General features: G+C 46.0%; 1 long non-coding RNA gene across 2 annotated transcripts; it reads left to right on the top strand.

Moving 5' to 3' along the window:
* Positions 1-80,528: 80,528 nt before the first annotated feature.
* LOC134987235 (uncharacterized) lies at positions 80,529-229,562 on the top strand. 2 transcript variants are annotated; one of them, XR_010192942.1, is made up of 4 exons: positions 80,529-80,644; positions 81,065-81,214; positions 196,094-196,190; positions 229,023-229,562. It is a non-coding gene; the product is annotated as an uncharacterized LOC134987235 (long non-coding RNA). The 2 variants fall into 2 exon arrangements; XR_010192936.1 differs by lacking the exon at positions 196,094-196,190 and having other exon boundaries at positions 80,533-80,644.
* Positions 229,563-288,358: the final 58,796 nt, after the last annotated feature.

Genomic DNA, 288,358 nt, shown 5'->3' with positions numbered 1-288,358 from the left:
GAGATAGTCAAAATTGACTTGCCTGCACAGTCTATCTATTCTTGCGATGCCGACCACACGGGAACGTGCATCGGCATCGAATCGGGATCGTAAGGTGACTTTCACCTTGCGATCTGCACTAACTTTTCTTAAGATTTTGTTTATATAGTTAAAATCGTAAGAAAAAATCTCACCGTGTGTACACCATGGGGGGAATTCAAATGTTTGAAAAGTCGGTTGGGTATCTGTTTTTTCCTCTCTGTTAGATAGGAAAAAACAGACACCCAACTGACTTTTCAAACAATTGAATCTCCCCTCATATGTCTCATTACTTACAGAGTAGAACTGCTGTAGTTACCTGCTATCCAGCCACACCCAAAGTTTATCTTTGCTGTTCCTGTGTTTCCTGCAATAAAAACCTTGAATTTCTCTGCCACATTTTGTGATGTTGTGATTCTGGTACGCTTCGGGGCTTTTATAACTGCCATATAAATATTCCACAAAAGGATAAATACAAAGTTCATCCAATAGTATACCAGGGGGTAAATTTATTAAGGTGGGAGATTTTTAGAACTGGTGATGTTGCCCATAGCAACCAATCAGATTATATCTATTATCTGCTAGAAGCAGCTAGATAAATGGTAAGTAGAATCTGATTGGTTGCCATGGGCAACATCACCAGTTCTAAAAATCTCCCACCTTAGTAAATTTACCCCATGCTGTTATTGTACAGTCCTAGAATATAAAAGCATGTGTGTTAGTAAAGCATAATAGGTATGCTGGGATTAATATAAATAGAAGGTTTAGCCAAGGGTGTCTGAGATTAGCGTCCAGATAGCTGAAGAGCTCTCCACTTGAAACCTGCATACCAATACAGAATTGCTACCTGACCAGCGGGTGTAGCATTAAGGATGGTTTGGGAAACGTGCCACTCTGGGTGCTGTCAAGATAGTTTCTCCTTATGCTGTATGTAGGATGATGCAGGCACTGGCAGTGACGTTTCATCTATTCCTGTAGACTTTGTCAAGCTGTAGGCCCGCCTAAATTTATATATTCCTTAACCACTTAACTAGCTAATATCTTTTTACAAACACCGCTCAGAAATTGTTGGGGTTTTATATAATTATCACATTTCCCTGTGGCTGCTAATGTCTGTAGCTGTGGGGTGGGGGTGCCACTGAGCTACCCTATCAGAAGTGCAATGCAGGCAGTGGGGGAGGGAACCAGGAAGCAGAGAGTCCAGGAGGTCCCTCTGAGATTGGCAGCTGCTGGAAGAATATCTTCCAGTAGCCGCACAGTGGGTGTTCCTGACTGGTCGCATCAGATGCAACCATGTGATGTGACTACACTAGGCAAGTGGTTACATTTATTGCAAGCAAGGATTGTCTCCTCTCTCATCTGTCAGAGTTGAGCGATTCACAGTGTAACCTATCTTTATACATGCATAGCAGAACATGGTAGTAACTAAAAACAAATACATAAACATATTATTAATAAAGTTATATTGGTTCTTTCATAGTGTATAAGCTGCACCTGGTTGTGTATGAAATGAAGAGTGAGGCAGTGTTTTATCCTACTGCTGTACTATTCCTTTTTATAAAAAACAAATAAATTGACGCCGAATAGCAATGACGCCCGAATTCGGCGGCTGTGCGGGATGCCGGAGAAACGAAAATTTTTTTAAAGGAGCAATCACTTACAAGGCATGGAGTTTGTCTGGTATCCCGCACGGCCGCCAAACTTGGGCATCATTACATCCGGCCCAAGAAATCTGAAACTTTAACTCCTAAAATAAAAAAAGTGCTGACTTCACTTAAGGATCAAAAAAAGCTGCAAAAATCTAAAGTTTCCCTTTTTCCCCCACACTGATGGTGGGTACACAGTCACACTAGATGATTTTGTAAACAATATAGCTTATTTTTACCCTACTGAGCGATATTGTTTACACTATCGCCCAGTGTGTATGCTGCCAGCAATGCCCGATGCACGCTCCCGGGAGTGGCGATATTGCATTATGCACTATGTCAGCGGCCCGGACCGGAATGGGAAACACTATACGATATCGCTTATGGGGGTAATTCAGAGGTGATCGCAGCATCAAATTTGTTAGCAGTTGGGCAACACCATGGACATTGCAAGGGGTGGGCAGATTTAAAATGTGCAGAGAGAGTTAGATTTGGGTGGGTTTTTGTTTCTGACATGTGCAGGGTAAATACTGGCTGCTTTATTTTTACACTGCAATTTAGATTTCAGTTTGAACTTACCACACCCAAATCTAACTCTTTCTAGACATATTATATCTGCCCCCCTGCAGTGCACATGGTTTTGCCCAACTGCTAACAAATTTGCTTCTGCGATCAACTCTGAATTACCCCCATGGAGCATATCGCATAGTATGTACCCACCATAAGAGAGGGCCGGGATGTGGGTTGGTGGATGTGTGTAGAATTAAAAGTAAGGTTATGTCAATACATAATGTGACAAGATGGCCAATGAAAAGCGCAAATGTGACCGTTTGGAGAGAACTGACTAGAGGGTGCTCAAACCCTGGTGCAAGTAGAAATACATATATTGTAACATATATCTGAAATAGACAGTACATCTTATTGTTCTCTGAAGATGGAGTTATCAAAACCCCACAACATTGATAGCAGGCACAGATATAAAGAATAATGGATATCAAAATTGCAGAAATATCATAGGCACTCAGGGGGGTTTACTTTACTATCTATAGAAAGGAGTCAGTTTCCCCAGTGCATTGCTGGTGAGTCTTCTCCAGCCCTATGTCTTGCCTTCATTTGCTGGTGAGTAGAGGAACCTACATCAAGAAAATGGCTGCCTACACCCCAATTCAGAAAAGTAGATCAAGATTTGAAAGAAATTATACCAACCATCTTGACTAGAAGTAATAACTTACTAAAGACATTGCAAATGGGTGCTGCTCATTCATATGTAGTCATAGTGTGTTTTTAGTAAAAAAAAAAAAACTCTATTCCTATGTTTGTGGCCCTAAAACTTCCCCCAGATCCATGTCCATCTGCCCAGGGGCATAGAGAGACACGCTGGGCCATGGTAATTGGTGGAGTTGGCCGAATAAGGGAAGTGTCCATGCCCACAGAAAATAATAGAAAAACAACAACAACAACAGAGAAATATTATGTTTGGTCATGGTTCATATCCACACCACAATTAAAATGCAGGACATGATAATGTAAATTGGCCCCCTAGACTGACAACATGCAGCTAGTGTAGATACAGTACAGTGGCATATCTATAATGGGTGCAGTGTGTGCGGTGCACACGGGCCACTGGGTCCAGAGGGGGCCCACACCGCACCCATTTCTTCTATAAACTTACCTTTCTGGTGTCCGGGTGTGGGTCCCTTCCTCTCCCGAGTTCCTCTGTCTGAGCACTAGAGACTCTGGGGGACATGTACTAAGCAGTGATAAGAGCGGAGAAGTGAGCCAGTGGAGAAGTTGTCCATGGCAACCAATCAGCATTGACGTAAGATTTATAATTTGCATACTGTAAAAGTATACAGAGCAGCTGATTGGTTGCCATGGGTAGCTTCTCCACTGGCTCACTTCTCCACTTTTATCACTGCTTAGTACATGCCCCCTCTGGCACAGTGCCAGAATCTACAGCGCAAGCGCAGGTCTCTGAAAAAATAGCCGCCGCACCATTTTTTTAGAGACTTGCACATGCGCTGTAGATGCTAGCACTGTGCCAGAGTCTCTAGCGCTCAGACAGAGCGCTAACAGCGCTGCTGCTGGCTACAGGATGGCAGAGGAGGGGGCCCACACCCGGAGACTGCACACGGGTCCACTTCTCTCTAGATACGCCCCTGAGTACAGTACCCCTAGTTGGAGTGAGAATAGTTTTCCTGCAAAAACCCAGCAGATCATGTAGACCACCAGACCCCAGCTCATTCATATTTGGGATTAAGGTTTACCTTTACAAAACAGTGGGAAAACAGGAGCAGCATAAAGTGGATAACTTTGGCAGGTGTTTGTTTCTAATATAATGCTTGCCCAATATTATCTCCTAACCCATAGATTGAGCTTGCATTCCATTCTCCAAACTTTTGTTGCTGGTTTTATTGGGAAGATGTATGTGTGCTTCTAGTACCCTGACAACCTGAACCCCCTGGGTGACATCCAAACTGTTGTAATTGCAAACCTTCAGTGACATTAATCATTCACCTACAAATTGAGTTTCAAATCTATGGCATATTTATCTTCCTTTTGGCAAATATAGCTCTCATGAACATAATCATTTTAAACACTTTCTGCACTTACAAAAAATCGGCATTCCTGACATCTGGTTCCTCACCCCATTTACCAGCTCTGTGAGAAAATATTTGTGAATTTATTAATTTTATGAACTTAGGCTACACTTGATTTCATATTCGGGACATTTACAGTACTTGAGTGTAGCGTGTAATGAATTGTAAGGCAGGAGCTATATTTTATGTTAACTGTTGTGTAATAAGAAAATAGATTCTGTTCTATTTTTTTTTAGATTGAGCAATGTAATGTAACTTGGATAGGGAAACAGTAATATCACAGTCGCTCTTTAAATATAAATTATTGTGTGATTGCACCTGTGTAATTGGAAATTTCCAGGAAGATCTCATACAGGAGAACCACACAGGCAAGTGAGGTACATAATATGTCACTATCAGGCTGTGGAGAAATAACTAGTGGATGCAGGCTCTGTACAGATATTATTGTGCATGTTTTTATCTGAGGTATCACAATGATATCCATCAATGAATGGAATTCTTAATTTCACCAATTGATTATATCCACCTCATTTGCAGTATTGATGTTTGAAAAATCTGTTAAAGTTGTATTAATATACCCCTGATGAAGTCCGTAGTACGAATCGCGTAGGGTAAAAATGCATTGTTCACCTATTCAGCTGAATTTCTGATCATCTACAATATCTACAATATATATCTATATATTTTTACATGGTTGAGTCACATTATTATGACCAGCAGCTAATATCCAGAGTATCCGCCATGTGCAGCACGGACAGCAGCTAGACAGGCTGAACTGTCGTTTAGACACACGTCAGGTTAGTTTTGACAGTGAGCTGCTCCACTGTAGCATGTCGGTCGGCCCTCACGCACCTTCGTAGCCGACGTTCACCTCTCACATCAATGGCACGTGGTGCACCGCAGTTTCCATGTCGGGTATTCGCAACAGTGCCATTTGTCCAGTCACGATACACCTTCACCACAGCAGTACGCAAACAGGTCACAAACTGTTTCAGTAATACTGCTACCCTTCGCCCGAAAGCCGATAATCATCCCTTTTTGCAACTTGGACAAATCGCCCATTTTTCCCATGACAGCAACGAGTGATATGTGTGCAGACGGCCTATCGCACACCTTATATACCCACCAAGCCAGCGCTGACATACTGTACTTCATGGGCTACACGCTGCCGGCGTCAAATGTAGGAGGTGGTCATAATAATGTGACTCGACCATGTATAAGTATGGGCTATGTGGTTTTGACCGGTTATTCCTTTGCCAGTATGCACTAAGGGTTGAGTTAAATAAATCTTGCATTAAAATTACAATTAAGCAAAGTCATCATTTTTATGATGAAGACTGGTATTAAATCTAAGATTTTTTTTTTTTAAATGAAATAATAACCCCTTCAAAAAACATTATCCCAACACCAGCACTAATAGCCTCTTTTGGTAACCCCAAAATTGGTGTGGGATGCCTCTAAAAAAAGCTGCTGGTAACTTTAAGTTCCAATGTGTGTGAAGATTACTAGCTAGGTGCATCATCGTTGGAAACTGATAAAATGGAGCTTGAAAAAGTGCCAGCCAATCAGCTCCTAACTGCCATGTCACAGGCTGTGTTTGAAAAAATGTCAGTTAGGAGCTGATTGGCTGGTACTTTTTCACTCTCCATATTATCACTTTCCAAGCGATGATGCATCTAGCCATACAGTGTCGGACTGGGGCAAGAAGGGCCCACCGGGGAAATACAGTGGTAGGGGGCCATGCTTAAGGATGTGGCCAGGCAATAGTGGAGGTGTGGCCAACGCCCACAGAGGCCCACCTAACTGTAAGCGAGTGCATGGGCTGGGCCCATAGTCCTGTGCAATATAAGGTAACATATGTATAATATATAATTAAAGTGCACTAGGATACAGCCTGGAACCTAATCCCTAAAGGAGGAGGTGGGCCCACAGGCAGTGGGGCCCACCGGTGGTTTCCCCTGTTCACCTGTGGGCCAGTCCAACCTTGTAGCCATACATGTTCTCCCATGATCAACAGGGTTGTGGCACAGTTCCTGTGTTTCCTGATTGTTGTGCATCTGTTGCTATGTTTCCTGATTACTTGATACTTGTTGCTGAGTTTCCTTATTGCATTGTTCCTTTTGTTGATTTGGTTCACCCCTGACAATAGTGGTCATATTCTTGTAACTTCTAGGAGTCACCTTTGCGGACAAGCCAGTTTCCACCTGTGTATACTGTAGACATTGCCTATGAATGCAGCTGCACTACATTTATCATTACATCTGTTTGCAGCTCATATGACATTTAGTGATGCTGTAACTGTATTTCGTTCACACATGCACCAATTTATAATAGTTTTAATTAGAGAGGTGCGCTGGACCATTTTTGATGGATTTGGCTCTGATTCGCCATCTGGTTTTGGATTTGGATTTTTTTTTTTAAATTGTCAAAAAAGCTAAAATTACACAGGGGCATATTCATCATGAAAAAAATGTGCAATGAGAATTTTCAGTTTTCTATTCTCATTGTATTCTCTCACAATTTGTTCATGATTCTTCATGTCCCCTTCCCCTTCAGAAAATTATCACTGCCCTTCTATTGGCACACCTTGATGTAGCCACGGCGCTCCCCACCACTCCCCCAGGGGGTATAGGTAATAAAACATTAAAAAAAGAACACATACCAGATCGCTGCAGCAGCACCCCCCCCCCCTCTCCTTTTGCCAGGTGCGGCTCCCCACTCACCTCCGCACCGCTGGGCTCTTGCAGGTTGGTACAGTGCGGATTGGATACAGTGTGGGTCAGATACATTGCTGGTTGAATACAGTTCAGGTCGGATACAGTGCAGGGCAGATACAGTACAGGCATAGGCGTGCACAGCTTATTTCTCTAACGTCCTTGAGGATGCTGGGGACTCCGTAAGGACCATGAGGAAAAGACGGGCTCCGCAGGAGATAGGGCACTTTAAGAAAGCTTTGGACTCTGGGTGTGCACTGGCTCCTCCCTCTATGCCCCTCCTCCAGACCTCAGTTTTACACTGTGCCCAGAGCAGGATGGGTGCACTGCAGAGAGCTCTCCTGAGTTCTCTGCCTAAAAGCATTTTTGTTTGGATTTTTTCTCTACTTTTTCTACTTTTTCACAGGGAGCACTGCTGGCAACAGGTTTCCTGCATCGAGGGACTGAGGAGAGAGGAGCAGACCTTCTTGTCTAAGATAGGCTCTGCTTCCTCGGCTACTGGACACCATTAGCTCCAGAGGGGGTGAACGCAGGTTCTTACTGGGCGTCCACCCCCGGAGCCGCGCCGCCGTTCTCCTCACAGAGCTAGAAGAACAGAAGACAGAAGTCGTCAGGCGGCAGAAGCCTTCAGCTTCACGGAGGTAACGCACAGCACTACAGCTGTGCGTCATTGCTCCCATACACCTCACACACTCCGGTCACTGTAAGGGTGCAGGGCGCAGGGGGGGGGGGGGCGCCCTGGGCAGCAATATAAACACCTCTTATGGCAAAAGACAATATACATGTACAGGTGGGCACTGTACATGTATATAAAAGAGCCCCCGCCATATTTTTGTAAGTTTGAGCGGGACAGAAGCCTGCCGCCGAGGGGGCGGGGCTTCTCCCTCAGCACTCACCAGCGCCATTTTCTTTCCACAGCACCGCTGAGAGGAAGCTCCCCGGACTCTCCCCTGCTTACACACGGTGAAGGGGTGTTTAAAAGAGAGGGGGGGGGGGCACATAATTGGCGGATAACATATTATACAGCTCTGCTGGGGAAAAACATTTTGTGTTGGTCTCCAGGATCATTGCGCTGGGGTGTGTGCTGGCATACTCTCTTTCTGTCTCTCCAAAGGGCCTTGACAGGGATACTGTCTTCAGGAAAGGGGTTCCCTGTGTGTGTGAAGTGTGTCGGTACGCGTGTGTCGACAATTTGACGAGGAAGGCTCGCTTAATGTGGAGGGGGAGTGCTTGAATGTCATGTCGCCGTCGGCAACGCCGACACCGGAATGGGTGGATATGCTGAATGTCTTGAATGCAAATGTTACTCTATTGCATAAAAGGTTAGACAAGGCAGAAGCTAGGGATCAGTCAGGTAGCCAGTCCATGCCTGTCCCTGTGGCGCCAGGTCCTTCGGGGTCTCAGAAGCGCACCATATCCCAGATCGATGACACAGATACCGACACAGATACTGACTCTAGTGTCGACTATGAAGATGCAAAATTACAGCCGAAGGTGGCAAAAGGTATTCGGTACATGATTATTACCATTAAAGAGGTTTTGCATATTACTGAAGAACCCCCGGTCCCTGACACGAGGGTACACATGTATAAAGGGAAAAAGCCTGAAGTCACCTTTCCATCCTCATTTGAACTAAGTGAATTGTGCGAAAAGGCTTGGGAATCTCCGGATAGGAGACCACAAGTTCCCAAAAGGATTCTTATGGCGTATCCTTTTCCACAAACTGATAGGATACGCTGGGAATCTTCGCCTAAAGTAGACAAGGCGCTGACACGCTTGTCCAAAAAGGTGGCACTGCCTTCTCAGGATACGGCTTCCCTCAAGGAACCTGCTGACCGCAGGCAGGAAATTACCTTGAAGCACATTTACACTCATTCAGGTACTATTGCTAGACCGGCTATGGCGTCGGCCTGGGTTTGTAGTGCGGTTGTGGCATGGGCAGATTCCTTATCTACGGAGATTGACACCTTAGATAGGGATGCTATTCAAATGACCATAGAGCATATCAGAGATGCTGCCTTGTATATGAGAGATGCTCAGAGAGACATTTGTTTATTAAGCTCCAGAATAAATGCTATGTCTATTTCTGCTAGGCGGCTCTTGTGGACCCGACAGTGGACGGGAGATGCCGATTCAAAGCGGCATATGGAGTCCTTGCCTTACAAAGGGGAGGAGTTGTTTGGAGACGGCCTCTCGGACCTTGTCTCTACGGCTACGGCTGGTAAGTCGAATTTCTTACCTTATGTCCCCCCGCAGCATACAAAAAAGGCACCTCATTATCAAATGCAGTCCTTTCGTTCCAATAAAAACAAAAAGGTACGGGGATCGTCCTTTGTTTCCAAAGGGAAAGGTAGGGGAAAGAAGCTGCACACAGCTAGTTCCCAAGAGCAAAAGTCCTCCCCTGCCTCTGCAAAGTCCACCGCATGACGCTGGGGCTTCCCGGGGGGAGGCAGATCTAGTGGGGGCTCGTCTTCGGTTTTTCAGCCACGTCTGGGTTCACTCGCAGGTGGATCCCTGGGCATTAGAGATTGTTTCTCAGGGATACAGGCTGGAATTCGAAGACTTGCCTCCTCGCCGGTTTTTCAAATCGGCTCTGCCGGCTTCCCCGTCAGAGAGGGAGCTAGTGTTGGCGGCAATCCAAAAATTGTATATTCAACAGGTGATTGTCACAGTTCCTCATCTCCAGCCAGGAGAGGGATATTACTCGACCCTGTTTGTGGTTCCGAAACCGGACGGTTCGGTCAGACCCATTTTAAACCTAAAATCTCTGAACCTGTACTTGAAGAGGTTCAAGTTCAAGATGGAATCACTCAGGGCGGTCATCGCCAGCCTGGAGGGGGGGGGGGGATTGGATGGTGTCCCTGGACATAAAGGATGCATACCTTCATGTTCTGATATTCCCCCCTCATCAGGCGTTCCTGAGATTTGCAGTGCAGGACTGTCACTACCAATTTCAGACGTTGCCGTTTGGGCTTTCCACGGCCCCGAGGATTTTCACCAAGGTAATGGCGGAAATGATGGTGCTCCTGCGCAGGCAGGGGGGTCACAATTATCCCATACTTGGATGATCTCCTCATAAAGGCGAGATCTCGGGAGAAGTTGCTGGACAGTGTGTCTCTGTCCATGAAGCCGTTGCAGATACACGGCTGGATTCTCAATATACCGAAGTCCCAGCTAGTCCCTACAACGCATCTGACCTTTTGGGCCTGATTCTAGACACAGACCAGAAAAAGATTTTTCTTCCGATCGAAAAGGTTCAGGAGCTCATAGCCATGGTCAGGAACCTCTTAAAACCAAAAAAGGAATCAGTGCATCATTGCACGCGGGTCCTGGGGAAAATGGTGGCTTCATACGAGGCCATCCCTTTCGGCAGGTTCCATGTGAGGACCTTTCAATGGGACCTCTTGGACAAGTGGTCCGGGCCTATTTACGAATGCATCAAAGGATCACCCTGTCTCCCAGGACCAGGGTATCTCTCCTGTGGTGGCTGAACAGTGCTCACCTGCTAGAGGGTCGCAGGTTCGGCATTCAGGACTGGGTCCTGGTGACCACGGGCGCAAGCCTCCAAGGCTGGGGAGCAGTAACACTGGGAAGAAATTTCCAAGGTCTCTGGTCAAACCTAGAGACTTGTCTCCACATCAACGTCCTGGAGTTGAGGGCCATATACAACGCCCTGTGTCAAGCGGAGGAATTGCTTCAGAGAAAACCGGTTCTGATTCAGTCGGACAACGTCACGGCAGTGGCTCATATAAACTGGCAAGGCGGAACAAGGAGCAGAGTGGCCATGGCAGAAGCGACCAGGATTCTACGCTGGGCGGAAGGCCATGTAAGTGCACTATCAGCAGTGTTCATCCCGGGGGTGGACAACTGGGAGGCGGACTTCCTCAGCAGGCACGACCTGCATCCGGGAGAGTGGGGACTTCATCAAGAAGTCTTCGCACAGATCACGGATCGATGGGGACTGCCTCAGATAGACATGATGGCGTCCCGCCTCAACAAAAAGCTAAAGAGGTATTGCGCCAGGTCAAGAGACCCTCAGGCGGTAGCGGTGGACGCTCTAGTGACAGCTTGGGTGTTCAGATCGGTCTATGTGTTTCCTCCTCTTCCTCTCATACCCAAAGTGTTGAGAATAATAAGAATGAGCTGGGTCAGAACAATCATCATTGTTCCAGATTGGCCAAGGAGGACTTGGTATCCGGAGCTGCAAGAGTTGCTCACAGAAGATCCGTGGCCTCTTCCTCTAAGGCAGGACCTGCTGCAGCAGGGGCCCTGTCTGTTCCAAGACTTACCGCGGCAGCGTTTGACAGCATGGCGGTTGAACGCCGGATCCTAGCGGAAAAAGGAATTCCGGAGGTAGTCATTCCTACCCTGGTCAAGGCTAGGAAAGACGTGACGTTAAAACATTATCACCGTATATGGCGGAAATATGTTTCTTGGTGTGAGGCCAGAGCTGCTCCTACGGAGGAGTTCCATTTGGGCCGTCTGCTTCACTTCCTTCAAACAGGAGTGACTTTGGGCCTAAAATTAGGGTCCATAAAGGTCCAAATTTCGGCCTTATCCATTTTCTTTCAAAGAGAATTAGCCTCTCTTCCTGAAGTACAGACTTTTGTGAAGGGGGTGCTGCATATTCAGCCTCCCTTTGTGCCTCCGGTGGCGCCTTGGGATCTTAACGTGGTGTTACGTTTCCTCAAGTCACCTTGGTTTAAACCACTCAAAACTGTGGAGCTGAAATACCTCACGTGGAAAGTGGTCATGTTGTTGGCATTAGCTTCGGCTAGACGTGTTTCAGAATTGGCGGCTTTATCACATAAAAGCCCATACTTGGTTTTTCACGTGGATAGGGCAGAGTTGAGGACTCGTCCTCAATTTCTGCCAAAGGTGGTCTCATCTTTTCATATGAACCAACCTATTGTCGTGCCTGTGGCTACATGGGACTTGGAGGATTCCGAGTCCCTGGATGTGGTCAGGGCTTTGAAGATTTATGTGACCAGAACGGCTAGTATCAGGAAGACTGAAGCTCTGTTTGTTCTGTATGCGGCCAACAAGGTTGGCGCTCCTGCTTCAAAGCAGACTATTGCTCGCTGGATCTGTAACACGATTCAGCAGGCACATTCTACGGCAGGATTGCCGTTACCGAAATCGGTTAAGGCCCATTCCACTAGGAAAGTGGGCTCTTCTTGGGCGGCTGCCCGAGGGGTCTCGGCATTACAGTTGTGCCGAGCAGCTACTTGGTCGGGGTCTAACACCTTTGCAAAGTTCTATAAGTTTGATACCCTGGCTGAGGAGGACCTCCTGTTTGCTCAATCGGTGCTGCAGAGTCATCCGCACTCTCCCGCCCGTTTGGGAGCTTTGGTATAATCCCCCATGGTACTTACGGAGTCCCAGCATCCTCAAGGACGTTAGAGAAAATAAGATTTTACTTACCGGTAAATCTATTTCTCGTAGTCCGTAGAGGATGCTGGGAGCCCGTCCCAAGTGCGGACTTCTTCTGCAAGACTTGTATATAGTTATTGCTTACATAAGGGTTATGTTATAGTTTATCGGTTGAACCGTGGCTATGTTGTTGTTCATACTGTTAACTGGGTAGTTTATCACAAGTTATACGGTGTGATTGGTGTGGCTGGTATGGATCTCGCCCTTAGATTTACAAAAATCCTTCCTCATACTGTCCATCTCCTCTGGGCACAGTTTCCCTAACTGAGGTCTGGAGGAGGGGCATAGAGGGAGGAGCCAGTGCACACCCAGAGTCCAAAGCTTTCTTAAAGTGCCCTATCTCCTGCGGAGTCCGTCTATTCCCCATGGTCCTTACGGAGTCCCAGCATCCTCTACGGACTACGAGAAATAGATTTACCGGTAAGTAAAATCTTATTTTTTTTAGGAGGTGCACCGCCGGAGGGGTGTGTCTAGGACCGCCTTTTGGGTGTCTAGCACCACCGAGGGAAATGTCTACAACTATTTTACATTCTCAGTTAAATAGCATGGCTTAATCTAATTTCTCCCTAGCTCCTAATAATAAGGTAGATATAATATACCCCAGAGAAATAAAATTAAACATAATGGTGCGTCCACCAGCCAGTACTGACTGTCCGTTACGGCATAACCCTGACCCCCAGCTGCCGCTGCATCCTATCGCTACTTACACTTCTCTAACCTATCCCTGACCCAGTAGTGGTACTAGAAAGTGGTGGGCCTAGGTCAGTGATGGTTAACCTTGACACTCCAGCTGTTGTTGAACTACATATCCCAGCATGCCCTGCTACAGTTTTGTTATTTGGCCATGCTAAAACTGATGCAGGGCATGCTGGTATGTGTAGTTCAACAACAGCTGGAGTGTCAAGGTTAGCCATCACTGGCCTAGGTGCATATGCATTCCCCCTTTCCTGACACACACCCCACCCCTAGCACCCCTAGCATCTACACCCTGATTTTGAGTGGGCCACTCTGAAAAGTACGGGAGATTTAGGGGGCCAAACATTTCAGTTTTAATATAACAGAAGTTTATAATTTACACATGTGCCATCAGAGCCACATTTGCCTTCTTCTATGCCATCAGACCTCTCCTCTGCAAGACACCAGCATTTGTCACACTTGTACCCATGCTCCCCAGTTACCAACAGTAGTGTCCCTTATTCACATTATGTCACACAGTATGAGCCTAAATTCACATTACGTCAAACAGTATGAGACAAAATTCACATTACGCCACACAGTATGAGCCAAATTCACATTACGCCACACTGTATGAGACAAAATTCACATTACGCCACATGGTATAAGACAAAATTCACATGACGCCACGCAGTATGAGCCGAAATTCACATTATGCCCACAGTATGAGCTGAAATTCACATTATGCCACACAGTTTGAGACAAAATTCACATTACGCTACACAGTTTGAGACAAAATTCACATTACGACACATGGTATGAGCTGAAATTCACATTATGCCAAACAGTATGAGCCGAAATTCACATTACCCCACATGGTATGAGACAAAATTCACATTACGCCACTTAGTGCCAGATGCACGTAATGCCCCCAGCAGTGCTCACTGTTATTATATAAATAACAACACATTATTAAGAATACATATTTCAAGGGGCAAAAATAATCCATAGTTAAAAAAAAAAGTAGCATATACTAAACAAATTTATAGATGTCCTTTTTTGTGTAACATGTATATATATATATATATATATATATATATACATACATACTGTATGTTACCCCACAAACTCCGACTTCGAGCCCTGAGAGGAATTCTGGGCTGTAGATGTGGGGCTGGCGTGGTGGCATATCGGTACGCGAGGAGGAGAGAGTCTGGGCGGAAGGAGAAGGGACGGTGGGCGGGGAGGAAGAGCGCGCGATATGACATAATTATGTCACATCGCGGGGCGGAGCCGGGGGGATGTTCAACGTCAGACAGTGCACCCACTGTGGCCGCCAAATAGGAAAATACACTGCACTGTCTCACTCCCATTACCGGGCAGCGCCCGCCTATGGGTACAGGTGGGATAGTGTGGGTTAGATACATTGCTGGTTGGATACAGTGCGGGTTGGATACAGTGTGCGATACATTGCTGGTTGGATACAGTGCGGGTTGGATACAGTGTGCGATACAGTGCAGGTTGGATACAGTGCGGGTCGGATACAGTGCAGGGTGGATACGCCAATAGTGCACGTACTGTGACAGGGGGTGCCGGCGGTGTCCTCAGTGCAAATCAGAAACAGTGTGGGATACATTGCTGGTTGGATAGAGTATAGGAAATAGTGCGGGTTGGATACAGTGCAGGTTGGATACAGTGTGGGTTGGATTAAGTGTGGGTCGGATACATTGCTGGTTGTATACAGTGCATGTTGGATACAGTGCGGGTCGTATACAGTGCAGGCCAGATACAGTACAGGTGAGATAGTGTGGATTGGATATAGTGTGTGTTGATACAGTGTGGGGTGGAAAAGAAAAAGGAAAAGTTCTAGCGCTAATTAAACTACCAAGCTTAATATACTAATTGGTCTTCAGTTAATTATCTAAAATAAATGCAGCTCCCAACTAGGCAGTACTGGTATGCCCACCAATAAACAATAGCACAAGATAAAATAATTAGCAGGGAGCGCATATACAGTATAAAATGTATTACAATTTAAACAAAATAACATGTATCAATAAATCAAATACACAGATGAAATATAATGATTTTAAAAAATTTAACAATGTTCTGATTCCTCCAGCGGTAAAAATAAAATAAAATAAGAAATTATATATATTTCAGGTAATACCCATAATGGGCAGGTTGACAAGGCAATGCTGACCTCCCGGCCGGGTCACTTGCACATCCATCAGCCGCTAATTGCAGTGTGGGAGTGTCGGCAGTGTGGGTGGCAGTGTCATCTTGTCCATTGAAGTATATGGGGACACGCTGATTGCCTGAGAGCCATGACAGACTGCTCTTTTAGCCAATCAGCGGTCAGCCCATTGATTTCGAATTGGCGCCTGGCAAAATCGCAAGATCCAACGGTGGGATCTCAAAGTTTCCCCTAGGATAGGGTTTTGGGGCAGCTGGTCAGATCCAAGCCCTGGCTCGGATTGCCTCAGGCCCTGGAAATTTGGGGTCATTTCTACTTTTAATAGCTTACCATACTATCTTTTTAAACCGTGACACTCATGGATTACACAGGTTCTGTGGCTGATTAAATCCAGGTGAAATTTGGGTTTGATGTCAGCCAGCCACAGAACCTATGTAATTCATGAGTATCCCGGTTTAAAAGGATAATATGGTAAGCCTAACTTTAAACAATTCTGAAAACATAACTGTCAACATTGTGGTGTCAACAAGATGAATGGCGACACTGTCATTGTCGACCTTTAAACTCAGGGCCGCAACTAGGTGTGTGCGGAGGAGGCACCACACATAGCGCTGCAGCATAGGGGGCGCTGTTACCAGCACTTGTCAAGTACCTGATTAAATTACTTTCACTTGCAGCTTCCCCCCTTTTTGAAACCCAGCATCTCCTGACCGTCCCTGTCTCCTAACCCCACACTTTCTGTCGCTAATACCTATAAAGTACGGGTGTTAAACTCGTGGCCCATGGGCCGCATGCGGCCACTACCACATCCTTTTTTGTGCCCCCTGGCCAGGCGTCCTTATGTGGTCTGTTGGCAGGGAATTGAGCTAGAATGCTGACCAGGTTAGCAGTGTCCGTCTGGCTCTGGCCTCCGCTCCAGGATGTAGCTCACCTCGTCCAGGCTCTGTAGGATGACCAGGCTCTGGCTCTGCAGCCGCCACCCCCCGCCCCAGCGACAGCAGCAGCACCACCGCAGACAAGAACGGGCTCCAGACAGCAGCAGAGAGCGAGGAGGGGAGTGGGCTGGAGCCGGGGCAGCAGGTTGAGGCACAGGCCTGAAGCACGGCCCACAGCACACACAACATGGCCAGCGAGCAGGGGAGAGACTCCATCACCTCCCGCCCAGCATCTCACCTGCGGCACGGTGCGTCTCTACTCACCTGTCCGGCCCTGCTCTTGGCAACCCAGTGGTGTCCCTGGCCACTTCGGCGGTGATACGTGACACTGATTGCTGATAGCAGGGGGCAGGTGAATGGGTGATAGTGGCAGAGGCACTATACTGGGGGCATTACTTGTATCTGGAATTATGGGGGGGCCAAAAATTATTAAATATTACAAAATCATACCTCCCAACATGACCCTCTCCAGGAGGGACAGAATGCTCTGCTTCTGGACTTCCCTCTTAATTTATGATTGCCATCACCTGTGCTGAAACACCTTTCCTATCCATTAACCTGTTCAAAACAGGTGTCGGCAATCAAAAATTAAGAGAAAAGTCCAGGAGCAGAACATTCTGTCCCTCATGTTGGGTCATGTTGGGATGCATGCGAAATAAAGAATAATCCATTATCCAAAATGCTTCTGGTCCCAAGCATTTTGGATAAGGGATACTCAACCTAATATATATATATATATATATATATATACATATACAGTGCTCGAAGTGGGGCGGTATACAACGGTATGGCATACCGCCACTTTGAGCACTGTAGCAGGGCCGACGCAAAGGAGCTGAGCTCCCGGTACCCAGCCACGCAGACAAGCTCCATCTGCAGCTGCTGCTCTGCCAACTTGTGGCGCTGGGCCTCCCAGACCTCAGCGCCCAGCACTGATCAGGGAGCCGGCTAGCACGGTCCCCCTGTGTGCGGCATACTTGGATCGCACCGGTCCGTCCTCCCCCCGCCACCGCCGCTGCACCGGAAGCCGTGGTCTGCCTGTTAGCCTGTAGTGGGCTTGGCAGGAAGCAACAGCAGTCTGGTCCTCTCCCTGACGTTCAGTGTTGCTCCTCCTCCCATCACAAACAGGGTGATCGGGCTCCGCGGCCACTCTCACGGCCGTAAGCTAGCGCTAGCGACGCACACGGTTTCTCCTGTCCGGGACTCCCTTTCATGTGCCTGAACCGGCCGGCTCCGCCTCCTGCCCGGTGCCCTGCAGGGAGAGAGCTCAGCAGCGTGCAGTAAATGAACAGTGCTGCTGCCTGCATTGAACCTAGCATCCCAGAGGAACAGCCCCCAGCCACACAATGGGTGAGATTCAAATGATATATCACGCCCAATTTCCTTTCTAAAATGATCTCCGTTATCGCGCATATTGCGCCCATAGTAATCACGTTTACTGTGTAAAGGGTTGGCAGCCTCGTTACTCTGGGGGTAGCGAGCTGAAATAATGATACAACGTCCCTGAGGGCAGAACAGAACGAGTGTGGAAAGGGGTGAAAAGAATTGAATCCCGCCCATTATGTCCAAAAATGTATGTAGGAAAGTGCATGGGTCATGATCTTCAAATATATAAGGCGTGTGTGTGTGTGGGGGGGTTATAGGTATATAATACATAAGGGGTGTATGGTGGGAGGCTGATAGGTAAAGAAGTGGTGTGTGAGGGTGATAGGTATATAGTACTGTATATAAGGGTGTGTCGGGGTGATAGGTGTTTATTGTATAAGGGTTGTGAGTGAGAGATGCAGCTCCTCATGGTCAGTCTTCTGCTGGTGTGTGGCACTTTACTCTGATATAAAGTGCCCCATTGCCACGTCTGGCATGTCACGTGGCACTAACCCCTGACAATGAGCATGAAACCCATGACAATGAGCATGAAACCGATGGCAATGAGCATGGAACCCAGGGCATGAAACCATTGGCAACGAGCATGAGACCCCTGGCAACGAGCATGAGACCCCTGGCAGTGAGCAGGTAATTTAAAAATAATGTGTATAAGGGGTACTACTGTGTGATGTAATGTGACTGACGGACACTACTGTGCGGTGTAATGTGAATTGGTACTATTCTGTGGCCACGCCCCTTTACCATGAAGCCACACCCCTATTTTTTACGTGTGCACTAACCCTTTCCTTTTTCCATACCCCCACTTCAAAATTTCCACTTCGACCACTGTGTATATATATATATATATATATATATATATATATATATATATATATATGTGTGTGTACTTGAAAGATATCAGCGCCAAGGATGCAGTATCTTATATGTTAACACTAGGATGGGAACCCTGCAAATAGTGTATAGGAAAACCTGCTTAATGTGTTGGCACTCCCTACAGTATATCAGGGTGTCAGCTCGTTACCTCAAATGAATATAGGTATTGGTACAGTTACTGTACCTATGGAAGTGATTATGTGGACAAAAGATGAGGTAGTAAAGAGCGACCAAAGGTGCCGAATAATGCTAAAAGCAGAATAATAGTATAAAAAATGTGTACAAATTTATTGCAATGGAACGCACTATACAAAACTGGTTGTAAAAACATATAAGCTCATATAAAAAAATATATATGACCCATAGAAAAAAATCAAAATCAAAAAAGAAAGGAGCATAAAAACATATATATTGCTTAAAAACTTTGGAGTATCACTTTAGCACAGAGGATAAAAAATACTTTAAAAGTTTAAAAAGCACAAAAGAATAATACAGCGTTCATAAGGATGAAAAAGAGGAATCAAATAGCTTAACTTTGTGGTGAGGTTAGATTTTTGTTTTTTTTTATTTTTATTTTGATTTTTTTTCTATGGGTCATATATATTTTTTTATATGAGCTTGTATGTTTTTACAACCAGTTTTGTATAGTGCGTTCCATTGCAATACATTTGTACACATTTTTTATACTATTATTCTGCTTTTAGCATTATTCGGCACCTTTGGTCGCTCTTTACTACCTCATCTTTTGTCCACATATATATATATATACTAGGTGATTCATCGCGCCCTACGGGCGCTGTTCACACCATCGCAAGGGGCTACGCCCCCTTAACCCTTGCACGCCCTCGGGGCGTGCAATAATTTTAATGCTGCAGGTGTGGGAGGGGCGGGTGCAGGAGAGCCGGAGGTGGGAGAGGGGCGGGTGTACACACATATAAATACACACACACACAAATTATATACATGCACCTGGTGATGACAGATGACAGACAGGCCAGGCGTGTGCGGGATAATGTAGTGCTGTAAGGCAGTAGCCGCTGAAGTGTGGCAATGAAGAGAGTAATGTGAGCGGGGAGTACGGGGAGCCCCGGCCTCTGGAGTCCGGTACTCACCTGGGCCGCTTCCTGCGCTGCCGCCCCGGCCAGCCCACACTCATGAGCCCTGTGGCCGGGACATCCTGCAGGAGTTGGTGGCTCTTGTCAGATAAGGCCAGTGACCTTTCCTCTAGCACGGGGCAGGGAGAGGACGATCCCGGTAACACGCCACTATCTGTGTTAAAAATATAGGTATGTGGCCTCATGGGGAATGCCCCCCCCCACAACACACGCACACACTGGCTGCAAACTGCTCCCTCCCTCACACACTTACACTGCACATCACACAAACACACATGGCCTGCAGAATGCCCCCCCCCCCACACACACACACAGCCTGCAGCCTAACAACCCCCCCTCCCCCAACACGGACTGCAGATTACAGACACAGTGACTGCACAGCACACAAACACACATGGACAGCAGAATGCCCCCCCCGCACACGCACGCACACGCACGCACACACACAGCCTGCAGCCTAACAACCCCCCCCTCCCCCAACACGGACTGCAGATTACAGACACAGTGACTGCACAGCACACAAACACACATGGACAGCAGAATGCCCCCCCCCCCGCACACACACGCACACAAACGCACGCACACACACACACAGCCTGCAGCCTAACAACCCCCCCTCCCCCAACACGGACTGCAGATTACAGACACAGTGACTGCACAGCACACAAACACACATGGACAGCAGAATGCCCCTACACACACACTGCCTGCAGTTTAGACCCCCCCAGCCCCCCAAACACACACGGACTGCAGATTACAGACACAGGGACTGCACAGCACACATGGACAGCAGAATACCCCCCCCCTCTCCCACACACACACACACACGCACACACCCTCAGCCTACAGACTAACACCCTTCCCCACCACCCCCAACACACACACTGCAGACTGCCCCCCTCCCACACACAAAACTTTGCTTGCCCCACACCCGTTGGCAGCTGAGCAGCTGTGCGGAGTCGGCAGTGGAGCGGAGGAGGCGTGCACTATGCAGCGAGTGGCATGCAGAGGAGCATTGTACATGAGCTGCCTGCTCTCCTGCTGCCCTGCTCGGCAAACGCTGTAGCTGTGTGCGGGAGCAGCAGCTGCAGCTCAGAGTCCGAGCTGGCGGGGAAAAGGTGCGCTGTGGCATTGTATCGGCTGGCGGGCGGGCGCGCGAGCGAGGGGTGGGGGGTTTGAAGTTCATGCAGGTCCGCTGGCGGGGGATACGGGGGTGTTGAAGTCCCTGCAACTCTGGCGGCGAGGGATAGGGAGCGGGCGGTGGTTCACTGGATCGGCTAGCGGGCGCCCGGGGGGGGCACTCCGTTGGCGGGGGTAGGAGTGTGGGTATTGGACATAGCTGCCCGCGGCTCAGTGTATCCTGGGTGGTGGACGTCAGGGCACAGTGTAATCTCCAGTGGGGGAGGCAGGCACGTGATTTGTTTTGGCAGCCGGATCCTATCTGTGACTCTGACTCCGCCCAGCGTTACGGCAGGCACAGAGTCACAGATGTAGCCTAATATATAGGAGATATATATATATATATATATATATAGATGTGCACCGGAAATTTTTCGGGTTTTGTGTTTTGGTTTTGGATTCGGTTCCGCGGCCATGTTTTGGATTCGGACGCGTTGTGCCAAAACCTCCCTGAAATTTTTTTGTCGGATTCGGGTGTGTTTTGGATTCGGGTGTTTTTTTTACAAAAAACCCTCAAAAACAGCTTAAATCATAGAATTTGGGGGTCATTTTGATCCCATAGTATTATTAACCTCAATAACCATAATTTACACTCCTTTTCAGTCTATTCTGAACACCTCACACCTCACAATATTGTTTTTAGTCCTAAAATTTGCACCGAGGTCGCTGGATGGCTAAGCTAAGCGACACAAGTGGCCGACACAAACACCTGGCCCATCTAGGAGTGGCACTGCAGTGTCAGGCAGGATGGCACTTCAAAAAAATAATCCCCAAACAGCACATGATGCAAAGAAAAAAAGAGGCGCACCAAGGTCGCTGTGTGACTAAGCTAAGCGACACAAGTGGCCGACACAAACACCTGGCCCATCTAGGAGTGGCACTGCAGTGTCAGACAGGATGGCACTTCAAAAAAATAGTCCTCAAACAGCACATGATGCAAAGAAAAAAAGAGACGCACCAAGGTCGCTGTGTGACTAAGCTAAGTGACACAAGTGGCCGACACAAACACCTGGCCCATCTAGGAGTGGCACTGCAGTGTCAGACAGGATGGGATATTTAAAAAATAGTCCCCAAACAGCACATGATGCAAAGAAAAAAAGAGGTGCAATGAGGTAGCTGTGTGACTAAGCTAAGCGACCCAAGTGGCCGACACAAACACATGGCCCATCTAGGAGTGGCACTGCAGTTTTCTAGCGAGAGGATGAGTGCTTCCATCCTCATGTGAATCTGAACCACTAGCCATGAACATAGGCCAAGGCCTCAGCCGTTCCTTGCCACTCCATGTCGTAAATGGCATATTGGCAAGTTTACGCTTCTCATCAGACGCTTTTAATTTTGATTTTTGGGTAATTTAACGGAACTTTTGTTTTTGGGATTTTACATGCTCTCTACTATGACATTGGGCATCGGCCTTGGCAGACGACGTTGATGGCATTTCATCGTCTCGGCCATGACTAGTGGCAGCAGCTTCAGCACGAGGTGGAAGTGGATCTTGATCTTTCCCTATTTTAACCTCCACATTTTTGTTCTCCATTTTTTAATGTGTGGAATTATATGCCAGTATCAATAGCAATGGCCTACTACTATATATACTGCGCACAACTGAAATGCACCACAGGTATGGATGGATAGTATACATGACGACACAGAGGTAGGTAGAGCAGTGGCCTTCCATACCGTACTGCTATATATACTGGTGGTCACTGTCAGCAAACTGCAAAACTAAAATGCACCACAGGTATAGAATCTAGATGGATAGTATACTTGATGACACAGAGGTAGGTAGAGCAGTGGCCTTCCGTACCGTACTGCTATATATACTGGTGGTCACTGTCAGCAAACTGCAAAACTAAAATGCACCACAGGTATAGAATCTAGATGGATTGTATACTTGACGACACAGAGGTAGGTAGAGCAGTGGCCTTCCGTACCGTACTGCTATATATACTGGTGGTCACTGTCAGCAAACTGCAAAACTAAAATGCACCACAGGTATAGAATCTAGATGGATTGTATACTTGACGACACAGAGGTAGGTAGAGCAGTGGCCTTCCGTACCGTACTGCTATATATACTGGTGGTCACTGTCCGCAAACTGCAAAACTAAAATGCACCACAGGTATAGAATCTAGATGGATAGTATACTTGACGACACAGAGGTAGGTAGAGCAGTGGCCTTTCGTACCGTACTGCTATATATACTGGTGGTCACTGTCAGCAAACTGCAAAACTAAAATGCACCACAGGTATAGAATCTAGATGGATAGTATACTTGACGACACAGAGGTAGGTAGAGAAGTGGCCTTCCGTACCGTACTGCTATATATACTGGTGGTCACTGTCAGCAAACTGCAAAACTAAAATGCACCACAGGTATAGAATCTAGATGGATAGTATACTTGACGACACAGAGGTAGGTAGAGCAGTGGCCTTCCGTACCATACTGCTATATATACTGGTGGTCACTGTCAGCAAAACTCTGCACTGTACTCCTCCTATATAATACTGCTGGTCCCCAGTCCCCACAATAAAGCAGTGTGAGCACAGATATATGCAGCACACTGAGCACAGATATGGAGCGTTTTTCAGGCAGACAACGTATACTGGTGGTCACTGGTCAGCAAAACTCTGCACTGTACTCCTCCTATATAATACTGCTGGTCCCCAGTCCCCACAATAAAGCAGTGTGAGCACAGATATATGCAGCACACTGAGCACAGATATGGAGCATTTTTCAGGCAGACAGCGTATAATACTGGTGGTCACTGGTCAGCAAAACTCTGCACTGTACTCCTCTTATATAATACTGCTGGTCCCCAGTCCCCACAATAAAGCAGTGTGAGCACAGATATATGCAGCACACTGAGCACAGATATGGAGCGTTTTTCAGGCAGAGAACGGATAAAACTGCTGGTCACTGATCAGCAAAACTCTGCACTGTACTCCTCCTACATAATACAGCTGCTCCCCAGTCCCCACAATTAAGCAATAAGCACAAATATTTGCAGCAACATTAATAAACGGAGAGGACGCCAGCCACGTCCTCTCCCTAACATTTCCAATGCACGAGTGAAAATGGCGGCGACGCGCGGCTCCTTATATAGAATCCGAATCTCGTGAGAATCCGACAGCGGGATGATGACGTTCGGGCGCGCTCGGGTTAACCGAGCCATACGGGAGAATCCGAGTATGCCTCGGACCCGTGTAAAATGGGTGAAGTTCGGGGGGGTTCGGTTTCCGAGGAACCAAACCCGCTCATCACTAATATATATAGCAGCATATAGTCCGGCACTCACTGTCATGAAAGGTAAACAGCCCAGGTGCCCTCCGCAAGGCGTTGTAGATAGAGTTGGCACTCCAGGACTTAAGTTGTCAAAATTCGTGTGTTACAGCATCAAAAGATACAGCTTTAGACCGACGTTTTGGGGCGCGTAGCCCCTTTTTCAAGGTGTATACGCTGTGCAGTGTCAAAATCTTACCTTAAATACCGTGTGAAGACCCGCCAACAGAGTGAAGAAAGATGTCCCCGGCCATTCCGTCACCGCCGCGCGCCCCGGACTTCCGGGATCTGCTGCGTGTGACGTCACGCGTTGTTACGTCGGGTTGCTATGACAGCAACTGCCGCTTCCAACCACGCTGGCCGAGTTTTTCAGAAAAGTGAAAAGTAAACAAAAATCAGTGAGAGGTGGTGCCCAATACTAGCAGTCACATCTAAAACATATCTAGAGTAATAAATCTATCTAAGGAATTACTTATGTTAAAAAGATACATATATATATATTATTAAATGTATAATAATCTAGCACAGAAGCCCAAAGGATGCAGGGGATGATAGTGACAGAAGGATGCTTGTATGTTATAAGATGTATCATAATATAGCACAGAAGCCCCAACGCATGCAGGGAATGATCGTAGCATAGTGCAAAGAAGGAGTATGTATAGAACATACACTAAACCTCCACCGAGTTAATACATAAAAAAGGGGGGATAAAGCATGCACAATGCCCCCACCAAAGGGGGTGAAGCATGCACAAAGCCCCCACCAAAATAATAGATCATGCTTACGAAGGGCGACCCCAATGTCTCAAACCCACCTGCACATATACTGAGGGGTAAACAAGCCATGAACAGGGTACTGCAAAAACAATATGATAATTGAAAGGAAATGCATGGGAAAGGGCCCGAGGGAGAAACAAGGAAAAGAGGGGGGGGGTAGGGGGGGGGGTAGTGGAGGAGGGGGGAAAGGGTGAGGAAGGAGTATGCTAATACCAAAAAAACAGAACTATTGGGTATCACATTCTGCCAACTAATAAAGAGAGTTCCAAGAAATCTTTTCGTTGAGTCCAGCTGGGTTGATTGTATTGAGTCTAAAAATCCATCTTGCTTCTAATTTAAGGAGAATAAGAAAAACAGTAGTGTAAATTCCTGGCGCAAAGTTATCAGCCCAATCTAAATCCTCAACAGATCCGTCCAAATAACAGATCAAAGGAATACTCAAATGAAAATAAATGAAAGGATAGATCAAAGGCGATAACACAATCTTTACAATAAGATATACGTCACATGTTCTGTTGTCCCATGGGGTAATTGCTGTGCCAAAAGTTTCTTATTGTTCAGACGTCAAGCATGAAAAAGAGGAGATAATACAATATATGTGTAGTATTGCTTTAAGACACTGGAAATAAACAGCCTGTGAATGTCCAGAAAAAGAGGCCTAATGTGCCAGAGCCCAATTTGATAGTAGGTAGGGATAGTGTCTCGCCACCACTCCGCAGATAAATTTAGACGTACCAAAACTCACATCAAGAAGAGTAAGGACAGATATGTAAAGGTATCTTTCAATACTATATCCATTATATCATAAGGCAAGGAAGGAGTTTTGAACAATAGACGTACCCCACTCACTTTTGGAGGGGGATTGTTCCCACGTATAAAGGTATCTTTCAAATCAGGATAACATCCACGATAATCCAATAAAGTTTTTATTAAAAGTTCATAAAGATTTAAATGAGAAGTTTTTCTATGCAGTGTCCACTTTCTGATTTGTACAAAAAACATGCAGGTCAGATGTAATAGACAAAAATTGGCATAATCCGGTTTTATGTCAATACTGGCATGTTGAACATACTTCAAAAATGGTTTTCCATAGAAAGAATAAAAAATTGATGAAAGAATCACTACCTGGTTTCACCAACGACGTTTCGACCTCCCTGGTCTTTTTCAAGGTGCTTATCCAGGTAGTGATGACAGAGGTATTTATACCCCCAAACAGGAAATGAGGGTTTTCCCAAAGTGTGCTGGGTAATGAAATTCATAAAATTTTATACATAAAATACATAGTGAATACACATATATTGAAGGACCATATTATTATAGTGCAAGAATAAACCTATTAATACCTAAAGTATTTTGTTCCTTAAATAGGAACAATGAAACTAGGAACCGCAGTGACGGACGCCATGTGTTCCGTCTTGCGTTCCACTCGACCGGATATGGAGCCGCGTGCGTTCCACGCTGCGTTCCATTTACCGGAAATGCATCGCGCGGCTCTTCCGGCCGGCGGACTTTCGGGTGTAATGAGAAAATGAGTGTTTGAGAACCTTATTATTAAATCAAAAGGCTAAAATGGCAGCACGTCTTCTCATATTTAAATAAATCAACAGTCAAAACAATTGATGTGAATAATATACATTATACAACTTCATTATATCACAGAAAATAAAAAATCCACAAAAAATTCCACAAGAGTGTTTGGACTAAAATCTTGGCCCGTAATTCTATATATATTTTTTTTAATTAAAATTTGTTTATGGGCTGATGAAATATTGATTCAATTACATGAACCATTTGAGCTCGAAGTCGGAATTTAAACCACTAGGAAGGAGTGTGTTTAATTTAAATATCCAATTAATTTCTGACCTGGCCAAATTACCCTCCGTATCTCTGTCTCTCCAATTTGACCTCACTTGTTGAATCCCAAGAAAGAAAACAATTTTTGATGTGGAGCATTTATGTGTTTTAAAAAAATGCTCTGATAGAGTGTGTGTTGTTACACCTTTTTTAATATTACGTAGGTGCTCTGCTACTCGGGTTTTCAATGCTCTACCTGTCCGTCCTACATAAAGCAGACCGCATTCACATTTAATTAAATAAATAACATTAGTTGTATGACATGTTATAAAATCATGGATTTTATATTCGATATCATTTACTGTGAAGGAGGTGGTTTTGGATGTTTCAGATGTTATAGTTCTACATGGTAGACAAGTTCCACATCTGTGAAAACCTTTAGTGCGTATGGGATTAAATGAGTCAAAAGGCATGGCGCTTCTAACTAGATGGTTTTTTAAATTATTACTCCTTCTATAAATGAACCTCGGTTTTTCCGGAATTATCTCCTTTAGGATCGGGTCTCTTAGTAAGAGATGCCAGTGGTTCTTGATGATACTTTCTTGTTTTTTATAGTCCGCTCCAAAACCTGATATAAAGGCCCATTCAGCAGTGTTGGTCTTCTTTGGTTTATCATGAGTTTTATACAATAAATGTCTACGTTCTATTCTGGACACTTCCAATTCTGCCTTCTCCACCACGTCTTTCTTATATCCTTTAGATAGGAATTTTCTTTTCATAATTTCTTTTTGTTCTTCATAGTTTTGATGTTCGCTGCAGTTTCTTTTAAGCCTTAGAAACTGTCCCTTTGGGATTCCCTTCAACCAGAGAGGATGATGCTGGCTTGTATAGGGAAATAAACTATTACAATCAGTGGGTTTACTGTATCCTTTGGTGTGTATCAAATTTTCCTTAATGTAAATGGTAAGATCTAAAAAATTAATCTGTTCTTGACTGATGGTGAAGGTGAGTTTGATGTTCAGATCATTTGAATTTAGATTGGTACAGAATGTATCCAAATCTTGACGGTCGCCCCTCCATATGAAGATTATATCATCAATATATCGATGCCATGTCACCAAGCCCGCGCCGGCCAATGTGTTGTTCCAAACTGCACTCTCCTCCCACCATGCCATAAAGAGGTTTGCATAGCTCGGCGCGAACTTGGTGCCCATGGCTGTTCCTACTTTCTGGAGGAAGTAATCCCCATTGAAGAAAAAATGGTTATTTTCTAGAATAAATTGGATACTCTCCAGAATAAATTCAATCTTTTCCGGAATCATATTGGATCTTTCTAAATGCCATTTTACTGCCCTTAGACCATCTGAGTGGCTAATAATTGTATACAGGGATGTAACGTCGGCTGTTGTCAAAAATGACCCACTTTCCCATTTTATTTTCTCTAGTTTCAAGATAGTGTCCGTAGTATCCTTTTAATATGATTTGCCTTCTATTACCAGCGGTTGAAGGTAATGATCAATCATTTCTGATAAGTTAGTGGTCAGACTCCCTGAACCTGAAATTATCGGACGTCCTGGTGGTTTTTCGGGGTCCTTATGTACTTTCGGAAGTGTATAAATGGTAGGTGTTTTGGGGTATTCGATGTTTAAAAAACCATACTCTTTTTTAGTTAGAATGCCTTTCTCTAAGTACTTAGTGATAAGTTTGACATAATTATTTTTAATCCTGATCGAAGGGTCGGATTTCAACTTTTGATAAGTACCATCGGTATTGAGCTGTGATGATATTTCCCTGATGTAGTCTTCCTTGTCCTGTATTGTGATTCCCCCACCTTTATCACAAGGTTTAATTATGATTTTGGAGTCATCTTTCAACGATTTGATTGCCATTCTTTCTTTCCTAGTTATGTTTTGGAGATGGTTGTGTTTCTTATTTTTCATCTTCCGTACATCTTCTAAGACTGATTTTGTGAAACTCTCAACCATGCAACCTTTTACATGGGAGGGAAAGAAGGTTGATTTCTTCCTAAAGGGGGTTGACTCCTCAGGCTCTTCTTCGATCGTTTCAGGTTTATTCATGGAAAAGAATTTTTTAAGAGTCAACTTTCGCGAAAATTTGTGTATGTCTATATCAGCATTGAAAGAATTGGTTTCAGAAGTTGGTGCAAATTTGAGTCCCTTCTGTAGAATTTTCTCCTCATCCTTGGTGAGGGTTCTGGAACTTAAATTGAATATTTTCACCGAATCATTGTTCTTGACCTGTTCATTAAAACTGTGTGTATTTTTCTTCCTGATGTTATTCTTTTTTCTCCTTTTCTTTTTTCCACCCCTCTTTCCTCTTTTAGGGGTCAATACCTCATATTCCTTGAATAGTTTCGTGGTCCTAAAAAAGATCCTCTATCTTCTCTATAGGTATTGAAAGGTTCGAATCTATTGTAGGTATTCATAGTATCTCTTCTGTCCCATCCTTGATTTCTAAAATCCCTTCTAAAAGTTCTTTTTGGATAAATCCAATCAGTTCTGGTAAAGGGCTCCCTGCTTCTTTGGTCTGATGGATAGCGTCCCGCGGGTTGCCTTGAATAATGGTAATGGGATCTTTGAAGTTTTCTTTGTTCAAGAGGATGATATGCATCACTTCGTTCAAAATCGATATTCCCATCAGAAAAAGTCACTTCTTTCCTATGGGTCACAGTTGGTACCTCTATTTCTGAGGAAGAAGATGACCCCCTATCTCCTCTGTTGTTCTTTCTCTTTGTTTGGGTTTTTTCCTTCCCACCATTTTTATAAAATTCATGGTCCCTATTTAATTTTCTTTTTTTTCTTTTCGACTAACTCTTTAGTATGTTTTTTAATTCTAAGCTCAAGTTCTTTATCTAATATTGTAAATTCTGATAATTGTTCAAAGGGTTGTACCAGTGTCTGTAATGACGTAATTTTTTCATTTAAATCTGCTAATTTACTCCTTATTTCCTTCACTATTAGGTGAATGAGGGAGAACGAGCAGGTTTCTAAAAATTTTTCCCACTCCCTTTTGAAGTGGTCACTTGAATCAGAGAAAGAGGGGGATTTAGTGAGCCTAAGGCCTCTGGGTATAATATTATCAGCCACGTATTTTTCCAACGTGGCTATTTCCCACCATAGTGCATTTTCTTTGATTAAAAGTGACCCTAATTTATTCATCGCTGTGTCAAGGTCATCATCAGAAATTTCTGTTTGATCTTGGCAACAGTCTAACTTAAAAGCATCTTTGACAGTTTCTTGTCTATCTTTTAAGTGTCTAAACATTTATGCAGCCGGAAGAAACACAATATTTGGAATGAATCAATGACAATAAGAAAAACAGTAGTGTAAATTCCTGGCGCAAAGTTATCAGCCCAATCTAAATCCTCAACAGATCCGTCCAAATAACAGATCAAAGGAATACTCAAATGAAAATAAATGAAAGGATAGATCAAAGGCGATAACACAATCTTTACAATAAGATATACGTCACATGTTCTGTTGTCCCATGGGGTAATTGCTGTGCCAAAAGTTTCTTATTGTTCAGACGTCAAGCATGAAAAAGAGGAGATAATACAATATATGTGTAGTATTGCTTTAAGACACTGGAAATAAACAGCCTGTGAATGTCCAGAAAAAGAGGCCTAATGTGCCAGAGCCCAATTTGATAGTAGGTAGGGATAGTGTCTCGCCACCACTACGCAGATAAATTTAGACGTACCAAAACTCACATCAAGAAGAGTAAGGACAGATATGTAAAGGTATCTTTCAATACTATATCCATTATATCATAAGGCAAGGAAGGAGTTTTGAACAATAGACGTACTCCACTCACTTTTGGAGGGGGATTGTTCCCACGTATAAAGGTATCTTTCAAATCAGGATAACATCCACGATAATCCAATAAAGTTTTTATTAAAAGTTCATAAAGATTTAAATGAGAAGTTTTTCTGTGCAGTGTCCACTTTCTGATTTGTACAAAAAACATGCAGGTCAGATGTAATAGACAAAAATTGGCATAATCCGGTTTTATGTCAATACTGGCATGTTGAACATACTTCAAAAATGGTTTTCCATAGAAAGAATAAAAAATTGATGAAAGAATCACTACCTGGTTTCACCAACGACGTTTCGACCTCCCTGGTCTTTTTCAAGGTGCTTATCCAGGTAGTGATGACAGAGGTATTTATACCCCCAAACAGGAAATGAGGGTTTTCCCAAAGTGTGCTGGGTAATGAAATTCATAAAATTTTATACATAAAATACATAGTGAATACACATATATTGAAGGACCATATTATTATAGTGCAAGAATAAACCTATTAATACCTAAAGTATTTTGTTCCTTAAATAGGAACAATGAAACTAGGAACTGCAGTGACGGACGCCATGCGTTCCGTCTTGCGTTCCACTCGACCGGAAATGGAGCCGCGTGCGTTCCACGCTGCGTTCCATTTACCGGAAATGCATCGCGCGGCTCTTCCGGCCGGCGGACTTTCGGGTGTAATGAGAAAATGAGTGTTTGAGAACCTTATTATTAAATCAAAAGGCTAAAATGGCAGCACGTCTTCTCATATTTAAATAAATCAACAGTGAAAAACAATTGATGTTAATAATATACATTATACAACTTCATTATATCACAGAAAATAAAAAATCCACAAAAAATTCCACAAGAGTGTTTGGACTAAAATCTTGGCCCGTAATTCTATATATATTTTTTTTAATTAAAATTTGTTTATGGGCTGATGAAAACATACTAAAGAGTTAGTCGAAAAGAAAAAAAGAAAATTAAATAGGGACAATGAATTTTATAAAAATGGTGGGAAGGAAAAAACCCAAACAAAGAGAAAGAACAACAGAGGAGATAGGGGGTCATCTTCTTCCTCAGAAATAGAGGTACCAACTGTGACCCATAGGAAAGAAGTGACTTTTTCTGATGGGAATATCGATTTTGAACGAAGAGATGCATATCATCCTCTTGAACAAAGAAAACTTCAAAGATCCCATTACCATTATTCAAGGCAACCCGCGGGACGCTATCCATCAGACCAAAGAAGCAGGGAGCCCTTTACCAGAACTGATTGGATTTATCCAAAAAGAACTTTTAGAAGGGATTTTAGAAATCAAGGATGGGACAGAAGAGATACTATGAATACCTACAATAGATTCGAACCTTTCAATACCTATAGAGAAGATAGAGGATCTTTTTTAGGACCATGAAACTATTCAAGGAATATGAGGTATTGACCCCTAAAAGAGGAAAGAGGGGTGGAAAAAAGAAAAGGAGAAAAAAGAATAACATCAGGAAGAAAAATACACACAGTTTTAATGAACAGGTCAAGAACAATGATTCGGTGAAAATATTCAATTTAAGTTCCAGAACCCTCACCAAGGATGAGGAGAAAATTCTACAGAAGGGACTCAAATTTGCACCAACTTCTGAAACCAATTCTTTCAATGCTCATATAGACATACACAAATTTTCGCGAAAGTTGACTCTTAAAAAATTCTTTTCCATGAATAAACCTGAAACGATCGAAGAAGAGCCTGAGGAGTCAACCCCCTTTAGGAAGAAATCAACCTTCTTTCCCTCCCATGTAAAAGGTTGCATGGTTGAGAGTTTCACAAAATCAGTCTTAGAAGATGTACGGAAGATGAAAAATAAGAAACACAACCATCTCCAAAACATAACTAGGAAAGAAAGAATGGCAATCAAATCGTTGAAAGATGACTCCAATATCATAATTAAACCTTGTGATAAAGGTGGGGGAATCACAATACAGGACAAGGAAGACTACATCAGGGAAATATCATCACAGCTCAATACCGATGGTACTTATCAAAAGTTGAAATCCGACCCTTCGATCAGGATTAAAAATAATTATGTCAAACTTATCACTAAGTACTTAGAGAAAGGCATTCTAACTAAAAAAGAGTATGGTTTTTTAAACATCGAATACCCCAAAACACCTACCATTTATACACTTCCGAAAGTACATAAGGACCCCGAAAAACCACCAGGACGTCCGATAATTTCAGGTTCAGGGAGTCTGACCACTAACTTATCAGAAATGATTGATCATTACCTTCAACCGCTGGTAATAGAAGGCAAATCATATTTAAAGGATACTACGGACACTATCCAGAAACTAGAGAAAATAAAATGGGAAAGTGGGTCATTTTTGACAACAGCCGACGTTACATCCCTGTATACAATTATTAGCCACTCAGATGGTCTAAGGGCAGTAAAATGGCATTTAGAAAGATCCAATATGATTCCGGAAAAGATTGAATTTATTCTGGAGAGTATCCAATTTATTCTAGAAAATAACCATTTTTTCTTCAATGGGGATTACTTCCTCCAGAAAGTAGGAACAGCCATGGGCACCAAGTTCGCGCCGAGCTATGCAAACCTCTTTATGGCATGGTGGGAGGAGAGTGCAGTTTGGAACAACACATTGGCCGGCGCGGGCTTGGTGACATGGCATCAATATATTGATGATATAATCTTCATATGGAGGGGCGACCGTCAAGATTTGGATACATTCTGTACCAATCTAAATTCAAATGATCTGAACATCAAACTCACCTTCACCATCAGTCAAGAACAGATTAATTTTTTAGATCTTACCATTTACATTAAGGAAAATTTGATACACACCAAAGGATACAGTAAACCCACTGATTGTAATAGTTTAATTCCCTATACAAGCCAGCATCATCCTCTCTGGTTGAAGGGAATCCCAAAGGGACAGTTTCTAAGGCTTAAAAGAAACTGCAGCGAACATCAAAACTATGAAGAACAAAAAGAAATTATGAAAAGAAAATTCCTATCTAAAGGATATAAGAAAGACTTGGTGGAGAAGGCAGAATTGGAAGTGTCCAGAATAGAACGTAGACATTTATTGTATAAAACTCATGATAAACCAAAGAAGACCAACACTGCTGAATGGGCCTTTATATCAGGTTTTGGAGCGGACTATAAAAAACAAGAAAGTATCATCAAGAACCACTGGCATCTCTTACTAAGAGACCCGATCCTAAAGGAGATAATTCCGGAAAAACCGAGGTTCATTTATAGAAGGAGTAATAATTTAAAAAACCATCTAGTTAGAAGCGCCATGCCTTTTGACTCATTTAATCCCATACGCACTAAAGGTTTTCACAGATGTGGAACTTGTCTACCATGTAGAACTATAACATCTGAAACATCCAAAACCACCTCCTTCACAGTAAATGATATCGAATATAAAATCCATGATTTTATAACATGTCATACAACTAATGTTATTTATTTAATTAAATGTGAATGCGGTCTGCTTTATGTAGGACGGACAGGTAGAGCATTGAAAACCCGAGTAGCAGAGCACCTACGTAATATTAAAAAAGGTGTAACAACACACACTCTATCAGAGCATTTTTTTAAAACACATAAATGCTCCACATCAAAAATTGTTTTCTTTCTTGGGATTCAACAAGTGAGGTCAAATTGGAGAGACAGAGATACGGAGGGTAATTTGGCCAGGTCAGAAATTAATTGGATATTTAAATTAAACACACTCCTTCCTAGTGGTTTAAATTCCGACTTCGAGCTCAAATGGTTCATGTAATTGAATCAATATTTCATCAGCCCATAAACAAATTTTAATTAAAAAAAATATATATAGAATTATGGGCCAAGATTTTAGTCCAAACACTCTTGTGGAATTTTTTGTGGATTTTTTATTTTCTGTGATATAATGAAGTTGTATAATGTATATTATTCACATCAATTGTTTTTCACTGTTGATTTATTTAAATATGAGAAGACGTGCTGCCATTTTAGCCTTTTGATTTAATAATAAGGTTCTCAAACACTCATTTTCTCATTACACCCGAAAGTCCGCCGGCCGGAAGAGCCGCGCGATGCATTTCCGGTTAATGGAATGCAGCGTGGAACGCACGCGGCTCCATTTCCGGTCGAGTGGAACGCAAGACGGAATGCATGGCGTCCGTCACTGCGGTTCCTAGTATCATTGTTCCTATTTAAGGAACAAAATACTTTAGGTATTAATAGGTTTATTCTTGCACTATAATAATATGGTCCTTCAATATATGTGTATTCACTATGTATTTTATGTATAAAATTTTATGAATTTCATTACCCAGCACACTTTGGGAAAACCCTCATTTCCTGTTTGGGGGTATAAATACCTCTGTCATCACTACCTGGATAAGCACCTTGAAAAAGACCAGGGAGGTAGAAACGTCGTTGGTGAAACCAGGTAGTGATTCTTTCATCAATTTTTTATTCTTTCTATGGAAAACCATTTTTGAAGTATGTTCAACATGCCAGTATTGACATAAAACCGGATTATGCCAATTTTTGTCTATTACATCTGACCTGCATGTTTTTTGTACAAATCAGAAAGTGGACACTGCATAGAAAAACTTCTCATTTAAATCTTTATGAACTTTTAATAAAAACTTTATTGGATTATCGTGGATGTTATCCTGATTTGAAAGATACCTTTATACGTGGGAACAATCCCCCTCCAAAAGTGAGTGGGGTACGTCTATTGTTCAAAACTCCTTCCTTGCCTTATGATATAATGGATATAGTATTGAAAGATACCTTTACATATCTGTCCTTACTCTTCTTGATGTGAGTTTTGGTACGTCTAAATTTATCTGCGTAGTGGTGGCGAGACACTATCCCTACCTACTATCAAATTGGGCTCTGGCACATTAGGCCTCTTTTTCTGGACATTCACAGGCTGTTTATTTCCAGTGTCTTAAAGCAATACTACACATATATTGTATTATCTCCTCTTTTTCATGCTTGACGTCTGAACAATAAGAAACTTTTGGCACAGCAATTACCCCATGGGACAACAGAACATGTGACGTATATCTTATTGTAAAGATTGTGTTATCGCCTTTGATCTATCCTTTCATTTATTCTAATTTAAGGAGCTTCGCTCCCCTGTCCCCACCACGGATGGACTCTGGAATATGATCTATGATGATATGTCTAAGGGAACTTAATGGATGTTTTGCCTCCGCAAAGTGTCTAGCGACTGGCTGATCCGATTTTTTACCTGTCAGTGCTTGATTAATGGCCGATCTGTGTAGAGTCATACGTTCTCGGACAGTTCTGGTCGTTTTGCCCACGTAGCCCTTATCGCATGGGCACAAAATCAGATAAATAATGAATTGGGAGGTGCAGGTTAGTACATGTCTTATGTGGCCAACTTGATCCGAACAAGGGAATTTAAACGAGGGTCCCGTTAGCATGTATGTACACGTGGTATATCCTAGGCATCTGTAACACCCAGGCGCTTTTGAAGGAAAAGTATGTGGAATAGCTTGATTGAATCCAGTAATGTCCGCATGGACTATGCTGTCTTTAATATTTCTTCCCCTCGTGAAACAAGACATAGGTCTCCTGGATCTAAGGCTCCTCAAGTTGTCATCGGTGGCTACAATGGGCCACAAAGCCCTCACGGCTCGTTGGATCACGGGACTGGATGTAGTGTACTGAGTTTTCCATGGTAGGATCTGTTGATCTGTGTTTTTCGCTTTCGGATTCAATAAAGAACACCTATCCATGGATAACACCTCCTCCTGTTGTTTGAACAGAGTCATATCATACCCTCTCTGGGCAAATCTGTTGATTACCAGATCTAGTTGGTCACTCAATGTAGACCAGTCGCTACATATTCTAGCTGTCCTCAACATTTGAGATCTTGGAAGACCTCTAATCAGTGGTTTAGGGTGATGGCTGTTAGCCCTCAGCAGGTTGTTCCTGTCTGTCGGCTTGGTATATACCTACGTAGAAATTTGTTGATTCGTAAGCAGAATCTGCACATCCAGGTAATTGGCAGACTGTTCGTCACAGGTAAAAGTGAATTTGATTGGCAAGCTAGATGCATTGATGTAATCCATCACTTGTTTGAATTTGGGTGGCCCCCCAGTCCATAACATGAAGATGTCGTCGATGAACCTAGTATATAGTAGTATATGCTCAGATATACTATTTTGGCTAAAGAAAAATGTCCTCTTCTCCTGGAACATAAAAATGTTCGCGTATGACGGGGCGACCGAACTCCCCATGGCACATCCAGATAGTTGTTCAAAATTTTTTCCATTGAATAGGAAGTAGTTCCTCCGTAAGGTGAGCTCCAGTAGTTGCAGGAATAAAGAATGCTCGATGCATTCAACGCCCTCTCGTGTCAGGAATGCCTCCATCGCTGCCAGCCCCTCTACATGGGGAATACTCGTATAGAGATTACAAACGTCCATTACACACGATAACGTGCCTGGTGGAATTACTTGTATGTTATTGAGGGCCAACAAAAAATCAGATGTATCTTTAATAAATGTTGGTTGTCTATTGACCAACGGCTGCAGGATAGAGTCTAAAAATTGAGATATTGGCTGGTATAGGGAATCTCTGGCAGAGATTATGGGACGCCCGGGAGGGTTAACGAGGTTTTTATGAATTTTAGGGGTGGTGAAGAGGATAGGTACCACCGGGAATTTTTGGGTAAGCGCCTGCAGAAGTCTGTTGGAAATGAAGCCTTCTTCTTTAGCTCTCTTTAATACACCGTCTAGTTCCATCTTGTACTTGTTAGTAGGGTCTACTCCCAATTTCGTGTAAGTGTGAGTGTCAGCCAATTGATTGTCTATCTCTTGAATGTAATCTGATAGATTCAAAATTACAATCCCCCCATCCTTGTCGGCTGGACGAAAGACTACATCTGTGTAGCCGCTAAGATCTTTCAGCGCCTCCTTCTCTGCTCTCGACATGTTGTAATGTATTACTTGGGATGCATTAGAGTATTTATCAACTGAGGCATCCAAGAGTCGTGTGAAGGTCTTTATTGATGCATTTAAGAGGGGGGGGGGGGGGTCGAAAGAGGATGTAGACCTCCGGTGTAAGAAATCAGTGAAAACATCTGGTGTTGGTTCAGGTGGTTTATTTTGATAATGCTCCTGGAGCCGCAACTTGCGTGAAAATTTGTGGAATTCGTGGTTCCAAGTGAATTTGTCATGTAAATTCGTGGGGACAAAGGAAAGACCTTTGTTGAGGACCGCCATCTCTGTGTCACTAAAAACTGTGGATGAAAGATTGAAAGTTACGTCTTGTTTTTTTTGAGATTTCTGTTGCCTCTTGTTTTGGCTGCCCCGGCGAGTGTGGGCTTTTTTAGGTGGCTTGATGTAGAGGCCACCTGATCTTCCTCTAAAGGGACATTGGTGGTTTTGGTTGAGTCTTCCGAGTCTCCTGCCGCAAATTCACTGCCACTGGTGGTTCACGTATTTCTCAAGTGTTGGCTTCCCTCCGTCTCCTCCAGCCTGGATTGAATCTAGGTGGTCTGGGCCCTGCAGCGGAGTGTTCCCCTCCCACAAGCCACTTGTAAACTTTGTTCTCATCGTAATCGGTTCTAACAATGTCTTGTTTGTTGCGTTTGAACCGGATGAGCTCTCTTCTGTATGTTTCACATTGGTTATGCAGTTTGGCTATCCAGTCCTGGGAGAGATCTTGTTGGCGGGTTGGTAAATTAATACGTTCGAAGTTCTCAATCTTTTCCCTTGTGACTTTCAGTTCGCGGCCCACCTCTTCCACCACAAGGAGTATGAGATCCATACTGCACTTGTTTAGGATCCTGACCTATTTGGCGCAAAAATCCGGGTTATAACGCCCCAGCGTGGGGATGTTTTTAACCCTGAACCCTCTGGGGTATGGATCTCATACTCCTTGTGGTGGAAGAGGTGGGCTGCGAACTGAAAGTCACAAGGGAAAAGATTGAGAACTTCGAACGTATTAATTTACCAACCCTCCAACAAGATCTCTCCCAGGACTGGATAGCCAAACTGCAGAACCAATGTGAAACATACAGAAGAGAGCTCATCCGGTTCAAACGCAACAAACAAGACATTGTTAGAACCGATTACGATGAGAACAAAGTTTACAAGTGGCTTGTGGGAGGGGAACACTCCGCTGCAGGGCCCAGACCACCTAGATTCAATCCAGGCTGGAGGAGACAGAGGGAAGGCCAACAATTGAGAAATACATCAACCACCAGTGGCAGTGAATTTGCGTCAGGAGACTCGGAAGACTCAACCAAAACCACCAATGTCCCTTTAGAGGAAGATCAGGTGGCCTCTACATCAAGCCACCTAAAAAAGCCCACACTCGCCGGGGCAGCCAAAACAAGAGGCAACAGAAATCTAAAAAAAAAACAAGACGTAACTTTCAATCTTTCATCCACAGTTTTTAGTGACACAGAGATGGCGGTCCTCAACAAAGGTCTTTCCTTTGTCCCCACGTATTTACATGACAAATTCACTTGGAACCACGAATTCCACAAATTTTCACGCAAGTTGCGGATCCAGGAGCATTATCAAAATAAACCACCTGAACCAACACCAGATGTTTTCACTGATTTCTTACACCAAAAGTCTACATCCTCTTTCGACCCCCCCTTCTTAAATGCATCAATAAAGACCTTCACACGACTCTTGGATGCCTCAGTTGATAAATACTCTAATGCATCCTAAGTTATACATTACAACATGTCGAGAGCAGAGAAGGCGGCGCTGAAAGATCTTAGCGGCTACACAGATGTAGTCTTTCGTCCAGCCGACAAGGGTGGGGGGATTGTAATTTTGAATCTATCAGATTACATTCAAGAGATAGACAATCAATTGGCTGACACTCACACTTACACGAAATTGGGAGTAGACCCTACTAATAAGTACAAGATGGAACTAGACGGTGTATTAAAGAGAGCTAAAGAAGAAGGCTTGATTTCCAACAGACTTCTGCAGGCGCTTACCCAAAAATTCCCGGTGGTACCTATCCTCTTCACCACCCCTAAAATTCATAAAAACCTCGTTAACCCTCCCGAGCGTCCCATAATCTCTGCCAGAGATTCCCTATACCAGCCAATATCTCAATTTTTAGACTCTATCCTGCAGCCGTTGGTCAATAGACAACCAACATTTATTAAAGATACATCTGATTTTTTGTTGGCCCTCAATAACATACAAGTAATTCCACCAGGCACGTTATTGTGTGTAATGGACATTTGTAATCTCTATACGAGTATTCCCCATGTAGAGGGGCTGGCAGTGATGGAGGCATTCCTGACACGAGAGGGCGTTGAATGCATCGAGCATTCTTTTATTCCTGCAACTACTGGAGCTCACCTTATGGAGGAACTACTTCCTATTCAATGGAAAATTCTTTGAACAACTATCTGGATGTGCCATGGGGAGTTCGGTCGCCCCGTCATACGCGAACATTTTTATGTTCCAGGAGGAGAGGAAATTTTTCTTTAGCCAAAGTAGTATATCTGAGCATATACTACTATATACTAGGTTCATCGACGACATCTTCATGTTATGGATTTGGGGGGGCAACCAAATTCAAACAAGTGATGGATTACATCAATGCATCCAGCTTGCCAATCAAATTCACTTTTACCTGTGACGAACAGTCTGCCAATTACCTGGATGTGCAGATTCTGCTTACGAATCAACAAATTTCTACGAAGGTATATACCAAGCTGACAGACAGGAACAACCTGCTGAGGGCTAACAGCCATCACCCTAAACCACTGATTAGAGGTCTTCCAAGATCTCAAATGTTGAGGACAGCTAGAATATGTAGCGACTGGTCTACATTGAGTGACCAACTAGATCTGGTAATCAACAGATTTGCCCAGAGAGGGTATGATATGACTCTGTTGAAACAACAGGAGGAGGTGTTATCCATGGATAGGTGTTCTTTATTGAATCCGAAAGCGAAAAACACCGATCAACAGATCCTAATATGGAAAACTCAGTACACTACATCCAGTCCCATGATCCAACGAGCCGTGAGGGCTTTGTGGCCCATTGTAGCCACCGATGACAACTTGAGGAGCCTTAGATCCAGGAGACCTATGTCTTGTTTCACGAGGGGAAGAAATATTAAAGACAGCATAGTCCATACGGACATTACTGGATTCAATCGAGCTATTCCACATACTTTTCTTTCAAAAGTGCCTGGGTGTTACAGATGCCTAGGATATACCACGTGTACATACATGCTAATGGGACCCTCGTTTAAATTCCCTTGTTCGGATCAAGTTGGCCACATAAGACATGTACTAACCTGCACCTCCCAATTCATTATTTATCTGATTGTGTGCCCATGCGATAAGGGCTACGTGGGCAAAACGACCAGAACTGTCCGAGAACGTATGTCTCTACACAGATCGGCAATTAATCAAGCACTGGCAGGTAAAAAATCGGATCAGCCAGTCGCTAGACACTTTGCGGAGGCAAAACATCCATTAAGTTCCCTTAGACATATCATCATAGATCATATTCCAGAGTCCATCCGTGGTGGGGACAGGGGAGCGAAGCTCCTTAAATTAGAAGCAAGATGAATTTTTAGACTCAATACAATCAACCCAGCTGGACTCAACGAAAAGATTTCTTGGAACTCTCTTTATTAGTTGGCAGAATGTGATACCCAATAGTTCTGTTTTTTTGGTATTAGCATACTCCTTCCCCCCCCCTTTTCCCCTTCCCCCCTGACCCCCCCCCCACCCTTCCACCCCTCCCCCCCCCCCCCCCCCCCCCCCCCCCTCTTTTCCTTGTTTCTCCCTCGGGCCCTTCCCCATGCATTTCCTTTCAATTATCATATTGTTTTTGCAGTACCCTGTTCATGGCTTGTTTACCCCTAAGTATATGTGCAGGTGGGTTTGAGACATTGGGGTCGCCCTTCGTAAGCATGATCTATTATTTTGGTGGGGGCTTTGTGCATGCTTCACCCCCTTCGGTGGGGGCATTGTGCATGCTTTATCCCCCCTTTTTTATGTATTAACTCGGTGGAGGTTTAGTGTATGTTCTATACATACTCCTTCTTTGCACTATGCTACGATCATTCCCTGCATGCGTTGGGGCTTCTGTGCTATATTATGCTACATCTTATAACATACAAGCATCCTTCTGTCACTATCATCCCCTGCATCCTTTGGGCTTCTGTGCTAGATTATTATACATTTAATAATATATATATATGTATCTTTTTAACATAAGTAATTCCTTAGATAGATTTATTACTCTAGATATGTTTTAGATGTGACTGCTAGTATTGGGCACCACCTCTCACTGATTTTTGTTTACTTTTCACTTTTCTGACAGCCCCGGCCAGCGTGGTTGGAAGCGACAGTTGCTGTCATAGCAACCTGACGTAACAACGCGTGACGTCACACGCAGCAGATCCCGGAAGTCCAGGGCGCGCGGCGGTGACGGAATGGCCGGGGACGTCTTTCTTCACTCTGTTGGCGGGTCTTCACACGGTATTTAAGGTAAGATTTTGACACTGCACAGCGTATACACCTTGAAAAAGGGGCTACGTGCCCCGAAACGTCGGTCTAAAGCTGTATCTTTTGATGCTGTAACACACGAATTCTGACAACTTAAGTCCTGGAGTGCCGCCGTCTTCTTCCAACTCTCTCTCTCTCTCTCTCTCTCTCTCTCTCTCTCTCTCTCTCACTCTCTATATATTTATATACTGCTCAAAAAAATAAAGGAAACACTAAAAAAACACATCCTAGATCTGAATGAATGAAATATTCTTATTAAATACTTTGTTCTTTACATAGTTGAATGCACTGACAACAAAATCACACAAAAATTATCAATGGAAATCAAATTTACCCATGGAGGTCTGGATTTGGAGTCACACTCAAAATTAAAGTGGAAAAACACACTACAGGCTGATCCAACTTTGATGTAATGTCCTTAAAACAAGTCAAAATGAGGCTCAGTAGTGTGTGTGTGGCCTCCACGTGCCTGTATGACCTACCTACAATGCCTGGGCATGCTCCTGATGAGGTGGCGGATCGTCTCCTGAGGGATCTCCTCCCAGACCTGGACTAAAGCATCCGCCAACTCCTGGACAGTCTGTGGTGCAACGTGGCGTTGGTGGATGGAGCGAGACATGATGTCCCAGATGTGCTCAATTAGATTCAGGTCTGGGGAACGGGTGGGCCAGTCCATAGCATCAATGCCTTCGTCTTGCAGTAACTGCTGGCACACTCCAGCCACATGAGGTCTAGCATTGTCTTGCATTAGGAGGAACCCAGGGCCAACCGCACCAGCATATAGTCTCACAAGGGGTCTGAGGATCTCATCTCGGTACCTAATGGCAGTCAGCCTACCTCTTGCAAGCACATGGAGGGCTGGGCGGCCCCCCAAAGAAATGCCACCCCACACCATTACTGACCCACTGCCAAACCGGTCATACTGTAGAATGTTGCAGGCAGCAGAACGTTCTCCTTGGCATCTCCAGACTCTGTCACGTCTGTCACATGTGCTCAGTGAGAACCTGCTTTCATCTGTGAAGAGCACAGAGTGCCAGTGGTGAATTTGCCAATCTTGGTGTTCTCTGGCAAATGCCAAACGTCCTGCACGGTGTTGGGCTGTAAGCACAAACCCCACCTTTGGACGCCGGGCCCTCATACCACCCTCATGGAGTCTGTTTCTGATCGTTTGAGTAGACACATGCACATTTGTGGCTTGCTGGAGGTCATTTTGCAGGGCTCTGGCAGTGCTCCTCCTGTTCCTCCTTGCACAAAGGCGGAGGTAGCAGTCCTGCTGCTGGGTTGTTGCCCTCCTACGGTCTCCTCCAAGTCTCCCTATGTACTGGCCTGTCTCCTGGTAGCGCCTCCATGCTCTGGACACTACGCTGACAGACACAGCAAACCTTCTTGCCACAGCTCGCATTGATGTGCCATCCTGGATGAGCTGCACTACCTGAGCCACTTGTGTGGGTTGTAGACTCCGTCTCATGCTACCACTAGAGTGAAAGCACCGCCAGCTTTCAAAAGTGACCAAAACATCAGCAAGAAAGCATAGGAGCTGAGAAGTGGTCTGTGGTCACCACCTGCAGAACAATTCCTTTATTGGGGGTGTCTTGTTAATTGCCTATAATTTCCACCTGTTGTCTATTCCATTTGCACAACAGCATGTGAAATTGATTGTCAATCAGTGTTGTTTCCTAAGTGGACAGTTTGATTTCACAGAAGTGTGATTGACTTGGAGTTACATTGTGTTGTTTAAGTGTTCCCTTTTTTTTTTTGAGCAGTGTATATATACAGCATTCATGGACTTGACAGCTATATTTTTGTTCGTAACACTGTCCTTTATACCATTTCGGGATGCTAATGTGCCCGGGATTCAAACCCATTGCATATGGCATTGCAGTTGGACACTATTCATTCAGCTATCTGCCCTTGCATAGAAAGCTAGAGAATTCCAAGATGGAAAGTTCTAAATATTTGAAGCTTACCTTGTACTTTGTGTAGGGGTGATCAGCGTTACGGCTGGGCAGATCTATGCATTGTGTGGCTGCAAGGGATTGGATGTGTGGCTGCATAGATCTGCTCAATTATGGTGTTGTTTTTTTTAACAGGGTAAATTTAGCTTCATATAGTTAGAAATCTCATAGTTTTTAGGTGGGATCAAGTGACTCGGTGGGTGGGGTGTTTGGTTGGGATACAGCAGGTTGTGGGTAGGAGTCCCGGGTGTGACAGTATATTGGAATGTATTATTTAATGAAGGGTATTGTGACTGCCTACCACGCTGCATTGGCCTTGCTTACTACCATTGTGGCTAATGCTAACAATTTGCTAACCCCCCGTTTGTGTTGGGCCCTGCTTATAGCTGACTTACTCCAACCTACATGAGGCCACTTTTCATATATTTCCAGGGCCACGTTAAGTTCCCAATCCACCTGTGTCTGGCATGGAAGAAACATGAATGATAAATCAAAGTAAATGTACCAGGAGGGTATTGAAAAGCCATTAGAAAGTTATCGGAAGATGGAAACCCTTTTTAACATTATCTTATACTGGGAATTTCTTACCCTGTTTCCAAGACAAAAACATTGGGCCTAATTCAGACCTGATCGCTCGCTTGGATTTTTTTTGCACTGCTGCGAACAGATAGTCGCCGCCCATAGGGGAGTGTATTTTTGCTTTGCAAGTGTGTGAACGCATGTGTAGCAGAGATGTACAAACAGATCTTGTGCAGTCTCTGAGTAGCCCAGGACTTACTCAGTTGCTGCAATCACTTCAGCCTGTCCGGGACCGGAATTGACGTCAGGAACCCTCCCTGCAAATGCTTGGACACGCCTGCGTTTTTCCAACCGCTCCCAGAAAACGGTCAGTTGCCACACACAAACGGCTTCTTCCTGTCAATCTCCTTGCGATCACCCGTGCAAATTAATTCTTCGCACAAACCCATCGCTGAGTGGCGACCCACCTTGTACCTGTGCAACGCGCCTGTGCATTGCGTATGCACCATACGCTTGCGTAGTTCTGACCTGATCGCAGTGCTGCAGAAAACGCTAGCGAGCGATCAGGTCTGAATTACCCCTTTTGTCAATTATTAATTTAACTTGTTAATTAAATGAAAAGGAGACATTATATTTTCCGGGAGATGTATCAAGCCGTGGAGAGAGATAAAGTTGGGTATTTGCCCAAAGCAAATGATGCTTCTAACTACAGGTATTATTTCATGTACTGTGCTGGATAAGTGACAGAAGATGATTCAGTGCTTTGGACATCTCCACTTTATCTCTCTCCAAGGCTTGATACATCTCCCCAAGAGTGCTGTATATAATATATGCCTCGCTGCTATACAGCAGGCCAGGAGCACCAGCAGGATAGTAGAGTAACAGTCATATCAGTAATAATTTGCGGATCCTGTGAAATTAGCATGCAATAGAGAACGGAGACTCAGTCAATGAATACATAAAACATTTTTTAGTTTATGCTAAAATATAAAAAGTTTATTATGAAGAATATTAAGCAAATAATATTTGTGAGACATTTTCAAAAACAGTCGGCTTTGGAGGCTGCCCACAAATATTAAACAGGCCCTGAATGTATGTATTGGGGACTGCAATAGATATTGAAGATGCATTCCTCCTATTGTGATCACAAAAGCAGCCACCAAAAGTTTCTACGGCAGTTGTAAACTGCAAAACTCACCAAGCTCCAGAATGCAAAGAATTTCTGAGCTTGGCCCGGCAGCTAATGCCATTTCTAAATGGCGTTTGTAGCCTGAAGGATACATTATGCAATTCTTCCCTGAAGAGGGATCCTTGGGATCCCTCTGCATTACTGTCTGCTCTCACATATGCAATCTGACGAATGCACATGTGAAGTAGCGCAGCCGGGGTCTAAACCCAGAAGTAAAGTGAGGGACGGGCATGAGATTAATTATGGCATAAAAGTTACACCTCTGGACTCATGAAGAGTCATCCTTCAGCACTCAGGAGAGGAAAACCCCCTTGGGGGAAACCTCTGGGGAACCATGGCCTTGCCCTTCCCTCTGGGCATTAAGAGTTGTACTAATAGGGGGATCAGTATGATATTCCGGCTCATGGGATCCCGGTGATCGTAATACTGACGCATGGGATCCCGGTGCAAAAAAGACCGACATGGGTGAGCAGGGGCGTCAGAACATTTATGGGCTGGGGAGGGCAAGATAGATCCTCATTTGGTGCCCCCTGGGGGCGGAGCCACCGGGGAGGAGGAGGCCATACTATGGGGACAAAATGGAGGCAGCATCATGGTGGGGAGGAGGTGGGAAGAGAAAGGGAGACTGTCAGGGAAAGAAAGAGGGAGAGAGAGAGAGAGAGAGACAAGTGTCAGGGAGAGTGAGGAAGAGAAAGGGACAGTTTAGTGTCAAGGAGAGAGAGGAGCAAGAGGAGAGAGAATGTTAGGGAGAGAGAGGGGGAGGAGTTAGGGAGAGAGAAGCTAGAGTGTTAGAGAGGAGCGAGAGTGTTAGGGAGAGAGGAGAGAGAGTGTTTGGGAGAGAGAGCGAGGAGAGAGTGTTAGGGAGAGAGAGTGTTAGGGAGAGAGAGGAGAGATAGAGTGTTAGGGAGAGAGAGAGGGAGAGAGTGTTAGGGAGAGAAAGAGAGAGGGAGAGAGAGAGTGTTAGGGAGATAGAGAGGAGAGAGAGTGTTAGGGAGAGAGAGAGAGAGAGAGAGAGAGAGAGAGAGAGAGAAAGTAGCAAGAGTGTTAGGGAGAGAGGAGAGAGAGTGTTAGGGAGAGAGAGAGAGGAGAGAGAGAGTGTTATGGAGAGAGAGAGGGGGTGTTTAGGAGAGAGAGGAGAGACAGTGTGTAGGGAGAGAGAGAGAGAGAGAGGAGCAAGAGTGTTAGAGAGAGTATTAGGGAGAGAGGAGAGAAAGTGTTAGGGAGAGAGAGTGCTAGGGAGAGAGAGAGAGGAGAAAGAGTGTTAGGGAGAGAGAGAGGAGAGAGAGTAAGGGAGAGAGAGGAGAGAGTGTTAGGGAGAGAGAGAGAGAGAGAGAGAGAGAGAGAGGAGAGAGAGTGTTAGAGAGAGAGAGAGAGTGGAACAGGGAGAGAGATGGAGTGAGAGAGTCACTATTGTACCTGTCCTGCTTACACAGCAGCAGAGGAGGCGGGCACTCCTCGGCATTAGGCCGTGCCCCCAAAACACCCGTGATACGCTGCAGTTTGGCACTGCTGTGCTGGGAGTTAGGGGTGGGGGAGCGCCATTGCCTTGTCCCTGCGCTGCACAGAGGTTGTGATGTGCAGTTTTTAAACTGATTGCACATCGCTCCTCCTGTGTACATTGGTCGGCGCCTCTCATGTTAGGGGAGGGGGAGCTGCCCCCTTGCCCCACCCATTCCGACGCCTCTGGGGGTGAGTAAAGGGGTGTTTTCCCCTCTCCTCACCCCCTTAAACCTCCCTGTCCACAGCCTAACACTAACCTCCCCCCTTTGTGCCTGACTACAGAGGTGCCTAATCCTTTCCTCCATCCCCATTGCCTAAACCTAACCCTCCCTCCCCTGCAGCCTAATCACCCCCGGGTGTGCCTAACCATAACCCCCCCTACCCGCGGCCTACCCCTAACCTCTCCCCACCCGCAGTCTAAATCTAACCCCTCTGGGAGCTATAGGTAATGGGAGGGGTACAATACTTACTTATACTTGCCAAAGGTCAACTGCTGTGTAGACTAAGAGGAAATGATTTAAAAAAAAAAAAAAACATTGTTAGTGGATGAACAAGCAGAGAGACAAACTGCAAACAGTGGTGTGGTTGTGTAGAGAGAAAAATCTATTTAAATTAGAGATGAGCGGATTCGGTTTTACTCGGATTTACACGGTTCTCAAAACGGCATCTGATTGGCTATCCAAAACACGTGACATCCGTGAGCCAGTTAAATGCGATAAAATAGTAAAATATAATGGTGTCATTGTGGGCCTGATTCAGTTGTGGTTGTTAAAGCGATCGTTGCTGCAGTCTTTTGACGTTCGTAATTGCATCGCAGTCCACCCTGAGTGAGTCTGAGCAGGTCTCCTAGACACAGAGGGCTCTCCAGCAGGGCCGGATTAACAATGGGCCCTGACCCTCAAAAATAGGCCCACGGAATCTGCAAATGTCTATGCTGCTGTAAACAGGATTTTCTCTTTCCTGCTACCGCAGCCTGCAGCGCACCCTAGGGCCCGCCCCCTCTGGCATCACCAACACCAGCCGGACCCCCCTCACCCCCCAGCCGTAGCGCCGATCAGTGTCACATGCGGGGAACCAGAAAAACCAAGTCTTTTTCATGTTCTTAGCCCACGGCTGTAGCTCCGCCCCCTCACGTCATTAGTCCACGCCCCTCGCGGCATTATACCTGTGATCTGCTAGCCTGTGGGTAGGTGAGTCCCGCTGCTGGCAGGTACCCCAATGGCAGGAAGGGAGATGGAGACAACATTTTTTTAGCCATAACTGAAGAAACTTCTTCACCAGGCTTCCCAGCAAAAGCCCTGGTGCCAGGACAGGAGCTCTATGGAGCAGTACTGCAAACGAATTGTGGCTCTGTAGTTTCATCCTCTTTCTCCCAAGAAGAGGACCGGTGGGCTGATTGGTGTGTGGGGCTGCCTGTCATCTGTGGGCTCGCCTACCCCATCCACGCGTCACTAACTTAATGTACTTTGCCTTGTGTGCTGCGGCCGCTAACAGGAGAAGAGGTCCCGCCCCCACACCACCCAGCTGTCAGGAAGAGGTCTGCACGCCAAACTCCGCTGACGTCATCGCGCGGACCTCGGAGGAAGAGATGGTGCGGCTGCGGTGGATCCAACAGGATTGGTGAGTATGAGTCTTCTCTAAACTCTCTGACCTCTGCCTGCAAACGAAGTGCTCTTGTGATAGAACAGTTCTATCACTCCCCACCACCCCGCCCCACCCACGTCACCCCCGCCCCGCGGTTTACTGTGAGTAACAGACGCTGCTGTGTGGTGTAATGTGAGTATTGGATGACCCTGTGTGGTGTAATGTAAGTAATGGATGCCTCTGTGCGGTGTAATGTGAGTAATGGATGCCTCTGTGTGGTGTAATGTGAGTAATGGACGCCTCTGTGCTATATAATGTGAGTAATGGACGTCTCTGTGCGGTGTAATGTGAGTAATGGACGCCTCTGTGCGGTGTAATGTGAGTAATGGACGCCTCTGTGCAGTGTACTGTGAGTAATGGACGCCTCTGTGCAGTGTAATGTGAGTAATGGACGCCGCTGTGCGGTGTAATGTGAGTAATGGACTCCCCTGTGCGGTATAATGTGACTACGCTGTAATGTGAATAATGAGACGCCGCTGTTTGGTGTAACGTGAGTAACGGATGCCACTGGGCGGTGTAATGTGACGCTGCTGTACACTGTCATGTGAATAATGTGACGCTACCGTGCGGTGTAATGTGAGTAATGGAGGCCGCTGGGTGTTATAATGTGAATAACGGACACCACAGAGCATTGTAATCAAATGTAACAGATGCCGCTGTGTGCTGTAATGTGAATAATGTGACACTGGTGTCCAGTGTAATCTCAGTAACGGATGCCGCTGTGCAGTGTGATGTGAGTAACGGATGCCGCTGTGTGGTGTAATGTGAATAACGTACGCCGCAGAGCATTGCAATGTGAGTAACAGACATCACTGAGCGCTGTAATGTGAGTAACGGATGTCAAAGAACGCTGTCATGTGATGCTGCTGTGCATTACAGAAATGTGAATAACGGACCTCCGTGATGAGCGGATTCGGTTTTACACGGTTTTACTCGGTTCTCAAAACCGAATCTTATTGGCTATCCAAAACACGTGACATCAGTGAGCCAATAAGATTCGGTTTTGAGAACCGAGTAAAACAGAGTAAAACCGATTCCGCTCATCACGCCACTGGGCGTTGTATTGTGAGTAACGGATGCTGCTGGGCAGTGTAATATGAATAACAGATGCCACTGTGCGCTTTAATGTGACACCACTGTGCGCTTTAATGTGACACCACTGTGCGCTGTAATGTGAATAATGTGACGATACTGTGCGGTGTAATGTGAGTAACGGACACTGTTGTGCGCTGTAATGTGAACAGATGCGTCTGTGCAGTTTTATGTAAATAATGGACGCCGCTGTGCGTTGTAATTTGAGCAACGGATGCCGCTGGGTGGTGTAATGTGAATAATGTGACTCTGATGTGCACTGTAATGTGAACAACGGATGCCTCTGTATGGTGTAATGTGATGCCGTTGTACACTGTATTGTGAATAATGGACGCTGCTGTGCAGTGTAATGTGAATAATGGACATTGCTGGGTGGTGTAATGTGAATAACAGATGCAACTGTGCGTTGTAATGTGAGTAACGAATGCTGCTGGGTGACGTAATGTGCATAAAGGACGCCGCTGTGCACTGTAATGTGACAGTGCTGTGCGGTGTACATTTAATGTGAATAATGTGACACCGCTGTGCGGTGTAATGTGAACAACGGATGCCACTGTGCGGTTTAATGTAAGTAACGAATGTCGCTGGGCGCTGTCATAAATAAATATCTACACACAGGGATGGGGGAGATGTACTAAGCCTTGAAAAGTGATAAATTTCACGGTGATAATGTACCAGCCAATCAGCTCCTAACTGCCATGTTAAAGGCTGGGATTGAGAAATGACAGGAGCTGGTTGGTTGGTACTTTATCACCGTGAAATTTATCACTTTTCAAGGCTTAGTACATCTGGGCTAAATAATTATCCAGTAAAGGAGCGCAGCACACCACACTCATTTTTTTTATTTAAAACCACTCAGTCCTGACTCAGAGCCGCTGAGGTTACCATACCACGAACAGACTGAGACCTTCCGCAATCAACGCTAGGTGAACTGGAGCTATTGGTTACAAGGGGCTACCTAATCTGAATGTGACCACACAGACTGATCCTTCCTAACAGACCTCGGTCAAGTGGTCACACTCTGCTTAGAACAGCCCTATTATTTGAACAGCTTCACACTGTTCCTGCAAGTTACTGCCCCACATGCATCAACGGCCGCGATTCTCCAATCCGTCGACATCGCCGATTTGCAGATCAGAGATCCATTGAGAAATCGGGGAAATGACACGTTAAAAAAATACCTGATTTGCCGATTCCGACTGTTTTTTAGTAGGGAAGTGTGAGGTGTGTCCAAACTGATGGCTAAATGTATTATACATGCCACTCTAACACTTTCTGCTTCGCCTTATTACCGAGGTGAAGTAGGAAGGGACATCAACAAGATGTATTAACATCTTGTCTGCCTAGTGCTCCCTCCTCCAGCGATGTTCCCCTGAGCACACAGCGTATCAGCTCAGTGCTGACGCGCTGTGTCTCCCTTTCCGGCCGGCTCCATGGTGCATGCGCGGTATGTCATACTCACGCGAGATCCCCTACGCAGTCTGGAGCCGAAACCCACCACAGCCAGGGACAGCTCTATCCCTGCTGCGGTGTATAGGCATCGCCACCTGCAGCTGTCGAAACTGTTAGATAGCAGTGCCGATATGGACAGGCCTCTATCTGAGCTATAACGTGCACTGATACTGCTTCTACTCCATAACGGAGGGTAATACATTTACCACTATAATCTAAATTGCAGTGTAAAAATGAAGCTGCCCAGTATTTGTGGTATACAACCCACCCAAATCTAAATCTCTATCTCTCTGCACATGTGGTATCAACCCCACATGGTTTTGCCCAGTTGTGCCTTTGCTTGCAACTCTGAATCAGGCCCCGTGTCTGTTTTTACTTCTGCCTGCTTATAAGACTGAGTGACACCACCACTTCCATATGCTGTTTGATTCATTGGATGGGCACCAGAGCATGTTGGTAAAATATTGAGGTGTGCCGAAAACGCTGTGACTAGTTTTGGTTTTGTAATTTTTCCAAAAATTTACAAAAAACTAAAATCACATAATTTGGGCCTTTTTTTGTTCCCAGAGTATTACTAACCTTAATAACATTAATTTAATTTTATTAATAAAACATAGCTTGTGTTTTTTGTGTTGTTTTTCTTTAGATATGCTTAATTTAAGAAAAGAGGAGAAGTAGATTGAAGTGGGTAAAGGAAGGTGGGTAGCTATGCCCATAGTGCTAGTTGCACCTCACGGCACACACCACACCCCCATATCAGTAGTCACACCCCTGCGGCAGCCCACAATAGGCCCTTTATAAATTTCAGCTCCAGGCCCATCAGGACCTTAATCAGGCACTGCTCTCCAGCATAAACACAGGTCACAATGGGTAATTTATGCACACGCACAGAAAGGTGTTTGAACAGAACTGACATGCTTGTGTACAGTTAGCCACCGCCTTTACCACCCCAAATGCTGACTTCCTGTCAATCACTTTGCGATGGGATCCTCTATGTGAGCTTGATCGCATCTCGTGCGCAGTGCAGCTTACACGCATGCGCAGTGAAACAGCATTGAGCTACTTGCATGCAACAGCAGCTTTGTGTCCGCATCTGAATCACACAGGGGGTGTGGTAAGGAAAAGTAATCTAGGAAAAACGGCCATGTCACATTTATTATATGCAAAGATAGGGAAACAGTCACTTGTTACAGCTCTATTTTACATAATTTATACCATTTTGTTCCATTTCATCATTTGGTTATTCAATGGGGGAGATGTATTAAGCCGTGCAGAGTGATAAAGTAGAGAGAGATAAAGTAGCAGCCAATCAGGTCCTGCCATGTTACAGGTTGTATTTGAAAAATGACACATATTAAGTGATTGGTTGTTATTCTTTCTCCACTTTATCACTCTTCCAGGCTTAGTATATCTGCTCCCAGTTCATTGATAAAAAGGTCAGCCATTCCACAATCTCCATAGTAGTGGCTTATCCAGTTTTGACATTAAGGGAAATGAGCAGAGAAATATAGGCTCCCCACTACCACTGTGGGCATTATGTGTATAAGTGGCACTACTACTGTGCACATCATGTGTATAAGGTGCATTACTACTGTTGACATTATGCATATATGGGTCACTACTGTGGCATAATGTGTATAAGCAGCACTGCTGCCGTTGGCATTATTTGTAAGGGTCATTACTACTATGGGCATTATGTGTATAATGGGCACTACTGTATAGCGTAACATGACTAGGGGGCGCTACTGCGTGACGTAATGTGAAAAAGGGACACTACTATGTTGTGTACTATGAATCAGGGCCACTACATGTGGTGTAATGAGAATAAGAGTGTTCTATTGTGTTGTGTAATTTGAACTGGGAGTACTATTATGTGGCCATACCCCTTCTTTGTGAGACCACACCCCTTTTTTCAGGCAGCTCGCTGTCACTTTACAAAGTATGGGAGGGCTCAAATTTATAGTTTGGATGGGGGTGCCGAACACCCTAGCACCATCCCTGCCCCTGCCCCAACACCATCTGTATGTCTTATACTGCGCTACCCACTTCTGCATGTTTTGTATTGTCCACTCTCCCCCACCATAGTCTCTGTTTTGTACTGTGCTCTCAATACTCCCTACCACACAGTCATTTACACAAGTATGGTAACTTACCTCCTGCATGTTATACTCCAGTCCTTGCTGCCTCTGCGACCCCTCCCGTCGTCTTTAAATGACCCTTTGCAGATTTCTTTGCCGGTCACCCAACACTCTGCATACCTCTTTGCCAGAACTTTGCCAGATGATGATCTAAACAACCAGAATTTCTTTGTCAGACATACTATGTGTTTAATTGTACAACTACATTTTATTGTGTAATTTCAATTTTATTCATTTGCAATTTATCTATTTTATTGACTTTTTCCATGTAAAACCAAGATCCTGTCTCATAGAGACCCAAGTTATCTGCTCCAGATTTGATCTTCCCTAGTGTTAGGACCATGTTAGTATCATACAATTCCCACAGTGTGCAGGTTACAGTCAGAATGATAGAGTTACTGTAACTATCCTTTATATTACAAATGACATGGGCCCTCATTCCGAGTTGTTCGCTCGCTAGCTGCTTTTAGCAGCTTTGCACACGCTAAGCCGCCGCCTACTGGGAGTGAATCTTAGCTTTGCAGAATTGCAAACAAAAGATTAGCATAATTGCGAATAGAAATTTCTTTGCAGTTTCTGAGTAGCTCGGGACTTACTCTGCCACTGCGATCAGTTCAGTCAGTTTCGTTCCTGGTTTGACGTCACAAACACACCCAGCGTTCGCCCAGACACTCCCCCGTTTCTTCAAACACTCCCGCGTTTTTCCCAAAAACGGCAGCGTTTTTTTGCACACTCCCATAAAACACCAGTTTCCGCCCAGAAACACCCACTTCCTGTCAATCACACTCCGATCACCAGAACGATGAAAAATCCTTGTTATGCCGTGAGTAAAATACCTAACTTTTGAGTAAAATAACTAAGCGCATGCGCTCTGCGAACCTTGCGCATGCGCAGTAAGCGACTAATCGCAATATAGAGAAAATCGGCAACGAGCGAACAACTCGGAATGACCACCATGGGTGGTTATTCCGAGTTGTTCGCTCGTTGCCGTTTTTCGCAATGCAGCGATTAGGTGGAAAATGCGCATGGTACGCAGCGCGCATGCGCTAAGTCATTTAACACAAAACTTAGTAGATTTGCTGGTGTTCGTGCAGCGCTTTACAGTTGCACTGCTGATCGGTGAGTGATTGACAGGAAAGCGGTGTTTCTGGGAGGTAACTGAGCGTTTTCCGGGAGTGTGCTAAAAAACGCAGGCGTGCCAGGGAAAAATGCAGGAGTGGCTGGAGAAACGGAGGAGTGGCTGGCCGAATGCAGGGCGTGTTTCTGAAGTCAAACCAGGAACCAAACAGTCTGCAGTGATCTCAATCTAGGAGTAGGTCTGGAGCTACTCAGAAACTGCAGGGAATTATTTAGTAGCAATTTTGCTAATCTTTCGTTCGTTATTCTGCTAAGCTAAGATACACTCCCAGAGTGCGGCGGCCTACGTTTGCAATGCTGCCAAAAGCAGCTAGCGAGCGAACAACTTGGAATGGGGGCCATTATGTGTATAAGAGGCACTACTACTGTAGGCATTTTGTGTATAAGGGGCACTACTGCTGTGTGCATTATGTTTAAGGGGCACTACTACTCTGAGCATTGTGTATTATGGGTACTACTACTGTGGGCATTATGTGTAAGGTACACTACTAAAGTGGACATTATGTGTAAAAGGCACTACTACTGTGAGCATTATGTGTATAAGGGGCACTACTGTGGACATTTTGTATAAGGGGCACTACTATGAGTATTGTGTATAAAGCCTTATTTATAAAGGGCACTACTGTGTGGCATTAGGTGTACAAGGGTCACTATTACTGTGAGCATTATGTATATAAGGGGCACTACTAGTGTGGGCATTATGTGTATAGGGGACACTACTAATGAGGGCATTATGTGTATAAGCTGCACTACTACTGTGGGCATTATGTGTATCAGTGGCACTACTACTGTGGGCATTATTTGTATCAGTGGCACTACTACTGTGGGCATTATTTGTATCAGTGGCACTACTACTGTGGGCATTATTTGTATGGGGCATTACTACTGTGGGCATTATGTGTAATGGGCACTACTCTAACATGATGTGACTAGGGGGCACTACTGTGTGATTTAATATGAATAAGGGACACTATGTGGCATACTATGAATCAGGGGCACTACGTGCGGCGTAATGTGACTAAGATTGTGCTTTTATGTGTCATAATTTAAACTGGGAGTACTATTTTGGCCACACCCCTTCTTTGTGAGACCACACCCCTTTTTCAGGCAGCTCGCTGTCACTTTACAAAGTATGGGAGGGCTCAAATTTAACGTTTGCAAGGGGGCGCCGATCACCCTAGCACTGCTCCTGCCTGTCCCACACCATCTGTATGTCCTATACTGAGCTGCCCCCTTCTGCATGTTTTGTATTGTCCGCTCTCCCCCACCATACTGTAGTCTCTGGTTTGTACTGTGCTCTCATTACCCGCCACCACACACTCAATTACACAAGTATGGTAACTTACCTCCTACATGTTGTCCTCCAGTCCTTGCTGCCTCTGCGACCCCTCTTGTCGTCTTCAACTGACACTTTGCAGATCTCTTTGCCGGTCACCCGACACTCTGCAAATCTCTTTGCCAGAACTTTGCCAGATGATGAAAAAACACAAAAGACTATCCTTAAGCATAGTACTAGTTTAAGTACAATACAAATAGAAGTACAATAAAATGTCCATGAGTCAACCACTTTTCCAATTTTCCTTAAACCAAACATACTTTAAAATTGATCAATTTGCCATTTATCTATTTTATTTACTTTTTCATCCCAAAGCAAGATCCTGCCTCATAGAGACTCATCTGCATCCCCTGTATGTGTGCTTATCCTCCATACTGCCCTCTTTGTTTCTGTAATGCTACATTTTTATTCCGAAATATGTAATTCCTCCCTGCGCTACTCCTAATTATGTGTCCTTGTAGCTATATCCCCTGTTCTGTCTATCTTGTCTTGCCTTTCAGCTGACTAAACTGCACTCTGTCTTCCTTACCCCCCTCTATCATACCCTGCTAAGTAGGACTCACCTCCTCCTACCTGTCTTCCTGCATGGTAACTGAAAACTTCAGCAGCTGTAGATAGAATGTTACAGGAAGAAGCATTGTGATGTCACAGGCTAGTGATGTCACAGGCTAGGTGTGTGATGTCACAGTAACCAGAAGCAAAGCTACCAAGTTACAGCTATCTTACATATACATTTTATACATCAATTATAACTGGATTTACATGAATTTCTAGTTTTAAATAAAATGAGACTAGTGTAGAAAATGAACTATAAGGCAATGTTGTACAGAGTGCCTCAATATATAGGTAAAGGGAAATTAAAAGAGAAAGGAATTTCTGTACTAAATCACCACTTACCGTATATACTCGATTATAAGTCGACCCAAATATAATTTTACCACAAAAACCAGGGAAAACTTATTGACTCGAGTATAAGCCTAGGGTGGGAAATGCAGCTCTAGCCACACACAGCCCTCATACTGCCAGATATGCCCCCACAGTGCCAGATATGCCCTCATAGTGCCAGATATGCCCCCACAGTGCCAGATATGCCCTCATACTGCCAAATATGCCCCCACAGTGCCAGATATGCCCTCATACTGCCAGATATGCCACCACAGTGCCAGATATGCCCCCACAGTGCCAGATATGCCCTCATAGTGCCAGATATGCCCCCACAGTGCCAGATATATCCTCATAGTGCCAGATATGCCCCCCCAAGTGCCAAATATGCTCCCCCAGTGCCAGTTACTTACCCTCCACTGCTCCCGCACTGTCTTGTGAAGGAGGAACACGGAGGGCACAGCGCGCGCCTCTCCTGTGTCCCTCCTGCGTCTCCGGCGGCATCGGCGTGTGTGTGTTAAATGAAGTGCCGGTTCGTGAGCCAATCAGAGCTCACGAACGGGTACTTCATTTAATAGACCCGCCGCTGCCGCCGGAGACGCAGGAGGGACACAGGAGAGGCGCACGCTGTGCCCTCCGTGTCCCTCCTTCCCACTGACTTGAGTATAAGCTGAGGGGGCTTTTTCAGCACAAAAAAAAGTGCTGAAAAAGTCGGCTTATACTCGAGTATATACGGTATATTTTATAAGGATATAAAGCTCTTTATCTAACAGACTGAATTAATAATTTTCCATTATATGTGTGTGTGTATATATACTAGGTGATTCATCGCGCCCTACAGGCACTCTTCACACCGTTGCAAGGGGCTACTCCCCCGTAATCTCTACTGAAGAGTGAAGGTGTAGAATAGTAGTTGTATAGTTTGTTTTGGTGGAATGGGAGGTTTGTTCGTGGGTAGATGAAGTATGACAAAAGGGAATGTGATGTTGAATGGGGTGCTGGGTCTTGTGAGTGGGTGAACAGTGTCTTCAGGGGAGACTGTACAGAATGTGGCTGTAAATGACATGTTAACATGTGGCTGTGGGACTGCGATGTAGGTTGTGACTGCTTGTGGGGAGGGATGGTGGTGAAGGGTGTGCGTGTGTTGTCTGTGTGGTTATAGAAGGGGACATGTGGATGAGGTTGTTATTGTAGAGGTGTAGTGTAAAAAGGTCTATGTAGCGGTAGTCAGTGGTGGTGGCTGTCTTGTGTGGAGGATGTGAATGTGTGAGTCTGAAGGTAGGTAGATTAGGGGTAGGGGCATAGTAGTTATGAGTTTTGGTGTGTGGTGGCTTGTGATAGGGTTTGTGCAGGGTGAAAAAAGTTGTGTGGTTTTTGGAGTGGTGGTAAGGCGTGTTAAGTTGATTGTGTGGAGTGGGGCTGTAAATGTGTTTGTAGTGCATGTGGTTGCTTGTAGGGTAGACGGGTAGTGTTGTGGGGTAACTGTGGTTGTGATGGGTAGACATAATCCGTGTTGGAGGGTCAGAGTTTGTACGTCTAGGTGTTGTATTTATTGTATGCTGCATTGTGGAGGGGGGTGAAGGAACAATGTTTGGTGTTTTTTTTTTGTAAGGGGTATATAGATTGTGCGTGGTGTAGAGAAAATGGTGTGGGGGGGGGGGGGGCTGAGCAGAGTGAGGTTGGAGGGTGGATGTTGTGTGGCCAGTGTATGAGTTGGGCTATGGGTGAGGGGTGGGTGAGGGGTTAGGAGGTGTAGTAGTTGGTGGAGTTGTATGTATGTGCTTTAAGGTGAGTTTGTTGGAAGGTGGCATGGCTTTGGTTTTTTTGCATAGGGTACTTTGTGTAGGGTATTGTGGTGTGTGGATGGGAGGTTGGGGGGGCAGCAATTGGCATGTGGGTGCTTGGTTGTGAGACGGGTACTGTTGTGGCCTAATTGTTGTGATAATGGATTGACAGAATCCATGGGCTATAGAGAGGGAGGTGTGTGTGTGTAATAGGGGTAGTGTGGTGTTGTGTGTGGTGTGTGGGTTAAGAAAAAGTGTTGGTTAGAGGTGTATGGTGCTGGCGGAATAGCGTGGGGGTGGGTGGCTGCCTTTATATGTATTGGTTTAGGGGTGAGGGATGGCGGTGGTGACAGGATGTGCAAAGTCGGTGGATTAGGGGTAGAGGCCTAGTAGTTATGCGTTTTTGGGTTGTGGTGTCTTGTGATAGGGTTTGTGCAGCATGAAGAAAGATCTGCGATTTTTGGAGTAGTGGTAGGGTGTGTTAAGTTGATTGTGTGGAGAGGGGCTATAAATAGGTGTGTAGTGCATGTGGTTGCTTGTAGGGTAGACGGGTAGTGCTGTGGGGTAACTGTTGTTGTGATGGGTAGACATAAACCGTGTTGATAGTCAGAGTTTGTACATGGTAGGTATTGTATTTATTGCATGCTGGATTGTAGAGGGGGTGAAGGAACAATGTTTGGTGTTTAGTTTGTTGTGGAAGGGGTACATAGATTGTGCGTGGTGTAGAGAAAATGGTGTGTGTGGGGGGCTGAGCAGAGTGAGGTTGGAGGGTGGATGTGGTGTGGCCGGTGTATGAGTTGGGCTAGGGGTTAGGGGTGGGTGAGGGGTTAGGAGGTGTAGTAGTTGGTGGAGTTGTATGTGTGTGCTTTAGGGTGAGTTTGTTGGAAGGTGGCATGGGTTTGGTTTTTCTGCATAGGGTACTTTGTGTAGGGTATTGTGGTGTGTGGATGGGAGGTTGGGGAGGACAGCAATTGGCATGTTGGTGCTTGGTTGTGAGACGGGTACTGTTGTGGCCTAATTGTTGTGGTGATGGTTTGACAGAATCCATGGGCTGTATAGAGAGGGAGGTGGGTGTGGAGGTGTAGTAGTTGGTGGAGTTGTATGTGTGTGCTTTAGGGTGAGTTTGTTGGAAGGTAGCATGGCTGTGGGTTTTCTGCATAGGGTGCTTTGTGTAGGGTATTGTGGTGTGTGGATGGGAGGTTGGGGGGGAGCATGAATTGCCATGTTGGTGCTTGTTTGTGAGACGGGTCCAGTTGTGGGCTAATTGTTGTGGCGATGGTTTTACAGAATCCATGGGCTGTATCGAGAGGGAGGTGGGTGTGTAATAGGGCTAGTGTGGTGTTGTGCAGGATTGTGGAGGGTGTGGAAGGGAATGTGGGTGGTGGAGTGTTATTTAGGAGGGTACGTGGTTGTGTGTGTGGGTTAAGAAAAAGTGTTGGGTAGTGATGTATGGTGCTTGCGGAATAGCGTGGGGGTGGGTGGCTGTCTCTATATGTATTGGTCTAGGGGTGAGTGATGGCGGTGGTGACAGGACGTGCAGTGTGTGATGGAGTTGTGGTTGTGGGTGGTAGGGGGATGGAGTTGGAAGTGTGCATGGGTGAAGTGTGTTGATATGTGATGGATGGGTGGAGGGGGGAGGGGTTGTTTTTTGCGGGGGGTAGCGGTGTGTGCATGGAAGGTGTGGGCATTAGGTGAATGTAGAGTATTTTTTTTTGGGGGGGGGAGAAGCTGGATAGGTGTTGTATTTGTGGTGGGTGGTTGACAGTTATGGGGTTATGGTGGGTGTGGGATGGCCTTAGGGTGTGTGGGGTGTGTAGGAGAGGGGTTTGTTTGGGTGGGTGTGAGTGTGTGTGTAAGAAGGTGTGTTGTGTGTGTGTGTGTGTTATTTGTGTATGTTATTGTGATGTGAGGGTGATAGGGGCAGGTGTGAAAGTTGGTGGGTGATGGTGGTGTACACATGGGGAAGGCGTGTTGTCTGTGTTTGGGGGGTGGTGTATGGTGCGTGCGTTTTGTTAGGAGTGTGCAGGCTGAGTGTGTGTGTGTGTGTGTGTGTGTGTAAAAGTATAGTAGGCCATGGTATATGTGGGTCTAAGAGGCAGCACTGCGGGCCCCCCCCTGAGATGAGCGGGCTGTGAGTTGTGAGCAAAAGGGAGGCATTATCTCCCGCATTGATTATTGTAATAGTCTCCTGACCGGTCTTCCCAAACATAGGCTCTCACCACTACAATCCATTTTGAATGCAGCTGCGAGGCTAATCTTCCTTGCCAGACGTTCATTGTCTGCAGATCCGCTCTGTCAGTCCCTCCATTGGTTACCGGTATTCTACCGTATTAAATATAAAATACTTTTACTCACATACAAGGCTATTAACCAAACTGCACCAACATACATCTCTTCACTCATCTCAAAATATCTCCCTACCCGACCTCTCCGCTCTGCACAAGATCTACGTCTCTCATCCACACGCATTACTTGTTCACACTCAAAATTACAGGACTTTATCAGGGCTTCACCCACTCTGTGGAATGCCCTCCCACGCACAGTAAGACTCGCCTCTAGTCTCCAAACCTTTAAATGTTCCCTGAAAACTCACCTCTTCAGACAAGCCTATCAAATTCCAGACCCACCCACATAACCTTCAGTGCTTCCCTATCTAATTACATCCTCTGTAGAGTATTCATAACATCACATATCTTGTCTTTCTTTAGTCTCACACCCTCCTGACACTTGGATAACTTTGTGGGGTATCATCATACAACCCATTAAGAACCTAGCAATCTGGTGGACCATTATGCAATAGGTAGCATCTATCCTTGTGTATCTATGCCTATTTCCCTATAGATTGTAAGCTTGCGAGCAGGGCCTTCCTACCTCTATGTCTGTCTGTTTTTACCCAGTTTTGTTCTATTACTGTCGTTCTAATTGTAAAGCGCAACGGAATATGCTGCGCTATATAAGAAACTGTTAATAAATAAATAAATAAATAAATAAATAAATGCTCATTTATGCCCATAGGGGGATGGCTGATAGGGGGGGGGGGGGGGGATGGCTGATTGGGGGAGGATGGCTGATGGGGGGGAATGGCTGATGGGGGGGATGGCTGATGGGGGGCATCTATTATTGTGTGGCTGATGAGTTATTGGCTGGGTGGGGGTGCGGGTGTATGGTATTGGGAGGGGAGCGACTTTGTTTATGTGGATCTGGGGGCAGGAGTGGCGAGAGCCCTGTCACCGGCACACAGACAGGTGCGGGTGACGGGGATGCTATATCAGCATTTCAGCTCCTCACCCCCTGGGGTGTTGAACTGAAGTCGCCCAAACAGGACTTTTCGCGATCTTTAGTCTTTAGTCGGGTTTAGCCGCTTCACTTTAGACGGGAGATCGGAGGCAATAAAAGCTTTTAATCCCGCCCACAGTGTCCCCAGTTCATATTATGGAACACTACAGTGCACCCAGTTCATATTACGTAACATTATAATGCCCTCCAGTACATTTCATACCACATTACAATGAGCAGGTCCAGGGGCATACCTAGATATATTGCAGGCCAACATTTGAAAGTGCCCCTTTGTATCTAAGAATGGTGAAAAATGTATATAACACATGTAACTGTGACAGGGAAGGTGGGCCCCTCTCAGCTTTGGGCCCCATAGCAGTTGCACTCCCTGCCCCTATGGTAGCTACGCCCTTGGTTACGGCTCTGTTTAAACTACATCCCGTATCAGCAATAATCACAATGAAATCTGGGAGACTGGTTTTCTTTACTTTAGTGTAATAGTTTAATATCTGACTATGTATAGAAGCAAGACTTTACAATATACTGTTTTTTCCTGTGGCTGACTTATGTAAATGAAAAAAAAAAAGATATATTGTTTCATTTCTGTAGAAGCCAAAGAGAAGTGACGTTTGATTTGTGAAATCATTTAGAACACTGGACAGCTGAAGTGCATCAAAATTCATTGCTGGGCTCTTTGGCTTCTTCTGGGAAATTACAAATCACTACATTTTCCTGCTTCTTTTTCATTTAATATTTCAACACCAGCAGCATTTTAAGGAGAGTAGAAGTTGCTCCGAAAGTTCACTCACTTTTATTAGTAGATATAGAGAGTTTTTATTGCAATTACTTCTCGCTCACACAGCTGGTCACGTAACATGTGAGCAAAAAACTACTTTATAAGCTGAAGAAAGTCGATCGTACAGTGTGATTCTCAGGTATTTTGTTAACCCTCAAAGGTCGTCCTACCGGATCAATAGACCCCAGTGATGATAACAGAAGTTATGGGCCGCTCGAACCAATGCATGGCCAAATTAGACCCTGAGGTCCTGGTTCTGAATCAAAGCTGCTGAATTCTAAAAGCAAATGCCCTGCAATTTCCAGTAGACTGTGTGCACCGCAAGGAGCAATCGCAGACCTCGTGTGTGCTGCACCATGCATACGCATCTTCTCGGATGATACAAGAGAGGATGAGCTCCTCCATGCATGGTTGGATCACTTTGTCTGTGAAATAGGAATGTCTGGGCAGTTGCAATGCAGAAAAGTTCTGTCTCATGGGGTTGCTATGGGCAGTGTAGCCAGATTTCCGTGCTTGTTTTTGCCATGCACACAGAGAAGGGACACCTGTTTCTGATGGATCTCTTGCTCCCAGAGGTTGTAATTGGCAGGGTTGGACTGGCCCACAGGGGAACAGGGGAAACCACCGGTGGGCCCCACTGCCTGGGGGCCCATCTCCTGCTCTAAGGATCAGGTTCCAGACTGTGCACTTGAATTATACATCATACATATGTTACCTTATACTGGACTATGGTGTATTTTCTACAGTGCATTGCTGTTATTAATCTGGTACATTATCATGCATGCAGCAGCTGAATTTACTGTATATATTTATGAAGATACCCAGACGTTGCACTCTCTAATGGTTAGTCAAACCAATGAGGTGGCAGGCCACACCCCCTCTGCAGACTGGCCACACCCCTAACATAGGCCCCTATCACTGCATCCCCCCGGTGGGCTCTACATGCCCTTAGTCCAACACTGGTAATTGGGGATTCTGATAATGAGTTATGACTGTAGCCAGAAAAACAGTGGGTGGAGCGATAAATACAGATGAATATTCGCATAGACAGATGGCTACTTGCAGTAGTATAAGGTAGTAAATCCGGTGGCTGCGGAAGTCCGCATATACCTTCCCTTTACATCCAACTCAGAATCAGACTGTGCTACTGTAAAGCAGAGGTGTCACTGGGTGTGGTGACAACCGGTGCGCACCCCTGGAGGGGATGCACGCTGTAAAAAGGGGCATGGCCATATATAGAGGGGTGTGGCCTTGCGGAGATCCCAAAGCATCACTTGGGGGGCGTGCCCAGCATCTCCGGTGATGCTGGGCTGTACTGGGCTGCCCCCGGAGACAGTCTCCCTGTGCTGTCGGCTCCTCATCTATGACAGGAACCGGTGCTGGAGGAGACTTTCACACTGCAGCACCCGGCTCCTGTCACTACGGAGGAGACCTTGGGGTCACCTGTGGGCCTTTACACAAAGGCTCGCTAAATTCTTTAAAAGGCCATGGACAGACGAAGAGCAAAAACCTCCATGTTGTTTAAACACGAGAAATGGAGATATGCAAATATACAATGCAGTAAAATAATTACAATTACATAGAAATCATCTGTGCACAGCGGTTTATAAATATCCTCCAATGTGTTTGTGTTTCTTTTTATAGAGAAAAAAGATGTGGTAAGCATTAACAAGCAATACTCCTGCACACAGTTCCACTAGATTCCTAACTTACGCCTGGTAACAGGAAATATTCTCTTCTTGCTTCTTATGTTTCATTTCATTATTTGATTAAAGACCCTAAAAACAGCTGATTGTATAAACATCATAAGGCTGATGGATAACTCTGTGCATTCGATAAACCCTTAACTCTTAACTTAACTCTAAAATAAAGACTCGGAGACTTAGATTTGGCAGAAATTGTTAGCTGATTTATTTCAATGACTTATAACTAAAAATGTCTGAATGAAGATTAACTAGTGGTTGCCAAGAAAGAACGGCTAACTTCTACCCCAACCCATATGACTGTACCTAACTCAAAAACTCAGCCTAAAACAACAAACGGTATCCACTCCACCTTATACCTTGACTACCCACCCGTCCGGGTGGTGTCGCTGTCCCCGACCGGGTGATCCAGCAGATGCCTATAGTCAACAGAGGTGAGCGCATCAACCAAACCTGCAATAATCATTAGAAACATCTAGATAATCCTAAAAATAATTAACCTGCCATTCTTTCCAGCCAATCAGTCAACGCAACTATCCACCCCCAACTACCACAGAAAAAGGGAGGGAGGGCGGGAAACACCAGAAAAAGAGGAAACTCCTCCTCTTCCCCAGCAATATGAACCAGCTAGATCCTGTCAGCCTGCATCCCTATTAGATGTCTAATCACATGTCCCCAGAGAGTCATCCCCAGCCCATGGATGTTTAACCCTCTCCATTCCTATTTCAGTCATTCCGTTCTTCTAAACATTATAAGGCTGATGGATAACTCTTTATATACTTTGACTACCCACCCATCCGGGTGGTGTCGCTGTCTCCGACCGGGTGATCCAGCAAATGCCTACAGTCAACAAAGGTGAGCGCACCAACCAAACCTGCAATAATCATTAGAAATATCTAGATAATCATAAAAACAATTAACCTGCCGTTCTCTCCCGCAAAAGCAAAGTTCCTGCCCTACCAACTTCGCCCTGCCACCACAACACCTAATAAACCGAAGACACAAAAAATGTGGATTTTGGATCCTCCAAAAAAATACATAAACGTTCCTTATCCAAGTGTACTCCATCAAGGCGGAAAAGATAGCGATACCTAAGCCTGATTCTCTCATGCGGCACAATCACATCACCAGCATTTAGCACCCATTTGACCACAGCTGAATTAAGCTTTTTTCTGGCCTCATCAATCGCTCTACAGTCCGTGACACCTCACCAACTCAACCTGGGCACTATAAAAGACCATATCAAAACACAAGAAGGCCATGCCTTCCTAATGAGTGCAAAATCCTCCAAGATCATACCACGCAATTCCAATTGCGAAATCTTCCCCAAGTCATTGCCACCTAAATGAAGCACCAATACCTCGGGTAATCCATGACATTGGACATTCTCCAATAAAAACGCCTTCAAAGCACTCCACCGCATACCTCTGACACCTAACCACCTCACAACCTCAGAGCCAGGAAAAACAGACGCATCACCCGAGGCAACAAACCTAGCCGCCGAGTACACAAAGGAGTCGCCTACCATTCAGACCTTACACCTGTCACCCACCAAACCTATAGGGAAGTGAAAAAGAATAAAAATAGGTTAGTATGGATGTGTGATAGGAGACCATACTGATAGGCTATAAAGGAGGAACCGCCAAAAGAAAAATCTTGGGAAGTACACCACAGTGACATAGGTAATTCGCTTCCAGCCAATAGGAAGCAACAGAAACACACAAGGGGGAAAGAATATGAACTATGAAAGAAAATAAAAATAAAAATAAAGCAACATTTTTTATTTCAAATTCCTGGGGGGGGGGGAGGGGGGCTTCAGGCCAGATTAAAAATGGGGCCGATGGAGCTGCAGCTCCAGGCCTCCAAATAAAAATAGGCCCATCATCAGCATGTTAATGACCAACTGCCTATTTCACCACAGAGTCAGCAGTAAATCATAAGTATTAAAATTGTATGTACAGAGTTATGTAATTTATATGTATTCGGTGAGAGAGATCTAATAGTGTAACAGTGACATGTGGTGGGGTGAGGCAGGTGAGGCAGAGCCTTTCCTGTCGTACTAACGTTTGTGCCAGAGTTTTGACTGTATAAAGTAAATGAAAAATACAAAAAATATGAAATATTTTCTTTGTATTATACTAATAATTTTTACAACCAAAACTCTGGAGTAAAAAGTCTATGGCAGGTGAGGCAGTGACACCCCTGTCTATCTTTTCCACACATCTCTGATCAAAACCCACCAAAATTCCAGGAGTTTATACTGCTGTACCTGTGTATAATGCCAACATGAACCCTTTGACTCATAAATTGTGTGTAAATCTGGCTCTGGTGCTAGCCAGTGCCTCCTGAGAAAGTTACCTCACCGCACGTCCCTGTAGTGTAGGGCAGTGGTTCCCAAACTTTTTTGAAACTCGGCGCCCTAGAGTATCAGAATTTTTTTCATAGCACCCCTAGGCCAAAAGTCTCTTATTGAGAAATTTACAAAGAAATATTAAATTAAGTAAATTGTATTTATATGTCATCCTTAGGGTCAATTGCGTGATGAGGGACAAGATTTGCTTCTGTTTGTCCACATATTTTATGATTGGCAGCCACCAGGTTTCCCTGTTACACTGACCAAACATAATTTGAATTTGCCCTGGACCACCAATCCAAGGCATCCCTGCAAGTGTCCAGGGTGCCTAGGCTCACAGTTTACGAACCATTGGTGTAGGGGATGTGCATGCCCACATGGTACTGGCCACACTCACATGCACTGGTCACTGCTCCTCCCCTTCTCAGTATAGGCCTTTTAACATTTTCAGCTCCAGGCCCATGTGGCCCTTAATCTGGCTCTGGGGGATGGGGGAGGGGAGGAAGGAGCACACAAGTAAACTCGACCGGGGGAAAAAACATAAAACCTACTGAAGGACGTATAATTGGAGCCAATGAGCCAAATTAAAAGGAAGCTGAATTCAGTCCATCAGTCCAGGTAAAAAATCGTTAAAAACTCCGGACACACTGCTGCCAGCAGCGGTGTGTAGCTAATCCGGGAGTAGTATGGACATGGGGAAGACAAACACAAATGCCAACAACCAGAACATGACACAAGCCAGAGAATTCACAGCAAAAAACCTTAACACAAAAGATCGGGCCTGATATACCGCTTATAACTAGAGATGTGCGGCTGGCACTTTTCGTGTTTTGGTTTTGGTTCTAATTCCACTTTCGTGTTTTGGTTTTGGCTTGGTTTTGCCAAAACCACCCTTTCGAGTTTTGGTTTTGGATCTGGATGATTTAAAAAAAAAAAACCCATAAAACAGCTAAAATCACAGAATTTAGGGGTAATTTTGCTCCTACGGTATTATTAATCTCAATAACAATCATTTCCACTCATTTCCAGTCTATTCTGAACACCTCACACATCACAATATTGTTTTTAGGCCTAACAGTTGCACCGAGGTCGCTGTATGACTAAGCTAAGCGACACAAGTGTGCGGCACAAACACCTGGCCCATCTAGGAGTGGCACTGCAGTTGCAGACAAGATGGCACTATTCAAAAAGTAGTCCCCAAACAGCACATGATGCAAAGAAGAAAAAGAGGTGCAATGAGGTAGCTGGATGGCCAAGCTAAGTGACACAAGTGTGCGGCACAAACATCTGGCCCATATAGGAGTGGCAGTGCAGTGTCAGACAGGATGGCACTTAAAAAACTAGTCCCCAAACAGCACATGATGCAAAGAAGAAAAAGAGGTGCAAGATTGAATTGTCCTTGGGCCCTCCCACCCACCCTTATGTTGTATAAACAGGACATGCACACTTTAACAAACCCATCATTTCAGCAAGAGGCTCTGCCACATGACTGTGGCTGAAATGACTGGTTTGTTTGGGCCCCCACCAAAAAAGAAGCAATCAATCTCTCCTTGCACAAACTGGCTCTACAGAGGCAAAATATCGACCTCATACTCATCCTCCGATTCCTCACCTCTTTTACTGTGTACATCCCCCTCCTCACAGATTATTAATTCGTCCCCACTGGAATCCACCATCACAGGTTCCTGTGTACTTTATGGAGGCAATTGCTGGTAAAGGTCTTCCCGAAGGAATTTATAATTCATTTTGATGAATATCATCTTCTCCACATTTTGTGGAAGTAACCTCGTACGCCGATCGCTGATAAGGTTACCAGCTGCACTAAGCACTCTTTCGGAGTACACACTGGAGGGGGGGGGGGGGGGGGCAACTTAGGTAAAATAAATCCAGTTTGTGCAAGGGCATCCAAATTGTCTTTTTTTCCTGCCAGTATACGTACGGACTGTCTGACGTGCCTACTTGGATGGGGTCACTCATATAATCCCACACTATTCTTTTTTTTTTTTTAAAGTATCTTTATTAAGCAAAAAAGAAAACACACATCTTCACAATAATTGCAGGATAATGACAATAGAAAAATATAAGGATAACAATAGAAATATTGACATGTAGGAATGTACATCATAGCATTTGTTCAAATCAAATCACAAGAGATAGCAAAGGAATAGAGAGCGGCTCAAAACGTAAAGTGTAAAGTGATTGTCTCAGTGACACTAAGAAGTCAAATAAGGTGGTCAGGAAAATATGGGAGCTGAGGCTAAAGGGTGGTGAACCCCTCGTGAGAACTTCAGTATTGAACCATGTAGTATGTTTAACTACTTTGCGTATGTTATCACAAGTTGGTCGTGGTAGGGTTACAATGTAGGGCAACCATATTGAAAAGAATTTGGAAGAGTTGGATTCTGCTCTAAGAGAGCATTCTATCCAGTCCATTTGATAAAGATATGTCAATCTAGGGAGTAACAGAGTTATGGGTATAGGGGTTTTATGTATCCACTGAGACAGTATGGTCTTTTTGATGCTGCCGCAATCCGTGCTAGTAACAGTTTATTACCTTGAGACAATGAAAAACAATCAAGATCATATTGATTCCAGAAAGCCCAAATTAAGGTAGCTGTGAAAGAAATATTCAGAGTCGTTGTGATGTAGTTACAAACATCTTTCCAGAACAATTGTATTACAGGACATGACCAGAGGCAGTGGATAATATCGGCATCAGGTGAGGAACATTTGAAACATTGAGAGTTATCAGAGATGCCCCGTAAGATATCTGAGACGAGGCGTGTAGTATGCCCTATGCAAAATGTTTAAATGCATTTCTGCATAGGAAGAAGAAACTAAATACTTGTTAAGTAATAAGTGCCAGTGTATTACAGTTTGTGGATCAATTCCCAGCAAGGTATCCGTCCATTTGGCCAGGCCAGTAGTTTGACAGTTCAAATCTATCTTACATCTGGTGTATGCATAAATAAAGGATGTGGAATAAGGAGAATGAGGAGTTAAGCGCAATTGGACGTCTAGGGGAAAGTTGTAGTCCGCTGGTCGTAAGCGTGTTATCAATCGCTTTGCAAAACTGCGGACTTGAAAATATGCAAAAAGTGGTATATGGAGGTTCGGAAACTTGAGTTTTAATTGGGACAGGGTGAGTATTTCGGTACAGGTGACATTCAGTAGTTGATACACCAAACGTAAGACGTGAGAATACTAATTCTTAACAATCGCATCGGTCTCCACGCCTTGAAAGTCTGGATTATGTAAGAGTGGCTGGAATCAGGAGCAAGTCATTGTAAGTCCCATGCGTTTTCGTAAATGAGTCCATGCTTTGCACTGAGAAAACAATAATGGATTCGAACGGAAGGATGTCAATGTAAAGGAGTCAGAATGATGTAATATGGAAGGCAGGTTACCATGGGGTAGCATAGATTGTTCCAGTGTCATATTAATATAGTTAATATGGTATTGACTGGGCCCCCAACCCAGTCAATAGCATATCTGTAATTAGCGGCCAGGGAGTAGTCTTCTGGACATGGTAAATTCACTCCCCCCAGCGTAGTCGGTTGTTTCAGTTTAAAAAGGGCTATGCATGGGTGCTTATTCTCCCAAATAAAATTAGTAAGGTATTTATTAATTGTTTGAATATCACGTTTAGTCAAAAGAAACGGAAGCATTTGGATCGGATATAGTAGGCGGGGGAAGGAAATCATTTTGTATAAGTGGCACCTACCTAAATATGAAATTGGTAATCTTTGCCAACGTGTAAAATCATCTATCATTTTATGATTAGAGCGTGAAAAATTTAGTGCGTATAGATCGGCCAATTTGGATGAAAAACGTAAGCCTAAGTAGGTTATAAAGCCAGCGGCCCATTTGAAAGGGAATCAGGAGCCCCAATTATAGGATCTAGGCAAATGGGTATTTAAGGTGATCGAGATCCAAATTGGGGCATGGTCCGAGAGTGAGATGGGTTCTATCTTAGCATCCACAATATGATGTAAAAGAGAATCAGAAATTAGCCAAAAATCTAATCTAGAGGAGGAGTGGTGAGGGTGGGAGTAGAAGGTGCATTCACGAGCGTCTGGGTTACAAAGTCTCCAAGGGTCAGATAGTCGTAAAGAAGAGGTGAGCAGTGTGAGTGAGGTTGGAGTGGCAACAGTAGACGTACCAGGCATGGACGTCCTGTCTAGACCAGTCGACTGTACACAATTAAAGTCTCCTCCCATAATAATTTCTCCCTCTGCCCAACCCTGTGGTTTCGAGTATATATCAGAGAAAAAAGATGCATTAGGGCTGTTAGGGGCATAAATATTGGCCACCGTATAGATCGTATTTAGTATCTTTAGTTTCAAGAAAAGGAATCTACCCTCTTGATCAACCAAGCTATCTAAAATAGTGGCAGGGAGGGATTTATTGAGGATGGTCAGGACGCCTCTGCGTTTGGATGTAAAAGAAGCCGTTCTATATTCTCCCACCCACGTATCACACAGCACATTTGGGTCCGAGACCTTCCAATGAGTTTCCTGTAATAACACTATATTGGGTTGTAGCTATTTCAAATAGGTAAGGACCTTTTTCCGCTTAATAGGGGTATTGAGTCCCTCAACATTCCATGATATTAACTTGAATCGTGATTGTATTATTGTGGAAGAGTCGCGAGTTAACGGCATTCAACCGATACCAACCCTAGGCCAATATCTGACTACAATATGCCATAATACTTGATCCCAACCCGTCCCAGCGAGCAGGTCATAGTGGATCAATGAAGAAAAATAACAAAGAAAAATAATTAAGTACATTCCTATCATAATTCCTGAACAGAGGCGTAACTAGGGTTTTCGGAGCCCAGGGCAAGCTGGAAAATGGCGCCCCCCCAAAAAAAAACCCCCACAAAAGAAGCATGTGCGCGCGCCGAAGGCGCGCACGGTGAAAAAATGGGCGTGGTCACACACCAGAAGGGGTGTGGCCACGCTCCAGAAGGGGTGTGGCCACTGAAAATGACCCACAGTGCCAGTTACATTGCCCCACAGTGCCGGATACATGCCCCACAGTGCCAGTTACATTGCCCCACAGTGCCGGATACATGCCCCACAGTGCCAGTTACATTGCCCCACAGTGCCGGATACATGCCCCACAGTGCCGGATACATTGCCCCACAGTGCCGGATACATTGCCCCACAGTGCCAGATACATGCCCCACTCAGTGCCAGTTACATTGCCCCACAGTGCCAGTTACATTGCCCCACAGTGCCGGATACATGCCCCACAGTGCCAGATACATTGCCCCACAGTGCCAGATACATGCCCCACTCAGTGCCAGATACATGCCCCACTCAGTGCCAGTTACATTGCCCCACAGTGCCGGATACAATGCCCCACAGTGCCGGATACATGCCCCACAGTGCCAGATACATTGCCCCACTCAGTGCCAGATACATGCCCCACTCAGTGCCAGTTACATTGCCAAGCAGTGCCGGATACAATGCCCCACAGTGCCGGATACATTGCCCCACAGTGCCAGTTACATTGCCCCACAGTGCCAGATACATTGCCCCACAGTGCCAGATACATGCCCCACAGTGCCAGATACATGCCCCACAGTGCCAGATACATTGCCCCGCAGTGCCAGTTACATGCCCCACAGTGCCAGATACATGCCCCACAGTGCCAGATACATTGCCCCACTGTGCCAGTTACATTGCCCCACAGTGCCAGATACATTGCCCCACAGTGCCAGTTATATTGCCCCACAGTGCCAGATACATTGCCCCACAGTGCCAGTTACATGCCCCACAGTGCCAGATACATGCCCCACAGTGCCAGGCCCCACTCAGTGCCAGTTACATGCCCCATTTGGTGCCATCTACATGCCCCACAGTGCCAGATACATTGCCAAGCAGTGCCAGTTACATTGCCCCACAGTGCCAGATACATTGCCCCACAGTGCCAGTTACACTGCCCCACAGTGCCAGATACATTGCCCCACAGTGCCAGTTACATGCCCCACAGTGCCAGATACATGCCCCACAGTGCCAGGCCCCACTTGGTGCCAGATACATGCCCCACTGTGCCGCCGGACCCTCCCCGTGCCGCCGGACCCCCCGTGCCGCCGGACCCCCCCCCCCCCGTCACTTACCGCCCGCTTGTTGCTATGTGAGGGGAGGAGAGCGCAGCGCCTCTCCTTTCCCTCACCGCTCCAGGTCTCCGGCTGCTGTCTGGCGCCGGTTCGCTAGCCAATCAGAGCTCGCGGACCGGCAGCCAATCAGAAGCCGGTCCGCAAGCTCTGATTGGCTAACGCCGGAGACCGGACACAGCAGCGCTGCTAGTGCTGGCAGCGGCGGTGAGGGGAGGGAGAGAGGCTGCGCTCTCCTCCCCTCACATTTAGGGTTGACGGGGGCGAGTGGGGCATGATGCCCTGGACGCCGGCGGCGCCCCCTCTCCTGGGCCTGCCAAGGCGCCCAGGGCACGTGCCCCACTCGCCCTACCCTAGATACGCCTCTGTTCGTGAAGTTTGTGTGTGTATAGTAATAAAGTTATAAACCAGGTTACAAAACAGTTTTAACATTTTAAGAACACAATATGCCATAATACTTGAGTACATGAGTGCCCTATGAAGTTTCGTCAGTATCCAAAAGGAAAACATTAAAACATATGAGTAGGATATCCTCAAACATAGAATCCAAGGGCACCATAATCTAAAGTAACATAACAAAAGGTGAGATAAGGGGGAGAGGGGAAGGTAAAGCAGCCAGAAAAAAGATAGAAGAAGCGGCAGCAGGAGAGAAAGGAGTATAGAGGAAAGAACATAAGAGTGTAACAAGTACGAAATTGTTGTACATCAGATGGTATTAAACTCCAACTGCAATAATAAACTATCGTCACAGTGCAGAAATATAACCGAGTCAACATATAAAACAAGAAAGCATTATCCATCGGTATCTTGAATGGACAAACCAAAGGTAACAATTAACCAACTGGAAAAGGATATAAAGAGTCAGTCAGCATCATCTATACCAGAAAGTAGAGCCGTATCCAAAGAGTTCACAAAGTTTCTGGCCTCTTGTGCAGTTTCAAAAAGGTAGGATTTACCAACATGGGTGATTCTCAATGCAAATAACAATGCAAATCGGTGACCTAGTTCAAACAGACGTTTACAAATTGGTGAAAACTCACGTCATCTCACAGCAACTAGATAAGAAAAGTCCTGAAATAGTAAGATCTTGGAGTCTTGGTACCGAAGATCAGTATATTTCCGATAGGCTTCCATCAAACGGACTTTATCGGCGTAGTTAAGAATTCTCATAATGACCAATCTGGGTCTATCTCTACTGGACTGGCGATCAGGACCAATCTGATGGACACGTTCTACCAGAATGGAACCCGAGTCTGAAATGCAACCCAGTTCTCTTGGCAACCATTGGGAGACCAGTTTCACAAGATCGGATAGTTTCACAGATTCTGGCAAACCCACAAGATGTACATTATTTCTTCTATTCCGATTTTCCAAATCTTCTAGCTTGTCTTGTAGGGACACCATCAGCTTATTGTGCTCCATCCGGGTTGACTTAGCCGCAGATAAATCGTCTTCCAGATCAGAAATTCTTTGTTTGGCCTCGGAGATACGTTGATCATGAGCTGTGAGTTGCGTGAGTGCCGAATCTAAAGAATCCTTTAGGGGCGCCAGCTTTTGATCCAGTAGAGATGAGAGTATATTTGTGATTTCACTCGTGGAGAAGGACTTGGAAGATTCCATAGTTGGTGCAGGCTGTGATTGTCCCCGAGAACTAGAACCCTGACTATGTGTCGGGGAAACAGGAGCACTGCTAGTGGAGCTTTCACGATTTTTGCCTTTACCCGTCTGGGTACCCCGTGGATTACGTAGTGTTTTAGACATGAATTTGTCCATAATAATAGACACAGGGAGAACGGGTAGGTAGTCCACAGAACTGTGATGAAAGGCACCTCAGGGAGAGGTTTCTGGTCTGGACCTGCCACAACCAGAGTACTGACGGGTGAGATATGTATAGGTAAGGAGGTAGAGACTTCTTGCAGAAGGGGTCTTCAGGGAGCTTGGGTGTACAAATACAAATATAAATGGCCGCACACGGGTGAAGATGAAAATGAAGCTCAGACAATGCTTCACAGAGGGCCCAGTTGGGAAGGACAACTGAGGCCGCGGTCGCACGCCGCTTGGTGCAGAGCTGGCACTGTGTCTTAATAGGGTCGGCTACCTCAGCTCTGGTACGGTCGTCGTCAGTGGTACGGAGCCAGTGGAGGACCCCAGAGAGGTGCAAGGTGTGACAGTAGCGTTTTATTTGTTGGTGACACGGAGGCACCCCGTCACCATCGTGGCGTCCCAACTCAGGCCCCAAGGTAAGGCTGAGGTCGCGGCTTCGACAGATGTGCAGGCCTCAATCCACAGAGTGTCCCCAAATTCCTCCCTAATCTGCGTGTCTGGCCCGCAGGTTGCACAGGGTGTCAGGCCGGTGTGGAGAGGTAATATATAGGAGCAGGAAGGGCCAGATGGGGATAGATAAGTCCCGGTAGTAAGGCCTGTGTAGGAGCCCCATGGAACCACTTCTCTGTCCGAGGTCACCTTAGCAGCTGCCCTGTTACCTGTCAGACGGGTCTCCGCTTCAGGCCGGATGAGAGAGGCAGCTCAATGGGATGAAAGGAGGCCCGGGTAGAAGCTCCATTGCAGGCGCACTCTACCAAGTCCCACAGGCTGCCTGGTAATCTCTGGCCAACTCCCTTGCTCTCCGCGGCGTCCCCTCCATGTCAGCAGGACACTGAGCGGGTAATCAGGGTCTCCAGGCACAGGTCCGGTTGTGTAGTGCACTCCGGTGCACACTCCACCGCGGGCAAGGACGACCCCACGCGGGCCGCGGGCCGAGCCCCAAATCGAGGTCCCTGCTCCGACGGCGATCGTAGGCCGCAGTCCACGAGCGCACCAGCCCCGCTTCCTGGGTCAAGAATCTGAACCCCTGGGAGAATAGCTAGGCGGCACCTCTGATGCGTACTGGTCAGGTAAGCAGGACATGACTCCTCTTCCAGAGGGTGCAGGTGCACAACACTGAGGCGCGATGTACTTCCGCCCGGGCTCCACAATCAATCAAGGTCCCGGCTTCCTGCAGGTGGTAGGCCGCAACCCGCATGACCCGAGAGAATGCCCACCGGCTCCGCGGCCTTACCACACACTATGGGTAGGGCTGTACAGGAGGAGATGGAGCTTCAGGGCTATCCGATAGTGGCTCCGTTTGCCAAAAATATAAGCCCAAGGCAGGAGCTCTAATGCAACACGTCTGCCTGGTTCAGCTTCCAAGCCACCTCTCCCACTATTCTTTCAATGGTGACAGAATCATATGCAGTGACAGTAGACATGTCAGTAATCGTTGGCAGGTCCTTTAGTCTGGACCAGATGTCAGCTTTCGCTCCTGACTGCCCTGCATTACCGCCAGCGGGTGGGCTAGGAAATCTTATCCTTTTCCTTGCAGCCCCAGTGGCGGGAGAAATTGAAGGACGAGCTGTTGATGGGTCACGTTCCGGTTGAGTTGACAATTTACTAACCAGCAGGTCTTTGCACCTCTGCACACTTGTGTCTGCTGGAAAGAGAGATTTAACGTAGGCTTTAAACCTAGGATCGAGCACGGTGGCTAAAATGTAGTGCTCTGATTTCAACAGATTGACCACCCTTGAATCCTGGCAAAGCGAATGAAGGGCTCCATCCACAAGTCCCACATACTTTGCGGAATCACTCTGTCTTAGCTCCTCCTTCAATTTCTCCAGATGCTTCTGCAAAATCCTGATGAGGGGAATGACCTGACTTAAGCTGGCAGTGTCTGAACTGACTTAACGTGTGGCAAGTTCGAAGGGTTGGAGAACCTTGCACAAGATGGAAATCATTCTCCACTGCGCTTGAGTCAGGTGCATTACCCCTCCTTTGCCTATATCATAGGTGGATGTATAGGCTTGAATGGCCTTTTGCTGCTCCTCCCTCCTCTGAAGCATATAGAGTGTTGAATTCCACCTCGTTACCACCTCTTGCTTCAGTTGATGGCAGGGCAGGTTCAGGAGTGTTTGCTGGAGCTCCAACCTTCGGTACGCTGTGGCTGAATGCCGAAAGTGGCCCGCAATTTTTTGGGCCACCGACAGCATCTCCTGCAAAACCCTGTCATTTTTCAAAAAATTCTGCATCACCAAATTAATTGTATGTCCAAAACATGGCACATGCTGGAATTTGGCCAGATGTAATGCACACACAATATTGGTGGCATTGTCCGATATCACAAATCCCCAGGAGAGTCCAATTGGGGTAAGCCATTCTGCGATGATGTTCCTTAGTTTCCGTAAGAGGTTGTCAGCTGTGTGCCTCTTACGGAAAGCGGTGATACATAGCGTAGCCTACCTAGGAACGAGTTGGCGCTTGCGAGATGCTGCTACTGGTGCTACTGTTGTTGTTGCTGCGGGAGGCAATACATCTACCCAGTGGGCTGTCACAGTCATATAGTCCTTAGTCTGCCCTGTTCCACTTGTCCACATGTCCGTGGTTAAGTGGACACTGGATAAAATCGCATTTTGTAGGACACTGGCGACTCTTTTTCTGACGTCTGTGTACATTCTCGGTATCGCCGGCCTAGAGAAGTGTAACCTAGATGGGATTTGATACCGGGGACACAGTACCTCAAACAATTCTCTAAGTCCTACTAAACTAATGGCGGATACCGGACGCACATCTAACACCAACATAGCTGTCAAGGCCTCAGTAATCAGCTTTGCTAAAGTATGACTGCTGTCATATTTCATCTTCCTCACAAAGGACTGTTGGACAGTCAATTGCTTACTGGAAGTAGTACAAGTGATCTTCCGACTTCCCCTCTGGGATGACGATCGACTCCCAGCAGCAACAACAGCAGTGGCGGCAACAGCAGGCGTACCATTCAAGGATCCTACGGAGGAATCCCGGTTAGGAGAGGACTCCTCAGTCTTGACAGTGACATGGCCTGCAGGACTACTGACGTTCCTGACTGAGGAGGAAGTTGACGTTGAGGGAGTTGGTGGTGTAGCTTGCAGGAGCTTGGGTACAGCAGGAAGAAGGGATTTAGGTATCAATGGACTGCTTACGCACTTACCCAAACTTTCACAACTTGATACTGACTTCTGATGAATGCGCAGCAGTTGACTTATAAGGGAGGATGTTAACATCCTTACCCCTACTTATTACTGATTGACAATGGCAACACACGGCTTGACACCTGTTATCCAGATTAGTGTAGAAAAAATTCCACACCAAAGAGGTAGCTTTTTTGGTATTTTGCCAGGCATGACAATGGGCTTTCTCATCCCACGAACATAAACTGTCTCCACTGGTGCCTTATTCAAACAAACCACAACACCATCAGAATCCTCATCGTCAACTTCCTCCTCAGTACCAGTTACACCTATATCCTTCTCATCACGGTGTACGTCTACAGTGACATCCTCAATCTCAATATCAGCAACTGGATTGGCGGTGCTCTTCCCAGCACTTGCAGGGGGCATGCAAATGGTGGTAGGAGCCTCTTCTTTCCATACAGTCTATTACAGATTGACAGAGGCAACAGATGGCTTGACACCTGTTGTCCGGATTTGTGGAGCAATAATTCCACACCGAAGAGGTGGCTTATTTGGTAGTTTGCCCAGGCATCACAATGGGCTTCTTCATCCCACGGACAACAGGTTTCTCCCCCGGTGCCTGACTTAAACAAACCACATCACCATCAGAATCCTCATCGTCAACTTCCTCCTCAGCGCCAGCAACACCCACATCCTCATCCTGGTGTACTTCAACAGTGACATCTTCAATTTCAATATCAGGAACTGGACTGTGGGTGCTCCTTCCAGCACTTGCAGGGGGCGTGCAAATGCTGGAAGGAGCCACCTCTTCCTATCCAGTGTTGGGAAGGTCAGGCATCGCAACCGCCGACACACTTGGACTCTCCTTGGGGATTTGTGATACCATCTCAGAACACACAGTTCTTTTCTGTGCTCTTTCCAGCTTAACTCTTTTAATTTTTCTAGCTGGAGGATGAGGGCTTCAATCGTCATGTGAAGCTGAACCACTAGCCATGAACATAGGCCAGGGCCTCAGCCGTTCCTTGCCACTCTGTGTCGTAAATGGCATATTGGCAAGTTTACATTTCTCCTCAGAAGATTAAAAATTTATTTTTTTTGGTTCTTTTTACTGAACTTTGGCTTTTTGGATTTTACATGCCCTCTACTATCACATTGGGCATCGGCCTTGGCAGACGACGTTGATGGCATTTCATTGTCTATGTCATGGCTAGTGGTAACAGCTTCAGTACTAGGTGGAGGTGGTTCTTGATCTTTCCCTATTTTTTCCTCCAAATTTTTGTTCTCCATTATTTTTTGGGAGTTATATGAGACTCTGCGGCACAGGAGTGACTGGAATGACTGATTGCCAGGACACTACCACTGGTCTGATGCAGCACAACACAACAACACTTTAAGGGACTTGTGGTTGTTGTTATAATTATTATAATACTGTAGCAGTTGACATGTAGCAGCAGCATATACCACTGTTACTGCCTCGTCACAGGAATGACTGATGGACAGGACACTACCACTGGTCTGATGAAGAACAACACAACAACACTGTAAGGGACTTATACAGCTATACTGGATATATGGCAGCAGAGGACTGCCATGTTTCTCATGGTCTGAGATTTATTCAGGTGCATTTCGGCAAACTCCAGGCGGGCTGCCATGTGCTTTTTACTAAGGAGTAACTTCCGTCTGGCCACTTTACCATACATGCCTGGTTGGTGGATTGCTGCAGAGATGGTTGTCCTTCTGGAAGGTTCTCCTCTCTCCACAGAGAAATGCTGTAGCTCTGACAGAGTGACCATCGGGTTCTTGGTCACCTCCCTGGCTAGGGCCCTTCTCCCCCAATCGCTCAGTTTAGACAGCCGGCTAGCTCTAGGAAGAGTCCTGGTGGTTCCGAACTTGTTCCATTTACAGATGATGAGGCCACTGTGCTCATTAGGACCTTCAAAGCAGCAGATATTTTTCTGTACTCTTCCCCAGATTTGTGCCTTGAGACAATCCTATCTCGCAGGTCTACAGACAATTCCTTTGACTTCATGCTTGGTTTGTGCTCGGACATACACTGTCAAGTGTGTCTTTTCCACTCATGTCCAATCAACTGAATTTACCACAGGTGGAATTTTGAGAGAAAAAATGAATTTATTCCATTTTGGAATAAGGCTGTAACATAACAAAATGTGGAAAAAGTGAAGCGCTGTGAATACTTTCCGGATGCACGGTATATATATATATATATATATATATATATATATACTTGTCTTTCTATACAAATACTGTATAGATGCAGTGATCTTAGCTGGATAATCTTCCCCCGGATAACACTACTGCGACTCCAATGTGCCAGTATCAGTTGGGAGCAGGGACATGCAGTCAGGGGAGGCAGAGCCTCACCTGTCATGCTCCCTGTCATTCTCCAGAGGTTTGACTATATAATGATTAGAATAATACAAAGAAGATGTTTATAACAAATAATCATCTTCTTTGTATTAAAGTGATCATTTGTATAGTAAAAACTCTAGGATTTAAGATCACTGTGGATCTGAAGGGAGAAATGAGGCGTGAGGCATCAATAGCTCTGCCTCACGTCTCATAGTTGGGAACTGCTGCAGCGCTGCCTGTGGAGCGAGGAGGGGATACACAGCGGCCAATCACACCAGTCAAAACAGTTCCAAGTGAGGCATGCCTCACACTGGCTGGAGCTGTGATTGGGGACCTCGGTCATGTGACCATCCAGGAAGAGACCGAGCCACCGCGTCAGGAAACATTAACACTGGCTGGCCATCGAATGCATCCCGGACCTGCGGTATAGTGACTGCACACCCACCCTCCTGAAACCTTCCCCTCCCCGGGTCCGCTGTTAAGAATGGCCGCATACCCCCCCGCCCCCGGACCAGCTTTTAAAGTAACGGCATCTCCTGATCACCCCGCCGCCCGCCGCCTCCCCCCCCCGGACCCGCTGTTAAGGTGTCGCAATACCCCCCGCCCCCGGAACAGCTTTTAAAGTAACCGCATCTCCCGATAACCCCCCCCCCCCCGGACCCGCTGTTAAGGTGGCCGCATACCCCCCCCCCCGCTGTTAAAGTAGCCGCATCTACCGTTAACCCCCCAGCCCGGATGCGCTGTTAAAGTAACCGCACGTCCGTCCCCCCCGGTCCCGCTGTTATAATGAGCGCACCCCCCACACACACACACAGGAGCTGACGCCGTCTCTCTCACAACGCAGGGACCCGCATCCAGGGAGGAGATTACAGCACTGACCAGAGGAAGCCTGGCCGTATACCTGGGGAGAGGGGCGCAGACCTGAGTCCCCTGTCCGCCGCCAGCCACCAGCAGCCCACCGCTCACCGCTGCCAAGCCACCAGCAACAAATGAGGTAATGTTCCTCTGCTGTCACCGCTTTCCCTGTCGTTACCGTCCTTGTCCCTACTTGTCACTCTCTCCCTGCTGTCACTGTCGTCACTCTCTCTCCCTGTCGTCACTCTCTCCCTGTCATCACTGTCGTCACTCTCTCTCCCTGTCGTCACTCTCTCTCCCTGTCGTCACTCTCTCCCTGTCATCACTGTCGTCACTCTCTCTCCCTGTCGTCACTCTCTCTCCCTATCGTCACTGTCGTCACTCTCTCTCCCTATCGTCACTGTCATCACTCTCTCTCCCTGTCGTCACTCTCTCTCCCTGTCGTCACTGTCGTCACTCTCCCTGTCGTCACTCTCTCCCTGTCGTCACTCTCTCCCTGTCATCACTGTCGTCACTCTCTCTCCCTGTCGACACTCTCCCTATCGTCACTGTCGTCACTCTCTCTCCCTGTCGTCACTCTCCCTGTTGTCACTCTCCCTGTCATCACTCTCCCTGTTGTCACTCTCCCTGTCGTCACTCTCTCTCCCTGTCGTCACTGTCGTCACTCTCTCTCCCTGTCGTCACTCTCTCCCTTTCGTCACTCTCTCTCCCTGTCATCACTGTCGTCACTCCCTGTCGTCACTCTCTCTCTCCCTGTCGTCACTGTCATCACTCTCTCTCTCTCTCCCTGTCATCACTCTCTCTCCCTGTCATCTCTCTCTCTCCCTGTCGTCTCTCTCTCTCTCTCCCTGTCGTCTCTCTCTCTCTCCCTGTCATCACTCTGGCTGTCCCTGCTGTCACAATTTCAGCTCATTCAGTGTGCTACAATGTGAATTTCAGCTCATTCAATGTGCTATAATGTGAGTTTCGGCTCATTCAGTGTGCTATAATGTGAGTTTCGGTTCATTCAGTGTGCTACAAGGTGAATTTTGGCTCATTCAGTGTGCTACAATGTGAATTTCGGCTCATTCAGTGTGCTACAATGTGAATTTCAGCTCATTCAATGTGCTATAATGTGAGTTTCGCCTCATTCAGTATGCTACAATGTGAATTTCGGATCATTCAGTGTGCTACAATGTGAATTTCGGCTCATTCAGTGTGCTACAATGTGAATTTCGGCTCATTCATTGTGCTACAATGTGAATTTCAGCTCATTCATTGTGCTACAATGTGAATTTCGGCTCATTCATTGTGCTACAAGGTGAATTTTGGCTCATTCAGTTTGCTACAATGTGAATTTCGGCTCATTCAGTGTGCTACAATGTGAATTTCAGCTCATTCAGTGTGCTATAATGTGAGTTTCGGCTCATTCAGTGTGCTACAATGTGAGTTTCGTCTCATTCATTGTGCTACAATGTGAATTTCGGCTCATTCATTGTGCTACAAGGTGAATTTTGGCTCATTCAGTGTGCTACAATGTGAATTTCGGCTCATTCAGTTTGCTACAATGTGAATTTCGGCTCATTCAGTGTGCTACAATGTGAATTTCAGCTCATTCATTGTGCTACAATGTGAATTTCGGCTCATTCAGTGTGCTATAATGTGAATTTTGGCTCATTCATTATGCTAGAAGGTGAATTTTGGCTCATTCAGTGTGCTACAATGTGAATTTCGGCTCATTCAGTGTGCTACAATGTGAGTTTCGGCTCATTCAGTGTGCTACAATGTGAATTTCGGCTCATTCATTGTGCTACAAGGTGAATTTCGGCTCATTCTGTGTGCTACAATGTGAATTTCGGCTCGTACCGTGTGCTATAAGGTGAAAGGGGCACCAGTACTAGATAGTATAAGGGGTTCTACTACACTGGACACGCCCCTCTGGGTGACTGCGCCCCCTTTTGGGTGACCACGCCCCCTTTTCTGGAGCGCGCACATAAATACGTCCTTGACTTTTGCATACCCCCACTTCAAAATTTCCACTTCGACCACTGTATGTGTATATATATATATATATATATATATATATATATATATATACTGTGTATATATATATATATATACAGTATATATATAATGTGTGTAAATCCGACTCTAATGATAGCTAGTGCCTCCCCAGTCATTAACCTCACCGCACGTCACTGGTTGGGAGACTGTAAAACAGGGCAGTATACCATACATTAACATTTGCTGTGAGATAGGTTTATAGATGATTTGTCAGCTACTGTAATGGGATGCAGCTAATTTGCCGGTCAATTTTTGCAAGTTTTTTAAATGCTACACAGGAAAACTGAAAATGTAAAAAAGTAAATTTATATGGCGCTATCTAGGGGTATATCAGTTATACCTTTTAAGGATACTAAGGATAATATTGACTTACATAGATCTTGGCTACCTCATATTCTGTAGTATGACTGAGCCAGGCAGTAGCATCCAGTCACAGGTTTATAACTGTTCCTCTTGTTATAGTGATAGATTTCCATGAAGGAGGAATTTATTTCTGTATTAGTTAGTTATAAACTTTTATTTATACAGTGCCACTATGCAGAGCTTTATATAAACAATGTAACCTTCTCATCACTCCCTGCCCCAGTGAAACATGTTATCTATATTCCATACAGTACCTTGCAAACAGTAAATGTACATAACGTTTACCAGAATGTCAACATTCAATATGGCAACAATCACAATGACAACATGACATAATGTTGACATCGTGAATGTTGGCAACAGAATGTTGGCAATGTTTTAAAACAATTTTAGGGTTAGGGTTAGGCTGTGATTAGTGTTAAAGTTAGGTTGTGGTTAAGGCTAGGCTATGGTTAGGATTAGCCATACACACCTTGCCAATGGACATGGTAGAGATGGCGGCGGTCAACATTTGCAATGTCAACATTATGTCAATGTCAACATTTCACATGTTGACTTCCGTCCATGTCAGCATTCTGAATATCGACATTCAGAAGATGTCGACACATTCTTAATGTTGGCATCCCGAACTTAATTATTTTATGCACACCCATACACATACTAGGGTCAAGTACTGTAGCCTAATTTTTTTTTTTTTTTTTGGGGGGGGGGGGGTTCAAAGGAAAGCAGAGGAAACCCCAGAGGAAACACAAAGACAGTGAGAACATACAAACTTCACACAGATAGGCCATGGTCAGGGTTACACCCATGACCAGTGCTGACCATTTGCAGTTATACAGACACGTTTCTACTGCTATAACATACTGTAGCACAAGATTTAGAATGTAGTGTGAATAACTCTAGGCATAATACTCATATAACTACTAGTGATATTGCATTCTCCAAGCCAAACAGCCAGACCGACTATTGAGAGGGCACTGTGGGTACCAGGGGGGCCCGCCGATAAGGCTGTATGGAAGGCATTTCCGGGACCTCCACCGAAAATGTCCCAATGCTGGGCTGGCTGAATACTCTTGACACTCTGCCAGTGGTGGGACAGCTGTTGGGTGCCAGATCCAGCGCACCCTTTTGTCCCCAGTTCTGCCGTACTGTGCGTGTGACCCATCATGACACATGTGTTTATGACATCACGCGCAGAGAGGAGCCAAAACCTGCACAGAGAAAACAAGAGGTCTTCCTCCGGGTCTGGGACTCAGGGTCGACAACAAAAAGGTCGGCACACCTTAGGTCGACGCCATTTGGTCGACACACCTTAGGTCGACATGGACAAACAGTCGACATGGATAAAAGGTCGACAGGAACAATGTCGACATGGAAAAAGGTCGACATGAGTTTTTTATGTTTTTTTGGTGTCGTTTTCTTCGTAGAGTGACCGGGAACCCCAATTAGTGCACCGCGACCCCTCGCATGGCTCGCTTCGCTCGCCATGCTTCGGGCATGGTGCCTTCGCTCCGCTCCGCTCGGCACAGATTACCGTTCCAATCGTAGTCCACGTGGATCGTTAAGTATGAAAAGGTTCGAAAAAAGAAAAAAAAACATAAAAAACTCATGTTGACCTTTTCCATGTCGACCTTGTTCCTGTCCACCTTTTGTCCATGTCGACCTTTTGTCCATGTCGACCTAAGGTGTGTCGACCAATTGGCGTCGACCTAAGGTGTGTCGACCTTTTTGTTGTCGACCTGGAGTCCGGATACCCTTCCGGTGTACTTTATTACAGTCATTTTGTTAATTTTGTATAACATTCACCTACTTAAAATTCCAGTCAGTGCGGGGGGTGGGGCACTGACTGATGATATATCAATATGCTATTATACTCTATTTTAAGTACTACTGTGTATAGGCGATGGAGGCCAGTCTGTTATAATCAGTGGGGCACTGATATATAGTCAATGCAATCACACTGACTGAAGAGGGTAATAATGGGTATTATAAAATGCTGATAGAAAATGTAGTCAGTGAGTGGATGTGGTGCAATCAGAGAAGGGGGAAAGTAATACACTGCAATAAAATATAAGGAGGGAAAACAACAAATAATGGGGCAGATGTATTATGCCTGGAGGAGGGATAACGAAGTGATAAAGCAGTGATTAGCGCAAGGTGATAACACACCGGCCAGTCAGCTCCTAACTGTCATTTTTCAAATCCATAATGATTGGCTGGTGCGTTATCACCTTGCGCTAATCACTGGTTTATCACTTCTTTATCCCTTCTCCAGGTTACTACATCTGCCCCAATGGACCTAATTCAGATCTGATCGCAGCAGCAAATTTGTTAGCTAATGGGTAAAACCATGGGGGTCATTCAGACCTGATCGCTCGCTAGCGTTTCTTTCAGCGCTGCGATCAGGTCAGAACTGCGCATGCATATGCACCGCAATGCGCAGGCGCATCGCTCAGGTACAAAGTGGATTGTTGCTGTGTAATGGGTTTTACGAAGAATCCATACGCGCAGCCAATCGCAAGGAGATTGACAGGAAGAGGGCGTTTGTGGGTGGCAACTGACCGTTTTCTGGGAGTGCTTGGGGAAACGCAGGCGTGTCCATGCATTTGCAGGGCGGATGTCTGACGTCAATTCCGGTCCCGGTCAGGCTGGCGTGATCGCAGCGGCTAAGTCCGTAACTCAGAAACTGCACAAAGTTTTTTGTACCACGTTCGCACACTTGTAAATCTAAAATACACTCCCCTGTAGGCGGCGACTATCTGAACGCTGGACTGCAAAAAACTGCTAGTGAGCGATCAACTCTGAATGAGGGCCCATGGGAGGTCATTCCGATTTGATCGCTAGCTGCATTCGTCCGCTGTGCAGCGATCAGGCAAAAAAATGGCACTTCTGCGCATGCGTATGCGGCGCAATGCGCACGTGCGTCGTACTATTGCAACGAACAATGTCGTTTCACACAAGGTCTAGAGAAGCTTTTCAGTCGCACTGCTGGCCGCAGAGTGATTGACATGAAGTGGGCGTTTCTGGGTGTCAACTGACCATTTTCAGGGAGTGTTCGGAAAAACGCAGGCGTGCCAGGAAAAACGTAGGCGTGGCTGGGCGAACGCAGGGTATGTTCGTGACGTCAAAACAGGAACTGAACAGTCTGAAGTGATCGCAAGCGCTGAGTAGGTATTGAGCTACTCTAAAACTGCACAAAAAAAGTTTGTCGCCGCTCTGCGATCCTTTCGTTCGCACTTCTGCTAAGCTAAAATACACACCCAGTGGGCGGCAGTATAGCGTTTGCACGGCCGCTAAAAACTGCTAACAAGCAATCAACTCGGAATGACCACCCATGTGCACTGCAGGGGGGGGGGGGGGGGGGCAGATATAATATGTGCAGAGAGAGTTAGATTTGGGTGGATGTGTTCACACTGAAATCTAAATTTCAGTGTAAGAATAAAGCAGCCAGTATTTACCCTGCACAGAAACAATATAACCCACCCAAATCTAACTCTCTCTGCACATGTTATATCTGCCCCACCTGCAGTGCACATGGGTGGTCATTCCGAGTTGTTCGCTCGCTGCCGATTTTTGCAGTGCAGCGAGCAAGTGAAAAAACGGCAAAAATGCGCATGGTACGCAGCGCGCATGTGCTAAGTACTATCACATAAAACTTTGTAGATTTACACAAGCTCAAGCGACGTTTTTTCATTGCTCGAGTGATCATAGTGTGATTGACAGGAAGTGGGTGTTTCTGGGCGGAAAGTGGAAACTGGCCGTTTTCAGGGAGTGTGCTAAAAAATGCAGGCATGCCAGGTAAAAACGCAGGAGTGGCTGAAGAAACGGGGGAGTGGATGGCCGAACGCAGGGCGTGTTTGTAACGTCAAACCAGGAACTGAACGGACTGAGGTGATCGCAGTCTAGGAGTAGGTCTGGAGCTACTCAGAAACTGCAAGGAATTATTTAGTAGCAGTTCTGCTAATCTTTCGTTCGCTATTCTGCTAAGCTAAGATACACTCCCAGAGGGCGGTGGCCTAGCGTTTGCAATGCTGCTAAAAGCAGCTAGCGAGCGAACAACTCGGAATGACCATCTAGGTTTTGCCAATTAGCTAACAAATTTGCTGCTGCGTTCAGATCTGAATTACCCCCAATGTAAGAGGCATATATCAGGAACAAAGATATAGTGCTATGGATTGTTTGAGGGAGGGGGCCCAAATTGGTATATTGCTTAGGGCCCCATGAGGTCTAAAGCCACCTCTGCCTGCAATACATTCAAGGCTGTGGCTACTTTTTCAGAATTATTTAATTTTTACATGTGACTTTCCCACTAGCCATGCAAATGTTGAACCAGCACAGATGCAGATTGGGAACTTAAAGTGACCCTGGAAAACTTCTGAAAGGGCCTCGATAGGCGGAACCAAATCAACTGTAGGCAGAGATACACGTTATTATCTGTAGTCACATTGCTGGTAGACAAGATTAATGCAACACGTGATAATAGAGTCACAATGGCATGCATTTTAGGGACCTATTTACATAATACAAAACACATCCCAGTGATCACCATACAATACAAGGCACATCCAAATGATTTTCAAACAACATAATGTGCATCCCAGTATCTGTCATAAAACACAAAGTGCATCTCAGTGACTACCATGCAATACCGAGAACATCACAATGACTGCCATACAATACAGTGAGTGGCTGCCAAGCAATGTATACAGTATCCTTATGACCGCCATTCAATACAGAGAACATCACAATGGCCGCCATACATACAGGCACCAAATAATGAGGTCCATCATAAATGGACCTTTCATTAAAACTCATTAACTCCTGCAGCATGATCATAATAACCCAATTTAATATAATTAGCCCCTTTATTATCATTAACTCTCCTCAAGTCCTCTCCTCCTACCCCTGGAGTCCCAGCCTGTGAACCACATAAGCAGCTCCCCTCCAGACTTTATAAACTGGGGAGCTGCTGCTGAATGATTTTTTATTGAGGAGAATTGATGGGTCTGTGTACAGTACAGAGGTGCCAAGAGGGAGGGGGAAACGGGTTCTAATTACCCAGGCCTAGGCTTGCTGGAGGGCGCTGGGTCTTCACCCCGTCCCCTTCAGCACCTGTCAACTAGCAGCAGCGTCTGTCTCCCCAGCAGCAAAGACATGCTGCTGTGTGCTGGGCTGCAGTGGGTCAGGGGAGGTTGCAGCAGCTGTGATAGTTATCCTCTGCCTGTTTGTGGCGATGCAATCACACTGATTGTGCCCCCCATGGATCTTGCCCTGGCTGAGGGACAAATGTCGCTTCCCTGTGCAGGCCGCCTCGCCGCTTCATGGCATGTCGAGTATTAGCTTTTAGTAAGCTTTTTAAGGGGACGTGGCAATGCCTCCTGCATTAGGCCATACCCCTTACATTACCCGGGCCCAGTATATGTGTGTGTGTGGTGGGGGGAGCAGTAATAAGTGCTGACAGGGTGAGCAAATGTATCAGTGGGATAGTTTGGCGTAACCATTTATTGTGGCACTGATATGTGGCAGGATGCATTTGGCATCCCGTCGGATGGGATGCCGGAGGTCAGATGACCAACGTCGGAATACCGCCACTGCTCAGAAGCCCTGCGCCAGAACACCGACAGCCGACATCCCGAAGGTAAGCATTGAGAGGGGTTTTAGGGTTAGGACCGGGCAGGGGGAGATGGTTAGTGTTTGTAGTTAGGGGAGGGTTAGGGTTACGTACTAGGAGGGTGGTTAGCCGTAGCCACTACCCCCCAAAATTTAGCCCTAGCCGCCACCCCTCTAGATTTAGCCCAAGCCGCCACCAAGTGAGGATGGGGGAGGGGTTTGTGTGTGTGCGGGGAGTGGGGGCGTGTTAGGGTAGTGACCCTCCAAACATGTCCGGATTGTAACAATCGGGATACCGGTTCAGTCATGTGACCACTTGCATTCTGATTGTCGGCATCCTCTATCACACCCTATGTGACATAGTCATGTATTGGGGACACTAATGTATGGCACAGTCATGTATTGGAGCACATTTGTGTGGTATATTATGTATTGGGGCACTGATGTGTAGCATAAATATGTATTTAGGGCACTGATGTTTGGCAAAATTTTGTATAGCTGTGTGGCATACTGAGTACATACACAAATGTTGTTCCCAAAATTTGGTTAAAGGCAAGTGAGTGAGGATTTATTGTACAGTATTGTTAATGTTGATTAACATACATGACAGAAAAAGCAATAACTTTAACTTATATTTGTGCAGGTCGCTGCGACCGCTAAGCATGTGTGTGTAACCCCTAACAGATGCGTACACGTTGCGTAATCACGCCGTCACGCTGTAAGCACGGAGTAGCTACATGTGAGGCGGAATACACTTTATAACCCCTAGCAGGAAAGGAACACAACACCAATTGCATTTAAATATGTTGGGGTCCGACCCACCAACAGTTATTTACTAACAGGGGGTTACAATAATAATACAATCACAATAAGAGATACAGGCTACAATCAATGATACATACGTTTGTTTCGCCAGCGCCACCCGGTCCTGGTCCTCGGTCAGTCAAGATAGATGACTTTCAGAGAATGTGTGGCCGGCCAGGCAGCTTGGCTTTTTATACATTTGTTCAGTTCATGATACAGTAGACACTGTATGTTCTTCTTCCATTGGTTCAGGGGTGGGACATATCCTGTGCACTGGGGATCATTGGTCAGTTCAAGCGGTGGGCGATGACTAAGTCCTGAGATGTGATTTCTGTTGTTTGCATCTGAGTTCCCGCCCCATGACCAGTTAAACCCATCACATTAATTATACATAAATCTGGTATTATTAATAACTTATTGTTGCAATATGTGACAATATTCTCATACCCACCAGATTACTGCTTATGTGACCCTGAACAATATGATCCCAGACATGATATGATTATCCATTTCCATCCTCAAGATATATATATATATATATATATATATATATATATACACACATACATACATACATACATACATACATACACACACATATATTCCTGCTATTACAATTTGTTAGGAAATATATATATATATATATATATATATATATTTCCAAGAGTTTAGACTATGAATGTTATACCTCAGATATCTAAATGTCTGGTATGTAGTTTGTCAGCTGTTGCTATTCGAGTTCTTTCCAGTTAAACAAGGTTTCTGGATATTGTCTTCTTGTTTGTCCTGGCTTCAAGTAAGACAATGACAGTCCAGTATTTACTGTCTTTGACAGATACTGGACAACTCGAGAACAATGGGGGTAACCAAAGGTATTTGCCTTCTTCATAGTATTACACAGCTTTGCGTAAACAAGTCAGTCTGGTACATTGTGCTTGAGTTTCTAGGAGAATAATTTCTGTGTGAACAGTAACTTGCTATTAGAAGGATATACAGTGTGTGATTTATGCATTATATGGGTAAAATATTGAATATGGCTTTTGATGGTTTTTCCATGTGAATGCGTATGTTACTGTATTTACTCATACCACGTTCTAACACGCAAGACCGCGTGAGCGGTTATACGTAGCTTGCGTGTATGTGTACGCACGGCAGAACAAGCACCCGCACGGAGGCTATCTGTGTGGTGTATGTACGTGATGAGGGTGCCTATAATATTTTCGACTTTGACAGACCACCCTTTGGCAGTCAATAATAAATGCCACACATAACTAATAAACTGAAAATATTATCTATACATTATAGACAAAGTTTGGATGACCGGGAGAGAGTTGTAGGTAGGAAACGTGTAGCCTAGTGGGATAGGAAAAAGCATGTATGTATGAATCAATGTCTCAGGGGCATGTATCATCGTGCCGTATATGTTCTAAGTAAGCTTCAAGGTTTTGTGAAGTATACATTAAATCCTTCTTATCCCGTATTAAGGGTCTGTACATGGGCAAACAAACACTACCGGGCTCTTTTCGGGCAAGAGCTTTTGACCCTCACCTTTTCGGCTTCTAATACCAACAAATGGGGAGCACATTTATCTGATGATACATGGAGGGGGAAACATATGTGAGTGCTACTATATGTGGATAACACCTGTCGACTATGTGTGCCATTAACTGAGGGTTGCAGTGATGAAGGTAAGACACATATATAAAAATACATTCACATAAATTTGGGTAGGGTTGACGTCTTTTCTGGTTGGATGTTTCTGGGTAGAGGGGGAAACAGAGAAAAATGGTGAAAGAAACAGGCCATGAAATTCATTTGCAATCCTTATCATAACTCTGTTTCAACAGATGGGTCATAAATCAAATCTGCTGCTGTAACAATGCCCTCGCTCCTTAGACTCATCGAATTTGTGCCGTGCTTGCGCCACATCAGAATTCGAACACACCTAAATATCAGACCAATAATTATGACGACACCTAGGATACAAAGGAGAAATTTTCCCACATTCACAATAATATTCTGTGCCCACTCTCCTAACCCTGAGAACCACTTGCGTGGGTTTAACCATGAGACCCAGCCGGTCAGTTCATTACCCACAGCCGTCAAGGTATGGTTGTGTTTCCTCCTGAACTCCCACTTCAACTGCAAGATCTCATCCATCTTTTGATCGATGATCTCCATGGGGTCATCAGTGCTATTCGTAATATACGTACAGCACTTCACGCCATATTGAGTTGCCAGGGTAACACAGTACCCACCTGTTACAGCTGTAACGTAATTAAGGACCCTCCTGTGCTGGATCAATTCCTTTTTTGTAGGCTTGTAACTCCCTACCCGTAAACCTGAAGGTGTCATCATACATCTCATATCTATCAAGTTCGTCAGTGCATGGATGTACCTATAATTTATAGTTCCTCTGGCAGTACGGGTGATATCTAATGCGAAAAGAACTTGAATCCCGGTGGATTTGTGGATCAAATCAGAGGCAGCGTGCTCTGTTCTATCTATGAGGTGTCTCTTGATGATGTGTTCATAATGAGTATGAGTATAAGGAGTCTGAGCGTTGCGGTGAATGTCTTTCATTTTGTCGTGGGTTATGGAAATGACCTCTGGTAGTACTTTCCCAATTTAACAATTCCTCAGAGCTTGGAGTAAGCCACTTGTACGCTTTCCTCCCACATATGAAATAGGCATAATCTGGGAGAACATAGGGGACGAAATGTAACAACACCATATTACAAATCTTCCATGTAAAGAAACCAATCCCTAGTTCTCTCATTTGCTCAGTACAAGTATCGGGCTGGATGATGTGGGCACAATACCCCTGTGATGCTTTTCCAACCCACATGGTTTTGATCCCACGTGTATACCGGTGCAGAAAATACTTTCCACTGTTGGCTATCTTGCGTACAAGTTCAGAGTCGATAGGAATCCTATCAGCTCTGTGTGAAAGGCCATTGTCTGGTTATTCCAAGTCACTTCCCAATTTCCTGGTTTTTGGAAATTGGAAACATTAAAACACAACAAGGACCTATCTACGTTGTACTGGTGGAGCTTCAAGCTAGGGGGCCTAGATTTATTGAATTTCTTGTCCACCGGTTTCCCACCCCGTAATTCGAGTACCTCATCTATCGTTAAAGTGTATGGTACTAATCCTGACTTGCTCTGTCCTTGAGGTACCTGTGAGCACCCCCAACATTCGGTTTGGTTTAAGACCTTACCCACTAATGAGTGGTAATCACTCAACGGATGTCGGCATTAATGTTGGACTGACATCTTTGGATGCACCCATCTTCGACTATGTTCTCGCAATTTCTACATATTCAGTATTCGTCAGACAATAACCCTTCACAGTGCCTCCGAGCTCCATGACTACCAGAGCGCTTACTGATACCAGTTTTTACTAGAGTGATGTGCTGCTCCTGAGATCCTACAAATCCATACTCGCCATCAGAACCCATTCCAGACAGATACTTGCTCGACGTCTCTGGGACCCTCACCAAAACAGATTGTCCTGAGCAAAAACTGAATTACCAGAAAAACCCGAAACGCAGTCTCTTGAGGTAGATCCTTTTCGTTAGGGAAAAAGAAGGAAAATAGGAAGGGAGGGAAAGAAAATGCAGTGGGAGGTGAAAAAAGAAAAATGGTACGACAACCGTCTTTAATCTTGTTGTTCTCCGCGCTCAGGTGCCGTTTCAACAGTCCTGCCTCTCAGCTTTCCCGGAACTAACACTAGTGATATGAGGTTCTCTTCACCTTGCTCTTTGTCACGAGTTTTCTCCGGGTCAGCGACCTTCTTGCAGTGGGACGAGTGGACCCAAGTCTCTCTTTCGGCGACCTTTAGTGCTGTCGTGCTGGTTAACAAAACTTGATACGGTCCTTCCCACCTTTCTATGAGGCAACCTGAGCGTAAAAAGTTTTGAATCATCACATAATCCCCAGGCTCAATGTCATGACAATTACTGCTCGGTAGGTCAGGAATCACCAGCTTTAGATTTCTTTGTTGATTTCTCAGCTGCTGGCTCATCCTAACCAAGTATTGCACAGTTATTTCGTTATTGCATTTCAAATCATCCTTGCGGTCTATCATTACATGGGGTTGTCGACCAAAAAGAACTTCGAAGAGTGATAAGTTAAGCGGTGACCTGGGAGTGGTTCTGATGATGTACAACACTAGTGGCAATGCTTCTGGCCACAACAATCCAGTTTCAGCCATTACTTTGCTCAGCTTATTCTTAACAGTGCTGTTCATTCTCTCCACCTTCGCACTCGCCTGTGGTCGGTACGGAGTGTGCAGCTTGCTATTAATACCCATCAGTTTGCACATGACCTGAAAGACTTCACCTGTAAAATGGGTACCCCTATCAGTTTCAATCATTCTAGGGATACCATATATGCACACAAATTCCTGCACGATTTTCTTTGCAGTGAACACAACAGTATTTGTGGCATCGGGGAATGCTTCTACCCAGTTTGAAAAGACATCAGTACATACTAATACATATTTTAAATTCCTACAGGGTGGTAACTGTATGAAGTCGATTTGTATTACCTGAAAGGGTCCGTCTGTAGGAGGGATATGGGATGGCTCCGTTGGTATTGCCTTACCAATATTCTTCCTCAAGCAAGTAAGACATGTCATTGCTTTCTTACCTGCATGAGAAGAGAACCCTGGTGCACTCCAGTAGGCTCTTACCAGCTTGCACATACCCTCCTTGCCCAGATGAGTCAGACCGTGTGACACCTCAGCTAGACTTGAAAGATATGCTCTGGGGGCCACTGGCTTACCGTGTCCATCTGTCTAAAGTTACGAAGACTCCTGACCATATCCCTTCACCTTCCAGACTGCCTTTTCCTGTAGGGAACACAATTTTTTGAATGTTATGAATGTTGTGTATTTGTTGTGTGGAGTAAAACCATCTCTGGATGAGAGAAGAGAGGGAAAATGAAAAAGAAAATGTCAGGTTTGCCATTCACCAACAGGCCGTCACACCATTATGCATATCAGTGTCTGTACACAATCTCCCTTCACCAGTATTCCCATTCTCCACCCTTTGTGCATGACAAGGCACACTGCAGTAATACTGGTGTCATCCTGTTGGTGCGATATACTGGGTTTGGGCAGAACTCTGAAGGATCGAGTAGGCATGTGTTGTTTGAACTGTAATCGGGTCCATGTATTGGACCACCCTGTGTGAACGCAAAAGATGAAGAGGAAATTGTGGAGAAACAGAATAGAAGTTGGTGACAGATAAGTTTGTAGAGGTAAAGAAGATTTTATAAAAATGACAACTGGATTGGGCACTACGGGGAAGTGATTCTCTACTTGGTCTACTCCCCTTAAAAAAAAAATTCTGTGTTTGTTGTATCACTATTGGGACTATCCCAGCCATCAATCCAGTGTCCTGTCCATCCTAAGTTCATAGGGAACCTGGTATTTTACCGAGACATTTTCCTCTACCTGTGATGGACATGAATCTAGAACAGTGAAATGTAACATTAGTCTTAGTGGGTGTCTAACATACTTTGTACTTCCTGAGCGGGAGCACATTATATGTATATCATATCTTACAAAGCTCCTGTTAAGTTAATCAGGGGCCATTTCTGCTAGAAAAAAAAGAAAAAGTTTAGAGGCCCCATCTCAACCCCAGCAAGTTTTGTCAAAGGGTAATGTTGCGTTTATTTTGTTCTTCCCATTAGCCGAATCTGTGTTTTCTATATGGCTTTTGAATCCTTACTATATGTCCCTTGGTCCCGTCTATGTGTTTAATACTGTAGCTTGTGTTCTTTGTCTAGGGGGTCTATATTTACTATGTGTCCCATTACTCCTACAATCCCTGGAAAAATTTCTTTTCTTTCTACAAGTGTAACATATTATTGACCTTGGCTTACCATTAGGGATCTGGGGTTTGAGCTGATGGGTCTTTCCTGTATGTGCCTGTATACTTACCGTCCTCAACCTCTCCTCCTGTTGTTCTCTGCGCCTAGCAATATTCTTGTGATGTTCAATAGCACACTCTCTAAGAGTAGCTACTGTGACCCCTCTCCAATTAGGCAAAGAAGTCTGCACCCTGACCCTCAATGCCTTATTGAGCCCGTCCATTAGCACAGAGACAGCTACCTCCCTGTAATTTGCATTGTTCCCTATATCCGATACCCCAGTGTATCTAGCCATTATTTGCAAAGCCCTATGGAAATATTCAGATGTCATTTCACTGTCCTTCTGTCTTATGGAGAAAATTTTTCTCCACTTAACAGCAGTGGGGAAATACAATCCTAGTTGTATGTTACTTCGTTCTACATTCTCCTGATTGTGTTCGTCAGTCATAGGACCATCTGACTCTAATTTACAATCCGTAATACATTTTTGGGTGTCAATATTAGGGGGTAGGCATGCTTTCAAGAATATCCGCCAATCTTTGTTTGCAGGTTCATGGGTATTGGGGGTCATTCCGAGTTGTTCGCTCGTTATTTTTTTCTCGCAACGGAGCGATTAGTCGCTAATGCGCATGCGCAATGTCCGCACTACGACTGCGCCAAGTAAATTTGCTATGCAGTTTGGAGTTTTACTCACGGCATTATGTGGTTTTTTCTTTGTTCTGGTGATCGGAGTGTGATTGACAGGAAGTGGCTGTTTCTGGGCGGAAACAGGCCATTTTATGGGAGTGTGTGAAAAAATGCTACCGTTTCTGGGAAAAACGCGGGAGTGGCTGGAGAAACGGAGGAGTGTCTGGGCGAACGCTGGGTGTGTTTGTGACGTCAAACCAGGAACGACAAGCACTGAACTGATCGCAGATGCCGAGTAAGTCTGGAGCTACTCAGAAACTGCTAAGAAGTGTCTATTCGCAATTCTGCTAATCTTTCGTTTGCAATTTTGATATGCTAAGATTCACTCCCAGTAGGCGACGGCTTAGCGTGTGCAAAGCTGCTAAAAGCAGCTTGCGAGCGAACAACTCGGAATGACCCCCATTACCCAGATCCTTGATAAATTTCTGACATCTGGCTAAATGCTTCCGGGGATCGGGGAATTCTGAAATGATTGACCGCAGCTCTGATCTGGACCACGGGCAATACATTGCAATATTCCTGGTGAGGGTTATTCCCTGACTATCGGTCCTCCTATTGGGAGTAAATATTTCCAAGACAGGATGTAACCCTACCATTCCATTCCTAATTTGCTCACTGTGAGGTGTTATTGTCTCTGTGTAATGAACAGTCTCACACTTACCGGTGGCTGTGATCTCACCAGTCCTTTCAGTAGGGGACACCGTCACTGCTCTTACTGGTTGGACAGGGCCCACCTGAGTTTCCTGTAAGGCGACTGCCTGGATGAGGGCTGAGAGTGAGGTGGATGCATCATTTTCCTCTGACCTATGACCTTGGAGAGAACTTAAGACAGGGTACAATATGCATGGGTTATGGTTAATAAATTTTTCATGAATGTCTCTATCGTTTTCCAATGCACCATTGATTGTAGCCATTTTCTCCCCTTCGACCTGTGTCGGTAATGGTGTGTCGTACTCACATTCCTGCCAGGTTTGGAACCTGCTGTGCTAGTCAGTTTCCTTTGCACCTCCCCCTCCTGCTGCCACAGGTTTAAACAGTCGTTATGTCTGATCCTTTGTTTTCTAGATTTGATAAGACATATTCTAATCTTTACGTTCTGCAGTACCTCTGGTTCAAAGCTGCCCATCCCAGGGAATGATGCCCTATCATCAGCAGTCATACGTACCCATTCAATGCAATAAGCCTCTGAGTGTGGACCATATTTCCCACACATTATAAACCTTACTGACCCCCTGGGCCGCACTTCTTCTGCATGAACCCTGGCTGTTGAACGTCTCTCACTTGAGCAACTGGCTCCCATATTTATGGGCCTTTTCCCACAAACACCAAAATACTCAATGCAAGCAGACGGTGAAAGTTCTCCGAGCGCTCTTCACCCGCTCTCGCCCACGTTGACCAGTACAACGATACACTGTCGGTAGTGGATCGCAATGTATCCAACCTAGGGTTCCTATAAGACCTTACAGCACCGCAATTTCTTTCGGTGGAGGCTCCGTTGGAATATTTTCCTTAGAGAGGCAGCGAAAAATTCCTTTTTCGGTATCTTTCCACTGGAATTTTTGTAGGGTGAAAAAAAACGTTTTCTAATAACTATTGCTCACCCTTTCCACTGGAAGCCCACCAGGGAGATTTCCTGACGTTATCAAAGAAAAACCCCTTTCTCTTTCCTTTTACACAATCACGTCTGCGTATGCTCTCCACAGCGCATATGACACAATAATATCACTTTGTGCTGTGTAAAACACACGGACTTGCGGTTCAATCGCACAGCCTATAGATACTAGTTATCTATATGCCCTACGATCGTGGGAGTCGAATTCACAAGCTGCACTCCTCAGCCGGAGCGTAACAAAAAAAAAAATCTATATGTTTGGGATTCACCTTTACTTCAATTCACAATTCTTATTTTTCACAATTCACAATTCCTTATTACACTCCTCTGAAAATCTTCTCATGATTTGCGTATTTCTCTCTTTATGTTCACGTAAGGTAGCAAACCTTATGCCACCGGGCCTCTAATAACCCAGTGTTCCCACGGGACCCGAATTTCCGGGGATCAGCTCCACTCACTCTTACTTTCACTCACTCAGATACACCTTGTTTTTCTTTTCTGTACAGAAAATACCCCTCTCCTAAGTTGGTTACTTTACCCCAGAGGTACTTACAGTTTAAACAAAACATTGAGGTAACTTGCTTTTGATATTGGATAGTTACATAGTAACATAGTATCCGAGGTTGAAAAAAGACAATTGTCCATCGAGTTCAACCTATTTGTGGTCTCCTATGCATGATGATTTGACTAAAATTTCTGACTGATGCTGCTGTCAGCCGTTACATTTTATCCCTATTTATAGTAACTATAATGCATGACTATGCACCATACCCCTGGATATCCTTATCCATTAGGAATTTATCTAACCCATTCTTAAAGGTGTTGACAGATTCCGCCATTACAACTCCCTCGGGCAGGGAATTCCAAACATGTATTGTCCTTACCGTGAAAAAGCCTTTACGCCGTATTGTGCGAAATCTCCTCTCCTCTAACCTGAGCGAGTGTCCACGAGTCCTCTGTGTTGATCTAACCAAAAACAGGTCCCGCGCAAGCTCTGTGTATTGTGCTATTGTATTAAACGTATACTATCCCGCTTTTTACTTGAACAACTATTGTGTGATTTGTACTTAGCATCCGCAATCCTACGCAACCTTGCATAAACACGTGACCGAGCATGCCTTTACCCCACGTGTGCGACCCTGCACTTTGTCCGTACCACGTGTACAAACGTGTGTCCGCAATAAAACCACACAATCTCTATAAATGTGAGCAATACAAACTATTATCACTCACTAACACAACCCACACTTGTTCTGTATAAACCTTTAACGACTAGGCCAGAACTGCGTTTTGTGTTTTATAATTACACCCTTAATACACTTATTTCAAATTTATCTATATAGCAAACAAATGTATCCAATTTCACACAGATCTATAATGACTGTAATAACCTATGGACCTATGGCAGCAGTATATTAGAGAGAGTATGCAAAGTATCTGTACGCTTTGTGTACTCACTTTTGGCACCACAGATATTACACAGATTTTAAATAGCTTTTTTTTTTCTGTTTCCTCCGGGTTCTATCAGCACTTCTGTAGACTAGACAGAGCAGACGTGATCTAATTCAGCACAAAAGAGAGTTTTAAAACACCCTAGCAACCAGGAAAAGGTTTCTCTTAAAGATGCGTCTACACCCTTTGCTGATAGATCAAAGTCTGCTATGGTCTGTCAGTCTAGGAATGTGTGAAAACCGGCCAAGCCACCAATTGTTAATGTTGATTAACATACAGGACAGAAAAAGCAATATCTTTAACTTATATTTGTGCAGGCCGCTGTGACCGCTAAGCGTGTGTGTGTAGCCCCTAACAGATGCGTACACGTTGCGTAAGCACGCCGTTACGCTGTAAGCACGGAGTAGCTACATGTGAGGCGGAATACACTTTATAACCCCTAGCAGGAAAGGAAAACGACACCAATTGCATTTAAATATGTTGGGGTCCGACCTACCAACAGTTATTTACTAACAGGGGGTTACAATAAGAATACAATCACAATAAGAGATACAGGCTACAATCAATGATACATACGTTTGTTTCGCCAGCGCCACCCAGTCCCGGTCCTCAGTCAATTAAGATAGATGACTTTCAGAGAATGTGTGGCCGGCCAGGCAGCTTGGCTTTTTATACATTTCTTCAGTTCATGATACAATAGACACTGTATGCTCTTCTTCCATTGGTTCGGGGGTGGGACATATCCTGTGCACTGGGGATCATTGGTCAGCTCAAGCGGTGGGCGATGGCTAAGTCTTGAGATGTGATTTCTGTTGTTTGCATCTGAGTTCCCGCCCCATGACCAGTTAAACCCATCACATTAATCATACATAAATCTGGTATTATTAATAACTTATTGTTGCAATATGTGACAATATTCTCATACCCACCAGATTACTGCTTATGTGACCCTGAACAATATGATCCCACACATGATATGATTATCGATTTCCATCCTCAAGATAGATATATATATATATATATATATATATATATATATACATACATATACATACATACATACATACACACACACACACACACACATCTGCTACCACGACCGTGATCGCCGTACAGTCTGTTGTCTCCCGGGTGCTCGTGTACGGCACATCGCGGACCGGGTAGATAGATTGTTGGGAGGGGCTGGGAAAGACCCGGCGGTCTTGGTGCACGTTGGCACCAATGACAAAGTTAACGGAAGGTGGGATGTCCTTAAGAAAGACTATAGGGACTTAGGAAAGAAACTTAAGGCAAGGACATCTAAGGTAATATTCTCTGAAATATTACCCATGCCACGCGGTAGTCCAGGGAGGCAGAGGGAGATTAGGGAGGTAAATGTGTGGCTTAGGGATTGGTGCAGGAAAGAGGGGTTTGTGTTCCTGGAACACTGGGCGGACTTCTCAGTCAGGCGCCATCTCTTATGTCGTGACGGATTGCACCTGACTGAGGAGGGGGCAGCGGTGCTGGGGGGAAGGATGGTTAGAAGGTTGGAGGAGATTTTAAACTAGGAGCCTTGGGGAGGGTTTAGCTAGAAACTACGGGTCATGCAGTGAGAATAGTGGGGATGGCGGTAGTAAAAGAAATGGGGGAGAAGTTGGGGGGAGGGTAAGAGCAGGCGTTAAGGTTACTGACATGGGTACTAAAAGAGATTTTACCAAAGCACTAACCAATGACGATTACAGATTATCATTGCTACATAAGGTGAAAGATGTCCCTAACGCAAGGGAAAATACTTATCTTAGTTGTATGTATGTAAACGCTAGAAGCATTACTGGTAAAAAGGGCGAACTACAAATACTTGCAGCAAGCAAACAGTATGATATTATAGGCATTACTGAAACTTGGTGGGACGAATCTCATGATTGGACAGTCAATCTAGAGGGCTATACACTGTTTAGGAGAGACAGACTAAATAAAAAGGGTGGAGGGGTGTGTCTTTATGTTTAGCCGTTTTTAAAACCTGATATACGGGAAGATATTCAGGAGGGGACTGTAGACACTGTCGAGACATTATGGGTAGAAATTGCATGCGGGGAAAAAGGAATAAAAAAGTTTGTATTGGGTGTATGCTATAGGCCGCCTGGTATCAACGTATCTGATGAGGAATTGTTACTAAAGCAAATTGAAAGAGCAGAAGGAGTAGGAGACATAGTAGTGATGGGAGATTTTAACTATCCAGAGATAAACTGGGAAAATAATTCATGTGATACTGCTAGGGGCAATATGTTTTTAAACACACTTAATGATAACTACTTAGTTCAACTAATTGAGGAACCAACTAGGTACAATGCAATCTTAGACCTGGTATTAAGAAACAATGGGGATTTGGTATCAGGTATTATAGTAGGGGAACCCATAGGAAACAGCGACTACAATATGGTCACATTCAATATCAGTTTTCATAAACAGCCCTATACTGGCTCAACTAGGACCCTAAACTTTAGTAAAGCGAATTTTGAAAAGATGATGGTATTTTTCAGGGATATTGAATGGGAAGGTTTGTTTTTAGAAAAAAATAATACGGAGAAATGGGAGGTACTAAAATTCCTGCTAGCTAAAAATACTCTCAAATGTATTCCTACGAGCAGCAAAAAAAGGAATAAAAATCATAAACCGATGTGGCTTAACAAAAAGATAAAGGAACTTATGGGCAAGAAAAGGCGAGCATTTAAAAAATACAAATCTGACGGGGAAGCAGAGTCATTTCAGCACTATAAGGAATGTAACAAAATTTGCAAAAAGGAAATAAGAGTGGCTAAAGTAGAAACTGAAAAACTAGTAGCAAAGAAAAACAAAGCGAATCCCAAAACATTCTTTAAATACATTAATAGCAAGAGATTAAAGAAGGAGACCATAGGCCCTTTAAAGGACAAGTTGTGAGTCTTAAGCAAAAATGATAATGACATAGCGGACACACTAAATGAGTTTTTTTCAACAGTATTTACTAGAGAGGACCCAATTCAGGGACTGACACATAATCTCAATAATGAGAATATCCCACTGATAGGTACTTATTTAAGCGAGGAAGTAGTCTGTGACAGATTAAAACATTTAAAGATTAATAAGTCACCAGGTCCCGATGGTATTCACCCAAGGGTTCTAATGGAGCTTCACTCTGAACTTGCAAAACCGCTATTTTTGATCTTTAAGGATTCAGTAATATCAGGTATGGTTCCCAAAGACTGGCGTATAGCGGAAGTAGTGCCTATATTCAAAAAGGGAAGTAAAGCTGAACCAGGTAATTATAGACCAGTTAGTCTTATATATATAGTGGGGAAAGTATTGGAAGGTATTCTAAGAGATAGTATTCAGAAGTTCCTTGAAGTCAATAAAGTCATTAAAAGGAATCAACATGGGTTTATGAAGGACAGATCCTGTCAAACCAACTTACTTGGCTTTTATGAAACAGTAAGCGCAAACCTAGATCAGGGTAAAGAGGTGGATGTAATCTTTTTAGATTTTGCCAAAGCATTCGACACTGTACCACACATGAGACTTATCTACAAGCTACAAGAAACAGGGCTAGGAAGCACAATATGCACTTGGGTCAAAAACTGGTAAGAAAATAGGGAGCAGCGCGTTGTGGTTAATGGATCTTTTTCAAATTGGGCTGAAGTGCTAAGTGGTGTGCCGCAAGGCTCAGTATTAGGACCGCTATTGTTCAATATTTTCTTTAACGACCTAACAGAAGGTCTAGAGAGCATGGTGTTAATTTTTGCAGCTGATTCCAAATTGTGTAAAGTTATAAATGTGGAGGGGGATGCTGAGTCGCTTCAGAACGAAGCTTGGGCAGTGAAATGGAGAATGTGCTTCAATACAGACAAGTGTAAGGTAATGCACTGTGGTAACAAGAACAAAAATAACACCTACCTACTAAATGGGGTAAAATTAGGGGATTCTGTACTGGAAAAGGACTTAGGTGTCCTCATAGATAGCAAACTAAACAGTAGTACCCAAAGTAGGACTGCAGCAAAGAAGGCTAATAAGGTATTTGCATGCATAAAACGGGGAATTGATGCTAGGGACGAGAATATTATACTCCCATTATATCAATCACTTGTGAGGCCACACCTTGAATACTGTGTACAATTCTGGGCACCTTACTACAAAAAGGATATCCTGGAGCTAGAAAAGGTTCAGAGGCGGGCAACCAAACTAATTAAGGGTATAAAGACGCTGGAATACGAGGAAAGGCTAGCAAGACTAGGCATGTTTACACTGGAAAAGAGGAGATTAAGAGGGGACATGATCAACAGTTACAAATATATAAGGGGACAATATACAGATCTTGCGCAGGACCTGTTTTTGGTTAGATCAACACAGAGACTCGTGGACACTCGCTCAGGTTAGAGGAGAGGAGATTCCGCACAATACGGCGTAAAGGCTTTTTTAAGGTAAGGACGATACGTGTTTGGAATTCCCTGCCTGGGGGAGTTGTAATGGCCGACTCAGTCAACACCTTTAAGAATGGGTTAGATAAATTCCTAATGGATAATGATATCCAGGGTTACGGGGCATAGTCACGCACTATGGTTATTATAAAAAAGAGGGGTAAAATGTAACGGCAGTCATCAACTTCAGTCAAAATTTTATACAAAATAATCGTGCATAGGAGACCACAAATAGGTTGAACTCGATGGACAATTGTCTTTTTTCAACCTTAGATACTATGGGGTAAATTTACTAAGATTCGTGTTTTCCCGTTTGAGGTCAAAGTTCAATCACGAATGACATCGAAAGTGTAAATATGCAACTTTTTGAATTGATTACGACAATTTACTAAGCTGCCGTATTCTGCATTTTCGGGTTTTCCGATGTCGATGTCATTCGTTTTTTTTGGCAGTGTTTTACGTAAGTGACTTGTAAAACACTGCCGACTTTAATACAATGAATCTCGGCCGGATCTGAGAGATCCGTGCTGGGCTTCATTGTGCACTTTGTTTAAAAATAAAATAAAGTTTAAATGTAAAAAAAAAATTGCGTGGGGTTCCCCCTCCTAAGGCAAACCAGCCTCGGGCTCTTTGAGCCGATCCTGGTTGCAGAAATATGGGGAAAAAATGGACAGGGGTTCCCCCATATTTAAGCAACCAGCATCGGGCTCTGCGCCTGGTCCTGGTTCCAAAAATACGGGGAACAAAAAGAGTAGGGGTCCCCCGTATTTTTGAAACCAGCACCGGGCTCCACTAGCTGGACAGATAATGCCACAGCCGGGGGTCACTTTTATACAGTGCCTTGCGGCCGTGGCATCAAATATCCAACTAGTCACCCCTGGCCGGGGTACCCTGGGGGAGTGGGGACCCCTTCAATCAAGGGGTCCCCCCCCCCAGCCACCCAAGGGCCAGGGGTGAAGCCCGAGGCTGTCCCCCCATCCAATGGGCTGCGGATGGGGGGCTGATAGCCTTTGTGAAAAGTGATTGATATTGTTTGTAGTAGCAGTACTACAAGGCCCAGCAAGCCTCCCCCGCAAGCTGGTACTTGGAGAACCACAAGTACCAGCATGCAGCGGAAAAACGGGCCCGCTGGTACCTGTAGTACTACTACTAAAAAAATACCCCAATAAAGACATTACACACACACCTTGAAAGTATAACTTTAATACATCCATCCACACCTCCATATACACATACTTACCTTATGTTCCCACGCAGGTCGGTCCTCTTCTCCAGTAGAATCCATGGTGTACCTGTAGAAAAAATTATACTCACATAATCCAGTGTTTTCTGCTCCTCTGTAAATCCTTTTGTAATCCACGTACTTGAAAAAATAAAAAAACGGATACCCGACCACGAACTGAAAGGGGACCCATGTTTTCACATGGGCCCCCTTTCCCCGAATGCCAGAAACCCACTCTGACTGATGTCTAAGTGGGTTTCTTCAGCCAATCAGGGAGCGCCACGTTGTGGCACCCTCCTGATCGGCTGTGTGCTCCTGTACTGCATGACAGGCGGCACACGGCAGTGTTACAATGTAGCGCCTATGCGCTCCATTGTAACCAATGGTGGGAACTTTCATGTCAGCGGTGAGGTCACTTTCGGTCAACCGTTGACCTGAAAGTTCCCACCATTGGTTACAATGGAGCGCATAGGCGCTACATTGTAACACTGCCGTGTGCCGCCTGTCATGCAGTACAGGAGCACACAGCCGATCAGGAGGGTCCCACAACGTGGCGCTCCCTGATTGGCTGAAGAAACCCACTTAGACATCAGTCAGAGTGGGTTTCTGGCATTCGGGGAAAGGGGGCCCATGTGAAAACATGGGTCCCCTTTCAGTTCGTGGTCGGGTATCCGTTTTTTTCTTTTTCCAAGTACGTGGATTACAAAAGGATTTACAGAGGAGCAGAAAACACTGGATTATGTGAGTATAATTTTTTCTACAGGTACACCATGGATTCTACTGGAGAAGAGGACGGACCTGCGTGGGAACATAAGGTAAGTATGTGTATATGGAGGTGTGGATGGATGTATTAAAGTTATACTTTCAAGGTGTGTGTGTAATGTCTTTATTGGGGTATTTTTTTAGTAGTAGTACTACAGGTACCAGCGGGCCCGCTTTTCCGCCGCATGCTGGTACTTGTGGTTCTCCAAGTACCAGCTTGCGGGGGAGGCTTGCTGGGCCTTGTAGTACTGCTACTAAAAACAATATCAAACACTTATCACAAAGGCTATCAGCCCCCTATCCGCAGCCCATTGGATGGGGGGGACAGCCTCAGGCTTCACCCCTGGCCCTTGGGTGGCTGGGGGGGGGACCCCTTGATTGAAGGGGTCCCCACTCCCCCAGGGTACCCCGGCCAGGGGTGACTAGTTGGATATTTGATGCCACGGCCGCAAGGCACTGTATAAAAGTGACCCCCGGCTGTGGCATTATCTGTCCAGTTAGTGGAGCCCGGTGCTGGTTTCAAAAATACAGGGGACCCCTACTCTTTTTGTCCCCCGTATTTTTGGAACCAGGACCAGGCGCAGAGCCCGATGCTGGTTGCTTAAATATGGGGGAACCCCTGTCCATTTTTTTCCCATATTTCTGCAACCAGGATCGGCTCAAAGAGCCCGAGGCTGGTTTGCCTTAGGAGGGGGGACCCCACGCAATTTTTTTCCTGAAAATTTAGAACATTTCCACCCCTTCCCACTGAAAAACATGCACGGATCTCATGGATCCATGCATGCCTATACAAACACGGGATAAAAAAGCAGGTCTGTTTTTTTTTTAGCACTTTTTCACGAATTGTATTTCAGCACGGCAGTGTTTGGCTATTGTCGGCAGTGTTTGTGTTTTGCACTTTTTAGTAAATTCCCGATTTCTAGCAAATTGCAGGCGTATTTGACCGATGGTGTATTGATTCGTGATTTTTTCCTAGGACTTCCAAAATATTACGAATGCCCTCATCACTGCCGTGATTTTTGCTTAGTAAATTACCGAGATGACACTTTGATGAAAAAACGGCATCTCGGTCAAAATCGGGACCTTAGTAAATATACCCCCAAGTTACTATGTTACTATATATTCCTGCTATTACAATTTGTTAGCAAATATATATATATATATATATATACACACAGAGGAAAAACCACAGCACTCACCACACCAGAAGCGGGGCACAGCTATGCACTTACCACTCACAGGGTGGGGTGCATGTAACACTGCACTCTCCACCACAGAAGCGGGGTACACAGCTGTACTTACCACTCACAGGGCGGGGTGCATGTAGCCCATGACCACATCGCTCTAATAAATACAAACAGAGAACCCAGCACTCACCAAAGTAAACTCACTTATCCTCAACAATTCAATAAATAAATGATGGGGGTTTAGTTGGTGGATTGGCCAATGCACGGAAGCCTGCATACCGATTTTCAAGGTACCCCACCTTCATGCAGGTCCTACACTATCACAGAGTCTTAAAACCTGACTACCACACTGCTGCATCATCTGCCTGCTAGATGTAATGTGTACCTGCCACAGACTTTATGGCTTTTAAAGGCACACTAGTCACCTATTGCACTGGCTCAAAGATGATTGCTAAAGAACAGCTGAGACAGGTTCAGGATAATAAAGTCCACACAGGGGTGCATGAGAAAGCTAGTGGCCACGGTTAATAAGAGCTAACCATAGATTAACCCCTTAATATACACACAGAGGAAAAACCACAGCACTCACCACACCAGAAGCGGGGCACAGCTATGCACTTACCACTCACAGGGTGGGGTGCATGTAACACTGCACTCTCCACCACAGAAGCGGGGTACACAGCTGTACTTACCACTCACAGGGCGGGGTGCATATAGCCCATGACCACATCGCTCTAATAAATACAAACAGAGAACCCAGCACTCACCAAAGTAAACTCACTTATCCTCAACAATTCAATAAATAAATGATGGAGGTTTAGTTGGTGGATTGGCCAATGCACGGAAGCCTGCATACCGATTTTCAAGGTACCGTGGTTTTTCCTCTGTGTGTATATTAAGGGGTTAATCTATGGTTAGCTCTTATTAACCGTGGCCACTAGCTTTCTCATGCACCCCTGTGTGGACTTTATTATCCTGAACCTGTCTCAGCTGTTCTTTAGCAATCATCTTTGAGCCAGTGCAATAGGTGACTAGTGTGCCTTTAAAAGCCATAAAGTCTGTGGCAGGTACACATTACATCTAGCAGGCAGATGATGCAGCAGTGTGGTAGTCAGGTTTTAAGACTCTGTGATAGTGTAGGACCTGCATGAAGGTGGGGTACCTTGAAAATCGGTATGCAGGCTTCCGTGCATTGGCCAATCCACCAACTAAACCCCCATCATTTATTTATTGAATTGTTGAGGATAAGTGAGTTTACTTTGGTGAGTGCTGGGTTCTCTGTTTGTATTTATTAGAGCGATGTGGTCATGGGCTACATGCACCCCGCCCTGTGAGTGGTAAGTACAGCTGTGTACCCCGCTTCTGTGGTGGAGAGTGCAGTGTTACATGCACCCCACCCTGTGAGTGGTAAGTGCATAGCTGTGCCCCGCTTCTGGTGTGGTGAGTGCTGTGGTTTTTCCTCTGTGTGTATATTAAGGGGTTAATCTATGGTTAGCTCTTATTAACCGTGGCCACTAGCTTTCTCATGCACCCCTGTGTGGACTTTATTATCCTGAACCTGTCTCAGCTGTTCTTTAGCAATCATCTTTGAGCCAGTGCAATAGGTGACTAGTGTGCCTTTAAAAGCCATAAAGTCTGTGGCAGGTACACATTACATCTAGCAGGCAGATGATGCAGCAGTGTGGTAGTCAGGTTTTAAGACTCTGTGATAGTGTAGGACCTGCATGAAGGTGGGGTACCTTGAAAATCGGTATGCAGGCTTCCGTGCATTGGCCAATCCACCAACTAAACCCCCATCATTTATTTATTGAATTGTTGAGGATAAGTGAGTTTACTTTGGTGAGTGCTGGGTTCTCTGTTTGTATATATATATATATATATATATATATATCTCCAAGAGTTTAGACTATGAATGTTATACCTCAGATATCCAAATGTCTGGTATGTAGTTTGTCAGCTGTTGCTAATCGAGTTCTTTCCAGTTAAACAAGGTTTCTGGATATTGTCTTCTTGTTTGTCCTGGCTTCAAGTAAGACAATGACAGTCCAGTATTTACTGTCTTCGACAGATACTGGACAACTCTAGAACAATGGGGGTAACCAAAGGTATTTGCCTTCTTCATAGGATTACAAAGCTTTGCGTAAACAAGTCAGTCTGGTACATTGTGCTTAAGTTTCTAGGAGAATAATTTATGTGTGAACAGTAACTTGCTATTAGAAGGATGTACAGTGTGTGATTTATGCATTATATGGGTAAAATATTGAATATGGCTTTTGATGGTTTTTCCGTGCGAATGCGTATGTTACCGTATTTACTCATACCACGTGCTAACACGCAAGACCGCGTGAGCGGTTATATGTAGCTTGCGTGTATGTGTACACACGGCAGAACAAGCACCTGCACGGAGGCCATCTGTGTGGTGTATGTACGTGATGAGTGTGCCTATAATAGGGGGAGCAGGGGCAGCAGGGTAAATCTTTGCCCTGTGCACCCAAAAACCTTGCACCAGTCCTTGGTAAGGGCTACGACCAGTCCTCCATTGCACACATACAGTATACAATAGGTGTCACTGCTTTCAAGCACAGATCTATGCACTCCCCATAAGAACAGTGTGTATGCAATCGTGCACTATAAATTTCCATTAGTGTCAGAAATGGACAGATGATGAATAGATGGCAATCACCAGTGTGATACTATAATAATACTTGTACAGATATATGATACAGGAATCAACTCGAAGTGTAGACTGTATTGGACTGGGCTAAAGTGGAGCATAGTACATTTACAAGGGCTGACTGTATTTTATGCAATACCATAAGTATACAATGATCCACAACATGGACAGCTTCAGTGAAGGCTTTTATGAAACCAGAAATCTGTAAGATTACGGCATATAGCATACATACTGTACAGACCCATCAATGCATTGTGCATACTGGAGTACCTTCTGTTATGTTTACAGACCAGTCCTAGCCTGAGTGATAAACTGTATTCATTGCATCAAAAGATCATTTTGCAGTGGATCAGTGTTGCAATTTGATGTGACTCTACAAATACAGACATTTCTGCGTTGTTCTATATTTTACATTGAATGGAGTGAATACAGAACTCTCTCAGACCTTGATAACAATGCTGATTAAACAGGTGAGTGTGTAATTTACTGCAGTATAACACCACTTTTTAGCTCTTAAAATGTGAAATTTAGAGCTTGGCGAAAGACAGATGTGCTCTTTGTTGACGATATTTCACACTCTATCTTGGCATTTGATCTCTGTGACAGCAAAAATCCATATTTTTATCATAAATTCTTTCCAAAGTGCTTAGTAATTCAATTTGATTGTCCATGCCATCCCAACAAAGAGCAGAGATTCCTCGCAATAGGCTTGGCTTCCAGTAGACCATGTGCTGCTCAATCTGTAAAAAATATCTCACAAATCATCAAATTTCTCTTCTCCCTCTGATGTATTTTTCTTTTGAAAGTACTCTAACTCATTTCTAACTTCATAGGCTCAAAAACGACAGATGAAGGCATTTTAAATGTTCTTTTAACATAGATATTAACCTATTCGCTGCTGAGTCTTTTTTCGCCCTTATATTGACAGTGGTTCCCAAACGTTCTTACATTACAGCGCCCTAGAGTGTTAGCATTTTTTGCATTTTTTATTTAAAATTTGGGAATAAAAAATGTAATTAAGTAAATTGTGCCTACCTGTCATCCTTAGGGTCAGTTACCTATGTGGCGGTGGGCTTGGAATCGGGTGACTCGCGGTTGGGAGACCGCCGATCACCATACCGACAATCGGATCCCGTCTGTCAGGTGGCCGGCGGAGGGGGGGTGGGAGCTCAACGAAGCTCATTGTGGGCTCGTTGAGCTCGCAACAGGTTTTATTCCCACTCTATGAGTGTCGTGGACAACCACAAGTGGGAATAGTCCCTGTTGGTTAGCATGCCGACCGGCGGGCTACTCAGTGTTCGGGATGCCAGCACCGGTATTGTAACCGGCAGTCTCCTGACCGCCGGCCACATAACTGCATCCCGTGGTGGTTTACAGTTCTGATTGTCCAAATGTTTTATGATTGGCCGCCACTAGCACTGTTTTGCCTATCTCTGTGACCATAAATAATTTGCTTTGGTCCTGCATCACCAAATCAAGTCACCCCTGCAAGAGCCTTGCGGCACCCCGGGGTACCGACACAAATTATAGGGGGGGGGGGGGTTCAGAAGACTTTGAATTTTCAGAAAATAGCATTAGTTTACTTATTCCTCTGCACATGGCAAAATGGGCAAAAAAGTTTTTTATTTAAATTAATACTGTAGCAATAAAGTGAACTAGAAGCAATTGTTTTTTTTTATTCTATCCATCACCATCTGCGGTTCTTGCTTCGACATTAATCCAACGTTCCCATACAGCAAAAAAAACAACAGGATTCTACTGAGGGGGGGGGGGGGGGGGGGGGGCATATGCAGAACTTAATGGGCCCCATAGCAACATGTTGAAGGGGCCCCTGTCCCAATGCTTCTTGAGAGACACCTCTCCGTAGCAGTTGTTAATTTTATACCCCATAATAGTGCCCTAGTTCCTTTTCTGAACCATAAATAGTGCCATAAACAGCCAAAAGTACATATGGGAAAACAACCATACATCTGGAAAGTACATAAGGGTATATCATCAAAAGACATAAATACAATACAGTTCCAGAAATTAACATGACAAACATAGTGGCTGACCTATTTTTTAATATTTATATCAAAGGAAGTAATAGATCAGAAAAAATAAAGAAGAGAGAGGAAACAAAGAGGGGAATGGAAAAAGAAAGGGGAGAGAGGATAGGGGAATAGGGAGCTGGAGTGTCACTCAATACAAGGAGTCTAGATAATATGTTGGCACACCTGAAATATGGTGAAAGCATTCAGGCAATAACATTCTTGACTGTACACACTTAAGAGAGAGGAGACGGCTGCACACGCTTGGAGACAGGGTCAAAAAGCCTGTGCAGCTGGTCTCGGGTATGTGGAGACATATTGCTTAAAGCTAGACCCCACTTCTTATAGAAAAAGCTGATACCACTAGTAGCATGCACAGTCACCGTACAGCGTTCATGATAGACAACTTCTAACAAAGCAGTCTCCCATTCTTGTATAGTCGGGACCGTTGGGTATATCCAATGGGAAAGTATCATCTGCTTTGCCACAGTTACCATGACCGTCAAGGCCGGAACTATAGTAGAAATGTGGGAGATTCCCAACCAGTCTGAAAAATCAGCAAATAACATTGCTCGAATATTTCGAATTCAAAACAAACATTTTGTTGAAGTAGGTAAAAAGTTTATGCCAAAATTTCTTAATCTTACAGCAGGACCAGAAATTGTAAATCAGATTAGCATTCAGCATGGAACACTTAACACATAACCCTAATTCGGAGGGGTGGAAGTCTTTCCTCTGTGCCGGGGACACATACATTTTATTAATAGTCTTAATATGAATTTCTTGTAACCTAGCCGGTTTCAAGTGTTTAAGAACTCGTTTCGTGTTACTCAATATGTGTGTGATGTCTGGAAAACCTGGAACTTCCCTCCTCCAAGCTAATGAAAGCGGGAGCCATGAAGGAGTATTAGCATCGATTAAGTCAGCATATAGGTATTTAATTTTAAATGGGCGAGAGCGGCAAAGAACTAGGACATTCAGTATTATGTGAGAAGAGGGGGATGGACACACAGGACCCTTAAGAGCAGTAACATAGTGCCTAAGTTGAAGGTACATGAAGAACTGCTTCTGTGGCAGAGATAAGTTATCCTGTAGTTGGGAAAAAGATAGAATTTGGCCACCTGGATCAAAAACATCTTTAATTGCAGTAATGCCCTGCAATTTCCATGTGTAGAACATTTTGTTGTGCAGTGATGGTAGGAAATTAGGGTTTCCCCAGATAGGGATGTAAGGAGTGATATATGGATCAGTCTTAAGATTTTTATGAATCGATACCCAGGCCTTGTATGTGTCATGAAATAAAATATTAGTTCTGATTTCTTTCGGAACATCTCTCAGGCAGGTGTGCAGAAGTGCAGCAGAAGTGTATGGGGAAAAAAGGGCTTCCTCTAGGGCAGGGTCGGTTCAAGCCCGCTCTGCGCCCCGGGCAGGAAACGGGGCGTGGCCTAATACAGGGGGCGTGGTCAGTTACGCCCCCTGTACATTACTAGCGCCGCTTGACTGCTGAGCGGTGCGCGATTACGTCATTGCGCACCGCACAGCAAAAGGTGCTCTCCACGAAGGGAAACTAGACACGTAGCGTCTAGTTTCCCTTCGTGGAGAGAAACACTTTGCTGTGCGGTGCGCGATGACGTCATCGCGCACCGCTCAGCAAAGGTACACTCCACGAAGGGAAACTAGACGCGTAGCGTCTAGTTCCCTTCCCAGGAGCCGGGGACACAGCGGGCAGCGGAGGCGGACGGGGGACACAGAGGGCAGCAGTGGCGGATCTTGCCACGGTGCGGCGCCCTCCGGATGGCGCCAGCGCCCTCCGGAAGGCGGCGCCCCGCGCAAAAGTCCTGCTTGCCCGTGGCAAGATCCGCTACTGCTCTAGGGGGAGGTTAACGTAGGATGTTTGGTTGAGGAGCCATTCCGAAGCATAGCGGAAGAGGGCTGCTCTAGCAAACAATTGTACATTAGGGACACTGAGTCCTCCCTTTTGTTTAGGAAGGTACGTGCGAGACTTGGGCATGCGTGGTCTTCCATTTTTCCAAATAAACTTGGAAAATATTTGGAACAAGCCAGCGTGTCCGCTCTAGATATTACTACAGGCAGCATCTGGAGCAAATACGACAACTTTGGAAAGGTCACTGATTTCACCACTATGGTCCTGCCTAGGATGGAGAGGGGGAGATCAATCCAATTTTCCAATTAACGCCTCATTTTCTGGATGATTGGCGTATAATTACAAGAATAGATTTGGGAGGTATGTGAGGGGATATTTATTCCTAGGTATTTTAACGTATTCGTGTTAAGTTTGAGACAAGGTACGAGGTTTGTAAGATCTACCGAAGCCAATTGAGGGCCTATGGGGAGCAAATCAGATTTGCTGACATTCACTCTGTACCCTGCAAATTATCCAAATTTTGTTATGATATCAAATATGGCCGGGATGGAATTCGGGGGGTCACGCACAAACAAGAGCATGTCGTCTGCGAACAAACTCAACTTAATTTGCAAAAGCGCCCACCTCAACACCAGAAAAGGTGTGAAGGTGTCTAACCGCAATAGCCAAGGCTTCCAGGGCTAATGCAAACAGGAGGGGCGAAAGTGGGCAACCCTGCCTAGTACCTCTTTGGGTAAAGAAAGGGGTGGAAAGGAATTTGTTAGTGAAGATTTGAGTGAGGGGTTCGTGATAGAGAGTCTGCAGCGTGGAAACAAACATGGGAGGGAAACCAAACCTCCGGAGGGTCTCAAACAGGTGGTCCCATGTAACCAAATAAAAAGCCTTCTCGGCGTCCAAAGATAGCAGGAAAGAAGGACCACCAGCCAGAGAGGACTCCAAGGCCTGCATAACAGCGAGAATCTTTCTAATATTTGTCACTGAGTGCCTTCCCCATATAAAGCCAGTTTGGTCTTCATGAATGAGGTCCGGAAGCATTTTTTTTATCCTATTCGACAAAAGTTTAGTGAAGATTTTATAGTCGACGTTAAGTAACGCAATAGGTCTATATGAGGAAGGCAATAGCGAGTCTCGCCCCGGCTTGGGTAGTACTCTAATCGAGGCCGAATTGAAGTATTGTGGGACCTTGTGAAGGGAACAAATGGAATTGTACAAGGATGCTAAGGGGCCACTAATTTTTGTCTCAAGAATCTTGTAGAACTCTGCAGACAAACCATCAGGGCCTGGAGATTTAAGGTGTTTAAGAGAGTGAATGGTGTCTAGGACTTCCTGCGCGGTGATGGGGGTTGTGAGCGATACCGAATGTTCGTGACTAAGTTGGGGCAACGATATCCCTTTCCAAAAGACATGTTTAGCAATAGTGTCAATAGGGTCTTGGGAGTATAGATTTTTATAAAAGTTATGAAAAATGTCAGATATCTTGTTTCCCTGAAAATGACACTTCCCCTCTCCATCCCTCAAAGCTGCTATATGATGTGATCGACCGTCCTCCCAGAAATGAAGAGTTATATATAGTTTCTCAGCGGAGATTAATGCAGCACAGGCAGGGTAAGGTGGGGGGTGTTGAGATGGTAGACAACACGGTGAATGGCTGGCCTCAGTTAGAGCCACATACAGGTGCCAGGGAGAATACAGAAGCAGGGGAGGGTATGAGGTAGGCTATGCACTACAGGTCAAATTAAGCAGGGATCAGTGGCATAACTACTGCCCCCGCAGCCCTCACGGTGGCTTGGAGGTGCAGGGCTGCTGGGGCGCCGCCACTGATTTAGCGCAGATTGACTCGTCCGCATGTCAATCTGCTGTCTCCTCTCCCTCCTTCCCTCCGCTGCTGTGAAGGAGGGACACGGAGGGCACAGCGTGCGCCTCTCCTGTGTCCCTCCTGCGTCTCCGGCGGGTCTATTGAATGAAGTGCCCATTCATGAGCTCTGATTGGCTCAGGAACCGGCACTCATTTAACAGTCACGCCGGAGATGCAGGAGGGACACAGGAGAGGTGCGCTGTGCCCTTCGTGTCCTCCTTCACAAGACGGAGCGGGGGGGGGGGAGCTGTACCTGGACCCTGGGGAGCATATGTGGCACTGGGGGAGGGGGAGCATATTTGGCACTTGGGGGGGCATATGCGGCACTGAGGGGGCATGCGTGTACCTGGCACTTGGGGGGGGCATACTTGGCATTGGGGGCATGTGTGTGCCTGGCTCTGTGGGGGAATATCTGGCACTGGGGACATACGTGGCACTGGGAGCACAGCCCTAGCAACAAGCATTAACCCCTAGCAACGAGCATGACACCCAGTGCATGAAACCCCTGGCAACGAGCATGACACCCAGTGCATGAAACCCCTGGCAACAAGCATGACACCCAGTGCATGAAACCCCTGGCAACGAGCATGACACCCTGAGCATGAAAACCCTGGCACCGTGCATGGAACCAAGAGCATGAAACCCCTGGCAACGAGCATGACACCCAGTGCATGAAACCCATGGCAACGAGCATGACACCCTGAACATGAAAACCCCTGGCACCGTGCATGAAACCAAGAGCATGAAACCCCTGGCAACGAGCAGGTAATTTAAAAGTAATTAGAAGCCTTACTGTAGGACTTAATGTATCACGGACATTGCGGTGTGTGTCATAATGTGTAACAGGCAGTACGGTGTGTGGCATACTATATCACGGGCATTGTGGTATGTGGTATAATATCTCAGGGGCATTGCAGTGTGGCATAATATATAATGGGCATTGCGGTGTGTGGCATAGGGTATAACGGGCATTGCGGTATGTGTCACAGGCATTACGGTGTGTGGTATACTATATCACGGGCATTGTGGTATGTGGTATAATGTCTCAGGGTCATTGCAGTGTGTGGCATAATGTATCACGGACATTGCGGTGTGTGTCATAATGTGTCAGGCATTACGGTGTGTGGTATACTATATCACGGGCATTGTGGTATGTGGTATAATGTCTCAGGGTCATTGCGGTGTGTGTCATAAATAATATGTCCCAGGCATTGTATGTGCTATAATGTATCAGGGGCATTTCAGTGTGTAGCATAATGTAAAACGGGCATTGCGATTCCTGTCATAATGTGTCACAGGCATTACGTGTGTGGCATAATGTGTCGGGGGCATTATGGCAGGGACGTGCAGTCAGGGGAGGCAGGGGGGGCAGTGCCTCCCCTGTCATTAATGAGTAAAATAATACAAAGAAGATACTTATGACACATAAGTATCTTCTTTATTATTTTACTCATCATTAAAGTGTGCATAATTAGTTCGATCGTGGTGCCTCCCGTAGTGATTGAGAAAAGATATGGGAGCGGGGGGCTGGCACGGGCGGAGCCTAGCAATGGGCAGGAAAAGCCCATCGAAATTGCATGGGAAAGCGGCACCATTAGAGGTGCCGCTTTCCTACAGGGACGTGCTTTCAACCTATGAAAGCACGCCCCTGTGAGTGAGGCCACAGTGATTGGCCAGCGTATCCGTCACTGGATCCGCTGTCAATCACTGTGTGGGCGTCGGTGGCGGCGCAGGTGCGGGCGGCGGAGGTGCGGGATGCGGTGGGCGGGGCGGCGGAGGTGCTGGCGGTGGAGATGCAGGCGGCGGTAGCGGCGGCGGGATGCGGCAGTACGGACAGTTCAACAGAGTTTGGCAGCGGAAGCGGTACCCATTTCAAAAATGGCGCCTCAGCGTAATTTTTTAAATTCAAGATGGCCGCCGCGAGCCAATCATGGCTCGCCGCGTCATCGCCCCGTCCCCTCCGCTGACTTATATAAGTCAGCGCGAGGCAGCGGCTGTCACTCCGACGGCGGAGGAGGAGCTGAGAAGAGCTCCTGAAGACCGAAGACGCCGTGGAAGTCCTGGATGGGCGGTGGCCATGCAAAAGAGCTTAAAGGCCGCCGCCTCCCAGGTGAAGACGCCGGAGGAAGACACCAGAAGCCCTGGGGAGGTGGCACCCCCCCAGGTGAAGACGCCAGAAGCCCTGGGAAGGCGGCGGCCACGCAAAAGAGCTTAAAGGCCGCCGCCCCCAGATGAAGACCCTGTTTAATAAAGGTTTTTTTTAAAGTACGTGTAGTGTGTTTTTTTAAATATTTTCTTTACAGGTGGACTACAGGTGCCAGCGGGCCCTTTATGTTCGGGCATGCTGGCAGTTGTGGTTCTCCAAGTGCCAGCATGCTGGGGCAGGCTTGCTGGGACCTGTAGGCCACCTGTAAAGAACAATATTACTATTCTTTACAGGTGGACTACAGGTGCCAGTGGGCCATTTATGTCCGGGCATGCTGGCACTTGTGGTTCTCCAAGTGCCAACATGCTGGGGTAGGCTTGCTGGGACCTGTAGGCCACCTGTAAAGAACAGTGTTAGCATAAAATGAACCCCGCACCCACCGCCACCAGGGGTGCGGGGCATAGCACTGGGCTATCAGCCCAGTGCTGGTTATTGCTCGGAAGGTGGGACCCCATTTTAATTTTTTGGGGGCCCCACTTTCCGAGGAATACCACCCCTGGGCTGACTGGTTTGGGGGGTGTTTAATGGCATGGCAGGGGGACCCCACACTGAGTGTCTCCCCTGCTATGGCATTACCCCCCCCTAGCTGGTTCTGCCTGGTGCTGGTTTGAGCGGTGCGGAGGGACTGCACTTTTTTTTTCTTTCCGGGGGGGTTTAGCTGCAGTGCCTCCCCAGCCCCTGACCTCACCGCACGTCACTGCATTATGGTGTGTGCATATTGGGGGTAATTCCAAGTTGATCGCAGCAGGATTTTTGTTAGCAGTTGGGCAAAACCATGTGGATAAAGTGAAGAGAGACTGCGCTCACTGGGATAGAGGGTTAGTGCTGCTAGGCCTAGAGGTGTCCTACCTCTGTATTAGTGTTAAACAATGGTAAGGTCAGCGCACTCTTAGGAGGGAGGGGGATGTATGAGAAAGGGTAAGGATGGGAAAAGGTGGAAGAGAAGAATGAAATGGAATTGGAAAGAAAGTGGAATAGCAATCTAAATGTCTAACTGTGATCAAAAAGGACCATGTGTGGCAATGTTAACTAGTCTTTATTCTGGTGGTATGTTACCACTGTCCGGTGTATCATGCAGACCACCCTTTTCAGTGTACCCTCCTGAATGGTACACTTCTGCTCAAAAGATTCTAAAGTTAATAAAGGTGAGAGTATGTGCGTTCTCCGTAAAGTCTGGCAGTCGCCTGTGCCGGCTCAGCTTCCGTTCCCGAGTCCTCCGGTGTCCTTTTATGTCCAGGCCGTCTCGTCTCGGTCCCCGTGGTCGGACAGCGGCCGCCGCTTTCTTCCTCCTGCGGGTCCCGTCTGTGACTTCCTGCTTTGCCGTTCACGTGATGCGTCACGTGGGCGGAGATGTTTGATCAGCCCCTGTTGCTCGGGGATCCCTCTCTCCAGCCGGGGAGGGGTGTCTGTAAAGTGCAGTGTGTAGTGAGACAAGTCCTCCAACGCGTTTCAGCAATCTGCCTTTTTCTAGGATTACATGTCTTAAATCCTTAGGTTATTATATGCTTGTTGAATGGCAATGATTGGTTACCAATGTATGTACACGCCCCCTTATGTTAATGGCCAGTAATGAATCATCGGCTTTATCTGGTGTTAATATGAAGGAGCGTCCTGTTTCTCCCTATTTATGATGTCTATTGTCACTGAAATGTATTACTAATACTGGGTACTGCAGTGTGGGGAAAGAAATGTAAGATTATATATAATAAAACTGTCGGTACAAACATTGTATTGAATGAAAGAAATAAAGGAGGTAGAGGGGATAAAATAAACAAGGTGGGGGGGGGGGAGATGAACATGATTAGTTTGGATATTCTGTAAATGATTTTAATTAATTGTCTGTACCGTGAAATATATTGTAAATGAAATACAAGTGCATGATAAGGTATATATAAAAGACTAAATGAAAAAATTATGGGTGAGAGATAAATGATAAATATGATATGATATGTAATAATGAATAAGGAGTAAAGAATGAAGAATAATAGTAATAATCAGAGTGTGTGTGAATACTTTGATGTATGTTCGTACTAGGGACTAAAGAAGGGGTTAAATGTCTGATCTAATGTTATGTTACACTGACCCTAAATGTGTATGACTTTTTATGGGTATGTGGAGTGCCAATATGCAGGACTAATGTATTGGTGCTGACCATGTGTTTTATTATGAATTAAATTAAGGTCCCTAGACGTCTTGCCAATTCCCTACACTTACAGGCCCTCATTCCGAGTTGTTCGCTCGCAAGCTGCTTTTAGCAGCATTGCACACGCTAAGCCGCCGCCTACTGGGAGTGAATCTTAGCTTAGCAAAATTGCGAACGAAAGATACGCAATATTGCGAAAAGATTTATCTGTGCAGTTTCTGAGTAGCTCGAGACTTACTCTTCCAGTGCGATCAGTTTAGTGCTTGTCGTTCCTGGTTTGACGTCACAAACACACCCAGCGTTCGCCCAGACACTCCTCCGTTTCTCCAGCCACTCCCGCGTTTTTCCCAGAAACGGTAGCGTTTTTTCACACACTCTCATAAAACGGCCAGTTTCCGCCCAGAAACACCCACTTCCTGTCAATCACACTCCGATCACCAGAACGAAGAAAAAACCTTGTAATGCCGTGAGTAAAATACCAAACTTCTTAGCAAATTTACTTGGCGCAGTCGCAGTGCGAACATTGCGCATGCGCAATTAGCGGAAAATCGCTGTGATGCAAAGAAAATTACAGAGCGAACAACTCGGAATGAGGGCCATAGTACCATAACTAGACGTATGGGTTCTTCCTACCGTGTTGAGTGTATCCTAATCCGTACGATGATTATGTGTCAGAGTATAAATTAGCAATATCTGCACTGATATGGTTTAATGTGAGATCGTCGTTTTGAGTGTTCATTACAGTACTGAGGTGATGTTGTACTTAGAGATGAGCGGGTTCGGTTTCTCTGAATCCGAACCCGCCCGAACTTCATGTTTTTTTTCACGGGTCCGAGCGACTCGGATCTTCCCGCCTTGCTCGGTTAACCCGAGCGCGCCCGAACGTCATCATGACGCTGTCGGATTCTCGCGAGGCTCGGATTCTATCGCGAGACTCGGATTCTATATAAGGAGCCGCGCGTCGCCGCCATTTTCACACGTGCATTGAGATTGATAGGGAGAGGACGTGGCTGGCGTCCTCTCCATTTAGATTAGGGTTGAGAGAGAGAGAGAGAGAGATTGACCTGAGGCTGTGATACTGTAGAAGAGAGTGCAGAGTTTAGTGACTGACGACCACAGTGACCACCAGACAGTGCAGTTGTTTGTTTTATTTAATATATCCGTTCTCTGCCTGAAAAAAAACGATACACACAGTGACTCAGTCACATACCATATCTGTGTGCACTGCTCAGCCCAGTGTGCTGCATCAATGTATATATATATCTGACTGTGCTCAGCTCACACAGCTTATAATTGTTGGGGAGACTGGGGAGCACTGCAGTGCCAGTTATAGGTTATAGCAGGAGCCAGGAGTACATAATATTATATTAAAATTAAACAGTGCACACTTTTGCTGCAGGAGTGCCACTGCCAGTGTGACTAGTGACCAGTGACCTGACCACCAGTATATATAATATTAGTAGTATACTATCTCTTTATCAACCAGTCTATATTAGCAGCAGACACAGTACAGTGCGGTAGTTCACGGCTGTGGCTACCTCTGTGTCGGCACTCGGCAGCCCGTCCATAATTGTATATACCACCTAACCGTGGTTTTTTTTTCTTTCTTTATAGTCATACTAGTTACGAGTATACTATCTCTTTATCAACCAGTCTATATTAGCAGCAGACACAGTACAGTGCGGTAGTTCACGGCTGTGGCTACCTCTGTGTCGGCACTCGGCAGCCCGTCCATAATTGTATATACCACTTAACCGTGGTTTTTTTTTCTTTCTTTATACATACATACTAGTTACGAGTATACTATCTCTTTATCAACCAGTCTATATTAGCAGCAGACACAGTACAGTGCGGTAGTTCACGGCTGTGGCTACCTCTGTGTCGGCACTCGGCAGCCCGTCCATAATTGTATATACCACCTAACCGTGGTTTTTTTTTCTTTCTTTATACATACATACTAGTTACGAGTATACTATCTCTTTATCAACCAGTCTATATATTAGCAGCAGACACAGTACAGTGCGGTAGTTCACGGCTGTGGCTACCTCTGTGTCGGCACTCGGCAGCCCGTCCATAATTGTATATACCACCTAACCGTGGTTTTTTTTTCTTTCTTTATACATACATACTAGTTACGAGTATACTATCTCTTTATCAACCAGTCTATATATTAGCAGCAGACACAGTACAGTGCGGTAGTTCACGGCTGTGGCTACCTCTGTGTCGGCACTCGGCAGCCCGTCCATAATTGTATATACCACCTAACCGTGTTTTTTTTTTCTTTCTTTATACATACATACTAGTTACGAGTATACTATCTCTTTATCAACCAGTCTATATTAGCAGCAGACACAGTACAGTGCGGTAGTTCACGGCTGTGGCTACCTCTGTGTCGGCACTCGGCAGCCCGTCCATAATTGTATATACCACCTAACCGTGGTTTTTTTTTCTTTCTTTATACATACATACTAGTTACGAGTATACTATCTCTTTATCAACCAGTCTATATATTAGCAGCAGACACAGTACAGTGCGGTAGTTCACGGCTGTGGCTACCTCTGTGTCGGCACTCGGCAGCCCGTCCATAATTGTATATACCACCTAACCGTGGTTTTTTTTTCTTTCTTTATAGTCATACTAGTTACGAGTATACTATCTCTTTATCAACCAGTCTATATTAGCAGCAGACACAGTACAGTGCGGTAGTTCACGGCTGTGGCTACCTCTGTGTCGGCACTCGGCAGCCCGTCCATAATTGTATATACCACCTAACCGTGTTTTTTTTTTCTTTCTTTATACATACATACTAGTTACGAGTATACTATCTCTTTATCAACCAGTCTATATATTAGCAGCAGACACAGTACAGTGCGGTAGTTCACGGCTGTGGCTACCTCTGTGTCGGCACTCGGCAGCCCGTCCATAATTGTATATACCACCTAACCGTGGTTTTTTTTTCTTTCTTTATAGTCATACTAGTTACGAGTATACTATCTCTTTATCAACCAGTCTATATTAGCAGCAGACACAGTACAGTGCGGTAGTTCACGGCTGTGGCTACCTCTGTGTCGGCACTCGGCAGCCCGTCCATAATTGTATATACCACCTAACCGTGGTTTTTTTTTCTTTCTTTATACATACATACTAGTTACGAGTATACTATCTCTTTATCAACCAGTCTATATTAGCAGCAGACACAGTACAGTGCGGTAGTTCACGGCTGTGGCTACCTCTGTGTCGGCACTCGGCAGCCCGTCCATAATTGTATATACCACCTAACCGTGTTTTTTTTTTCTTTCTTTATACATACATACTAGTTACGAGTATACTATCTCTTTATCAACCAGTCTATATATTAGCAGCAGACACAGTACAGTGCGGTAGTTCACGGCTGTGGCTACCTCTGTGTCGGCACTCGGCAGCCCGTCCATAATTGTATATACCACCTAACCGTGGTTTTTTTTCTTTCTTTATACATACATACTAGTTACGAGTATACTATCTCTTTATCAACCAGTCTATATATTAGCAGCAGACACAGTACAGTGCGGTAGTTCATGGCTGTGGCTACCTCTGTGTCGGCACTCGGCAGCCCGTCCATAATTGTATATACCACCTAACCGTGGTTTTTTTTTCTTTCTTTATACATACATACTAGTTACGAGTATACTATCTCTTTATCAACCAGTCTATATTAGCAGCAGACACAGTACAGTGCGGTAGTTCACGGCTGTGGCTACCTCTGTGTCGGCACTCGGCAGCCCGTCCATAATTGTATATACCACCTAACCGTGGTTTTTTTTTCTTTCTTTATACATACATACTAGTTACGAGTATACTATCTCTTTATCAACCAGTCTATATATTAGCAGCAGACACAGTACAGTGCGGTAGTTCACGGCTGTGGCTACCTCTGTGTCGGCACTCGGCAGCCCGTCCATAATTGTATATACCACCTAACCGTGGTTTTTCTTTCTTTCTTTATACATACATACTAGTTACGAGTATACTATCTCTTTATCAACCAGTCTATATTAGCAGCAGACACAGTACAGTACGGTAGTTCACGGCTGTGGCTACCTCTGTGTCTGCACTCGGCAGGCAGTCCATAATTGTATACTAGTATCCATCTCCATTGTTTACCTGAGGTGCCTTTTAGTTGTGCCTGTTAAAATATGGAGAACAAAAATGTTGAGGTTCCAAAATTAGGGAAAGATCAAGATCCACTTCCACCTCGTGCTGAAGCTGCTGCCACTAGTCATGGTCGAGACGATGAAATGCCAGCAACGTCGTCTGCCAAGGCCGATGCCCAATGTCATAGTACAGAGCATGTCAAATCCAAAACACCAAATATCAGAAAAAAAAGGACTCCAAAACCTAAAATAAAATTGTCGGAGGAGAAGCGTAAACTTGCCAATATGCCATTTACGACACGGAGTGGCAAGGAACGGCTGAGGCCCTGGCCTATGTTCATGGCTAGTGGTTCAGCTTCACATGAGGATGGAAGCACTCAGCCTCTCGCTAGAAAAATGAAAAGACTCAAGCTGGCAAAAGCAGCACAGCAAAGAACTGTGCATTCTTCGAAATCCCAAATCCACAAGGAGAGTCCAATTGTGTCGGTTGCGATGCCTGACCTTCCCAACACTGGACGTGAAGAGCATGCGCCTTCCACCATTTGCACGCCCCCTGCAAGTGCTGGAAGGAGCACCCGCAGTCCAGTTCCTGATAGTCAGATTGAAGATGTCAGTGTTGAAGTACACCAGGATGAGGAGGATATGGGTGTTGCTGGCGCTGGGGTGGAAATTGACCAGGAGGATTCTGATGGTGAGGTGGTTTGTTTAAGTCAGGCACCCGGGGAGACACCTGTTGTCCGTGGGAGGAATATGGCCGTTGACATGCCAGGTGAAAATACCAAAAAAATCAGCTCTTCGGTGTGGAGGTATTTCACCAGAAATGCGGACAACAGGTGTCAAGCCGTGTGTTCCCTTTGTCAAGCTGTAATAAGTAGGGGTAAGGACGTTAACCACCTCGGAACATCCTCCCTTATACGTCACCTGCAGCGCATTCATAATAAGTCAGTGACAAGTTCAAAAACTTTGGGTGACAGCGGAAGCAGTCCACTGACCAGTAAATCCCTTCCTCTTGTAACCAAGCTCACGCAAACCACCCCACCAACTCCCTCAGTGTCAATTTCCTCCTTCCCCAGGAATGCCAATAGTCCTGCAGGCCATGTCACTGGCAATTCTGACGAGTCCTCTCCTGCCTGGGATTCCTCCGATGCATCCTTGCGTGTAACGCCTACTGCTGCTGGCGCTGCTGTTGTTGCCGCTGGGAGTCGATGGTCATCCCAGAGGGGAAGTCGTAAGCCCACTTGTACTACTTCCAGTAAGCAATTGACTGTTCAACAGTCCTTTGCGAGGAAGATGAAATATCACAGCAGTCATCCTACTGCAAAGCGGATAACTGAGGCCTTGACAACTATGTTGGTGTTAGACGTGCGTCCGGTATCCGCCGTTAGTTCACAGGGAACTAGACAATTTATTGAGGCAGTGTGCCCCCGTTACCAAATACCATCTAGGTTCCACTTCTCTAGGCAGGCGATACCGAGAATGTACACGGACGTCAGAAAAAGACTCACCAGTGTCCTAAAAAATGCAGTTGTACCCAATGTCCACTTAACCACGGACATGTGGACAAGTGGAGCAGGGCAGGGTCAGGACTATATGACTGTGACAGCCCACTGGGTAGATGTATGGACTCCCGCCGCAAGAACAGCAGCGGCGGCACCAGTAGCAGCATCTCGCAAACGCCAACTCTTTCCTAGGCAGGCTACGCTTTGTATCACCGCTTTCCAGAATACGCACACAGCTGAAAACCTCTTACGGCAACTGAGGAAGATCATCGCGGAATGGCTTACCCCAATTGGACTCTCCTGTGGATTTGTGGCATCGGACAACGCCAGCAATATTGTGTGTGCATTAAATATGGGCAAATTCCAGCACGTCCCATGTTTTGCACATACCTTGAATTTGGTGGTGCAGAATTTTAAAAAAACGACAGGGGCGTGCAAGAGATGCTGTCGGTGGCCAGAAGAATTGCGGGACACTTTCGGCGTACAGGCACCACGTACAGAAGACTGGAGCACCACCAAAAACTACTGAACCTGCCCTGCCATCATCTGAAGCAAGAAGTGGTAACGAGGTGGAATTCAACCCTCTATATGCTTCAGAGGTTGGAGGAGCAGCAAAAGGTCATTCAAGCCTATACAATTGAGCACGATATAGTAGGTGGAATGCACCTGTCTCAAGCGCAGTGGAGAATGATTTCAAACGTTGTGCAAGGTTCTGATGCCCTTTGAACTTGCCACACGTGAAGTCAGTTCAGACACTGCCAGCCTGAGTCAGGTCATTCCCCTCATCAGGCTTTTGCAGAAGAAGCTGGAGACATTGAAGGAGGAGCTAACACGGAGCGATTCCGCTAGGCATGTGGGGACTTGTGGATGGAGCCCTTAATTCGCTTAACAAGGATTCACGGGTGGTCAATCTGTTGAAATCAGAGCACTACATTTTGGCCACCGTGCTCGATCCTAGATTTAAAGCCTACCTTGGATCTCTCTTTCCGGCAGACACAAGTCTGCTGGGTTGAAAGACCTGCTGGTGACAAAATTGTCAAGTCAAGCGGAACGCGACCTGTCAACATCTCCTCCTTCACATTCTCCCGCAACTGGGGGTGCGAGGAAAAGGCTCAGATTCCGAGCCCACCCGCTGGCGGTGATGCAGGGCAGTCTGGAGCGACTGCTGATGCTGACATCTGGTCCGGACTGAAGGACCCTGACAACGATTACGGACATGTCGTCTACTGTCACTGCATATGATTCTCTCAACATTGATAGAATGGTGGAGGATTATATGAGTGACCGCATCCAAGTAGGCACGTCACACAGTCCGTACTTATACTGGCAGGAAAAAGAGGCAATTTGGAGGCCCTTGCACAAGACTGGCTTTATTCTACCTAAGTTGCCCTCCCACAAGTGTGTACTCCGAAAGAGTGTTTAATGCCGCCGCTCACCTTGTCAGCAATCGGCGTACGAGGTTACATCCAGAAAATGTGGAGAAGATGATGTTCATTAAAATGAATTATAATCAATTCCTCCGCGGAGACATTGACCAGCCAAGTGGCCGACACAAACACCCGGGCCATTGAGGGAGTCGGGAATGCAGTGATCTCTGAGCAGGATGTCCACTTGCCAAAACACCCTCCCAATCAAGCACATCGATGGCAAAGAAAAAGAAACGAAGACAACAGAGGTGCAAGATTGGAATTGTCTTGGGCCCTCCCCACCCAACCCTATGTCTGTATAAACTCAAAACAGGACATGCACACAGACTTTAACCAACCCATACATTTCAGTGACAGGGGTTAAAGTGTGCATGTCCTGTTTTGTTTATACAACATAAGGGTGGGTGGGAGGGCCCAAGGACAATTCCATCTTGCACCTCTTTTTTCTTTTCTTTTTCTTTGCATCATGTGCTGATTGGGGAGGGTTTTTTGGAAGGGACATCCTGCGTGACACTGCAGTGCCACTCCTAAATGGGCCCGGTGTTTGTGTCGGCCACTAGGGTCGCTAATCTTACTCACACAGTCAGCTACCTCATTGCGCCTCTTTTTTTCTTTGCGTCATGTGCTGTTTGGGGAGGGTTTTTTGAAGGGACATCCTGCGTGACACTGCAGTGCCACTCCTAGATGGGCCTGGTGTTTGTGTCGGCCACTAGGGTCGCTAATCTTACTCACACAGCTACCTCATTGCGCCTCTTTTTTTCTTTGCGTCATGTGCTGTTTGGGGAGGGTTTTTTGGAAGGGACATCCTGCGTGACACTGCAGTGCCACTCCTAGATGGGCCCGGTGTTTGTGTCGGCCACTAGGGTCGCTAATCTTACTCACACAGCTACCTCATTGCGCCTCTTTTTTTCTTTGCGTCATGTGCTGTTTGGGGAGGGTTTTTTGGAAGGGCCATCCTGCGTGACACTGCAGTGCCACTCCTAGATGGGCCCGGTGTTTGTGTCGGCCACTAGGGTCGCTAATCTTACTCACACAGCTACCTCATTGCGCCTCTTTTTTTCTTTGCGTCATGTGCTGTTTGGGGAGGGTTTTTTGGAAGGGACATCCTGCGTGACACTGCAGTGCCACTCCTAGATGGGCCCGGTGTTTGTGTCGGCCACTAGGGTCGCTTATCTTACTCACACAGCGACCTCGGTGCAAATTTTAGGACTAAAAATAATATTGTGAGGTGTGAGGTATTCAGAATAGACTGAAAATGAGTGTAAATTATGGTTTTTGAGGTTAATAATACTTTGGGATCAAAATGACCCCCAAATTCTATGATTTAAGCTGTTTTTTAGTGTTTTTTGAAAAAAACACCCGAATCCAAAACACACCCGAATCCGACAAAAAAAATTCGGTGAGGTTTTGCCAAAACGCGTTCGAACCCAAAACACGGCCGCGGAACCGAACCCAAAACCAAAACACAAAACCCGAAAAATTTCAGGCGCTCATCTCTAGTTGTACTCTATGTTGAGACCCCTCGGTGTGAGGGTTTTGAGGGTAAAAATCCATCTGAGCTCTTCCCTGTTAATTCTTTTTATGAAATCCCCTCCCCGCCAGTTGTTCGTCACCTGTTGTATGGCAATGAATTTCAATTGTGTCGGATCCTGTGTGTGTTTGTCTCTAAAGTGTTGAGACACACTATGTTTATCGTAACCTTTTTTGATGTTTTATATATGTTCCGATATTCGGACTTTTAATGTCCTGATTGTGCGTCCAACATATTGGAGTTCGCATGGGCATGTAATAAGATAGATTACTCCGTTTGTGTGACATGATATTTCTTGCATGTTGATCTTGCATTTGTGGTCCTGCACCCTATACATGTGCCGCAGTGATGAAAACCTTGTCTCTTTGTGGTACCATCTATTTTTGTCTGTTGAGTCTTGGGTGGTGGTATGTGGTTGTGTACCAATTTTTCTCTCAGGTCCGGAGCTTTCCTGTATACTATTTTGGGTTGTGAGGGTAGGACCTTGGCTAATATTTCATCCTGCATCAGTATTGCCCAGTGCTTCTGTATGCGTTGTTTTATTTTTCCGGCTGCGGTGTTGTACTGTGTTACAAAAAACACGTCGTTACCCTGTTGTGTGGTGTTCTTCTCTTTGTATTTAAGTAACTGTTGTCTATCAGTATCTTCCAATTTTTTGTATGCCTTATCCACAGTCTCTTTGTCATACTTTTTGCACCACAAAGAGACAGGGTTTTCATCACTGCGGCACATGTATAGGGTGCAGGACCACAAATGCAAGATCAACCAAGAGCACAACAGAATTCTCATCAACGAATACAGGACAGACATACAAAGTTAGAGAAAAAATATCATGTCACACAAAGGGAGTAATCTATCTTATTACATGCCCGTGCGGACTCCAATATGTTGGACGCACAATCAGGACATTAAAAGTCCGAATATCGGAACATATACAAAACATCAAAAAAGGTTACGATAAACATAGTGTGTCTCAACACTTTAGAGACAAACACACACAGGATCCGACACAATTGAAATTCATGGCCATAAACAGGTGACGAACAACTGGCGGGGAGGTGATTTCATAAAAAGAATTAACAGGGAAGAGCTCAGATGGATTTTTACCCTCAAAACCCTCACACCGAGGGGTCTCAATATAGAGTACAACATCACCTCAGTACTGTAATGAACACTCAAACCGACGATCTCACATTAAACCATATCAGTGCAGATATTGCTAATTTATACTCTGACACATAATCATCGTACGGATTAGGATACACTCAACACGGTAGGAAGAACCCATACGTCTAGTTATGGGACTATAAGTGTAGGGAATTGGCAAGACGTCTAGGGACCTTGATTTAATTCATAATAAAACACATGGTCAGCACCAATACATTAGTCCTGCATATTGGCACTCCACAATCCCATAAAAAGTCATACACATTTAGGGTCAGTGTAACAGCACATTAGATCAGACATTTAATCCCTTCTTTAGTCCCTAGTACGAACATACATCAAAGTATTCACACACACTCTGACAGTGGCGTAACTAGAAATTTTTCTCCCCCAAGCCAAAAAATCCTTCGGCGCCCCCCCCCCCATAACCCCCATAATTGGCACTAGTAAAGGGACAAATATGCGTGCGCCGTAGGCGTGCACCGCCAAAAAGGGGGTATGGCTTCATTGAAATGGGCGTGACTTTGCGTAAAGGGGCGTGGCATTGCAGGAAAAGACTACCTTATACCCCAGTTTTGCAACCTGCACGCCCAGACGTTAGCCACCACAGGAAAGAAAAATAATCCTGATTCATGCCCCTTACATTATTTGTCATTTTTCCTCCTTATAGTAGTGCCCAGTATACATTATTCCAGATACTGCAATGGCCTTAGCCATTATGCCACACACAATAATGCACATGACACAATATGCACACACTGTAATGCCCCCGACACATTATGCCACACACCGTAATGCCTGCGACACATTATGACAGGAATCGCAATGCCCGTTATACATTATGCTACACACTGCAATGCCCCTGATACATTATAGCACATACAATGTCTGTGACACAGTATGACACACACCACAATGATCCTGAGACATTATACCACATACCACAATGCCCGTGATATAGTATACAACACACCGTAATGCCTGACACATTATGACACACACCGCAATGTCCGTGATACATTATGCCACACACCGTAATGCCCATTACACATTAAGTTCTACAGTAAGGCTTCTAATTACTTTTAAATTACCTGCTCGTTGCCAGGGGTTTCATGCTCTTGGTTCCATGCACGGTGCCAGGGGTTTTCATGCTCAGGGTGTCATGCTCGTTGCCAGGGGTTTCATGCACTGGGTGTCATGCTCGTTGCCAGCGGTTTCATGCTCTTGGTTCCATGCACGGTGCCAGGGGTTTTCATGCTCAGGGTGTCATGCTCGTTGCCAGGGGTTTCGTGCACTGGGTGTCATGCTCGTTGCCAGGGGTTTCATGCACTGGGTGTCATGCTCGTTGCTAGGGGGTAGTGCTTGTTGCTAGGGCCATGCTCCCAGTGCCACATATGCCCCCAGTGCCAGATATTCCCCCACAGTGCCAGGTATATGCCCCCAGTGCCAGATATTCCCCCACAGTGCCAGGTACATGCCCTCAGTGCCACATATACCCCCCCAGTGCCACATATGCCCCCTCAGTGCCTGCTCCCCCCAGTGCCAAATATTCCCCCACAGTGCCACATATGCCCCCTCAGTGCCTGCTCCCCCCAGTGCCAGATATTCCCCCACAGTGCCAGGTATATGCCCCCAGTGCCAGATATTCCCCCACAGTGCCAGGTATATGCCCCCAGTGCCAGATATTCCCCTACAGTGCCACATATGCCCCCTCAGTGCCTGCTCCCCCCAGTGCCAGGTACATGACACCAGTGCCACAAATACCCCCCCCCCCCAGTGCCACATATGCCCCCTCAGTGCCTGCTCCCCCCAGTGCCAAATATTCCCCCACAGTGCCACATATGCCCCCTCAGTGCCTGCTCCCCCCAGTGCCAGATATTCCCCCACAGTGCTAGGTATATGCCCCCAGTGCCAGATATTCCCCCACAGTGCCAGGTATATGCCCCCAGTGCCAGATATTCCCCCACAGTGCCACATATGCCCCCTCAGTGCCTGCTCCCCCCAGTGCCAAATATTCCCCCACAGTGCCAGGTATATGCCCCCCAGTGCCATATCTTCCCCCCCAGTGCCAGGTATATGCCCCCAGTGCCAGATCTTCCCCCACAGTGCCAGGTATATGCCCCCAGTGCCAGATATTCCCCACAGTGCCAGGTATATGCCCCCAGTGCCAGATCTTCCCCCACAGTGCCAGGTATTTGCCCCCAGTGCCAGATATTCCCCCACAGTGCCAGGTATATGCCCCCAGTGCCAGATATACCCCCACAGTGCCAGGTATATGCCCCCAGTGCCAGATATTCCCCCACAGTGCCAGGTATATGCCCCCAGTGCCAGATATTCCCCCACAGTGCCTGCTCCCCCCCCCACCCCACCCCCCGCTCCTTTGTGTTGGAGGGACACGTAGCGCATAGCGCGCCTCTCCTGTGTCCCTCCTGGCTCTCCTGCCGGTCTAATAAAGGAAGTGCCGGTTCGTGAGCCAATCAGAGCTCACGAACGGCACTTCCTTTATTAGACCGGCCGGGGGGGAGCTAGGGAGGGACACAGGAGAGGCGCGCGATGTGCGCTCCGTGTCCCTCCTTACAGCAGCGGAGGGAAGGAGACCGCAGATTGACATGCGGACGCTCGTCCGCATGTCAATCTGTGCAAAGTCAGTGGCGCCCCCGCAGCCCCTCGCCCCCAAGCCACCGCGAGGACTGCGGGGGCAGTAGTTACGCCGCTGCACTCTGATTATTACTATTATTCTTCATTCTTTATTCCTTATTCATTATTACATATCATATCATATTTATCATTTATCTCTCACCCATTATTTTTTCATCTAGTCTTTTATATATACCTTATCATGCACTTGTATTTCATTTACAATATATTTCACGGTACAGACAATTAATTAAAATAATTTACAGAATATCCAAACTAATCATGTTCATCTCCCGCCCCCACCTTGTTTATTTTATCCCCTCTACCTCCTTTATTTCTTTCATTCAATACAATGTTTGCACCGACAGTTTTTTTATATATAATCTTACATTTCTTTCCCCACACTGCAGTACCCAGTATTAGTAATACATTTCAGTGACAATAGACATCATAAATAGGGAGAAACAGGACGCTCCTTCATATTAACACCAGATAAAGCCGATGATTCATTACTGGCCATTAACATAAGGGGGCGTGTGTACATACATTGCTAACCAATCATTGCCATTCAACAAGCATATAATAACCTAAGGACTTAAGACATGTAATCCTAGAAAAAGGCAGATTGCTGAAACGCGTTGGAGGACTTGTCTCACTCCACACTGCACTTTACAGACATCCCTCCCCGGCTGGAGAGAGGGATCCCCGAGCAACGGGCTGATCGAACATCTCCGCCCACGTGACGCATCACGTGAGTGGCAAAGCAGGAAGTCACAGACGGGACCCGCAGGAGGAAGAAAGCGGCGGCCGCTGTCCGACCACGGGGACCGAGACGAGACGGCCTGGACATCAAAGGACACCGGAGGACTCGGGAATGGAAGCTGAGCCGGCACAGGCGCGCGGAACGCACCCCCGGCGGTAAGTGCATGAACTAAGCCCGTACCCCCGGTTCCTCAATTGGTGCACACACGGAGGTTTGACAGGCGGGACGCCGCAAACTGTCACACACCTCACAACAACTGACGCATACTTAGTCTCAGAGTCACAAAGGTTTCACTATACCTATGGTAAAGGTGCACCCTTGGGCACACCTGACATTCACCCCGCAAGGGACCTCTGGACATTAGGACTCCTTGTGGACGTAATACTGACACAAGGACATTGTGCCAGACTTTACGGAGAACGCACATACTCTCACCTTTATTAACTTTAGAATCTTTTGAGCAGTAGTGTACCATTCAGGAGGGTACACTGAAAAGGGTGGTCTGCATGATACTAGTGATGAGCGGGTTCGGTTTCTCGGAAACCGAACCCCCCCGAACTTCACCTTGTTTACACGGGTCCGAGGCAGGTTCGAACCTTCCCGCCTTGCTCGGCTAACCCGAGCGCGCCCGAACGTCATCATCCCGCTGTCGGATTCTCGCTAAATTTGGATTCTATATAAGCAGCAGCGCGTCGCCGCCATTTTCACTTGTGCATTGGAGATGATAGGGAGAGGACGTGGCTGGCGTCCTCTCCGTTTATTGTACAAGACAGTTGATTGGTTGTTTATTGCTTAATTGTGGGGAGGATTGGGGAGCTGCTGTTAGGAGTACAGTGCAGAGTTTTGCTGATAAGTGACCACCAGTTTTTATCCGTTCTCTGCCTGAAAAAAACGCTCCATACCATATCTGTGCTCAGTGTGCTGCATGATATATCTGTGCTGAGTGCTCATACTGCTTAATTGTGGGGACTGGGGAGCAGCTATAGCAGGAGTACAGTCCAGAGTTTTGCTGACAGTGACCACCAGTATACATTGTCTGCCTGAAAAACACTCCATATCTGTGCTCAGTGTGCTGCTTTATTGTGGGGACTGGGGACCACCAGTATAATTAATATTATATAGGAGGAGTACAGTGCAGAGTGCACTGCTGTACCTACCTCTGTGTCGTCATCCATTAAGTATACTATCCATCTACATTCTATACCTGTGGTGCATTTTAGTTTTGCAGTTTGCTGACAGTGTCCACCAGTATACTATATATAGCAGTACGGTAGGCCACTGCTGTACCTACCTCTGTGTCGTCACTCGTCATCCATTAAGTATACTATCCATCTACATTCTATACCTGTGGTGCATTTTAGTTTTACAGTTTGCTGACAGTGTCCACCAGTATACTATATATAGCAGTACGGTAGGCCACTGCTGTACCTACCTCTGTGTCACTCGTCATCCATTAAGTATACTATCCATCTACATTCTATACCTGTGGTGCATTTTAGTTTTGCAGTTTGCTGACAGTGTCCACCAGTATACTATATATAGCAGTACGGTAGGCCACTGCTGTACCTACCTCTGTGTCGTCACTCGTCATCCATTAAGTATACTATCCATCTACATTCTATACCTGTGGTGCATTTTAGTTTTGCAGTTTGCTGACAGTGTCCACCAGTATACTATATATAGCAGTACGGTAGGCCACTGCTGTGTACCTACCTCTGTGTCGTCACTCGTCATCCATTAAGTATACTATCCATCTACATTCTATACCTGTGGTGCATTTTAGTTTTGCAGTTTGCTGACAGTGTCCACCAGTATACTATATATAGCAGTACGGTAGGCCACTGCTGTACCTACCTCTGTGTCGTCACTCGTCATCCATTAAGTATACTATCCATCTACATTCTATACCTGTGGTGCATTTTAGTTTTGCAGTTTGCTGACAGTGTCCACCAGTATACTATATATAGCAGTACGGTAGGCCACTGCTGTACCTACCTCTGTGTCGTCACTCGTCATCCATTAAGTATACTATACATCTACATTCTATACCTGTGGTGCATGTTAGTTTTGCAGTTTGCTGACAGTGTCCACCAGTATACTATATATAGCAGTACGGTAGGCCACTGCTGTGTACCTACCTCTGTGTCGTCACTCGTCATCCATTAAGTATACTATCCATCTACATTCTATACCTGTGGTGCATTTTAGTTTTGCCGTTTGCTGACAGTGTCCACCAGTATACTATATATAGCAGTACGGTAGGCCACTGCTGTACCTACCTCTGTGTCGTCACTCGTCATCCATTAAGTATACTATCCATCTACATTCTATACCTGTGGTGCATTTTAGTTTTGCAGTTTGCTGACAGTGTCCACCAGTATACTATATATAGCAGTACGGTAGGCCACTGCTGTGTACCTACCTCTGTGTCCTCACTCGTCATCCATTAAGTATACTATCCATCTACATTCTATACCTGTGGTGCATTTTAGTTTTGCGCAGTAAATATAGTAGTAGGCCATTGCTATTGATACTGGCATATAATTCCACACATTAAAAAATGGAGAACAAAAATGTGGAGGTTAAAATAGGGAAAGATCAAGATCCACTTCCACCTCGTGCTGAAGCTGCTGCCACTAGTCATGGCCGAGACGATGAAATGCCATCAACGTCGTCTGCCAAGGCCGATGCCCAATGTCATAGTAGAGAGCATGTAAAATCCAAAACACAAAAGTTCAGTAAAATGACCCAAAAATCTAAATTAAAAGCGTCTGAGGAGAAGCGTAAACTTGCCAATATGCCATTTACGACACGGAGTGGCAAGGAACGGCTGAGGCCCTGGCCTATGTTCATGGCTAGTGGTTCAGCTTCACATGAGGATGGAAGCACTCATCCTCTCGCTAGAAAAAAGAAAAGACTTAAGCTGGCAAAAGCACAGCAAAGAACTGTGCATTCTTCTAAATCACAAATCCCCAAGGAGAGTCCAATTGTGTCGGTTGCGATGCCTGACCTTCCCAACACTGGACGGGAAGAGCTTGCGCCTTCCACCATTTGCACGCCCCCTGCAAGTGCTGGAAGGAGCACCCGCAGTCCAGTTCCTGATAGTCAAATTGAAGATGTCACTGTTGAAGTACACCAGGATGAGGATATGGGTGTTGCTGGCGCTGGGGAGGAAATTGACAAGGAGGATTCTGATGGTGAGGTGGTTTGTTTAAGTCAGGCACCCGGGGAGACACCTGTTGTCCATGGGAGGAATATGGCCATTGACATGCCTGGTCAAAATACAAAAAAAATCAGCTCTTCGGTGTGGAATTATTTCAACACAAATGCGGACAACAGGTGTCAAGCCGTGTGTTGCCTTTGTCAAGCTGTAATAAGTAGGGGTAAGGACGTTAACCACCTCGGAACATCCTCCCTTATACGTCACCTGCAGCGCATTCATCATAAGTCAGTGACAAGTTCAAAAACTTTGGGTGACAGTGGAAGCAGTCCACTGACCACTAAATCCCTTCCTCTTGTAACCAAGCTCCTGCAAACCACACCACCAACTCCCTCAGTGTCAATTTCCTCCTTACCCAGGAAAGCCAATAGTTCTGCAGGCCATGTCACTGTCAAGTCTGACGAGTCCTCTCCTGCCTGGGATTCCTCCGATGCATCCTTGAGTGTAACGCCTACTGCTGCTGGCGCTGCTGTTGTTGCTGCTGGGAGTCGATCGTCATCCCAGAGGGGAAGTCGGAAGACCACTTGTACTACTTCCAGTAAGCAATTGACTGTCCAACAGCAGATAACTCAGGCCTTGGCAGCCTGGGCGGTGAGAAACGTGGTTTCGGTATCCATCATTACTGCAGAGCCAACTAGAGACTTGTTGGAGGTACTGTGTCCCCGGTACCAAATACCATCCAGGTTCCATTTCTCTAGGCAGGCGATACCGAAAATGTACACAGACCTCAGAAAAAGACTCACCAGTGTCCTAAAAAATGCAGTTGTACCCAATGTCCACTTAACCACGGACATGTGGACAAGTGGAGCAGGGCAGACTCAGGACTATATGACTGTGACAGCCCACTGGGTAGATGTATTGCCTCCCGCAGCAAGAACAGCAGCGGCAGCACCAGTAGCAGCATCTCTCAAACGCCAACTCGTTCCTAGGCAGGCTACGCTTTGTATCACCGCTTTCCAGAATAGGCACACAGCTGACAACCTCTTACGGCAACTGAGGAAGATCATCGCAGAATGGCTTACCCCAATTGGACTCTCCTGGGGATTTGTGACATCGGACAACGCCAGCAATATTGTGCGTGCATTACATCTGGGCAAATTCCATCACGTCCCATGTTTTGCACATACCTTGAATTTGGTGGTGCAGAATTATTTAAAAAACGACAGGGGCGTGCAAGAGATGCTGTCGGTGGCCCGAAGAATTGCGGGCCACTTTCGGCATTCAGGCACCGCGTACAGAAGACTGGAGCACCACCAAACATTCCTGAACCTGCCCTGCCATCATCTGAAGCAAGAGGTGGTAACGGGGTGGAATTCAACCCTCTATATGCTTCAGAGGATAGAGGAGCAGCAAAAGGCCATTCAAGCCTATACATCTGGCCACGATATAGGCAAAGGAGGTGGAATGCACCTGACTCGAACGCAGTGGAGAATGATTTCAACGTTGTGCAAGGTTCTGCAACCCTTTGAACTTGCCACACGTGAAGTCAGTTCAGACACTGTCAGCCTGAGTCAGGTCATTCCCCTCATCAGGCTTTTGCAGAAGAAGCTGGAGACATTGAAGGAGGAGCTAAAACAGAGCGATTCCGCTAGGCATGTGGGACTTGTGGATGGAGCCCTTAATTCGCTTAACCAGGATTCACGGGTGGTCAATCTGTTGAAATCAGAGCACTACATTTTGGCCACCGTGCTCGATCCTAGATTTAAAACCTACGTTGTATCTCTCTTTCCGGCAGACACAAGTCTGCAGAGGTTCAAAGACCTGCTGGTGAGAAAATTGTCAAGTCAAGCGGAACGTGACCCGTCACCATCTCCTCCTTCACATTCTCCCGCAACTGGGGGTGCGAGGAAAAGGCTAAGAATTCCGAGCCCACCCGCTGGTGGTGATGCAGGGCAGTCTGGAGCGAGTGCTGACATCTGGTCCGGACTGAAGGACCTGCCAACGATTACTGACATGTCGTCTACTGTCACTGCATATGATTCTGTCACCATTGAAAGAATGGTGGAGGATTATATGAGTGACCGCATCCAAGCAGGCACGTAAGACAGTCCGTACGTATACTGGCAGGAGAAAGAGACAATTTGGAGGCCCTTGCACAAACTGGCTTTATTCTACCTAAGTTGCCCTACCTCCAGTGTGTACTCCGAAAGAGTGTTTAGTGCAGCCGCTCACCTTGTCAGCAATCGGCGTACGAGGTTACTTCCAGAAAATGTGGAGAAGATGATGTTCATTAAAATGAATTATAATCAATTCCTCCGTGGAGACATTCACCAGCAGCAATTGCCTCCAGAAAGTACACGGGGACCTGAGATGGTGGATTCCAGTGGGGACGAATTAATAATCTGTGAGGAGGGGGATGTACACAGTGAAAGGGGTGAGGAATCGGAGGATGATGATGAGGTGGACATCTTGCCTCTGTAGAGCCAGTTTGTGCAAGGAGAGATTGATTGCTTCTTTTTTGGTGGGGGCCCAAACCAACCAGTCATTTCAGTCACAGTCGTGTGGCAGACCCTGTCACTGAAATGATGGGTTCGTTAAAGTGTGCATGTCCTGTTTATACAACATAAGGGTGGGTGGGAGGGCCCAAGGACAATTCTATCTTGCACCTCTTTTTTCTTTCATTTTTCTTTGCATCATGTGCTGTTTGGGGACTATTTTTTTGAAGGGCCATCCTGCCTGACACTGCAGTGCCACTCCTAGATGGGCCAGGTGTTTGTGTCGGCCACTTGTGTCGCTTAGCTTAGTCACACAGCGACCTTGGTGCGCCTCTTTTTTTCTTTGCATCATGTGCTGTTTGGGGACAATTTTTTTGAAGGGCCATCCTGCCTGACACTGCAGTGCCACTCCTAGATGGGCCAGGTGTTTGTGTCGGCCACTTGTGTCGCTTAGCTTAGTCACACAGCGACCTTGGTGCGCCTCTTTTTTTCTTTGCATCATGTGCTGTTTGGGGACAATTTTTTTTAAGGGCCATCCTGCCTGACACTGCAGTGCCACTCCTAGATGGGCCAGGTGTTTGTGTCGGCCACTTGTGTCGCTTAGCTTAGTCACACAGCGACCTTGGTGCGCCTCTTTTTTTCTTTGCATCATGTGCTGTTTGGGGACTATTTTTTTGAAGTTCCATCCTGCCTGACACTGCAGTGCCACTCCTAGATGGGCCAGGTGTTTGTGTCGGCCACTTGTGTCGCTTAGCTTAGTCACACAGCGACCTTGGTGCGCCTCTTTTTTTCTTTGCATCATGTGCAGTTTGGGGACAATTTTTTGAAGGGCCATCCTGCCTGACACTGCAGTGCCACTCCTAGATGGGCCAGGTGTTTGTGTCGGCCACTTGTGTCGCTTAGCTTAGCTTAGCCATCCAGCGACCTCGGTGCAAATTTTAGGACTAAAAATAATATTGTGAGGTGTGAGGTGTTCAGAATAGACTGGAAATTAGTGGAAATTATGGTTATTGAGGTTAATAATACTATGGGATCAAAATGACCCCCAAATTCTATGATTTAAGCTGTTTTTTAGGGTTTTTTGAAAAAAACACCCGAATCCTAAACACACCCGAATCCGACAAAAATTTTTCGGTGAGGTTTTGCCAAAACGCGTCCGAATCCAAAACACGGCTGCGGAACCGAACCCAAAACCAAAACACAATACCCGAAAAATTTCCGGTGCACATCACTACATGATACACCTGACAGTGGTAACATACCACCAGAATAAAGACTAGTTAACATTGCCACACATGGTCCTTTTTGATCACAGTTAGACATTTAGATTGCTATTCCACTTTCTTTCCTATTCCATTTCATTCTTCTCTTCCACCTTTTCCCATCCTTACCCTTTCTCATACATCCCCCTCCCTCCTAAGAGTGCGCTGACCTTACCATTGTTTAAGGGCAAAACCATGTGCACTGCAGGGGAGTCAGATATAACATGTGCAGAGAGAGTTAGATTTGGGTGGGTTATTTTGTTTCTGTGCAGGCTAAATACTGGCTGCTTTATTTTTACACTGCAATTTAGATTGCAGATTGAACACACCACACCCAAATCTATCTCTCTCTGCACATGTTATATCTGCCTCCCCTGCAGTGCACATGGTTTTGCCCAACTGCTAACAAAAATCCTGCTGCGATCAATTTGGAATTACCCCCATTGTGTCATGTGCATTATTGTGTGTGGCATAATGTCTAAGGGCCATTGCAGTATGTGGCATAATGTATACTGGGCATTACTATAAGGAGGAAAAATGCCAAATAATGTAAGGGGCATGAATCAAGATTATTTTTCTTTCCTGTGGTGGCCAACGTCTGGGCGTGCAGGTTGCAAAACTGGGGTATAAGGTAGTCTTTTCCTGCAATACCACGCCCCTTTATACAAACCACGCCCATTTCAATGAAGCCACGCCCCTTTTTGTGGCACTCGCCTGAGAATTTTTTGGCTTGGGGGAGAAAAATTTCTAGTTATGCCACTGGCAGGGATGCTATTACTAATGAAGGCTGTGGTGCATTGGGATAGGAACAGAGAGTTCCAGCAGAAAGCAGGTAGGCACACTGATGCCGGGGGGGGGGGGGGGGGGGGGGTAGGGGGGAGAGCAGGACGCAGGCAGGAGCCACTGAGGACGCACACAGACTCCCCAGCACCGGACAGTCCGTCTGTGTCGATGCGCATGCAGAGAAGATGGCCGTCGCTGTGGGTTACCTTCTCCCAGAGAGCTGGAAGGCGCGTCGTCCGCCGAACCCAGCCGCCAAACGGGAGTCCAGGCTGCACAGAGGGGTGAAGCAGCGAGCCCTGGCCAGCAGTCCAGCGGGGGCAGAAGACTCGACCACCCGCACACAGCTCCGTCCCGCCTGTCAAACCTCCGTGTGTGCACCTTCTCCAAACTCCAGGCCCCGGCTGCACACAAGGAGGAGGGCCGCAATCTGCAGAGACAGCAAGGGCTGCCTCCCGACTCCACAGCTCACTCCTATAGAGGCACAAACAAAAGGTGAGGAGATGGGGACCAAGAGCAGGGGGAAAAAATCAAAGAGAGGTGCTGAAAAGGGCTTTTTGTGGGGTTACAGGCTGGAGCCCATACACAATGCAGCTTTCCCGTTTGCCAGCCAGGCCACACTCCCCAAATAGTGCCATAGTTAATATTATGCCCCATAGTAGTGCCCTAGTTAATATTATGCACCATAGTAGTGCCCTAGTTAATATTATGCCCCATAGTAGTGCCCTAGTTAATATTATGCCCCATAGTAATGCCCTAGTTAATATTATGCCCCATAGTGGTGCCCTAGTCTATTTTATGAACCATTGTAGTTCCCAAGTTTACATGACACTGTAGGGTTGCAAGTACACATTATGTCACACAGTATCCCCAATTCACAATATGGCATAACGTGTACCCAGTTCATATTATTTCTTGTTACAATGCCCCAGTTCATATTTTGTCACACTATAGTGTCTTCATTTCATATTGTGCTACATTAAAGTGACCCTGTTCTTATTATGTAACATTATAGTGCCATCCACATTACAATGAGCAGGTCAGGTTATGACACATTACGGTGCCCTCCAGTTCATATTGTGCCACATTACAGTGCCCTCTTACCATTATAACGTCCACTACACACTACTCTCACTGGAAATGTAAAGTCACACAATTCAGGCTGGGCAATGTTTCAGCCCCAATTGCTTAGCAGGCAAATCTGGGAAATTGGTATTGGCCTCTGGCCACACTGCAATGGCACCCCTTGCACCAACGGTAGTTCTGCCCATGATTCTACTCATAAGTTTTCCTAAAAATCTGTACTTCAAAATTAAGATCTTTTTATTTTTACCAGCTTGAATGAAACACTTATAGGAATAATAAGGTAGTCCTACATGGCATACCCCATACTTAACCTACTCCCACAGAAGTTGCAGGAGACTCATAATTTTTTGGGTAGTCCCCCGCACCCCCAGGAGAGTGGCTGAATCTCCTGCATCCCTCCCACTTACTAGTGCTGTGGGCAGGATGGGGAGATAATACCGGGAATTGTGGGTATGTTCAGTGGGGATAGGGCTAAAATGACACATCATTTTGCATAATTTATTGAATAGAAAAGTCAGCAAGTATGGCATACCCATGCGTGTGACTGGCGGCCATACTTGTCTGCACTCCAGAGATATTTTGAAAGGGAGACAAACATTTGCAACATAAATAAGAAAAATGCTTACAATTTAGTTAAATTTGCTAGTTAAAGATATAAATCTTTTTGTAAAGTATTGCTGATATAGCAGGAACATGTTAGTGAGTAAAATAATATGTACTTTGTGGTCATTAGACTTTTGTTTATTTCCTACAGTAGCTTGCACAATGTTCAATGTTTAATGTTGTGGCGCTGCCTCTGTGCTTGAACTAGAACATGCTGGGCACTAGGACCCAGAGTCTGCAGGGAGGTGTGACCTCCAACCTGATGTGCTGCTGCACATGTGCAGACTGCAGCCATTTTCTTCTTTACTGTGTAAGAGTGATACAGTGCTATGTAGACACACGGTATTAGCCCCTGAGGCGAGGCACCCAGGTACCTGCATGTACCACTGTTTGATACCACTGCTGTTAACCCCTGTATTGCAATTGTTTTCTGGTATCACCCTGTTACTGCAGTTTACAAATAAGCCCAGCATCCTGGTTAAAGAGTCTGTGGGCCGGATTCAAATGTTAACGCGCCACCTATCTCCCATCTAAAGAGACATTGGGTTGAGTCCCTTAAGTGTTACATCATGTCAGCAATGCTTAAGAAATACAAGAGCTGCTCTACATGCATACAGCAGTGGCGCCCCCATCTGGAGCAGCGTGAGGAAGCCAAATCAGCAGGTGCCCGCAGACCAAGAGGTGAGTAATAGTAGCAGTGAGGATGAATAATGTGCAGAGAGGGGGCACTGTGTGGGATACAGGGGGCACTGTGTTGCATACTGGGGCACTGTGTGGCATAATGTTCATATTAGGTGCACTGTATAGCATAATCAAACCTGGTGCCAGTGGCGTAACTACCGTTGGTGCAGGGGGTGTGGCTGCTATGGGATCCTGACTGACTCTAGGTCCTGCCGCTCCCCCCGCACCCAGTCATACTCCCCTGCATCTGTCCCCCAATAGGCACAGCCCTGCTGAGAGAAGGGCCCCCACCAGCGGCCACAGGAGCCCAGCAAACCTTCTCCCCAGTTACCATGGAGTGCCGCCCACAGAAGACCCTCTACCCAGAGAGAGAGAACAAGTGCTGCCGGAGATCTGTGTTGCCTTTCCCCCAGCAGCCTGCCACTCCATGGGGCGGAAGCAGAACTTGGCCTCCCGGGCACAGTTTCTCAGATTACTCTGCCGTGCCCCTGGCCTCATGCTTTTCTGACTGTGTAGCGCCATGGGGTTGTGTAGCCGCAAGGTGAGCTCTGTTTCTGGCCTGGATCCCTCCCGCCGCCAGCCTCCCCTTCAGCCTCTGCCGGGCTGCCCCGAACCCGACAGGGGAGGCAGCTCTAGTGCTATGGAGTGCCGGTATGGGGGGGAAGGGCTGTACTTGGATCCACAGGCCTCCCTCTCTTACACCATGCAGCTCACAATGAGGTGGATCGGAACACAGAGCTCCCTGTACTTCCAATACTCCCCTTACCCCTGGTGTGTGACCTCCTGTCCCCCTTACACCCTCTGGTGTGTGACCCCTGTACCCCTCTACTACTCTCCAGTATATGACCCCACTGTACCCACCTGCTCCTCCCCCCTCCGGTGTGTGACCCTCTGTACCCACCTACCCCACTGTTTATGACACAATGTACACCTTCTACCCCTGTTTCAGTTATCCTGTACCCCAAGCCACCATATATGACACAGTGTACACCCCCTATCCCTGTTTGTGTGTGTGACACCCTGTACATCCCTCCCCCTCCCCGAGTATGACACAGTGTACACCCCCTACCGTGTGTGTGTGTGTGTGTGTGTGTGTGACGCCCTGTACACCCCTACCTCTCCCCTTCCCACTCTACCCGTGTGTGTGATACCCTGTACCCCCACTCTACCCCTGTGTGTGTGTCACCCTGTACTTCCCCTTTCTGGAGATGGGGGGCCCTTTCAAAATTTTGTTATGGGGCCCGAAATGGCAGTGCCTTTGCCAGGCACAAGGTAGCTGTCTATCCTTTGGATCGCATGCTGGAGGCCGCCCATCGCAGGACAAGGCCGCCCAGCATGCTGACCACCACCTCCCCCCCCTTCAACAAGCAGAAATTGTGGGTGCATTGTAATTTCTGCTTGTTAGCAGAAATTAAGGATGCCTCCTGCCAGCATGGCTTAGCTGCGCCCACAGGAGGCCGGTCACCATGCTCCCGATAATGATGGCTGCGTGTGATGTCATGCAGCCGCTGCGATCACGCCCCCGTTCACACCGCCCTGCCCCTCGTTTGCCCGCCTCCGCCCCCCGCAATGCTCCGTCTGCACCCTGGGAATGGAGCATTGCCACCGCCCCGATTGACAGGGAAAGGTGATCGCATTTTCTGCGGCCCCTTGGGCGCATGCGCATGATGGGCACAGCGCATGCGCCTGCATCTTTTTCTCAGTTTTTGCACACTGCGATCCAACCTGAATTAGGTCCATAATGTGCACTTGGGAAATGTTTTCCACATGTTCCTTCTGGATCCTTTGAACACCAGCTCAGTCTCTCCCTTGAATGGTCAGACAGGGGGCGCTAATTAATAATAAATAATAACAATGCAATAGCACAAGTTATTTTGTTTATAATAAAATTAATTAGATTATTTTATTTTTAGTTTGTGTACCTCTGCAGCTGTTATGTAGGTGTTTACCCCACTTGAGCAATAACAGAGAGAAAAAAAAGTGGATTGCAAGCAACACACACTGATTCACTTTCTCTCTTGCTAAATGGATGTCATACATAAAATACAGTATTTATCAGCCATTTTCTTTTCACATGGACTCATTAATACAGTACAGTGGTCTGGGTAACTGCAATGTAGACACATTTGGGGAGGAGATGTATCAAAGATTGGTGAGAGATAAAGTGGAGAGAGATAAAGGGCCTAGTATCGCACAGCGGCCGATTATCAAACGACTGTGCATGCATACGGATCGTAATGCGCAGACGCAAAGCCAAACTGCAAATAAATCCTGCGTCTTTTTTGATCGCTAGGCGAACACAGGCTGAATGACAGGAAATGGACGTTTGGGGGTGGTAACTGCCCGTTATCTGGGAGTGTCAGAAAAAATGCAGGCATGGCCAAGTGTTTTCGGGGAGGGTGTGTGACGCTCCTCCCCCGATCAGCCTGATTCTATCACACTGTAGGAGTAGGTCCTGGGTTACGCACAGACTGGATTGCCTGGAAAAACTAGAGATGAGTGCGTTCGGTTCCCTGAGAACCAAACCCCCCTTGAACTTCACGCTCCGAGTCCAGATTCGAGTCCGACTCAGGACTTCCCGCCAGACTTGGAAAACCAGAACGAGGCAAAACGTCATCATTCCGCTGTCGGATTCTCGCAGGATTTGGAGCCCATATAAACAGCCGCACAACGCCGCCATTTTCACTCCAGACTTGGAGAGTGAGGCAGACAGACCTCTGTCTCTCTGTGGGTGGTGGCGTCGGGTGGGGTTAGTGTGTGCTCTGTAGGGGTGCTACTGCAGTCACTGTGGTGTACCTGTGCTGTGTTAGGGGTGCTGTCCTGGCTGTCACAGGTGTTTCATGTGCTGCAGCTGTACATGGGTGTTGCTGTCCTGGCTGTCACTGTTATGTACAGGGGGCAGGGGCACTGTAAAATATAGGGGTGCTGATGTCTTAATAACATTACACTGGCCCTGTCTGCTAGAAAAATTTGGGTGCAGTTGTTAAAAATTAAAAGCACACTGCTCCTGTATGCTGTCAAATATAGGGGTGCTGATGTCTTAATAACATTACACTGGCCCTGTCTGCTATAAAAATCCAGGGGTGCAGTTCTTATAAATTAAAGCACACTGCTCTTGTATGCTGTTAAATATAGGGGTGCTGATGTCTTAATAACATTACACTGGCCCTGTCTGCTATAAAAATGTGGGTGCAGTTAAAAATTAAAAGCACACTGTATGCTGTCAAATATAGGGGTGCTGATGTCTTAATAACATTGCACTGGCCCTGTCTGCTATAAAAATTAAGGGGTGCAGTTCTCACAAATTAAAAGCACACTGCTCCTGTATGCTGTAAGAATACAGAGGCGCTGTGAAAATAAAGGGGCACTGTTCTGTGTGCTGTAATAATAAAGGGGTGCTGTCCTGTGAAATGGAGAACAGCAATTTGGCCTAAAAACAATATTGTGAGGTGTTCAGAATAGACTGGAAATGAATGTTATTGAGGTTAATAATACCGCAGGATCAAAATTACCCTCAAATTCTGTTTTTTTTAGCTGTTTTTGTTTTTTTTTTCTTCAAAAAGCATCCAGATCCAAAACCAAAACCCCGAAAGGGTGGTTTTGGCAAAACCAATCTAGATCCAAAACACAAGCGGGGATCCAGATCAAAAACCAAGACACAAAACACGAAAAAGTGGCCACTGCACATCTCTAAAAAAAAAAAAAAACATTCAATGGTGAGTGAGTTGCGAACAGATTTGGAGTTGGCCGTTGTTTGCAAAGCTTTTCGCATGGCATACACAGACTTCCATGGGCGTTTTTTCACTCTGTCTGGGCGGCGACTATCTGATCGCAAACCTCTGCATATTCACAGAGGACCGATCAGGTCTGAATTAGGCCCAAAGTTCCAGTCAGTCAGCTACTAACTGTCATTTTTCAGACACAGCCTGTAACATGACAATTCTAAGCTAATTTGTTGGTCCTTTAACTCTCTATACTTTATCTCGCTCCATGATTTGATACATTTTAATCATACAGTGAGTTTGAATAACTGCATAGAAATGATCCCCACATACTGCTGTTCCTGGCCCTGTATCAGACAAACCTACAGCAGTGTAGTGGTGAATATTACCGAACATACTGTACAAGCAATAGAGAGAGAAGTGGGCCTGAACCGTTTATGCCACCGTCCGCACTCCGCGATGCTCCGCCCACTTTTCATTACCGAGATCTGGCACTGTCACAGGAGGGAAAGAGGACGCTGCAAGCTTCTATTGTAAACGTCCCTTCAAAATCGTCCCCCGACTCAGAGGAGACAGTTATTAAAGATACTAGAAGAGGCTCCTCTAGTATCTTTAATAACTGACTCCTCTGAGACGGTGGCCATTTTGGCAGGGACTTTTCAATAGAAGCTTGCAGCGTCCGCTCCCCCTCCTGTGACAGTGCCAGATCTCGGTCATGAAAAAGGGGCGGAGCTACACAAAACTTCCTATACAGTACCTATCATTTTTTTCCAGTCCCAATCATTCCTGGATCGAAACAAGCACCAAATGAGCTAAGGCATGAGCAGTATAAGGTAGTGACAACTAGAGATGAGCGCCTGAAATTTTTCGGGTTTTGTGTTTTGGTTTTGGGTTCGGTTCCGCGGCCGTGTTTTGAGTTCGACCGCGTTTTGGCAAAACCTCACCGAATTTTTTTTGTCGGATTCGGGTGTGTTTTGGATTCGGGTGTTTTTTTCAAAAAACCCTAAAAAACAGCTTAAATCATAGAATTTGGGGGTCATTTTGATCCCATATTATTATTAACCTCAAAAACCATAATTTCCACTCATTTTCAGTCTATTCTGAATACCTCACACCTCACAATATTATTTTTAGTCCTAAAATTTGCACCGAGGTCGCTGGATGACTAAGCTAAGCGACCCTAGTGGCCGACACAAACACCTGGCCCATCTAGGAGTGGCACTGCAGTGTCACGCAGGATGTCCCTTCCAAAAAACCCTCCCCAAACAGCACATGACGCAAAGAAAAAAAGAGGCGCAATGAGGTAGCTGACTGTGTGAGTAAGATAAGCGACCCTAGTGGCCGACACAAACACCGGGCCCATTTAGGAGTGGCACTGCAGTGTCACGCAGGATGTCCCTTCCAAAAAACCCTCCCCAAACAGCACATGACGCAAAGAAAAAAAGAGGCGCAATGAGGTAGCTGACTGTGTGAGTAAGATAAGCGACCCTAGTGGCCGACACAAACACCGGGCCCATTTAGGAGTGGCACTGCAGTGTCACGCAGGATGTCCCTTCCAAAAAACCCTCCCCAAACAGCACATGACGCAAAGAAAAAAAGAGGCGCAATGAGGTAGCTGACTGTGTGAGTAAGATAAGCGACCCTAGTGGCCGACACAAACACCGGGCCCATTTAGGAGTGGCACTGCAGTGTCACGCAGGATGTCCCTTCCAAAAAACCCTCCCCAAACAGCACATGACGCAAAGAAAAAAAGAGGCGCAATGAGGTAGCTGACTGTGTGAGTAAGATAAGCGACCCTAGTGGCCGACACAAACACCGGGCCCATTTAGGAGTGGCACTGCAGTGTCACGCAGGATGTCCCTTCCAAAAAACCCTCCCCAATCAGCACATGATGCAAAGAAAAAAAGAGGCGCAATGAGGTAGCTGTGTGAGTAAGATTAGCGACCCTAGTGGCCGACACAAACACCGGGCCCATTTAGGAGTGGCACTGCAGTGTCACGCAGGATGTCCCTTCCAAAAAACCCTCCCCAAACAGCACATGACGCAAAGAAAAAAAGAGGCGCAATGAGGTAGCTGACTGTGTGAGTAAGATAAGCGACCCTAGTGGCCGACACAAACACCGGGCCCATTTAGGAGTGGCACTGCAGTGTCACGCAGGATGTCCCTTCCAAAAAACCCTCCCCAATCAGCACATGACGCAAAGAAAAAAAGAGGCGCAATGAGGTAGCTGTGTGAGTAAGATTAGCGACCCTAGTGGCCGACACAAACACCGGGCCCATTTAGGAGTGGCACTGCAGTGTCACGCAGGATGTCCCTTCCAAAAAACCCTCCCCAATCAGCACATGACGCAAAGAAAAAAAGAGGCGCAATGAGGTAGCTGTGTGAGTAAGATTAGCGACCCTAGTGGCCGACACAAACACCGGGCCCATTTAGGAGTGGCACTGCAGTGTCACGCAGGATGTCCCTTCCAAAAAACCCTCCCCAATCAGCACATGACGCAAAGAAAAAAAGAGGCGCAATGAGGTAGCTGTGTGAGTAAGATTAGCGACCCTAGTGGCCGACACAAACACCGGGCCCATTTAGGAGTGGCACTGCAGTGTCACGCAGGATGTCCCTTCCAAAAAACCCTCCCCAATCAGCACATGACGCAAAGAAAAAAAGAGGCGCAATGAGGTAGCTGTGTGAGTAAGATTAGCGACCCTAGTGGCCGACACAAACACCGGGCCCATTTAGGAGTGGCACTGCAGTGTCACGCAGGATGTCCCTTCCAAAAAACCCTCCCCAATCAGCACATGACGCAAAGAAAAAAAGAGGCGCAATGAGGTAGCTGTGTGAGTAAGATTAGCGACCCTAGTGGCCGACACAAACACCGGGCCCATTTAGGAGTGGCACTGCAGTGTCACGCAGGATGTCCCTTCCAAAAAACCCTCCCCAATCAGCACATGACGCAAAGAAAAAAAGAGGCGCAATGAGGTAGCTGTGTGAGTAAGATTAGCGACCCTAGTGGCCGACACAAACACCGGGCCCATTTAGGAGTGGCACTGCAGTGTCACGCAGGATGTCCCTTCCAAAAAACCCTCCCCAAACAGCACATGACGCAAAGAAAAAAAGAGGCGCAATGAGGTAGCTGACTGTGTGAGTAAGATAAGCGACCCTAGTGGCCGACACAAACACCGGGCCCATTTAGGAGTGGCACTGCAGTGTCACGCAGGATGTCCCTTCCAAAAAACCCTCCCCAAACAGCACATGACGCAAAGAAAAAAAGAGGCGCAATGAGGTAGCTGACTGTGTGAGTAAGATAAGCGACCCTAGTGGCCGACACAAACACCGGGCCCATTTAGGAGTGGCACTGCAGTGTCACGCAGGATGTCCCTTCCAAAAAACCCTCCCCAATCAGCACATGACGCAAAGAAAAAAAGAGGCGCAATGAGGTAGCTGTGTGAGTAAGATTAGCGACCCTAGTGGCCGACACAAACACCGGGCCCATTTAGGAGTGGCACTGCAGTGTCACGCAGGATGTCCCTTCCAAAAAACCCTCCCCAAACAGCACATGACGCAAAGAAAAAAAGAGGCGCAATGAGGTAGCTGACTGTGTGAGTAAGATAAGCGACCCTAGTGGCCGACACAAACACCGGGCCCATTTAGGAGTGGCACTGCAGTGTCACGCAGGATGTCCCTTCCAAAAAACCCTCCCCAATCAGCACATGACGCAAAGAAAAAAAGAGGCGCAATGAGGTAGCTGTGTGAGTAAGATTAGCGACCCTAGTGGCCGACACAAACACCGGGCCCATTTAGGAGTGGCACTGCAGTGTCACGCAGGATGTCCCTTCCAAAAAACCCTCCCCAATCAGCACATGACGCAAAGAAAAAAAGAGGCGCAATGAGGTAGCTGTGTGAGTAAGATTAGCGACCCTAGTGGCCGACACAAACACCGGGCCCATTTAGGAGTGGCACTGCAGTGTCACGCAGGATGTCCCTTCCAAAAAACCCTCCCCAATCAGCACATGACGCAAAGAAAAAAAGAGGCGCAATGAGGTAGCTGTGTGAGTAAGATTAGCGACCCTAGTGGCCGACACAAACACCGGGCCCATTTAGGAGTGGCACTGCAGTGTCACGCAGGATGTCCCTTCCAAAAAACCCTCCCCAATCAGCACATGACGCAAAGAAAAAAAGAGGCGCAATGAGGTAGCTGTGTGAGTAAGATTAGCGACCCTAGTGGCCGACACAAACACCGGGCCCATTTAAGAGTGGCACTGCAGTGTCACGCAGGATGTCCCTTCCAAAAAACCCTCCCCAATCAGCACATGACGCAAAGAAAAAAAGAGGCGCAATGAGGTAGCTGTGTGAGTAAGATTAGCGACCCTAGTGGCCGACACAAACACCGGGCCCATTTAGGAGTGGCACTGCAGTGTCACGCAGGATGTCCCTTCCAAAAAACCCTCCCCAATCAGCACATGACGCAAAGAAAAAAAGAGGCGCAATGAGGTAGCTGTGTGAGTAAGATTAGCGACCCTAGTGGCCGACACAAACACTGGGCCCATTTAGGAGTGGCACTGCAGTGTCACGCAGGATGTCCCTTCCAAAAAACCCTCCCCAAACAGCACATGACGCAAAGAAAAATAAAAGAAAAAAGAGGTGCAAGATGGAATTGTCCTTGGGCCCTCCCACCCACCCTTATGTTGTATAAACAGGACATGCACACTTTAACCAACCCATCATTTCAGTGACAGGGTCTGCCACACGACTGTGACTGAAATGACGGGATGGTTTGGACCCCCACCAAAAAAGAAGCAATTAATCTCTCCTTGCACAAACTGGCTCTACAGAGGCAAGATGTCCACCTCATCATCATCCTCCGATATATCACCGTGTACATCCCCCTCCTCACAGATTATCAATTCGTCCCCACTGGAATCCACCATCTCAGCTCCCTGTGTACTTTGTGGAGGCAATTGCTGCTGGTCAATGTCTCCGCGGAGGAATTGATTATAATTCATTTTAATGAACATCATCTTCTCCACATTTTCTGGATGTAACCTCGTACGCCGATTGCTGACAAGGTGAGCGGCGGCACTAAACACTCTTTCGGAGTACACACTTGTGGGAGGGCAACTTAGGTAGAATAAAGCCAGTTTGTGCAAGGGCCTCCAAATTGCCTCTTTTTCCTGCCAGTATAAGTACGGACTGTGTGACGTGCCTACTTGGATGCGGTCACTCATATAATCCTCCACCATTCTTTCAATGGGGAGAGAATCATATGCAGTGCCAGTAGACGACATGTCCGTATCCGTAATCGTTGTCAGGTCCTTCAGTCCGGACCAGATGTCAGCATCAGCAGTCGCTCCAGACTGCCCTGCATCACCGCTAGCGGGTGGGCTCGGAATTCTGAGCCTTTTCCTCGCACCCCCAGTTGCGGGAGAATGTGAAGGAGGAGATGTTGACAGGTCGCGTTCCGCTTGACTTGACAATTTTCTCACCAGCAGGTCTTTCAACCCCAGCAGACTTGTGTCTGCCGGAAAGAGAGATCCAAGGTAGGCTTTAAATCTAGGATCGAGCACGGTGGCCAAAATGTAGTGCTCTGATTTCAACAGATTGACCACCCGTGAATCCTTGTTAAGCGAATTAAGGGCTCCATCCACAAGTCCCACATGCCTAGCGGAATCGCTCCGTGTTAGCTCCTCCTTCAATGTCTCCAGCTTCTTCTGCAAAAGCCTGATGAGGGGAATGACCTGACTCAGGCTGGCAGTGTCTGAACTGACTTCACGTGTGGCAAGTTCAAAGGGCATCAGAACCTTGCACAATGTTGAAATCATTCTCCACTGCGCTTGAGACAGGTGCATTCCACCTCCTATATCGTGCTCAATTGTATAGGCTTGAATGGCCTTTTGCTGCTCCTCCAACCTCTGAAGCATATAGAGGGTTGAATTCCACCTCGTTACCACTTCTTGCTTCAGATGATGGCAGGGCAGGTTCAGTAGTTTTTGGTGGTGCTCCAGTCTTCTGTACGTGGTGCCTGTACGCCGAAAGTGTCCCGCAATTCTTCTGGCCACCGACAGCATCTCTTGCACGCCCCTGTCGTTTTTTAAATAATTCTGCACCACCAAATTCAAGGTATGTGCAAAACATGGGACGTGCTGGAATTTGCCCATATTTAATGCACACACAATATTGCTGGCGTTGTCCGATGCCACAAATCCACAGGAGAGTCCAATTGGGGTAAGCCATTCCGCGATGATCTTCCTCAGTTGCCGTAAGAGGTTTTCAGCTGTGTGCGTATTCTGGAAAGCGGTGATACAAAGCGTAGCCTGCCTAGGAAAGAGTTGGCGTTTGCGAGATGCTGCTACTGGTGCCGCCGCTGCTGTTCTTGCGGCGGGAGTCCATACATCTACCCAGTGGGCTGTCACAGTCATATAGTCCTGACCCTGCCCTGCTCCACTTGTCCACATGTCCGTGGTTAAGTGGACATTGGGTACAGCTGCATTTTTTAGGACACTGGTGACTCTTTTTCTGAGGTCTGTGTAAATTTTCGGTATCGCCTGCCTAGAGAAATGGAACCTAGATGGTATTTGGTACCGGGGACACAGTACCTCCAACAAGTCTCTAGTTGGCTCTGCAGTAATGATGGATACCGGAACCACGGTTCTCACCACCCAGGATGCCAAGGCCTCAGTTATCCGCTTTGCAGTAGGATGACTGCTGTGATATTTCATCTTCCTCGCAAAGGACTGTTGGACAGTCAATTGCTTGGTGGAAGTAGTAAAAGTGGTCTTACGACTTCCCCTCTGGGATGACCATCGACTCCCAGCAGCAACAACAGCAGCGCCAGCAGCAGTAGGCGTTACACGCAAGGATGCATCGGAGGAATCCCAGGCAGGAGAGGAATCGTCAGAATTGCCAGTGACATGGCCTGCAGGACTATTGGCATTCCTGGGGAAGGAGGAAATTGACACTGAGGGAGTTGGTGGGGTGGTTTGCGTGAGCTTGGTTACAAGAGGAAGGGATTTACTGGTCAGTGGACTGCTTCCGCTGTCACCCAAAGTTTTTGAACTTGTCACTGACTTATTATGAATGCGCTGCAGGTGACGTATAAGGGAGGATGTTCCGAGGTGGTTAACGTCCTTACCCCTACTTATTACAGCTTGACAAAGGGAACACACGGCTTGACACCTGTTGTCCGCATTTCTGTTGAAATACCTCCACACCGAAGAGCTGATTTTTTTGGTATTTTCACCAGGCATGTCAACGGCCCTATTCCTCCCACGGACAACAGGTGTCTCCCCGGGTGCCTGACTTAAACAAACCACCTCACCATCAGAATCCTCCTGGTCAATTTCCTCCCCAGCGCCAGCAACACCCATATCCTCCTCATCCTGGTGTACTTCAACATCTTCATCTTCAATCTGACTATCAGGAACTGGACTGCGGGTGCTCCTTCCAGCACTTGCAGGGGGCGTGCAAATGGTGGAAGGCGCATGCTCTTCACGTCCAGTGTTGGGAAGGTCAGGCATCGCAACCGACACAATTGGACTCTCCTTGTGGATTTGGGATTTCGAAGAATGCACAGTTCTTTGCTGTGCTTTTGCCAGCTTGAGTCTTTTCATTTTTCTAGCGAGAGGCTGATTGCTTCCATCCTCATGTGAAGCTGAACCACTAGCCATGAACATAGGCCAGGGCCTCAGCCGTTCCTTGCCACTCCGTGTGGTAAATGGCATATTGGCAAGTTTACGCTTCTCCTCCGACAATTTTATTTTAGGTTTTGGAGTCCTTTTTTTACTGATATTTGGTGTTTTGGATTTGACATGCTCTGTACTATGACATTGGGCATCGGCCTTGGCAGACGACGTTGCTGGCATTTCATCGTCTCGGCCATGACTAGTGGCAGCAGCTTCAGCACGAGGTGGAAGTGGATCTTGATCTTTCCCTAATTTTGGAACCTCAACATTTTTGTTCTCCATATTTTAATAGGCACAACTAAAAGGCACCTCAGGTAAACAATGGAGATGGATGGATACTAGTATACAATTATGGATGGACTGCCGAGTGCCGACACAGAGGTAGCCACAGCCGTGAACTACCGTACTGTACTGTGTCTGCTGCTAATATAGACTGGTTGATAAAGAGATGTCGTAGTATGTATGTATAAAGAAGAAAGAAAAAAAACCCACGGTTAGGTGGTATACAATTATGGACGGACTGCCGAGTGCCGACACAGAGGTAGCCACAGCCGTGAACTACCGTACTGTACTGTGTCTGCTGCTAATATAGACTGGTTGATAAAGAGATGTCGTAGTATGTATGTATAAAGAAGAAAGAAAAAAAAACCACGGGTAGGTGGTATACAATTATGGACGGACTGCCGAGTGCCGACACAGAGGTAGCCACAGCCGTGAACTACCGTACTGTACTGTGTCTGCTGCTAATATAGACTGGTTGATAAAGAGATGTCGTAGTATGTATGTATAAAGAAGAAAGAAAAAAAAACCACGGTTAGGTGGTATACAATTATGGACGGACTGCCGAGTGCCGACACAGAGGTAGCCACAGCCGTGAACTACCGTACTGTACTGTGTCTGCTGCTAATATAGACTGGTTGATAAAGAGATGTCGTAGTATGTACGTATAAAGAAGAAAGAAAAAAAAACCACGGTTAGGTGGTATACAATTATGGACGGACTGCCGAGTGCCGACATAGAGGTAGCCACAGCCGTGAACTACCGTACTGTACTGTGTCTGCTGCTAATATAGACTGGTTGATAAAGAGATGTCGTAGTATGTACGTATAAAGAAGAAAGAAAAAAAACCCACGGTTAGGTGGTATACAATTATGGACGGACTGCCGAGTGCCGACACAGAGGTAGCCACAGCCGTGAACTACCGTACTGTACTGTGTCTGCTGCTAATATAGACTGGTTGATAAAGAGATGTCGTAGTATGTATGTATAAAGAAGAAAGAAAAAAAAACCACAGTTAGGTGGTATACAATTATGGACGGACTGCCGAGTGCCGACACAGAGGTAGCCACAGCCGTGAACTACCGTACTGTACTGTGTCTGCTGCTAATATAGACTGGTTGATAAAGAGATGTCGTAGTATGTATGTATAAAGAAGAAAGAAAGAAAAACCACGGGTAGGTGGTATACAATTATGGACGGACTGCCGAGTGCCGACACAGAGGTAGCCACAGCCGTGAACTACTGTACTGTACTGTGTCTGCTGCTAATATAGACTGGTTGATAAAGAGATGTCGTAGTATGTATGTATAAAGAAGAAAGAAAAAAAAACCACGGTTAGGTGGTATACAATTATGGACGGACTGCCGAGTGCCGACACAGAGGTAGCCACAGCCGTGAACTACCGTACTGTACTGTGTCTGCTGCTAATATAGACTGGTTGATAAAGAGATGTCGTAGTATGTACGTATAAAGAAGAAAGAAAAAAAAACCACGGTTAGGTGGTATACAATTATGGACGGACTGCCGAGTGCCGACACAGAGGTAGCCACAGCCGTGAACTACCGTACTGTACTGTGTCTGCTGCTAATATAGACTGGTTGATAAAGAGATGTCGTAGTATGTATGTATAAAGAAGAAAGAAAAAAAAACCACGGTTAGGTGGTATACAATTATGGACGGACTGCCGAGTGCCGACACAGAGGTAGCCACAGCCGTGAACTACCGTACTGTACTGTGTCTGCTGCTAATATAGACTGGTTGATAAAGAGATGTCGTAGTATGTACGTATAAAGAAGAAAGAAAAAAAAACCACGGTTAGGTGGTATACAATTATGGACGGACTGCCGAGTGCCGACACAGAGGTAGCCACAGCCGTGAACTACCGTACTGTACTGTGTCTGCTGCTAATATAGACTGGTTGATAAAGAGATGTCGTAGTATGTATGTATAAAGAAGAAAGAAAAAAAAAACCACGGTTAGGTGGTATACAATTATGGACGGACTGCCGAGTGCCGACACAGAGGTAGCCACAGCCGTGAACTACCGTACTGTACTGTGTCTGCTGCTAATATAGACTGGTTGATAAAGAGATGTCGTAGTATGTATGTATAAAGAAGAAAGAAAAAAAAACCACGGTTAGGTGGTATACAATTATGGACGGACTGCCGAGTGCCGACACAGAGGTAGCTACAGCCGTGAACTACCGTACTGTGTCTGCTGCGACTGGATGATAAATAATGATATAAAAAATATATATATATCACTACTGCAGCCGGACAGGTATATATATTATATAATGACGGACCTGCTGGACACTGTCTGTCAGCAGAATGAGTTTTTTATAGAATAAAAAAAAAAACACCACACAAGTGAAGTCACACGACGAGTGTTTAACTTTTTCAGGCAATCACAATATAGTATACTACTAACTATACTGGTGGTCAGTGTGGTCAGGTCACTGGTCAGTCACACTGGCAGTGGCACTCCTGCAGCAAAAGTGTGCACTGTTTAATTTTAATATAATATGTACTCCTGGCTCCTGCTATAACCTATAACTGGCACTGCAGTGCTCCCCAGTCTCCCCCACAATTATAAGCTGTGTGAGCTGAGCACAGTCAGATATATAATATATACATAGATGATGCAGCACACTGGGCTGAGCAGTGCACACAGATATGGTATGTGACTGTCTTGTACTCCTGGCTCCTGCTATAACCTATAACTGGCACTGCAGTGCTCCCCAGTCTCCCCCACAATTATAAGCTGTGTGAGCTGAGCACAGTCAGATATATAATATATACATAGATGATGCAGCACACTGGGCTGAGCAGTGCACACAGATATGGTATGTGACTGAGTCACTGTGTGTATCGTTTTTTTCAGGCAGAGAACGGATATATTAAATAAAACTGCACTGTGTGGTGGTCACTGTGGTCAGTCACTAGTAGAGATGAGCGCCGGAAATTTTTCGGGTTTTGTGTTTTGGTTTTGGGTTCGGTTCCGCGGCCGTGTTTTGGGTTCGACTGCGTTTTGGCAAAACCTCACCGAATTTTTTTTGTCGGATTCGGGTGTGTTTTGGATTCGGGTGTTTTTTTCAAAAAACCCTAAAAAACAGCTTAAATCATAGAATTTGGGGGTAATTTTGATCCCAAAGTATTATTAACCTCAAAAAACATAATTTACACTCATTTTCAGCCTATTCTGAACACATCACACCTCACAATATTATTTTTAGTCCTAAAATTTGCACCGAGGTCGCTGTGTGAGTAAGATAAGCGACCCTAGTGGCCGACACAAACACCGGGCCCATCTAGGAGTGGCACTGCAGTGTCACGCAGGATGGCCCTTCCAAAAAACCCTCCCCAAACAGCACATGACGCAAAGAAAAAAAGAGGCGCAATGAGGTAGCTGACTGTGTGAGTAAGATTAGCGACCCTAGTGGCCGACACAAACACCGGGCACATCTAGGAGTGGCACTGCAGTGTCACGCAGGATGTCCCTTCCAAAAAACCCTCCCCAAACAGCACATGACGCAAAGAAAAAAAGAGGCGCAATGAGGTAGCTGTGTGAGTAAGATTAGCGACCCTAGTGGCCGACACAAACACCGGGCCCATCTAGGAGTGGCACTGCAGTGTCACGCAGGATGTCCCTTCCAAAAAACCCTCCCCAATCAGCACATGATGCAAAGAAAAAGAAAAGAAAAAAGAGGTGCAAGATGGAATTATCCTTGGGCCCTCCCACCCACCCTTATGTTGTATAAACAAAACAGGACATGCACACTTTAACCAACCCATCATTTCAGTGACAGGGTCTGCCACACGACTGTGACTGATATGACGGGTTGGTTTGGACCCCCCCCAAAAAAGAAGCAATTAATCTCTCCTTGCACAAACTGGCTCTACAGAGGCAAGATGTCCACCTCATCTTCACCCTCCGATATATCACCGTGTACATCCCCCTCCTCACAGATTATCAATTCGTCCCCACTGGAATCCACCATCTCAGCTCCCTGTGTACTTTGTGGAGGCAATTGCTGCTGGTCAATGTCTCCGCGGAGGAATTGATTATAATTCATTTTAATGAACATCATCTTCTCCACATTTTCTGGATGTAACCTCGTACGCCGATTGCTGACAAGGTGAGCGGCGGCACTAAACACTCTTTCGGAGTACACACTTGTGGGAGGGCAACTTAGGTAGAATAAAGCCAGTTTGTGCAAGGGCCTCCAAATTGCCTCTTTTTCCTGCCAGTATAAGTACGGACTGTGTGACGTGCCTACTTGGATGCGGTCACTCATATAATCCTCCACCATTCTATCAATGTTGAGAGAATCATATGCAGTGACAGTAGACGACATGTCCGTAATCGTTGTCAGGTCCTTCAGTCCGGACCAGATGTCAGCATCAGCAGTTGCTCCAGACTGCCCTGCATCACCGCCAGCGGGTGGGCTCGGAATTCTGAGCCTTTTCCTCGCACCCCCAGTTGCGGGAGAATGTGAAGGAGGAGATGTTGACAGGTCGCGTTCCGCTTGACTTGACAATTTTGTCACCAGCAGGTCTTTCAACCCCAGCAGACCTGTGTCTGCCGGAAAGAGAGATCCAAGGTAGGCTTTAAATCTAGGATCGAGCACGGTGGCCAAAATGTAGTGCTCTGATTTCAACAGATTGACCACCCGTGAATCCTTGTTAAGCGAATTAAGGGCTGCATCCACAAGTCCCACATGCCTAGCGGAATCGCTCCGTGTTAGCTCCTTCTTCAATGCCTCCAGCTTCTTCTGCAAAAGCCTGATGAGGGGAATGACCTGACTCAGGCTGGCAGTGTCTGAACTGACTTCACGTGTGGCAAGTTCAAAGGGCATCAGAACCTTGCACAACGTTGAAATCATTCTCCACTGCACTTGAGACAGGTGCATTCCATCTCCTATATCGTGCTCAATTGTATAGGCTTGAATGGCCTTTTGCTGCTCCTCCAACCTCTGAAGCATATAGAGGGTTGAATTCCACCTCGTTACCACTTCTTGCTTCAGATGATGGCAGGGCAGGTTCAGTAGTTTTTGGTGGTGCTCCAGTCTTCTGTACGTGGTGCCTGTACGCCGAAAGTGTCCCGCAATTTTTCTGGCCACCGACAGCATCTCTTGCACGCCCCTGTCGTTTTTTAAAAAATTCTGCACCACCAAATTCAAGGTATGTGCAAAACATGGGACGTGCTGGAATTTGCCCATATTTAATGCACACACAATATTGCTGGCGTTGTCCGATGCCACAAATCCACAGGAGAGTCCAATTGGGGTAAGCCATTCCGCGATGATCTTCCTCAGTTGCCGTAAGAGGTTTTCAGCTGTGTGCGTATTCTGGAAAGCGGTGATACAAAGCGTAGCCTGCCTAGGAAAGAGTTGGCGTTTGCGAGATGCTGCTACTGGTGCCGCCGCTGCTGTTCTTGCGGCGGGAGTCCATACATCTACCCAGTGGGCTGTCACAGTCATATAGTCCTGACCCTGCCCTGCTCCACTTGTCCACATGTCCGTGGTTAAGTGGACATTGGGTACAACTGCATTTTTTAGGACACTGGTGAGTCTTTTTCTGACGTCCGTGTACATTCTCGGTATCGCCTGCCTAGAGAAGTGGAACCTAGATGGTATTTGGTAACGGGGGCACACTGCCTCAATAAATTGTCTAGTTCCCTGTGAACTAACGGCGGATACCGGACGCACGTCTAACACCAACATAGTTGTCAAGGACTCAGTTATCCGCTTTGCAGTAGGATGACTGCTGTGATATTTCATCTTCCTCGCAAAGGACTGTTGAACAGTCAATTGCTTACTGGAAGTAGTACAAGTGGGCTTACGACTTCCCCTCTGGGATGACCATCGACTCCCAGCGGCAACAACAGCAGCGCCAGCAGCAGTAGGCGTTACACGCAAGGATGCATCGGAGGAATCCCAGGCAGGAGAGGACTCGTCAGACTTGCCAGTGACATGGCCTGCAGGACTATTGGCATTCCTGGGGAAGGAGGAAATTGACACTGAGGGAGTTGGTGGGGTGGTTTGCGTGAGCTTGGTTACAAGAGGAAGGGATTTACTGGTCAGTGGACTGCTTCCGCTGTCACCCAAAGTTTTTGAACTTGTCACTGACTTATTATGAATGCGCTGCAGGTGACGTATAAGGGAGGATGTTCCGAGGTGGTTAACGTCCTTACCCCTACTTATTACAGCTTGACAAAGGGAACACACGGCTTGACACCTGTTGTCCGCATTTCTGGTGAAATACCTCCACACCGAAGAGCTGATTTTTTTGGTATTTTCACCTGGCATGTCAACGGCCATATTCCTCCCACGGACAACAGGTGTCTCCCCGGGTGCCTGACTTAAACAAACCACCTCACCATCAGAATCCTCCTGGTCAATTTCCTCCCCAGCGCCAGCAACACCCATATCCTCCTCATCCTGGTGTACTTCAACACTGACATCTTCAATCTGACTATCAGGAACTGGACTGCGGGTGCTCCTTCCAGCACTTGCAGGGGGCATGCAAATAGTGGAAGGCGCATGCTCTTCACGTCCAGTGTTGGGAAGGTCAGGCATCGCAAACGACACAATTGGACTCTCCTTGTGGATTTGGGATTTCAAAGAACGCACAGTTCTTTGCGGTGCTTTTGCCAGCTTGAGTCTTTTCAGTTTTCTAGCGAGAGGCTGAGTGCTTCCATCCTCATGTGAAGCTGAACCACTAGCCATGAACATAGGCCAGGGCCTCAGCCGTTCCTTGCCACTCCGTGTGGTAAATGGCATATTGGCAAGTTTACGCTTCTCCTCCGACAATTTTATTTTAGGTTTTGGAGTCCTTTTTTTTCTGATATTTGGTGTTTTGGATTTGACATGCTCTGTACTATGACATTGGGCATCGGCCTTGGCAGACGACGTTGCTGGCATTTCATCGTCTCGGCCATGACTAGTGGCAGCAGCTTCAGCACGAGGTGGAAGTGGATCTTGATCTTTCCCTAATTTTGGAACCTCAACTTTTTTGTTCTCCATATTTTATAGGCAGAACTAAAAGGCACCTCAGGTAAACAATGGAGATGGATGGATTGGATACTAGTATACAATTATGGACGGACTGCCACGGTTAGGTGGTATAAAAAAACCACGGTTAGGTGGTATATATTATAATAATAATACAATTATGGATGGACGGACTGCCTGCCGACTGCCGACACAGAGGTAGCCACAGCCGTGAACTACCGCACTGTACACTGGTTGATAAAGAGATAGTAGTATACTCGTAACAACTAGTATGACACTATGACGACGGTATAAAGAATGAAAAAAAAACCACGGTTAGGTGGTATATATTATAATAATAATACAATTATGGATGGACGGACTGCCTGCCGACTGCCGACACAGAGGTAGCCACAGCCGTGAACTACCGCACTGTACACTGGTTGATAAAGAGATAGTAGTATACTCGTAACAATTAGGATGACACTATGACGGTATAAAGAATGAAAAAAAAACCACGGTTAGGTGGTAGGTATATAATAATAAATAATACAATTCTGGTCGGACGGACTGCCTGCCGTGTGCCGACACAGAGGTAGCCACAGCCGTGAACTACCGCACTGTACACTGGTTGATAAAGAGATAGTAGTATACTCGTAACAATTAGGATGACACTATGACGGTATAAAGAATGAAAAAAAACCCACGGTTAGGTGGTAGGTATATAATAATAAATAATACAATTCTGGTCGGACGGACTGCCTGCCGTGTGCCGACACAGAGGTAGCCACAGCCGTGAACTACCGCACTGTACACTGGTTGATAAAGAGATAGTAGTATACTCGTAACAATTAGGATGACACTATGACGGTATAAAGAATGAAAAAAAAACCACGGTTAGGTGGTAGGTATATAATAATAAATAATACAATTCTGGTCGGACGGACTGCCTGCCGTGTGCCGACACAGAGGTAGCCACAGCCGTGAACTACCGCACTGTACACTGGTTGATAAAGAGATAGTAGTATACTCGTAACAATTAGGATGACACTATGACGGTATAAAGAATGAAAAAAAAACCACGGTTAGGTGGTAGGTATATAATAATAAATAATACAATTCTGGTCGGACGGACTGCCTGCCGTGTGCCGACACAGAGGTAGCCACAGCCGTGAACTACCGCACTGTACACTGGTTGATAAAGAGATAGTAGTATACTCGTAACAATTAGGATGACACTATGACGGTATAAAGAATGAAAAAAAAACCACGGTTAGGTGGTAGGTATATAATAATAAATAATACAATTCTGGTCGGACGGACTGCCTGCCGTGTGCCGACACAGAGGTAGCCACAGCCGTGAACTACCGCACTGTACACTGGTTGATAAAGAGATAGTAGTATACTCGTAACAATTAGGATGACACTATGACGGTATAAAGAATGAAAAAAAAACCACGGTTAGGTGGTAGGTATATAATAATAAATAATACAATTCTGGTCGGACGGACTGCCTGCCGTGTGCCGACACAGAGGTAGCCACAGCCGTGAACTACCGCACTGTACACTGGTTGATAAAGAGATAGTAGTATACTCGTAACAATTAGGATGACACTATGACGGTATAAAGAATGAAAAAAAAACCACGGTTAGGTGGTAGGTATATAATAATAAATAATACAATTCTGGTCGGACGGACTGCCTGCCGTGTGCCGACACAGAGGTAGCCACAGCCGTGAACTACCGCACTGTACACTGGTTGATAAAGAGATAGTAGTATACTCGTAACAATTAGGATGACACTATGACGGTATAAAGAATGAAAAAAAAACCACGGTTAGGTGGTAGGTATATAATAATAAATAATACAATTCTGGTCGGACGGACTGCCTGCCGTGTGCCGACACAGAGGTAGCCACAGCCGTGAACTACCGCACTGTACACTGGTTGATAAAGAGATAGTAGTATACTCGTAACAATTAGGATGACACTATGACGGTATAAAGAATGAAAAAAAAACCACGGTTAGGTGGTAGGTATATAATAATAAATAATACAATTCTGGTCGGACGGACTGCCTGCCGTGTGCCGACACAGAGGTAGCCACAGCCGTGAACTACCGCACTGTACACTGGTTGATAAAGAGATAGTAGTATACTCGTAACAATTAGGATGACACTATGACGGTATAAAGAATGAAAAAAAAACCACGGTTAGGTGGTAGGTATATAATAATAAATAATACAATTCTGGTCGGACGGACTGCCTGCCGTGTGCCGACACAGAGGTAGCCACAGCCGTGAACTACCGCACTGTACTGTGTCTGCTGCTAATATAGACTGGTTGATATTTAAAGAGATATTAGTAGTATACAACAATACTATACTGGTGGTCAGGCACTGGTCACCACTCCTGCAGCAAAAGTGTGCACTGTTAATTAATATAATTGTACTCCTGGCTCCTGCTAACAACCTGCAGTGCTCCCCAGTCTCCCCCACAATTAATTATAAGCTTTTAATTTATACATTGATGACTGTGCAGCACACTGGGCTGAGCTGAGTGCACACAGACTGAGTCACACTGTGTGACTGACTGTGCTGTGTATCGTTTTTTTTTTCAGGCAGAGAACGGATATAGCAGAGAGAAGTGAACGGATATATTATATTAAATAAAAGTTAACTAGCAACTGCACTGGTCACTGACTGTGGTAAACTAACTCTGTCTGCGACTCTGCACAATCTCTCTCTATCTAATCTATCTATCTCTATTCTAATGGAGAGGACGCCAGACACGTCCTCTCCCTATCAATCTCAATGCACGAGTGAAAATGGCGGCGACGCGCGGCTCCTTATATAGAATCCGAGTCTCGCGAGAATCCGACAGCGTCATGATGACGTTCGGGCGCGCTCGGGTTAACCGAGCAAGGCGGGAAGATCCGAGTCGCTCGGACCCGTGGAAAAAAAAGTGAAGTTCGTGCGGGTTCGGATTCAAAGAAACCGAACCCGCTCATCTCTAGTCACTAGTAAACTCTGCACTCTCTTCTACAGTACTCCTAAGCTCCAGTAAATCAGGTCAATCTCTCTCTCTCTCTCCTAATCTAAATCACTGTACTCCCTAACAGCTGCTCCCCGTCCCCAATCCTCCCCACAATTATAACTAAGTCACTCAGTCTTTACTCTTTTCTACTATAACGGAGAGGACGCCAGCCACGTCCTCTCCCTATCAATCTCAATGCACGTGTGAAAATGGCGGCGACGCGCGGCTCCTTATATAGAATCCGAGTCTCGCGAGAATCCGACAGCGTCATGATGACGTTCGGGCGCGCTCGGGTTAACCGAGCAAGGCGGGAAGATCCGAGTCGCTCGGACCCGTGAAAAAAAACATGAAGTTCGTGCGGGTTCGGATTCAGAGAAACCGAACCCGCTCATCTCTAGTGACAACTACAGGACCAGGTAGTATGAGACAGCGGGACAGTTTGCCACCTGAAGACAGAGCTGTGTGCACCTTGCATTAGAGCACACAGTACTTCCAGGGCAATTGAAGGGGATAGGAATAAGGTAGAGTGTGGCCTAGCACTAGCTAAAATTATAGCCACACCACTAGTATGATGGTATGTCATGCTTACTTTAATACATGCAGAATTTGCAGTCTTTTTTTTTCTAAAGTCATGTATGTGAGGTGCTGGAAAAAAGGTATTGGTTAGGGCAGGAGGCTGAAGCTTTGCCTAGAACAGGCCTGGCCAACCTGTGGCTCTCCAGCTGTTGTGAAACGACACATCCCAGCATGCTCTGACACAGTTTTAGCATTTCCTAAGAACAAAAGTGTAGAAGGGCATGCTGGGATTTGTAGTTTTACAACAGCTGGCGAGCCACAGGTTGGCCAGGCCTGGCCTAGAACATGTGGCTCTACACACATCTCTAGATGATACTAGAAGACTCTTTAAAGCACTTCTCGGAAAGTTTCTACATTTACCAAAGATATCAGTGCAATATCTAATCTAAATAGCCCATTTAACATGAGGGACATTTGTTGAGATGATTCCTTAATACTATAATTAATAGTGTGCACTTGGCTACAAATTCCAAGTACCTACAGTAAAATGACATGGAAAGACAAGGTAATTCTGCAAATTTTCTTGTAGAATATATAACTCAACATTTAAAATGATTGGATTTAATCATCTGTATTGGATTTAGTGATCACACTGTGAGACTCCATAGCTAACTGACATTTATTGCTTAATAGTTTTCACTAGAATGCCAACTTCCAGGATTGATTCCATGATATAAATGTCATCTGTTTCTGTCATTTCACCTTTCTACTGTATAGCAAAGGCAGCTGCTGTAAAACTCCCTGAACGGACTGGTACGAAACTAGTAACCTGCTGGGAATATTAGACAAAGGTTTATATCTACCTGTTTTAAAGGATCACAATGTTGTTTTTTTACATCTTAAGTTACTTTCTCTTACATCCTGGAGGATACTGGGGTTCCATTTAGTACCATGGGGTATAGACAGGTCCACTAGGAGCCATGGGCACTTTAAGAATTTGATAATGTGGGCTAGCTCCTCCCTCTATGCCCCTCCTACCAGACTCAGTTTAGAAAATGTGCCCGGAGAATCCGGTCACGCTTATGGAAGCTCCTGAAGAGTTTTCTGCGTTTATTTTTCGGTTTGTTACTTTCAGGCAGGGATGGATAGCACCAGCCTGTCTGCTTTGTGGGACTTTTGGGGGGACGGACGGCCCAACCTCTTGAAGGGTTAATGGTCACGTTCCCCGCTGAGAGGACACTGATCTCATGAGGGAACTATTCGCAAGCCCCACCACGGCAAGCATACATTCCCGCAGCACACCGCTACCCCCTAACAGCCAATAAGAGTGAAGAGTGGTGAGTACTAAGCCGGCATCCCGGTTAGCGGGGCGCCGGTCATTATGGCGGCATGAGGGTACGGAAACGCACAGCTTCTAACCGAGCGGAATGCGTCTCCAGACACAGTACATAGCTGCATCTCAGTACACTGTACACAGACAGTACCCACACTGGCAAAAACAGCCTTAAAACGGTTTTCTCTCCATTTTAAGCACCAGATTACCTCAGCCAGTATAGCAGGAAGACCGTGCGCCATTGAAGGGGCGGGGCCTTCACTATGAGCGGATCCAGCAGCTCACCAGCGCCATGTTTCCTTTGCAGTGAACACAGACGTTGACTGACAGGGACGTGCAGCTCCTCCGGAGTGACTCCAGTTTACCTCAGTGGTACCAGGGGGTCACAGCAGGGGGGAAGCGATTATTAGTGTACTAAGTCCCCTATCAGGGCACTTAGTCTGCGACCCGGCTAAGCTTGGCATTAGCGATAAGGGCGTGGTGGGGGCTAGCTCCAAATACCTCTTTGTCTCCCTGAAGAGCTCTTTGTGGGTTAATTGTGCTTAACCTTTTCCTGTGTGTGTGTGTGTGTGTGTGTGTGTGCTGTCACATTTACATCATGTCAGGCAAAGAGTGTGTTTCTTGTACAGCGGAGTGTTCCTCTTCACCAGGGGGCTCACTACTGGGTACTCAGGGCAGTTCACCTTCCCAGAATAGCGGGGCTGAACCGGAGCGGGTTAAGTCCATTAAAGGAATGATCTCCAATATATCTACGAAATTATCCAGCAAAGAGAAAGAGAAGCAACACTTAAGACAGACTGTGGATGAGTTTATGAATAGAGACTAAGTCCCCAAACCAGCGTCTCAATCCCCTCCTATTTGTCCTCAAAAAACAGTGCCGTTACTAGGTGTGGGCGGATGGGGCATTGCACACAGCACAGTTCCGCTGTGGGCGCACCATCCGCATCCACACTGATTAGCTGCCACCAGCTGCTGCGCTGCCCACTGTAGTGTACAGTATATTAGCAGCGCTGCGCCCAGCTCCTTGCCTGCCGGAGGCAGCACTGCTAATATAGATCACAGGCACAGCAGGCAGCGCTGGGCAATCTGTGTCTGTGAGTCTCTCCTCCGTGTGCTGTGCTCTGCTCCGCCCCCCCCCCCCTCCTCCTGCTCTCCGGCACTGTACACTGGCCCTCATTCTGAGTTGTTCGCTCGCTAGCTGCTTTTAGCAGCATTGCACACGCTAGGCCGCCGCCCTCTGGGAGTGTATCTTAGCTTAGCAGAATAGCGATTAGCAGAACTGCTACTAAATAATTCTTTGCAGTTTCTGAGTAGCTCCAGACCTACTCACAGATTGCGATCAGCTCAGTCCGTTCAGTTCCTGGTTTGACGTCACAAACACACCCAGCGTTCGGCCAGCCACTCCCCCGTTTCTCCAGACACTCCCGCGTTTTTCTCTGACACGCCTGCGTTTTTATAGCACACTCCCGGAAAACGCTCAGTTACCACCCAGAAACACCCACTTCCTGTCAATCATTCACCGATCAGCAGTGCGACTGAAAAGCGCAGCAGAATCCACAGCAAATCTGCTAAGTTTTTAGTTAAATAACTAAGCGCATGCGCTCTGTGTACCTTGTGCATGCGTAATTAGCAACAAATCGCAGCATAGCGAAAATCGGCAACGAGCGAACAACTCGGAATGACCCCCCACTGGCTTCCGGATACTGCAGAGACTGCTGCTGCTGCTTAACACAGCAAGTGAAGTCTCTCCCTCTGTCCCTCCCACCCCTCGTGCAAGTGCTGCTTATATTGTAGGTACAGTATGTGCTCATTACTACTTATTTCAGTAAAACAAATAAAATTAAGAAATACTTTTCTTGTGTTTGGAAATTCTGGACTGTCTCTCAGTGACTTTTTAGATAAACTACTGTGTAGCTTATCTGAAATAAAGAAAAAAAGATAAACTACCAGTGTAGAGATTTTGTAAAAAAAAAAGCATACAAACCCCAAAACTGCATATACATTAATGTAATATCCCCTGTAAATTGAATACATAATATTGTGTGTAAATATTCTTCTGCTATGGTATGAAACTATATATATATATATATATATAGCAAAATCACAGAACAAAGTCCCGGGAAGCCGCACTGACACTCTCCATTGATAAAAAGCAGGTGTCCGGTTAAATGCTGAATAATAGAATCACATGCCAAACACTCGGGGTGAGGTTTAAGACAGAACCAGCACTCTGCGTAGTTTTCAAGACAGATTTTACTCCAAACTGTACTTCAATCATGAAATAGTCACATCGACATCAGCATAAAACGACAAAGGCATATACTCATCGCATCAAGATGATAATGTGGCACTGGAAAACTCCCTAACAGCCGTTTTCGGTGAACAACCTTCCTCAGGGGAATAACCAGGCAAAGGGTCTAACTGCCATGTGAAAAAGTGCTTGCGTGTCGTGCAACTTTTGCATCAGTTGTGTGCACATTATGGCCCTCATTCCGAGTTGTTCGCTCGCAAGGCGAATGTAGCAGAGTTACACACGCTAAGCCGCCGCCTACTGGGAGTGAATCTTAGCTTCTTAAAATTGCGACCGACGTAGGCGCAATATTGCGATTACAAACGAGATAGCAGTTTCTGAGTAGCTTCAGACTTACTCTGCCTGTGCGATCAGTTCAGTGCTTTTCGTTCCTGGCTGACGTCATAAACACACCCAGCGTTCGCCCAGGCACTCCCACCGTTTCTCCGGCCACTCCTGCGTTTTTTCCGGAAACGGTAGCGTTTCCTGCCACACGCCCCTAAAACGCCGTGCATCCGCCCAGTAACACCCATTTCCTGTCAATCACAATGCGAACGTCGGAGCGATGAAAATGCCGTGAGTAAACTTACTTTCTTCATAGTAAAGTTACTTGGCGCAGTCGCAGTGCGAACATTGCGCATGCGCACTAAGAGAATTCTCACTGCGATGCTATGAAAAACTTCGAGCGAACAACTCGGAATGAGGGCCTATATGTGCTCACAATGCTGTACTTACCACCCACACCTGGAGTCCAGTGCCGCCCAGAGTGACCAGTCCCGCCGTTGCCTGTGCACCCGGAAGCACGCGCCGTGGAACGCACGCCGCTCCCCACGTGTCCGGAAGTTCCGGCCTGTGGAACGCAGGCCGCGTATCACACGGCGGAAGTCCCCCCACCGGTGCAGTGCAAGCTGACAAGGCGTCCCTGGGCAACAAAAACATGTCCCCCACGGTCCGGGTGGCAGTGTCAGCAACAATACAGTAACTGTATTCAGGTTAATTCACCATAAGATAAAGTGCTGGCAGCAGGATTTACATAAACAAAAATAAAAAATAATAATAAGCATAACAAAGATCATAAATAAATAAGGCATCCATAAGCCATCAGTAGTAAATAATGTTCTCATATGCTCATATAACCAGGAAAATCCTGTATAGATGTTCACATGAGAACATCAGAAAAACCAACACAAAATGTGAAAAATATGGAAAACGATAAACAAGAGTTACAGACATGTGTATACAGAGTCTAGAAATGCAGTAGAATATCATCATACTATTGTTAACGTGGACACATTGATCATAGTGTCCACCAGCAAATCACGGGATCCAACAGATCACTATACCCTAAAGAAAGGGGACAAAGGAAAATTCTTCATTGAGCCCATGGGGCGTCATCGAGTCCATCTGGTATATCCATCGGCATTCTTGCTGAAGTAGCAGTCTGTGCCTATCACCTCCACTCCTCAAGGGGGGCACATGATCAATCGGCATGTAAGTAAATTCGCTCAGTTTGTGTCCAGCAGAGACAAAATGTTTGGCAACAGGAGGCGTACTGCCGTCAACCTTCTGATATGCTTTTTTAATCGAGGATCTATGCATGGCAATCCTTTCTTTAAGCATCCGTATCGTTTTACCAATGTAAATCTTCTTACATGGGCAGGCAATCATGTAAGTCACAAATTTAGTTTCGCAGGTCATCCTGTGTCTTAAGGTATATTTAGTTCCCTTAGACGGATGATAGCAGAACTTGCCAGTTAACATGAAACTGCAGTTAACACATCCATGGCATCTGAAGGCACCAGGTTGAAGCTGTAGCCACTGAGTTCCCCTGCCCACACGTGGGCTGATATCTGAGAAGGTTATTCTCTCTTTCATATTACGGCTGAGTCGGTAGCAAAAAAGTGGCAACTACTCACAACATTGTCTCATCACAGGATCCGTTTGCAAGATATGCCAGTGTCTGCGGATGGATTGTCGGGCATTACTGGAAGAAATCGAGTACGTACTGGCAAACACCAATCGGTCTGACTCCGATTTGGCCCGAGGTTTCAGTAGATCTTCTCGTGAGAGCTGCATGCACTTATCTATGGCTTGACGTACTTCTGTGTCCTGGTAGCCCCTGCTAATAAAATTGTCACCCATCCTGGTAAGTGCCTCATGTAGTGTCTTACGATCAGAGGTGATTCTAGCAGCACGAACCAGTTGGGAAAAGGGTAAACCCCTTTTCAGTGCCACGGGGTGAAAACTTGATGCAAGAAGGAGAGAGTTTTTGTCAGTGGGCTTCCTGTAGATCCCTGTTATTATAGAGCCATCCTGTACTCGTACGGACACATCGAGAAAGTTAATCTCGAAAGCATTGTGGGTACAAGTGAATCTGATGGATCCCGGAATGCTATTGAGTTTGGCAACAAAATCAATCAAGCTCCGTTCAGTCCACAGTACAAACAGGTCGTCAATATAGCGTACGTAGAACTTAATATACTTAGAAAAAGTTGAATCACCCATAATATGTCTCTGTTCATATTGATACATGAACAGATTGGCATACGATGGGGCCATGTTGGACTCCATCGCAGTGCCCTTAAGTTGTAAATAAAATGAGTTATTGAACAGGAAATAGTTTTTGTGAAGTACTACTTCCATCAATAAAAGAACAAATTCTAACGGAGGACCCTTGTACTGTGGACTGAGGGAGACGGACTCCTTTACAGCAGACAATCCCTTAGTATGCCCAATGTTCGTGTATAAACTGGTGACATCCAAGGTCACCAGTATACAATCCGCCGGAAGCGGACCAATAGCATTAAGTTTGGAAAGGAAATCGGTGGTGTCCCTAATGTAATATGGGGTGGCCTGAACCACCGATTGGAGGTGAAAATCAATAAATTGGGAGATTGGTTGACCTAAAGACCCACGGGAAGATATAATAGGTCTTCCAGGTGGTTTAGAAAGTGACTTATGCACTTTCGGCAAAGTGTATATTAGAGGGATTTTCGGATAATCCTGTCTTAAGAAATCAGAGGTGGTTTCGTCGATCCAACCATTAATGAGGCCTAAGGAGATAATCGAATCGATTTCTCTCTTAAACCTCTCCGTGGGATCACTGGGGAGAAGTTTGTAACATTGTGTATCGGACAACTGCCGTATGATCTCATCAATGTAATCCTGACGATTCATCATAACTATTGCCCCGCCCTTATCTGCGGGGCGTATGATGATCTCAGGATTATCACGTAGAGCTTTAACGGCCTCAGATTCCTGTCTAGACAAATTAGAAAAGTGCATCCGACCTTTCTGTATTGAGGCCAAAGTCTCGTTACGGACTAGTCTCATAAAAGTCTCAATTGACATGTTACTAGGTGGTGGATCAAAAGTGCTCCTACCCCTAAAAGTCAATTGTTGTCCAGTTTGTTCACCCTTGCGTAGAAAGAAGTCCTTTAACCGCAACTGTCGTTGGAACTTATATAACTCTATTTCACAATCAAATTTATTTTGGCGGTGTGTCTGTACATAAGAGAGACCCTTAGAAAGGACCGTCATCTCTAACTCAGAGGGTGAATAAGTGGACAGATTAATTACTGTTACTTCCTGCCTCCCTTCAAGTTTTTGCCTGTGGTTTTTGTGTCTCCTCCCCCCTCGCCTGCAGGGTTTTTTATGTTCTTGTTGCCCCTTACCAAACTCCTTGTGTTGGCTCTTTTGTCTAAAAAAGCAGCTGAATTTTTACTGTAAGAGGAATGATCTGAGTCGCTCTGTGAGGTGTGTGACTCAATGTCAGTAAACTGCGGATCAATCCTTCTCCTATAGCCTGATCCACCTCTCCAGGGTCGTCGACCGGAGGAGGAGTGCACCCAAGGGTAAACCCTAGATTCCTTATAGTCGTCCTTTACCTTTCTGTATTTAGATTTCTTAAAGGTCAAAAGGTCACTTTTAAATGATGTCAAATTGTCTTCCAACTGTGTCAACCAATCGGTTGAGCTGTCAGCTTTCAATACTGTAAGACCCTGTGTTTCACAAGCTGTAATCTCTTTTTTTACACTATCAATATCACTATTGACTTGTTGAACAATTAATACCATCAAATCAAAACTACACTGGTTGAGTATCAGACACCACTGTCTGCAAAACTCTTTATTATTGCGGCCTATAGTGGGCTGGTTTCTAATTCTCAGACCGCGTGGTATGAGCTTTTCTTTATGATATTGAGAAAGAGTAAGCCCATGCAACTCTAATTCAATTAACCTCTTGCGTAGTTTCAAAAGGTCACTGTTAATCTCAGATGGTGTGTCAATGTCAAAAACAAGTTGATCTGTGGTATTAAACAAAATCCGAGTCACATCCTTATCTAAAAATCTCTTAGTGCCTGTTAAGTCACCAATATCATTCTCCATACTGTATTTGAATGATACAAAAAGTGCAGTTAGTGCAAACAGATCGAAATATAACAATACACACAAAAAACACAAAAACAATACACTTAAAAAATTGATAGTGGTGCAGCTCCAAAGAATCACTTAGCAAAATCACAGAACAAAGTCCCGGGAAGCCGCACTGACACTCTCCATTGATAAAAAGCAGGTGTCCAGTTAAATGCTGAATAATAGAATCACATGCCAAACACTCGGGGTGAGGTTTAAGACAGAACCAGCACTCTGCGTAGTTTTCAAGACAGATTTTACTCCAAACTATACTTCAATCATGAAATAGTCACATCGACATCAGCATAAAACGACAAAGGCATATACTCATCGCATCAAGATGATAATGTGGCACTGGAAAACTCCCTAACAGCCGTTTTCGGTGAACAACCTTCCTCAGGGGAATAACCAGGCAAAGGGTCTAACTGCCATGTGAAAAAGTGCTTGCGTGTCGTGCAACTTTTGCATCAGTTGTGTGCACATTATATGTGCTCACAATGCTGTACTTACCACCCACACCTGGAGTCCAGTGCCGCCCAGAGTGACCAGTCCCGCCGCTGCCTGTGCACCCGGAAGCACGCGCCGTGGAACGCACGCCGCTCCCCACGTGTCCGGAAGTTCCGGCCCGTGGAACTCAGGCCGCGTATCACACGGCGGAAGTCCCCCCACCGGTGCAGTGCAAGCTGACAAGGCGTCCCTGGGCAACAAAAACATGTCCCCCACGGTCCGGGTGGCAGTGTCAGCAACAAAACAGTAACTGTAATAAAGAGTTTTGCAGACAGTGGTGTCTGATACTCAACCAGTGTAGTTTTGATTTGATGGTATTAATTGTTCAACAAGTCAATAGTGATATTGATAGTGTAAAAAAAGAGATTACAGCTTGTGAAACACAGGGTCTTGCAGTATTGAAAGCTGACAGCTCAACCGATTGGTTGACACAGTTGGAAGACAATTTGACATCATTTAAAAGTGACCTTTTGACCTTTAAGAAATCTAAATACAGAAAGGTAAAGGACGACTATAAGGAATCTAGGGTTTACCCTTGGGTGCACTCCTCCTCCGGTCGACGACCCTGGAGAGGTAGATCAGGCTATAGGAGAAGGATTGATCCGCAGTTTACTGACATTGAGTCACACACCTCACAGAGCGACTCAGATCATTCCTCTTACAGTAAAAATTCAGCTGCTTTTTTAGACAAAAGAGCCAACACAAGGAGTTTGGTAAGGGGCAACAAGAACATAAAAAACCCTGCAGGCGAGGGGGGAGGAGACACATAAACCACAGGCAAAAACTTGAAGGGAGGCAGGAAGTAACAGTAATTAATCTGTCCACTTATTCACCCTCTGAGTTAGAGATGACGGTCCTTTCTAAGGGTCTCTCTTATGTACAGACACACCGCCAAAATAAATTTGATTGTGAAATAGAGTTATATAAGTTCCAACGACAGTTGCGGTTAAAGGACTTCTTTCTACGCAAGGGTGAACAAACTGGACAACAATTGACTTTTAGGGGTAGGAGCACTTTTGATCCACCACCTAGTAACGTGTCAATTGAGACTTTTATGAGACTAGTCCGTAACGAGACTTTGGCCTCAATACAGAAAGGTCGGATGCACTTTTCTAATTTGTCTAGACAGGAATCTGAGGCCGTTAAAGCTCTACGTGATAATCCTGAGATCATCATACGCCCCGCAGATAAGGGCGGGGCAATAGTTATGATGAATCGTCAGGATTACATTGATGAGATCATACGGCAGTTGTCCGATACACAATGTTACAAACTTCTCCCCAGTGATCCCACGGAGAGGTTTAAGAGAGAAATCGATTCGATTATCTCCTTAGGCCTCATTAATGGTTGGATCGACGAACCCACCTCTGATTTCTTAAGACAGGATTATCCAAAAATCCCTCTAATATACACTTTGCCGAAAGTGCATAAGTCACTTTCTAAACCACCTGGAAGACCTATTATATCTTCCCGTGGGTCTTTAGGTCAACCAATCTCCCAATTTATTGATTTTCACCTCCAATCGGTGGTTCAGGCCACCCCATATTACATTAGGGACACCACCGATTTCCTTTCCAAACTTAATGCTATTGGTCCGCTTCCGGCGGATTGTATACTGGTGACCTTGGATGTCACCAGTTTATACACGAACATTGGGCATACTGAGGGATTGTCTGCTGTAAAAGAGTCCGTCTCCCTCAGTCCACAGTACAAGGGTCCTCCGTTAGAATTTGTTCTTTTATTGATGGAAGTAGTACTTCACAAAAACTATTTCCTGTTCAATAACTCATTTTATTTACAACTTAAGGGCACTGCGATGGGGTCTAACATGGCCCCATCGTATGCCAATCTGTTCATGTATCAATATGAACAGAGACATATTATGGGTGATTCAACTTTTTCTAAGTATATTAAGTTCTACGTACGCTATATTGACGACCTGTTTGTACTGTGGACTGGGGGTGAACGGAGCTTGATTGATTTTGTTGCCAAACTCAATAGCATTCCGGGATCCATCAGATTCACTTGTACCCACAATGCTTTCGAGATTAACTTTCTCGATGTGTCCGTACGAGTACAGGATGGCTCTATAATAACAGGGATCTACAGGAAGCCCACTGACAAAAACTCTCTCCTTCTTGCATCAAGTTTTCACCCCGTGGCACTGAAAAGGGGTTTACCCTTTTCCCAACTGGTTCGTGTTGCTAGAATCACCTCTGATCGTAAGACACTACATGAGGCACTTACCAGGATGGGTGACAATTTTATTAGCAGGGGCTACCAGGACACAGAAGTACGTCAAGCCATAGATAAGTGCATGCAGCTCTCACGAGAAGATCTACTGAAACCTCGGGCCAAATCGGAGTCAGACCGATTGGTGTTTGCCAGTACGTACTCGATTTCTTCCAGTAATGCCCGACAATCCATCCGCAGACACTGGCATATCTTGCAAACGGATCCTGTGATGAGACAATGTTGTGAGCAGTTGCCACTTTTTTGCTACCGACGCAGCCGTAATATGAAAGAGAGAATAACCTTCTCAGATATCAGCCCACGTGTGGGCAGGGGAACTCAGTGGCTACAGCTTCAACCTGGTGCCTTCAGATGCCATGGATGTGTTAACTGCAGTTTCATGTTAACTGGCAAGTTCTGCTATCATCCGTCTAAGGGAACTAAATATACCTTAAGACACAGGATGACCTGCGAAACTAAATTTGTGACTTACATGATTGCCTGCCCATGTAAGAAGATTTACATTGGTAAAACGATACGGATGCTTAAAGAAAGGATTGCCATGCATAGATCCTCGATTAAAAAAGCATATCAGAAGGTTGACGGCAGTACGCCTCCTGTTGCCAAACATTTTGTCTCTGCTGGACACAAACTGAGCGAATTTACTTACATGCCGATTGATCATGTGCCCCCCTTGAGGAGGGGAGGTGATAGGCACAGACTGCTACTTCAGCAAGAATGCTGATGGATATACCAGATGGACTCGATGACGCCCCATGGGCTCAATGAAGAATTTTCCTTTGTCCCCTTTCTTTAGGGTATAGTGATCTGTTGGATCCCGTGATTTGCTGGTGGACATTATGATCAATGTGTCCACGTTAACAATAGTATGATGATATTCTACTGCATTTCTAGACTCTGTATACACATGTCTGTAACTCTTGTTTATCGTTTTCCATATTTTTCACATTTTGTGTTGGTTTTTCTGATGTTCCCATGTGAACATCTATACAGGATTTTCCTGGTTATATGAGCATATGAGAACATTATTTACTACTGATGGCTTATGGATGCCTTATTTATTTATGATCTTTGTTATGCTTATTATTATTTTTTATTTTTGTTTATGTAAATCCTGCTGCCAGCACTTTATCTTATGGTGAATTAACCTGAATACAGTTACTGTATTGTTGCTGACACTGCCACCCGGACCGTGGGGGACATGTTTTTGTTGCCCAGGGACGCCTTGTCAGCTTGCACTGCACCGGTGGGGGGACTTCCGCCGTGTGATACGCGGCCTGCGTTCCACGGGCCGGAACTTCCGGACACGTGGGGAGCGGCGTGCGTTCCACGGCGCGTGCTTCCGGGTGCACAGGCAGCGGCGGGACTGGTCACTCTGGGCGGCACTGGACTCCAGGTGTGGGTGGTAAGTACAGCATTGTGAGCACATATAATGTGCACACAACTGATGCAAAAGTTGCACGACACGCAAGCACTTTTTCACATGGCAGTTAGACCCTTTGCCTGGTTATTCCCCTGAGGAAGGTTGTTCACCGAAAACGGCTGTTAGGGAGTTTTCCAGTGCCACATTGTCATCTTGATGCGATGAGTATATGCCTTTGTCGTTTTATGCTGATGTCGATGTGACTATTTCATGATTGAAGTACAGTTTGGAGTAAAATCTGTCTTGAAAACTACGCAGAGTGCTGGTTCTGTCTTAAACCTCACCCCGAGTGTTTGGCATGTGATTCTATATATATATATATATATATATATATGTGTATATGTATATATATATATATATATATATATATATATATATATTTATTTGGAGTATTACTGTGTGGTGTAATGTGACTAATGAACGCTGCCGTGCGGTGTAATGTAACTAATGGGCGCTAATGTGTGGTGTAATGTAACTGCAGGCGCTACCGTGCTGTGTAATGTGACTGCAGGTACTACCGTGCGGTGTAATTACCGGGCTGTGTAATGTGACTGCAGGTGCTACCGTGCTGTGTAATGTGAGTGGCAGGCGCTACCGTGCTGTGTAATGTGAATGCAGGTACTACCGTGCGGTGTAATTACCGTGCTGTGTAATGTGACTGGCGGACGCTACCGTGCTGTGTAATGTGACTGCAGGTGCTACCGTGCTGTGTAATGTGAGTGGCAGGCGCTACCGTGCTGTGTAATGTGACTGGCGGACACTACCGTGCAGTGTAATGTAACTGGCAGACGCTACTGTACTGTGTAATGTAACTCGCAGATGCTACCATGTGGTGTAATGTGACTGGTAGACGCTACCATGCTATGTAATGTGACTATGCAGTGTAATGTGGCTAACGGAGGGGGGGCAATTCTCTTTCTGGCAGAGGGCACCAAAATGTCTAGTTGCCGCTCTGGCAGTGGCGTAACAAGCGGTGTGTGAATTATAGGGAGGGGAGGGGAGAGGTAGCATTCATTTCAAAACATGACGGGAAGGGGGGGGGGGGGCGCCAATGCGGTTACTTGCACACAGCGCTAAAATGTCTAGTTACAACACTGTCAAAAATGATCTCTGGCCAATATCCTGCAGTCTGACTCTGACGCTGATGGGTCAGACATGGAGGAGGGTGAGGTGAATTTGGAGGGGGGAGATGCTACTCTGTCACAGGGAATAGGGGCTCTTATAGAGGCTATCAGAGATGTTCTGCAAATTCCTGATAAGGTGTCAGAGGAGTGAGAGGAATCTTATTTTTATGTAAAAAAGAAGTCCCCAAAGGAATTGAATACGCTGTTTGAAGAACCGTGGGTTAATCCTGATAAGAAATTTCAAATCCCTAAAAGGTTGCTCTCATCTTTTCCTTTTCCTCTGGAGGATAGGAAAAAATGGGAAAATCCACCGATAGTGGACGCATCAGTCTCTAGACTGTCACTAAAAATTGTATTGCCTGTCCCTGGTGCAGCCTCCCTAAAAGACACGGCTGATCATAAAATTGAGACTACACTCAAATCATTGGGGGTCATTCCGAGTTGTTCGCTCGTTGCCAATTTTCGCAACGGAGCGATTAAGGCAAAAATGCGCATGGTACGCAGTGCGCATGCGCTAAGTATTTTAGCACAAAACTTAGTAGATTTACTCACGTCCTAACGAAGAATTTTCATCGTTGAAATGATCGGAGTGTGATTGACAGGAAGTGGGTGTTTCTGGGCAGAAACTGACCGTTTTCTGGGAGTGTGCGGAAAAATGCAGGCGTGCCAGAATAAAACGCGGGAGTGTCTGAAGAAACGGAGGAGTGGCTGGCCGAACGCAGGGCGTGTTTGTGACGTCAAACCAGGAATGAAACGGGCTGAGCTGATCGCAATGTAGGAGTAAGTCTCGAGCTACTCAGAAACTGCTAAGAAATTTCTATTCGCAATTCTGCTAATCTTTCGTTCGCAATTCTGCTAAGATACACTCCCAGAGGGCGGCGGCCTAGCGTGTGCAATGCTGCTAAAATCTGCTAGCGAGCGAACAACTCGGAATGATGGCCATTGTACACAGCCACTGGGGTGGCCCAGAGACCCACTATTGCATGTGCGTGGATCACAAAAGCCATTGCTAAATGGTCAGGTAACCTAATTGAGGGGTTAGATTCCTTGTCTAGGGGGGGGTGTTGTTTTACTCCTGCAGCATATACAGGACTCTGCGAACTTTATGGTGGAAGCCATAAAAGAGATATGCTTGCTTAATGCATGCACCACCGCTATGGCAGTGTCAGCACACAGAGGTTTGTGGCTACACCAGTGGACTGCTGATGCGGACTCCAGGAAAGGCGTGGAAGGCCTACCATTTACAGGAGAGGCCTTGTTTGGAGATGAACTAGACAAATGGATCTCCAAAGCTACTGCGGGTAAGTCTACGTATCTTCCGTCCGCAGCTCCCCCAGCCACGAAAGCTTATTCAGCTTCAAATTTACAGTCCTTTCGGAATGGCCAAGTTTAAGAGCAAATACAGAGGTGCTTCTATGGCCTCCAGAGGCGCATGAGGTAAGCCTCGCAAACCAGCAACTGCAGGTGCTCAGGAACAGAGCTCAGGCTCTGCTTCCTCAAAGCCTTCAGCATGACGGTGGACCGCGATGCCTGGAAGGCTGTCAGGTGGGAGCCTGACTAAAATTCTTCATTCACATCTGGTCAAGTTCGTGCCGGTATGCCTGGGTCATAGATCTTATTTCCCAGGGCTATAGACTGGAGTTCCAAGCGCTCCCACCTCACAGATTCTTCAAATCAGGCTTACCAGTTTCACAAGAGGCAAGTATAACTTTACAACATGCCATCCAAAAACTGGTACAGACTCAAGTCATTGTTCCAGTTCCACCTCATCTGCAAAACAAGGGGTACTATTCCAACTTGTTTGTAGTACTGAAAACCGGACGGTTCGGTATGGCAGATTCTGAACCTCAAGTCCTTGAACCCGTTCTTAAGAGTGTTCAAGTTCAAGATGGAGTCTCTGAGAGTGGTGATCTCAGGTCTGGAGGAAGGGGAATTCCTAGTGTCTCTGTATATCAAGGATGCGTACCTACACATTCCGATCTGGCCACCTCATCAGGCTTATCTACGGTTTGCACTGCAGGACTGTCACTACCAGCTCCAGGCCCTGCCATTTGTTCTCTCCATGGCACTGAGAGTGTTCACCAAAGTGATGGCAGAAATTATGTTTCTACTCCGCAAGCAGGAAGTGAATATAATTCTGTACCTGGACGATCTTCTGATAAAGGCACCGTCCAGGGAGAGGTTGCTGGACAGCATTGGTCTCTCAACCAAACTTCTCCAGGATCACGGGTGGATTCTAAACCTTCCGAAATCTCACCTAGAGCCAACACGGAGGCTTCCATTCCTGGGAATGATACTGGACACGGAGTCGCAGAAGTTGTTCCTTCCATTGGAAAAGGCATTGGTAATCCGGTCGATGGCTCGGGATGTCCTGAAGCCAACCCGTATATCAATGCATCTATGCATTCGCCTTCTGGGGAAAATGGTGACCTCTTACAAGGCGCTTCAATACGGAAGGTTTCACGCAAGACCCTTCCAGCTCGATCTGTTGGACAAATGGTCCGGATCGCATCTTCACATGCACCAGAAGATCCGTCTGTCGCCAATAGCCAGGATCTCCCTTCTGTGGTGGCTACAGACTTCTCACCTCATCGAGGGTCGGAGGTTCGGAATTCAGAACTGGATTCTGGTAACCACGGACGCAAGCCTCAGAGGTTGTGGAGCAGTCACCCAGTGGGTGCAGTTTCAAGGAAGATGGTCAAGTCAGGAAGTCATCCTTCCAATCAACTCAGGGCCATATACGATGCCCTTCTGCAGGCATCATATCTTCTTCAAGATTGGGGCATTCAGGTCCAGTCGGACAATGTGACGGCAGTGATGTACATCAACCGACAGGACGGAACGAAAAGCAGAACAGCAATGTTAGAGATGTCAAGAATTATCCTCTGCACATAAAAAACAGCTGTGGCATTGTCAGCGGTCTTCATTCCGGGAGTAGACAACTGGGATGCAGACTTCCGCAGCAGACATGACCTGCACCCGGGGGAGTAGGGCCTTCACCTGGAAGTGTTCAGGTGCTTGACACGTCGACATGATGGCCTCTTGTCTCAACAAGAAGCTCAAGCGGTATTGTTCCAGGTCGAGAGACCCACAGGCAGTGGCAGTAGACGCTCTGACGACTCCATGGGTCTATCAGATGGTGTACGTGTTTCCTCCACTTCCTCTGATCCCAAGAATTCTAAAAAGAATAAAAAGGGAAAAGGTTCAAACAATACTCATTGCTCCGGACTGGACAAGAAGGGCCTGGTACGCGGACCTTCTGGAGATGCTCTTCGAAGATCCGTGGTCTCTACCTCTTCGCGAGGATCTTCTGCAACAGGGCCCGTTCGTCTATCAGGACTTACCGTGGCTATGTTTGATGGCATGGAAGTCGAACGGCTGATTCTAGCCAGGAGTGGGATCCCTAACAAGGTTGTCCCGACTATGATCCAAGCCAGGAAGGGGGTAACATCTAAACATTAGCACCGTATTTGGAAGAAATACATCTTTTGGTATGAGAGCAGAAATTATTCTGTGGTGGAATTTCATCTGGGACGTTTCCTGCTTTTACTGCAGGCAGGTGTGGATATGGGCTTACGTCTGGGCCACATAAAAGATTTCGACCTTATCCATTTTCTTTCAGAAACAATTGGCTTCTCTCCCTGAAATCCAGACGTTCTTGAAAGGTGTTCTGCACATCCAACCTCCCTTTGTGCCTCCCGCTTTGGGATCTCAATTTGGTGCTGCAGTTCCTCCAATCAGATTGGTTAGAATCGTTACAGGAGGTGGACGTAAAATATCTTACGTGGAAGACCGTCACACTGTTGGCCTTGGCTTCAGCAAGACGAGTGTTGGAGCTGGGGACTTTGTCTCACAAATGCCCCTATTTAGTTTTCCATGAGGACAGAGCTGAACTCAGAACTCGTTAGCAATTTATTCCTAAAATGGTGTCTGCGTTTCACATCAACCAACCTATTGTGGTTCCGGTTGTCACCGACACCTCTGCTACTTCAAAGTCTTTGGATGTTGTGAGGGCTTTTAAGGTGTATGTAAACTGAACAGCTCATCACAGAAAATAGGACTCGCTGTTTGTTCTTTATGATCCCAGTAAAATTGGGTGTTCTGCTTCAAAGCAGTCCATTGCACGCTGGATCATGCTCACTATCCAGCATGTTTATTCCACGGCAGGTTTGCCGGTTCCAAAATCTGTACAGGCCCACTCTACTAGGGTTCTTCCTGGGCGGCTGCCCGGGGTGCCTCGGCTTTACAACTCTGCCGAGCGGCTACTTGATCTGGTTCGAACACTTTTGCTAAGTTCTACAAGTTCGATACTTTGGCCTCTGAGGACCTTCAGTTTGGTCAATCAGTTCTGCAGGATCCTCAGCACTCTCCCACCCGGTTTGGGAGCTTTGGTACATCCCCATGGTACTAAATGGTACCCAGTATCCTCTAGGACGTAAGAGAAAATAGGATTTTAATTACCCACCAGTAAATCCTTTTTCCGTAGTCCATAGAGGATACTGGGCACCGCCCGGTGCTTCGTTCTTCCTGCATTGTTACTTGGTTAAGTATTGTTGGTTCAGCTATTGCTGTTCCCGGTTTAAAGTTGGGTTAACATAGCTTTCCCCTGGTTTGTGTGTGCTTGTTCGGAATCTCACCACTATCCTTTATATCCTTCTCTCAAAGTATGTCCGTCTCCTCGGGCACAGTTTCCTAGACTGAGTCTGGTAGGAGGGTCACAGAGGGAGGAGCCTGCCCACACTATAACATTTTTTAAAGTGCCCATGGCTCCTAGTGGACCCATCTATACCTTATGGTACTAAATGGAACCCCAGTATCCTCTGTGCACTACGAGAAAATAATTTACTGGTAGATAATTAAAATCCTATTTTTTTTAATTACTTCACCCTGATAACATTTGAGGTTTTTGACTACTTGCCTGGGGTGGTCGCATCAGATGCAACCAGTTGGAAACGCCCACTGGGTGGCTGCTGGAAGGTAATCTTCCAGCAGTTGCCAATCTCTGAGGGACCTCCCGAACTCTCTGCACCCATGGAACCTGCTGGTCGCAGTGATTAGCCAGAGAGGAGCAACCACTAGGGAAATGTAATCAAAGTAGCGCACTGCCCCAGTATCTGGGTTCCGGTATGAATGGTCGACCATGTTATGGTCGACAGTCATTAGGTCGACCACTATTGGTCGACATTGACATGGTCGACATGGACACATGGTCGACACATGAAATGTCGACACATGAAAAGGTCGACATGAGTCTTTTAACTTTTTCTGGTGTCGTTTTTTGCGTAAAGTGACTGGGAACCCCAATTAGTGCACCGCGTCCCCTCGCATGGCTCGCTTCGCTCGCCATGCTTCGGGCATGGTGCCTTCGCTTCGCTCGGCACAGATTACCGTTCCAATCGTAGTCCACGTGGATCGTAAAGTATAGAAAAGTTCCCCAAAAGAAAAAAAAGTTAAAAAAACCATGTCGCCATTTTCATGTGTTGACCTTTCATGTGTCGACCATTTTCATGTGTCGACCATGTTCCATGTTGACCATGTCAATGTCGACCAATAGTGGTCGACCTAATGACTGTCGACCATAACATGGTCGACCATGTGAACGGATACCCAGTATCTGTTATCTGTTAATATAACCAAACAGGATCCAGTCAGTATCCCGGCGGTCGAGATCCTTTAAGTCAAAATACCGACGCCGGAATCTCGACCCCACTCAGAATGCCGACATTGGGTCACAAGCTGGGTGCCGGAATCTTGACCCTCTGGATCCAGAACGATCATGTGCCAGGATGCAGGACATGTAAGCTGTGCGTAGGGGGGTGTAGGTTAGGTTTAGGTTGCGGGGGGAGGGTTAGGCAGCGGGGAAGGGGGGTTTGGTTTAGGCTGCAGGGAGGGGGATTAGGTTTAGGCACACCCGGGGAGGGTTAGGGTCAGTGGCGTAAGTTCGTCACAGTCGCCCGGAGGCAAGATAAGTATTGGTGCCCCCCTATTTCCCTATTTCCTATATTAAGATAAATATATGTATGTATATGTGCGTGTATATATGTGTGTGTGTGATTGTGTGTATGTGTGTGTGTGTGTGTGTGTGTGTGTGTATATGGAGTGTCCTGAAAAAAAATGTATATACTGTATTTATACATTTAATTGTCTTTTAAATCACACATTTCTTAGCAGTCATACCCAGGATTAGAACCCATGACCTGTTACACTTACAGCAGACACTTTGCTGATGGTGTTATTTGCTCCTGTAGAGGAAGCATGAGAATTCTAACTATATGAAGTTACTTGTAATTGTCAGAGAAGTAGCTTCATATAGTTAGAATTCTCATATTTCCTATACAGGAGCAAACAGCTTCATCAGTAAGGTGCCGCATCCAGTGTAATAGGTTGTGGTTTCTAATCCTGGGTATGACACTTGTAAAATGTGTATATTCAGTATAATAAAGTGGGTGTGATTTGTAAGGTGCAGGGACCAGTGAGGAAGTCGGCCACTGAAAAGACAGCGGCAGCTATCATTTAACTTAATTCAATGGTGTCACAGAATGGGAGGAGAGGTGCCCCCCTTCAGAGCAGGAGCCCGGCGGCAGATGACTCCGTTGCCTCCCAGAGTTCTGCCTCTGGTTAGGGTTAAGCTGCAGGGGCAGGGTGTGTGTGTGTGTGTGTGTGTGGGAGGGGGGGCTATGGTAGTGATTAGGTTTAGGCACCCCCGGGGAGGGTTAGGCTTAGGCTGCTGCAAGGGAGGGTTAGGGGCCATTGGTCAGGAATCTCAATAGTGAGATGCCTGTATTCTGACTACCGGCATCCTGCACGCCGGCAATTAAATCCCAAACATATGAATTAGATAACACAATAACAGGAAGGAAAACATAAGTGTATATGTATGTATGGTCTGTCCTTCAACAGTCAGCATGCTACATGACCCAGCAAAAAAAGAATCTGGCCAAGTGCGTGTGCAGTGCTACAAATGGCAGTAAATAGTTAAACAATTCTGGAGGAGGCACTGTTACTGTATATCTCAACCTGGACATGATACCATTAAATGGTTAATTTTGAGATTCATTTATTGGCTTTTTGGTCAGATGTATCCATCTTCACATGCTATATTTTGTTTCCACTCGGCTGCACTGATACAGGCTTCGGATGGGAATAGCACCAGATAGAAACCACAGGAGGATGTTTTGGCTAGAATGAAGCCTGTCGTCTGATTTCCAAAAGAGTCGAGATGAAACAGTGTGTGATCACTTAATCTTGTTAAATGTAGCACAAAATTCTAAGTGTATTAGACCATGTATTTAAATGATAATAAACCCTACAGTGGGAAGTGATAGAAAAGTACAATTTTCTCTTTCAGCTCCCAGGACACTGCATGGATATAGATATATGCATTGAGATAACAGATGTACCTTTCAGAGAGAGGGGTTTTAAAAATGCAAATATACAATTTATATGGGTCTGTGTTTTAACTGAATCACATTAATATGAAATTTGGTAATTTTCTAATGGTTAATAAGGTTCAAAAAATGTATTTGATTGTTATGAATGATTAGTGTATGTAAGTGTGTGTAATTCATAGGGGGCAAAAACAGAATTAAAGGCAACATATAGCTGTAAAATACAATGATTTATTAACTTAGAGGACTGGGTATAACTACAGTAGGTCATGTGACCCTCCAACATCTTGGAGTTCACAATCGGAAAAGAGGCGTGGCTGGTGCACACTGGGGGTGTGCCTGTGTAGTGGTTTGGCCACACCCACTCTGGTGGAACTGATCAAGAGACCCTTTTAAACCTCATAATTGCAATCTATGTTATCTCATTAGGTGGTTTATACTAGAGATGAACCCTACCGAACATCACGCCCAGAGCCCAGATGCGAGTCCAGCTTGGGTTTTCCCACCTGACTCAGAAACCAGAATGATGCAAAACGTCATCAACCCGCTGTCGGATTCTCGCGGGTTTTGGATTCCATATAAGGAGCCGTGCATCGCCGTCATTTTCACTCCAGTTCTGAAGAGTGTAGCGAGAGGACGTGTCTCTCTTATCAGTGACTGTCTGTGCGGGAAAGTGGTGTGGCGACCTGATCTGTCTTATGTGTGTCATTCCAGTGCTGTGTTGTGCTGCATCAGTCTAGTGATGGTGTCATCTGCTGCCATATGTCCAGTGCTGCTGTATAAGTCCAGTACAGTTGTACTGCATCAGTCTAGTGGTGGTGTCTTGTGCTGCATCAGTCCAGTCACAGTGGTGGTGTCCTCTGCTGCCATATGTCCAGTGCTGCTGTATAAATCCAGTCCAGTGGTGCTGTGTTGTGCTGCATCAGTCCAGTCACAGTGGTGGTGTCCTCTGCTGCCATATGTCCAGTGCTGCTGTATAAATCCAGTCCATTGCAGTGGTGCTGTGTTGTCCTGCATCAGTCCAGTGGTGGTGTCCCTGTTCTGCTGTATAAGTCCAGTGGTACTGCTTTATATGTCCAGTGATACTGCCATATATGTCCAGTGAAACTGCTGTATATGTCCAGTGATACTGCCGTATAAGTCCAGTGATACTGCCGTATAAATCCTGTCCAGTGGTACTGCCGTATAAGTCCACTGATACTGCCATATATGTCCAGTGGTACTGCCATATAAATCCAGTGGTACTGCCGTATAAATCCAGTCCAGTGGTACTGCCATATATGTCCAGTGATACTGCTGTATATGTTCAGTGGTACTGCTGTATTAATCCAGTGATACTGTCGTATATGTCCAGTGGTACTGCTATATAATTCCAGTGATCCTGCCGTATATGTCCAGTGGTACTGCCGTATATATCCAGTGGTAATGCCGTATAAATCCAGTCCAGTGGTACTGCCATATAGTCCAGTGATACTGCCGTATATGTCCAGTAGTACTGCCATATAATTCCAGTGATACTGCTGTATATGTCCAGTGGTACTGCCGTATAAATCCAGTGGTACTGCCATGTAAATTCAGTCCAGTGATACTGCCGTAAATGTCCAGTGATACTGCCATATATGCCCAATGGTACTGCCGTATAAGTCCAGTGATACTGCCGTATAAATCTAGTCCAGTGGTTTTGCCGTATAAATCCAGTGGTACTGCCATATAAATCCAGTCCAGTGGTACTGCCGTATAAGTCCAGTGGTACTGCCGTATAAGTCCAGTGGTACTGCCGTATAAATCCAGCCCAGTGGTACTGCCATATAATTCCAGTGATAACAAAAATAGGAAATGAATAAATGCGCTGCTAGGTACACTGCAGCCAACTTCACAATAAAGGAACCTTCACAAAAATTCCACAAGAAATAGGAAGTACAAAGGAAGTTGAGAAGTCGGCGCAAATACCAATAGAAAGCCTTACATGACATGTCCTTATATATTCCAGATGTAGTGAGTCCTGTGTTCTAAAGTCCCGTGGTCCGTACAACCTTTGATCCCGTAGTTAATTTCTTTATCTTAACAAAGAAAGACAGATCATGGTGCAGATCCACTTTTTAAGGGACTAAGAATTTATTTACACAGGAAAACTCACAATTTATACAAATAAAACAAGCATATCACCACTCAGGGTAAATGGAAAGGGGTGCTGGCGTGACTGGTAATCAAAGTTACCTTCCCAGATGGTCCAAGGGCTCTGCTTGTGGTTCCGGATACCACAAAACAGAGTAAGGGTAATTTGAAGTCCAGCGTCAGGTCACCCACGATCAAAAGAAACACCAACTGCTCAACGCGTTTCAGACGCTGCGGTCCTTCCTCAGGAGCATAATGGTGTACAACAATGAGGCAGATATTTAAACCTAAACCTAATTACACAATAATGTCCATGTGTGCAGACTTTTCCCGCCCGAAATGCCGGACGGACGTCCACGACCGGAAGTCCCGTTGACCGGAAGCGGAAGTTGAGATGCGTTCCACCGCCGATGCGCGGAAGTTCGCTATGCGTTCCAAATACGGGTGCTCACAGATGGGAAATCCAGAATATAAACTTCCACACTTCAAAGTCGGATATTTGTAGTCCATATAGATCCAAGTCCAATTATTTTTACATGTAACCAAAAACACAAAATATGCATATAAAAAATTTAATATAATAAAATAAAAAATATATAGAATAAAAATATTGAATAAAATATATCATAAAAATTAAGGGGAAAATAGCAGCAGAAACATAATAGAATTAAAGAAACCATTTTAATTGGTCTTTTATTAGTAAATATAACTCACACCATAAAGAAATCGAATCAGTTTTCAGAAAGAATTGGAAACTTCTTAAACAGGATCCAATTATTGGTTCAAAACTTCCTGCTAACCCCACTTTTATATATAGGCGTGCTCCATCTCTAAAAGATAAACTTGTTAATAGTGCCATAGATGAAGTCAAAAGGACGAGCATTAGAACCATTGGATTCCACAGATGTGGTCTTTGTACTATATGTAAATTAGTTAAAGGACCCAGCAAAATTAAAGAGTTCTGCGTCAAGGGAAAATCTTACTCAATTAAAGAGTTTTTGACCTGCAACTCTAAAAACGTGGTATATGGTCTTGAATGTATTTGCGGCCTAGTTTATGTAGGGAAGACTAGCAGAAACCTAAAAGTACTGGCGGAACATACGTATAATATTAGAAAAGGGTTGGAAAGTCATACTGTGTCCGCACATTTTAAGAAGGTTCATAATTGTAATCCTGCTGCTATTAAGGCCTTTTGGGCTATAGAAGGAGATCACTTCATCAAGGAAAAATAAAGATATTGAAAGTAGACTGGCAAAATCCGAAATGAAGTGGATCTTTATGTTAAAAACTCTGGCCCTCATTCCGAGTTGTTCGCTCGCAAGCTGCTTTTAGCAGCATTGCACATGCTAAGCTGCCGCCTACTGGGAGTGAATCTTAGCTTAGCAAAATTGCGAACGAAAGATTCTCTAAATTGCTATTAGATATTACTTTGCAGTTTCTGAGTAGCTCGAGACTTACTCTGCCACTGCGATCAGTTCAGTCAGTTTCGTTCCTGGTTTGACGTCACAAACACACCCAGCGTTCGCCCAGACACTCCCCCGTTTCTCCAGCCATTCCCGCGTTTTCCCCAGAAACGGCAGCGTTTTTTCACACACTCCCATAAAACGGCCAGTTTCCGCCCAGAAACACCCACTTACTGTCAATCACATTACGATCACCAGAACAAAGAAAAAACCTCGTAATGCAGTGAGTAAAATACCAAACTTCTTAGCAAATTAACTTGGCGCAGTCGCAGTGCGAACATTGCGCATGCGCAATTAGCGGAAAATCGCTGCGATGCGAAGAAAATTACCGAGCGAACAACTCGGAATGACCACCTCTGACTCCAGAAGGTCTAAATGGGGAATTCGAATTAAAATGATTTCTTTAATTCTATTATGTTTCTGCTGCTATTTTCCCCTTAATTTTTATGATATATTTTTATTCAATATTTTTATTCTATATTTTTTATTTTATTATATTAAATTTTTTATATGCATATTTTGTGTTTTTGGTTACATGTGAAAATAATTGGACTTGGATCTATATGGACTACAAATATCCGACTTTGAAGTGTGGAACTTTATATTCTGGATTTCCCGTCTGTGAGCACCCGTATTTGGAACGCATAGCGAACTTCCGGGCATCGGCGGTGGAACGCATCTCAACTTCCGCTTCCGGTCAACGGGACTTCCGGTCGCGGACGTCCGTCCGGCGTTTCGGGGTGGGAAAAGTCTGCACACATGGACATTATTGTGTAATTAGGTTTAGGTTTAAATATCTGCCTCATTGTTGTACACCATTATGCTCCTGAGGAAGGACCGCAGCATCCGAAACGCGTTGAGCAGTTGGTGTTTCTTTTGATCGTGGGTGACCTGACGCTGGACTTCAAATTACCCTTACTCTGTTTTGTGGTATCCGGAACCACCAGCAGAGCCCTTGGACCATCTGGGAGGGTAACTTTGATTACCAGTCACGCCAGCACCCCTTTCCATTTACACTGAGTGGTGATATGCTTGTTTTATTTGTATAAATTGTGAGTTTTCCTGTGTAAATAAATTCTTGGTCCCTTAAAAAGTTGATCTGCACCATGATCTGTCTTTCTTTGTTAAGATAAGGAAATTAACTACGGGATCAAAGGTTGTACGGACCACGGGACTTTAGAACACAGGACTCACTACATCTGGAATATATAAGGACATTTCATGTAAGGCTTTCTATTGGTATTTGCGCCGACTTCTCAACTTCCTTTGTACTTCATATAATTCCAGTGATAGTGCCGTATATGTCCAGTGGTACTGCCATATAAATCCAGTGGTACTGCCGTATAAATCCAGTCCAGTGGTACTGCCGTATATGTCCAGTGATACTGCCGTATATGTCCAGTGGTACTGCCATATAATTCCAGTGATATCGCCGTATATGTCCAGATGTACTGGCATATAAATCCAGTGGTACTGCCATATAAATCCAGTGGTACTGCTGTATAAGTCCAGTGATAATGCCGTATATGTTCAGTGGTACTGCTGTATAAGGCCATTGGTACTGCCATATAAATTTAGTCCAGTGGTACTGCCGTATAAATCCAGACCAGCGGTATTGCCATATAAGTCCAGTGATACTGCCGTATATGTCCAGTGGTACTGCCATAAGTCCAGTGATACTGCCGTATAAATCCAGTCCAGTGGTACTGCCATATAAGTCCAGTGATACTGCCGTATAAATCTAGCCCAGTGGTACTACCGTATAAGTCCAGTCCAGTGGTACTGCTGTATAAATCCAGTCCAGTGGTACTGCTATATAAGCTCAGTGGTGCTGTCCTGTGCTGTTTATTATTTACTCCAAATAAAGGGGTTATTAATATTTAATCCACATAATTTTTACAGGGTTTGCCCTGTGTATTGTAGAGGTACACTCTCCTGTGCTGCATTTTGTTATATAACTCCAGCAAAATAATGGAGAACAAAAATTTGGAGGATAAAATAGGGAAAGATCAACAACCACTTCCTCCAACTGCAGCTGCTGGGAGTCGATCGCCATCCCAGAGGGGAAGTCAGAAGACCATTTGTACTACTTCAACTAAGCAAATGACTGGCCAACAGTCCTTTGCGAGGAAGATGAAATATGACAGCAGTCATCATTTTGCAAAGCGGATAACTGAGGCCTTGACAGCTATACTGGTATTAGACGTGCGTCCAGTATACGCCATTAGTGCAGTGGGACTGCAGTGCCACTCCTAGATGGGCCAGGTGTTTGTGCCGCACACCAGTGGCGTGCGGTGAGGTCAGAGGCTGGTGAGGCACTACAGCCATAATGTCCGCCGAATCCTGCCGATGACCCCTACCGCCACCAAGCCAATGCCCGCTACTGCCACTGAGCCGATGCCTGCTGCCACCGCCAATGGCTTACAAACTCGCCCACCATCAACTGACCCAGCCCTCTGCCACTAATTTGCACCTCAGTCCGATGCCGCCAATGCCCGCTGCCTGCCTGCTCATCATACTTGTGATATATTGTACATTTTTATAGAAAAAAAAAAAAATTAGTGTTTGGGAAGGGAGAGGGAGGAGGACATGAATACAATTTTGTTGTCCAGGGCTTCCATTAACTTAATGGAGAAGGGTCTGAATGGGTTAAAAAATGTAAAAAAAAAAAAAAATGTGTGAGGTCCCCCTTCCTAAGTATAACCAGCCTCGGGCTCTTTGAGCCGGTCCTGGTTGTTTAAATACTCGGAAAAAATTGGACAGGGGTTCCCCGTATTTAGACAACCAGCACCGGGCTCTTAGACCGGTCCTGGTTCCAAAAATGTGGGGGACAAAAGATGTAGGGGTCCCCCGTATTTTTAAAACCAGCACCGGGCTCCACTAGCCAGGGACATAATGCCACAGCCGGGGGACACATTTATGTAGGTCCCTGCGGCCGTGGCATTACCCCCCCCAACTAGTCACCAATGGCCGGGGTTCCCTGGAGGACTGGGGACCCCTTAAATCAAGAGGTCCCCCCCCTCCAGGCACCCAAGGGCCAGGGGTGAAGCCCGAGGCTGTCCCCAGCACCCCTGGGCGGTGGGTGCCGGGCTGATAGCCATAAGTGTGTATAAAAAAGAATATTGTTTTTTGTTGTGGAACTACAAGGCCCAGCAAGCCTCCCCCGCTTGCTGGTACTTGGAGAACCTCAAGTGCCAGCATGCGGGGAAATAACGGGCCCGCTGGTACCTGTAGTTCTACAACAAAAAAATACCCAAATAAAAACACAACACACACACCGTGAAAGTAAAAATTTATTAAAACACACTTACACACTCACACATACTTACCTACATCCCACGCCGGTTACGTCCACTTGTCCAGTAGAATCCAATAGGGCCGGTACCTGTAAAAATGAAAATTATACTTACAAACAAAGTAATCCACAGGAGGAGAGAGAGAAATTAATGAATATTATACACTCGCTGACGCGGGAGGACGTTAGCACAGACAGGGGAGAGTGCTGCTGCTAACTGGGATGATGGAGCAGGCTCCCCCAATAGTTGTGAGCCTAGTAGCTGTACCCCTAGTAGCTTTGCCCCCTGTAGCAGTGCCCTGAGTAGTTGTGACCCCTGTAGTTGTGCCCCCAGTCGCTGTGCCCCCTGTAGCTTTGCCCCTTGTGGCTGTGCCCCCTGTAGTTGTGATCCCTGTAGCTGTGCCCATTGTAGCTGTGCCCCTTGTAGCAGTGCCCCCAGTCGCTGTGCCCCCAGTCGCTGTGCCCCTTGTAGCTTTGCCCCCTATAGCTGTGCCCCCTAGCTGTGCCCCCAGTCGCTGTGCCCCCAGTCGCTGTGCCCCCTGTAGCTTTGACCCCTGTAATTGTGCCCCCAGTTGCTGTGCCCCTTGTAGTTGTGCCCCCCAGTTGCTGTGCCCCTTGTAGTTGAGCCCCCCAGTTGCTGTGCCCCTTGTAGTTGAGCCCCCCAGTTGCTGTGCCCCTTGTAGTTGTGCCCCCCAGTTGCTGTGCCCCTTGTAGTTGTGCCCCCAGTTGCTGTGCCCCTTGTAGTTGTGCCCCCTGTAGCTTTGCCCCTTGTGGCTGTGCCCCCAGTAGTTGTGACCCCTGTAGCTGTGCCCGTTGTAGCTGTGCCCCTTGTAGCAGTGCCCCTTGTAGCTTTGCCCCCAGTCGCTGTGGCCCCTGTAGCTGTGCCCCCAGTCGCTGTGCCCCCAGTAGTTGTGACCCCAGTCGCTGTGCCCTTGTAGCTTTGCCCCCAATAGCTGTGCCCCCTAGCTGTGCCCCCAGTCGCTGTGCCCCCTGTAGCTTTGCCCCCAGTAGCTGTGACCCCTGTAATTGTGCCCCCAGTTGCTGTGCCCCTTGTAGTTGTGCCCCCCAGTTGCTGTTCCCCTTGTAGTTGAGCCCCCCAGTTGCTGTGCCCCTTGTAGTTGAGCCCCCCAGTTGCTGTGCCCCTTGTAGTCGTGCCCATTGTAGTTGTGCCCCCAGTTGCTGTGCCCATTGTAGTTGTGCCCCCAGTTGCTGTGCCCCTTGTAGTTGTGCCCCCCAGTTGCTGTGCCCCTTATAGTTGTGCCCCTTATAGTTGTGCCCCTTTTGCTCTGCCCCTGTTGCTGTGCCCCTTATAGTTGTGCCCCTGTTGCTGTGCCCCTTGTTGTTGTGCCCCCCAGTTGCTGTGCCCCTGTTGCTGTGCCCCTGTTGTTGTGCCCCTTGTTATTGTGCCCCTTGTTGCTGTGCCCCAGTTGTTGTGCCCCTTGTAGTTGTGCCCCCCAGTTGCTGTGCCCCTTGTAGTTGTGCCCCTTGTAGTTGTGCCCCCAGTTGCTGTGCCCCCAGTTGCTGTGCCCCTTGTAGTTGTGCCCCCAGGTGGTGTGCCCCTTATAGTTGTGCCCCTTTTGCTGTGCCCCTTATAGTTGTACCCCTGTTGCTGTGCCCCTTGTTGTTGTGCCCCCCAGTTGCTGTGCCCCTGTTGTTGTGCCCCTTGTTGTTGTGCCCCTTGTTGCTGTGCCCCCCAGTTGCTGTGCCCCTGTTGCTGTGCCCCATGTTGTTGTGCCCCCCAGTTGCTGGGCCCCTTGTTGTTGTGCCCCCCAGTTGCTGTGCCCCTTGTTGTTGTGCCCCCAAGTTGCGGTGCCCCTGTTGCTGTGCCCCTTGTTGTTGTGCCCCTGTTGCTGCCCCCAACACAAACACATAAAAAAAAAACCACACACACATACTTACCGCTCCTTCAGCGCTGAACTCCGTCTCCGTCCGCCGGCTCGTCTCTGCTGTACTATGGGAGAGACGTCATGACTCATGACGTCTCTCCCATAGTAGCGGTGCTGGCTGCAGTGGGCGCCCACACAGCCCACGGCGCCTGCTGCAGCCGGGAAGGGGGTGATTGGACAGCGGATCCAGCACTGGATCCGCTGGGCCAATCACATCTGGGGCACTGACAGGGGCGTGCATTCATTGCACGCCCCTGTCATTGCGGCACCAGTATAGGTGCCGCTTCCCCATGCATTTTCAATGGGCTTTCACAGCCCATTGCTGCGCCCCGCCCCCTGCCCGCCCCCCGCTGCCCGGACTTTTAGTGTTAGCAGCGGGAGGCACCTCTCCCGCTGCCTCCCACCCTCACAAGCAGCCACAGGGGGGGGGAATTATTAAAATAATAAAAAAAAGATATTTATAACAGACTGTGTTATAAATATCTTCTTTTTATTATTTTAACCATTATGACAGGGGGAGGCACTGCCTCCCCTGACTGCACGTCCCTGCCGCACACTTGTGTCGCTTAGCTTAGTCATACAGCCACCTCATTGCACCTCTTTTTCTTCTTTGCATCATGTGCTGTTTGGGGACTAGGTTTTTTTTTAGTGCCATCCTGTCTGCCATTGCAGTGCCACTCCTAGATGGGCCAGGTGTTTGTGCCACACACTTGTGTCGCTTAGCTTAGTCATACAGCTACCTCGGTGCAACTTTTAGGTCTAGAATAGACTGGAAATGAGTGGAAATGAATATTATTGAGGTTAATAACACCGTAGAAGCAAAATTACCCCCAAATTCTGTGATTTTAGCTATTTTTATGTTTTTTTTAAAAATCATTCGGATCCAAAACCAAAACCCGAAAAGTGCCCGCCGCACATCTCTAGTTTATACATAGGGACCATAGAAGTGGAGATAATAGAAACCAACATCACTACAGTGTAGAATCTAGCCCTCAAGTCAGTCCTGAAAGTGGACCTGTGATCTACTCACAGTGGCGGCAGCTAGGTCCATCTTAATGAATAGGCACACTGGGCAGCTTTGTATTATTAGCAAGAGTGACAGCAGTAGGTATCTGCTGTGCATATTAATGCCAAGTGCACACGCCTGTTCATGTGACCACTGATTTATTTTTTTAGCACTAAAGCAAAATATACTGTATAATAGATGATGTGCTAAACGTAGATGTACTTGTTTCCATAGGAAACACTGAAACATGAGAAATTACTTACAATCATGTTTGCAAACACACCTGTGAACAGTGAAAACTGGAAGAGAATCTGATCTACACCAGGGAAAGGTGAGTATGTTTTTTTTTTTTTTTACAGGGAGTGTGGATTCTACTGGACAAGTCGACGTCATCTACACCAGGGATAGGTGAGGATGTGTAAGTGTGCGATTGTTTGTATTAAACTTATACTTTAACGTTGTGTGTGTCATGTTTTTGTTTTAATTTTTCTTTAAAAGGACGAGTATAGGTACGGGCGGGCCCTTAATGTCCCTCATGTTAGTACTTGTGATTCTCCAAGTACCAGCATGCGGGGGAGGCTTGCTATGACCTTTAGTCCTCCTTGTAAAAAACAATATTATATTCCAAACAAAATGCTACCAACTCGGCACCTACAGCCCAGGGGTGCCCCAGGCTTCAGGAAATCACGATTCACTCAGACACGGGAGCATAGTAATTTCCGTAATTTCATTTTTAAAAACCCACCCGTGTCTGATCGATTACAGTACATCTGTGTTTAATCTCGGACAATCACACACAGAGCTTAGTAAATGTACGCCTTATAGGCCCTACACAATGGCCGATATCACTCAAAGATATGGACGATCTCGTTCATTAAGGAACGAGATAACGGCCCTCATTCTGAGTTGTTCGCTCGCTAGCAGATTTTAGCAGCATTGCACACGCTAGGCCGCCGCCCTCTGGGAGTGTATCTTAGCATAGCAGAATTGCGAACGAAAGATTAGCAGAATTGCGAATAATTTTTTTTTAGCAGTTTCTGAGTAGCTCCAGACTTACTCCTACACTGCGATCAGCTCAGCCCATTTCGTTCCTGGTTTGACGTCACAAACACGCCCTGCGTTCGGCCAACCACTCCCCCGTTTCTCCAGACACTCCCGCGTTTTATCCTGGCACGCCTGCGTTTTTCTGCACACTCCCAGAAAACGGTCAGTTTCCACCAAGAAACACCCACTTCCTGTCAATCACACTCCGATCACTTCAACGATGAAAATTCTTTGTTCGGACGTGAGTAAATCGACTAAGTTTTGTGCTAAAATACTGCGTACCATGCGCATGCGCATTTTTGCCTTAATCGCTCTGTTGCAAAAATCGTCAACGAGCAAACAACTCGGAATGAACCCCAACGTTCATATCTTTGAATGTGGAGGCACCAGCGATGAACGATGCACAGCCCCGCGCTCGTTCATCGCTGGTGCCCCGTCGGATGTGCATGCAGGCCAATATGGACGATCTCGTCCATATTTGCCTGCGCTGCTATGGAGCTGTGTGACGGGGGGAGTGAAGTAACTTCACTCCCCCCGTCACTGCCCCATCCCCCGCCGCCGGGTCGCCTGTCGGCAGTATCCGCCATCGGGTAGCTCGGCAGCGGATCTTTAAATGTGTAGGGTCCTTTAGTCTCTGATTTGTGTGCATAGGCCAGAAAACATTCCCAGTCATTAACTATGTGTTGTGCTGTCAGAGTAGTTTTGTAGAAGTCCAGTGATATCATCAATGCTGAACCACTGTGTCTAGTTACAGCCTGATCATATATTACAAACAGTAATATATGGGTACAGGGTGTATGGTGCACACAGACACATGGGTCCAGTAGGGCCCACACCGCACATTCTGTATATACTGCTGCACCTGTGTATAATGCCCACATGTACCCCTTGGTTGGGTTTGGTATGATTTACCGGCGGCCGTGATGCCGGACTTCAATATACCGACAGCGGCATCCCGGCCGTCAGTATGCCGGCAGTGTGGCGAGCACAAAGAATCCCTCTGCGGGCTCGTGGACACCCAAGAGTGGGATTAGCCCTGTTGCGCAGGTATTCCGGCTGCCGGCATTGCCAGCTGTCTGGATTTTGGCGTTGGTATCCTGAACGCCTCCTTAGCCATTTACCTCACTGCACGCCCCTGCTCTCCAGGTTTCCGCATTGGCAGCGGCAACAGAAAAATCACTGGGAAAATGGCTACAATACCATTTTCATGGAGACCTACACATGTGCAATAGATTCTGCCACAGCCCAGACTCAACTCCTTGTTGCCGCCAGAGCCTGGATGGAGAATGCACTTGGGCTCCCTTCTCTCTTAATACACCCATGATTACGGAATATTCCATATTAACTGAAATAAAAGGTAGAGAGAAGAAGATAAAAGCATACATATACACATTTACATTTTCTTTTTCTTTGTCTGGAAAAAATATATAAATTCATTCAGGTATACCAAGTTATTATTATTATTATTACTAATATTATCTTCTATTTATAGTTGCAACAAAAATGTATAGAGGGTCATGCTGGCTAAATATAGAAAACATTTCACAGTAAGTCCTTAAGTACTATATAGTATGCAATGGAATTCTATAGCGTAAGTACCAACATTATATCATATTACGAGGCCCATTTGTCAACGAGTTTTAGCTATGTTGTTGCATATGGTAAATGATGCTCTAGTCCATGGGTCTTCAACCTGCGGCCCTCCAGCTGCTGTGGAACTACACATCCCAGCATGCTCTGCCTCAGTTTTAGCATACCTTAATAGCAAAACTGTGGCAGGGCATGCTGGAATGTGTAGTTCCACAGCAGCTGGAGGGCCGCAGGTTGAAGACCCATGCTCTAGTCAATCAGCTCCTGTCATGACAGTTGGAAGCTGATTGGGATTTATCACTATTTATCACATGCAACGCGTTTTAAATAGCTAAAACTCATTGACAAATGGACCCTTATACTGTATATCAACAAAATCTCCCACCAAAGACTGTGTAGGGCAAATTACTGGGGCATGGGATGGGCACCTGCTGAAACTAGTGGGCACGTACAGTGGTAATTCGTGGGAGGGAATCAATTCAGCCAATGTATGGGCAACAGACAGAGTCGCTGAAGAGAAGACAGAGACAAGGGAGAGCACTGGTAACACATGCAGTGTGCTAGGGAAAAATAAGAGAGAGGATGTCCCTGACTGTAATAGTTTCCATACACTTGTGAGATGTCTGGTACAATCCTACGATTTCGACCGCATCTGTGCGATAAATCGCAGGATTGTATACACATCTTATGTACCATGCGACGTAATGGGAAGGGTGGTATTCAGTATGCCGGCTGTTGGGATCCCGGCGCTTAGTATACCAGTGCCGGAATCCCGACATACCGACAACTGTTCTCCCTCTTGGGGGTCCGCGACCCCCCTGGAAGGAGAACAAATAGCGTGGCGCGCCACCGTGCCCACAGCGAGCCCGCAAGGGGCTCATTTGCTCTCGCCCATCTGCCGTTGGTCGGGATCCCAGCGCCGGTATGCTGGGCGCCGCGACCCCGGCATAACATACTACACTCACTGGGAAAGATAAAAGGTGGAGGATTTTTCCCATGTAACCAACATTTTTATAAATTTTAATAATCACAAAGGGAGAAGATACAAATTATTTTAAGTTTCTCTAACGTCCTAGTGGATGCTGGGGACTCCGTAAGGACCATGGGGAATAGCGGCTCCGCAGGAGACTGGGCACAGCTAAGAAAGAATTAGGACTACCTGGTGTGCACTGGCTCCTCCCACTATGACCCTCCTCCAGACTTCAGTTAGAATCCTGTGCCCGGCCGAGCTGGATGCACACTAGGGGCTCTCCTGAGCTCTTAAAAGAAAGTATATGTTAGGTTTTTTATTTTACAGTGAGATCTGCTGGCAACAGACTCACTGCAGCGAGGGACTAAGGGGAGAAGAAGCGAACCTACCTAACTGGTGGTAGCTTGGGCTTCTTAGGCTACTGGACACCATTAGCTCCAGAGGGATCAACCGCATGGAACCGGCCATTGGTGTTCGGTCCCGGAGCCGCGCCGCCGGCCCCCTTACAGAGCCAGAAGCAAGAAGAAATCCGGAAAATCGGCGGCAGAAGACATCAGTCTTCACCAAGGTAGCGCACAGCACTGCAGCTGTGCGCCATTGCTCCTCATACACACTTCACACTCCGGTCACTGAGGGTGCAGGGCGCTGGGGGGGGGTGCCCTGAGAAGCAATAAATACACCTTGGCTGGCAAATATATCACAATATATAGCCCCAGAGGCTATATATGTGATAAGTACCCCTGCCAGAATCCATAAAAAAGCGGGAGAAAAGTCTGCGAAAAAGGGGCGGAGCTATCTCCCTCAACACACTGGCGCCATTTTCTCTTCACAGTGTAGCTGGAAGACAGCTCCCCAGGCTCTCCCCTGTAGTTTTCAGGCTCAAAGGGTTAAAAAGAGAGGGGGGGGGGGGGGCACTAAATTTAGGTGCAATATTGTTTATACAAGCAGCTATTGGGGGAAAAATCATACTCTCTCTCTGTCTCCCCAAAGGACTTTGTGGGGTCCTGTCCTCAGTCAGAGCATTCCCTGTGTGTGTGCTGTGTGTCGGTACGGCTGTGTCGATATGTGGGATGAGGAAGGTTACGTGGAGGTGGAGCAGAGGCCGATAAATGGGATGTCGTCCCCTGTGGGGCCGACACCAGAGTGGATGGATAGGTGGAAGGTATTAAACGACAATATCAACTCCTTACAAGGCTGGATGACGTAAAAAACAGCTGTGGGACAGCCGGCTTCTCAGCCCGCGCCTGCCCAGATGTCTCAAAGGCCATCAGGGGCTCAAAAAAGCGCCCGTTACCTCAGATGGCAGACACAGATGTCGACACGGAGTCTGACTCCAGTGTCGACGAGATTGAGACATATACACAATCCACTAGGAACATCCGTTACATGATCTCGGCAATAAAAAATGTGTTACGCATTTCTGACATGAACCCAAGTACCACATAAAAGGGGTTTTATTTTTGGGGAGAAAAAGCAGCCAGTGTTTTGTTCCCCCATCAGATGAATGAATGAAGAGTGTAAAGTAGCGTGGGTTCCCCCAATAAGAAACTGGTAATTTCTAAAAAGTTACTGATGGCGTACCCTTTCCCGCCAGAGGATAGGTGACCTATCCTCTGGCGGGAAAGGGAGATATCCCTTAGGGTGGATAAGGCGCTCACACGTTTGTCAAAAAAGGTGGCACTGCCGTCTTAGGGTACGGCCACCTTGAAGGAGCCTGCTGATAAAAAGCAGGAGACTATCCTGAAGTCTGTATATACACACTCAGGTTATATACTGAGACCTGCAATCGCCTCAGCATAAATAGTGCTGCTGCAGCGTGGTCTGATACCCTGTCAGATAATATTAATACTCTAAGACAGGGAAAATAGTTTGCTAACATGTCTTATATATAAAGGATGCACAGAGGGATATTTGCCGGCTGGCATCCAGAATTAATGCAATGTCCATTCTGCCAGGAGGGTATTAGAAACCAGGCAGTGGACAGGTGATGCTGCCTATAAAAGGCACATGGAGACAGGTGCGGTAGGGGCGCGTCTTGGGAACTTCAGGGACCAGTGGGTTTGCCCACAGGTGGATCCCTAGGTTCTGCAAATAGTATCACAGGGATACAGGCTGGAGTTCGAGGCGACTCCCCCTCGCCGTTACCTCACCTCAGCCTTGCCTGCTGCCCTCGGAGAAAGGTAGTACTGGAGGCAATTCACAAGCTGCACTTCCAGCAGGTGAAATCTAGGTACCCCTCCTTCAACAAGGCCGGGGTTACTATTCCAAAATGTTGTGGTACCGAAACCAGACGGTTCGGTGAGACCCATTCTAAAATTGAAAGCCTTGAACACTTATATACGAAGGTTCAAGTTCGAAATGGAATCGCTCAGGGCGATTATTGCAAGCCTGGAGGGTATCACTGGACATCAAGGATGATTACCTGCATGTCCCTATTTACCCTTTTCACCAGGAGTACCTCAAAATTGTGGTACAGGATTGTCATTACCAATTCCAGACGTTGCCGTTGGTCTGTCCCCGGCACCGAGGTATTTACCAAGGTAATGGCCGAAATAATTATCCCGTACTTGGACGATCTCCTTATAAAGGCGAGGTCCAGGGAGCAGATGTTCGGCGGAGTAGCACTATCTCGGGAAGTGCTACAACAGCACGGCGGAATTCTGAATATTCCAAAGTCGCAGCTGGTTCCTACGACGCGTCTACTGTTCCTGAGTATGGTTCTGGACACAGAACAGGATAAAAAGGTTTTCCCCCGGAGGAGAAGTCCAAGGAGTTGTCGTCTCTAGACAGAGACCTCCTAATACGTATACAGGTGTCGGTGCATCAATGCACGCGAGCCCTGGGAAGGATGGTAGCTTTTTATGAAGAAATTCCATTCGCCATGTCCCATTCAAGGATTTTCCAGTGGGATCTGTTGGACATGTGGTCCGGGTCGCATCTTCAGATGCATCGGCGGATAACCCTGTCTCCAAGGGCCAGGGTGTCGTTGTTGTGGTGGCTGCAGAGTGCTCATCTTCTAGGGGGCCGCAGATTCGGCATACAGGACTGGGTCCTGGTGACCACGGATGCCAGCCTTCGAGGCTGGGGGGCAGTCACACAGGGAAGAAACTTCCAAGGCTATGGAAAAGTCAGGAGACTTCCCTACACATAAATATTCTGGAACTAAGGGCCATTTACAATGCCCTAAGTCAGGCTAGACCCCTGCTTCAACACCGGCCGGTGCTGATCCAGTCAGACAACATCACGGCGGTCGCTCATGTACACGACAGGGCGGCACAAGAAGCAGGATGGCGATGGCAGAAGCCACAAGGATTCTCCGATGGGCGGAAAATCATGTGTTAGCACTGTCAGCAGTGTTCATTCCCGGAGTGGACAACTGAGAAGCAGACTTTCTCAGAAGACACGACCTCCACCCGGGAGAGTGGGGACTTCATACAGAAGTCTTCCAAATGATTGTACACCGTTGGGAAAGGCCACAGGTGGACATGATGGCGTCCCGCCTCAACTAAAAGTTACAAAGATATTGCGCCAGGTCAAGGACCCTCAGGCGATAGCTGTGGACGCTCTGGTAACACCGTGGGTGTACCAGTCGGTGTATGTGTTCCCTTCTCTGCCTCTCTTACCCAGGGTAATGAGAATAATAAGAAGGAGAGGAGTAGGAACTATACTCATTGTTCCGGGTTGGCCAAGAAGAGCTTGGTAACCAGAACTCCAAGAAATGATCTCAGAGGACCCATTGCCTCTGCCGCTCAGACAGGACCTGCTGCAGCAGGGGGCCTGTCTGTTTCAAGACGTACCGCGGCTGCGTTGACGACATGGCGGTTGAACGCCGGATCCTGAAGGAAAAGGGAATTCCGGAGGAAGTTATCCCTACGCTATTTAAAGCTAGGAAAGAAGTGAACGCTAACCATTATCACCGCATATGGCGGAAATATGTTGCGTACTGTGAGGCCAGGAAGGCCCCAAAGGAGAAATTTCAGCTAGGTCGATTTCTGCACTTCCTACAGTCAGAGGTGACTATGGGCCTACAATTGGGTTCCATTAAAGTCCAGATTTCGGCTCTATCGATTTTCTTCCATAATGGAACTGGCTTCACTGCCTGAAGTTCAGACATTTGTCAAGGGAGTGCTGCATATTCAGCCTCCTTTTGTGCCTCCAGTGGCACCGTGGGACCTCAACGTGGTGTTGGGTTTCCTAAAGTCACATTGGTTTGAGCCACTCAAAACCGTGAAATTAAAATATCTCACGTGGAAAGTGGTCATGCTTTTGGCCTTGGCTTCGGCAAGGCGGGTGGCAAAATTGGCGGCTTTGTCATGCAAAAGCCCCTATTGGATTTTCCATATGGATAGGGCAGAATTGAGGACTAGTCCCCAGTTTCTTCCTAAGGTGGTATCAGCTTTTCACTTGAACCAACCTATCGTGGTGCCTGCGGCTACTAGGGACTTGGAGGACTCCAAGTTACTGGACGTAGTCAGGGCCTTGAAAATTTATGTTTCCAGGACGGCTGGAGTCAGGAAGACTGACTCGCTGTTTATCCTGTATGCACCAAACAAGATGGGTGCTCCTGCTTCAAAGCAGACTATTGCTCGCTGGATTTGTAGCACAATTTAGCTTGCGCATTCTGTGGCTGGCCTGCCGCAGCCTAAATCTGTAAAAGCCCATTCCACGAGGAAAGTGGGCTCTTCTTGGGCGGCTGCCCGAGTGGTCTCGGCTTTACAACTTTGCCGAGCTGCTACTTGGTCAGGGGCAAACACTAGAGATGAGCGGGTTCGGTTTCTCTGAAACCGAACCCGCACGAACTTCATGTTTTTTTCACGGGTCCGAGCAGACTCGGATCCTCCCGCCTTGCTCGGTTAACCCGAGCGCGCCCGAACGTCATCATGACGCTGTCGGATTCTCGCGAGACTCGGATTCTATATAAGGAGCCGCGCGTCGCCGCCATTTTCACACGTGCATTGAGATTGATAGGGAGAGGACGTGGCTGGCGTCCTCTCCATTAGAAATTAGATTAGAAGAGAGAGAGAGATTGTGCAGAGTCAGACAGAGTTTACCACAGTGACCAGTGCAGTTGTTGTTAGTTAACTTTTATTTATTTTAATATATATCCGTTCTCTGCTATATCCGTTCTCTGCCTGAAAAAAAACGATACACAGCAGCAGCCAGTCACACAGTGTGACTCAGTCTGTGTGCACTCAGCTCAGCCCAGTGTGCTGCACATCAATGTATAAAAGGCAAAGCTTATAATAATTGTGGGGGAGACTGGGGAGCACTGCAGGTTGTTATAGCAGGAGCCCCCAGGAGTACATAATATTATATTAATTTAAAATTAAACAGTGCACACTTTTGCTGCAGGAGTGCCACTGCCAGTGTGACTAGTGGTGACCAGTGCCTGACCACCAGTATAGTAGTATATTGTTGTATGTATTGTATACTATCTCTTTATCAACCAGTCTATATTAGCAGCAGACACAGTACAGTGCGGTAGTTCACGGCTGTGGCTACCTCTGTGTCGGCAGTCGGAACTCGGCAGGCAGTCCGTCCATCCATAATTGTATTACAATATATACCACCTAACCGTGGTATTTTTTTTTCTTTCTTTATACCGTCATAGTGTCATACTAGTTGTTACGAGTATACTACTATCTCTTTATCAACCAGTGTACAGTGCGGTAGTTCACGGCTGTGGCTACCTCTGTGTCGGCAGTCGGCAGGCAGTCCGTCCATCCATAATTGTATTATTATTATAATATATACCACCTAACCGTGGTTTTTTTTCCATTCTTTATACCGTCGTCATAGTGTCATACTAGTTGTTACGAGTATACTACTATCTCTTTATCAACCAGTGTACAGTGCGGTAGTTCACGGCTGTGGCTACCTCTGTGTCGGCAGTCGGCAGGCAGTCCGTCCATCCATAATTGTATTATTATTATAATATATACCACCTAACCGTGTTTTTTTTTTCATTCTTTATACCGTCATAGTGTCATACTAGTTGTTACGAGTATACTACTATCTCTTTATCAACCAGTGTACAGTGCGGTAGTTCACGGCTGTGGCTACCTCTGTGTCGGCAGTCGGCAGGCAGTCCGTCCATCCATAATTGTATTATTATTATAATATATACCACCTAACCGTGGTTTTTTTTTCATTCTTTATACCGTCATAGTGTCATACTAGTTGTTACGAGTATACTACTATCTCTTTATCAACCAGTGTACAGTGCGGTAGTTCACGGCTGTGGCTACCTCTGTGTCGGCAGTCGGCAGGCAGTCCGTCCATCCATAATTGTATTATTATTATAATATATACCACCTAACCGTGGTTTTTTTTTCATTCTTTATACCGTCGTCATAGTGTCATACTAGTTGTTACGAGTATACTACTATCTCTTTATCAACCAGTGTACAGTGCGGTAGTTCACGGCTGTGGCTACCTCTGTGTCGGCAGTCGGCAGGCAGTCCGTCCATCCATAATTGTATTATTATTATAATATATACCACCTAACCGTGGTTTTTTTTTCATTCTTTATACCGTCGTCATAGTGTCATACTAGTTGTTACGAGTATACTACTATCTCTTTATCAACCAGTGTACAGTGCGGTAGTTCACGGCTGTGGCTACCTCTGTGTCGGCAGTCGGCAGGCAGTCCGTCCATCCATAATTGTATTATTATTATAATATATACCACCTAACCGTGGTTTTTTTATACCACCTAACCGTGGCAGTCCGTCCATAATTGTATACTAGTAAACTATCCAATCCATCCATCTCCATTGTTTACCTGAGGTGCCTTTTAGTTCTGCCTATAAAATATGGAGAACAAAAAAGTTGAGGTTCCAAAATTAGGGAAAGATCAAGATCCACTTCCACCTCGTGCTGAAGCTGCTGCCACTAGTCATGGCCGAGACGATGAAATGCCAGCAACGTCGTCTGCCAAGGCCGATGCCCAATGTCATAGTACAGAGCATGTCAAATCCAAAACACCAAATATCAGTAAAAAGCCTCTTTTTTTCTTTGCGTCATGTGCTGTTTGGGGAGGGTTTTTTGGAAGGGACATCCTGCGTGACACTGCAGTGCCACTCCTAGATGGGCCCGGTGTTTGTGTCGGCCACTAGGGTCGCTTATCTTTCTCACACAGTCAGCTACCTCATTGCGCCTCTTTTTTTCTTTGCGTCATGTGCTGTTTGGGGAGGGTTTTTTGGAAGGGACATCCTGCGTGACACTGCAGTGCCACTCCTAGATGGGCCCGGTGTTTGTGTCGGCCACTAGGGTCGCTTATCTTACTCACACAGCGACCTCGGTGCAAATTTTAGGACTAAAAATAATATTGTGAGGTGTGATGTGTTCAGAATAGGCTGAAAATGAGTGTAAATTATGTTTTTTGAGGTTAATAATACTTTGGGATCAAAATTACCCCCAAATTCTATGATTTAAGCTGTTTTTTAGGGTTTTTTGAAAAAAACACCCGAATCCAAAACACACCCGAATCCGACAAAAATAATTCGGTGAGGTTTTGCCAAAACGCGTTCGAACCCAAAACACGGCCGCGGAACCGAACCCAAAACCAAAACACAAAACCCGAAAAATTTCAGGCGCTCATCTCTAGCAAACACGTTTGCAAAATTCTACAAAATTGATACCCTGGCTGAGGAGGACCTTGAGTTCTCTCATTCGGTGCTGCAAAGTCATCCGCACTCTCCCGCCCGTTTGGGAGCTTTGGTATAATCCCCATGGTCCTTACGGAGTCCCCAGCATCCACTAGGACGTTAGAGAAAATAAGATTTTACTCACCGGTAAATCTATTTCTCGTAGTCCGTAGTGGATGCTGGGCGCCCGTCCCAAGTGCGGACTGTCTGCAATACTTGTATATAGTTATTGTTAACTAAAAGGGTTATGGTTGAGCCATCTGTTGAGAGGCTCTGTTATGTTCATACTGTTAACTGGGTATAATATCACGAGTTATACGGTGTGATTGGTGTGGCTGGTATGAGTCTTACCCGGGATTCAAAATCCTTTCCTTATTGTGTCAGCTCTTCCGGGCACAGTATCCTTACTGAAGTCTGGAGGAGGGTCATAGTGGGAGGAGCCAGTGCACACCAGGTAGTCCTAATTCTTTCTTAGCTGTGCCCAGTCTCCTGCGGAGCCGCTATTCCCCATGGTCCTTACGGAGTCCCCAGCATCCACTACGGACTACGAGAAATAGATTTACCGGTGAGTAAAATCTTATTTTTTATGAATTTTCCTGCGCATCTGCTGCCCTCCATCTGCGAGTCAGCTCACAGTAATCTCAGCCACAGCTTGATTGACAAGCTACTGTATGGCATTTGGGAGGCGGAGAAGGGGTGTTCCTGGCCAGAGTTCCCAGAAACGGGGGCATTTTCCGAGATGTCAGATTAATCAGCCTGGCCAAACCTGCAACTATTGCAACCGATGGTCGTGATGGTGATTCGAGGTAGCGTCTACAGGCGCTGAACTCGGATCACAAATGCAATGCAGGAGGTGTCTATTTCACATAGACAGAATTGCATGCATGTGTGCGGCTCTGCAATTCCGTCCATCTCTGAATCATGCCCATTACAGGTACATATCATTTGTCTCGCCACGAACGTCGATTGGATACTTTGCTTGACTTTCTTTCTAATAACATTATGAATATATGACATTATTTCTAATAGGTTTTTCATTAATTAAACTAGGAAGGTATAGCCTGACACTTTTACATCAGTTTTTCTGTATCATCAATTATGACTTAGTTGCTGGCACCATTAATTCAGCTTTCCTTTATCACGATACAAATGAGAGCTTCCACAGCATATTATTCACAGTTGTCAGATCTAACATACAGTAGTAACTCTTCTAATTATCCTACAATGCAGCAAATGCTTACAGTGCACTGTTATCTCACAGTATCTGTGTATTGGATCACACTGCTGCCTGCAGTATGAAGACGAGAGAGCTGGGAAATAATCCCAGGCAGTTCAGGACCCTGCACCTGTGCAATGGATCTGACAGACACCGGGACTGGCGCATGCGTACAAGCGGTCGTGCGACTGCGCATGCGCAAAACACCAGCTTTCTACTGACTGCATCGGCTGCAGCCCATAAAGTCCAGGTAGGGCTGCCCAAAAGGCAGGGAGTGGCTTCCCATAGGAAGCACCCTCTCTGTTAATCGCTGTCCGGACTGGCAGTCCCAGAGGAAGGAAACACCACCCCCTAGGACTGCCTGCCCTGTGTGTGATTGGCAGGTAGCACTTCCAATGGGAAGTCACTGCCAGGCACAGTGTAGCCAGTGCAGTCACGGCTGTCTCAATGAGGTGGCAGATTTTAATAGTGGGGCTGCCCTAGGCAAAATCCAACACTAGTAACTAGTATCTATCATTGGAGGCCATTCATATTTATACACTGCAATTTAGATTTGTGCTAGGATTCATCCCTCCCAAATCTAAATTTGTTGGCACTTGTTAAATCTGTTGTACTGTAGTGTAACATGGATTTGCCAAGGTGCAAAGTTACTTACTTGTTTCTTGCTTTGCTCCCAACCAGGGCCATAACTAGGGGTGTGTGTGGTGGTGGTGCCTGGAATGGGATCCCGCAGCCAGTACCACTGCTGAATGGGATCCCGCAGCCAGGAGTACCGCTGAATGGGATCCTGCTAAACGGGATCCTGCAGCCAGTAGCACTGCTGAATGGGATCCTGCAGTCAGTTGCACAGCTGAATGGGATCCTGCAGCCAGTAGCACTGCTGCAAAGCCATCTAAGGGATGCTCCAGGCACACATCCATCAGCCTGTAGAGCTGTCCACAGCTTTCTAAGGATGCACTGGGCAGTGTTCTACTTCCTAGTGCCGGCTGTCTTGCCCTCTAGGTGTGACATCATGGATTTGGGGGTGGGGCCAGCACAGTGCAGCATAGAGCCTTGCCCCTCCCCTGCTCCCAACTCTGAATTGGCTCCAGCAGTATAGCATTTGTGTTTTCCCACAATCAAAAAGTGATCCCCAACATTTGCTTTATGAGGTTACAGTATGCTGTGTTTATAGCAGGCAGCAGACGAACATCTCCTGTTTCAAGAAGATTTTCACTACATGCCACTAATTTATCTGTAACTATATTTTACAATAAAAACTTATATATTTTTATGAAGTGAAACATTCTGATTTTATTTCAATATGTAATGCTTTCAAACGGGTTCAGTAGGAAGATCCAGCACACAGGATCCCGGCGTTCGACATACCGGCGTCAGAATCCTGATCATGAAAAAGCCAACAGGGGTGTGTAAGGGGTGTTATACCCTCTCCCCTACCCCCTAACCCTCCCTACCCGCAGCCTAAGCCTAACCTCCCCACTTAGTGCCTAACCCTAACCAACCCCCGGAGAAGCCTAACCCTAACCCCCCCCCCCCGCTGCCTAAACCTAACCCTCCACCCCCAAGCCTAACCCTAATCCCCCCCTCCCTGCTCTCTTATGGTCCAGTGGTGCAAGTGTGCGAGTACGGTCAGGTATGGCGTACCCATAAGAATTTGGCAGCGGGTACGCCGTCCCACTACCCGCACACACCTCCTGCAGTTTCCCCTCCTAGCTCAGGCACCCGTACCATCACTACTCTCTCATCATCCCTGCCCTCAAAGTTAATCTCTCCTCATCACTACAGCAACCCTGATAATCTCATTCACATCTCTCCCACAAACTCATACCCCCTATCCTGTGCCCTCTGGAATGCCAGATCTGTTTGTAATAAACTGGTCCCCACTCATGACCTTTTCATTTCCAACTCCCTACACATACTAGTCATTACTAAAACTTGGATTACGCCCTCTGACACTACTTCTCCTGCTGCTCTCTCTGCTGGGGGCCTCAGATTCACACACACACCCCGACCTGCGGGTCGCCACTGGGGTGGTGTTGGGGTCCTTTTACCTTCTAGTTACTCCTACCAACTCATACCACCAGAACCATCCCTTACATTCTCTACATTTGAGGTCCATGCCATACGCCTCTTCCAACCAGTCCATCTTAGAGTAGCTGTCATTTACCGCCCCCCTGGCACTGCTTCCAAATTCATCGACAACTTTGCTTCCTGGCTTCCTCACTTCCTCTCTTCTGACATTCCCTCCATTATCCTAGGCGATTTCAACATCCCTATTGACATCCCCACACAATCCCCTGCCTCTAAACTCCTTAACCTCACCTCTTTACTTGGTCTCTCCCAGTGGACCTCCTCACCCTCCCATGTGAATGGGAGCTCACTGGATCTGGTCTTCACTCACCGCTGTGATATTTCTGATTTTTCCAACTCCCCATTTCCCCTCTCTGACCACCACCTGCTCTCCTTTAACCTATCTCTCTCGACTTCCCCATCTCTACTTCCTAAGGCTACCATCACCAAGCGTAACATTGAAGCTATTGACACCACATTCCTTTCCTCCCTGTTTGACTCACTTCTCTCTCCTATTCTCTCATGCCCTTAACAAGCCACTTCCACATACAATGCATCCCTTACTTCTGCTCTTGACTCTGTTGCTCCACCAACCACTATTCACCCTTGCAAATTAACACCTCAACCCTGGCACACCAAATGCACCAGATATCTGCAAAAATGCTCACGTACTGCTGAGCGACACTGGAGGAAATCACGCTCTAAGGCAGACTTCCTCCATTTCAAACTTATGCTCTCATCCTTCAGTGCTGCCCTTTCTATTGCTAAACAGTCATACTTCAAGAACCTCATCTCCTCCCAGTCTTCCAACCCCCGGCGCCCCTTTGCCACTCTCAACTCACTCCTCTGCCCACCTCCACCTCGTCTCCCCTCCTCACTCTCTGTTCTTGACTTTGCCACTTACTTCACATCCAAAATTGACTCCATACGTCAGGACATCACATCACACCAGACCATCAGTAACCAGCCTTCTCCCATCCCTTACCAACCCTCGCACCTACTCTGACATTTTTCTCCCATGCATCTGGAGAGGAAGTCATGGCCCTCATTCGTTCCTGTCCCCTCACCACCTCCCCACTTGAACCTATCCCCTCCCGCCTCCTCCGCTACCTCTCTCCTTCTGCTTGTTCCCATCTTTACCACCTTCTCAATCTCTCCCTCTCATCAGGCACTGTCCCATCTGCCTTCAAGCATGCACTCATCTCTCCTATTCTTAAAAAACCTACCCTTGATCCAAACACTCTCTCCAACTACCGACCCATCTCTCTCCTCCCTTTTGCCTCCAAACTCCTTGAGCGTATTGTCTACAACCGCCTTACTTCCTTTCTTTCCTCACACTCACTGCTTGACCCATTCCAGTCTGGCTTCCGTCCTCTCCACTCCACTGAAACTGCCCTTACAAAGGGCAGTTTCAGTGGAGTGAAACTGCCCTTACAAAGGGTGGTCTTCAGTATGCCGAATGTCGGGATCCCGGCGCACATTATACCGGCGTCGGAATCCCGACAGCTATTCTCCCTCGCCGGTATGCTGGTCGCCGGGAGCCAGAGCGCCGGCATACTGTACTACACCCCTTACTAAAGTATGCAATGACCTCCTTGCTGCTAAATCTAAGGGACACTACTCTCTACTTATGCTACTTGATCTCTCTGCTGCTTTTGACACTGTGGACCATCCTCACCTACTGCAAATCCTTCACTCCATTGGTCTGCGTGACACTGCCCTCTCTTGGCTGTCCTCCTACCTTTCTGACCGTTCATTCTCTGTCTCCTCTCATGACTCCACCTCCCCCTCACTTCCACTAACTGTAGGGGTACCCCAAGGTTCTGTCCTTGGTCCTCTTCTCTTCTCTCTCTATACGTCCTCACTAGGTAAGCTCATTAGTTCTTTTGGTTTCCAATATCATTTCTATGCTGATGACACCCAAATCTATCTTTCCTCTCCAGACCTCTCCCCTGCTCTCCTCACTCGTATCTTCAACTGTCTCTCTCCTACCTCTTCCTGGATGTTCCAGCGCTTTCTTAAACTTAACATGTCTAAGACCGAGCTGATCATCTTCCCTCCCTCCCGCATAACCTCACCTCCTACAATCTCATTATCTATTGATGGCACTACTATCTCCTCTAGCCCCCAAGTGCGCTGTCTTGGAGTAATCCTTGACTCCTCCCTCTCCTTCAAACCACACATTCAGCACCTCTCACAAAGCTGCCGTTTTCATCTAAAAAATATTTTCAGGATCAGACCCTTTCTGACCCAGGATGCTACTAAGACTCTTATCCACTCACTGGTCATCTCCAGACTGGACTACTGTAATCGCCTCCTGACTGGCATTCCTGACAAATACCTCTCTCCACTCCAATCTATCCTCAATGCTGCTGCCCGGCTCATCTTCCTCACCAAATGCACTACGTCCACCTCTCCTCTCTTACTAGACCTTTACTGGCTCCCCTTCCCTTTCAGAATCCATTTCAAGCTTCTCACACTTGCTTACAAAGCCCTCACCCACTCCTCTCCCATCTACATCTCTGACCTTATCTCCCTTTACACTCCCACCCGTCCTCTTCGCTCTGCTAATGCACATCGACTCTCCTGCCTACGGATTACTTCCTCCCACTCCTACCTCCAAGATTTTTCACGTGATGCACCACTTCTCTGGAATTTCCTACCTCTCCCCTTCAGACTCTCCACCTCTCTACAAAACTTCAAACGGGCTCTCAAGACCCACTTCTTTAGAAAACCCAGCCAAATCTCATCCTAACCCTCTGTTCTACACTCTCTATGTACCCCATCTGTGTCACCCCTGTCTGTCTACCCCTCCACTTTAGAATGTAAGCTCTCACGAGCAGGGCCCTCTTCCCTCATGTGCTTATCCTTTCTTAATTTAATAGTCTTCAACTGCACCAAATCCAGCAGTCTTCTGCCACCTGATACTTATTCCAGTGTCATCTGCTGATGTAACTATGTTCATTTACCCTGTACTTGTCCTATACTGTCATCAACTGTAAGTTGCTGTTTTCCTGTTTGATTATTTGTTTATGTACTCTGTAATTGGGGGCTGCGGAACCCTTGTGGCACCATTTAAATAAAGGATGATAATAATAATAATAATAATAATAATAAAAAAAGCACACCAGTTTAGGGAGAGAGGAGAGCACAGCATGCACCTCTCCTCTCCTGCATGACACAGGGACAGTCCGGTGGCCGCGGCGTGCACTGAAACGCTGGTTCGTGAGTCAATCAGAGCTCACGGACCGGCAGCCAATCAGGAGCTGCCGCTGCCGGACCGCGAGCCCTTATTGGCTCGCGGACCGGCACCAGATCTAAAATATGGGATGCCTCCACAGGAGGATGCGGAGACCGGACTGAGGGCAGGAAGGGCACGTACTGTGCTCTCCTCTCACCAGCAGAAGCAGAAGAAGACGACAGTGCTGTGAGTTGCACTGCTGGGGCATATCTGGCACTCTGGGGGCATGTGTATTTGTCTAGAAGGGGTTATGATTCCGCACAAGTCAACCAAAATGACCTGAAATGAAGTAGACCAAGAATAGTATTATATCTTACTCAGGAAAGTCTTCCTAAATTAATGTGACTTGGTGGTGCGCCTGGAGCCAGTGACAAATATCTTATTTCAAATAAGGCATGTGTATTTGGCAAAGTGGGAGCATATCTGGCACTGTGTGGGCATATCTGGCACTGTGGGGGCATATGTTTATCTGGTACGGTGGGGGCATATCTGGTATTTGTGGATCTGGCACTGTGGGGCATTTGTGCATCTGTCACTGTGGGGTATTTGTGCATCTGGCACGGTGGGGGCGTATCTGGCACTGTGGGGGCATATGTGTATCTGCCCCCTCCCATATGTATCACGCCCCCATTTTCATTGGCCACATCCCATGTGGCATTTGGCCACACCCATTTTTGGCCGTGCGCGCTTTCGGCGCGTGCACACAGTGCCTATAGGACATTTTTTCTACTTGCACCACTGCTCTTACCCTAACTCTCCCGGGTGCAGCCTAACCCTAACCCTCCCCTTGCAGCCTAAACCAAAGTCACTCCCCCTCGGCTTTCCTCTCCAGCGCCGCAGTGTCTGGACGTTCAGCATCCCGGCTGTTGGGATCCCAATGCTGGGATGTGTACCTATTCTGGATGCCAATATCGGCATTCCGAATAGTGTCGGGATTCCCGCATCGGTATACATTACTGACTGCTGGGATCCTGACTGCATCCCTTTCAAACTATTGAGGTCAGTTGTATGTAAGTTCTGGGATACGGTATATGTTTTATACAGATATTGGAAAGACGCATTAAAAATCACAGAACAATATAACATTTAAAATATATATTGTAGATTATAGGAACTATGGACCTAATTTATGTTAGTACACAATGGAGCGATTATCAGTAGACTACACATGTGCCGCAATCGCTCAGTGCACATGTCAGATTTACACACACATACAGTGCATCCGGAAAGTATTCACAGTGCTTCACTTTTTCCACATATTGTTATGTTACAGCCTTAATCCAAAATGGAATAAATTAATTTTTCCCCTCAAAATTCTACACACAATACCCCATAACGACAACGTGAATGCTATAGCACTGAGAGAGTGACCATCGGGTTCTTGGTCACCTCCCTGACTAGGGCCCTTCTCTGGGGCCTCTCTAGAGAGGAGGGGACCCGTGTGCAGACTCCGTGTGTGGGCCCCCTCCTCTCCCGTAGCCATCGCGCCGCTGCTAGCGCTCTGAGCGCTGTAGACTCTGGTACAGTGGCAGAGTATACAGCGCATGCGCAGGACTCCGAAAAATGCCCACTGCGCCATTTTTTTGGAGTCCTGCGTATGCGCTGTAGACTCTGGCAATGTGCCAGAGTCTCTAGTGGTCAGTGCGCTAGCAAAGGCGCAATGGCTACGGGAGAGGAGGGGGCCCAAACACGGTCAGCGATGTACTCCGGAAAGGTAAGTACTGTATAGGAGAAATGGGTGCAGTGTGTACAGTGTGGGGCCCCCCCCCCTGGATTCAGGGGCCTATGTGCACCGCACACACTGCACCCATTATAGAAACGCCAATGGCCCTTCTACCCCGATCGCTCAGTTTAGACGGCCGACCATCTCTAGGAATAGTCATGGAGGTTCCAAACTTCTTCCATTTACAGATGATGGAGGCCACTGTGCTCATTGGGACCTTCAAAGCAGCAGATATTTTTCTGTACCCTTACCAAGATTTGTGCCTCAAGACAATCCTGTCTCGGAGGTCTACAGACTATTCCTTTAACTTCATGATTGGTTTGTGCTCAGACATGCACTGTAAAGTGTGGGACCTTACAAACAGGTGTGTAGCTTTCCAAATCATGTCCAATCAACTGAATTTACCACAGGTGGACTCCAATTAAGCTGTAGAAACATCTCAATGATAATCAGTGGAAACAAGATGCACCTGAGCTCAGTTTTGAGCTTCATGACAAAGGCAGATCCAGCCAGCCCTTTTGTCTCCTGTGCCAGTCCTCTTCTGTCTCTCCAGCCAACCTCCCAGTATCTCTCCTGCTCCAGCCAGCCCCCTACTGTCTCTCCAGCACCCCTTCTATCTCTCCAGTCAGCCCTCCTATCTCAACAGCCACTTTCTGCATCTGCAGCTGGCACCCCTTTTGCCTCTCTCTAGCCAGCACCCCTTCTGTCTCTTGAGCCGGCATCGCTTCTATCTCTCCAGCAAGCATGCCTTCTGTCTCTCCAGCCAGCACCCCTTTTGTGTCTATAACCAGCACCTCTTCTGTCTCTCCAGCCAACCCCCCAGTGTCTCTCCAGCTCCAGCCAGCCTCCTCCTGTCTCTCCAGATAGCTCCCTACTGCCTTTCCAGCCAGAAAACGGTTAATTACCGCTAACAAACAGCCTCTTCCTGTCAATAAGCATGCAAATGGCTGTGTGATTAGAATTTTTGTACCAGCCTGTCGCTGTCCGGCGATGCCTGTTGTTGTTTGCCGATGCGCGTGCGCATTGCGGTGCATACGCATGCGCCGTTAATAGCACAGCAGCGATCAGATCTGAATCACACCCTACATGAAGTTACGTGTAATTGTCAGAGAAGTAACTTAATTAACTTAATTGAATAGTGTCGCTAAACACGGAATGGGAGGAGAGGTGCCCGCAAAGAGCAGGAGATGGTGGCAGCCGACTCCATTGCCTCCCACAGTTACGCCTCTGGATCCAGATAGGAATGATATATCGCACAATGGGCCTAATTCAGACCTTATCGCCCTTCGCCGCCCAGCCTGAGTGAATACCCGCCCTGTGCATGTCTGCGTACGCCTTGTGAAAAGTTTTGCAAACGCCGGTCAGCTGCAAATCTGTTCACAACTCACTCACCATCTAATGTTTTTTTCCAGTCTGTGCGTAGCCCAGGACCTACTCCTACAGTGCGATAGAATCAGGCTGTTTGGGGCCGAAGCTGACGTCCCACACCCTACCTTAAAACTAGAGATGAGTGGGTTCGGTTTGTCGAGATCCGAACCCCCCCCCCCCCCCCCGAACTTCACATGGTTTACACGGGTCCGAGGCAGCCTCGGTTCTTCCCGCCTAACACGCAAAATCCGAACTGAGGAAAACGTCATCATCCCGCTGTCGGATTCTCGCGAGAATCGGATTCCATATAAAGAGCTGCGCATCGCCGCCATTTTCACTTGTGCATTGTCGATTGAGCGGAGAGGATGTGGCTACGTTCTCTGCCTGAAAAGCTCAATATCTGTGCTCAGTATGCTGCATTGTGATGACCACCAGTATATAGTGTACAGTACAGTAGGCCATTGCTGTATCTTGCAGCTCCGTGTCAGACTCAGTTGTAGTATCCTGATCAGTGCTTAATATCTGTGGTGCATTGCGGTGACTAGTATATAGTAGTACAGTGCTGCATTGTGGTGACCACCAGTATATAGTAGTACAGTACAGTAGGCCATTGCTGTATCTTGCAGCTCCGTGTCAGACTCAGTTCTAGTATCCTGATCAGTGCTCAATATCTGTGCTGCATTGTGGTGACCAGTATATAGTAGTACAGTGCTGCATTGTGGTGACCACCAGTATATAGTAGTACAGTACAGTTGTCCATTGCTGTATCTTGCAGCTCTGTGTCAGACTCAGTTCTATTCTCCTGATCAGTGCTCAATATCTGTGCTGCATTGTGGTGACCAGTATATAGTAGTACAGTGCTGCATTGTGGTGACCATCAGTATATAGTAGTACAGTACAGTAGTCCATTACTGTATCTTGCAGCTCCGTGTCAGACTCAGTTCTATTCTCCTGATCAGTGCTCAAAATCTGTGCTGCATTGTGGTGACCAGCATATAGTAGTACAGTGCTGCATTGTGGTGACCACCAGTATATAGTAGTACAGTACAGTAGTCCACTGCTGTATCTTGCAGCTCCATGTCAGACTCAGTTCTATTCTCCTGATCAGTGCTCAATATCTGTGCTACATTGTGGTGACCACCAGTATATAGTAGTACAGTACAGTAGTCCATTGCTGTATCTTGCAGCTCCGTTTCAGACTCAGTTCTATTCTCCTGATCGGTGCTCAATATCTGTGCTACATTGTGACCAGTATATAGTAGTACAGCGCTGCATTGTGGTGACCACCAGTATATAGTAGTACAGTACAGTACAGTATGCCATTGCTGTATCTTGCAGCTCCATGTCAGACTCAGTTCTAGTATCCTGATCAGTGCTCAATATCTGTACTGCATTGTGGTGACCAGTATATAGTAGTACAGTGCTGCATTGTGGTGACCACCAGTATATAGTAGTACAGTACAGTAGTCCATTGCTGTATCTTGCAGCTCCGTGTCACTTCTAGTATCCTGAACAGTGCTTAATATCTGTGCTCAGTGTCAGTGCTGCATTGTGGTGACTAAAAGTCCAGTGTCTTGTGCTGCATCTTGCTGCTGTAGGGTGCTGTGGTAGTGTCCTGTCACTGTGCATAGGTCATCACCATTCCAGTCACAGTGGTATCTGGTATCTATCTAGCGGTATCTAATTCCAGACATTACTGCCGTCTAATTCCAGATATATTACTGGCATATAATTCCACACATTAAAAAATGGAGAACAAAAATGTGGTGGGTAAAATAGGGAAAGATCAAGATCCACTTCCACTTAGTGCTGAAGCTGCTGCCACTAGTCATGGCAGAGCCGATGAAATGCCATCAACGTTGTCTGCCAAGGCCGATGCCCAAAGTCAGAGCATGTAAAATCCAAAAAACAAAAGTTCAGTAAAATGACCCAAAAATCTAAATTAAAAGCATCTGAGGAGAATCGTAAACTTGCCAATATGCCATTTATGACACGAAGTGGCAAGGAGCGGCTAAGGCACTTTCCTATGTTCCTCATGACTAGTGGGTCAGCTTCACATGAGGATGGAAGCACTCATCCTCCCGCTAGAAAAATGAAAAGAGTTAAGCTGGCAAAAGCACAGCAAAGAACTGTGCATTCTTCTAAATCACAAATCCCCAAGGAGAGTCTAATTGTGTCGGTTGCAATGCCTGACCTTCCCAACACTGGACGGGAAGAGGTGGCTCCTTCCACCATTTGCACGCCCCTGCAAGTGCTGGAAGGAGCACCCACAGTACAGTTCCTGATATTCAAATTGAAGATGTCACTGTTGAAGTGCACCAGGATGAGGATATGGGTGTTGCTGGCGCTGATGGGGAAATTGACCAGGAGGATTCTGATGGAGAGTTGGTTTGTTTAAGTCAGGCACCCGGGGAGACACCTGTTGTCCGTGGGATGAATAAGGCCATTGACATGCCTGGTCAAAATACCAAAAAAATTTCACCTCTTCGGTGTGGAATTATTTCAACAGAAATGCGGACAACTGGTGTCAAGCCGTGTGTTGCCTTTGTCAAGCTGTAATAAGTAGGGGTAAGGACGTTAACCACCTAGGAACATCCTCCCTTATACGTCACCTGGAGCGCATTCATCAGAAGTCATTAACAAGTTCAAAAACTTTGGGTGACAGCGGAAGCAGTCCACTGACAACTAAAGTCCTTCTTCCTCTTGTACCCAAGCTCCTGCAAACCACACCACCAACTCCCTCAGTGTCAATTTCCTCCTTAGACAGGAAAGCCAATAGTTCTGCAGGCCAGATCACTGGCAAGTCTGACGAGTCCTCTCCTGACTGGGATTCCTCCGATGGATCCTTGAGTATAACACCTACTGCTACTGGCGCTGCTGTTGTTGCTGCTGAGAGTCGATCATCATCCCAGAGGGGAAGTCGGAAGACCGCTTGTACTACTTCCAGCAAGCAATTGACTGTCCAACAGTCCTTTGCGAGGAAGATGAAATATCACAGCAGTCATCCTGTTACAAAGCAGATAACGCAGGCCTTGACAGCTGTGTGGGTGTTAAACGTGCATCCAGTATCCGCCGTTAGTTCACAGGGACTTAGAGAATTTCTTGAGGTAGTGTGTCCCCGGTACCAAACAACCATCTAGGTTCCACTTCTCTAGGCAGGCGATACCGAGAATGTACACAGACGTCAGAACAAGAGTCACCAGTGTCCTAAAAAATGCAGTTGTACCCAATGTCCACTTTACCACGGACATGTGGACAAGTGGAGCAGGGCAGACTCAGGACTATATGACTGTGACAGCCCACTGGGTAGATGTATTGCCTCGCGCAGCAAGAACAGCTGCGGCGGCACCAGTAGCAGCATCTCGCAAACGCCAACTCGTTTCTAGGCAGGCTACGCTTTGTATCACCGCTTTCCATAAGAGGCACACAGCTGACAACCTCTTACGGAAATTGAGGAACATCATCGCAGATTGGCTTACACCAATTGGACTCTCCTGGGGATTTGTGACATCGGACAACACCACCAATATTGTGCGTGCATTACATGTGGGCAAATTCCAGCACATCCCATGTTTTGCACATACAATGAATTTGGTGGTGCAGAATTTTTTTAAAAACGGCAGGGGCATGCAAGAGATGCTGTCGGTGGCCCGAAGAATTGCGGCCACCGCATGCCGAAGACTGGAGCACCAGCAAACACTCCTGGAAATTCCCCGCCATCAGCTGAAGCAAGAGGTGGTAACGAGGTGGAATTCAACCCTCTATATGCTTCAGAGGATGGAGGAGCAGCAAAAGGCCATTCAAGCCTATACATCTGCCTACGATATAGGCAAAGGAGGGGGAATGCACCTGACTCAAGGGCAGTGGAGAATGATTTCAACGTTGTGCAAGGTTCTGCAACCCTTTGAACTTGCCACACGTGAAGTCAGTTCAGACACTGCCAGCCTAAATCAGGTCATTCCCCTCATCAGGCTTTTGCAGAAGCAGCTGGAGAGATTAAAGGAGGAGCTAAAATGGAGCGATTCCGTTAGGCATGTGGGACTTGTGGATGGAGCCCTTCATTCGCTTAACCAGGATTCACGAGTGGTCAATCTGTTGAAATCAGAGCACTACATTTTGGCCACGTGTTCGATCCTAGGTTTAAAGCCTATGTTGTATCTCTCTTTCACCTGCTGGTGAGACACTTGTCAAGTCAAGCGGAACGTGACCCGCTAACAGATCCTGTTTAATTTTCTACCGCCACTGGAGCAGCCAGGAAAAGGATCAAATTTCCAAAACCACTGGCTGGCGGTGATGCAGGGCAGTCAGGAGCGAAAACTGACACCTGGTCCAGACTGAAGGACCTGCCAACGATTACTGACATGTCGTCTACTGTCACTGCATATGATTCTGTCACCATTGAAAGAATGGTGGAGGATTATATGAGTGACAGCATCACTGTAGGCATGTCAGACAGTCCGTATGTATACTGGCAGGAAAAAGAGGCAATTTGGAGGCCCTTGCACAAACTGGCTTTATTTTACCTAAGTTGCCCCCCCTCCAGTGTGTACTCCGAAAGAGTGTTTAGTGCAGCCGCTCACCTTGTCAGCAATCGTCGTACGAGGTTACTTCCACAAAATGTGGAGAAGATGATGTTCATCAAAATGAATTATAATCAATTCCTCCGTGGAGACATTTACCAGCAATTGCCTCCAGAAAGTACACAGGGACCTGTGATGGTGGATTCCAGTGGGGACGAATTAGTACTCTGTGAGGAGGGGGATGTACACAGTGAAAGGGGTGAGGAATCGGACGATGAGGAGGAGGTGGACATCTTGCCTCTGTAGAGCCAGTTTGTGCAAGGAGAGATTGATTGCTTCTTTTTTGGTGCGGGCTCAAACCAACCAGTCATTTCAGCCACAGTCGTGTGGTAGACCCTGTCGCTGAAATGATGGGTTTGTTAAAGTGTGCATGTCCTGTTTATACAACATAAGGGTGTGTGGAAGGGCCCAAGGACAATTCCATCTTGCACCTCTTTTTTTATTTATTTGCATCATGTGCTGTTTGGGGCCTATTTTTTTAAGTGCCATCCTGTCTGACACTGCAGTGCCACTCCTAGATGGGCCATGTGTTTGTGCCTACCACTTGGGTTGCTTAGCTTAGTCATCCAGCGACCTCGGTGCAAATTTTAGGACTAAAAATAATATTGTGAGGTGTGAGGTGTTCAGAATAGACTGGAAATTAGTGGAAATTAAGGTTATTGAGGTTAATAATACTATGGGATCAAAATTACCCCTAAAGTCTATGATTTAAGCTGTTTTTGAGGGTTTTTTGAAAAAAAACACCTGAATCCAAAACACACCCGAATCCGACAAAAATTTTTAAGGGAGGATTTGCCAAAACGCGTCCGAATCCAAAACACGGCCGTGGAACCGAATCCAAAACCAAAACACAAAACCCGAAAAATGTCTGGTGCACATCACTACTTAAAACGCTTTGGCACACCTTCATTTTTCCTGATATTCCCAGAAAATGACCAGTTACCACCCCCAAATACAGGCTTCCTGTCAATTAACTTGCGTATACCTAGCGATAAAAAAACCCGCTGGATTCTTTTCGCATTTTGGCCTCATGCGTGTGCACTACGATTCATACACATGGGTAGTTGAACAATAATCGGATGTTTTGCGAATTCGCACAACAGCGATCAGTTCTGAATTAGGCCCAATATATCCTATAGTGTGTACCCAGCTTAAGACAATCATCCAATTAGATGTAGCATCCGATTATCATCATACTCATAATTTCATAACCTGTACCAGGAGTTGAGCGCCCATCTCCTATATGTATCTGTGTCCCACTCTTCATAAGTCACATTTGCGGTAAACTGTACTGTGACCATGCGTCCTGTTTCCACCATTTCTAAAAATTTAAGCATACCTCCCAACTGTCCCGATTTTCGTGGGATAGTCCCTTTTTTTGGGACTGTCTCGCTGTCAGAGAGAGAGAGAGGGCATGCCAGCAGCTCACAGAGCGCTGGGCATGCTCCCTCAGTGACAGAAATGGGTGGGCGTGGCTTGCGATTGCGGCACTCCCGCGAAGCCATGCCCCTTTCCCATGGACCTCGTCCTCTTTTCGGACGCGGGTGCGGCGAAGTTGTCCTGCTCACTGATTCAGAAATGTTGGGAGGTATGCTTAAGCACAAGATGTTACGGAATGTTTGTATTGCCAAACATAGGGGTTCATTCCGAGTTGATTGCTTGCTAACAACTTTTTGCTGTGCTGCGATCAGGTTAAAACTCGGCAAAACTGCGCATGCGTATGGACCGCAATGCGCAGGCACGTTGTACGGGTACAAAGAGGATCGTTGCTGTGTGATGGATTTAATGAAGAATCCATTCGCATAGCCGATCGCAAGGTGATTGACAGAAAGAGGGCGTTTATGGGTGTAACTAACCGTTTTCTGGGAGTGTTTGGAAAAACGAAGGCGTGTCCAAGTGTTTGCAGGGCGGGTGGCTGACATCAATTCCGGAACCAAAAAGTCTGAAGTGATCGCAGCGGCTGAGTAAGTCTAGAGCTACTCAGAAACTGCAACAAACTTTTTTGTGCCGTCGGCTACAAAAGCATTTGCACACTTGCAAAGCAAAAATACACTCCCCCATTGGCGGCGACTATCTGATGGCAGCGCTGCAAAAAGTTGCTAGCGAGCGATCAACTTAGAATGACCCCCATACAGTAAGTGCTGGTTGTATGCATACGCAGAAGTAAAACACACTTTGCATACAACTCAGTATGACCACCTATAAGTGAAATATATTTTGCATAGAAAGAGAGGAACAAAGCTGAGATTTACATTAGTATCAGCAAAGGCGAAACACTATAACATTAACTAATATGGAACAGGTTTAGCAGCGTACAGTATTACATTCCAACGTTGCACAGTGCAAACAAAGGCTTTTATCTCTTTCTTTTTTTTTTTTAAAGGTTACATAGGAGAAATGTATTTGTTTTCCAGGAAATCGTAAATAATTCCCAAATAATCTTTTGTGCCATCCGTTTTTGCTAAACAGCTTCCTTCAGACAGCCTGAACCCCAGTACAGTGTAATATATGAATGAGATTGCTTCACGTGCAATCATAAGATCATAAAATACTGACATTTGTTCAAGGGCATATAATTTAAAACAGTTACTCACGTCAAAGCATATTGCACAGTTTGGAGTGCGCCATTAAGACTTGAAGCAAGCATGCTTCACATTTCATGTACCAAGCTCAAATATATGAGCTATCAAGTCTTTATTTCATCTAAAAATCTAAAATTTATTTGGAGAGAAAAACAGAATAAGCTTTCAAATCGCAGCACTTAAAGAGGTACACCAAAGCTGTACCAATCTGTGCCCGTCACTCATATTGCAAATGGTTTCTCAATAATCTTTAGTACTGGCAGTCTAAAATATTTTTTTCTGTTAACCTGGCATTTGCTAGATTCCCAGGGTATGGCAGCACGTCTTAAAAAGACAAATTCATACTGTTACCATGCTCAAACAAAAAGGTACAATATATGGTACATGTGACACCAGGCAATAATACATACTTGCCTACTTTTGAAAAAGCATTTCAGGGAGATTGTGAAAGTAACACGTATAAGTGCAGACGTGTACTTCTACATCGGAGAGGCGTGCAATGAAAATTACTTACATCCAAATGTAAATGAGGCCCCAAAGTTAATAAGATCTACTTGTTGAAGAAAAGACACAGTTATTTAGCAGGATTTGTTCGTGTACTGTATTCTACAAGAGAATCCATATACTTTAAGTGGCCAGGAGAAACCTTAGTTGAAATGCATGTAGCCATAGGGATCATTGTGCCTTATAACCAATGCAGGGAAATGGCTCTGATTTCTTTTATTTCCCCAAGAATGTAATAGCTACCATCAGGGCAATCGAGAGCTGGGCTGGGCCAGGTACTTTTCAAGGGGCGTGGCCTAATCACAGGAGGTGTGGTCATGTACTTTTAGAAAAAAATACTGAAAAAAATTGTATTTAAAAGCACCTCCATGGCCACACTGCAGCCCAGTACACAGCAGCGTGGTCTGGGCTGAGGAGAAGAGCTGCAGCTGCGGCTGCCAGGTAAGGGGGAGGTGGCCTGGGCCCCTACTGGACCCTCACTGGGCCCCTCCATCAGACCTGGGTCCGTGTAAGTTGTACCATCTCCCCCCCTCTCTCGACACCACTGGTTACCATAATGGGGGTCAGGTACAATCAGGGAGATTGCTGGACTATTCAGGGAGTCAGGGAGATTGCTACTATTTCAGGGAGTCTCCTGCAGAGTGAGGGAGGGTAGGCAACTATGCAATAATAGAGTACATTGCCTTTATTAGCAATACATTGGTGTTAGACATCCAGCAGATTACTATTATATGCTATCCATTAGTTTAAATAATAAATAATGTAATTGTAAAAATGATATGTTACTGGACGAACTTGCCGGGAAATCTGACAGTCATTTAAAATGCTTCGTTCTTTGGCCCAAGTGGCAGAGTTTAGAATAAATTAGCCTGCGCTATTCACCGCTAGGCGGGGAGGAGGGGGGAAAAGAAGGAAGTATTGTGCCAGTAATCCTTCCAGTTGAGAACAATCTCCAGCCACTTTCACTCAAGTTCTCTTCAGCCTCGGCCCTCATGTTTCTGCAGTTTGAGCCCTGCAGTGTCTCTCCAGATTCAGTCAGCCCCCTTGTCTCCTCAACCAGTCCTCTTCTGTCTCTCCAGCCAACCTCCCAGTGTCTCTCCTGCTCCAGCCAGCCCCCTACTGTCTCTCCAGCACCCCTTCTATCTCTCCAGTCAGCCCTCCTTCTATCTCACCAGCCACTTTCTGCATCTGCAGCTGGCACCCCTTTTATCTTTCTAGACAGCACCCCTTCTGTCTCTTGTACCGCCATCGCTTCTATCTCTCCAACAAGCATGCCTTCTGTCTCTCCAGCCAGCACCCCTTTTGTCTCTCTTACCAGCACCCCTTTTGTCTCTCCAGCCAACCCCCAGTGTCTCTCCAGCTCCAGCCAGCCACCTTCTGTCTTTCCAGCCTCCTCCTGTCTCTCCAGTCAGCTCTATTCTGCCTTTCCAGCCAGCACCCCTTCTATCTCTCCAGCTAGCTCCCTACTCCCTATCCCGCCAGCATCCCTTCTGTCTCTCCAACCAGCCCCCCCCCTTTTATCTCTCTAGCCAGCACCCCTTTTGTCTCTCTAGCCAACACCCATTTTGTCTATATAGCCAGCATGCCTTCTGTCTCACCAGTCCCTTTCTGTCACAAGCCAGCCACCCTTCTGTCTTTCTAGCCAGCACCCCTTCTGTCTCTCCAGCCTCCTTCTGTCTCTCCAGTCAGCATCCCTTCTGTCTGTGTAGCCAGCACCACTTCTGTCTCATCATCCTCCATCTGTCTCTCCAGCCAGCACCCCTTCTGTCTTACCAGCCAGCCCCCTTCATTCTCTCCAGCCAGCAACCCTTTCTGTCACTCCAGCCAGCCCCTTTCTGTCTCACCAGCAGCCCCCTTCTATCTTTGCAGCCAGTCCCCCTTCTATCTCTGCAGCCAGCACCCCTTCTGTCTCATCAAGCCAGCACCTCTTTCTGTCTCACCAACCAGCCCTTCTGTCTTCCCAGCTAGCACCACTTCTGTCTCTCCAGACTGCCACTGCTGTTTCACCAGCCCGACCCCCTACTGTCTCTGCAGCCAGCACCCCTTCTGTCTCCAGCCAGCCCCCTTCAGTCTCATAATCCTACATCTTTCTTTCCAGCCAGCACCCCTTTCAGTCTCACAAGCAAGCCACCTTTCTGTCTCACCAACCAGCCCCTTTCTGTGTCTCCAGCCAGCTCCCTTTTGTCTCTCCAGCCAGCACTACTTGACTCTCTCTAGCCAGCCCCCATTCTGTCTCACCAACCAGCCACCCTTCTGTCACTCCTGTCAGCACCCCTTTTTTCTCTCTAGCCAACACCCTTTCTGTCTCTCCAGCCAGCACCCCTTTCTTTCTCTACAGCCATGACCCATTTCTGTCTCTCCAGCCCCCGCAGCCCACATACAGTTATCTTCTTCTGTGTCTTCTGGCTGCAGCTGTCTTCTTCGCACTGTGTCTGGCTTCTCTATCTAACAGCAAAGTGGTGTGCTTGACATCATGACCTTATCTCATAACCTTATCTGTTGCCCCCTATGATCTAAAATTAAGAATATAGTGTTATTATTTACTAGAGAGATAAATAGCTTTAAAAGCAGGCGTAAATATAAATATGAAACATAGAGAGCACCCTAGTGCCACCATACAATACAGTTAGCATCCCTGTGACCACCACACACTACAGAGAGCATTCTAGTGATCACAATGCATTACAGAGAGCATCCTAGAAATGGGTGTTCAGGGCCTAATTCAGAACTGATCGCTGTTGTGTGAATTCACAAAGCGGCCTATTATCGATCGACTGCACATGCATATGGATTATAGCGCGCATGTGCGAGTCCAAACTGTGCAAGAATTCAGTAGCTTTTTTGATCACTAGGTATATGCAAGTTGATTGACAGGAAGCGGTTATTTGGTGGTGGTAACTGCCCGCTTTCTGGGAATGTCAGGAAAAATGCAGGCGTTCCCAAATGTTTTCAGGGAGGGTGTGTGATGTCAGCTCCTGGCCCGATCAGCCTGTTTCTGTTGCACTGTAGGAGTAAGTCCTGGGCTACGCACAGACTGGAAAAATCATTCAATGGTGAGTGAGTTACGAATGGATTTGCAGATGACGGGCATTTGCAAAGATTTTCACACGGCATACGCAGACTTGAACGGGGCGGATTTTCACTATGTCTGGGCGGTGACTATCTTATCCGATCGCAAAGAAGCGATCAGGTCTGAATTAGGCGCTCAGTACAGTGTTTCAACCTAGTGAACATTATACAATAAGCAGAACATCCCAGTGATGGCATACAGTACAGAGTGCTTCCCAGTGGCTTTCATATAGTACAGAGAGCATCCCAGTAGCTGCTCTACAAAACACAGAGCATCCAAGTGTCCAGCAAAATGGAGCATTTTTCCATGCAATCTCCTCCCCTCACCATTAATAATTGCTACCTCAAAATAATGAACTGAAGTATCATTGTAACAACATCATTTCACATAATTAACCCAGAGTCATTAATTCACTGTCTTAATCACTACCAATTTTTCTAACTAAGCCCTTTTTTAACATTAAATACCCTTGACAATAGCAACCCCCCCCCACCCCCACCCCTTCCTTTCCACACTCACCTTTTGCTGATCCGTCTTCCTTTCTGTCACACACAGCACAGCTACAGTATATTGTAGGGAAAGTGAGTCCTGCTATCAGATGAGGGGTAGTGGCCAACAGAGATCAGGTGCGGGCCGTGCGGCCATGCACTAAAGCAATATGTGACACTGCCCCTAGGTGGGAGAGATCGCATTAAAAAGAACTCTATTTGGACAGATGTAGTCTATCTGACTAACCATCCACCCACCACACACAAAGTTACTGTTGGCTATTAAAACTCTTTTTAAAAAAGAAAAAAGATAAGATGGGTGAAAAAAACTCATAAGGCGGCCTCACGAGACCACCGGCCTACCAGAAACCTCCCAGCAAGGCCTAAGGCAAATTCGTCCCATTTATGTATAAGTCAGATTTTCAGAAAATAACTTTTTGTATACTAATCACTTTTCTTTACATATATGTGCATGCTGGCAGCTCCCTGACCCTCTGAGAGTTGATCTCCTTATTTGGTGATATTTGAATATTATAAATGTGCCACCCCCTTCTTGCCACAGATCTCTGTGCAGCCAGTGTCAATACAGACTATTGAGTGGATCCACTTCCTTCTTTTTCTTCTACTGTGCTTGATTTGCAGGTCCACTCCCACTGTACAGATGTGTCCTGATTCACCTATCATTTTTCCACCTTATGCTGTGAGACGGGTACCATGATTCCGAGGTCCTCTAAACAGGGCTATTTGGTGTGATTTTAAAATAGGTGTATGCAGAAACATCTGTATTCTCTCCATCAGCACACATTTCTCCCTCAGCTCCCCATTTTCAGCTAAGCCTTCCTTCCTCCCTCCCTCCCTTTCTCTCTTTCTTTCTTTCTTTCTTTCTTTCTTTCTTTCTTTCTTTCTTTCTTTCTTTCTTTCTTTCTTTCTTTCTTTCTTTCTTTCTTTCTTTCTTTCTTTCTCCATTTGGTTCTTTCCCTTTTTAGCTCTCTATTGCCTCCCAACTGTCCCTCTTTTTTCACCCTCTTATTTTTATATTCTCTCAGCCCGATTTCTCTTTTCTTGCAGTTTTTAAAGAAAGTGACAGCAAGACCACCCAAGCCAATCACATCAGGATGGGAAGTCAACAACCAATTTCTGCAGATGCGTACCAGCCAATAAGATAAAATCCACAATGTAATGATTAGCCCTATACCTATTTCAAGTTTGTCGACACTTAGATTTCTTTTTTACTATTGGTAAAGGGGGGGGGGGGGGTGTTCTGGGCAACTGGAAAGCCCCCTTAAGTGTGTGATTGTGGGGCACACCCATGAATGAAGAGCACTGTGACCACCCTCACTTTTTCAGCTGGGATCCCATGCTTCTGAGGAAGGACGTATGTCCGAAAGCGCTTAAGCAGGGAGATTGGGTGGACGAGAACCTGTGGATTGGAGCTGCCATTTCGAGCTGCTGGAGACATTTGGACTTTGGGACTTTGCGGTGACTATGCCCTAGAGTTTTCTCTTGCTAGCAGTCCATGCCACAGGAATATCCTCGATGTGTTTTATGCTGTTTTTTATCTGATGTCTGTGAGTGTATTTTATTAAATACGTGTTTTAAGAATTTAAAGACGGTGTTGCACTATCACTATCATTCTTTTTTCCAAGTTTTATATGGAGGAGGACTCTTCTTTGAAGTAAAAGCTACTTCACCCACTTTGTGATTATCTACATGCAATTACTACACATCCTTATGTGAGTGGGATCAAGCAAATAAAAAAATAATTTGTTTCAACAGAGTTGCACTATGTTTTGCATGTTTTTTGTATTGTAGTAATACTCAATACCAATTTTCTGTGAGACCGGAAATCCTTGTGATCAATACTGTGTAAGCCTTTTTCTGTTGGTATCCAAATAGCGCCACGTGGAGTCACATTGTATTCTATTATTTTACACGGTTCCAAGGCAGCCTCGGATCTTCCCGTCTTGCTCGGTTAACCCGAGCGCGCCCGAACGTCATCATCCCGCTGTCGTATTCTCGCGAGATTCGTATTGCATATAAAGAGCCGCGCGTCGCCGCCATTTTCACTCGTGTATTGGAGATGATAGCGAGAGGACGTGCCTGCGTTCTCTCAGTTTCTGTGTTCAGTGTGCTGCAAATATCTGTGCTAAGTGTGCTGCAAATATCTGTGCTCAGTGTGCTGCAAATATCTACGTTCTCTGCCTGAAAACGCTCCATATCTGTGCTGCATTGTAGTATATAGTAGGAGGACAGTGCAGAATTTTGCTGACCACCAGTATATATATAGCAGTACGGTACAGTAGTCCATTGCTCTACCTCTGTGTCGTCAAGTATACTATCCATCCATATCTGTGCTGCATTGTAGTTGTGCGCAGTATATAGTAGGAGGACAGTGCAGAATTTTGCTGACCACCAGTATATATATAGCAGTACGGTACAGTAGTCCATTGCTCTACCTCTGTGTCGTCAAGTATACTATCCATCCATATCTGTGCTGCATTGTAGTTGTGCGCAGTATATAGTAGGAGGACAGTGCAGAATTTTTCTGACCACCAGTATATATATATAGCAATACAGTACAGTAGTCCATTGCTCTACCTCTGTGTCGTCAAGTATACTATCCATCCATATCTGTGCTGCATTGTAGTTGTGCGCAGTATATAGAAGGAGGACAGTGCAGAATTTTGCTGACCACCAGTATATATATATATATAGCAGTACGGTACAGTAGGCCATTGCTATTGATATATTACTGGCATATAATTCCACACATTAAGAAATGGAGAACAAAAATGTGGAGGGTAAAATAGGGAAAGATCAAGATCCACTACCACCTCGTGCTGAAGCTGCTGCCACCAGTCATGGCCGAGACGATGAAATGCCATCAACGTCGTCTGCCAAGGCCGATGCCCAATGTTATAGTAGAGAGCATGTAAAATCCAAAAAACAAAAGTTCAGTAAAATGACCCAAAAATTTAATTAAAAGCGTCTGATGAGAAGCGTAAACTTGCCAATATGCCATTTACGACACGGAGTGGCAAGGAATGGCTGAGGCCCTGGCCTATGTTCATGGCTAGTGGTTCAGCTTCACATGAGGATGGAAGCACTCATCCTCTGGCTAGAAAAATGAAAAGACTTAAGCTGGCAAAAGCACAGCAAAGAACTGTGCGTTCTTCTAAATCACAAATCCCCAAGGAGAGTCCAATTGTGTCGGTTGCGATGCCTGACCTTCCCAACACTGGACGGGAAAAGGTGGCGCCTTCCACCATTTGCACGCCCCCTGCAAGTGCTGGAATGAACATCCGCAGTCCAGTTCCTGATAGTCAAATTGAAGATGTCACTGTTGAAGTACACCAGGATGAGGATATGGGTGTTGCTGGAGCTGAGGAGGAAATTGGCAAGGAGGATTCTGATGGTGAGGTGGTTTGTTTAAGTCAGGCACCCGGGGAGTCACCTGTTGTCCGTGGGACGGATATGGCCATTGACATGCCTGGTCAAATTACAAAAAAAATCACCTCTTCGGTGTGGAATTATTTTAACAGAAATGCGGACAACAGGTGTCAAGCCGTGTGTTGCCTTTGTCAAACTGTAATAAGTAGGGGTAAAGACGTTAACCACCTAGGAACATCCTCCCTTATACGTCACCTGGAGCGCATTCATCAGAAGTCATTGACAAGTTCAAAAACTTTGGGTGACAGCGGAAGCAGTCCATTGACAACTAAATCCCTTCCTCTTGTACCCAATCTCCTGCAAACCACACCACCAACTCCCTCAGTGTCAATTTCCTCCTTAGACAGGAACGCCAATAGTCCTGCAGGCCATGTCACTGGCAAGTCTGACGAGTCCTCTCCTGCCTGGGATTCCTCCGATGCATCCTTGAGTGTAATGCCTACTGCTGCTGGCGCTGCTGTTGTTGCTGCTGGGAGTCGATCGTCATCCCAGAGGGGAAGTCGGAAGACCACTTGTACTACTTCCAGTAAGCAATTGACTGTCCAACAGTCCTTTGCGAGGAAGATGAAATATCACAGCAGTCATCCTGCTGCAAAGTGGATAACTCAGGTCTTGGCAGCTGCGGTGGTGTTAAACGTGTGTCCGGTATCCACCGTTAATTCACAGGGAATTAGAGAATTGATTGAGGTACTGTGTCCCCGGTACCAAATACCATCTAGGTTCCATTTCTCTAGGCAGGCGATACCGAGAATGTACACAGACCTCAGAAAAAGAGTCACCAGTGTCCTAAAAAATGCAGTTGTAGCCATTGTCCACTTAACCACGGACATGTGGACAAGTGGAGCAGGGCAGACTCAGGACTATATGACTGTGACAGCCAACTGGGTAGATGTATTGCCTCCCGCAGCAAGAACAGCTGCGGCGGCACCAGTAGCAGCATCTCGCAAACACCAACTCGTTCCTAGGCAGGCTACGCTTTGTATCACCGCTTTTAATAACAGGCACACAGCTGACAACCTCTTACGGAAACTGAGGAACATCATCGCAGAATGGCTTACCCCAATTGGACTCTCCTGGGGATTTGTGACATCGGACAACGCCACCAATATTGTGCGTGCATTACATGTGGGCAAATTCCAGCACGTCCCATGTTTTGCATATACATTGAAGTTGGAGGTGCAGAATTAAAAAAAAAACGACAGGGGCGTGCAAGAGATGCTGTCGGTGGCCCGAAGAATTGCGGGCCTCTTTCGGCATTCAGCCACCGCGTGCCAGAGACTGGAGCACCAGCAAACACTCCTGAACCTGCCCTGCCATCATCTGAAGCAAGAGGTGGTAACGAGGTGGAATTCAACCCTCTATATGCTTCAGAGGATGGAGGAGCAGCAAAAGGCCATTCAAGCCTATACATCTGCCTACGATATAGGCAAAGGAGGGGGAATGCACCTGACTCAAGTGCAGTGGAGAATGATTTCAACGTTGTGCAAGGTTCAGCAACCCTTTGAACTTGCCACACGTGAAGTCAGTTCAGACACTGCCAGCCTGAGTCAGGTCATTCCCCTCATCAGGCTTTTGCAGAAAAAGCTGGAGAGATTGAAGGAGGAGCTAAAACGGAGCGATTCCCCTAGGCACGTGGGACTTGTGGATGGGGCCCTCAATTTGCTTAACCAGGATTCACGGGTGGTCAATCTGTTGAAATCAGAGCACTACATTTTGGCCACCGTGCTCGATCCTAGGTTTAAAGCCTACGTTGTATCTCTCTTTCCGGCAGACACAAGTGTGCAGAGGTGCAAAGACCTGCTGGTGAGACACTTGTCAAGTCAAGCGGAACGTGACCCGTCAACAGCTCCTCCTTCACATTCTCCCGCAACTGGGGCTGCGAGGAAAAGGCTAAGAATTCCGAGCCCACCCGCTGGCGGTGATGCAGGGCAGTCTGGAGCGAGTGCTGACATCTGGTCCGGACTGAAGGTCCTGCCAACGATTATTGACATGTCGTCTACTGTCACTGCGTATGATTCTGTCACCATTGAAAGAATGGTGGAGGATTATATGAGTGACCGCATCCAAGTAGGCACGTCAGACAGTCCGTACGTATACTGGCAGGAAAAAGAGGCAATTTGGAGGCCCTTGCACAAACTGGCTTTATTTTACCTAAGTTGCCCCCCCTATAGTGTGTACTCCGAAAGAGTGTTTAGTGCAGCCGCTCACCTTGTCAGCAATCGGCGTACGAGGTTACTTCCACAAAATGTGGAGAAGATGATGTTCATCAAAATTAATTATAATCAATTCCTCCGTGGAGATACAATTGCCTCCAGAAAGTACACAGGGACCTGAGATGGTGGATTCCAGTGGGGATGAATTAATAATCTGTGAGGAGGGAGATGTACACAGTGAAAGGGGTGAGGAATCGGACGATGAGGAGAAGGTGGACATCTTGCCTCTGTAGAGCCAGTTTGTGCAAGGAGAGATTGATTGCTTCTTTTTTGGTGGGGGCCCAAATCAACCAGTCATTTCAGTCACAGTCATGTGGCAGACCCTGTCGCTGAAATGATGGGTTTGTTAAAGTGTGCATGTCCTGTTTATACAACATAAGGGTGGGTGGGAGGGCCCAAGGACAATTCCATCTTGCACCTCTTTTTTCTTTAATTTATCTTTGAATCATGTGATGTTTGGGGCCAATTTTTTTTAAGTGCCATCCTATCTGACACTGCAGTGCCACTCCTAGATGGGCCAGGTGTTTGTGCCGGCCACTTGGGTCGCTTAGCTTAGTCATCCAGCGACCTCCAAATTCTATGATTTAAGCTGTTTTTGAGGGGTTTTTGAAAAAAACACCCGAATCCGACAAAAAAATTTCAGGGAGGTTTTGCCAAAACGCGTCCGAATCCAAAACACGGCTGCGGAACCGAATCCAAAACCAAAACCCGAAAAATGTCCGGTGCACATCACTAATAAAAAGTCCAAAAAAATTTAAAAAATATATTTTAACAAGAAAAGGAGTGTTATGGTAGACTTACCATGGTCAACACTCTTTCTGCAAGGTACATTGGGATCCACAGGGAAACATTGGGGTGTAGAGTGGATCAGAGTGCCCATTAAATTCTCTGAAGTTCTCCTAATTGCCCAGATTTATCAAGCCTTGGAGAGTGATAAATTGCATTTTGATAAAAGTGCCAACCAATCAGCTACTAGTTGTCATTTTTCAAACACAGCCTGTAACTTGGCAGTTAGGAGCTGGTTGGTTGGTACTTTACCGCCGTGCAATTTATCACTCTCCAGGGCTTGATAAATCTGGGCAAATGTCTGTATTATATGCAGGTGCACATCAGTATTGATTGAGCTGAGCTCTTATTTCCTAATATTTTTCTGCTCCATTAATTCAAAACATTGTGTCCCTGTCTTTGAGGCGATAGAAGAGCAGTGTATCATTACAGTACAGAAATATTCCCTTTGTCTCTCCAAACCTGAATTCAGTGTGTAGAGCACACTGAACTTGGGATGTTCCCCTCAGTGATGACATCACCACGCCTCTATAAGTGCACTTGCAAACATTACAGATCCCATTACCGTTCCCTGGAAGAACTCAGGTTGCACTGTGGATAACAGCACTGTCTGCCTCTATCATTTCTCACCAGTTTCCTTCTCTACGAAAGCATTTCAAATGAGTTTAACCTTTTGTCAAACTCACAGTAAGCAGAAAAATATAGAAATTCCGAATACAAATAGTAGGTTTCTAAGTAACATGCAATTTATCCAAGCAAAATATAAGAGAGTTTAGCGGCAGATTAAGTACACTATTTGGAAGTCAGCAGGCTACCCTGCTTGCCAGCTATTACAATTGTTTCTGGGTAATTTGGCACATTTCTGCATGCTAGTGTTATTTCCTCTCGATCGAATAATGTGATTGTTCCCAAATGTGAAGAACATGTCCAAACATCAGAAGTGTAATAAATGTCAACTTTAAAAACTGTAATTCAAGTTATCATCTAATAGAGCCATTTGAACATATTTTGAAAGTTAACGGCGTTGTGTACTTATCATTCCTTTAAATTTACAGTGATCTTTGTCCATTTGCTATATTGCTGTAATTTGAGATTTACAGAAAGGTATTTATCTTACGCTGCAAATATTGTTACAAGTAATACTAACAATATTTCTCCAACTTTGTTTGAGCCGATTGTCTCTAGCGGAGGTTTTATATATGATGTTTCCAGCAGCTGTTCAGGCTTGTGCACTAAGTCGAGTTTATTCAACTATTATATTTAAGTTATAATATATAACACAGTTCAGAATATAATTTATATTTTAGGTTAATTTTTTAACTATATAATTTGGAGTATTTGCAACCTTTGGTTTGCTTTAAAGATTTTAATGCGGAAAATTCAAACAGATTTTGAATAGAAGCTTCTTTTCATACATTCAATTATGTGCTATTAGTATTGTATTAGCATTTGTTTAATTCAGGGAGCTATAATTGTGTCTGGGGGCTTTCAATTGTAGAGTATACACTAACAAAGAAAAAAAATTGTTTGCCTTTCTCTTCTGTTTTTGAAAACAGGCTATGAACATGGCCGTTGAGACATCTGTAGGACCCATTGTGAAACGGGGGAGGGGGTGTGGCCAATTCTAGGAGGCATGGCCATGTCCCTTCAAGACAAAACCAAAAACACTACTGTATATGTGCCTGTACCTTTGTAGCACTGCACGCTACAAAAGTGTGTTCCGCTCAGTAGCCAGCTTGAGCCCCTGATGGGCTCATCCAACAGGCCCAGGAAAATAGTACCCACCCATCACCACCTCCCACCCTTTTAGCGTTCCTGTCTATGAAGTTATGTTTAAGATGCAAATTAAAGTTGTTGTCGCATACACTGCTAATTACAGAGCAATTTATTGAACCAATTTTTACGGAAATATGGCAACTTGCAGTGAGCAATTTAGGATTACCTTTTTTCTTTTTTTTTTTTTTTTTTTAGCAGAACTCCTCTGCTGACACCCAAGAAAAGACAAGTTGATAGGGTCACTCCATGCACAATGGACAATGGTGGAAGTAAAAAAAAAAGTCCTTATAATAATTAAATTAGGACCTCTAGAATAAGGGTCTTTGTTCTGAATCACTAGTCATTCCCATTATTAACGGGATGTCCAAATAAGCTTGCGCCCATTGTAGAGCAGATAATAAGCCCCCACTCTCCCACACACACCTTCTTATATCCACTTTGATTCTATCCAGTATTCTTCAGCAGATCTGTATGGAAGTAATTGGATGGATTGCATAGCTTTGATTTAAAGTACAGATAAAATTGGTATCTTGCTGAATGATATGATTTCAGGATTTAGATAAAGGAGTCTTCTCAGGACAACCATCCTGTTTAATACAGGGGTAACAAGTAAGACTGGCAGCTGTCCCTCTATATAAAACGAGGTTCACAATGTACAGTAGATTCAACATTAATTTTTATTTTATGTTATTGATACAACTATGACCATTTTGTATAACAAACAATTATAGTGATAAATTATACTAATACAACTCTTAATTGAAAGTTGCAAAAAAAGAATCAGTGCAAGGCAATATATAAATCATTATTGATATTATCTATATTTTTTAATTGCTATTACAGAATTTGTCTAACAGGAGAAATGTAGCCTTTTTCCTGATACAAAGGTCTCTTTACTGTTACCGGGAATTTCAAGATGACACATTCTATTGAATATCCCATTTCTGTAGAATAAATGTGTACAGGAAATGATTTATCCAATATCGGAGAAAAATGGCAAAATCCTGAGGTATTTTATTGTCCCACAACTGTGGTTTTGTTAATTACTGCTGTGAAAAATCACATGCAATCATCTTTACAAAGGAAGGGAATAATTAAAAAAGGTCAACCATATATTGTGAAAATTACTTGATGTATTTAATTATGCCATATTTTTTATTTTTTTTACCTTTTTCTATGTTTCCATTTAATATTCATATGAGCCATTTAAACTGCAGCCACTTACAATGGAGAGGCAAGTACAGAATCTGCAATATAAATAGGCTGTGATTATAATGCTATGCATTTAATAGAAAACATGTCAGAATAACGATTACTAGAATTATCGTAAAATATTTAATAGGCATGTAGCAATGTGATATACATAACCTTCATTTGTTATATTATGCTCTTCAGTTTATCGTGGATTTAATTATTCTGAATTCTAAACACCATATTACAATTATAAGATGTTTTAAAATAATTATTACTATAGTTCTAGAGTTGTAGTAGAAAGCCGAATATAGGGCCTACAGTAATTTATGTTTGTACGCAAATGCAATTGCGATTGTGATTTTCTAAGCTACGGAACTGCTAATGTTAGCAAGTGATGCTGCTGTCCAAAACTGAAAAGAGACACCCATGCAAAACGAGGAACTTTGTGTTTAAGGTAGTGATGAGCGGGTTCGGTTCCCCGAGATTCGAACCCCCCCGAACTTCACCCATTTTACACGGTTCCGAGGCAGACTCGGTTCTTCCCGCCTTGCTCCGTTAACCCGAGCGCTCCCGAACGTCATCATCCCGCTGTCGAATTCTCGCAATATTCGTATTCTATATAAGGAGCCGCGCGTCGCCGCCATTTTCACTCGTGCATTGGAGATGATAGTGAGAGGACGTGCACCAATCTCTCAGTTTCTGTGTTCAGTGTGCTGCAAATATCTGTGCTCAGTGCGCTGCAAATATCTGTGCTCAGTGTGCTTGCAAATATCTGTGCTCAGTGTGCTGAAAATATCTACGTTCTCTGCCTGAAAAATGCTCCATATCTGTGCTGCATTGTAGTATATAGTAGGAAGACAGTGCAGAATTTTGCTGACCACCAGTATTATATAGCAGTACGGTACAGTAGTCCACTGCTCTACCTACCTCTGTGTCGTCAAGTATACTATCCACCCATACCTGTGCTGCATTTTAGTTGTGCGCAGTATATATAGTAGGAGGACAGTGCAGAATTTTGCTGTGACCACCAGTATGTATATATATAGCAGTACGGTACAGTAGTCCACTGCTCTACCTTCCTCTGTGTCGTCAAGTATACTATCCATCCATACCTGTGCTGCATTTTTAGTTGTGCGCAGTATATATAGTAGGAGGACAGTGCAGAATTTTGCTGTGACCACCAGTATATATATAGCAGTACGGTACAGTAGTCCACTGCTCTACCTACCTCTGTGTCGTCAAGTATACCATCCATCCATACCTGTGTTGCATTTAAGTTGTGCGCAGTATATATAGTAGGAGGACAGTGCAGAATTTTGCTGTGACCACCAGTATATTTATAGCAGTACGGTACAGTAGTCCACTGCTCTACCTACCTCTGTGTCATCAAGTATACTATCCATCCATACCTGTGCTGCATTTTAGTTGTGCGCAGTATATATAGTAGGAGGACAGTGCAGAATTTTGCTGTGACCACCAGTATATATATAGCAGTACGGTACAGTAGTCCACTGCTCTACCTTCCTCTGTGTCGTCAAGTATACTATCCATCCATACCTGTGCTGCATTTTTAGTTGTGCGCAGTATATATAGTAGGAGGATAGTGCAGAATTTTGCTGTGACCACCAGTATATATATAGCAGTATGGTACAGTAGTCCACTGCTCTACCTACCTCTGTGTCATCAAGTATACTATCCATCCATACCTGTGCTGCATTTTTATTTGTGCGCAGTATATATAGTAGGAGTACAGTGCAGAATTTTGCTGACCACCAGTATATATATAGCAGTATGGTACAGTAGGCCATTGCTATTGATATATTACTGGCATATAATTGCACACATAAAAAAATGGAGAACAAAAATGTGGAGGGTAAAATAGGGAAAGATGAAGATCCACTTCCACCTCATGCTGAAGCTGCTGCCACTAGTCATGGCCGAGACGATGAAATGCCATCAACGTCGACTGCCAAGGCCGATGCCCAATGTCATTGTAGAGAGCATGTAAAATCCAAAAAACAAAAGTTCAGTAAAATGACCCAAAAACAAAATTAAAAGCGTCTGATGAGAAGCGTAAACCTGCCAATATGCCATTTACGACACGGAGTGGCAAGGAACGGCTGAGGTCCTGGCCTATGTTCATGGCTAGTGGTTCAGATTCACATGAGGATGGAAGCACTCATCCTCTCGCTAGAAAAATGAAAAGACTTAAGCTGGCAAAAGCACAGCAAAGAACTGTGCGTTCTTCTAAATCACAAATCCCCAAGGAGAGTCCAATTGTGTCGGTTGCGATGCCTGACCTTCCCAACACTGGACGGGAAGAGGTGGCGCATTCCACCATTTGCACGCCCCCTGCAAGTGCTGGAAGGAACACCCGCAGTCCAGTTCCTGATAGTCAAATTGAAGATGCCACTGTTGAAGTACACCAGGATGAGGATATGGGTGTTGCTGGCGCTGAGGAGGAAATTGACAAGGAGGATTCTGATGGTGAGGTGGTTTGTTTAAGTCAGGCACCCGGGGAGACACCTGTTGTCCGTGGGATGAATATGGCCATTGACATGCCTGGTCAAATTACATAAAAAAATCACCTCGTCGGTGTGGAATTATTTCAAAAGAAATGCGGACAATTGTCAAGCCGTGTGTTGCCTTTGTCAAGCTGTAATAAGTAGGGGTAAGGACGTTAACATCCTCCCTTATACGTCACCTGGAGCGCATTCATCAGAAGTCATTGACAAGTTCAAAAACTTTGGGTGACAGCGGAAGCAGTCCACTGACAACTAAATCCCTTCTTCTTGTAACCAAGCTCCTCTAAACCACACCACCAACTCCCTCAGTGTCAATTTCCTCCTTAGACAGGAAAGCCAATAGTCCTGCAGGGCATGTCACTGTCAAGTCTGACGAGTCCTCTCCTGCCTGGAATTCCTCCGATGCAGAGCTGGATTAAGACTTCAGGGGGCCCGGGGAACGTAAAACATGGGGGGCCCTCAGGTGTAAAATGAAAACCACAATACAAATTATATATATATATATATATATTATATATATATATATATATATATATATATACATACATATACACATACACACACACTATACAGGAACCTCAACTTCAAATGTAATTAATGACAAAATACAGCCTGTCTCACGTTTGCTTGACTCACAGAACAGTAGGAAAAGAGCTTGAAGTTCTCTCCTCCAATTAGCACATCCACATAGCATGTTGTCAGCTGTGACTGTGTGCACTGTGCAGTGCACGGCACGCTAGGAATCCTGCTTCCTCTGGCTGCCGAGTGACAGCTCAGCTGTCCAATGGTATGTGCAGCAGCAGCAGCAGCCTGCAGCTCCGTGACTGGCTGGAGTGTAGGCTGCAGCTACACACACCATTGGACAGCTGAGCTGTCACTCGTCAGGCAGCCCAGCAAAGCTCTGCAGCTGTGAAGCGGTGTCAGAGGGGAGTGCAGTGCTGCGGATCAGATCAGTACATTGATCCGATCTGTGGCTTGTGGAGGGGGGCCCTTTCAGATTAGGGGGCCCGGGGTACTTAACCCCAGAACCCCCCCCTTAATCCGGCTCTGCTCCGATGCATCCTTGAGTGTAACGCCTACTGCTGCTGGCACTGCTGTTGTTGCTGCTGGGAGTCGATCCTCATCCCAGAGGGGAAGTCGGAAGACCACCTGTACTACTTCCAGTAAGCAATTGACTGTCCAACAGTCCTTTGCGAGGAAGATGAAATATCACAGCAGTCATCCTGCTGCAAAGCAGATAACTCAGGCCTTGGCAGCCTGGGTGGTGTTAAACGCGTGTCCGGTATCCACCATTAATTCACAGGGAATTAGAGAATTTATTGAGTTAGTGTGTCCCCGGTACCAAATACCATCTAGGTTCCACTTCTCTAGGCAGGCGATACCGAGAATGTACACAGACCTCAGAAAAAGAGTCACCAGTGTCCTAAAAAATGCAGTTGTACCCAATGTCCACTTAACCACGGACATGTGGACAAGTGTAGCAGGGCACACAGCTGACAACCTCTTATGGAAACTGAGGACCATCATCGCAGAATGGCTTACCCCAATTGGACTCTCCTGGGGATTTGTGATATCGGACAACGCCACCAATATTGTGCGTGCATTACATGTGGGCAAATTCCAGCACGTCCCATGTTTTGCACATACATTGAATTTGGTGGTGCAGAATTATTTAAAAAATGACAGGGGCGTGCAAGAGATGCTGTCGGTGGCTCGAAGAATTGCGGGCCACTTTCGGCATTCAGCCACTGCCTGTCGAAGACTGGAGCACCAGCAAACACTCCTGAAACTGCCCCGCCATCATCTGAAGCAAGAGGTGGTAACGAGGTGGAATCATAGGTGTGCGCAGGGGGGGTGCCTGGTGCACACAGGCACCCCCTAATGTCTGGCACCCCGATCTCACATGCCTGATGCAGCGATCGCCGAGCAAGCTGATTACTGTCCCCTCTGCGCTGAACCCTGTCAGGACTGTATTACTGCCCGGATGCCTGGGTTAATCAAGGGTGCACTGTCACCGGCTTTCAAACTCCCGTCTCCACCTCCAGGTACAAAAACAGCATGATGTGATTATGTCATGCTGCTCGCACGCCCACCCGCCACATGCCCACCTCTCTCCTTCTATGCTATGCCAATGCCAGCCACTGATGAGGATCAGCATGCAGGCAGTCAGCAGCAAAATTGACACGTCACTCGTTTTTCCAGCAGCAGCAGTTCTAGTCTGCGACTGCCAGTGAGTAACTGACTTGTAAGTAAGCTGCTGCATCTTGCAGAGAAAAGAGAGGAGGTGCCAGACCAGGCTGAGGAGGAGTAGTGTAATTGCAGTGAGTGCCATAAGGGGTGTTTGTTTGGTGCACACCACAACTACTGACAATGTATCTGCTTTATTAGGATTGATACAAGGGTGGATATTTTATATTGCATTGACCGTCAATAGATGGTGCTAGACATGCCCAAAAGGTGGTGCTAGACACACCCCTCCGATGGTGCACCCCCTAATAAAATGTGCTGCGCACGCCTATGGGTGGAATTCAACCCTCTATATGCTTCAGAGGATGGAGGAGCAACAAAAGGCCATTCAAGCCTATACAGCTACCTACAATATAGGCAAAGGAGGGGGGATTCACCTGACTCAAGCGCAGTGGGGAATGATTTCAACGTTGTGCAAGGTTCTGCAACCCTTTGAACTTGCCACACGTGATGTCAGTTCAGACACTGCCAGCCTGAGTCAGGTCATTCCCCTCATCAGTCTTTTGTAGAAGAAGCTGGAGAGGTTGAAGGAGGAACTAAAACAGAGCGATTCCGCTAGGCATGGGGGACTTGTGGATGGAGCCCTTAATTTGCTTAACCAGGATTCACGAGTGGTCAATCTGTTGAAATCAGAGCACTGCATTTTGGCCACCGTGCTCGATCCTAGATTTAAAACCTAGGTTGTATCTCTCTTTCCGGCAGACACAAAGACCTGCTGGTGAGAAAATTGTCAAGTCAAGCGGAACGTGACCCGTCAACAGCTCCTCCTTCACATTCTCCCGCAACTGGGTCTGCGAGGAAAAGGCTAAGAATTCCGAGCCCACCCGCTGGCGGTGATGCAGGGCAGTCTGGAACGAGTGCTGGCATCTGGTCCGGACTGAAGGACCTGCCAACGATTACTGACATGTCGTCTACTGTCACTGCATATGATTCTGTCACCATTGAAAGAATGGTGAAGGATTATATGAGTGACCGCATCCATGTAGGCACGTCAGACAGTCCGTACGTATACTGGCAGGAAAAAGAGGCAATTTGGAGGCCTTTGCAGAAACTGGCTTTATTTTACCTAAGTTGCCCCTCCCTCCAGTGTGTACTCCGAAAGAGTGTTTAGTGCAGCCGCTCACCTTGTCAGCAATCGGCGTACGAGGTTACTTCCAGAAAATTTGGAGAAGATGATGTTCATCAAAATGAATTATAATCAATTCCTCCGTGGAGACATTCACCAGCAATTGCCTCCAGAAAGTACACAGGGACCTGAGATGGTGGATTCCAGTGGGGACGAATTAATAATCTGTGAGGAGGGGGATGTACACAGTGAAAGGGGTGAGGAATCGGAGTATGAGGAGGAGGTGGACATCTTGCCTCTGTAGAGCCAGTTTGTGCAAGGAGAGATTGATTGCTTCTTTTTTGGTGGGGGCCCAAACCAACCAGTCATTTCAGACACAGTCATGTGGCAGACCCTGTCGCTGAAATGATGGGTTTGTTAAAGTGTGCATGTCCTGTTTATACAACATAAGGGTGGGTGGAAGGGCCCAAGGACAATTCCATCTTGCACCTCTTTTTTCTTTCATTTTTCTTTGCATCATGTGCTGTTTGGGGACTATATTTTGAAGTGCCATCCTGTCTGACACTGCAGTGCCACTCCTAGACGGGCCAGGTATTTGTGTCGGCCACTTGGGTCGCTTAGCTTAGCCATCCAGCGACCTTGGTGCACCTCTTTATTTCTTTGCATCATGTGCTGTTTGGGGACTATTTTTTGAAGTGCCATCCTGTCTGACACTGCAGTGCCACTCCTAGATGGGCCAGGTGTTTGTGTCGGCTACTTGGGTCGCTTAGCTTAGTCATCCAGCGACCTCGGTGCAAATTTTAGGACTAAAAATAATATTGTGAGGTGTGAGGTTTTCAGAATAGACTGTAAATGAGTGGAGATTATGGTTATTGAGGTTAATAATACTATGGGATCAAAATGACCCCCAAATTCTATGATTTAAGCTGTTTTTGAGGGGTTTTTGTAAAAAAAACCCGAATCCAAAACACACTCGAATCCGACAAAAAAATTTCAGGGAGGTTTTGCCAAAACACGTCCGAATCCAAAACACGGCCGCGGAACCGAATCCAAAACCAAAACACAAAACCCGAAAAATTTCCGGTGCACATCACTAGTTTAAGGATTGGTCTCTATGGCTATGATGCAGTAGCTGCTCAGGTGCTATGATTTTGCGCATATAAGCTCACAGCTGATGACAGATATACGCCCCGAAAACATCCATGGCACGCCTGCATTTTCCTACGACTTCCTGTAAACCCCCCACCCTCCCCCCAGTTAACACCTCCAAACTTCCACTTTCTTGTAGAGATGAGCGCCGGAAATTTTTCGGGTTTTGTGTTTTGGTTTTGGGTTCGGTTCCGCTGCCGTGTTTTGGGTTCGACCGCGTTTTGGCAAAACCTCACCGAATTTTTTTTGTCGGATTCGGGTGTGTTTTGGATTCGGGTGTTTTTTTCCAAAAAACCTAAAAAACAGCTTAAATCATAGAATTTGGCGGTCATTTTGATCCCAAAGTATTATTAACCTCAAAAACCATAATTTCCACTCATTTTCAGTCTATTCTGAATACCTCACACCTCACAATATTATTTTTAGTCCTAAAATTTGCACCGAGGTCGCTGTGTGAGTAAGATAAGCGACCCTAGTGGCCGACACAAACACCGGGCCCATCTAGGAGTGGCACTGCAGTGTCACGCAGGATGGCCCTTCCAAAAAACCCTCCCCAAACAGCACATGACGCAAAGAAAAAAAGAGGCGCAATGAGGTAGCTGTGTGAGTAAGATTAGCGACCCTAGTGGCCGACACAAACACCGGGCCCATCTAGGAGTGGCACTGCAGTGTCACGCAGGATGTCCCTTCCAAAAAACCCTCCCCAAACAGCACATGACGCAAAGAAAAAAAGAGGCGCAATGAGGTAGCTGTGTGAGTAAGATAAGCGACCCTAGTGGCCGACACAAACACCGGGCCCATCTAGGAGTGTCACTGCAGTGTCACGCAGGATGTCCCTTCCAAAAAACCCTCCCCAAACAGCACATGACGCAAAGAAAAAAAGAGGCGCAATGAGGTAGCTGTGTGAGTAAGATAAGCGACCCTAGTGGCCGACACAAACACCGGGCCCATCTAGGAGTGGCACTGCAGTGTCACGCAGGATGTCCCTTCCAAAAAACCCTCCCCAAACAGCACATGACGCAAAGAAAAAGAAAAGAAAAAAGAGGTGCAAGATGGAATTGTCCTTGGGCCCTCCCACCCACCCTTATGTTGTATAAACAGGACATGCACACTTTAACCAACCCATCATTTCAGTGACAGGGTCTGCCACACGACTGTGACTGATATGACGGGTTGGTTTGGACCCCCACCAAAAAAGAAGCAATTAATCTCTCCTTGCACAAACTGGCTCTACAGAGGCAAGATGTCCACCTCATCATCATCCTCCGATATATCACCGTGTACATCCCCCTCCTCACAGATTATCAATTCGTCCCCACTGGAATCCACCATCTCAGCTCCCTGTGTACTTTGTGGAGGCAATTGCTGCTGGTCAATGTCTCCACGGAGGAATTGATTATAATTCATTTTAATGAACATCATCTTCTCCACATTTTCTGGATGTAACCTCGTACGCCGATTGCTGACAAGGTGAGCGGCGGCACTAAACACTCTTTCGGAGTACACACTTGTGGGAGGGCAACTTAGGTAGAATAAAGCCAGTTTGTGCAAGGGCCTCCAAATTGCCTCTTTTTCCTGCCAGTATAAGTACGGACTGTGTGACGTGCCTACTTGGATGCGGTCACTCATATAATCCTCCACCATTCTTTCAATGGGGAGAGAATCATATGCAGTGACAGTAGACGACATGTCCGTAATCGTTGTCAGGTCCTTCAGTCCGGACCAGATGTCAGCATCAGCAGTCGCTCCAGACTGCCCTGCATCACCGCCAGCGGGTGGGCTCGGAATTCTGAGCCTTTTCCTCGCACCCCCAGTTGCGGGAGAATGTGAAGGAGGAGATGTTGTTGACAGGTCGCGTTCCGCTTGACTTGACAATTTACTCACCAGCAGGTGTTTGAACCCCAGCAGACTTGTGTCTGCCGGAAAGAGAGATCCAAGGTAGGCTTTAAATCTAGGATCGAGCACGGTGGCCAAAATGTAGTGCTCTGATTTCAACAGATTGACCACCCGTGAATCCTTGCTAAGCGAATTAAGGGCTCCATCCACAAGTCCCACATGCCTAGCGGAATCGCTCCGTGTTAGCTCCTCCTTCAATGTCTCCAGCTTCTTCTGCAAAAGCCTGATGAGGGGAATGACCTGACTCAGGCTGGCAGTGTCTGAACTGACTTCACGTGTGGCAAGTTCAAAGGGCATCAGAACCTTGCACAACGTTGAAATCATTCTCCACTGCGCTTGAGACAGGTGCATCCCACCTCCTATATCGTGCTCAATTGTATAGGCTTGAATGGCCTTTTGCTGCTCCTCCAACCTCTGAAGCATATACAGGGTTGAATTCCACCTCGTTACCACTTCTTGCTTCAGATGATGGCAGGGCAGGTTCAGTAGTTTTTGGTGGTGCTCCAGTTTTCTGTACGTGGTGCCTGTACGCCGAAAGTGTCCCGCAATTCTTCTGGCCACCGACAGCATCTCTTGCACGCCCCTGTCGTTTTTTTTAAAATTCTGCACCACCAAATTCAAGGTATGTGCAAAACATGGGACGTGCTGGAATTGGCCCAGATTTAATGCACACACAATATTGCTGGCGTTGTCCGATGCCACAAATCCACAGGAGAGTCCAATTGGGGTAAGCCATTCCGCGATGATCTTCCTCAGTTGCCGTAAGAGGTTTTCAGCTGTGTGCGTATTCTGGAAACCGGTGATACAAAGCGTAGCCTGCCTAGGAAAGAGTTGGCGTTTGCGAGATGCTGCTACTGGTGCCGCCGCTGCTGTTCTTGCGGCGGGAGTCCATACATCTACCCAGTGGGCTGTCACAGTCATATAGTCCTGACCCTGCCCTGCTCCACTTGTCCACATGTCCGTGGTTAAGTGGACATTGGGTACAACTGCATTTTTTAGGACACTGGTGAGTCTTTTTCTGACGTCCGTGTACATTCTCGGTATCGCCTGCCCAGAGAAGTGGAACCTAGATGGTATTTGGTAACGGGGGCACACTACCTCAAGAAATTGTCTAGTTCCCTGTGAACTAACGGCGGATACCGGACGCACGTCTAACACCAACATAGTTGTCAAGGCCTCAGTTATCCGCTTTGCAACAGGATGACTGCTGTGATATTTCATCTTCCTTGCAAAGGACTGTTGGACAGTCAATTGCTTGGTGGAAGTAGTAAAAGTGTGCTTACGACTTCCCTTCTGGGATGACCATCGACTCCCAGCAGCAACAACAGCAGCGCCAGCAGCAGTAGGCGTTACACGCAAGGATGCATCGGAGGAATCCCAGGCAGGAGAGGACTCGTCAGAATTGCCAGTGACATTGCCTGCAGGACTATTGGCATTCCTGGGGAAGGAGGAAATTGACACTGAGGGAGTTGGTGGGGTGGTTTGCGTGAGCTTGGTTACAAGAGGAAGGGATTTACTGGTCAGTGGACTGCTTCCGCTGTCACCCAAAGTTTTTGAACTTGTCACTGACTTATTATGAATGCGCTGCAGGTGACGTATAAGGGAGGATGTTCCGAGGTGGTTAACGTCCTTACCCCTACTTATTACAGCTTGACAAAGGGAACACACGGCTTGACACCTGTTGTCCGCATTTCTGGTGAAATACTTCCACACCGAAGAGCTGATTTTTTTGGTATTTTCACCAGGCATGTCAACGGCCATATTCCTACCACGGACAACAGGTGTCTCCCCGGGTGCCTGACTTAAACAAACCACCTCACCATCAGAATCCTCCTGGTCAATTTCCTCCCCAGCGCCAGCAACACCCATATCCTCCTCATCCTGGTGTACTTCAACACTGACATCTTCAATCTGACTATCAGGAACTGGACTGCGGGTGCTCCTTCCATCACTTGCAGGGGGCGTGCAAATGGTGGAAGGCGCATGCTCTTCACGTCCAGTGTTGGGAAGGTCAGGCATCGCAACCGACACAATTGGAGTCGGACTCTCCTTGTGGATTTGGGATTTCGAAGAACGCACAGTTCTTTGCGGTGCTACTGCTTTTGCCAGCTTTAGTCTTTTCATTTTTCTAGCGAGAGGCTGAGTGCTTCCATCCTCATGTGAAGCTGAACCACTAGCCATGAACATAGGCCAGGGCCTCAGCCGTTCCTTGCCACTCCGTGTGGTAAATGGCATATTGGCAAGTTTACGCTTCTCCTCCGACAATTTTATTTTAGGTTTTGGAGTCCTTTTTTTACTGATATTTGGTGTTTTGGATTTGACATGCTCTGTACTATGACATTGGGCATCGGCCTTGGCAGACGACGTTGCTGGCATTTCATCGTCTCGGCCATGACTAGTGGCAGCAGCTTCAGCACGAGGTGGAAGTGGATCTTGATCTTTCCCTAATTTTGGAACCTCAACATTTTTGTTCTCCATATTTTAATAGGCACAACTAAAAGGCACCTCAGGTAAACAATGGAGATGGATGGATTGGATACTAGTATACAATTATGGACGGGCTGCCGAGTGCCGACACAGAGGTAGCCACAGCCGTGAACTACCGCACTGTACTGTGTCTGCTGCTAATATATAGACTGGTTGATAAAGAGATAGTATACTCGTAACTAGTATGTATGTATAAAGAAAGAAAAAAAAACCACGGTTAGGTGGTATATACAATTATGGACGGGCTGCCGAGTGCCGACACAGAGGTAGCCACAGCCGTGAACTACCGCACTGTACTGTGTCTGCTGCTAATATATAGACTGGTTGATAAAGAGATAGTATACTCGTAACTAGTATGTATGTATAAAGAAAGAAAAAAAACCACGGTTAGGTGGTATATACAATTATCGACGGGCTGCCGAGTGCCGACACAGAGGTAGCCACAGCCGTGAACTACCGCACTGTACTGTGTCTGCTGCTAATATATAGACTGGTTGATAAAGAGATAGTATACTCGTAACTAGTATGTATGTATAAAGAAAGAAAAAAAAACCACGGTTAGGTGGTATATACAATTATGGACGGGCTGCCGAGTGCCGACACAGAGGTAGCCACAGCCGTGAACTACCGCACTGTACTGTGTCTGCTGCTAATATATAGACTGGTTGATAAAGAGATAGTATACTCGTAACTAGTATGTATGTATAAAGAAAGAAAAAAAAACCACGGTTAGGTGGTATATACAATTATGGACGGGCTGCCGAGTGCCGACACAGAGGTAGCCACAGCCGTGAACTACCGCACTGTACTGTGTCTGCTGCTAATATATAGACTGGTTGATAAAGAGATAGTATACTCGTAACTAGTATGTATGTATAAAGAAAGAAAAAAAAACCACGGTTAGGTGGTATATACAATTATGGACGGGCTGCCGAGTGCCGACACAGAGGTAGCCACAGCCGTGAACTACCGCACTGTACTGTGTCTGCTGCTAATATATAGACTGGTTGATAAAGAGATAGTATACTCGTAACTAGTATGTATGTATAAAGAAAGAAAAAAAAACCACGGTTAGGTGGTATATACAATTATGGACGGGCTGCCGAGTGCCGACACAGAGGTAGCCACAGCCGTGAACTACCGCACTGTACTGTGTCTGCTGCTAATATAGACTGGTTGATAAAGAGATAGTATACTCGTAACTAGTATGTATGTATAAAGAAAGAAAAAAAAACCACGGTTAGGTGGTATATACAATTATGGACGGGCTGCCGAGTGCCGACACAGAGGTAGCCACAGCCGTGAACTACCGCACTGTACTGTGTCTGCTGCTAATATAGACTGGTTGATAAAGAGATAGTATACTCGTAACTAGTATGACTATAAAGAAAGAAAAAAAAACCACGGTTAGGTGGTATATACAATTATGGACGGGCTGCCGAGTGCCGACACAGAGGTAGCCACAGCCGTGAACTACCGCACTGTACTGTGTCTGCTGCTAATATAGACTGGTTGATAAAGAGATAGTATACTACTAATATTATATATACTGGTGGTCAGGTCACTGGTCACTAGTCACACTGGCAGTGGCACTCCTGCAGCAAAAGTGTGCACTGTTTAATTTTAATATAATATTATGTACTCCTGGCTCCTGCTATAACCTATAACTGGCACTGCAGTGCTCCCCAGTCTCCCCCACAATTATAAGCTGTGTGAGCTGAGCACAGTCAGATATATATATACATTGATGCAGCACACTGGGCTGAGCAGTGCACACAGATATGGTATGTGACTGAGTCACTGTGTGTATCGTTTTTTTCAGGCAGAGAACGGATATATTAAATAAAACAAACAACTGCACTGTCTGGTGGTCACTGTGGTCGTCAGTCACTAAACTCTGCACTCTCTTCTACAGTATCACAGCCTCAGGTCAATCTCTCTCTCTCTCTCTCAACCCTAATCTAAATGGAGAGGACGCCAGCCACGTCCTCTCCCTATCAATCTCAATGCACGTGTGAAAATGGCGGCGACGCGCGACTCCTTATATAGAATCCGAGTCTCGCGAGAATCCGACAGCGTCATGATGACGTTCGGGCGCGCTCGGGTTAACCGAGCAAGGCGGGAGGATCCGAGTCTGCTCGGACCCGTGAAAAAAACATGAAGTTCGTGCGGGTTCGGATTCAGAGAAACCGAACCCGCTCATCTCTACTTTCTTGTACACGTTTTTTTTTTTCTAAGAGATGTTTTGATTGTATATTTTGAGAGACTTAGGACCAGATTTATCAAGCCTTAGAGAGTGCTAAATAGCACGGTGATAAAGTACCAACCAATCAGCTCCTAGCTGTCATTTTTCAAACACAGGCTGTAACATGGAAGTTAGGAGCTGACTGGTTGGTACTTTATCACTGTGCTATTTATCACTCTCCAAGGCATGATAAATGGGGGCCTTAGGCTGGGTACACACTTGACGATATGCACCCGATATAGCGTCTGTACCAGTAGATCGGCGATACAGTATATCGTTCACATCGTCCAGTTTGTATACACTATATCTTTAACGATGCAAGCTCCCGCTGGTCGTTAACGAAGTCCAACATCTTAAGTTCCAGCCTTGAAATCTAAAGATATTGGACAAGACTGCATGCACCTGGATGTGGGTGGATGCCATCACTAATGATATCGGTGACGATATTGTTCAGTGTGTATGTCCAATATCTTTTGCCTTGACGATGCCGCATCTTATGTGCATCGTCCAATGTGTACCCAGCCTTACTTACGTATTTTATTTAATTTAATTTGTTTTCTCTTTATTATTTTTTGATGCTCTTTTTAACTTTGGTTTTGTAATACCTATTCTGTATACCTATTTGTTTACACATTCTGGTCCTACAATTTTCTTATGTACGTGATTTTAATAATTCTTTACACAATTCAACTCTTTATTTTCATGTCTCTGGATGAATTATGATTTCTGTATATCGCATGCATGGATACCTTATGTCACTTTTCTCTTATGTCCTAGGGGATACTGGGAATCCATTTAGGACCATGGGGTATAGACGGGTACTATACCCTATGGTCCCAAATGGTACTATAGAAGTTTGATAATGTGTGCTGGCTCCTCCCTCTATGCCAATCCTACTAGACTCAGTCTAGAAAATGTGCCCGACGGAGGCGGTCAAATCTCTGGATGCTCCTGAAGAGTTTTCTGCATTTATTTTAAAAGTTTGTTATTTTCAAGCAGGACTGGATGGCACCAGCCTGCCTGCTTCGTGGAACTTGGGGTGTCGGTGGGGAATGGAGGTGTTCCAGTGGCTGACACGTCGGTGGGGTTATCCACAAATCGACATGATGGCCTCTCGCTCAACAAGAAGCTCAAGCGGTATTGTTCCAGGTTGAGGGGCCCACAGGCTGTAGTGGTCAACGCCCTGACAACTCCAGCTGGGTCTACCAGCTGGTTTACTTGTTTCCTCCCATTCATCTGATCCCAAGAGTTCTCAAAAGAATAAATAGGGAAAGAGTTCAAGCAATCCTGATTGCTCCGGATTGGCCACGAAGGGCTTGGTATGAGGATCTTCTGCAACAGGGCCCATTCATTTATCAAGACTAACCATGACTACGCTTGATAGCATGGAAGTTGAACGGGTGATTCTGGCCAGTAGAGGGATTCCTGACAAGGTCATCCTGACTATGATCCAAGCCAGGAAGGGGGTAACATCAAAACATTACCATCGTATCTGGAAGAAATATGTCTCTTGGTGTGAGAGCAGACAAAATTCTATGGTGGAATTTCATCTGGGACGTTTTCTGCTTTTTCTGCAGTCGGGAGTTGATGTGGGCCTACGCCTAGGCTCCATAAAATTCAGATTTCGGCCTTGTCTATTTTCTTTCAGAAACAATTGGCTTCTCTCCCTAAGGTCCAGATGTTCTTGAAGGCTATTCTTCATATCCAACCTCCCTTTGTGCCTCCCACGGCACCTTGGGATCTCAATTTGGTTCTGCAATTCTTCCAATCGGACTGGTTACAACCGTTACAGGAGGTAGACGTAAAGTATCTTACGTGGAAGACCGTCACGCTGTTGGCCTTGGCTTTTGAAAGGCGCATCTCGGAGCTGGCGGCATTGTCTCACGGAGCCCCTACTTGATTCTCCATGAGAACAGAGCTGAACTCAGGACTCATCAGCAATTCCTTCCAAAGGTGGTGTCGGTGTTTCACATCAACCAACCAATTGTGGTTCCGGTTGTAACTGACACCTCTGCTACGTCCTTGGACATTGTAAAATGGATTCCCAGTATCCCCTAGGACGTAAGAGAAAATAGGATTTTAATTACCTACCGGTAAATCCTTTTGTCGTAGTCCGTAGGGGATATTGGGTGCCCGCCCGGTGCTTCGTTCTTCCTGCATGGTTACTTGTTTAAGAACTTTTGTTTGGTTCAGCTGTTGCTTTCCCTGTTTTCAAGTTTGGTTAGCATGGCTTTCCTCTTGTTCTGGTTGTGCTGGTTCAAAATCTCACCACTTTCCTTATCTATTTCCTTCTCTCAAAGTATGTCAGTCTCCTCGGGCACAGTTTCCTAGACTGAGTCTGGTAGGAGGGGCATAGAGGGAGGAGCCAGAACACGTTATCAAACCTCTATACTGCCCATGGCTCCAAGTGGACCTGTCTATACCCCATGGTACTAAATGGATTCCCAGTATCCTTTACGGACTACGAGAAAAGGATTTACCGGTAGATAATTAAAATTCTATATTTTGTACACAATTTATTTTTTGAGAGATGTCTTGATATATTTTACAATGCTTCAATAGAAATATTTTGAAAATAAAGAAAGAAAGAAATAATTCCGGAGTGCCACCACAATTACACCATGTTCTGTACATTGACAAAAGTAGTAAATGGCAGTGGCGTCACAAGGGGGGTGCGGGGGGTGCGGCCCGCTCCCGGGTGTCACCCGCCGAGGGGTGACACCAAAATGCCGGCTCCTGCAGAGTGACAGAAGCCGAGTGCTGCACTGTTATATTATGTGCAGCACTCGGCTCCTGTCACTTTGTAGGAGCCAGCACTGCAGGGACAGCACCTCCCGAGAGTCAGCCCTCACCTCCCACACCCCCCAGTGAAAAAAAAAAAAGGTTGTCGGGACGCGAAGCCCCGCCCCTCCGCAAAGCCCCGCCGCCTTTGCGTACCCGCAATGGTTTAAAAACGGGTTCCGCCTGTGAAGCCCCGCCCCTCTATTTAAGCCCCGCCCATTCCCACGAAGCCCCACCTCTTTTATCCTCGCTGCCGCAGCGGGTGTCACAGAGGTGAGTGACGCCTCTGGTAAATGGGTACAAAAAAAAATGTTTGTGGCATCCCTGTCCTTCCTTTTCTGAAGCTAGTTTGCTCAGCTTAGGTCAATACATTTCAGTCTGTTGACAAATACATATTTCAGGACTTTTCAAGACTGTTATTTGACTGTAAGCAAGACTAACTGTGGCAGGGTTCACATATCAGAGGCCCAGGCCTCATTGGAGACCTAAAAAGGTCTTCGCTCTGTAGAAAGGGGATATAGGCCCTCATTCCGAGTTGATCGGTCGCAAGGCGAATTTAGCAGAGTTACACACGCTTAGTCTACGCCTACTGGGAGTGTATCTTAGCATCTTAAAAGTGCGAACGAAGTTTACGCAATATTGCGAACAAAAAAAACTTAGCAGTTTTAGAGTAGCTCCAGACTTACTCTGCCTGTGCGATCAGTTCAGTGCTTGTCGTTCCTGGTTTGACGTCACAAACACTCCCAGCGTTCGCCCAGACACTCCCCCGTTTCTCCGGCCACTCCTGCGTTTTTTCAGGAAACGGTAGCGTTTTCAGCCACACGCCCATAAAACGCCGTGTTTCCGCCCAGTAACACCCATTTCCTGTCAATCACACTACGTTCGCCGGTGCGAACAAAAAGCCGTGAGTAAAAATCCTTTCTTCATAGCAGAATTACTTAGCGCAGTCGCAGTGCGAACAATGCGCATGCGCTCTAAGCTGATTTTCACTGCGATGCGAAAAAAAAGAACGAGCGAACGACTCGGAATGAGGGCCATAGTATGGGCAGTGCCAGAATTATTTTCACATGGGCCTGGAGCTGAAATTTATAAAGGGCTTATTGTGTGCTGCTGCAGGGGTGTGACTAATGCTGTGGCAGTGTGACTAGTGATATTGGACTGTGACCAGTGTGATGTGGGTGTGGTCTACATAGGGGGTGTGGTTTGTACCATGGATGCGGCTATCTCCTGGGGAAGGGGGGGGGGGGGGAGTATAGCTTGCACCATTTTAAATTGGCGCTATAAGAAGAAAAAGTTTGGGTTTTCTTGTGAAAGGCATTTTGTTTCCCCCAGCACCCTGAATGCTACCAGTAACCAGACTTAAATCCTACAAAATATTAGAATTCAGAGATCTTGGTTACATATATTTGCGCAAATGTATGGATAAGCCCCCAAGTCTCGTCAAGGTCCCTTGTATATTGAGGGTCCCTATTGCTATATCTAGGTACAGGGTGCGGCACCCCAAAAATCAGCATAACCCAGAAAGCCCAAGCAGCACACCAGTGAAAAAAACTATAGTGTTAATAAATTAGTGTTAGGAAACCGAAGCTATATACAGAAAGTGATACAAATGTTGAAGAAATAGTGTTAATAAAGAAATTAGTAAGTGGTAAGTGTTAATAGAATGTAATGGTATGCCACACTAGAGCCATCCAGCCCGGCCAATCCAGGGGCACCGCACCCCACACCTCAATTACCCCAATCTGGGTCTATGATTAGCTGGAGTTTACACATACATATGGAACAATTGTGTAGATAGAAATACAGCAATAAATAATGTGCATTTATCCAAAGATAGTGCTGATAAGAGGAGCTTGCAGTACAATTTTATGAGCATCTAAATTACATTACTCTGTAATTACTGGCACAACTTCTAGTTATCCATTGCTTTAAATAATTTGAATCAATGGCTTGTTCCCCCATCTAAGAGCTTCCAATTGTATTACTATAATTGAATTGATGTGATCTATAGTGATGACAGGATGGTGATGATACAGTAAAGCACAGACAGACAGACTACTGCTGTCGACGGTCTTTAAAAATGCCAGCAACACCCTACATTTCTTAAACTATCTGGTCGGGATTCATGGGATTTGTAGTTAATTAACAGCTGGGTAGAAACAAGTTAAGTACAGTTGGCTTGCGGACTAGAAAATATCATTTGTCAAAACAATATAGAAAAGAAAACAAAAGCAAACAAACATTAATGGGCCCTACACACTAGTGATCCGCCGCCGAGCTGCCCGATGGTGGATACGGCTGACGGGTGACCCGGTGACGGGGTGGGGGGGGGGGGGGGGCAGTGGCAAGGGGAGTGAAGTTTCTTCACTCCCCCCATCACCCGGCTCCATAGCAGTGCAGGCAAATATGGACGAGATCGTCCATATTGACCTGCATGTACAAGCGACGGGACAGCAGCGATGAACGAGTGCGGGGCCGCGCATCGTCCATCGTTGCTGCCTCCATACTGAAAGATATGAACGGTATAACGAGATCATTCATATCTTTCAGTTTTATCACCCGGTGTGTAGGGCGCATTAGAGTAAAGGTGTGTACATACGTTGAGATATTTCTTTGCGATTTTGACTATATAGTCTAAATCGCAAGGAAAGTTAGTGCAGATTGCAAGGTGAAAGTCACCTTGCCATTCCGATGTGATACCAATACGCTGTCCCGTGAGGTCGATATCGCAAGCCTAGATAGACTGTGCAGGCAAGTCAATTTTGACTATCTAGTACTAAAGTATAGTCAAAATTGACAGTTAGCCAAAATCGCATATAGTCAGTATCGCAAGCACAGTCATCTACCGACCACAGTCCCTATCGCATAGTGAGAATCGGGCATAGCCTGAATCTCACAATGTGTACACACCTTTAGGCTGAGTACACACTTATAGATATATCTACAGATGGATCAGGCAGTGTGTTGTGCCTATGTACTGCTCGATCCATTGTGGTTGATGTCACAAATTTACATGCAACCGCCCAGTTGCACTGTCAATCACCACCGGCTTGTGCAGCGGGTGTACGGGCAGTCAGCTGTGCTGAAGGGCAAATGCGATATGTCTGTGAATTAAGTAATTCACAGACATATTACTGGTACACACTGGCCGACATACCACCCGGGAATTACCCTGCTCAAGTCCAGGGATTTTCTCTCTAGCAAAAACCGGGGTTTTTCTTCAAACGCCCTTTCACACTACACCACAGACCCGGGAAATTCCCGGGTTGGCCCCTTTCAGACATAAGCTGTATTTTCCAGTTTTGAAGGCAGTGTCATCATTTTAAGGGGACAGTTTGCAGACACACAATAATGAGGTCATGCAAAGGGGAGGGCAGGCTATAAATGGACCGGGTGTGGTGCCCATAATGCATTCCTGGATTCATGGCTGACAAGCATTTGTGTAGCATGGATAGTCTGATTGCTGTGGTGGAGTTAATTTAAATTCCATGATAGGATTACAGTAGTCCCATATATATATATATATATATATATATATATATAAAAACAAGCAGTATGAGCGCAAAAACCAAGGTGAAATTTAGAGTCCCGTGGAACTACAAGTCCAAGGCTAGACAAGAAACAATGTTCCTCACAATCACTGACAGCCAGCGTTAATGGCAGAAGAAACTTGTCAATGTGCACCTCTGGGACTTCCAGCTGTCGCTTCCCCAATGTTACCCGGTCCCGAACGGGTGATAGTCCTGCCAAAAGATTGAAGAAGCAGGGAGCGCCAATAGTGCATTAAAAGTGTATAACAATTTTATTTAAAAATCCAAGTCGGTAACAAGTGTGAACCCGTACCATAAAAGGCGGTTAAACCACCGCTTGTATAACCAGCATAAGATTTACCCCACAGTGCAAACCAGCGTTCTCAGTTCAAAGACCATAAGTCAGACCACGCCCATATGCGTTTCGTCATTCGACTTCGTCCCGCTGTCCCCCGCTGTGAAGGGAACTAGACGCTGTGAAGGGAACTAGACACGTAGCGTCTAGTTTCCCTTCGTGGAGAGGACCTTTACTGTGCACCGCGCTCATACTGTACAGGGGGCGTAACTGACCACGCCTCCTGTATGAAGCCACGCACCCATTGCCTGCCCGGGGTGCTGCAAGCGCTCGAACCGGCCCTGCGTGTGTGCACATCTTTTACATCTTTCTCTGCACAGCTCTGTGTTCCTCTGGCACCTTCTGCTACTGGCACACATACATGCATAGCTCTGTATACCTTCTGCACTCTGGCATTGCCGCACTTCACAGCAAAGCTCTCTGCTTCCTCCCATGCGCCTATGGCATCTGTCCCTCTCCAAGCTTTTTTTGGTTCTGGTCAACTTGGTGAGAATGAACCTATAACGCCTGCCTGATGGAAGTGTTCCAAACAGGACGTGACCAGGGTGCAGCTTGTCTGCCACAATTTTTCCTGCACGCTTCTTGACTCTGGACAGGTAGAGGTCCTGAACAGAGGGGATAACGGCTCCAACGATCTTTTCTGCGGTCCTCTGCGGTCCTCACCACCCTCTATAGCCTCCGTCTGTCACACTCATTCGAAGCTCCATACTAGACTGTGATTGAAGAGCATAAAACAGACTCCACCATGGCTCTATAGAAGATAATCAGCAGTTTCTGATATTGAATTTCCTGAGTTGCCTTAAGAAGAACAACCACTGTTGCGCCTTCTTGACAATGGAGCCTATATTTGGCCCCCATTTAAGGTCATTGGAAATTGTGGACCCCAGAAATATGAAGGAGTCAACCCACGACACCACGCTATCGGCTATCACATTATGTCTAATTATGTCTAATTTTACTGTCTTTATTTCGTGGTTGGACATTTTTAATTAATGCAATAAACGTTATATTTTAAATATACTTTAGTGCGCCAACAAAGAGACATTCTTTTTCTCTCTTCCTTGTGGTCATCAATTTTGTCTCCGGTAGCACCCCCAATCATCAATTGGTACATATATTGTAAAAGCATGCTGTGCATCATGGGAGTTGATGTCATGCCGAGGTGACTCACTTCCTGTTTGTCTCCTGTTACTTCCACTGTGTGTCTGGCTCATGCTGAGTAAAGACTTGTATTACATTCATGCTGCAAGTGTCGTCCTGATTTTGTTGTTACACATCTACATGGTGTCAGAATTGGGATGCCATGGCACAAGGTCTGAGGAAAATAGATCTGCTGATATTTGATGAAAACGTGACTGACAACTGGCTGAAGTTTAAAAGAGAATGGCACGTATACTCCATAGCAGGCCTTTCAGACAAATCAAAAAAAGTCCAGGCATACACGCTGCTGAACCTCGCAGGCACAGATGCTGTGGACAAATCAGATGCTTTTGTATATGCTGACGGAGAAGACATCCTAAGTGCAAAGTTTGAAGAGATCTGCATGCCAGTAAAGAATGTAATTATGGACAGGCATGTTTTCAACAGCACAAACCAAAATGGTGATGACACTATACAGTCCTACGTCTCCACACTAAAGCTGCTGGCAAAGAAGTGCAATTTTGCTATCCTCACAGAGGAGCTCATCCATGACAGAATCGTATGCGGCATACGCAGCGACAAGGTACTTGCACAGCTGCTGCGGGAGAAGGGCCTCACATTAGAAATTGCTATAAATATCTGTATGTTAAATGAGCATTCTGAAAAGGGCACAAGGGAACTAAGAAAGGACGCTGAAGTGTGTGTCATGGCGGCCGTTCCACGCCGTTCCTCCATGTGTGGGAACTGCGCGGCACAGCACCCTCCTGACAAACAAAGCTGCCCTGCATATGATAAACGATGTAATGCATGTGGCAAATGGAATTATTTTGCTGCCGCTCCAAAGATCAAACTTCCATAAAGCGACAGTTGGAGTCCCGCTATAGCCACTCACCCCGGCGGATTAACCAGGTTAAAACAGAGCCAGGGTGTGAATCGGTTCGCATGACAGTTTGTGATAGTGTAGACCACTTGGATGAGAACGGCGAAATAATTATCAAACTGAGAACAAAGCATACGAACAAGGTGGCCATAGTCAAAATAGACTCAGGTGCAATGTCATATCCTACAAACAACTACGTGAAATAGATCCAACTGCACAGATAAACCCACAAGACAAGATCAACTTCATAGCTTATGGTGGCCAGATCATCACCACACTGGGTACCACAAAGCTAAAGTTTACCCATGCTGATTTGCTATTCCACATTGTGGATCAAAAGGTGAAACCACTGCTAGGCCTCCATGACAGTATGAAGCTAGGCCTTCTCATATTGGGGCCTGAGGTACACGCAATACAGATGACCGTCCCAGAGATAAAAGACTTTCAGGATTTATTTGATTGCAGTACACTTGGCAAGCTTCCTGTTGTGTACCATATGAGGCTGGATGACTCCACTGTAGCTACTGTCTGTGACCCCCGGAGGGTTCCTATTGCAATGAAAGACAAAATCATTAAAGAGATCCACAGAATGACTCAATTGGGTGTCATTGCCCCCATAGAGGAAGCAACACAGTGGGTGTCCACCATGGTGGCCTCATCAAAAAAGGATGGGACTGTACATCTTTGTATTGATCCAGTACACTTGAACAAAGCACTGCTGCATCCATATCACCCTCTCCGCACCATTGAGCAAGTGATTGCTGACATGCCAGGTGCCACAGTTTTCAGTGCCCTGGATGCAAAGTGTGGATTCTGGCAAATCCCTTTGGACAGAGCTTCGTCTCTGCTCACCACTTTTATGACCCCGATAGGGCGGTATGTCTTCCTTCGCATGCCCTATGGAATCACTACGGGCAGTGAGGTCTTCCAGCATTGCATGGAGCAACTGTTTGCAGGCTATCCCTGTGAAATCATCGTTGATGACATCCTGGTATGGGGCCGCACCAAGGAAGAACACGACCAGCGGCTGCACAAGGTACTTGAATGGGCCCGTGCTTTGAACCTCAAGCTCAACCCAGACAAATGCAAGTTTAGAGTGTCAGAAGTAGCGTACATGGGCCACGTGCTCACTAGTCAAGGCGTCAAACCGGACCCGAATAAAATCACTGCCATCCAGCAAATGCCGCTTCCGGCTGACCAACAGGCACAGCAGCGCTTACTGGGGATGACCAACTACCTGTCTAAATTTGTTCCGCAATACAGTGAAACCACAGCAACTTTGCAGCAGCTACTGCACCAGGACTCAGAATGGTGCTGGCTGGACGCATACACGGCTGCTGTTGATCGTTTGAAGACCATGCTGACAAATCCACCGATCCTGCAATACTTCAACGTGCATGATCCGGTAGTCCTCTCTGCCAACGCTTCACAGAGTGGTCTAGGGGCCGTGTGCCTCCAACACCGCAGACTGGTGGCTTTTGCTTCCAGGGCTCTCACTGACACTGAAATCAGGTATGCACAAATTGAGAAAGAACTGTTGGCACTGGTGTTCGCCTGCAACTGTTTCCATGACTTTATCTATGGCCATCCTGTCATGGTGGAAACCGACCATCAGCCTCTCATCACCATACTAAAGAAGCCCATCCACTCTGCTTCTTCCCGTATTTAGGGCATGATGCTCAAGCTGCAGCGGTACAACTTGGATGTCATATATAAACGAGGCAAAGAAATGTATGTTGCTGATGCTCTGCCTCGAGCCTTCCTTTCGACTACTGACATGAGCGCTGCTGAGGATGACTATGAGGTCATGGCTGTGGAGGTGCTCCCTACCAAGCGGCTGGAAGAGTTGCGGATGATCTTTGCCAGCATCTTTCTGCTGTAATTCTCAATGGCTGGCCATCCTCTTCCAAGGAACTACCGCACTGTCTTCGCTCCTTCTACTGTATGAGAGATGAGCTCACCATGTCTGATGGTGTCATCCTGCGGGGTCATCGCTTCTTGATTATGGCTACCCTTCAGATGTTCTACACCCAGCAGATGCACCAGGGCCATGCCGGCCTGGAGGCTACCAAGTGAAGGGCCCGTGAAACCACGTTCTGGCCCTCCATGTACGGTAACATTGACCATGCTGTCTCGTTTTGTGCACCCTGCAATGCCTTGCTCCCACACCTGCCACGGGAGCCCATGCTGCTCCATGACATTCCTGATCTGCTGTGGTCCATTCTTGTGGCTGATCTATTCAAATGGAGGGGAAAGGAGTACCTGGTACTAGTTGACTCCTATTCAGGTTCGTTCAAGATAAACTACTTGCCCAGCACCACAAGTCAGATGGTCATTGCAAAGCTGAAGAGACAATTTGCAGCACATGGCACCCCACAGCAGCTGATCACTGATAATGCCATGCAATTCAAGAGTAGAGAGTTCAAGAACTTTGCGAATACATGGGACTTCCAGCACATCACTAGTAGTCCACACTACCCACAGTCAAATGGATTGGCTGAGCTTGCAATTGGCTTTGCAAAGCACCTAATGGCACTGTTAAACTTGAGAAACACACCCAGAGATGGACTTCTATCCCCTGCACAGTGACTATTAGCACGGCGCACCCGCACACGCATCCCAATGGCAAAGCAGCTCCTGCAACCCAGAGTAGAGCCACGGGTACGGGAGAACATCAGCAAGCGCAGAATGGCTGCCAAATCTTCTTATGACAGATCAGCATACCGCCTGCCCCCACTGTCTCCAGGCCAGCCTGTCCGCATGCAAACTGAGCAATGATTTGACAGAATGGGAGTGGTTCAGCATCCTGCAGGTCGTCCAAATAGCTACATGGTACAGTCTGATAATGGCCTCTATGAACTCAACCGCTGCCATCTGTTAAGTGTACCTGAAGAAAGCTCTACACAGTTTCTACCACAGCTGCAACCAATGTCAGTGATGATTCGCATTGCATGGACAGTCCTTCCTCAGAGACCACTTCTGAAGTAATAGAGTCCTCTGGTGTCACAGTGGACATGCCTATAGGTTCCCAGTTTACCATTACCAGATTGGGCCATGTGTCCAAACCCAACCCAAAGTTCCAAGACTTTATTGTATAATGTCTTTTCTGTTGTTCATGCCTAACATTGGTGGTCATTCCGAGTTGATTGCTCGTTATTTTTTTCCACAATGGAGCGATTAGTCGCTAATGCGCATGCGCAATGTCCGTAGTGCGACTGCACCAAGTAAATTTGCTATTAAGTTAGGTATTTTACTCACGGCATTACGAGGTTTTTTCTTCGTTCTGGTGATCGTAGTGTGATTGACAGGAAGTGGGTGTTTCTGGGCGGAAACTGGCCGTTTTATGGGTGTGTGCGAAAAAACGCTGCCGTTTCTGGGAAAAACGCGGGAGTGTCTGAAGAAACGGGGGAGTGTCTGGGTGAACGCTGGGTGTGTTTGTGACGTCAAACCAGGAACGAAACTGACTGAACTGATCGCAATGGCAGTGTAAGTCTCGAGCTACTCAGAAACTGCTAAGAACTGTCTATTCGCAAATCTGCTTATCTTTCGTTCGCAAATCTACTATGCTAAGATTCACTCCCAGTAGGCGGCGGCTTAGCATGTGCAAAGCTGCTAAAAGCAGCTTGCGAGCGAACAACTCAAAATGAGGGCCATTGTCACATTGTTGCATTTGTTTCATCTATGTCATGCATCCTTCCAGTTTGAAAGGGGGGATGTAAATGCATGCTGTGCATCATGGGAAATGATGTCATGCCGAGGTGACTCACTTCCTGTATGTTTCCTGTTACTTCCACTGTGTTTCTGGCTCATGCTGAGTAAAGACCTGTATTACATTCATGCTGCAAGTGTCGTCCTGATTTTGTTGTTACACATCTACATATATCATTTTTGATGGTTATTAATTGGGGTTATCTTCAGTGATACATACTTTGTATTTAACTAGTGCAGAGTTATATCCACTTCCCCTTTCCCATATATGATAGAAATTAGGCAGCCAGTATTTACCATGCACAGAAACAATATAACCCACCCAAATCTAACTCTCTCTGTCTGTGCATGTTATATCTGCCCCACCTGCAGTGCACATTGATTTGCCCAGTTGCTTAAGGCCAGTACTGACCGCTCAGCACATATCTCTCCCCCCACTCAGCACAGCACGATGTGTGCTGAGGGAGGGGGGTGGACGCGGGGGACGCTCAATTCACCCAGTGGGTAAAATGAGCGATGTGCTAGATTGAGCCTGCATGCAGGCCAATCTACCACCAGCAATAGCGACGCGCGGGACCGCGCATTGCTATCGCTGTGGGGGGTACACACAGAGAGATCAGTGCTTCTAAGCAATCTAGTCAGATTGTTTAGAATTTAAGCACTGATCTCTACCCCCCTTTACTCTTTTGGTTTACTAACAATCCTGAATAACCCCCTTAGTTAAGAATTAAGCAAGTTGCAGGATGCAGGGTACTGCCTGCAAATTTTGTTGTCTCCCACAACTCATGGGAGAGTAAGCAAATATTATTTGGAAGTAAAGCAATAAAAAAGCAAGCAACTGTGCACTTTGGCAAAACCAGGTTGCACTGCAGGTGGGGCAGATGTAAAATGTGCAGAGAGATTAAGATTTTGGCGGGTGAGTAAAAACTGAAATCTAAATTGCAATGTAAAAATAAAGCTGTCTAACATTTGTGGGCTACATTCAAAAGCAGCCAGTTTTTATTCTGAACCCCCCCCCAAAAAATGTATTTGCTCCCTTTGCATTGCAACATTGGGGGTCATTCTGAGTTGATCGCTCGCTAGCTAGTTTTAGCAGCCGTGCAAATGCTATTCCGCCGCTGGGGAGTGTTTATTAGCTTAGCAGAAGTGCAAATGCTTGTGCAGCCGAGTTCTGCAAAAACAGTTTGTGCAGTTTCTGAGTAGCTCTGAACCTACTCAGCGCTTGTGCTCACTTCAGCCTATTCGTGTCCGGATTTGACGTCATACACCCGCCCAGCGAACGCCCAGTCACGTCTGCATTTTTTCAGACACGCCTGCGTTTTTGCAAACACTCCCTGAAAACGGTCAGTTGACACCCAGTAATGCCCCCTTCCTGTCAATCTTCTTGCGGGTGCCAGTGCGAAGGAAAACTTTGCTAGAACCTTAGCACAACCACAAAGAGATTTGTACTGGTTCGTCGCGCGTGCGCATTGCGGGGCATACGCATGAGCAGAAATGCCATTTTTTCACGTGATCACTGCGCTGTGAAAATCGACAGCGAGCGATCAACTCGGAATGACCCCCATTGTTTGTTCCAGATACACAGTTACTTGCTACTTTGCTTTACTTCCAAATTAAAATCAGGCCCATTGTGTGACCAGATTTCTATAGTATAATAAAGAACCAACATCCTAAACACTGTCTATTACTTGTGTTGAGAATATAACGTCCCCCCATCCCCTCATGTGCAGTCTTTCTTATTGAGAGACTGTACTCCCTGAAGAACATTTACATTTTTTTACCTGAAGAAAGAACATATATAATTTTTTGGCTTACATTTTACAAATAACCAACAGGGGGATGCATAGGGCAAAACTGTACACTATATATACATTGTACAAACCGACTTGTAGGCTGTATCAGTGCAGGATTTAGATGTGCCGTGAACAGATGTTGGAACTAATTCTCAATTGGGGGCAAAGCAAAGCTGTACTGCTGGGGGCTGGAGGTGCAAAGAGATATAGGAGTCCATGCAGTAAATGGTGGTAAGGGGGAAAGCCACAGAAAATCACTATACAGTACAAATCACTTCAGATACGGCTGCACATCGGTTACCGAACGTGGCCGCTGGTGACACTACACCTGCAACAAAAGCCGCAGTCACATGTTTGCATATGGCTAGCCACACCCACAGAAACGCCAATCAAAATTGCATTTATCTGTGTGCAATTTTGATCTGCATTTTTCTGCAGTATCCATGAGCAGACTGGAAACACTTGCATCCAAGGCCACAATAGCATCCACCTGTGAATCAAGCCCTATATGTGCTATTTGTGGTACCCTCTTGGTAAGAAACAAATGGTGCGATGCACTGTACACTTAGTTATTGAGTGTGAAACTTACTCTGCTACTCACAGAGCAATGAAGAGACCAGAGTTGCAGGTAAGTACTTTTTGGATACAAACATCCTGATTGATTTCTGGATCATTTTCTTTTGTGCACACCACAACAGAGAGGCAAGTGTCCTCAAACCCCAAATCACAATAGTAGTCAATGTTTGCATTCAAAGTTTTTTATTACAGAAAACCAATAAGTTATGAAAGCATGAATTAGTTTAGTAATGCTTGTTAAAATGCAACTACAGATGTAGCCATGCTCATCTTGCTGTGATGCAGCATGCTACACTGCTCGCTGAGCTGTGACTATCTGCAATCGGTAATAACTCCTTAATTCCATTTGGAAATAATGGAGCAATCGCCAGCTGCGAATAGTCGAAGCCTAGCATTACATGCAGCAAGCCATGTTGCAGCATGCCGCATTACAGCAAAGATGAGCATAGCTACATCTGTACCTTGAAGGTTACAAATAAATAGTTTAGACTATGACTTTTCAGCAACAATTGTAGTCAATCTGTCTCAGATGCCACACATTAATGTTATATCATGGATCATATATTTATAAATATTTGTTTCTAAAGGAGACCATACATCAAGCAGGTATGGAGGCAATTCACCTTTCTGTCGATGCCTGGAATAGGGCATAGATAGAGCCGCAGTTACACACGGAATACTGTATAGGCATGCCGCATATCATTTTCATCAACAGAAGCTGCTTGTGTGTCCTATTATATTACTGTGCGTCTAAGACACATTTTCATGGAAAAAAAAATGCTTGGCGCTACCGAGTCCCACCACAGCATGGCGCAACTTCAAGGGCTGTTTAGCGTGACTGCAGCAAGCATTTAAGAGTACACATCAGTATTCCCACCACCCTGACACCTAGTTTAAAATCTCCTCTAACCTTTTAACCATCCTTCGTCCAAGCCAAAAAACTCTCTGGCGCCCGCCCGCCCCCCCCCCCCCCCCCCCATATAAACGGCACTATAAAAGTGAAGATGCGTGCGTCGGAAAAGGGGGCGTGGCCTCACTAAAACAGGTGTGGCTTCACTGAAAGGGGCGTGACAATGCAGGTAAAGTCTTCCTTATACCCCAGTTTTGCAACCTGCACGCCAAGACATTGGCCACCACAGGGAAAAAATCCTGATTTATGTCCCTAACATTATTTGTAATTTTTCCTCCTTATAGTAATGCCCCTTACACATTATGCCACACACTGCAATGGCCCTTAGACATAATGCCACACACCATAATGCCCATTACACAATATGCCACACACCGTAATGCCCCTGACACATTATACCACACACCGTAATGCCCCTGACACATTATACCACACACCGTAATGCCCCTGACACATTATACCACACACCGTAATGCCTGTGACATATTATGACACACACCGCAATGCCCATTATAAATTATGCCACACATTGCAATGCCCGAGACATTATACCACATACCACAATGTCCATGATATAGTATACCACACACTGCAATGTCCGTGATACACTATGCCACAAACCGCAATGCCCATTACACATGAAGACCTACAGTAAGGCTTCTAATTACTTTTAAATTACCTGCTCGTTGCCAGGGATTTCATGCTCTTGGTTCCATGCACAGTGCCAGGGGTTGTCATGCTCAGGGTGTCATACGCGTTGCCAGGGGATTCATGAGCTGGGTGTTGTGCTTGTAACCAGGGGGGTAATGCTTGTTGCTAGAGCTGTGCTCCCAGTGCCACATATGCCCCCAGTGCCAGATATTCCTCCACAGTGCCAGGTACACATTGCCCCACAGTCCCAGATATGCCCCCAGCGCCAGATACAGAGATGCCCCCAGTGCCAGTTACAGAAATGCCCCCAGTGCCAGATACACCTGTCCCCCCAGTGTCAGTTATGCCCCCAGTGCCAGATACAGAGATGATCCCAGTGCCAGATACAGAAATGCCTCCTCAATGCCAGATATGCCCCCAGTGCCAGATTCAGATATGTCCCCAGTGCCAGATACATAAATGCCCCCCAATGCCAAATATGCCCCCAGTGCCAGATTCAGATATGCCCCCAGTGCCAGATACATAAATGCCCCCCAATGCCAGATATGCCCCCAGTGCCAGATACATAAATGCCCCCAATGCCAGATACAGAGATGCCCCCAGTGCTAGATATGCCCCCAGTGCCAGATTCAGATATGCCCCCAGTGCCAGATACATAAATGCCCCCCAATGCCAAATATGCCCCCAGTGCCAGATTCAGATATGCCCCCAGTGCCAGATACATAAATGCCCCCCAATGCCAGATATGCCCCCAGTGCCAGATACATAAATGCCCCCAATGCCAGATACAGAGATGCCCCCAGTGCTAGATATGCCCCCAGTGCCAGATACAGAGATGCCCCCACAGTACCAGATATGCCTCCAGTGCCAGATACAGAGATGATCCCAGTGCCAGATACAGAAATGCCTCCTCAATGCCAGATATGCCCCCAGTGCCAGATTCAGATATGCCCCCAGTGCCAGATACATAAATGCCCCCCAATGCCAGATATGCCCCCAGTGCCAGATTCAGATATGCCCCCAGTGCCAGATACATAAATGCCCCCCAATGCCAGATATGCCCCCAGTGCCAGATACATAAATGCCCCCAATGCCAGATACAGAGATGCCCCCAGTGCTAGATATGCCCGCAGTGCCAGATACATAAATGCCCCCCAATGCCAGATACAGAAATGCCCCCCAATGCCAGATATATCCCCAATGCCAGATTCAGATATGCCCCCAGTGCCAGTTACATATGTCCTGTGTTCCCCCCCCCTCCTTACCGCGCTGCTGCTGCCCTGTGTTTTAGTGTTAGGGGAGGAGAGCGCAGCGTGCGCCTCTCCTGCTCCTCAGGTCAGTCTCCGGCGGTGCGGGTGTCTACTTTCAATTAGGGGCCGATCCGTGAGCCAGTCAAAGCTCGCGGTCTGGCAGCCAATCAGGAGCCTTGGCTGCCAGACCGCGAGCTCTGATTGGCTCACGAGCCGGCGCCGAATTGAAAGTAGACACAGAGGGGCAGGAGAGGCGCACGCTGCGCGCTCTCCTCCCATCAAGAAGCAGCAACAGCAGCATGATCAGTGGAGGGTTGGGGGGAAGGAGGGAGACAGCAGATTGACATGCGGACAGCTCATCCGCATGTCAATCTGCACTAAATCAGTGACGGCGCCCCCCGCAGCCCTGCGCCTCCAAGCCACCGCGGGGGCTGCAGGGGCAGTAGTTACGCCACTGTGCCCAGTCCTCATTCAGGTGCAATCCATCATGACAAAAAAGATGGCGCTTGACTGAGAAATCAGCCCAATGTTCCAATAAGTCAAATCCCTCCTTCCTACACCAATCTCTTAGCCATATATTAACCTCCCTATTCTCCCTCTGACTCCCTGGGCTAGCTTGCGGCACAGGTAATATTTTAAAGAAAATTACCTTTGATGTCCTTGCCTTAAGTTTATGGCCTAGATCTCTGTAATAATTTTTAAGGACATCCCATCTAACTTGGTCGTTTGAGCCGACATGCACCAAGACCACTGGGTCATTCCCAGCCCCTCCCAATAATCTGTCTACTTGATCCGCAACATGTTGTATCCGAGCACCCGGAAGACAACACACTGTACGGCGATCATGGTCCCAGTAGCAGATTACCCTATCTGCCTTTCAGATGATTGCCACCACAATCTGGCTAGGTACCTCAGTAACAACTTTCCCCTCTGTGCCAGAGGAACCATTCCTCTGGTTGCTAGAGGAAACAGTCTCACCAAGCTCCACCATTTCTGCACTGCCATCCACAGTATCTTCATCCAATCGGGCAAATCTGCTGGGATTGGTCAGCTAGCTCAGAGCTGACCTGCCTCTTCCTGCCTCTACTAACTCTTCTGACTGTAACCCAACGGCCTGTATGTCCATCCTCCTCTATCTCTTCTCCCCCCCCCCCTCCCTGCTCCCCTAATGTATCCACGGTGAGCTGCAAACTATGTTCAATATTGGCAATTTCCCTCAGTGTTGCAATGGTCTGCCTTAGATCAGTTACCTGGGTCCCAAGGAGCATTTTCTCACATCTTGTGCAGACGTACTCACCCTGGAACATATGCTCGAAGTGTGCATACATATGACAAGATATGTACTGAGTGAGATTGTCGATCCTGCTCCCACTCATTCTTTTTAGATTAGTTAAAGTCCCTTTAACCTACGATGGAGTTCTGTTTCTTTGTTATAAGTCTAATGTAAGTCCCCTCTAGCACAGAAACTTGTAAAACACACTACAAACCACTTAGAGTATAGCAATCCATTTACATAGAGATACAGAAAACAGACACATACAAATAACCTATGCTTGTGAGCACCCGTGTATAATAAAGATGATACTTGCATGTCCAGACATGTGTTGGGACCTCACACATCGCTAAGTGACCATACAATGATCTGGATGACCTCCTCCAGTAACTGAGAGATCCTCCAATGTGATGCAATACATGCTCTGCTTCAGTGCGATGCCCGTTCTGGAGATTCATCCCAATGTCCTCTCCACTTGCCTGCACCTGCAGAATTCTCACCATCAGCATGCACCTGCCAGCCTTTTTTCTGCAAGGTGCAAGGTGCTGGCATGGTGCAAGGGGCTGGCTTGGAACAGCAGTACTCTCTCCCCGCTCCCCTGCTGCCTGCTACTTCCAGCACTCTCTCAGTCCTCCTGTACGGTGACCTCCAATTCTGGTCCTTCCTTCGCTTCTCCCCAACTCAGCGACTCACACGATCATATGGGGCAGCAGCTCTCTCTCCCAACTCTCCGACTACCTGATCTGTACAGCATGCTCTCAGTACTCTTGAGCGGTGACTTCCGGTTCCAGCCCACACTTCCAGTCTCCGCCCCCCGATTCAGCATCAGCGTCTTAGCGTCTATGTAACTGGGTATGGTGCGCTATCCCTACTCACAGGTGGACACCTTTCTGACCAGCTAGTGAGTCATTCTGCATTTCCTACACTTGATTACCTTACACAGCTTCTCAGCTACGCATAGACCCACTACATTTGGCAACCTTGACTCAGCACCCTTGCTTAGATAGCCACTTCTACTGTTTACATTCCCTTGTCCTGTCATCATGGATAGTCTTAGGTTTCCACAAGTCAGGTTTAACTCCATCCAGTTTGTGCTTCCTCACAAACTTGGACATATCCAGGTAGAACCAGGGAGTGTTCCAATTGTAAGGGATGGAGCTGTCCTATTTGTCCTAGCTGAAGGGTAGGAGGAAGAAACGGGACATGGAGTTTCCTGCAGAGTCTTTAACGTTCTCACACAAAGTCCTGCGGATATACAGTAGTTACACACAAGAAGGCTCGCAGCATGGTGGGGATGTCTGGTATTCCATTTCCACCTTTGAGGGGTTCATCGTATATACTGTACCTGACTGCTTAACTTTGTCCATCTTGGAGCCCCAGATGAAGTGAAACACTGCCCTTGTGATGGCCTTGCAGAACGTGACCAGAGGTGACCAGGCCTGTGCAGTGTACTGCAGAACAGGAAGGATCTCGTAGCACGGCACAAGTGATTTCCCCTTGATGGTAAGTTCTCTGAGGCTCCACAGTCCCATTTTTTTGTCTTACAGTCGCCAGTCTCTCGTCCCAGCACTTCAGGGATGCACCCCCGCCACCAAACCAGACTCCCAGTATTTTGATGAAGTCCAGCTTGATCGCGAAGGGGAATGATGCAGAGGATGACAGGTGCCACTGCCCGAAGAGCATAGCCTCTGACTTCCCACATTCGACCTTTGCCCCTGAAGCTCGGCCGAAGTTCTCTCAGGTGTGGACGAGTGCTGTCACTGAACTCTGGTCTGCGCAGAAGACAGTGACGTCGTCCATGTACAGCAAACACTTGGCTTTTCGTCAGGACCCACTGCGATGATCCCTCTGATCTCTGGATTTTGTCATATGCTTACAACCAGGAGCCCTGTAGCACAAACAAAAAGAAGAAATTAAAGAGGGCAGCCTTGTCTGATCCCAGAGAGAACAGAAAAAGAGTCAGTCTTCCAGCCGTTCACCAACACCGAGCTGTGGATATGAAGGTACATCAGGCTAACATACATACAAAACATTTCACCAAGCCCAAATTTCTTCAGTACCCTGCCTATCAACTCATGTGAGACATGGTCAAAAACCTTCTCCTGGTCAAGGCTGACCAGAGCCGCGTGCACATTGGACCGTGTATCTGAGGAGGGCAAGGTATCTGCAATCCTGCGGCCAGGTATGCCGCAGGTCTGGTCAGGGTGAATGATCTGTCCGATGACAGCCGTCAGCCTGTTGGCGAGTACCTTGGCGAGTATCTTGTAGTCCATGTTTAGAAGAGAGATGGGCCTCCAATCATTTTCCTGTCATCAGCTATTCCAGGAACCCCCATATTTCTCCACACCCTTGGGTGTCTTGCCGTCTCATCCATGATTTGAACCTTTTATGTTCCTTACTTTAACTGATTGTGGTCAATTAAATTGTGATCAATGACCATTATTTAGTGTGCAGCCCACATGGGCATGCAAACAAAATTATGCAACTTTAGGACAAAATTGAGGAAAATTGGAGTAATTTAATGTGCCATTGCTAGCATTTCACCACCATGGCACAGGATGAGTGTTGCCTGCAATTGAATTGACCTAAATCATCTTCCATGACTCCTAGGTAAACATTTGCATCCTATTTGCATCGTAAACAGCCCTTATAGTCCCGCCACCTGCAGGGATGCTAGAAGTCAGTGGCGCATCTGTATGTCTTGGAGAGATAAAGTGGAAAGAGCTAAAGTACCAGCCAATCAGCTAATAACTGCCATGTTACAGGCTGTGTTGATAAATGACAGATATGAGCTGATTGGTTGGTAGTTTATCTCTCCCACTTTATCGCTCTTTAAGGCATAATACATCTGCCCTAGGAGGCCATGCTCAGATGGAAAATCTAAACCTACCATGGGGCTGCTGCAAGTTTCAATGGTGCAACCGGTAGTTGTGTCTAGAGATGCCCCAAATAGTATCACACCATCTAAAGATGCTCAAAGTGGGTGTCTCAGTCCTTGCACATTTAGACACCCGCTTGTACACCAGGGTTAGGGCTTTTACTAGTGTTATCATCTATAGGCCCAGACGCTACTTTGACAAAAGCGCAAAAGCGGTTGTAGCAGCAACTATTTATAGTTTTTGTGCATTTTATGGTGCCAAATAATATGGGAGGTCATTCCGAGTTGTTCGCTCGGTAAATTTTTTCGCATCGCAGCGATTTTCCGCTTAGTGCGCATGCGCAATGTCCGCACTGCGACTGCGCCAAGTAAATTTGCTATGCAGTTAGGAATTTTACTCACGGTTTTTTCTTCGTTCTGGTGATCGTAATGTGATTGACAGGAAGTGGGTGTTTCTGGGCGGAAACTGCCCGTTTTATGGGTGTGTGCGAAAAAACGCTACCGTTTCTGGGAAAAACGCGGGAGTGGCTGGAGAAACGGGGGAGTGTCTGGGCGAACGCTGGGTGTGTTTGTGACGTCAAACCAGGAACGACAAGCACTGAACTGATCGCAGATGCCGAGTAAGTCTCGAGTTACTCAGAAACTGCACAGAGATGTCTTATCGCAATATTGCGAATCTTTCGTTCGCAATTTTGATAAGCTAAGATTCACTCCCAGTATGTGGCGGCTTAGCGTGTGCAAAGCTGCTAAAAGCAGCTTGCGAGCGAACAACTCGGAATGACCCCCCATAGTACCGTATGGTACAATGCTTTATTAGACCAGTTAGGAAGTAAGGGTCCTGAATTACAATTTTGTACTGGTGCCTAAACCGTTTTCCCCACTACATTTGTTATATTACACTAAGACATTCTGCACCCAGAGCTGGAATAATGGATCAGCAGGGCTGGTAAGTATGACTTAGAGGAACCAGTCAGTACATATTTTGTTTGCATTTTTTAATTTGAGTAGTATCATGCCTAAGGCTAGATCATGTTTAATATAAAATGACTGCGTTGGATAAGTGGTTTCGGGACAAGTGAATATGTAATTCCTCCCTGGCTTTGGAATGGAACCTGCAAACAGTGCGTTTTATCTGCCAAAAGTCACAACATTAGCAGTTTACTGAGACTGAAACAATTACCTCAATACTTTCACCAAAATTCTGCTAATCCCAAGGAATAAACCCCCTGCAGAATTAAAATAAGTGGATTGTTTTTTCCAGCTCGAAAATGTAATAGCGGAATAAATACTTTTCCATCAGTGTCGCTACTTAAACCTCCTAGTAATTAGCATTGATTTTGCCCACATACTACTGCAATTAATTACAAAAGCATTGAAATTTGTTAGATAATGATTTTGTTAAAATTTGCAATTACCCTAATGTTTCCAATATATCCAGCCATTTTTTTTTTTTACTTGACACGTTCCTAGTTGTTTTGTAATAAAAAGTAGTTTTAAAAATAGTATTTTACTGTAGGTAGGGAAATCATTAGCAGATTTCCCTTTTTATAGTTCCAGTTACTGTATATTTATTACTCACTATTTGTTACAGAAATTGTTACTTATTTATTTTTTATTTTGTTTCCAATCTTTAATGTCTGCTTACATTTGCAACTAATGCAAAGAAAATATAGGAGACTTTGGGGTCAATTTACTAAGCCTTGGAGGAAGATATAGAGATCTACTGTATGGGCCTAATTCAGACCTGATCGTAGCAGCAAATTCGTTAGCTAATGGGCAAAACCATGGGGGTCATTCCGACCCATTCGCACGCAGTGGTTCTTCGATGCAGTGCGAATGGGTCGCAACTGCACATGTGCGGCGTGCGTCTTGCCCGGCGATGGACGTCGCCAGGCAACGGAGCGCCCATGAAAAAAAAGACGCAGCGCTGGACGGAAGAAGATTGACAGCGGAACGGCGTTCCGGGGCGGATACAACCTTGAGTTGGAGGCCGTTTTTGGGGAGTGGTAAGAAGAACCAGGCATGTCCAGGCGAATGGAGGGCGGATGTCTGACGTCAGGACCGGGACCTTCATCGCTGGATCCGTCGCACAGGGTAAGTAGCTGCAGGGCTGGTCTTGTTTTGCAGGAAACTTTTTAAGCATAGCAGGGCTGCACAAGCGTTCGCAGCCCTGCTATGCTAAAATACACTCCCCCATCGGGGGTCATTCCGAGTTGTTTGCTCGTTGCCGATTTTCGCAACGGAGCGATTAAGGCAAAAATGCGCATGCGCATGGTACGCAGTGCGCATGCGCTAAGTATTTTAGCACAAAACTTAGTAGATTTACTCACGTCCGAACGAAGAATTTTCATCGTTGAAGTGATCGGAGTGTGATTGACAGGAAGTGGGTATTTCTGGGCGGAAACTGACCGGTTTCAGGGAGTGTGCGGAAAAACGCAGGCGTGCCAGGATAAAACGCGAGAGTGGCGGGAGAAACGGAGGAGTGGCTGGCCGAACGCAGGGCGTGTTTGTGACGTCAAACCAGGAACGAAATGGGCTGAGCTGATCGCAGTGTAGGAGTAAGTCTGGAGCTACTCAGAAACTGCTAAGAATTTTCTATTCGCAATTCTGCTAATCTTTCGTTCGCAATTCTGCTATGCTAAGATACACTCCCAGAGGGCGGCGGCCTAGCGTGTGCAATGCTGCTAAAATCTGCTAGCGAGCGAACAACTCGGAATGACTCCCATAGGCGGTGATTAGTTGATCGCAGCAGCAGCAAAAAGTTGCTGGCTGCGATCAACTCAGAATGACCTCCCATGTGCACTGCAGGGGGGGCAGATATAACGTGCAGAGAGAGTTAGATTTGGGTGGGTTATTTTGTTTCTGTGCAGGGTAAATACTGGCTGCTTTATTTTTACACTGCAATTTAGATTTCAGTTTAAACACACCCCACCCAAATCTAACTCTCTCTGCACATGTTATATCTGCCACCCCTGCAATGCACAGTCATTCAGACCCCATCGCACGCTGCATTTTCTTTTTACAGCCATGCGATCGGGTCTGAACAGTGCATGCGTGTGGCCCGCAATGTGCAGGCGCGTCGGCCGGCGGCGCCGGGCTGCGACGAATCTAATGAAGAAAGCGTTCACATCGACAATCGCAAGAAGATTGACAGGCAGAACTTGCAGAGCCGGCCATAGGCATAGGCAAACTAGGCAATTGCCTAGGGCATTTGATATGCCTAGGGGCATCAGCAGCTTCTGCTGATTAAAATGATATGTGGCATGCCTATATTCTGTGTGTAGCATTTCATATGCAGAATACAGCCACAGTCTCGCACAGTATATTGGCATGCTGCATATCATTTTAATCAGCAGAAGCTGCGTGTTCATCCTAGCCACATAGCAATGCAAATAAGATGCATTTTCATTAAAAAAAATATTCCCAACGTTAGCACTGAGGCAATATTTATGAGGACACATCTGTATCCAAGCAGAGGCAGAGGTCACAGTGTTAGTGAAAGTGTGAGTGCTGTGTGCATGTGAGTGGGTTTATTGTGCAGTAGTGTTCGGAATATGTATAAGGAGCATTATGTTTGTCATGTAAAAATGCATTAATAATGTGCAACATATGTGTAAGGGGGGAAAAAAAGAAGAAAAAAAGGCATTTGTTTCCCCCAGCACCCTGAATGATAACCGTAACCAGATATAAATTCCACATGATAATGCTGGTGTTTTGGGGTGCCACACCCTGCACCTAAATATAGCGCTAGGGACCCCAAATATACAGAGATGCCTTGATGCGGCTTTGGGGCTTATTCACACATTTGCGCAAATATGTGTAACGAAGATCTCTGAATTCTATTATCATGTGGAATTTATATCTGGTTACGGTTATCATTCAGGGTGCTGGGGGAAACAAATGCCTTTTTTTCTTGCTTAGAAATACCCCTCCCTTTCGAGCACCTGAATGATATCACTAAGCTAATTGAGCATCTACCAATATATATGTTTGTTGTGAGAGGCAGAGATGTTCCTGCATTAGGAGGAGGTGCAGGCCCTGACATGCCACATGGAGCATTATGGGGTTGCTCCAAGGTAGGTAGCTCTTAGCTTAGACATATTGTAGTAAGGAGCCATTATCATGTGGCTCCTTGCTGGTTAATCTTAGACCCAGATTGGGGTAATGGAGGTGTGAGGTGTGGTGCCTCTGGACTGGCTGAGCTGGATGGCCTTAGTGTGGCATACCTTTACATTCTATTAACACTTTTCACTTATTAATTTTTTAACACTATTTCTCTATTTTAATTGCATTTCATTTTTGTATCACTTTCTCTATAGCTTCGGCTTCCTAAATACTAATTTATTAACACTATAGTTTTTTCACTGGTATGCTACGCTGGTCTTTCTGGCTTATGCTGGTGTTTTGGGGTGCCACACCCTGCACCTAGATATAGCGCTAGGGACCCCAAATATACAGAGATGCCTTGATGCGGCTTTGGGGCTTATTCACACATTTGCGCAAATATGTGTAACGAAGATCTCTGAATTCTATTATCATGTGGAATTTATATCTGTTTACGGTTATCATTCAGGGTGCTGGGGGAAACAAATGCCTTTTTTTCTTGCTTAGAAATACCCCTCCCTTTCGAGCACCTGAATGATATCACTAAGCTAATTGAGCATCTACCAATATATATATATATGTGTATGGGGCACTATGTGTGTCATTATGTGTATAAGGGCATTAATAATGTGCAGCATATGTGTAAGGGACATTATGTGTAAAAGGGTATTAATAAAGGTTGTCATAATGTGTAAGGCGCATTATGTTTATAAGGACATTAATAATGTGTCTCATATGTGTAAGGGGCATTACTGTGTGGCATTATGTGTTTAAGGTGCTCTACTATGTGGCATTGTTTATAGAAAGGGCACTACTGTGTCGTCTAATGTGAATAAAGAGCAATAGAGTGTGGTGTAATGTGAATAAGGAGCAATTCAGTGTGATGTAATGTGAATAAGGGGCTCTACTGTGAGGAGTAACATTTATAAGGTAAAGTGATACTACTGTGGGATGTAATATGAATTATGGACACTATCGCATGATCAAATGTGAATAAAGTTGCAGTACTATGTGGCGTAATTGGAATTGGGGTTACTATTGTGTGGCCATGCCCCTTGCCAGCAAAAACACACCCCTTTTTGGGCTGTGCGCCAAATGTGCGAACTGTTCCTATTTAAAATATAGGGGGTACAAACACCTGGGAAAGAGGTGCAAGGTCAGAGGCGGAACCAGCGGTGGTGCTAGGGGGCACCAGCCAAAATCTTGCCTAGGGCATCATATTGGTTAGGGCCGGCTCTGGGCAGAAGGCATTTGTGGGCGGCAACTCACCGTTTTCTGGGAGTGTCCGGAAAAGCGCAGGTGTGCCCAGCCGTTCCGGTGGCGGATTCCTGACGTCGCCACCTGTCTGGATTGTCGCAGCGGCTGAGTAAGTCCTGGGTTATGCAGAAACTGCACAACTTTTGTTTGTGCAACTCACTACAAAGCCAATCGCACCCCTGGACCGCGCTTACCCCCTCCCCTGTAGGCGGCAACTACCTGGTCGCAACAGTGCAAAAAACAGCCTGTGTGCGACCAGGGGATACATTTACTAAGATGGGAGTTCTGTTTAAGATGGAATGTTGCCCATAGCAACCAATCAAATTTTACTTCCCATTTATCTAGCACATTCTAGAAGATAAAACCTGGAATCTGATTGGTTGCTATGGGCAACATCCCACCTTAAATAGAACTCCCATCTTAGTAAATTTACCCCCAGGTCTGAATTAGGCCCATGGTTTTGTCCAACAGCTAACAAATTTGCTACTGCGATCAGATCTGAATTAGGCCCTATGTACTAAGTTTTGGAGAGATATAAAGGGGACAAAGATAAAGTACCAGCAAATCAGCTCCTAACTACCATGTTACAGGCTTGGTTTGAAAGATGACAGGAGCTGGTTGGTTGGTACTTTATCTCTCTCTAAGGCATAGATTATACACCACAACGTACCAGCTAACCAGCTCCTAACTGCCATCTCCCAGGCTGTGTTTTAAAAATTACAGGAGCTGGTTGGTTGGCACTTTATCCTCATCCACTTTATGTCTCTCCAAAGCTTAGTACATAGGGCCTAATTCATGTTTGTATGAACTCCATGTAATTAAGTTTCAAATGCAGCAGGAGGAGCCTGTAGGAGATAGATGCCACCTACATACTGATAAAGCTAATTATTTATCTTGAACCTAAGCTATATACTTATTAAAGACAACATACGCAATAGGCGCACGAGATGCCGTAATGGTACGCACTTAGCGTAGCAGACGCTAGGCCGTGGTCGAGACGCACGAGTGGCACGTTCGCTCACGGCTTACGCTTGGTATCGAGCACGCTATAGGCGGCCCGAGTACCGTAATGCTACGCTAATAGCGTAGCAGACGCTGTACCGCGAGAGCGGGATACGAGCGGCGCTGACGCTCACTGATTTACACACAGACAACCTTGTAACAACACACTATAAGGGTATGCTTATACTGTAAACCTTAGTACTGTAATATTATCACAATGTAACGCTGTTTAACCTTTATGATATGAAAGCTGTTTGAGCGACTGAGACGCTCAAAAACCCTTTATACTAACTAGTGAAAACACACACTCCTTGCTAAGGTTCCAACACCTTTACTGACGATATTTAGTACGTAAAAAGGGGAAAACAGATACAGTTCATACACTACAGACCTGACATTAATACCTAAACACAATAACTAAGCAGAAATACAAACACTAGCAAACGATTGCAAATACAAATAAACAGAAAGAGGATAAATGGCAAACACTTATAGGTTAGCTACAAAAGAACAATTGCATACATACAGAGTAACGAAATGGCCACAGAGAAAAACTTACACACTTGGGAATGAATCGCATGCGCTATCTGGAAACCAGCTCTCAGTCATCACGGGGAAAACCTTTTGGAGAGAAGTGAGGCTGGTCTGGCTATGGGGGTCTTTATATACACAACATACTGTACAATACAATGGGCCCTACAATCTCATTGTTCATTGGACACAGGAATGTCTCTCTGCACTATGACAAAAGGTCATAGGTGGATTTGAACAGGTGGGCTGTGACTATTTCAAACTGCTCAGATGGGAGGTTTCTTCAAGATTCCCGCCGCATGGATAATGAACCGCAAATACAGTAAATGTCCATAAACTACTCATAGACATAACTATACGCAGGAGCGATTAATCTCTACCTAACCAGCACCGGATTGTTTCTAATAAAATACTCTTCAGTTAGGTACCAGACACCACTGTTCAACCTTTGTCAGACCCTTTGTATCGTGAAAAGAGGAATTCCCAGGTCCCTGAACCATTGACACTAAACACACTTGCAGACATTATTAAGGGGATTAATACCTACAAAACACATTATATTGGTTAAATATGTAGAGTCGCTCGCTAGTCGCACACAAACTCTACCGTAAATGCACATCCCCACGTGCAGGCGACGTGGGAGGGTCCCTTACGCAACCTGAGGGGATGCGTACGCACGGGGGAGTGGGTGCACGAGCAGCGGCCATGTGCATTGGGGTTAGTACATGGCGATGAGAATAACGATATTTTTCGACTTTGACAGTCCACCCTTTGGCAGTCACCAATAACTGCCACTTCCTAAACAATTCAAACAGAAAAATATATGTCATCATGTAAATACCTTTTTATGATTGGGTAAAGGGAGGAGAGGAGGAGGTGGGAAAGATATGACCTAGTGAGATAGTAAAGCATGTGTGTATGAATCCATGTCTGAGGGGTCATGTATCATCGTGCCGTACGTGTTTTAAAGCAAGCTTCGAGGTATTGCGAAGTATACATTTGAATCCTTCTTATCCCGTATTAAGGGTCTGTGGATGGGCTGTCAAACTCTACCGAGCTCTTTTCGGCTTTTGGTTGCAACAAATGGGGTGCACATTAGTTGATGATACATGAGGGGGGAGAGTATGTGGATGCTAATATGTGAGAATCACCTGTCGACTATGTGGGATACTACCTGGAGGTTGTAGAGATGAAGATAAGAAACAAGCGTTATAAATGCAGTCATATAACTATGTGAGTTTTAGTATACATTCGCCGATTGAGGTCTTGTTGATGTCTTGTCTGATGTACGTGTTGTCTGATGTCTCTCGGTGCTTTTGCTGTAAGTGGTGAACAAAAGCTTTTCCAGTGTCCATAAAATGACAGTCTCTAAAGTATTGGGTTTCCAGTAGATAGTTAAAGTCACTAAAAGTATTGGGTGTCTGTGACATAGTTCATCAATGGTCTGTATAAAAGAGGTTGTCATATTCTTCTTCCAAGTGGATGTCCTTGTACCTTGGAGGAAAACAAAGGAGAAACGGGTGAAAGAAACGGACCGTGGAATCACATTTTCATCACAACATTGTCTCTATCGTTGGGTCGTAAATTAAACCAATTGGTATTACAGTGTCCTCGCTCCTCAGACTCATCACTCTGGTACTACGTTTACACATCATTAAAGTCCGAACGCATCTAAATATCAGACCAATCAATATGACGACTCCCAGAATACACAAGAGAAATTTCCCTACATCCATGATAATGCCTTGGGCCCATTCTCCTAAACCAGAGAACCAATTTCGTGGGTTCAACCATGACACCCAGCTGGTCAGTTCATTACCCACAGCAGCGAGAGTAAGATTATGCCTCCTTCGAAACTCCCACTTTAGTTGCAAAATGTCATCCATCTTTTGGTCTATGACCTCGGCCGGGTCCTCAGTGCTGTTTTTAATATACGTGCAGCACTTTACACCATACTGAGTTGCTAGGGTAACACAATACCCGCCTGTCATTGCTGTTAGGTAATTGAGAATCATCCTATGCTGAACCAGCTCTGTTTTGTAGGCTTGTAGCTCTCTCCCAGTATACCTGAACGTGTCGTCATACATTTCGGTGATATTGTCTATCAGGTTCGCAAGTGCGTTTATATACCTAAAGTTTATCACTCCTCTGGCGGTACGAGTGATATCCAAAGCGAGTAGGAATTGAATCCCGGTGGATTCATGGATCAGATCAGAGGCCGGATGCTCTGTCCTCTCTATCAGGTGCCTTTTAACGACGTGCTCGTAATGAGTGTGAGTATAAGGAGGCACCGTGGTGAATGTCTTTCATTTTGTTATGGGATACAGTCATTACTTCAGGCAGTACCTTTCCAATGTAACACAATCCCTCTGAGTTTGGGGCGAGCCACTTATACGCCTTCCTCCCGCATATGAAATATGCATCATCGGGGAGAACATATGGGACGGAGTATGACATAACCATGTTACAAACTTTCCATGTGAAATCTCCTAACCCTAATTCTCCCATCTGTCTAGTGCACGTATCCGGTTGTACGATATGTGCACAGTATCCTGGTGATACTTCTCCAACTCGCATGGTCCTACTTCCTAGAGTGTACCTATACTGGAAATATTTTCTACTGTTGGCTATCTGGCGTATAAGCTCTGAATCTATGGGCATTCTATCGGCTCTATGTGAAAATGTCATGGTTTGATTACTCCATGACACTTCCCAATTTTCCGGCTTTCGGGGATTGGAAATGTTAAAGCATACTAAGGACCTATCTACATGATATTGGTGGAGCTTCAAACTAGGAGGACTAGAGATATTAAACCTCTTGTCCACCGGCCTCCCACCACTTAACTCAAGTACCTCTCCTGTCGTTAAAGGGAATGGTACTAGTCCTGATTTGCTATGACCTTGAGGTACTTGAGAGCACACCCAGCAGTCTGTCTGGTTTAACACTTTACCCACTAATGAGTGATAGTCACTCAATGGATGCCGGTCCATGTGGATATTAAAACTGGACTGACATTTCTTGATGCAGCCGTCCTCGACTATACTGTCACAATGCCGACAGATGCAGTTCTCTTCAGCTAACAATCCTTCACAATGTCTATAAATAACATGGCTACTAGATCGTTTTCTGGTACTCGCCTTTGCTCGGTGATTGTGTTGCTATTGGAATTCTACGAATCCATCCTGATCATCAGATCCCATTCCAGATCCTTTCTCGACCTCACTAGTACTCTCACCGAAACAGACTGCTCTGGTCAACAACAGGGTCAACAGGAAAACACGGAACACAGTCTCTTGGGGCAAGTCCATCTTACAGGAGGAGAAAGAGAAAGTTGTAATGGGGGTACAGAAAAATAATTGAAGGGGGAAAAAAAACTTGTTATGATGATTTGTCCTCTGGTCTTGTTGTTCTTCTTGCTCAGATGTCATCTCAAAGGTGCTGTCTCTCAGTTTTCCCAAAACGAACACTCCGGTGATACAATATTCTTTCCAAATCAGCGATCTTTCTGTAAGGAGAATAAATCTTGCATTACCATTTGTCTAACTTTTGTGTGACATACCATCCGTAAAACATGAAAGAACAAAAAGAGAGAGAACAATTTGGAAAGAGAAAAAAAAACATTATCAGATTTTCATCAACAGGCTGTCACATCAACATGTCCACCAGTATCTCTGCATAATCTCCCCCCCCCCACCAGTATTTCCCCTCTCCACCCTTTGCGTCTGGCCAAACACAACGATGCCGGTAAGACATACTGGGGTTAGGTAGACTTCTGAAAAGACCAAGTAGCCATGTGATGTTTGAGTTCTGCCGATGAAAGTTACAGATGAGAAGAAAACATTTCAAAGATAAATTACAAAGTTTACCCGGCCGTTCCTGTGTCTACAAGGAACTGACCTCCCAATTTCATTAACTGTAACCTCAGGCTTACTGTCACGACTAATGATCAACTTTACTGACTGCACATTACAGGTGCGGCCCAAACTTTTTCCTAGGTGATTCCTGATTACAATTTCGTGTATCCTGACTTTGCTCGTGTTTTTGGTCTAGGGGTTTATCTACCTTGTGTGTATCTTTAAAACCTACAATTTCGTGCAAAATGACCTTCCCTCTGGCAATTATAACATCTTATCACCTATGACTTACCCACAGGGATCTGAGGCTTCTTACCTCCCCGTGCCTCCCTGTGCTTGCTGATGTTTTGATCATGCCCAACAGCGGACTTTCTTAATGCAGCCACCGAGATATTTCTCCAGTTTGGGTTGGTGGTCTGTACCCTTGTTCTCAATACTACCTTTAAACCATCCATTAATACCTTAACCGCTATCTCTCTATGCTGTGCATTCTCCTCAATGTCCGTGATCCCAGTGTATCTAGCCATTTCTTGCAGTGCTCGATTGAAATAATCAGAAGAACTTTCCCCTTCTCTTTGTCTTATGGAGAAGATTTTGTTCCACTCGACAACGGCTGGGAAATATACTCCTAACTGTAGGTTGATTTGCTTAATATTTTCCTGATTGTATTCCTCCGTATGAGGTACTTCTGCGTTTAACTTACAATCAGTAATAAATTTCGCAAGGTCAACATAGGAGGGCAAACATGCCCTCAGCACTGTCCGCCAACCTTTGTTGGTGGGTTCTGTGGAGTTTCCTAGTTCTTTAATAAACCTCTGACATGCGGCTAGATCTTTCCTAGGATCAGGGAATTCAGACATAATTGCTCTCAATTCTGTCCGGGACCAGGGACGGTGCATTGCACCGTTCCTGGCGGGAGTGATTCCCAGAGCGTCAGTCTGTCCATTTGGGACTGTGATCACCCTGACAGGATTAAATTCAACCACATCATCTTGTGTTGGCTCTACAACATGAGGTACATTTGTCTGTGCATGATATATAACACCGTACTTACCTGTGGACACGACCTCACCTGACCCTCCGTTAGGGGGTTTGACTACTGCCTTTACCGATTGGGTCGCGTCCACCTGGATGTCTTGTATGATGGCTGCTGGAAAAGGTGCCGACATCGTGCTGGGCTCACTTTCTTGCTTGTAATCCTGAGGGAAGTTTAACATGGAGTGCAACTTGCACGGATTAGAATTTGTACATTTATCAGTTTTCCTTCTATCATTATTACATTTGTTACAATTATTTTTATCATTAATAATACAGTTGCTAAGTGCACAATTATCATATACCAGTGTGCCATTCTCTGCAGCCATTTGTTCTCTATTTGCCATAACTGTCTTACCAAAGTGAGAGTCAGCTGTGTAAGCTAATCCTCCTTGTATCTCACCTTCCCGTTGCCATAACTGTAAACAATCATAATGCCTAATCCTCTGTTTTGCAGATGTTATTAGACATATCCTTTTCTTTAAATTTTGTAACACCTCGGGACTAAAACTGCCTACTCGTGGGAACTTTTCCCCATTATGCACAGTCATTCGTTCCCACTCATTGCATAATACCTCTGCGTGTGATCCATATTTCTCACACATTATGTACCTCGCTGCCCCGGTTGGGCGCGGAATATCAACAACCTGAACCTTGGTTGATCGCCCCTTACTTGAGCAACTGGCCCCCATTATTTGCAGGCGTTGCCTTCTCGGCGAACCCTTACAAAAAACCAAGTTCCCAGAGGTAAGGCGACGGTGAAAGTTTACCGAGTACCTTCACACACTCTCGCCCACGTCGACCAATATGCCCACACGCTGCATTAGCGCTGGCGTACTCAACCCAGGGCCCCTGCAACCTGAACCTCTATTTACTGGGACGTGTGGGTGTGATCCGCAGAGCACTTACCCTTCCCAGTAAATATCAGTTGCTGGAGAATTCCTGAGTGATCAGCGAACCTCCCTTAAAATAAAAAAAACCTGCACAAATCACGTTAGAATGTATCGTTTATGATCCCACAGTAAATCTTAGTGGGTATCAAGGTAACAAACTAATGCACACACTTTTGTGCGGTACAGTCGCACTGTGTATAAATAACTATTTATACGCCTTACGACCAGCGGAATCGATAATTGCGGCTGCGAATTCCTTTCAGCCAGAGCGTAATGGCCTATATGGGTATTGCACCAACCCTCCCGGGGTTGTGCCTCTTGACTCTATCTCTAGCGGACTTCCTAGTCTGCTGTACCTGGACCTCCTGGTCTGTATCTACAGTAGACTTCCTAGTCTGCTGTACTTCTAATGCTCTTATTTCAATATTAACAAGGGATTCCTCCCAAGTCACCACGTGCTATCACTTTCACGGATGTACCTCATGAGAACTCGACTTCCGGTGGTTCCAACCAAAATGAGAAACTTATATATATATATACACACTCTTTCACCTCATATACTCTTTGCTTTTTCTGTACAGAAAATTCCTTTCACTCAGGTAACACAGGCTAGTCCCAGAGGAGTTGCAACTAGAGAAGGATTAAAATTTTAGACACTGAGATTAACTTGCGCTATTATCGCGTTGCTTCCGTATCGCCTTACTAAAACAATGCTATCGTGTGATTTGTATTAAGTGGGCTTACCTGTACGCTCCTTTGCGTAATATACGCTACGTGTGTAGGCCTTTGCGTCGCGTACGCTTGTCCCGCCTTTTGTTAGGGACACGTGTACGCAGGCCAGACACGTCCGCAGTAACACAAATAACACGCTTCTATAAATGTAAACGATATTTAACTATAATCGCTTACTGCACATCACACAGTATTCCACTGTAGTAACCTTTAATTAGGCCAGGCTATGTGTGTGCCTTACAATTACTCCCTTTAAGTATTTAATCTTGCGTTTAACTAAAATAGCAACAAATTTTTCTCAGCACGTTATCAAATGCAAATGGCAAACAGGAAGGAGATATGTGAAAAATACACAAATGAAAAGTATGCAATTTGTATCAGTAGAGACATTTAAACCATGTTTAAAATACAATAGCTTACCGTTCTTACCTTCCGGTTCCGGATCCCACCAGCATCCCTACAAACCAAGAGAATCAGACGCAGACGCTCATCTGATCAGCACTACGAGATACTACCTATTCGCCCTTTGCTGATCGATAAAGTCTGCGTGTCTTCGCCTGACTGCAGATATGAGGTGGAGTAACCTTGAACCTAAGCTATATACTTATTAAAGACAACATACGCAATAGGCGCACGAGATGCCGTAATGGTACGCACTTAGCTTAGCAGACGCTAGGCCGTGGTCGAGACGCACGAGCGGCACGTTCGCTCACGGCTTACGCTTGGTATCGAGCACGCTATAGGCGGCCCGAGTACCGTAATGCTACGCTAATAGCGTAGCAGACGCTGTACCGCGAGAGCGGGATACGAGCGGCGCTGACGCTCACTGATTTACACACAGACAACCTTGTAACAACACACTATAAGGGTATGCTTATACTGTAAACCTTAGTACTGTAATATTATCACAATGTAACGCTGTTTAACCTTTATGATATGAAAGCTGTTTGAGCGACTGAGACGCTCAAAAACCCTTTATACTAACTAGTGAAAACACACACTCCTTGCTAAGGTTCCAACACCTTTACTGACGATATTTAGTACGTAAAAAGGGGAAAACAGATACAGTTCATACACTACAGACCTGACATTAATACCTAAACACAATAACTAAGCAGAAATACAAACACTAGCAAACGATTGCAAATACAAATAAACAGAAAGAGGATAAATGGCAAACACTTATAGGTTAGCTACAAAAGAACAATTGCATACATACAGAGTAACGAAATGGCCACAGAGAAAAACTTACACACTTGGGAATGAATCGCATGCGCTATCTGGAAACCAGCTCTCAGTCATCACGGGGAAAACCTTTTGGAGAGAAGTGAGGCTGGTCTGGCTATGGGGGTCTTTATATACACAACATACTGTACAATACAATGGGCCCTACAATCTCATTGTTCATTGGACACAGGAATGTCTCTCTGCACTATGACAAAAGGTCATAGGTGGATTTGAACAGGTGGGCTGTGACTATTTCAAACTGCTCAGATGGGAGGTATCCTCAAGATTCCCGCCGCATGGATAATGAACCGCAAATACAGTAAATGTCCATAACCTACTCATAGACATAACTATACGCAGGAGCAATTAATCTCTACCTAACCAGCACCGGATTGTTTCTAATAAAATACTCTTCAGTTAGGTACCAGACACCACTGTTCAACCTTTGTCAGACCCTTTGTATCGTGAAAAGAGGAATTCCCAGGTCCCTGAACCATTTACACTAAACATACTTGCAGACATTATTAAGGGGATTAATACCTACAAAACACATTATATTGGTTAAATATGTAGCGATCGAGTCGCTCGCTAGTCGCACACAAACTCTACCGTAAATGCACATCCCCACGCGCAGGCGACGTGGGAGCGTCCTTTACGCAACCTGAGGGGATGCGTACGCACGGGGGAGTGGGTGCACGAGCAGCGGGCATGTGCATTGGGGTTAGTACATGGCGATGAGAATAACGATATTTTTCGACTTTGACAATACATTTGTGAAATCTGAATGTAGTGAGTCCCAGAGATATTTGGGAAGATGGCACTGGCCACTAGAGAGCAACTGTGCCAGAGTCTTTGCCTTCTATGTGTAGCGCCATCTTCCCGAAGAGATCCACTGGAAGATGGTGCCACCACCGACCATAGTAAAGGTATACTGGGATGGGGGGGGGGGGGGGGAGGTAGCAGACCCTGGCTCCAGAAGCAGCTTGGTCCCGGGTAACTTGTACCCCCC

This window comes from Pseudophryne corroboree, chromosome 2 (genome assembly GCF_028390025.1).
Source record: "Pseudophryne corroboree isolate aPseCor3 chromosome 2, aPseCor3.hap2, whole genome shotgun sequence".
Lineage (NCBI taxonomy): Eukaryota > Metazoa > Chordata > Amphibia > Anura > Myobatrachidae > Pseudophryne > Pseudophryne corroboree.
Note: the sequence above shows the minus strand (reverse complement) of the source record. Positions and strands in the feature narration are given on the sequence as shown.